Source organism: Podarcis muralis, chromosome 2 (genome assembly GCF_964188315.1).
Source record: "Podarcis muralis chromosome 2, rPodMur119.hap1.1, whole genome shotgun sequence".
Classification (NCBI taxonomy): domain Eukaryota; kingdom Metazoa; phylum Chordata; class Lepidosauria; order Squamata; family Lacertidae; genus Podarcis; species Podarcis muralis.
Genome location: NC_135656.1, coordinates 54,306,910 through 54,595,267, shown reverse-complemented (window position 1 = coordinate 54,595,267; position 288,358 = coordinate 54,306,910). Strand labels below are relative to the sequence as shown.

Genomic DNA, 288,358 nt, shown 5'->3' with positions numbered 1-288,358 from the left:
TAAACAAAAATCCTAACTATAATTGTTCCACTATTATTAACATTGTTAGGTGACTTCCTCGAATCCCCCTGGCTGAGTTTCAATGTATATCATTGTAACAGTTTTCCAAAACTAATTTCTCATAAAATTTACTTAGTCAATTAACATCTTTTTTTCTTTTCATATTACTTTAGACATATTATTCTATAACATCACATATTTAAATCCTCCTAAGCCAATCTGGTATTTGCAAGTATTTCTATTTAAGTTATCTTAGCATATTTAGCTAAATAGTCTTTAAATATCATCCATTCCTCCTGGTACTCCTCCTCCTTCTGGTCGTGGACTCTTCCGGTCAGGTCAGCTAGCTCCCAAAAGTCCATCATCTTCATCTGCCATCCCTCCACTGTTGGCACTTCTTGTGTTTTCCAATTTTTGGCCAACAAAATCCTAGCAGCAGTTGTGGCATACAAAAACAATCTAACAACTTTCTTGGGCAATTCCAAACCTATTATTCCAAGAAGAAAGGCTCTGGTTTCTTAATAAATGTATATTTCAACATTTTTTTCAATTCATTATAAATCATCTCCCAGAAGTCTTTCACCTTGGGGCAGATCCACCACATATGATAAAGGGTACCTTCTTTTTCTTTACATTTCCACAGTCTTTCGACTCTTGCTGCTGTCTCCTTGGCTTGGCAAAAAAGGCTTACCATCAGTATATATCAATGAATATTTCATTCCAAAATGGACTTAGTGATGACTTTGTTTTCACTCAGGCAAGGATGGGGAATTTGTGGCCCTCCAGAGGTTGTTGCACTCCATCAGCCCTAGCCACCATGCCCAAAGATCAGGGATGATGGGTGTTGTAGTCCAACAATATCTGGAGGACTATGGTAAGTCTTAGTTGGCAGGATCAAAGATAAGATGATAGCACATGGCAGGTGTGTGTTTCTTTTCAGGCATCTGTCTCTTTCCTATATAAACATAAGCATGAAAGTTATCCAGCATCTTAATGCACAGTTGTAATATAGACATTTTTGGATGCATTTTGGCCTAATTTGCACATTCTTGCAAGCAATCACCTCTAATACAATGCAATGTTATTTCCACCAATATATTATTTTCTTAATGCACACGTTCCCCTAATATACACATTTTTTGTACACTTTTGTTTTGTTGGAGACTTGCATCATAAAATTCAGAGAAGTGCAAAGTTAAAAGGGATACCTAAGTTTCGGTCTACATGTTGCTTCAGGAAGTGTGAATTAGGGAAGTTCACATCAAAATGCTCACCAAACTGAATTTCTTTGCCTTTCTGGCCCTAGCCCCATAAATATAAATGCTTGCCACATCGAAGCCCTAGATTTTGACCTCTTTTGGTTGTGCAATGCCAGTAAATCCCTGAGGTTCCCACCCTTACTTGATGGGAAGTCTTACGTAATCAAGTGGGGGAAAGCTGCAGCTGTCCCTTTTAAACTTTATCAATTAAATTATATTTATTACATTTTAAATGGGGTGGGTGAGTGGGGGAGAGTGATTTACCTCCTTAAAATTCATTGTGAAACTGTTGCTAAGGTTTTATATAACTTCTGTAGGGACAGTCTGAAGGAAGCCTTCAGAGCTTGTGAACTCTCACAATAAAGCACAGCCTCCCAGCCATATATGGTAGTGGGCTACAGGATCAATACGCTTTCTGTTTTTGCTGCGTGCCGAGAACTGCAAACACAGAGGGGTTGTCAAGCATCTGGCAAGCCATAATACATGGCTGTTAGACTGCATACAGCCTGGCGGGTCACATGTTGCTCAAGTCTGGGGCAGCCAGGCAAGGACATGAAATGACTATTTCTAAAAGGAAGCACTTCAAGGGTTTCTTGCCCCCTTTGGAAGACCCAGTCTTGCTTTGATCATTTTGTATCTCGTCCGCTCTAAAAACTTTGCAAACACATGACCACAACATTCAGTGCACTTTTAGAACACAAGGGTGTTCGTTCTGCCTGCTTCCATCTAAAGAGCTCCTCAAAACAAACCCTCTAACCCCTGCATCGCATTAGCCACAGTACTATGCAGAACAAGAGGCAATGCTCCCTCACACAAATGGAACGAGTTAGCAGAACCACATGCAATCCGTTTTATTGCAGGTGTTTAGGGCCTCTTGCGCAAGGGAGTTGGGTTTTAATGACTGCTTGTAACAGTTTTACAAGTTTTGCTCAGTGTATCTGATGCAAAATATTGACTTCGTGGTCACTTTATTTGTGTGGCTTCTGATTCCAACAAAGTGTCAAGGTCATTCTATGCCAGAAACTTAAAACTATAGCTTTATGCAAACCTTAAAGCCCCACACTTCAAATCGTGAAATACCGTATTTTTCGCCCCATAGGGCGCACCAGCCCATAGGGCGCACCTAGGTTTGGGGGGAGGGAATAAAGAATTTTTTTTTTATTTCCCCCCAGGTGCGGGACTGGGGCGGGGGAAGCCCGAGCTTCCCCCGACCCCAGCCCCCAGAACAGGCTGCTATCCGCAGGGATGCAGGCAGCTCTCCGCAAGCCGTGGGAGCCCAGTGTGAAGTCGCGCCGGGCTCCCACGGCTTGTGCAGAGCTGCGCGAAGCCCGAAGCCTGGGGCGTGCTGAGCTCAGCGCACCCCACGCTTTGGGATTCAGGCAGCTCTCCACAAGCCGTGGGAGCCCGGCGGGAACTCTGGCAGGCTCCCAAGGCTTGCGCAGAGCTTCCTGAAGCCTGGAGAGCGAGAGGGGTCGGTGCGCACCGACCCCTCTCGCTCTCCAGGGTTCAGCGAAAGCCTGCATTCGCCCCATAGGATGCACACACATTTCCTCTTCATTTTTGGAGGGGAAAAAGTGCGTCCTATAGGGCGAAAAATACGGTATGCTGCCATTTGGGGGGTGTCTGTAATATGCAACATGGAAAGGTGAAAAAATGTAGACATATTGATGAGGAACCTCACACCTGAGGTTTGAATAGGGGCCTTTGGGCTTCTTTATCTGGAAGAATTCCCACAAATTCTTCCCAGGTTCTCTCCGACCCCTTCTTGCTTGTCTGGATGGATGATAGAGAGTGGGGTTTGTGTGCGTGTAGAAACTAGCCTCCTGTGCGAAGGTAAAATTTACATTTGTTGCCCAGAAAGAAATGTGGGCCTTGTGTTAAAAATTTACCCCTGCTGAAAATAAACCAGTATTCCAGGAACGTTGTGTCCAAATGAGTTTTACCAAAGATAAAATGCAATCTATTCCCAGGGGACTCCTCCTTAGTGTGAGCCAGGCCTATTAAGCAGGCTTGAAACACAAGAGTGATAGTAAAGTGAGGGAGCTTCTGAATACACGCAGAGTATATTTCCCAAATATCCTATGATTAGGGACAGCCAAGACTTCCAGGCTGAAGGCTATGAATTCTGGTAGGCTCAATGTCTTGTTTTTAGAAATTATGCATAGAAGGTGTATGTGCATTGTTTTCTTGGCAATTGTCTCAACCTCCCTTCATACTTCTTAGCAAAGAAACAGATTATGAGGAGCTGTAAGACTTTCAAATGTAGATTCCTACCATAAATCATGGTTTCACCCAGAGCAGAGGTTCCCGAGTATAACTGCTGCACTGAAACATATCAGGACATTCAGTCATTTTCAGTTTGGAAATAAAAGATTTGTGCATTTCTTTGCTACTGCTACTATTAAATTGGCATAGTAGAGTTAGGTAGGGAGAAACTGTTACTGTGAATGGATTACTCTTAGGGCTCTGCTGGTCCAGGTATGTCAATGAACCCCTTTTTCATCACGCAACTCAAAGGAGGTGGCAAAAAGGTGAGTCTATATTGCCTCCCCATAGTTTGTTCTCTTTCTCTCACTCACAATTACCGGTATATACCCACTGAGCGTGCACACTACACATTGTAGAGAGTCCCTTCTACATCTCTTCATGTATAACCTTTCATGAATCTGACAAAAAGCGGGTTCTAGGAAGATTATGTGTGTGTGTGTGTGTGTGTGTGTGCGCGCGCGCGCGCGCGCAGTATGGAGCCATAAGGTGCTGCAGGATGGCCAATTAATTTTGCTATGTCATAAAAATGTGGTTATTTTCGTGGAATATTGCTTTTTATGTTGGCATTCATCTTTCTCAAAAGACAATGGAGTGCACCTCCAGGGATAAAATTAAACCACTGGAGAATTACAGTGGTTGATGTGGCTGCAAATGCCAGTAACTCATAACTGCTTCCTCCTTCATTGTCTTTGCTGCATTTGTTGTTGTTGTTGTTTAGTCATTTAGTCGTGTCCGACTCTTCGTGGCCCCATGGACCAGAGCACGCCAGGCACTCCTGTCTTCCACTGCCTCCCAGAGTTTTGTCAAATTCATGTTGGTCGCTTCTATAGCACTCTCCAACCATCTCTTCCTCTGTTGTCCCCTTCTCCTTGGGCTCCATTAGCAGCACTGCAGTAACCTCTTTAGGAAACAAGCCAGAGGTCCGAGGCTGCCCAGATGACAAGATGTGGTCCAAAGGAAAGCAGAACAATACAAACTCCATCCAACCATCTTAGGGACTCCAATCCAAATTTGTGTAGGCTTTGTTCTTTAGCCTTTTCTTCTCCTGAAGATATGTGGATATATTAGACACAAACCTAATTGTGTAGGTTGTGTATGTTCCTCTGAAGAGTGCTTGATGAGGGGCAGCCTTGTGCATCTGGCCTCTTGGCAAAGCAGCTGCTGCCACTAACCAGGAGGGAGGCTGGCACTGTCCAAGTTCATTGCTCCCACCAATGCTCTCATAAGGCGCTGACCTCTCTGCTGCCTTGCCCTTCATCTCCCGGTAAGTAGCAGTGGCTGCTTGTAACAGCTTGACAAGTTTTGGGGTTGGGAGCAGGCAAGCGGCAGCTCTCATCCTCATAGACTGCTCCTGGTTACTTTATTCTTCTCTTCTTCCCAACGCTTTAACACTTCCATTTTAGTGTTTGGTCATGCGTATGGTCTTCGGATGCTAAAAACATTAACAATATATCACTCATGTTTAAAAGCATTTCTATATATGAGACCAGATTTTTGAGCTCCATGACTTGCCTAAAAGATATGAAGAAATAAGTGTCTGGAGGTTCCTTAAGGTCAATGTAGGGCTTGACCCCACCTCCCACCCCAAGCGTGGTCTCAGAATGTCTCAAGAAGTACTGAAGCTTTTGAACAATGTAGGAGACACAAAGTAAAACTCACAAGGGGGGTGGGGTGGAAACGCCTAGTATTGTAATCAGAACCATGTTTTGCATTCACACAAAGTCATATTTGGTTTCAATAATGTAGCCTACTGGAAAGGCTGGGGCTCCTTGATGTATGTAAAGTGACATTTCTCTTAAATTCCATTCTCAGGGAAACTCAGTGAGACTCTAATGAAATCCCAAGTCTGGCAAAGAGAAAGTGATATGTCACTGAGAATTAATCAACACAGAGTAAGCATTTTCTGTATTCATCAATAGGCTTTAAAGGAGCTATCATCCGATGAACTCCAGCAATATTTGCCGTATCCACTGCTGAACTCTTTTAATCTCAGCTGCGCAGTTTCTTTCCCTTATAAGGTATCCTTAGGCTTGAGAGAGAAAGAAATAATTTGTAAGTTGAGAATAATTTATAGTGACTCAAATATCTAAACCTAGGATGACTGTACACAACATTGTTCAGAAACAGGCTTTAAATTGCGTCTTATTTTAAAATTATTGACATGCTCCATTTTTGCCTGTGCACTGGCCATGTGTACAAAAGGCAGCCTTCTGTTGGAAGGAGTCCTATACTGGAGAGTTATCCATTCCAAGGCCAGATTAAAGATAAAGAACCACGAGGAGGGAGAATGGGGTCCTTGAAGTCACCTCTCAGAAGTGAGCATCTGCAAAGTCTTCCCCAATCGGGCAAAATATTGTATGTCTATTTAAATTATAGTAGTTATTTCTACAATTGAATTTCTACACATAAAATAGAACGTGCAATTTTTATGCAAATTGACATAAAAAAATTATGTGTTGCATTTCTTATTTTTTGGACCTGTATAAGTGACTACCCTGCCGTGCATACAGGAAGAGCGTGTATATGTCTGGTTTCTACAAGCCCAATGCAAGGTCCATGTGTGGCTAGACTGATCCAGCCACCTTAAAGCATGTATGCAGACTACTTGTGGTCCAAGAATGGGACATGACCTCTGGATGCTACTGTGAGAGGCATGCTCTGATTTTAGGTAAGAACCAGTAAGGGTCAGTGGTGGAGAGGGATTTTAAGGCCTCCAACATGTCCCAGATAGCTGGGGATCTTCCCCATGTGCATAGTGGTGTGTGTGAGTGGAAGAGGATGGCATGCGCCCAATTTTTTTAACAGCTCAATTTCATTTTTTCATTTTTAACAGCTCATTTTAAAGGAAAACTAACAAATGAAAGTTAATAATGGCGAAAGCTGTTCCTCAGACGTGACTGAGCGTATACCCTTTGCATTTATTGCAAGGCAAAGCAAACCTCAGCTGCTTGAAATTGGAATATTGGTAAGACCTCAATCATCTTCTGTGTATACTAAACATATTCCTTAACCTTGGGCAGCTGCAACAATATCCCTGCAGCCGACTCGTTTGTCACACAAGAGTGCCTGCAGTCATCTTCTGCGATTGTCCAAGACACCAGTGAACTGCAATTTCCCCTGCAGAGCACATTTGTATTTGAAAGCAGTTGTTTACTAGAATCATAGTGTTTGTTTTTTTCTGTTACTAACATATATACAAAGAGAGGCCTCTGAGAAATTAAGGTGGTGGGTAGCTGGGATTTCACCAGTACTGGGCTTTGCAGTGAACCTAGCTGTCCCTGAAGGAAAGCTTTTTGCTTTTGTTTTTTTAAAATTGAGAAATGGTGGAAGGGGCAGGAGATAGGAGGCCACCACAAAAGCCTGGGGTTCAGGCCCCCCGAGTCCTTATTTGACAATGCCCCTGATTGATCACACTTTAAAAAAAGTCTGGTATCTATTCCTAACTAAGGCAGATAGCATTGTTTCCCCCCACCCTCTGTTTTCGCAGAGCAGGACTTCACAAAAACCAAAGTAGATAAAGATAAAAACCACATCTGAATCCTCATTGTGACTTTATGGATTATTCTTCTTTCATTACTGGAATGATCAGAGCCAGAGCTCTCATGAATAAAATGTTTTAAAAGGCTGAATGATGAAATGGGGAAAGAAGGGGGGTGGGGTGGAGAAAAGATCTTTGTCCATAATGTTAAACAGTTGGATATGAGTGCAGGAGAATGCAGGCTTTGTTCATTCTGCTGTCAAATTGGCTGTATCTCCCAGTCCTTGAAATTATCTAATTGTGGGATATTTTTAGTTGCATGCCTGGGCTGAAAGATCTTTAAACCCATTTCTCCCAATTCCTTTTAAAATGTGGTCCCTACACCGATAAGGGTAGATAAGAGAAGTTAATACAATCTTAACCCCCATAGTTCGGGAAAGGATGCATTAGAGAAAGCACTCGCAGAGTTAAACTTGAGCAATTTTTTCCCTTTTTTTTGCTGAGGTCGCTAAAAGGATGAAGTCATACTGCACTGCCATTCACATCACGCTACCAGCTATGCACAAGGCATGTATCGGCTCCAGCTAGCTTTCCTTTTCTTAAAAAGAATTCATTGTAGGCTCATGCATTTGCGAGTTTTGCTTTCCCCCGTCTTCCTCCCCTACCCTTTGTCATGCTGTTTCTTGTGCAATCTCCCTGGTTGCCTAGTTCTAGATAGCAATAGGGATTATAAACCTGCATAGAATTACTATGCTCACTGCAACCAGCCAGGGGGTTTAAGAATGTAAGCCTAGCAAACACAATGAGAGTAACAGCAAGGGAGAGTCCTGGCCAGGGGTGGTTTTGCCTCTTTTAAAAGCCATCTGTAGCATCTCCTATTGCTGTTGTGTCTTGTTTTTTTAAAATTGTTGTTGCTGTTGTTGATGCTTGCACTGAGAAATTGCTTTGGGATGTTTTATGAGAAGTGGTTCATAAATGGAGTGAAACAAATAAATAATAAATAAGAAGCAGGAGGAGGGGTCATTAGGTAGTTTGACTACAAGAAGATCAAACCTATCCATTCTGAAGGACATCAGCCATGAGTGCTCCCTGGAAAGACAGATCCTGAAGCTGAGGCTCCAATACTTTGGCCACCTCATGAGAAGAGAAGGCTCCCTGGAAAAGACCCTGATGCTGGGAAAGATTGAGGGCACTAGGAGAAGGGAACGACAGAGGACGAGATGGTTGGACAGTGTTCTCAAAGCTACTAAAATGAGTTTGAACAATCTGTGGGAGGCAGTGGAAGTGTGCTCTGGTCCATGGGGTCACGAAGAGTCAGACACGACTAAATGACTAAACAACAACAATATGGCATAACATAGAGTGGCGTTCTGCAGAATAGGAATGGGGAGAGAAATTCAGTTTGGTCAATATTTTAAAAACAAACCTAACCTAATCTGCACTTCATGAAACAATGTGGGAACCAAAAGGCAGCTGTCCTCTGAACTTTGCGCTTCTCTGAATTTTGTGATGCAAAATTCAGGAAAAAAGCCAGAAAAAAGTGTTCAAAACTGCATATATTAGGAGGGGGAAAATGTACATATCATGCATTAGATTATGGTAAAGGGCTTGCAAAAATGTGTTAATTATGAGAAATGAGCACTAAAAGCTGGTGAATTTTCATTGTCTCACCAATGAGGGGTGGTTTCACATTAGCTCAGATTCTGTCTTCAGAAATGACAAGAAACACCAAGTTACATCATCATATACAATCTGATGGTGCAGCAGTACTGCTAGTACTGGTGAAACTGTGATAGTGGGAACTAAGCAGGAATTGAAGGAAACTTGAGGTACAGATATAAAGTAGTCACCATGGGAATAATCAGTACAGTTCTAAACCACAAGGAAGCTTGCTGGAGCCAGCCATTCACGAGCATATTCAATTATGAGTCTATGAAATAGCCTTTTAAAAAGAGGGGGTGGGGTTCCAGACCAATATATGAATAGCAAAACTAATATGTGAAATCATTAACAGGAAGCATCAACAGTTAGCTGAGTTCCATTTATGTTATCAGGAATGCTTAGCGTATAAATTTTTCATGGTCCTTCTGAATTTCAGCGGTTATCGTTCTCTTCCTCTCCCTCCCTCTTTCACTGTAGTATTGGCACAATTATTTAATCAATATTCTTATTAAAGATTTCATGCTCTTGGTCTCTCTCTCTCTGTGAGTCCATCCACTTTCCATTTGGAAACTTGAGCCATATCAACCTAAGTCCCGGGCGAGTCTAAGTCTGTTCCCTGAAGCACAGTAACTCATCTATCCATCTTTTACAATGTTGCAATGCGATTTCAGTTATGGCCTGCAGCTTCAAGAATTCCCCCATAATAAAAGTGTAATGTATTCTTTGCCTGTTCTTGTAAAACGTGTTGCCTGTGAAGACAGAATAAACGACTCTGGAAAGTGAGGAGACTAGAGGTGGTCTCCTAACAACTCTCAGCACCCTTAACAAACTATGTTTCCTGAAATTCTTTGGGGGAAGCCATGGCTCTTCAAAGTGGTATAATACTGCTTTAAATATATAGTGCAGATGAGGCCTAACTGATGACAATATTTCCATGTAAACTGGCACAATGTGAAGAAACAGGTTGCTGCAGGATTTTTTCAAGTCCTTGTGTGTCTCATATAATAATAGAGAGATTTAAAATAGTGCCATATTGTAACATGCGTATCTATGATTTGTATTTAAAGATTTCTTGGTGGTGAGCATCCACATGTCATGGGACACTAGCCTGAGTGCTCACCCTCACACAATTTCAAACACAAGAGGGGGGAAGGCGGTTCATTCTCACTGGCCCTGCCTTCTCTTTGACATCCATGACTGGTTCTGTTACCCTTCATGTATTGGAGGGGAAAGGTCTGAAGGGGGGGGGGGGGCTGCTCTATGGATGTAGTCTCTCTTTGTGATTTAGAAACCTGGAGTTCTACATTGTGTGGGGAGTCCACGTATGTATGGCAGATTCACCTCTACAAATCTCCTTCCTCCAACACATAGGGGTAATAGAACCAGGTGTGGGGAGGATGTAATGGGGAGGCAGCAAGCACAGTCTCACTCCTTCCCTTATTGAGTGAGTGACCGAATGACCAAATACTGTGTATTCTAATTCTGCCAGTGAGCATGCAAAATTAAAAGCCAAAATAAGTACCCTTAGGAAAATTAGACTATATTCATAAAAGCACTTGAAGATTAGTTAATTAAACTGTGTCGATATAGTATAAGCCAATGGTTACAACTCAAACCGGCAAGTGTAAGAAGCTTGAAAGTACTTTTGTAAATATAGTTCAGATGATTAAATCTCTCTTCACTTTTAATATTTTGTTGGTGTTTACAGAAGGAGGGTTGAATGAGTTGGCATATGACGTGATGATTCCCCTGGGATTCCCCTGGGATATAATATACTCGTCAGATATTGCTGCAGTGGCATGGCAGGTTCCCCCGCATGATTTCATCCCATGGGAGAACATCAGTCACATGGGTTGCTCACTGACTTGTCACCTGGCTTGGAGCTAGAGTGATGAACATGTAGCAAAGAGCAGCATAACTGGTCCTGTCCATGTGGTTCTTTATTATTATTACCGTATTGGCCTGAATATAAGCCTCACTCCCCCCCTCCCAAATTCCAACCATGAAAAGTTCAAGCGTGGCTTAAATTCGTGACCTTACAAAAATTTGCTTTTATGATAGCGCTGCTGAAACAGACATACGGTAAAACAGAATGGGTGTGAGTGCCTGTGGAATTTTAAGGGAGTGGCATATATTCGGGTATTGTCTCTCCCCCCCCCCCAATTTTAAAGGTGCAGCTTATATTCGGGTGCAGCTTATATTCAGGCTGATATGGTATTTATTTGCATGCTGCCCTTCAGCCGTACATTTCAGGACAGTTCCATGACTTCTGCTACTGCAGGGCCATGAGACGAAGCTACAGAAAATTGTATTTCATATCACAGTGCTGAAATGTAAATGTCTTTACTTTTGAATATGCTGTTACTAAAGGGGATGCAATGATTCGTGAGGACACAGCCAGCAGCACAGCATCACTTTCTGATCATCACATAAGAATCACTTCACATCAACAGACTATAATATGCCTCCTATTGAAACTGAGTATTTAGGAGCTCTTTCTTTCTCTCTCTCTCTCCCTCTCCCTCTGTCAATTCATTGTCTCTGTTGCATATTTCAGCAAACGTGGGGGGTTGAAATTCTTTTGTCTAACTGATCTTGATAGGCAAAAGTGGACCAATCATAATAAGAGCTGCTGCAGCCCATGAAATTAGCCTGATTGTCTATGTTTCCAGGGCTTGGGTGTGCAACTTTGTTCCACTACTACTGTATGTGGAGAGCGCTCCAATTTGTCATTAATCATTAATTAAATTTGTTCTGCATTTATGGATCAACAGATCAATGTGGAAAATGATTTATGCATGGCCTTCAGAGTGCCCCATATAAAGCATGACAGTGAAATACTAGTTTAATTTCTTTCAGAGTAGCTAGCAACCACTCATCACGCACAATGCAGGCATATATTTCCAATGCGTATATAGTTTTTGGTTTCTGACAGCACCTTTCTCCACTATGCTGGCAAGCTATTAAATTTTCACTATGCTGCCCATGCGGCTTGATTTCTCCTGGTCCCAATGGCAGCAATGGGGTTTTTTCCTGGTTTTTTCTTTTAATGAATCATTTTGATGGCTCTTTAAAAAAAATGAATGTGGGAGGCATAAAAAAAATCCTTCTGTGCATATAGAAGAAAAATACACAACAGATAACATTTATTTCAAAATATTATCATTGGTGGTTACAATTCTCAATATCAAATATTAATTGGATTCAATAACCAGAAACTTAAATAGACTGCAGCACGGAAGATGAATTAATACTGCAGGAAAAAATGTTGGACAGTTACCCATATCTGAGGCATTTTGGGGGAAAGGGGCATCTGAAAGGTGACAAGAGATTAAATTCCAGGGTATTTAAATAAGTTAAACATGTAAAAAGCACAGGGTCTGGATGGTATATCCTGGGAAAATGGGGAAATTGTTAATATTTAAAAAATATGAGCATTGTTAAATCAGCCACCTTATCGGAAGGCGGCAAAAAATGACTGGCCTATTATCCCTGACTCATAAATTGGTAGAAAGCATAATTAAAACCAGTATTATGGAATGTGTAGAAGAACAAGCATTGTTGAGGCAGAATCAGTATGGCTTCTCCAAAGGGAAATGCTGCTTAATCAACTTGATTGTGTTGAAAGTGGTGGTGCTGGTTTTGCTTAGCAACTAGGTAGGGTGGCATGGTTTTCACGGAGGTAACACGTGTTCTGATTGGCTATGTATAGAATCACAGAATCATAGAATTGTAGAGTTGGAAGGGACCTTGAGGGTCATCTAGTCCGACCCCTGCAATGCAGAAATCTCAACATGCAGTCCCCTATCCAGTTTGAAACCATACCGAACCCTTAGCTTTGCAAATGCACTAGCAGTATTATGGCTGCAACACTAGTTCTGAAGGAGCTTTTCTCTGAATGTTTGGCTGAACCTTTTCCCCCTATGTTCAAGGCTGAGCTAAGAAAGACAAGAACTCTTTGTTCATTTCTCCTAATTTTTGCTCAGTTTTCTCAGTAAAGTGTTATCAAGTGTTTTCTCTTGGGAATCGGTGTTATTTAGGTGACTTTGCTAACACTTTTTTCTCCGCAAGCATGTAGAATGTAGATGCTTGTTTGTTTGTTTGAATGATTTGCCAGATTATCACATGACATGAGCAAATTTGTACCAGAGTGAGTTGTCATTCAGACACTGGTCCCAAGCCAGAGTTTTATATATTCATATTAGCATATTAAATTGCGCTTATAAAGTCATGGGAAGGAGGTGAAGCCTTTTTGAAACAGATCGTGAAGCTGAGGCTCCAGTACTTTGGCCACCTCATGAGAAGAGAAGACTCCCTGGAGAAGACACTGATGCTGGGAAAGATGGAGGGCACAAGGAGAAGGGGGCGACAGAGGACGAGATGGTTGGATAGTGTTTTCGAGGTTACCAGCATGAGTTTGACCAAACTGCGGGAGGTAGTGGAGGACAGAGGTGCCTGGCGTGCTCTGGTCCATGGGGTCACGAAGAGTCGGACACGACTAAACGACTAAACAACAACAACAACAACAACAACAATAATTGCATTTTGACTTGACCCAGCTCAAGTTTCTGGGTGTTCAAGTACAGGCCCAACAAATAACAGAATAGTAGTCAATCCTATGGAAGTATTCCCTTTCTACCTCACCCATGTCCTTTTCTTTGACTTTCTACCCAATATCTTATTTTTAAAATGGCTTCCCATGACTCACTGTGGAAAGGCACATGATACCGCCTTTAAAATGAAACACATTGTGTTGGAAAAGATACCACTTTTGCCATATTCAAAGGATCTGGGTGAAACGGATTATGTTAAACCAGCCTGTGGAAAATTCATTACATCTTTACATGTGACCTTTTGTTCTTAAATCATAATCTGTCACTATGCATTATTAATCCAGGCACACTCCTCTTTAAAAGCTTGGTGCTGCTGGGGTGCTGCTGAACCGAACAGAGTTTATGAGAGAAGATGATGTCTCCGAAGATCTGGGGAGGAAGATAAGGAGACTGACAAAGTGATTAGAATGTTCCACCTTGCATTACCAGAAGTATTATCAAAGCAAGCAAGCCGGGTGTTTCACCTTTTATCTGACTTCTTTCCAACAGACTAATTATAGGCTTTTGCTATTCGATTAAAAAGACAGGTTTAAATACTCTTCTCCCGCACCCCCACCCCCTGCAACAGCTGAAATGAGATATTGATTTCATTTTTAACCTTTCTCTGTCCCTGCTAATTTTCATTTAGGCTTTCATTTTCATTGCACAGCAATATTCAAGACTATTCCATGCAACGCGTTAAAAACAAAACAAAGCAAGCAAGCTGGGAGTATCGAGGCCTCCGCTCAAATTAACCCCCAGTTTTGCACCGATAAATAATGGAGTTCACAGTTTGCTGAGTTTTTATATGTTGAATTACCTCACGCTGCCAATAAATCTCAGAGACATCCATCACAGAGGGCTGGCGAGGCATTTGGAAATAGCTGCAGATTTGAGGAGCATCATTAAGAATGCACTAGAGTCTAAGGGGTGGAAAGTCCAGGCAACGACATTTTTGTAACATTCCCTCGGAACAGGAAAATGGGAAGGGGGTTTTCAACTAGGGAGCAAGATAAGGATATAAATAGATGGTTCAGGTACTTCCAGATGTTAACATTACTGGTACATGGTTAAAATACTCACACATGGAAAACTTGTATGGATGTAAGATACCTTGATTACTTAAAGACTAACTAATTTATTATGGCCACAGATTTTGCGGACTCAAGCCTATAGATAATATATTTACGAAGGTAAGATGGATGCATATTTTTCTACTGTATTTGGCTGCATTTTACTTCTGTAGCATTCTATTGGTGAAGAGAATAGCTGTGGGTGGCCTATTTTAATCCTTGCAATTCTACACTTCTGTTTGTGAGACACCCCCCTTTGCCTCCATCATTTTCAAGGAAAGAATATGGACAGATAGGTAGCTAGGTAGGTAGGTAGCTAGGTAGGTAGGTAGAGTACTTGATATATTTGCCTTCAGTTGCTTTATAACATGAAATGGAAATGCAATTAGCGAGACCAAGAAAGGCAACAGGAGGAAGGTCACTAGTTCACACAAAGGTGACAGCTCAGTACATTATGGAATGCCCTTGATGTACTGAAATTTGCAGTGTAGGTGGTGCTGCCTACCTAGGACTCGTGGGATGGCTTCTCTCCTCCACTCACAAACTCTGCAACCATTATTGCAGCTTTTGCATTTGAATAGTGCCAGCATCCCACACATTCCCATTCATTGGATAATACATGTGGAAAAGAATACCCAGGTGGGCATATGTAGAAGCATGCGGAAAAATCTGGTTAAAAGAAATCCAGTTATAGCACACCTGGAAGGGCCCTAAATTATAGGAAAACCTAACCCTACCAGAAAACACACAGCCATCTCCAACAAAAATAGATTGGTTAGGCATTCACATTTGCAAGAAGAGCATGCCATTGAATATAACAAAGTAATAAAAGTATGTGAGCAATGTTGCACATATAGACTTTTCCTTTCAGGGCTGCTATTTAATTGCTCCCAGGCATTTGCTTACGGAGCGAATGAAAAATCAATAAGTGAATTAATCTTATTGCAAAGTGGCTAAAAAGAATGGAAGTGGCATAGCCCAGCATGTTAATTAAAATGTTGCTATTTTGCATTCCTTTGCTTTCTCAAATACTTTGATCATTGCTAAACAACATAATTAGCTAATTAAGATCAAAGCCAATTATGTCTGAGCCACTGATTGTCTGAAATAAATGTCATTTGCCCAGAAAAAATACTTGAATCTGCAAAATATTGCCTGTCTCCATTATTAACATAGCAACAGAACATCATAATGACAAAAGAGAGACTGATTAAGAAATGGCAAGGTGTTTTGTTTTGGTGCTCTAGTCATAGAACCCTGGGCAGCAGTATTCATATTATCACCTGATGCAGAATTCTGTGCCCTGTGTTAGAACAGAACTGATTGTTGTAATAGAATGCATTGCACCATTATTTTTAAATGACGGCATAATTAACATACTGTATCACCCTTATAATTTTATAACCATAGCAGATCTGCTAATTTGAATTGTGCCCTAGAGGTAACTAGCGATGTTTAAGCAAGATGCTATTTGCGGTGGTTTTCCTGTGCACTCAGCCGCCTAATGGGTGTGGTCTACTTTTAACGCTGGAAAATACTGTCCCTGTATGCTGTAGTTCAGCTGCCTGATCCTGCCCTTAAACAGACACCACAGTCTGTCCTGACTGGAGGACAGGCATTCAGGCCTCAGCAGTCAGGCTGGTGAATGCAGGAGCAAGAACTGAGTCCTCTGCTAGCTCTCAGTCTCCCATCCCTCAAACCCTTAGGCAGACAACAACAGAAGAGATGGAGTGGTGGAAGGGAGTCAAGGCACACTCTAACCAGTGAGGGCTCAGAACCACTCTATAGATCTTTGTTCCATTACTTTCCCTAACATTTTCAAAGCCATCTAAAAGCCACTGTCCATGTTGTGGCAGTGAATTCCATAAGATGCGTGAAGAGGTGCTTTCTTTGGTCTGCTGTCAGTTTAACAGGGTGTCCAAAAATATGAATGAGGAAGGGGAAACTATCTCTCTCCATAACAACCCTAATTTCTCCCCACACAAACATATTAATAAGCTCATGTGGAGCCCTCCAATCTTCAACAAGTTACAAAAAGTGACCTCAAAGTCAAACTTCTAGGAAACGCCTTCAAATAAATTGGCACCACTTTTTATTTTATTATGTTTAAGGTGCTGAATTTATTACATTTGAAAGTATCCTCATAAGAAAAATGGGAAATGGGGTAGGGCCCCTACAATAAAGTCTGCTAATATTAATGAATAAACATTGCCAGAAGATGAATAGAGTCTTTCCAAGTGCTGGCGAGAGTACAACTTATATATCTCCCAGTCATTACAGGCATATGTACTCCATTCATAAATTAAAAGGACATTTTCAAGGTTGGTGGACCTGAAAATTACCTTGCCTTGACAAGGGTGCCTGATTTAGAGAACTTGCTGAACTGAGTCATTAGTTAGGGACCTGTTCACACAACCTCCTCTGGATGCCTGTCCCCTGTCCCTTCTTCCTTCAGCCCAAATGGACTGTTTGGCATTCTCAAGCAGAAAGCAGTCAGGCTTGCATGCGCCTGCAAAGACACTTCCATCCAGTCCTGATGAGCCCTCTGGGTGTGCTTGACTTGAGATCTTTCTCATCCTACATGCAGCAAAAGGGCAAGTACAAGCAGATTGTTCTTTGCTTGGATTGCCCCCAGTAGAATCTTGTTCCTGTAGCATAGTTTGCCGTGGTGACTGCTATCAATGATTTCTGCATTAGCCTCTCTGCCTTTGCTCAAAATCCAATGGGGGAGGGGAGAGGGGCAGGAGTGGCACGCCCAGTGCAGCAGAGCCATAACAATAGCCCTCCGAAGGCAGTGTTGCAGAGGTGGCAGCAGGGTTGTGGCTGCATGGGTAAACCGGGGGGACACTGGATGTGCTGTGCCAGTGTGCTTGCACAGCCCAGACCTCACTGCTGTCCTGTCCTGCTCTTCCCCCTCCCAGGAAGAGACACTGCCAACAAGAGACTGTCATAGTGCCTTTGCCTGGTCAGGCAAGCTATTCCTGAGTTCCAGTGAGTTCCAGCTTGGGGGGGGGGGGAAATGCCCTGGTGCTTAGTATAACTGACAGAGAATCCAGCTGCAAAAGAGACTGCTTCCTGGCCTCCTCCATCAGTCACCAAGCTCAACCAATCTTACAGAGGTGAAGTAAGCTAAGAATTGTTAACCCAGGTCTGCTCCAAGACATTTTGCTGCTTGAGGTGAAGGACAAAATTGTCCCCTGCCCCCATACCCAAATTCCACATACAGAAGCTGACCAGATGAGTACTTGAATTGAAACTGCCTACCTTTGACCTGAGGGGAGCAGGCTAGCTTAGGGGATAAGAGGCAGGTTGTGTGGCAAATACAATTCTGGCATCCAAGTCTTCATTGGCAATTGCTGTCTCCTGTCCACAGCACCCACTGCCTAAGGTGACTACCTCACTCAACACAGTAGTTGTGCCAGCTGTGAATTAACCAATGAGACTAAAACACATTTCAGTCTCCCAGGGTTGAACTACTGACACCACAGGCAACAAGTTGGAGGGTCCACGTTATCTCAGTGCTTGGAGTGGTTCATTTGGCAAACCTAAAAAACAGCTGTGCGCACCCCAGTCTCCAAGCAGCAAAGGACTATGAGAGACTACAGTTCCCATGTAAAATGCCTGACCTCCTAGGTCAAAGGTTAAGATTTTGACCACTTTTCTCCCCCAAGGATCAAGAGATTTCTGATCCTGGTTGAGGGCTGGCAAAAGCCTCACCCCCAAATTGGCAGTGAAGGGAGAGCACGTGGATAAGAGAATTGTAGATCTGGTAAGAAGGTGCCTTTCTGGGTAACAGCTTGAGCATTTTCCCTGTTCCCCACTTTGAGAGCGTTTGGAGCAACTGGAGAGAAAACTGTAACATTTGGCTATCCCCCCCCCCTCTTGCAATTGCTTCTTGCATTGCTTTGCTGTTTTCAGTGAATCTTTAAACATGATGTGATTTCATATTTCCCCCATATACTTTTACATTTATTTATCCCAGACGTAAAAATGAGATAAGAGCTTATGGGCTCGAAAATTACTTAATAGTGCCCTTTAAAGCATTGCTTCCTTTGTAGCTCCTCATCTTGCAAATGCAGAAGAGATTTAAGTATATGCTTATGTTCCCCATTGAAATCAAGATGCTTTGTTTGGGCCAGATTGCATTTTAAATGGCATTTTAAAGCATCCGTACTTGCATGCCTCCCGCAGAACATGTTGGTTCTATATAAAGAAATCGTTCCGAAACCTATCCTCAAGAAAAACGAGGCATCATCACACATTTCGAAATACATACTCTTTTAGGCCACTCTACAATGATTATATTGTTTAGGCTAGATTAGAACCAGACACGTTTTTAAGTAATATTTTTCCATTGTCTCCTCCATGTCTCTAAACGCCTGCAAGTATCCTGAAACCACCCGCTTGTGTTTCTGCCAGTAAGGCCACAAAGGAGAGCTGCATGAGCTCTTCTCATAAGTTATCAGTAACATCCCAGGCCTGGGATCAATGATCAGCCTGATCAGGTACCTGCCAACGTTCAGGGCCTGGCACAGGGCCACCACCAACTGGAGACCCTGGGGCCATCTCCCATTTCGTCCAGCCTGAGGAGAGACGTGCCTGGCAGCAGAGCCTGAGAAAGGTGCACTCTGTTCCCTTCACAAGATGAGAGAGTTGGAGAGGGCCTTGTGGCCCACCTAGTCCAACTCGGATTGGTGCACTAGAACACATACCCTTCAACATTTCCCTGATGAAAATAGGGACGTCCTATTCCATAGTAGTAGCAGTGGTAATAATTTTACTATTTATACCCTGCCCATCTGACTGGCTTTCCCCAGCCACTCTGAGCTGCTTCCAACATATATAAAAACATAATAAAACATTAAACATCAAAAACCCCAAAACCCCTTCCCTATACTGGGCTACCTTTAGATTGCTCGGGGACTGCATAACTCCACATCCTCCAACATTTCTCCGATGTCCTAAGGAAAAGCGGGACATTCCAGGATCAAATTGGAAACTGGGACAGCTTCTGTAAATCTGGGACTGTCTCTGGAAAACAGGGACACCTGGAGGGTCTGAACATCCCTAATAGGCAGGGGTCTAAGGTCTAATCAGTGATAGCCAAACATGGCCCTCCAGCTGTTTTGGGACTACAACTCCCATTATCCCTACCTAACAGGACCAGTGGTCAAGGGTGATGGGAATTGTAGTCCCAAAACAGCTGGAGGGCCAAGTTTGGCCATCACTGGGTGAACACCTCCTTCAGTGACAGAGAGACCACCACCACTCTTCGTAACTGGTGCTGCTGTCAAACTGCTCAGAGTATCAAGGCATTTTGTCTAATGTTTAGAAAATGGGAGATTGTTTCAAGGGCTCTAGCCACCCTGCTTCTTGAGAATGCAGAGCCTTCCCACCAGGCTACATGACACAGTGGTGTTAAGTTCCAGCACCCTGTAGCCAAATCCTGCATTTCAGGCCATCTGCACTGGATTTCCTGATGGTGTAATATGCTATGCCAATTTCCACGGTAGGTTTTATACTGAAGACCCTAACAATGAATAGCATTCTGAAAGAGCTGAAGAAGGAGAAAGAGAAAAACAATGATTTGCCAATATATTGTGGTGGAGGGGAGGAGGAGGAGGGATCAGCAAGCGATAGACTGCTCTCAGTTTGAAAATGAATGGAACTAATGGCAAAGAAAAGGCTCACAAAGTGCCGTCCCCTTTCTCTTAGATCAGTGTTTGCCCAGGCCTCTTGCAAATAACAAAAAAAAAACAGAGTAAGGATTGTGAGGTCTGGCACAGTGCCATTGTGATTTTCTTACATATAGCCTGGCTACAGTTTCCAAAAACTCCTCTGAAGTTTGCCCACGATAGTATGATATATACCTTCTCAAATGAAAGTTTTTGGGGGTTTTTTGCAACTTTTCAATGAGTTGTGGGAGCCTCAGTTGAAACACACATTTAAGCAGTATTTAAAACAAATATGCACTCTTTCATACATGTATCTTATTGAGTTTTGTACCATCTAAATTGTACAATAAAGAATAACAGCAATAACAAAACAAACACAGTTGTCTTGCTATTTGTTCCATTCTTGAATGTATTTTAATGAAGCACTCTCATACCACTGTATAACGAGTAAGTGTGTTTTAATTACTACGAATAGGAACTGCACTAACACTAATGGAGAATCTATTTTAGTTAATTTCACATGCAGGTTTTCATGTTAAAACAATGAAACTGTTACTGTCAGATATTATGTTCTATTGTAATGTCAGTATATGTATAGGTTTGTTTTTAACTTATACAGTTAAGAAATTTGTAGTTACGGTCTTAAAAACTTTAAAAGGCAAAGCAGATGTTATGAGAAATGGGAGCCACTGCGGAAAACAGATGCTATTCACCTTCAACCCTGACACCTGCAACTTCTAGCAAAATTTACATTCCGTCATGGTGTCACTATAGGAAGGATTCACACAAGGAGGTGAAAGGAGGTGTGTGAGTGGAGGGAGTTTGCAGGACCACGTGGGCAGCCCCTGCAGCCCACCACCATGTGCCACTATTATGCTCCATGCATGTCAGAAGGAACTCTATTCATGTACAGACAGATATGTGTGGAGCGCCTTCACATAAGGAGGAACCCTCATTGAACCAGAGTCCCTCCCGGCATGGACAACCCCCCCCCCCCACATTATCAGTGCAGACCCTCCAAGCGTCCCTATTTTCCAGGGATGTCCCGGATTTAGAGAAGCCATCCCAGTTTCTGATTTGACCCCAGAATGTCCCACTTTTCCTTTGGATGTCCTTATTTTTATTGGAGAAATCTTGGAGGGTATGGAGTTATCTGACCCCTGAGCCATCTGAAGGCAATCCTGTATAGAAAAGGTTTTTTAATGTTTCATGTTTTATTATGTTTTTATATATGTTGGAAGCTGCCCAGAGTGGCTGGGGCAACCCAGTTAAGATGTGTGGGGTATAAATAGTAAAATTATCATTATGGAATTGGACATTTCATCAGAGAAATGTTGGAAGGAATATCAGTGCCTATGTGTGGCAGCCACGTGTAGCTGCATGGCAGGCTTGCCCACACATCCCCAAGCCCCTTTCCACATTTCTTTTCAAAATTGGATCGGCTTCTTGTATTACTCCTTCTGGCAATTCCCGCGGCTGAGCTAGTCCTAGCATATTGCTCTGCTTTGCTTTGGACTACACCAGCAAGGCTGAGAGGGGGGTCTTGTCATCTGGGCAGCCAAAGACCTGCATATACCTGAAGGAGCATCTCCACCCACATCGTTCGGCCCAAACACTGAGGTCCAGCGCCGAGGGCCTTCTGGCGGTTCCCTCACTATGAGAAGCGAAGTTACAGGAAACAAAGCAGAGAGCCTTCTCGGTTACCTTTACCAAAGGCCTTCCCAGATAATGAGGTCTGCCGGGCCTGGGGAGGGTTCACTACCATTTTTTTGCATCTTTCTCCTAGAAGAACATTTAATGCCACTGGTTCTTCCAGCTCTGTATCTACATGGGCTAGCAGCACTACAGCACTGAGGCAGGATGTCCTTTCAGTTCTTAACTGGAAATGCTAGCGATTGAATGGCTACCCCTTTGCATGCAGTGCTCTCCCATGGAGGTATGTGAATTAACTTTAGCTGGCAGATCAGACTCATGGTGTAGTCTTATTCTCTCATGCTGGTGTCTTGATTGCGATATTAAACCTGGCTAAGCTAATCTGCCAGCAAAATTTGTTTCATTTAGATACCACTGTAGCACGCCAGTCAGAACTTCAGCTTGTGCCATACTTACATAATCTGGAAAGAATTTAAGCACACCACAATGTTAAAAAGTATTTCAAATTATATTTCATTCCCAACAGCCTTATGAAGGCAGAAATAGCATGGCCCATGCTTTTCTGTGGGGGAAATGGCTGATTTTGTAGCACCCAATTGCAAAGTATTGTCCTTTTAAACTGTAGTCAAGACTGCAGTTTGGTCAACATATCCTTATTTGATCAAAGGTTCCTAAAACAAGTTTGATGAAGTTATTAAATGGAATAAAGTATTAACATCATAAAAAGCAGGAGCAATAAAATGATTTAGCAGGCTCAAGAGGAAATCTGCAAGATTTTTAAATCCTTAAATGAGAAAAAAATAAACCCAAACAAACTCAAGAACAAGCTAAAGAGACCTCACACAAGAATGATTGTGTCAGTGATTTTAGAAATATTGGAAGCCACATGCAGAGTCAATCCAGCTATTCTCATGAGGTCAAATAAGAATTTCCAGTTTCTCAAAAGGTAACATTGGAATGGATGGCAAAAAACTCATCATCATCATCCAAATTCTACAAACAGCAAAGGGCTGTTAGAGGACCACAAGAAACACTACTAACGTCTCCCATCCACACCAGGGCTCTGAAGATTGAAACACAGTATGTTCCCTCCCTTTATAAAGCTAAATGCCTATCTGCATCATGAATGGAACTTCACCATGGTCAGCCAATGGGTTGTCTTCAGCTTAGCACTACAGTGAACATACCACTCATCCAAGGATTTTTCCCTGTGTAATGGAATGTTCTACCCTTCCTCCACCCATGTGCCCCCTAAATCTGTATTGGGGTTTTCCCCAACCCTCCAGACCAGATTTGGTAATGGTATGGGGGGGGGCACATGCCATAGCTGTCAACGTTTCCCTTTTTTAAAGGGAAATTCCCTTATTCAGAATAGGATTCCTCACAAGAAAAGGGAAAAGTTGAAGCCACATGCAGGTGTGTGTGTTGGACTAGTGCTACTACACATAACTGATTTCTGTGAAATGCGAGTATGGTGCAGCCTCCTAGCACATTTCCCCTGATACTGTGGAATGCTCCCATTAGACAGCAACAGCACCAGTGGGTGTGCATGCATGAAGGCGTGTATAAAAGCAATATTGTGTGATATGCCACAAATCATAGCTGTCAACTTTTCCCTTTACTTGTGAGGAATCCTATTCGGAATAAGGGAATTTCCCTTAAAAAAAGGGAAACGTTGACAGCTATGCCACAAATCAGGACAAGCAGCATATGGTTGCCTTCCTGTGGTAAGGATAAGCTTGTCAGGGGTGCCTGTCTCTTTAATTTTGTGTCTTGCCATGCCCCCATGGCAGCCATTTTGTGGTTGAACTCCAGCACTCTCTCAAAATGTAACATGTGCCCATTGATCCAAAGATGTTGGTATCCCCTGTTCCATGCTATTCACAAGTCCTTGCCTCCTTTGCAAAAGAAAGCCTATAATTCATTTTATCTTTGGCATTTGCTTTGCTTCTAAGTCACTCCTGTATTTGCATATCCAATTACATTTCTTTCTGAAATAAGAAATACTGGATGGTGCGCTTTATTTTCCCTCAGCCTTTATGTTAAGAAAACAGTCAGCATTTTTCCTGCTATGTTTTGATGCTAATGATATTTCCTCTCTCATTGCCAAAGTAGCGTTCTTAGCTGCATACCAAAACACAGGCAACAATGGATTCTTCTTTGCTCTGTAGAGCTATTAAACTTGGCAGAGTCAAGACATGCTTTCTTCTTCCCCTTCCCCCACCCCAGCAAACTGGAACATAGTTAATTCCAGCTTCACTTTGTTTCCCTGTTTGTGATTGGAAGTGTGTCCCTTTAGGCTGCAATCCTAAACACTTACCTGGGAGTGTCTGAACCCAATGAACTCCATTGAACCCAATGTTTCTGAGCGGACTTGGACTCTCGGTGCTGAAGCCAACAGAGTTGTGGTTGCATGCACAAAATGACTCCTGCTTGCGCAATGGAGCTTCTCCTCTTCCCCCTTCCCCTGTCATGTTCCCTGTGTCTCTCCAAATCTGCTCAAAGCGGCTGGGGGAACCACGTGTAGTGTGTGTGTGTGTGTGTGGGTGGGTGGGTGGCAGGGGGTGCATGTGGGAAAGAGAAGGAGAGGAAAGTTCATTGCACAAGTGGAAGTTGTTCCACTTAACAGAACTGCTTTGTTGGATACTACCCATAGAGAGTCTGTCAATCTGAACCTCAGGACTGGATTTCCCACTATACTTAGACAGAAAGGGGACACAGGGGAAGAGGTGGGGGAAGGAAATGGGCATGGCCTGTAGGGAAGGATGTAAAAATAAACAATAGTTTTATGCTTCAAATATTGTGCAGCGTGTGTCCCTCCCCCCCCCCCCCGGCCAAAGATCTGCTACAAAAATAACTCAACAAGACATTAACTCTAGTAACCTGCTTCCCTAATACAATTCTGTCCTAATACAATTCTACATTGTCATCTGAAAGTGCTGGCATTTGGTTTTGCACCAGCTGATGAGAGCAAACCCTTTCCTTCATGCTAATTTAATTAAAGGGATGTTTGGAAATTAGCCTGTTAAACACAGGAAACATAGTTTGTGCTCACTTCAAAGAGGGGACAACAATGTGTGCTTTGAATATCAAAGCCACTCCCTAATGTCTGCTTGACTCATCCCAAGACTCAGGGCTATGAAAATACACTTGAGGTTGATGGAGCCTGCTGGAACTGCATGGGCTTTGCAAATGAATTAGATGGTTGAACCAAAGATCAGTGGGGTAACAAAATAAGTTACTATTTCCATTTTTTATGGTGCACAGTGAGATCATGCCCACTTCATGCACACCCGCAACCCAACGTGACTACAGAATACAGTGGTACCTCGGGTTACATACGCTTCAGGTTACAGACTCCGCTAACCCAGAAATAGTACCTCGGGTTAAGATCTTTCGCTTCAGGATGAGAACAGAAATTGCGTGGCGGCAGCAGGAGGCCCCATTAGCTAAAGTGGTACCTCAGGTTAAGAACAGTTTCAGGTTAACAATGGACCTCCAGAACAAATTAAGTTCTTAACCCGAGGTACCACTGTATGTGTGACACATGGTCAGGCCTAATCCAAGTCTGTCCTACCCATTCATCACCCCCCTGCAAAGAACCACACAAAAAGCTACATGTGTGTGTGTGGATCTGGAATGTCATTCTGGCCTCATATCACAACCACCCAGGAAATTGGTCTAGTGATGTGGCACCCACATATCTACAAATGTGTGCAGCACAGTCAACACACTGTGGGGACCACTGATGCACCTTCCTTCCAGATACACACCCACCCACAGCTTTTTGTTTGGGGCAGTTCAACACACTCACATGTTTGAAGCTCTAATTGCTCTGCAGATGTGCAGCTCTTGAGTGCATGGCAAAACCAACCAAGCTAGAAAAAATAAAGGGGGCGAGAAATTCACACATACACAAACACACCATTCCACCCTGACCCATACAAGCACGACTTAGGATGTAGCGGTGATTCCATCACTTTGATCCTTCTGAAGCCCAGTTTAGGATTGCTCTGGCCAGCTGCTATTCTACGGATACCTACCAGGGAGTAAGATCCATTGGACACAATAGGACTTCCAGGTAAACACAAATTGGATTGCAATGTTACTGAAGACAGCGGGCTTATCTAGGAGTATGTGATTAGATGAGCATTTCTATTTCAATAAGTTTTCTCTTCCATTTGGTGGATAGTAAAATGCTCACCTTCTTCAAGGAAACAGAAGAGTTCAGTTTAATCAGAAGCCCCACGCCACTGGCTCAGATATCTGGGCTGTTCAGTTCAGTAAAGGCAGTTTTCATGCATGCAATGGTAAAATGACCAAGCTTAAGACTAAAGAGTACCAGTGTACCGAGGGTTAAAAATGTGCTGTCAAGATGCTGCAGGTAGTCTGCAGCCTAGTTAGATCATCCCCAGTAAAATGCAGATTCTGCATATTTGTCAGGCTACTCCCAATGACATTCAGCCACCAAGTCCTCACCTCACCCTGTGGTTAAGAAACAAGTTTCGTCACCAGCAACATTGCCTTGCTTTAGAAAATCATGAGAAAAATAATTAGCTTGTAAAAATTAAACAAAAACCCTTATGGGATGGCAGGCACCCCAAGTGATTTTAAACTTCCTAGTGAGGTAGCCCTGTTAAACTTTATTGCATTATTTCACACACACTTCAGATGCAGATTAATCAAATATCTCTCCTGGTGAGCTTGTTTTTTTTAATGTTTATGGCATACTTGAAAGATGGAGTCATCATTTTTACGGATGTCGTTCTTTGTTTATCATTTTATCGTGTTTCAGATTTCATGTTTTTGTTCTATTTTAAAATAGTTATTTTATTTTATATTTTATTTGTAGACCACCCAGAGAAACCTTGTTATTAAGCAGTGTATAAATACTGTAAGTAAACAAAGCAATAAAATAAAGTTTGTGGTTTGTCTAGATTCAGCCAGCTTTTAAAGGCCTGCTGAAAACCTTTCTATCCCGCCAAGCAATTAAGAGCACACCCTTCCACAATGGTTAATTAATGTCTGTTTTTAACCTTTTAAAGGTTTTTATTTATGGTTTTATTGCTGTAAACTGCCTTGACAGATTTTTTATGACACAGCGGTATACAGATAGTTTTATAAATAACAATACATATTTCATTTCTGTATGTTATTTCACTCATATGTGCATTTCACCCAAAATGGGGTGTTAGGGGAGGGGTAGAATCTCTGGTGTGAGAGAGATGCACCCAGTGCTTTTCTTCTAGGAAAAAAAGGCACCACTACTGCATACCCCTGAAAAAGCACTGGATGCACCAACAGCAGTGGAGCAAGCTGATCAGGCGCCTGGGGCGGCGCATGCGCCCTGCGCCCAGGGATGGTGCCAGCCGCCTGCGGGGGCGGAGCCAGTTGCCAATGGGGCTGGGTGAGCCGGGGCAGGACACTCTGTGGGGCTTCCAATGAGTCTGGCTGCCTCCTCCCTCTCAGCCGCCCTACAGCTGAGGGGGAGGCGGCGGGTGGACCGTTTGGGGCAGCGTGGAGTCTGCAGGTGCCCAAGCCACTGCGTCACTCCCAGGAGTGATTATGGATTTAACTATGGATTATGGATTTAACTATGGATTTAAACCATAGTTAAGAGCAGTGGTTTTTTTCGGGGGGGGGGGGGGCGCGGCGGATGCAGGGGTACGCCATAGCCCTAAACATTTTGTGAATCTTTAACAGGAGAAGAAACTAAAAAAAATATTTTTTTTCAGTTTCTTCTCTAGCACGGTGAATCGTCAGTTCCGTTGCAACCCCCAATGGTGGCCTCATTTCCTGTCATGATGTTTCCTGAGTCTCAGACGGGCGTTTAATGTGTGAAGCAGTGTGGAATGTGGGTGTTTGGTGTTTTACTGATGATGACGGACACCAACAACAAGCAGAGGAATCGGGAAGATGTTAGTGCACACAACCTCATGCCAATGTGGAAGTTACTATGAGCTGTCAGCTATGTAATACAGTGGTACCTCGTATTACAAATGCCACAGGTAACAAACGCTTCAGGTTACAAACTCCGCTAAACTGGAAGAGTTGCTTCAAGTCGAGAACTTTGCCCCAGGATGAGAACGGAAATGGTGTGCCGGCGGTGCAGTGGCAGCAAGAGGCCCCATTAGCAAAAGCACACCTCAGGTTAAGAACAGTTTCAGGTTAAGAACAGACCTCTGGAACGAATTAAGTTCATAACTAGAGGTACCACTGTATGAGGTAATGCATGTTCTTTGTACTTTTGTCCATTTGCTGTATTTATTTTCCCCGATTTGAACTATAAAAATGGTGATTTTCTTGAGTCAAAATGAGAATACCCCATAACATTTATTTAAAAAAACAAACAAACACTGGTTAAGAGTAATCACAATTTGGGGGTCAGACATAACAATAAACCATGGTAATTTGAAAATGGAAGCCAAAGCCGTCAATCTCTTCCTCATGGCATGCTGGTAGAGAAAGTACCTAAGCCCAAGGCAAATTCAAGTAATGCTAAACCATAGTTCAGCATTATGCCAGGAACAGACCACTAAGATCTAAGCGTGTTTTCTCCAGAACACATGCCACTGGTTAAATGCATCTTACTTTCAAGTAAGGGTGCGCACAAACTGCAGCTTTAGAGTCTGGTGTTTAGCCAATAGTGGGGTGGTATGACCTAAGGAAACACATCCAAGGACCATCTTAAGTATACCAACAGTCAAATACTTTTGTTTGGGCAAAAAACCCGCATCATGGTGAAGAAAAGAGAGATTCGTGGTCTGTCCCTAGCATTGCTGCAGACAGTATCTGATAGTTGTCCATGACATTTGTTCATCTGGATCCCACAAACTATCCAGATTGCAGGGATGTGTTAGCATGATGGGGTGTGTAGGATGCTGTAATCTCTCAGTGACAAGAATAATAATAATCATGATTTGAGTATTGGGAGAACCTGATAACCTCATTAAAAAATTGCTAATATGAGGGAAAACATCTGGCTCCGCAACAATACATGAGTCTTTGATGGTTCTCAGAGATCATAATGGAGCCCAAGGGAGGAAGCAGTCTTAAGTATGTTGGTATAATTAGTGGAATTCCCCCAATTTTGTATGTGTCTTCATGTGGAATTGTTTTCTCTGAAAAGAATCATAATTTTTTATAGACTCTGCAATGGTTGGGGGGAAAACCTACCTATTATTCGCTCCTGTGACATTTATTGTAATAATATTAATCATAACGATCACATTCAGCTTTCATGTTGTGAAAAGGATTTTTATAACAGCATCGCTGCTTTAATCAGATAGGCAATTACTTTTATTTGTCTTTTTCAAAAGTTAACTTAATGTGTTTGAACAGCTCTGAACTGGAAAACTTCAAGTTGCCTACAAAACAAACAGATACCACCTCTATGGAATGTAAAGATGTTTGAAATGTTTGAGAGGCCACTACAATATGAAATATCTAGAGAAACATTATATATATTCTCTCTCTCTCTCTCTCTCTCTCTCTCTCTCTCTCTCTGTGTGTGTGTGTGTGTGTGTGTGTGTAATTTTGAAAAATCCTAATACCAGGAAACAGGGCCAGCCCAAGACATTTTGGCACCTGAGGCAAACCACAAAATGCGACTCCCTGCCAGGGAAGAAGGGATGAATGATGATTTACATCAAAAATAAGGGGGCATTAGGAACAAGTGGGGTGGTGGAATCAAATCAACCTTACCCAACAGTAAAAGTAGGGCTGCCATAGGTCCGGATTTTCCCAGACATTACTGGGGTTTCAAAGGCTGAATTGATGTATGGGGATTTTGGGGGTTTTGTTATGTACTGAAGTTATGTCCTGGGTCAGCAGGGGGATACTGTATTTATTTTTTTTTAAAGTAATTTTTTATTGGATTTTCACACATATATTCCATATTGTAGACATAGAAAGAAAAGAAGAAAGAAAAAACAGGAAAAAGCAAAGATAAACAATAAAAAGTTCAACCTTTCAAATCATTTTGTAGATCCAACTGGACTTCCTCACATCTTCCAAACCCAGCGTTCTTTGCAATAAAAACATCAGCAATTTGTTACCTTATTTCGGCAGGGGGATACTGTAGATAGTTTTCACTCAGGCCCACATATGCAAATAAGGAATTGAAAGTAACGTTCAGTGATTGGATAGTTACAGAAAGTTGTTAGTGGCGTTTGATACCATCGACCATAACATCCTTCTGGACCGTCTAGAGGGGTTGGGAGCTGGGGGCACTGTCATACAGTGGTTCCGCTCCTTTCTCCTGGGCCGTGTTCAGAAAGTGGTGGTGGGGGATGAGTGTTCAGACCCCTGGGCTCTCACTTGTGGGGTGCCTCAGGGTTCTGTCCTCTCCCCCATGCTTTTCAACATATATATGCAGCCACTGGGAGAGATCATCAGGGGGTTTGGGCTGGGTGTTCACCAGTATGCGGATGATACCCAGCTCTACCTCTCTCTCAAATCAGAACCAGTGAAGGTGGTGAAGATCCTATGTGAGTGCCTGGAGGCGGTTGGAGGTTGGATGGCGGCTAACAGATTGAGGTTGAATCCTGACAAGACAGAAGTACTGTTCTTGGGGGACAGGAGGCGGGCAGGTGTGGAGGATTCCCTGGTCCTGAATGGGGTAACTGTGCCCCTGAAGGACCAGGTGCGCAGCCTGGGAGTCATTTTGGACTCGCAGCTGTCCATGGAGGCACAGGTCAAATCTGTGTCCAGGGCAGCTGTTTACCAGCTCCATCTGGTATGCAGGCTGAGACCCTATCTGCCTGCGGACTGCCTTGCCAGAGTGGTGCATGCTCTGGTTATCTCCCGCTTGGACTACTGCAATGCGCTCTACGTGGGGCTACATTTGAAGGTGACCCGGAAACTACAACTAATCCAGAACGCGGCAGCTAGACTGGTGACTGGGAGTGGCCGCCGAGACCACATAACACCGGTCTTAAAAGACCTACATTGGCTCCCAGTACGTTTCCGAGCACAATTCAAAGTATTGGTGCTGACCTTTAAAGCCCTAAACGGCCTCGGCCCAGTATACCTGAAGGAGCGTCTCCACCCCCATCGTTCTGCCCGTACACTGAGGTCTAGCGCCGAGGGCCTTCTGGCAGTTCCCTCATTGTGAGAAGCAAAGCTACAGGGAACCAGGCAGAGGGCCTTCTTGGTAGTGGCGCCCACCCTGTGGAACGCCCTCCCATCAGATGTCAAAGTGATCAACAATTACCTGACATTCAGAAGACATCTTAAGGCAGCCCTGTTCAGGGAAGTTTTTAATGTGTGATTTTAGTGTATTTTTGGTTTCTGTGGAAGCCGCCCAGAGTGGCTCGGGAAACCCAGCCAGATGGGTGGGGTACAAATAATAAATTATTATTATTATTATTATTATTATTATTATTATTAACCCTTCAGCCCAGTTCTGTTCTGGCCTGTGAATAAACAAGAGCCGTTTGAAGAATCGCTGTGTCGTCTGATATGTTCACCCACAACTTAGCAGTTTTCCTTAAAAAAGCAACCCTATTTAAAGTGGGAATCAAATGCCATTGAAGAGGGGAAAGGGCCCCACTCTGAATCACACTGAGCCCAGGAGATCCCAGAGGGCTTAATCCCTGGGGATAAGAGTCGCATGCGCCACCATCTGAGCTACTCTCATTCCTACAGGTTGGGGAAAGCCAGTGTATGGTGTGAAGTTGTCATTACTGAATTATTATTATTATTATTATTACTACTAAAAAGGTCACTAAAAGCAAATAAAATGGCAACGCTATAAGTTTAGTTGTGTGTGTGTGGGGGGGAAAAAATATTTGTGTCGTTACTACCGGTATATAATCAGTAAAATCTATTCCATCTAAGAGGCATCTGTAGAATATACAAAATTATGCTGTTTTTCTAAGGTACAAAGTTTAATCAAACAAAAGGCATCTGTATTCGAAATCTCCATTCAAAACATACAGCCTTCAAGACAAAGATACGCCTCACCCATTTAATAAGGTATTCTTACAGTTTAAACTTACCTTAAGTCGTTAAATTTCCGTGTCCCTGCTGCTGCTTTCAGAGCTCTTACAGATACAGCTTGGCCTTTGAAAAATATAATTAGTTTAAATGGAAGATCCCAGCAGTATCTAATTAATTCCCTTTGAAGAACTAAAGTAAGGGAATTCTACTGTCTCCTTTTGCTCAGTTTCTGGGGACAAGTCTTTTAGCAGCTGGGTAGAGGAACAAAGCCCTTCTCTTTCCAGAATGTAATGTTTACCTTATCAGCTTCTTAAGGCAAGTAAATAACATAGAAGCATGAAGATGCCTTGCATGCAAGCATATGCATGTCTACTCTGAAGTAGGTAAGTGTGTTTGGGGGCTCTAGCCTTAAAGTCAGTGGCGTAGCGTGGTGGGTGCAGGGGGGGCCCGGCCGCACCGAGCGCAACATCTGGGGGCGCGCGCTCGCACTCGCAGCTCTCTGCCCCTACTAAAATCCACGGGTTAGGGGGTGCAAATTACTTGCCTTGCCCCGGGTGCTGACAACCCACGCTACGCCACTGCTTAAAGTTACCTCGACACAAAAGGAGTCAATATTCCAGCATTCTTGTAAGTAACTGATCTCTAATAAAGATGCCGTCCATAATTATATATGCAACACCAGATGTTCCTATGCACCAGTTTGAAGTAACCAGAAAAAAGTTCATTTGAGGATGTACATATTAGAAAATCTGGATACGTTCCCTGTTTGGGGTATATTTTAAGACACAGTTTATCATGCCAGGCAAGAGTTTTAAAAGATAAATAAATCTTGGATTGTCACTAGATTAGGAAAAAAAAATGAAGCTGTAATGTAATCAAAATCAGCACTTGGAATGGAGACAATCACATGGAAAGATAAGGCAGAGAATGGAATTTTCAGTATGAGTCTAATGCTAAATTAGACAACAAAACTTGCAGGAAATGTTTACATGGCTTCTAGAATATGTTTAGAGGACCTTAGCAGCTGCTGTTCTTGGAATCAGCTGTGCACAAACAAAACCTGCTTTGCACATTACCTTATATTCTTCAGTAGTTTCCAGCTCTGGATTTTTTTATTTTTTAAAAATGGAACTTTCCAGTGTGATGTGGTCAATAAAGCCCCCATTTGGTTTTTGTTTTTTTTAAAAAATTGTTTCGAAGGCCAATCTTGAAAGAAGGTCATCTATTCATTTTGTGAACCACAGACCATTTCCTGTCGTCGTTGTCGTCTTCTGGCTGTCAGAAAGAAAATTGCTCAACAATTAATCAGTCATTTTTGTTTGGTTTTGATGCTTTGATACACATTTTGAAAAGGTTTTTTTTGCCCAAAGTTATATGCCTTCATAATGTATGCTGAGGCATGTTTGGGTTCGCTTCACTTCCTCCGATAGAAAGTCAATAAAGCCAGTTTCTCTGGGAGGGTAAACACCAAGAACATTTGCTTTGGGATTCTCCTCCTCTGCCTGCTCCCGTCTGAATTTCAGTAGAGAATAATGTCAAGGAATCAGCAGCAGCAGCAATTGTGCCTGTACTATAGCAATGCAAAAGTTTTTGGGAGAAACCACATCCAGGGAGAGGGGGAATTGGTGACTGGAGCTGACCCCCCCCCCCTGTACAAGGTTTGATAAATTTCCCAATATTTTTTTATTTTATTTACACCAAAATAATATTTATTAGTTACTACAACGATTTACATCGCCCTGTCAAATCCTACCAAAGTTATGGGGCCATTCTGCACTACAGTAGTACAGTTGCTGAGTTTTAAATGAGTTGCCAGATTCCCAAAAAGTGAAAATCTGGACAAAGTTGTTGAGTTTTTTCTTTTTTTCCCTAATCGCCCTACTTGCCGTATGCCTGGGTTTCCCTGGACATTTTGCTGATTCAGCAAAAATCCGCCTGGACTCCATTTTTGCAGGCCGATTCCCAGATGTGTCTGGGAAAATCTGGATGTATGGCAGCCCTGTTTTAAAGAATGTTTTGGCATGACGTCTCACAGCGTCATCGTGATTCAGCTAGCAGTCTGGAATAATGCACTAAAAATGCCCAGCCTTTTATCCTCACTACTAAAAAGCTGCCTTTTGTGAAAGAACCAGAATGGATCTTCAACATGAGTCCTTCTGGATCTCATACCCTCCCAAGTGCCCCAGAAAAAGTGGAGTGGCCATTTTGGGCGTTGCACTCTCTCTTGCCCCATGCTCTTGCCTTGAAAAAGCTCTTTTTCACGAGCATGTTTTGGGGCACTGCACAAGCTCTCTCCCTGAAAAGGCACCTTTTTTGATTGAGAGCATGGACCAAGTCACTTACCAGGAAGTATCTCTCGGAAGATGCATGTCCTGATTTGGGCTCTGGAAAAGTGGGATGGTATGGGATCCAGTGCTGTCACTTGTGGACCGAGTGACTTTGATAGGATGCACTAACGTCCATCAGCTTTGATTGGTTGCCTAGTGTCAGGCTTCGGGGAATCTGCTTCCACCACCACCCTGGTGGCAGTAGATAAGAGATCAAATGAAAGCAACGCCTTACCAGTTAGAATCCTTAATAATCACAGTGAGAGAACAAAGAAGGCCTCTCCTAGAAATGGCGGTGCTCCCAATTAAGGGAAACTCCCTCCTCCTTCCCTATTAATCTACCTCACTCCTACGTCTTGTAATCTGAGTTTGTAGCCTCTGTGCTTTCTGTTCACTTTTGACACTTTCTGAGCTCTCTGTGACTTTGGAGAAGGGTGGGTGGGTGCTATCCAGAGACTGTGAATCTGTTAACCCTCTCTCTTCCAGTGTTTCTTCTCCTAGCTGTTCCCCATCCAGTATTTCCCAGCTTCTGCCTTCTGAACTATGCCCCTCTGCAAACCACTACTCCACATCTATACTGTCCTCCTGGTCCTGGGCAGATTCAGGAGCGGGGGGGAGGGGGAGGGGGTGGTTCCCACCATTCCTCCTCAGTGCAGCTGACCTCAGCATGGTCCCTGACATCTAGCTGCACCCATATCTTGACAGGGACAGCCAAACTTCTGTGCATACGTTCTGGTAGCCTCCAGGCTAGATTACTGCAATTCATTATGTGGGCCTACATTTGAAGATGGTTTTAAACCTGCAGCTGGTACAGTAGGATGATGACATATGAACAGCCTTTTCAGTGGTGGCTCCCCCACTTATGGAATGCTCTCCTCAGAGATGGCTTGGCACCATCACTATCTACTTTAGACACCAGACAAAAACATTTTTCTTTGGCCATTAACTGGAGGGTTTTTGATATTCCATGTCCGATTTCAGTGGGTGGAATGTGTTTAACCTTGATTTTATACATATGGATGTATTTTAGGTTTTAATTCCGTTTTGATTTTTATAGTTTGCAATGTTTTGTAGGTCACTTTGAGTTTTTTTTTAATAAAAAATGCAGCTAATAAGCGCAAATATTAATAATAGTAGTAATACTGTAATATGCTTTTCCACACCTTTGGCACTTTGTAAGCATATATTTGTGTTGTTTGTCTTAGTTATGCTAACAATATAAACAATGCTAATATGCTAAAGACCTTGATATTTATAGCATGCACACATACAATATTAAACCAATTCTCCTCTCATATGGTTTAATATAATAATGCAGATTTTCTTTTGGAAATGTTCTCCCAGATAGAGTCATCACTAAACAACACACCACCCCTGATTAGTCTAATTTTTGTTTGACATTAATTCCTTTAGCTTTTAACACCAATTACATATATCCTTGGTATTTCACTTGGCACTAAACTGACTTTCCTAATTTTCCTTATATTTGTAATCTATCAGCCTTTGCTTAGGATACAGCTGCGCCATGTGTTTCTCTACGCAGTCATCCTCTTGAGAACACATACATGTAACTGGCTACTATGCATGACTGATTATTTTTATTAAAATATATACACATATAATGAGACGTGCAAAGGAAGTGGGGAACGAGGCTTTTTAAATATGCCTGCATCTTTTACAAGCAGCCTTGGGAAATGGGTATTTTCCATTATTTCCCTTAATGGCGATGAAATCATTCAGTAACGTTTCAACTTAATCGAGACAAAAAATGCAGTCTTTTGTCGTCCGGATGAATTGATTCCACCTCTTTCGCCTGCTCCTTTTATTTGACAAACACACCGAGTTCCTAAAGGTAAAGGGAATTAAGTACTGCAATATGGAATAAAGACACCACTCAGGGGATGGAGAATTCGACGCCAGCAAATGTATGGATGAACGATAATTGCAAGCATGTGCATACTAGTTACCAGCAGCTGTATCAATCTTCTTGTGGTCTATAAACTCAGCTCCATGGTTCCTTCAAGCCTAATGTCTCCAGAACTGTTAATAGCATTTCCCCCCCTAAGGCATGGGAAAGGGGTGGGGTGGGGGAGAGCACTTGTGCCTTTCTCACAGTTAGAACTTGTAATGAGAAGCGTGAGGGAAGGGTGGGAGCGCTAGACAATCCTAATTCCTTTCAGAAAGAAACTGTGGGGAGTGACTGAGAATGGAGTCAGGTTTTACTTATGGTGTGAACAATCATCCCATTTCCCGTAAGATGTCCGCTGTGTGGTTTTTGTTTGTTTAGCTGATTTATTATTTTAAGATTTTACTTTTATATCATCTCTGTGTGTATGGCGCTTTACAGAGTACATGATGTCAGGTCCCTGCCCCGAGGAGCTTACAAATTAAAATTCATCACGGGGTAGTAGCAGGGGGTGGAGACCAATGGGAGGGAAATGAAGGCAAGGGTCAGTAGGGACCCAGCAGGCAGTTGCTTCCCTTGCATTCTGCTTAGGCTCAGTTTCACCTAACACAGTTAGCTACTGAGAGCAGGAATTCATTTTTTGAGCCAGGGCCTGGATCCATTTTACTGCTTTTCCACTCCAACAGTGAGTCCTGGAACTAAGGGTGGGGGAGAAACTCTGTTCAGTTTGCTTGAACCCACCTATTTTGCATTTTCCAATATGTGAACTGAAATGCAGGGATCCTTCAGGGTTCGCACTGTTTCTGAATTTTGCAATGTAGCCATGTAAAGTCTGCAAAAAATAAAAATGCATAAACCACTCTGTGATCCTTGGATGAAGGGGGGGGGGGGGTAGTATAGAAATTTAACAAGTAGATAAATAAAATAAAACATGTATAAAAATGCATATATTGGTAGAAACAGTGCACAAAGATGCATTATATTAAGAAAACTCGCTTTGCAAAAATGTGATGTGTATATTGCCTCCTGCCAGTCACTGATGGATTTTCATGACGTCTCTTTTTAAATCATTAAATAAAGAACATTCTGGCAGTAAAAGCTGTTCAACAATGGAACAGACTCCCTCGGATGGTGGTGGACTCTCCTTCATTGCATGTTTTTAAGCAGAGGTTGGATGGACATGTGTCATGGATGATTTAGTTTGAGATTCCTGCATTGCAGAGAATTGGAATGGGTGACTCCCAGTGTCCCTTCCAACTCTACAATTCTTTGGTTCTGTGATGCTCTGTAATCAACTACTGGTGTGGCCCTCTGGGCCTTGCTATCTGGACCTTGGGAGCCTCCCCTAGTCATGCTCATTCCTCAGCCACATCCCTCATAGGCTTTGCTTCACTCCCTGCTTGAGTGTTTTTACCTGGCTGAAATGTGCTCTTGAACTCTGATAATGCCTCTTGTGGCCTGAATGGAGAACAGAGAGGCGTGTGTGTTGAATCTAGCCTACTGTACAAAGCTAATGTTTATATCCACTGCTCTACCCCCCTTTCCTCTGGTCCCACCCATCCCTGGCATGAGACCCCTGGAAAGTTGCCCAGAATAGGATGTGGCCCTTGGGCTAGACAATGTTCTCTGTCCCTGGTATGAAAATACCCCGTATTTAGTCAGATTCTCCTGCCTTTCAATTATGGAAGTTGAATCCTCAAGAAGGTGGTTGTTTGCTAAGAGCCCTCTGATTTAATCATTTATAGGAATTATGAATTAAGGCTGCTGAATAAACATGACTGGCAATTAATAGATTCTTTGTTGAATTCTCATATGAAACCAGATAGTGATGCATGCAAACAGATCATTTATTTCATTTGGAGAATTGAGTGTTGAATGAGAAATTAGATATTTGTAATTAGTTGGTTACCAAATGCTGGAGCGAATGCAGAATTTAACCAAGAGGGTAGGGTTTTTTTTTTTGGCAGATAAGAATTAATGCAAGCATTTATCTAGAATTTGCAGTACATACGAAGGAAAAACATTTTTACACTAATTGCAATGATGATAGATAATAATTATTTGTTTTCTTGTATATTTTAAGACAAAAATAACACATTTGGCAAATATTTATTTATATAGTCATAAAGAAACAAAGCTTAACACAAAATATTGATTGCTTATGAATAGCTTCCAATAATTTATAAATATGCTCCACGGCACAGGACTTCACAAGAGCTATGCTGCAGTTTTACCCAGGTCAATTTAACCAGTTTTAAAATTCCCTATATTTGTAATAAAACGTCTCCTTTTGAAATGAGGACCATTATTTTTCATATTCATGAAGTGCTAGACAATGTTAATTATTTCATTTCACCAAACAACTGAGTGTTCATGCTGGGTAATGTCGAGCCAGTTCACTCATAGTTGTTTTAAATGCACCTTAGTCACTGATAGGTTTTAGAAGAGCTTTTACAACAGCTTTGGGATAGAATATATCTCTGTTTTAAGACAAAGCTGCACTCATTCTCTGCTGTGTCCTTAATCTGCTACTGCTAAAGCTGAAAATAGCAGACCTCTAGCATGTGAAACCAAGTGCCTAGGCCAGGGATGCTCTGAAATGTTTGCACATAATAGCAGCAACTGTTTCCATGATACTGATCCCTGTGGTTTAACTGTTCGATAACACATGCATATGCATCTAAGGCACTGATAAATAAGCCCGCAGATAAAGCCACAATGCCTGCTTAGGTATTTTAAAAAGTCAGACTTGTTATTTTGAGCAGAGTAGCATTCTTAGTCTCACTGTGACAAACCCTACGTAAGGGAGATGCGTGGGGATAGCAACCTAGACAAATACAGAAAGCAGTAGCATCAACTCTTGTATACTGAGAGCCAAATGGATAGTGACATAGCTGGTGTTTCAGAAGTATTTCGGACTCATTTGAGAAGTATTTTGGATTCAGTGGGGAGGGGGGAGTTGATGACAAAGGGACCACCCCTCCCTAGACTCTTGAGGCACTGTAACAGACAAAGAGCACCTTTCTGGGCAAACAGTGTTCTGTTGTTGTTTTTTTTGCAACAAAACCTAGCATGATAAAAGACTAACAAAAAAGTGCATGTGAAAAAGCATTAAGCCATCCCCCCCACCAGATTTTACCTAAACAACATTTAAAATGAATTTTGAAGTTCCACAGTTCTTCCTTTAAAAAAGAAAGAAAGAAAGAAAGTGAAGGAAACCAAGGATTTTAATAAAACTAGCAGAAATGTCAGGTTTTATGCAGCTCTGGACTTAAAATGTGGACTGTCAGAACTATGTAACAAACTGGAGTAGAATGAGATTTGAATTGCTCAGCTGTTCTCATATCAGGGGAGCAGATAAGCACCACCATGTAGTCCCCAGCGTGAAGAAACAGAGGAGAAGTGAGTGTACATTCCCCATGTCATCCATTTGCCGAAATGGAGAGCAGCCTTAATAGATGCGTCGGTTCTTTGCAGCAGAGTTCACCATCTCTGTAATGTGGTTGATGAAATGCACGCCTCTGGGATTTGAAGCTATGTTTTTCAAATCAGATAAATAGATAGGTATTTGTCAGGTCGCCACAGTAACGTAAAAGAAAAAAACCCAGGAAAAACACCAATATTTTCGAAGCGGCCGTCATCAGGAGTGCCTCATGAGGCTGTTTACTCCCAGCTTCTGCCACTAGGCCCAGATTTGTTTATGTTATGTTATGTTTTATGTTGTTATGCTATATTATATCCCACCTTTTCCTTCAAGGAGCTCAATACATGGTAGCGGTCCCAGTTGCAGTGCCACCCTCCCCTGGCAGTGACTAAAGTGGGGTGTGATAAAATAAACTCAAGCAGAAAATGATATGGATTTTTTAAATGGCCACAACTTTATTGATTGCACATGTAGGTGGGTTTTTGGCTCAGGCATTGGGTGTATATCCATTCCAGTTTCTTGCTGGAGGGCTGAAACTGCTTGAAGGTCATGCCAAGGATTATGGCCTCCCCACAATGCTGATCTACTAAGGTAGCCATCCAAAGGCCACCTCTGGAAGCTCTCAAAAGGCCGTAACTGCTGCCCACCTGAGAAAGAGGTGAGTGGTCCATCTCCTCCTCCTCATTTAATCCCCACAACAACGCTGTGAGGTAGGTGAAACTGAGAGGCAGCGATTGGCCCAAGGTCACCCAGCGAGCTTCATGCCTGTGAGGATTTGAACCCTGATTCCCAGGTCCTAGTCGGACATTCTAACCATTACACCACATTGGCTTTCAAGAGCTTTGCAATTCCTGTCAATCAGAGGTGCCTGCAAACTCCCTTTGGCCTAGTTGTATCTTTACCTGCCCCACACCTGATGTTATTATATATGTTGTCAGATGTAGGCCTTGGCCAAAGCAGTCTGGTGGGCCTAATTAGGCAGGAGGTTCTCCACGCCTGCTGTAGGAAGAAGCTGATACCCTTAGTAATGTGAAGGTGCATGGCTATTGAGTGTCCAACGCTAACTGCTGATGTCATTGCATACGCCAGCAGTTCTTTCGACATTCCCAGCCACTCAACAGCTGCATATCAGCACAGTGCTGAGCTAGCAACTCCCATCTTTCCACCATTGTTCCCCGCTTCCAGTAATGTGTCGCACTCCCTTTTCTCATGCAACAGTACACAGGGGCAAAAGGCCTCACAGCGAACCATTGCTGGAAACTGTTGCACTGCAGTGTAATATATAACCACATGAATTGCCAGTGCTGTGACTGGCATAATAATGAGAGCTAGCATTAATACACTGGAAAGGCTTTTCATTTAAAACTGCAATGCAGTGTAACATAACACAGGAGGAAGGAAGCTGATACTACATTTCTAGAAAGTATGCGTTTCTGGAATAGCTGATAAACTTCACCCTGCCAAGGTTTAAGTGCTCCCTCTAATGTTAGCATGAAGGCTCTCTGATGTTTGTTGCTTCTGCCTCATTCATAACCACTGGAGATTGCTCCAGCCCTGGGAGAAAGTGCACAATTCCTTTCTCCTCTGTTGTAATAAACACAGGAGATGATTCATGCTTATCAAATGGGTAAGTTATCTTGTGCGTCACATCGGGAGGTTTATTGCTCCTCTGCTGCAGTCACACATCTTGGGGAGAAGTGAATACGTTCTTTCTTGTGAAAGTGGTGACAATTTTCCTATATGCACAGAAGAAGAGTGATTATTCAGTCTGATGCCTTTAACACCTTGTAGCAGGAGCCATATTTTAGAATTCATGCATGTATTAAGAGCCCACCATTTAATGTTAAACTACAGCGTCTTGTGCAGCGTTTCCAAGTATAGCAGCATATCTCCTCTCTCAGAAGTTCCAGTTAGAAAAATAAGGCCCGGATGTCTCTGGGACTGGCCTAGCATAACACTGCACCAGAATTAAAATCTGTAACCTGACAGCATTAATGGCATCAAATTGGCCATGGGATGATGAGTGGGCATCGGAAAGGAGGAGGATTATCGAGAAAGGAGCTATGTGCTGAATCCTATGATCTAATTGCAAACTGAGGGGATGAATGTTGATTGAAGTTGAGCTAAAATGAGGCACCTAGAAGCAAGAAAGAGAGAACCATGAGGTTTGCAGGTGTACAATTTGTTTTAAAGCAAGAGGACAAAGGAGCACACCTCAAAACAAATCCAAGAGGATTTCACGTGTTCTGTAGCTTCTGAATGCTGAGTGTCAGGTGAGAAAGAGAAACAGGAGGTGGTGGTGGTAGAGGAGAATCTTGCTTGTAGGGAAGAGTGGGCTTAAATGATGAATAGGAACACTTTTGTTCGGAAGGGAAATACACTGCAACATTTTACTGTAGGTTTCACTTGAACCAAAGCTTACTGTAGATTTGAGAAAATGTGCACCTTCCACATGATGTACCCTGGAGTGATGCTAGTCCAGAGCAGACAGAAAGGCCATCTTCCAAGGGGTAAGACATAGCAAGACTTATGAATCTATGATCTTCCTTTGCCATCAGTTACCTGGTGAATGTTCATTGCTAGTTGCTACTTACGTTGAAACTGCAAAAACCTGAAATTAGCTGTCATTGTTCTTTCTCCATGTTCCTTCTTTAATTTCTGGAAGATTGTCAATGCTCATGAGACCAGGTTGCCATCCTATTCCTATATCCACTTGCTGGGTAAAAAGCCCCACTAGGACTGAGTAGACATGTATAGGATTTGACTGGAAGAGTCAGTTTTCTTGGGCTATTTTCACCACAGTTATATGACATGGGTCCAAGATGGATAGACTATTAATAATTTTGCACAACATTAAAGACTAGCATATGCATAGTGAGCATATGTGAGAATCTACAAAATTATGTTTCAATGCTGCAAAGAGCATTTATTTTACTTCCAACGCAGGGCCATCTTAGCCATAGGCGCTAGGGGTGTGGGGCACCTGGGCTCCGGGCTCTCAGGGGCATCAGGCCGAGAGTCCGGGGCCCGAGAGTTAAGTCCAGGGAAGAGTGCGGCCGTTGGTCGGAGTGCTGCGGATGGCTCTTCTGCTGTGGGTAGCTCTGTGCTGCAAGTTTGGGGGCGACCAAGCCAGCGAGACGCTGAGGCGCGCGCCTCCTGCGCTCCTGGGACTGGGCAACCTGGGGGGGGGGTGCTGGGTGGATCTTTGCACCCCGGCACTGCATATGCTTAAGACAGCCCTGTTCCAATGATAGGCAGAAACATGAAAAAACCATAGCACCCTATCAATGAGTATAAGTGTAAGGTTTAAGGAAAACATCCTTTCAATATTATTATTATGTTACAAAAACTGTTCGGCTCAGCCGGTCTCATTTTGTTCCTCTCAGATGTTGACCTAAGTATGGCATCCTAAGGCTGCACTTGGACAATCATATATGAATTTGTGAACAGGGCTGTGCACTCCTCTTTTCCTTTGATTGCGTATCTGTTTCAGCACAAAAATCCCGGCCTGCATTAACTCATACTTCCCTCTTGCATCCAAACAAGGGAAATCCAGTGTTATGATGGTTAACAAAATAGGGCAATGAGCCAGGATATAAGATTCTGCCAGCTTACCCCTTTTTAAAAAAACTGATTCAAGTCGACATCCCCTAGTTTGGGTGTAATGGGAAACTCCTAATACAAATCAGGATCTTAAAGCTGAAGCTGGACCAGAATGGGAAGGGGTGCGTGAGGGGAGACCACACAGTCACTGCACTGGTCCGCAACTTCATAGACAATGATTAATAAATCCACAGATAATCTTCCAAATGTGGCACTAGGTTCCAAGAGAGGACTAACACCGACTGGTTTCCTGTTGAAACCTTGCTCACATAATGGCAATGTGCTAATCAGTTTCCTGCTAAGGCTTTGACAGCAGAAATGACAATGAAGATATTAGCGAATGCTTCCTGTTTTAAAGATCATGGTAGATTTGCTCAAATAACAGAAGAGGTAGCCTTCCAGATGTGTAAGCCTAGACAGCATCTTTATGCAGATGTGAACATGTATCCATGTATACAAATACATATAGGTTCCCTGTGAATATTATATATATTAGCATATAATATATCTATCTATCTATCTATATCTATATCTATATCTATATCTATATCTATATCTATATCTATATCTATATCTATATCTATATCTATATCTATATCTATCTATCTATCTATCATCTATCTATCTATCTATCTAAAATATTATATATATTATATATATTAGCTTAGCAATTCTAACCAAATAAAAATATTTTAAAACCATCCTACTCAAAGTCAGCCTGGTCAGACATTCAACATTCTGAATAACAGTGTTTTTGTTGTTGCTGTTTGTCATTGTTCTCATACTTTCCATATTTACAATATCTGAGTGCATTTTACCTGCTCACCATTATTGTGATTTTAGTTTTTCCTTAGAGAGATGAAATGACCTTGTTCATACCTGAGGTGACACAGCTAACTGCAGGCTTAGCCCAATTGTGAGATACTCCTTTATTGTCTCCCTTGCTTTGTATTAATAAATATCAATTAAAATGGAAAGAACATGGTGAAGCTGCAATTATCATCTGAAAGCTCTGACAGTGGTAGCTGGCTATGCTGAGATTCAACTTGCCCATGGACTGACCAAGTCAGAAGCACAACTCAGAGTGTTGAATGCTAGATGGATCCCCCCTCACCATCACCGCCACATTTGACTCCAGTGCATTCAGGAAGGCTGATCTGTATTTTTTGGATTGGGGGTAGACTGCTGCGTGCAATTAAAGTAATTTGATGTGTATATTAAAGGTAGGGATGGGAGTAGAATATGGTTTAATTTTCCTTTTAAAGAAATCCTACTTCATTTTCACTTTCTGAAACAGTACATGAACCAAAACATACCTTTCTTTTGAAATTTGCACTTCTCCAAATTTTGCAATGCAGCCCTCAGCCACAAAATGTGTATAAAAATGCACACATTAGCAAAAGTAACATAGATAAAATCACTATATTTGGCACAGTTGCATACAAAAAGGTTTATATCATGAGAAATACACACTATGATACTAATGATTTCCCCCCTGAATTTTTCATCAACAGATATGGAAATATAGTAGCCCATCTAGGAGAAGGAAAACTCTGATCCTAAACCTCCACTGCCTTGCAGAACATCTTTGGGAGAAGAAAAGGCTAAGGAGTAAACTCTACACTAATCGAGAGTGGAGTTTGTAAGGTGGTTAGATGGTGCCTTGTACGCCTCCTTCTGGCAACTGGTGCCAAACAAGTTGATCTGATTTCCTTTGGATCACATCAGCAAAGCCAAGTGGGGGGGTGTTGTCATCTGGGCAGCCCAGGACCTTCATACACACTAAGCCCCAGGTTTGAAGAGGCCACTTTGGTGCTGCTAATGCAGCGGTTTGATCTCACCCCCAGAAGCACACTCCATTGTCTCTCGAGACAGACAGATGCCAACAAATCCTTCATTACGTGATTACATATTGCAAATGGCTCTCCTAATGAGTTTTGTGACATGGAAGTACCACTTACGCGACCTTCCTTCTCCAAGCCCTGACCTTGATGTTCAAAATACCCTGTCAGAACACAGACACAGTGACAGCAGCAGCAGAAATAAAGTCCTGAGCATGCTTTGTAAAGGCATTCTCATCATTTTGCAAAGGGTTATGGTCTGAAACTGAGCTCTAAGACTGTTTTTTATGTGCTTTGATTTTGATACATGCTGCTTATGGCATACGTTGATAGGATGCTGGATTCCCCCCTTTAAAATACCCAGTTCTCCGAGCACATAATGACGATGATGATGATGATAGAACACCAGTAATAATTTGGACATGATGGTGCTTTGCATGAGAGAGCCCAAAAGCACTCAGAGATCGCCACCCATTCACATGCACAAAGCCTGTATGCTTCCCCACTATCTCATTTACACTCAATATATGGTAGAACCTCAGCTGGCAACAAGGGATAAGTATTTACTTTACCCCACACAGAATGCTGTTGTTACTGCAAATTACTAAGTGTCTCCTTTTGTTGTCGGTTATACATAGAGAACAGCATGCAGTGTTGTTGCTCCATAAACGGAAGGAGCTTCCATTCATGAAAAGACCCTTTCCAATCACAGAAGCATCCCTTCTGTGAACACAACTCTTGTTCCATGAATGGAGGCTCCCTTCTGTTCACGGGAAACAGCATTGGCTGCCTCCCAGCACTGCCTATATTTTATCTGAAACTACATGATGCAGTTTCCTGGATACCCTTTTGGGAATGATTTAAGATAGCACCGAAGTAAATAACAGCATCTTGCTAGAAAAGTCATGTTGACCATGCAATTAATTTTCTGAAGATTTTCCAGCTAATAACCACATCCTGCTATGACCACTTCCATAAAGGCTACTGGCACCGTTTGGAGTTTTGGAGATCACTGAAAAAGAGACTTAAAAAAAAACAACAGTCAACACTTTGGATTCCAATGTGTCATTTGAGAAATAAATGTGTTAAAGGTAAGGTGTATTTAGTGCTGTTTCTGTTCTTGTTTGACTGGGGCTTAGAGAAACAGGACTTTTTACATTCACAAATCCTATTAGATTGCTCGCCCCTCTTTGATAAGTGTTCAGATTAGAATTTACGCTCTGGGAGTTTGGGCTTTTGTTTTTATTTCAACAGTTGATTTTGGCAAAGGTGATGTCACCTGGTTTGCTTTAACCGAGTTGACAAAAACTAAACAATGTGTCCTGTTTCTGGTGTTATGGTGTCCGTCACACACAGTAAATGGACACAGACAGTTTCACAAATTATATTTGACTGGCAGCAAAACCAAAATTCCAGTGGCAAATATATAAATAAATCAGAATTGTAATCCTGCAAATAGTTACAGAGTCAAATTCTGTTGCTTTTAATAAGACTTAGCAGCCAGATTCTAAGCAATATTAGAAAGAAGAATCACAGAATTGTAGAGCTGGAAGGGAACACTGCAGGAATCTCAACTAAAGAATCCATGACAGATGACCACCCAACCTCTGTTTGAAAACCTCCAAGGAAGGAGAGTCCACTGCCTTCTGAGAAGTCCATGGGACTTCTTTACCATTAGGATTGCAGTCATCATTAGAGACTTTCAGATCCATCTAAATCCTCTCTTGAGGAATGTGTTGTATTGGGTGGAGCCATTTCTTCACTTAGCCCTGTCAGCCTGCCTGTTGAGTGGTGCCAGTGTGACTCCACCGGCATAGAGCTCCTTCTTGACCCGCCAAATGTGTGAACAGGTAGAACTGTCATTGGCAGATTCCTCTCTACTCCTTGCTAGCTTGCCAGTCTGCAAAGGGGATTTCAGGTAAGTTGGGGACCCTTGTCTTATATTTTCGTTACCTATCTTTGCCTTTTGAGCAGCACCAACAACATCAGTGAAATGGATCCATCTTGGGTGCTCACTTTCATCTGAAAGAGTTGCTGGGTCCCTTACTCTTCCAGGATGTTTTACAAATTGGGGAAAGCATTACAAATTACATACAGCAATTATTGTCATCTGCCAAAAATGATGGCAATGGATTATGAATGCGTGCATCACAACACTGATGAAACACTAAAATACCATGAGGTAGGGCACTTCACCAATTGATTCTAAATTCTTTATGAATGATGTATTAATTAAATACTTGCTCAGATCTGACAACTAGGTGTGTGTGTGTGGGTGTGACTGATTACTTTTTCTGTTGTCCAAAGAAACCTAATTTACATAGATAAGGGATCAGTGTAGCAATAAGAAAAGGATTCTTTAATATTTTTGGTATCTTTCCTCATATACCTGATTAATGGCAGATTGCACTCCAGCCATGAGGGGTGTATGAAAAAGTGATCTGCAGTCAGTGAAATTGGCAGTTTTATGGCTACTGAGTTATATTTTCTGTTGAAGCTGATATATTAAGGAGATTGTTGAACTGTAAAAGCACATCCAACTTTCTCAGCTTTTCAGAATGAATGTATGATTTGCAGTTGCAGTTCTTCTGCAGAGCTCAGCAAATAGTTGATGAGAAGAAGGGTCTCCATGCCTACAGACTGGTCTGGCCAAAGGCATTTTGCCACCTGATGCAAAAGACAAAATGGTACCCTGCCTCATCCCACATACAGAGGCTGTCTGGAATGGCAACTAAATATTACTTCAACACTGGCAACAGGACTACGTCCTTCGTTGCACTTTAGAACAACAAGCTAGTTTGGGGGAGTGTTGGACAGACAGACTGCACACCTCTGCCTCCAGCACCTCATTGCTGCCCAACAGCGGCTGCTGCCTGAGGCGGCTGCCACATCCTGCCCCCAATAAACATTTCCTCTGTAATCGTGATTTTGCACTTTTGCCTTTTTGTAATAAATTTCCTTTCAAGATGGAAGGACTGTAATCTTGATGGATTAGTGGAAATTAGCAGAAAGAGAAGGACTTGGTATATTTGCAGGTTAAGAAGGAATAGACTGAAGACTGCAGTCAGTACAGGTGAATGATTAGAGCAGGTGCCATTATCCAACACAATAATGATGATCCCACTCCAGTCTGTTCTGAAAAGCCTCTGCTTTCAGGATTCTAGACAAACAGTTCCAAAGCAAAAAACAAACAAACAAACAAAACAAAACAAAACAGAGTCAGTACTACAGCGAAATCCCTGCATTTGATTTCTAAGAAATGCTATAATCCCGTGTGGTTGGCAGATTTTGAGGCTTTCTAGCTGTCATGGATTGGGGATGAAACAAATTAAGTCATTGTAGTTAAAGCTATGGTTTTCCCAATAGTGATGTATGGAAGTGAGAGCGGGACCATAAAGAAGCCTGATTGCCAAAGAATTGATGCTTTTGAATTATGGTGCTGGAGGAGACTCTTGAGACTCTTGAGAGTCCCATGGACTACAAGAAGATCAAACCAATCCATTCTGAAGGAAATCAGCCCTGAGTGCTCACTGGAAGGACAGATCCTGAAGCTGAGGCTCCAATACTTTGACCACCTCATGAGAAGAGAAGACTCCCTGGAAAAGACCCTGATGTTGGGAAAGATGGAGGCACAAGGAGAAGGGGACGACAGAGGACAAGATGGTTGGACAGTGTGCTTGAAGCTACAATAATGAGTCTGACCAAACTGCGGGAGGCAGTGGAAGACAGGAGTGCCTGGTGTGCTCTGGTCCATGGGGTCACGAAGAGTCAGACACGACTAAATGACTAAACAACAACAATTACATATAATCTATAAGGCTGTCTCTGACGTTTGTTTCAACCAGATACCCAACCTACCCCCCTTTCCAAGGGGCAAATGTGCATGTTGGTACCATTGATTCATCTTTCTTTTTGCTTTATAGTCTAAAGCAAGGATGTTCCAGATTACACATTTATTGAGCATTCATCCTGATCTGCTTGTGCAAAATTTACATGGAGGATATATAATGTCTGCTTTTTACAGAGCATTTGTTCTGGTTTGTTTGCTGGAAGGTTATATAAGAATGAACATTCAGAATGATTTGTATGTGGTGCTTTTTTTCCCCCTTCCAAAAAACGTTTAGGGGTATTCTCATATTGAAATACTGCCCCTCAATGAGGCCAAACTTAGATTCACAAAACATTTAGGGGTAAGTGCTCCCCTGCGTCCCCCCAGAAAAAAGCACTGTTTGTGCGTATGTGAAGGTTAAATATCAAGCAATCATTATCCCACACTTTTTAGTGCATTTCCACACCACTTTCCTAACTGCAAACAGTTTTTTTAAAGAGTGGATTTGTTGTGACAGAGTGGCAGAGTGCTTTACTCCACAAACAAACCTAAATTCTTAGTTCATAGTTTTCAGTATTCCTGCTGCAAAATATGACAGTCTGGAGGAGACTCAGCTGTCAATTTTACAGGTCGTCCTATAACTACAATAGTAAGCTTTTTGTAAATTGTCTTGAGTTTTATTAATAGAATTAATAGAAGCTATGCTCCTTGGGTTCCATACTGCATCTTCCACCAGGAGGGTGGAGACAAGCTTTTGATTTCTGGTTCATCTATTGCCTTCATAGCTTAAGTATATGTTGATGAAGCTCTGCTTTAGCTTCCATGACTTTGGGAGATAAGCAGTGATATTTTTCTAGAAAAAGTGGTGCTGGAACTCACCATGAATGCCTCCTTTGTTCTCTTATTGTGGCAATGGCTCCTACTGAGAGGTGTCAGAACTGAGTTTCACTGAAAATAAGCCCTGGAGATAAGGTTGCCATCTACCATGGCGAGGACCTTTTTGTGGTGACTCTGGAGCTGTGAAATGTACTTCCTCGGCAAGTCTATAGTTATTGTTGTTGTTGTTGTTGTTTAGTTGTTTAGTCATATCCGACTCTTTGTGACCCCATGGACCAGAGCACGCCAGGCACTCCTGTCTTCCACTGCCTCCCGCAGTTTGGTCAAACTCATGCTGGTAGCTTCGAGAACACTATCCAACCATCTCGTCCTCTGTTGTCCCCTTCTCCTTGTGCCCTCCATCTTTCCCAACATCAGGGTCTTTTCCAGGGAGTCTTCTCTTCTCATGTGGTGGCCAAAGTATTGGAGCCTCAGCTTCACAATCTGTCCTTCCTGTGAGCACTCAGGGCTGATTTCCTTAAGACTGGATAGGTTTGATCTTCTTGCAGTCCATGGGACTCTCAAAAGTCTCCTCCAGCACCATAATTCAAAAGCATAAATTCTTCGGCGATCAGCCTTCTTTATGGTCCAGCTCTTACTTCCATACATAGTCTACAGTTAGGATTACTCTATTAGCACTTAAAGTTAATAAAAAATGTAAGTGTCGAGCTAAGTCAAAGTATGGCCAATAAAATATATATGCTTAAGTCAATCATGACTAAGGATGAATTGTCAATTTTGGATTCTACCAGTTTCTTACTTTTATGCACATTTCTGGTACAATCAACACTGGCTATTCCAAACTCCATTCAGGATAAATTTTGCTTACATCAGCCCAGCAAAACCTAGCTGGCAAAAGGTGATGTAAGTAAGTCAAACTCACAGCGCAGTTCAAATTTGATGGATCATGGTATTTTACCCAGCTGTAACTCCCTCACCCCAAAATTGGGTGTGGCTGGGATGTGAAAAGGTAAGGAGAGAGTTCCAGTTATTCCACACCCTTTTCAGTTCTCTCTTCTTGTTCTTTCACATCTGAGCCACACCCTAATTTTTTTTTTTTGGGGGGGGGGATTTATGCCAGCATAAATTCTGCCAGCTTCAGCTCAGCTGGCTGAGACTTCCTGGGGCTCAGCTGGTAAAAGCCCATCATTCATCAAATTCAAACTCTTTCATCTTGGGGAATCTTAGGTTTGGATTGCTCCAAAGTTCATTTGACTTGATTTTATTCTGGTTCATCTTGGGTTATATTTCTTGTTTTGTAAACTGCATTGTGAACACTTTTGTTGAATAGCGGTCTAGCCTAATTATTTATGATTATGATTAAGAATTGGTTGATAGGAGGAAAATAGAAGAATGGTCTCTTTTCCTATACTGCTGTGATTGGATTGACTACAACATCTCATACACAATTAAAAATAATATCTTTGTCCGGTGCCACAAGAAGGTAATCTTATATTCCTTCCAAGGCTATTTGAATGTTCATTTTTAATAACCACCTAACCTTGAGCAGCTGTCCAATGCTTTTTGTTAGCTTAAAAAAAGAATCATAAAGAGCATTGATTTTATTTCTTCTGTCAAAATTTCTCATGCTGAACTAGAATTTAATCTCTGCATTAGCCGATCAAGTTGGCAAGAGGATATTTCTGAGGTATCTGAAAACTTTTAGAAGGATTATCTGAGGTGACATTGAGATGCAACAGCATCTTAGCACCATCTGTTCCCTGCTAAACTCTCCTAGAGGGGGAAAGACATTATCAAGTTATTTATTTCAAACTCAAATGCTTTATTGTTTTTGCAGCTGTAGGACAACACAGGTTATTCATTCTGGTCTCTTTCTAGACTTGATATCAATACATTGGGGCAAACTTTTCTTGGTTACATATGAATGTTCAGTTGATTTGAGTGAATTGTAACCGAAGGCATAATTTATCTCAATATATTTGCCAAAGAGCCATCTTCCCTCTTCTTTTAACACAAGATATCATTCTTTATTTTGCTCCCCACCCACATTATTTGCCTCCCTGACAGAACTGAATTTTTTCCCTTCTCAAATGCCCAAATGCACTTAAGAACCAGTCCAGATCTGAATGGCAGCCTGAAAGTCAACCCTTAACTCTTGAATTTGGGTCCTGCTCCAGAACATGAAATTGCTTTTTAAAAATAATACTGTTATTCTTCTTTGAAATTGGGAGTTGCGTCACTATGTTAATATCTTTGGGCTCATCCCTGAAAGGGAGGGTGAAACGGATTATAGAGATGAGGTGGAGTGGTTGACAGAGTGGTGCAGAGCTAACAACTTGCTCATAAATACAAGGAAGACAAAGGAGCTTGTGGTGGACTTCAGGAGACAGAAGAGCAATGTCCAGCCACTTTTGATTGATGGGGTCTGTGTGGAGAGGGTAACAACGTTCAGATTTTTGGGCATTGAATTACAAGAGGATCTGTCCTGGAGTGTCAACACAAAGGGGCTTGTGAAGAAGGCGCAGCAGAGACTGTACTTTTTGAGAATTCTAAGGAAAAACCATCTTCCGCAGAAACTGCTGCTTGCCTTCTATCACTGTGCCATTGAGAGCGTGCTCACTTATGGCTTATGTGTGTGGTACGGAAGCTATACTACCCAGGACAGGATGGGGTTGTGCAGAGTTGTTAAGGCAGCAGAGAGCATTGTTGGCTGCCCACTCTCCACCTTAGAGCAGATTTATGCCACAATAATAATAATAATAATAAATTTTATTTATATCCCGCCCTCCCCAGCCTTAGCCGGGCTCAGGGCGGCTAACAACAATAAAACAGTACAAAAGTACAGCATAAACAACACTCTAAAATCATTCATTCTAAAATTAATTAATTAATTCAAGGTGCCATAGGAAGGCACTGGACATAGTAAAAGATCCATCGCATCCTGGTCACTGTCTCTTCGAGCTTCTGCCGTCGGGACGGAGATACAGGACGATGAAGACAAGAACGAGCTGTCTTAAGAACAGCTTCTTCTCCAGAGCGATCTCGGCCCTGAATGGGAAGCCTGGACTTTGAAAGTCATCTAATCTTCCTTGCTGTACTATACTGTATTGTTTTAATTAGTGTTTTTATGGAGCAGTCAAGTAATTTCGTTGTCCCCGAGAGGGGGCAATGACAATAAAGATATTATTATTATTATTATTATTATTATTATTATTATTATTATTATTATCTTTCAGTGCAGAAAAAAAGTTAACGCCAGCTGCAAACATTGTTACCTCTACCTCTCTTGCTACAATATGAAGAAGCAGCAACAACAAAGGGCAAGCTTATAGTGGAAGGAACTAAATTAAAATAAAATAAATGTAGAGGTATGCATGGGCCTAGTAGTTAAGGATGGAATAAAATATTATCAGGATGCGACATTTGCGTCAATATGCCCATCACTGAAAAGTTATAGAAAATTAAATTTGTGTAAATAGAGCAAGAGAACATAATTGTTTAAAAATGAGAGTGTAGGTTAATATGGCCTCTAAGAACTTGGATGAAATCATTAACGGATAGATTGCTTAATTCATCAGTTGCAGATTAACAATGCAGATTTGAAATAATCTTATAATCATATTCTCCATTGTAGAAGGATGCTGGTGGGGGTGGTGTAACCTTAAGCAACTTTGATTTACAAGTGGCTTATTTGAAACAGTTCACCCCACCTGGCTTTCTCTTTTTCTTTTTAAACTGCTTCCTAGCCTAATGTAAAATGATGTTGAAGTTTTAATGAGGGCAGAAGTTGGGTTTCAGTAGAAATTATTTGTTGAGCTTGTGGAGTCAGCTTGCATTCTGAATGACTATGAATATTCAGGTGGACGTGTTTTACTGAAAGAGTACTCAAAACAACAGAACCTGCATGGACAAAATGTACTCCTCTCTATTTTTAATTAATGTTGCATTGACACCAAAATTTGTATGTAGAAGAGATTTAATATTTCTCTGCTATGTCATCGTGAAAGAACTCGGTGAGTTCCATTAACTTTTCTTCAAGGGGCATGTAGACATGTTGCAAGTGTTAGAATAGAAATGCTGCGAATGGAGCAACGGTGGATGTACAGTGGTACCTCAGGTTAAGTACTTAATTCGTTCCGGAGCTCCCTACTTAACCTGAAACTGTTCTTAACCTGATGCACAACTTTAGCTAATGGGGCCTCCTGCTGCTGCCGTGCTGCCGGAGCACGATTTCTGTTCTCATCCTGGAGCAAAGATCTTAACCTGAAGCACTATTTCTGCGTTAGTGGAGTCTTTAACCTGAAGCGTATGTAACCTGAAGCGTATGTAACCTGAGGTACCACTGTACACAGTTTTTTGTCTTTGTGGCTTTCACAAGCTTTTCAGCAATGTAGACTATGCTTCTTGTTTTTGCAATGGAGTATCAAATGAATATTGATGCTTAGCCCTTAGACAGTTTATGTGTTCCAAGCAATACAGATAGTTGCAATCCTCATTTGCTAACCTACCAATGGGTGAATTTTATCTAGATGTTTTTATGTGTGCCTACTACATGTTTTCATCCTAGCATAATAGCACAGACCTCTTGATTCCACCCACCACCCGCATTTCCACAAAGAAGGGCTTTTAAAGGGTCTAGCCTTGAGGTGTTAAGAACATTATGTGAAGCTGGACAATAACAGCAATGCACAAAAAAATAAGCTTTAGATCTGATAACATTTGCCTGAAATTATTCATTTCCTAGCAGCAAAGCCACTGGAAATAGGGTGTCTATTATACTGTACCATAAAGACTACAAAACTACTGAGAGTATTTTAGATAGTTCTTTATATCTTTTATCATAAAGTTCATCATGGTTTCGCCTCCTCCGGTAATGAAATTCTTGTCTGTGGTTAATAGGCTTTGATCATAGGCCTTGATCTAAAGTTTCACGGTTTTACTGAGGAATCAGCATTTGAAATGAATATTCTCTTTCTGGCTGAATTTCAACTTTTTTTAAAAAAATATTTAAAAATTCTAGAACAAATGGGGGGGGGCAGGAAACCTTGTATGCTGACTAAACATTTAGCATCAAGAAAACGCTTGGTGTTAGAAATGCCACAATGTGATGACCTACAGAAAGCAAGAAAAATATTTTATTTTCCCACCACCACCACAATGTTGAAAATTACATATTCACAAGTGTGTCACAAATATTGCACAAGATCCCAAACATTAAAGTGGATACATTGGCAGGTGGGGAGAGTGGAGGACCTTTACAAAATGTTTTGCGAATTGAGTGCAATTCTATGCGCACGTATTAGGGAATAACCCCCATTGTCTGCAGTTCTCCAAGTATTAGGATTTCACCATAAGCCAGGCCTGATTCTTTGTGCCTTTAAATGGAAAACAAGGAGCTGTCTAAAAATGCTCACCGGTTGCTCTGAAAACATGAGAATTACTGAAAACTCATGGATATAAATCACTTCTAGTTCTGGCATGGAGCTTTTTTCCTTGAGCCATCTACTATAAAAAACAACAACTACACATGAATCATAGAAGCCAATGGAAACGTATCAAGAAGACACCATTAAAAATAACAGCCTGACAATGACTGAATTACTCAAATGCAATTCCTTCTGAAATTATAGACATGTTGGCCATAGTCCAACACAGTGTTAAGCATAGCCAAGGGGATTTATTTCAATGGGCCAAAGCATGACTAGTTCTGTGGCTAGATTGTGGCAGCTACGTTTATCATATCCATATAGCAATGTTTATTTTTTAAATGGCAGGGGGGAAGGATATTGCACAATGTTGCATCTGTGGCTGTTATATTTATTTATTGCTAGTTCCCTGAATTTTTCTGTTGATCAGTCTTTCCAGATGAGTAGCACTGCTGTGGTCTAGACCAGTAGTCTTCAACCTCTTCTACCTCAGGACCCACCCAAACTTGCATTTGGGGTTCCATTTCTTTATTTCTCTCACCATATATTTGTATGGTGGTTGTGCTGCTGCTATGAACCACTTTTGAACAGGCTGTGATCCATTGCTGAGTGCAGAATACACAAATAAGCATCACCTCCCATTCTTACAATGTAATATTGGCTTCTGGCAGAGCTCAAGGAAATCCAGTGCTATCTATCACTGTGGTGGAATCTACAAACATACACAAAAAGGTTCTGAAAATGCTTTTTTTGGTGTGTGTGTGTGTGTTTTTTAAAAAATACATTGAATTTTCCATAAGGCTCCCCATTGCCAACTAGTGGCACATGGTATATTGCACTTAAAACATTTTATTGGCAACTGTATAGCTGAGTCCTGTGTTTAGATTCCCAGAGCCACCCAATAGACCACTGGACTTACTCCTCCCTGCCTCCGCTACGACAGTTTGTAACTCCATCCTCCTCTCACTGGTCGTCTCCTCACTGTAATGAATTTCCTTAGCATGCTCTTGTAGTCACAAATGATAGCGCGTCAGAGGCTCTCTGCCTTTGCACCACGAACCCCTTCTCTAGTAACTGCTGTGTTGACTAGACTACAGTGGTACCTCAGGTTAAGTACTTAATTCGTTCTGGAGGTCTGTACTTAACCTGAAACTGTTCTTAACCTGAAGCACCACTTTAGCTAATGGGGCCTCCTGCAGCTGCTGTGCTGCCGGAGCCCGATTTCTGTTCTCATCCTGAAGCAAAGTTCTTAACCTGAAGCACTATTTCTGGGTTAGTGGAGTCTTTAGCCTGAAGCGTATGTAACCTGAAGCGTATGTAACCTGAGGTACCACTGTATTGGCAATTTATTCTGATGCACTCTGAATGGCATTGATTTGTCATGTTTCCTTGCTGTGTCCACCAACTTCTTAATGACTCAGTTAAAAAGCGACATAATAATAATTAAGAGCTGTTGCATTACATAACAATAAAGGTAAAGGTACCCCTGCCCGTACGGGCTAGTCTTGCCAGACTCTAGGCTTGTGCGCCCATCTCACTCTATAGGCCGGGGGCCAGCGCTGTCCGCAGACACTTCCGGGTCATGTGGCCAGCGTGACAAGCTGCATCTGGCGAGCCAGCACAGCACACGGAACGCCGTTTACCTTCCCGCTAGTAAGCGGTCCCTATTTATCTACTTGCACCCGGGGGTGCTTTCGAACTGCTAGGTTGGCAGGCGCTGGGACCGAGCAACGGGAGCGCACCCCGCCGCGGGGATTCGAACCGCCGACCTTTCGATCAGCAAGTCCTAGGCACTGAGGCTTTAACCCACAGCGCCACCCACGTCCCCCATAACAATAGGCAGAGCCATTTCCTAGATCTCCAGTTGTTTGCTCTCTTGGAGACTCATTCTTTAACGAAGAAATGTTGTGCCTTGGATCTGCTTGCCTGCAGCACATGTCATTGCTCCTCCAAATGAAGGCAGCATGCAAAGAAACTTACTGCCATGTTGGTGCTCACAATGACCTGGCAAAGGAAATTTAATGGTCCTCCTTCTGACATCCTCGCCATAGTTGCATTGTTTATCCCTAGAAGATGCATAATTTCCAATGTATAATTTTCATTGGCTTTAATTGAGAAATATGCTGAAACTTCCTTCTAGTCTGAGTTAAACATGCAGTTATTACCAACCACATTTTCTGGTTTAGCCATGTGGTGACCAACAGCAAACAAGAAGAGAATCTGGGTCATTTTACTCTAATCTCCTCTGAGTGTATTTGTTTACTTTCAGGCCATTCAGCTTTCTAGGGAACTGCCTCCATAAATGTCTCCCATAGTGAAGATGATAGAGGATATTATTTTATTTTCTAGCATCTATGTCCCACCTTCCTCATCACAGTATTTCTAATATGGGGAAAGTCTAGCGTTCTATGATTGCCAAGAAATTTTATTGATGTATTCAGGGCTACTTCCGCTGTTAGGCTTTAAAAAAAAAAAAGTTTGATGTTTTATTGTGTTTTTAATATCCTTCTACATGTTTGGAATATGGATAGGCTTGCCTGATGTGCTATCTATTGGAGTGGTTGGTGATAATAGATATGGCATTCTCTGTGGTAGCATCCTGCAGATGGAATTCCCTCTATTATTTCCACATAGCAGGAGGCAGTGCTTTTTCGGGGTGGGTGGGTGCAGGGGTACACATACACCTGAACATTTCATGAATCTAACGGGTGAAGAAACTAATAATAATAATAATATTAATTTCTTCTCTAGCACACTGAATCATCAATTCTGTTGAATAGCACAGTGATTGGTCAGATTCGTTGTTACCACCTCCGATGGCAACTTCCTTTCCTTTCCCTGTGTTTCCTGAATCTCAGACGGAAGTGAGCGTTTAATGTGTGAAGCAGTGTGGAATGTGGATGTGTGGTGTTTTACTGATGAAAGTGTGGTCTCATTGAGGGGCAGTATTTTCATACGGGTAATGCATGTTCTTTGCACTTTTGTCCATTTACTGTATTTATTTTCCCCAATTTGAACTATAAAATGGTGATTTTCTTGAGTCAAAATGAGAGTACCCCTAAACATTTCTTTTTAAAGTGTGGGGGGGGGAGCACTGGCAGGAGGCGTTCAGAGCTGCACATGAAAATCCCTGAATTAGAGCTATTATCTACAAGTAAAATTAGAATATTACTTATAGGGCGTGAATGCCACAAATGTCCAGACAGTTCTGGTCTGGTTTCCTGCAGACCGTTGAAGATGCAACAGTCAGCGATACAAGGGTAAAGAAAATGTCCAAACCTGCCATCAGCAGTTGGCCTGCATGCTTTCTTCCTTGCTGCCTTTTCTTTCTTTCTTTCTTTCTTTCTTTCTTTCTTTCTTTCTTTCTTTCTTTCTTTCTTTCTTTCTTCCTTCTCCATGATGCTTACAGCTGGGGAAACGCGGCCTGAAGTTATGGCGTACGCGCAGGAACACAGACGTTTGGAACATGTGGTTTTCATTTTCAGCTCTTGTGGTGTTCTACTGTGTAATCATTTCAAAGACTTTAACAGTCTGGTAGTAGGGTGGATTGAAACTGTTACCAAGGTGCCTTAGGCTTTGGATAATAAAAATAAAAATTAAATGTAATCCTTATGTCAAGACCCAGTATATACAGAACAGCTCTCAGAGGAATTAACTGGAGTGGATAATGGAGGCAAGAGATTAGCTGGAAAGCAAAACACCTGTTATCCAGGCTAAGCAAAGACCTGGTTAAAAAGTGGCAGCTATGAATGGATGTGAGGGCACAAGACTCAAACAGTGAAAGGGAGGGAATCAAAACATTTAATGTTCCAACGTCGTGTTTTAATGTTGTGACCCACCCTAGGACCTTAGGGTGAAGGATGGTTAATACATTAATGATGATGATGATGATGATGATGATAATAATAATAATAATAATAATAATAATAATAATAATAATAATATAATAATAATAATAATAATAATAATAATAATAATAATAATAATAATAGCATATTTGTACTTGCAGTGGTAGCTTATACTCAAACGCCTTGGTTCCCAAACGCTGAAAACCCAGAAGTAAGTGTTCCAGTTTTCGAACGCTTTTCAGAAGTCGAATGTCCGATGTGATTGTTGGCTATTGTTTCTGGGGCACTTGCACCAATCAGAAGCTGCACCTTGGTTTTTGAACATTTCGGAAGTCAAACGGACTTCCAGAACGGATTAAGTTTGGCGCTTTTGTTTTTGCTATTTATTTTATGTTTTTGTTTTTGAGACTTTTTCGGTTAATTTGTTTTTGTGACTGTGTGGAACCCAGTTCAGCTACTGATTGATTGATTGTGTGACTGCGGAAATGGATAAAAGCCCCCCATCTAAACAATGACTATCATCAGTGCAGCTAAGAAAAAAAAAATTCTAATTTTTATCATCTACAATACTGTCTTATTTATTTTATAGCACAGCACATTGATTATTGCTTTCATTTTATGGTTCAATGGTCTCATTAGATAGTAAAATCCATGTTAAATTGCTGTTTTAGGGGTTGTTTTTAAAAGTCTGGAATGGATAAAACCTTTCTGCATTTCTTTTTAAAATATTTTTATTATTTTCCTCCTTGAACAATATTTTCAACAATACAATACCAAAAACTTTCTGCTCTGCTGAGCATGCAGCTTCCCTCCTTCCCTTCAGCAGGTTTTCCACTTTCAAATCCATTCTCGCAATTTCGATCTTTAACCTATTATCCACATTGTAGGATTTATTTCAGTCCTGCTAGTGTCTTCAGATTTTTGCAATTATTATTCAAATATACAATAAATTTACTCCAGTCCCTTTGGCATTTTTGATTGTCCTGATCTCGAATCCTTCAAGTCAGTCTGGCCTGTTCTGCAAAGTCCATAATCTTCACCTTTTTGCATTACTTTCTGTGGGAAAGCACGCCTTGGTTTTGGAACGCTTTGGTTTTGGAACGGACTTCCGAAACGGATGAAGTCTGAGAACCAAGGTACCACTGTGTGAGATAGTTGGAGCATCTTTTGGGGTGGGGACTCAGTAAGCAAGCGGGCACTAAAGATGACATATCCAAATATTCAGATCCATAGGACATAGAAAAGAAGCATACAATGCTCCTAGATTGATTTAAGGAACACAGAAAGCAATGCCTTATGCCTTTTGTCTGTCTAGTCCAGAACGGCAGGACTGGCTGGCGGTGTTTGCCTGGCATCCCGGCTCTGGTGCTGCTGAGTCTTACTGGGAGAGAGAGAGGGGCAAGGCGGCAGCTGTGACCCACCAGATTGACCCACCAGTTCCACCTGCACAGTGCTCAACTTCCCCCACCAGGAGGCCTTGTGTGCGCCATCGCCCAGGCAGACTGCCTCCTCCTGCAATTGTTTCTACTAGAGCTCTCCAAGGTCTGAGGCACAGAGAGTGTCCCCCATCCCCCGACGTCACCTGCTACCTGATCATTTAAATGGAAGATGCCAGGGATTGAAACTGGAGACTTTTTGCATGCAGAAGTGTGCTCTCAACCACAGACCTACAGTGTTCCCCATGAAGAAATCACTGAACTATGGTACCTTTAAGTATAGAGCGGACATTTCAAGAGAATCAAATAGGTGCTACCAGTCGTGACTCATGCTACCAAGCAATTTATCCTTTTACAAAGAACATGATTTCTATGCACAGACTGATAGGTTGAGTAATTTCTTTTCCATGAATCAGGGCTCAGTTGTAGCTGAATTGTTTGGATATGCTTGAGGACATTGAGCTTTCAGAGTAGTGTGCTGTGCTGTCCTTCTCAGGGCACACACATATGTCGCTGTGACCAAGGGATGGCAGAGACAAGGAGTTTTTGTGTGTGTTCTGTTTACGAAGGTCTCAAGCAGGGTCCAGACGCTGTTGCGGCTTCATCAGTCTCTCTGGAAGTAACTAAGACACAGAAGGTCAGGAGAAGCAGGTCAGGACAAGCTCTTCCCAGTGCTTCATTGAAATACAGTACAGCCAGACTTAAGACTGAGAAAGTTGAATGCTTCGCCATATCGAGGCATAATTGTTTTTCATCTCTGGACTGAGATTGTAAAATCTAAACCCATAACTTTAATTCAGGCAGTTTGTTGTTTTGTAAGGTTTGATGGGAGTGGTCTAGTTTGTCCAACTGTATGGATCCTTGAAAAGTCCTTGAAAGGGGATGCGGGTGGCGCTGTGGGTTAAAGCCTCAGTGCCTAGGACTTGCCGATCGTCAGGTCGGCGGTTTGAATCCCCGCGGCGGGGTGCGCTCCCGTTGCTCGGTCCCAGCGCCTGCCAACCTAGCAGTTCGAAAGCACCCCTAAGTGCAAGTAGATAAATAGGGACTGCTTACCAGCGGGAAGGTAAACGGCGTTCCATGTGCTGCGCTGGCTTGCCAGATGCAGCTTCTCACGCTGGCCACGTGACCCGGAAGTGTCTCCGGACAGCGCTGGCCCCCGGCCTATAGAGTGAGATGGGCGCACAACCCTAGAGTCTGGCAAGACTGGCCCGTATGGGCAGGGGTACCTTTACCTTTACCTTTATGGATCCTTGAAACAAAACTTATTTCACCAAGTATTTATGGAGATGAATCGTGGGAGCTTTGCAAATATGAACATTTCACAAATTATCCTTAGAATATTTTTAAGGCGAGTGTTTGCTTTGCAAAAATTAAAGTAACATACCCAAGCACCCTCTGATGTAGTGGTGGATGTGCTTTTCCCGCAGGCCTACTGCAAAACATTTGTGAGAGTTGCTTTTCTTCCTCTCTCATAGTGCTAGAACTTGGAGCCGTCCAATGACGCTGAATGGAATGGCCATTTTTGCATGCAAATTATATATCAGCTAATAAATAATATTAATAAATAACATTGGAAGAGTCAGGTCAGGCAAAAGAAAGTACTTTTTTTGCATAGTATATAGTTAAAAGAGGACATCATTGTGAAAGAGACATGTTAAAAATGAGCAAATGTTGACTAAAGAGCATGAAGCATGGTGCTGTTGTTGTTGTTGTTTTTAAAAACTATTTAAAGATGGAAGTATTAATAAAGCCATCAGGCAAATCAAAACTGAAATATTGCACTGATTATTAATTAATTAATATACTGCTTAATTGCCAAAGTGCCTTCTAAGTGGTTTGCAAGTATCAAATCGATCATCCACATAATTAAAATACATAATAAAACCATCTCATCAAAACATTAAAATAAACACCCACAATTAAAATGTCCTTTAAAAACAAGTCCTTGCAAACATTGAAAGCAGTGTTTTAAATGGGAGATTTAGGTCAGGAGATCAGGGCAATGATTGTCTATGCAGATTTCAATTTTGTCACAGAGGCTGAGAAGTTTTTGATTACTGAAATGTGATCTCCTTCACAACGACTAATCGGTTACTTAGTCATTTTCCGTTTCTCCAGTTGCCCAAATCTCACCATTAACTGAATGTATTTTGGCCATTCATCTCTAATTTAACCATTTTGCCCAATATCTTTGTGGTAATAGTGCCCATGGGGCCTATCCTTTGTCTTCAGCCTTTTTATCCTCTAAAAGCTTTGGAGTCTCTTCAAGAAATTGTCATAATGTCTGAGTTCAGTGCCTAAAAATACTTGGTAATTAGAGTAACTTTCATTATTGGTTTAATCTGAATGGTTCCTTAGCAGTCATTTCCCTTTATGAGGCCTTATATGCCTTGTACTGTGATTAATCTTGACACTTAAGAAAAGTCACAGGCACAACTGTAGGCAGTTTTAAGGTTATATAATCGGGGACTAGGATATAGAAAAGACTTCTTTTTCATGAATGTGGCTACTCACACATTCAAGTCAGGTCAACATCTGAGGCCTGCTCCTCCGAATGTTTACACAGAAATGCCACTGTGTTCAATGGCAATTTACTCCCAGGAAAGTAAACATGGGATTGCAGCCTCAAGGGCTGAGATCCATGCATTTCTGAAGTTGAATGTCCTCAATTTTCAGTATGGAGTTACTTCCTACTGTGTGTGGGTGTGTGCATGCACACACACACACCCACCCACACACACACACACTGGAAATAGCTGCTTTTTCATAGCATGATGCCCCTTCAGAAGTCTAGCTCTCTGCTCCTCTTTGTAGGTGGCTAGATGAAAAACCAGGCAGTGTTTAACAATTGTGTAGAAGAGGAAATTTTAACAAGTTTAACTTGAATTGCACTTCCTCTGAAGTTCCTCTTTTAGACAATTATTAAGCACCTAGGATTCGTACCTGTATTGTCTTCTCCTATACCGAGGTCCCAGGGAGACTGGATTGAAGGTGCCACATCTCAAAGGACAGGGCAAGTCCAGTTCAATACAGATAGGTGCTGCCAGATGAACAGGAGAGGTGGACAGTACCCTGGAGAGCTCCCTGTGGTCCTACACCTCTCAGGGAAAGCTGTTGCTTCAATAACATGCCGAAGCTTTATGGGGCCTTATAATGGCTGAAAAAATACTTTGGCTGATGCAGAGCCAATGAGGACTGCTGTACTGGAAGGGTGTCATATCAGCCAGAGCACTCAAGCAAGGCCATCTCCTAGATGGTTTCAGAGTGGTGGATGATTGCTAACCAGGGGATGCCTACTGTTCTTCCTAGTCTGACTCTGAGCCTGATGGTCTGGCTCATGGCCAGAGAACCTTGCACTGTCCCCTTTTTCACCTAGTCACCTTACTTCACATATTTAACAGAAACAGAAGCTCACTGTCCCTTTCTGCAATGGCCACTGTATTCTTTGCTCAGGATCTACAGAGGACTCTTTCTTTTCCTTTGTCTCAAATTTGTTTCCTTAAATGTCTTGCCTGACTATGCACATCCATCATACATATGTGTACAATGGTGCCTACAGACATGAATTTCTGCCTCTCTCAACAACCACCCACATAGCTCACATGCAGGTAAATGTTCCTTTTTGTTTGGCTGCTAGAGACAACCCCGTGTAGGTAAAAGGTAAAGATAAAGGGCCCCTGGATGGTTAAGTCCAGTCAAAGGTGACTATGGGGTTGCGGCCAAAGCTGTCAATGTTTCCCATTCTTTAAGGGAAATTCCCTTATTCCGAATAGGATTCCTCGCAAGAAAAGGGAAAAGTTGACAGCTATGGTTGTGGCGCTCATCTCGCTTTCAGGTTGAGGGAGCTGGCGTTTGTCCACAGACAGCTTTCCGGGTCATGTGGCCAGCATGATTAAACCACTTCTGGCACAACGGGGCTCCATGACGGAAACCAGAGTGCATGGAAATGTCGTTTATCTTCCCACCGCAGCGGTACCTATTTATCTACTTGCACTTTTATGTGCTTTCGAACTGCGACGTTGGCAGGAGCTGGGACAGAGCAAAGGGAGCTCACCCTGCCGTGGGGATTCAAACCGCCAACCTTCCGATCGGCAAGCCCAAGAGGCTCAGTGGTTTAGACCACAGCACTAAGCTACTAGTATGTTAATAAGACCTCCGTTTATGCCCCCCCTCTTCCCCTCTACCTCTGTTCCTGCAATCATTTCAAGTTTCATTTGATTTGAGCTGAATTACGAGTTGGCTTATCTCAGATGCGATGGAGCTGATGGGCAAGTTTCACAGCTCCTTTTTGAAGTTTCAAAAGCTTGGCTCTTTTGGAATAAGATTGGGTGAGTCTTTTGTTTGTTTGTTTGTTTGTTTTGCAGGCTCTGGCCCATCCACATGCTATGTTGCTTGCTTTTTCACAAGTGCCTTAAGCAACATATTGTCACAAGCAATGCTGTTCTTTTATTCGGGGCATCTCTGCCCAGAATGAATTATGTTTTGGACTTGGTACAGAAGTTCCTTGGTTTGACTGACAAAACTAAAGAAATCAGCAATGCGGGGTGGGAATCCAGAGGGAAAATGCCATTTCAGTGGCAGCACTGTGATAAAAAAGAAGGTCTGAGAAGAGTGACTGCTAATTAAGTGTGCTTGGTGTGAAGTGTGACATTTTTACATTATGTTACAAACCTTTTTTTACAGGGGTTAGACAATATGTCTTTTTTCTCTTCAGAATACTTTGTTTAATTATGTCAGTTCAGAGGCTATTTTGGTTCTCTCAAATAAAAATGTGATCTCTCAGATCAAAATGCTGTGACAAAAAGAAAACAATGATAATATTCTTTGCAATAATGAGCTATATGATTAACTAAATGGCTCACAATGTGAGCTGTTCTCATTGCTTCAGTGAGATTTGCAGGCTTGCTTTGCACTCAGCAGAGTAAGGTCATAACCTGGTCATTTCAATCAGTATGCAGACCAGGGAATAAATTAGATAAAGATGGGCTTCCAAATATCAATGTACAACTGCTAGAGTTAACCAAACTTGCCTTTTATTAAGCTAATCCTAAAGTCAGTCAGAGGGGACGCGGGTGGCGCTGTGGGTAAAAGCCTCAGCGCCTAGGGCTTGCCGATCGAAAGGTCGGCGATTCGAATCCCCGCGGTGGGGTGCGCTCCCGTCTTTTGGTCCCAGCGCCTGCCAACCTAGCAGTTCGAAAGCACCCCCGGGTGCAAGTAGATAAATAGGGACCGCTTACTGGCAGGAAGGTAAACGGCGTTCCGTGTGCTGCGCTGGCTCGCCAGATGCAGCTTTGTCACGCTGGCCACGTGACCCGGAAGTGTCTCCGGACAGCGCTGGCTCCCGGCCTCTAGAGTGAGATGAGCACACAACCCTAGAGTCTGTCAAGACTGGCCTGTACGGGCAGGGGTACCTTTACCTTTACCTTAAAGTCAGTCAATGCAGAAGACTATTCAGATGATTAATCTTTTTTTTACCCTCTGCTTTCTGTTATCAGAATAATGGGAGTGACATCAAAGGCCCACCAGTTCAACCTGCTGCTGATCTGGGAAAATACAGGACTACAGCATCCCTGAGAGGCAGCCATCCAGCCTCTGCTTAAAATCCCTAATGGAGAAAAGCCCACGGTCTTCCAAGGCAACAGTGTTCCATTGCTGAACTGCTTATGCCACTTCCTAATGTTTAGTCTCATTCCTTTCTCTTGGAAGTTTGACTGATGGTTTAAGCCCTACCTTTTGGAGCAACAAGGAAAAAAATTATTTCATCATCTATGTCAGGGCTGGGGCTGATTGTGGCCCTCCAGCCCTCTCTATCTATTGGGACCATCCCCAAGGCTACACCCATCCCCAGACCACATTCCTGCTCTCTGGACCACACTCCTCACCAATTCTGCTCTACACTCTCCTCGACTACTTTTGCCTGACTGAAACATGTCATTGAACTGTGATGCTGCCTTTTACTTGCCTAGCTGGAGGATGGAGAGAGATGTGTGACTATAGAACACTCTATACAGTGGTACCTCGGGTTACAGACACTTCAGGTTACAGACGCTTCAGGTTACAGACTCCGCTAACCCAGAAATAGTACCTCGGGTTAAGAACTTTGCTTCATGATGAGAACAGAAACCGTGATCTGGTGGTGCGGCGGCAGTGGGAGGCCCCATTAGCTAAAGTGGTGCTTCAGGTTAAGAACAGTTTCAGGTTAAAAACGGACCTCCAGAATGAATTAAGTTCTTAACGCGTGGTACCACTGTAGTTAGTACCCCTGGGAAGTTGTTCTCATGGGAATGTGGCCCTAAAACTGAAAAGAAGTGTCACACGCCAGCTCTATGTGATAGTCCTTCAAATATTTGAAGATGACTAGCATACTACCTAATTAGTTATATATGTGTTTATTTAGGTGATTTATAACTTGCTCTCAATTAAAACCAATCACAGAGGGACTATGGCACGAAAACACATAATGCATAATAAAGTAAAGGAATCTGAAAATCAAACCACCACCATTACATTTCAGAAGTACATCAGAGCATTGTGAAAGTGACCAAAAAATCTAGTCTTCTCTTCTCCATTCAGAGGCTAAACATTCGTCACAAAGACTCCAGTTTTTCACACCAGGTTCTGCTTGTGGCAAATTACTTAGATGACTCATCTGCAGTGAGTAGGAGGGAAATGAAAAGAGTGGCTCTCTGTACTGGTCCCAAATTGGCCAAGTTAATAGCTAATAACTTTATTCCATATTTCTTTATGGGTCTCCAGTTGCCTTCATATGGTTGGTACATAAAAGATGATGGGACTGTAGAATGTGGATATCAAATAGTCTTGGTGCTCTCTTAGGAAGCAAGGGTCAGGGAAAATGCATTTAACTCAGTGAGATCAGTCTATCTAGGGACCTGGAGGTTCTTTTTGCCCTTTTCTGTGCAGGCCTGCACAGCTTGGGACTTACCACATTGGACACAATCCACCAGCTATGTATTGTGCCTGAACCCTCCTCAATCAGGCAGCTAAACCAATAAAACCAGGAGGTTTTCCAACCCCTTAGTGCACTGGCTCACAAATCCTCCTCCACCACCGATCACCTGAAAATTGCTGAGAGTCTTGGAGGACCACTTAATGCCTTTCCTGCCTGTTCAGTAGGCATTCATTATTTTTAATTGTATTTTTACAAACACACGGTGGACCACCTGCATGAAGCTTCCCAACCACCAATGGTCTGCGGACCACAGCTTGAGAAACCTATGCGCTAATGGTTCACTGCCACTAATAAGCTGCTGTGCATACAGTCATACCTTGGTTTTCAAACAGCTTATTCTTGAATGTTTTGGCTCCTGAACGCCACAAACCCAAATGTGACTGTTCCAGTTTGCCAACTATTTTTGGAAGTTGAACGTCCAACAGGACTTCTGTGGCTTCCGATTGGCTGCAGGAGCTTCCTGCAGCCTATCAGAAGCCGCGCTTTGGTTTCTGAAAGTTTTGGAAGTTGAACAGACTTCCGTAACGGATTCCATTTGACTTCCAATGTACAATTGTACTCATGGTTTGGTGAATCATGATTAGAATTGTATTCATGCCTGTTCTAGAAGGTGGAGCCTTCCCCACTAGCTGGAGCTATCTGTTTTGTTTTACTAAGTTGTCCTTGAGCTGACAAAACATCCTTTGAATGGAGATCCTCCCCTCAGCTCCTATTCCAGTGGTGCTGTTGCCCATTGGGACTGGTGCAGTGGAAGGCAGGGAGACCAACAGTAGACAGAGCCAGAGCCAGAGACAAGTGCAGCCAACTGATTCTAGTTTTATTCTCATACTTGTCCATGCTAAGTTCTATGAGGACAACACTGAGACTAAGGAGACAGTAGCTGAGAGGCAGTTCCACCCCCTACGTAGGAAGGAAGTCAGATGGTGGCATGCTGAGGGCAGACTAATGCTGATGGGGTAGTGCTGCGTTTTTCCCAATGGGCTTGCATCTTTCTACAGCCACAGATGACTTGAGACAGTTCATAAGAGCAGAGAATGGGATTTGATACATAGACTGTTCATTGCATAAGACACCTAACTGGGGTTGATAATCAATGTTCCCCCAGTTTACTTCTTTGTTAGATTTGTCAGATCAGAGAGCATCACTTTGTGATTACCCCAAAATTTTGTCAAGCACTAAAACTGCCCATTCAGCACAGGAGCTAGGGCATTGGCTCATGAGAGACCTTTAAAAAATAATAATGACAAGACCTTTAAAAAATAATGACAAGACCATTTATTTGCAGTTTCCACTCCAGGTGACCGCATTCAGAACCCTTTTGCTCAGGAAGGAAAACAATTAACCAACTAAGTGATTCCCATGCAGCAATCACTCAAAGAACATCAATCAGGAAGTGTGTGGAAATAGCCAAAGAGTTCAAAAAAGTACAACTCATCAGTCAAAGCAAATATCTTACTGTACCTGAAACATTTCTTGGAAGTGTTTGGACATATTTAGTATGTTTAAGCAAGAGCAGAAACCACCAAATGTGAAGGGAAATCATCTTCCTTTTCTGCTAGGAAAGTTCTGCTTACTTCTCAGATATGACACTGTTCCTTTGAAATGACACCTTTCTATATAAGATCCCCAGAAAGTAATGTAAAAAGATTTAACAATTTCCAAGCCAGTGCTCTGCACAAGTCAGAAGGTACTCACTGATAATATTAATTTGATACCTAGTTTATATCCTGTCTTTAAGAATACCAATACTTTCTAGGTGGCTTACCAAAAACAACAACAACAGTTGAAGTGAAAATACAGCTGTAAAATTCATAAAACCAGATCATTCCAAAAAGGGAAAGGCCTTTATAGAATAAAAACTTTGCCCCACATGCATCAAAGAAAGGGTTTTGCAGAGCTCCCGAGGAAGAGCATTCCTCAGCAATGGAAAGCCTTCTTCCTGGTACCCACTATTCTAAATCTAGTATGCCTCCCTCAATCATCCACTGAGTGAGCAGTTTTTCACTGACCCTCAGAGCCCTGGGCATGTTAACCTGGAAGAGTGGGAAGCCACAACCAGTGGGACTCAGCCCACCTACTCCTTAAAAGGCTTGTTCCATCTCCAGCAGCTCAGGCCATTTCTCCAAGTGGCAGCACACCCAACCCCCCTTAAAGAGGTAGCATGGGAATGGCTAGTCACTGTTTTGATGGGCTAAGTAGGAATTTGAGGAGCACCCTTATAACTGTGCAAGCAGGCAATTAAGAGAAATCATTTCTGTAACAGCCAGTTGATCTGCACTTTTAAAAAATGTGTTTTTTATTGTGTTGTTATGAGTTTGTAGGGGAGGGACATATCCCACCCCCCATAATTTAGTAAATGTAGGAGATTACGAAATGCTTGAAGTCTTCACCCAGGTGAGAGACAGCTTAGCAGTGTAAAACTGCAGGCAGAATCAGTTTCCTGGCCAGGAATCGCCTGGGGAGAAGAACCATCATGGTAGTACACAAAGGAAGATAATGGGTGATTGACACAAACAGTTATCCTGTGGGGGGGGGGACAACAGAGAGTGTGAGCCCCTCCTCCCCTGAGGGGATGGGGAGCAGAAACAAAGGCCTAAGAGGCATTTAAGGGACTGCCTTTATAGGACTGAAGCAGAAAGAGACTTACTTATGATCACTTCTTCTAAGTGTTCACTATGGTTTCTGCCTACTAAAAAGTTGCACTTTCGAGCCAGATATTTGACAAATCTTCCACCTGCCTCATTAAGAGTCGCCTTCACAGAACTATGCTTTCAATCTATGCCCTTGGTGGTCCTAGATGGATGATACAACAAAATACCTTGTGAAGAGAGACTCTGTCTGTGTGGGTAACTATGTGTGGAGAACCTTTGCCATTTCTTACTACATTGGTACCTCGGTTTAAGAACAGCCCTATTTACGAACAATTCAGTTTACAAACTCCGCAAAACCGGAAGTCGTGTCCCTGTTTGAGAACTTTACCTCAGTCTAAGAATGGAAGCCAAGCGGTGGAAAGGCACTGGTGGTGGGAGGCCTCATTAGGGAAAGGGCGCCTCAGTTTGAGAACAGTTTTGGTTTAAGAACGGACTTCCGGAATGGGTTAAGCTCATAAACTGAGGTACCACTGTACAATGCCCACTATATACAGACCTAATAAACCAATTCATAAAACCTCTTTTCACGAAGAAAGCAAATCTAACCAGGGCGGAGAGAGTGAAATGGCTGCTGAGTGGGCCGGTTTAGGGTTTCAGTGTTCAATAATGTAAGCTGGGAGGGGGAGTTCCAGGTGGGCAGTGTGTGGTGACGTAGGCTGAGGGGGGAAAATGTGTCATTTAAAAAAAGAGGTTTGGAAAGGGGGGCATGAGGAGAACTTTGGGCAGGTTGGCAGAGGCAAGCTGGAGGAGAGACACAGAGAGGTCGCTTGGGATGCCTTTGAATCCAATGCTGCGCTCCTGCAGGAAGCAAGCTACTCTTGAAGTGTGAATGCTGGGAACTTCCTCAACAGTAGACTCAGTGTAAATATGTGTGAATAATTCATATTTCATAATGACACAACAGAGACTGAAGGAAACATAAACCCTGCTTAAGTGCCAAGTTGGGATGGCCAGTAACAATATATATTGTCTCACAGTAGTCTGATATTGTTTTTTAATGAATTGTAGTATATACATGTATGAAAAATCAATCATCAATCAATCAATCAATCAATCAATCAATCAATGGTCAGGAGCAATGTGAGTCCAGCAACATCTGGAGGGACACAGGTAATCCATCCCTGGGTTATATAATTACAGTGCAGCATTGACATACAAGTCCTAGTTATAAATCAATAGGAAAGCTTATAGTACCTCCTCAAACTTGGGTTGTGTTACCTCAATGAATCTTAATATTCCTTTACCTTGTCCGTACCTCCCACCTGCAAAACAGGCTGTGGCATTTATTTTTTCTGCTTGAACACATAACTTGATAGATCTGCCTAGTCAGATCTAGCCTAGGCTGCCTTGATCGGATTTCACTTCTTTGTTTTGTCTAATGCTGTCAGGAAGACATACATTTTTAAAAGCTGCTAACAGTTATTGTCAAGCCAGACTTGATATCAGTCAAACCCTTCACCCTAACAAATATGTCCCAGACGAGGAATCAGTTTAACTGGTTATTGAGGCATTATTTTGTATTTCTGTCTTTAAAATCAGTTATGGAGTTTACAAAGTTTTATGTGGTGTTTTCCTCTGGAGATTTTCAAACAGCATCTTCTGCCTAAGGAGCAGAATTTCTAACTCCCTGCGACATGATCACTCTTGCGTCTCCTGTTTGGGTTCTTTCAACTTGGGAGTGACGATTGCTAGTACCATAAAAGATTCAGCTCTTGCTAATATGCATCAGGCCCAGCACCAGCAATCAGTACAGTGAGATCAATGCTGGGTCCCTTACAATTCCTACTATTGCAGCTGATGAAACTCAACTAGGTGGCCGTCATCTAGGTGTACTAACTAGCTTAATTCAAATGGCAACTATGGTTGCATGGGCCAAGACCTCTGTGGGGGCTGTGGTAGATCAGAATTATTTGGCTGTGGTGCTTACAATAGGCAATCTAAAACTACTGATAAATGTATTGTGTGGATGTGACCTTGGTTACAACATCTGCAGCAATGACAACAAAACACTTCTGTGATGATGTGTTATTTTTCCATCTTTCCACATGGAATTTTATATGAGAGCATTCCCACTGCATGAAAATTGCAAAGTACTGTGTGAGACTTTACCTCATTTCAGAACAAATGAGCTGCGCTTCAGCTGCAGTCAAACGAGAAAGTAGTCAAGTAGGATTGGCTTGCTTTTTCTATTGGAAGACATCACTGGAGCCCTGGGTCAGTTACACCAAGTCCTGTCTTTTAGCTGGATCTGATTGACAGGAGATTAGTGAGTTGGCTGCTCCCACATTGGCATGGACTTTGGGTATATAGAACTCCTGAAGTTAGCAGGACCCCAGGAAGGAGAAGATCATGCATCAGACAGAGCCTCTTCTCTTACCTCCTCAGCTCCCTGTCTTCCATTGCAGCCAAAGTATTACTGACAGAAATTTCTGAGCTCAAGCAAAGGAGCTTTGTGGCACATCCTCCTCCTCCAACAGAGACAAGGAAGGAAAGAACATTCAGAGATGAAGTGTACCTGCAGAACTGAGCAACTTGAATATTCCCTTACAGCACAGGACTGCTCCCCATCATCCCACACTGACCTAGGAAGAAGAAAGCTTTGTTTATATTATGATTTTAGCACATGCAGTGACATCCTTGTATCTGTGAAGCCAGCCCAATTCCCTCCACTCCCAATCTTCATACGATGAGCAGGAAGGTCTAGAGGGGGGTTGTCAACACAATTCACCCCACACTTTGGAACTCTGATACCACAGAGTTCTTGAGCATGGGAAAGACTGCATACAAGTTCAGCTAGATACAGATATAATCCCCCTTCAAAAATTCTTACTAAACATTGAAGGTCTGGGTGGTGGAGAGGGCAGGCTCACACAGTAGCATACTCTCTCCATGGATACAGATTCCAAAAACCTGAGGAGAGCTTTGAATGTCACAGGTTCCCACATACATGACAGTGCACAAGGCTACTCTGCACTCTTTCCATAGATGGTTCCCCCCCTTTTTTTTACTGAGTTTGGGCCTCCAGTGCCTGGACTAAATTCAGAACAGTGGCGGGTGGTGTACATAGGGGCTGTAAGGCGAAAGGCAGGCCGGCCTATAGAGCCAGAGCTGAGGGCAGGCACAGACAACCAATTCTAGTTTTGCCCCATCCTCCTTCCCTTTGAGTTTTTTAGGGACCAAGGAGGAGGAAGTAACTGACAGCCAGTGCCACCCCTGGGGCTGTTTGTAAGGAAGAAGGCAGGCAGGTGGAGACTGGCAGGTAGAAGGGAGACAGGTTGGTGTTAGGCAGAGCCCCATTCACCTTAATGAGCCAGCCTCTACTGCTTTAGAAAGGGAGCTCTGTTTACTACAAAATCCTAGCTTGGACGGTTACTGAAAGTGACAAGCTTTTATTTTCTTCCAGAATGACGATTTTCTCGGTCTCTTTCACACCTGTGTGGTGAAAGTCGAAGAACACCATTTCCCCATTAAGTCTTTGTTGTGTTCTATAGCATCAGATGCTTTGGAAATTCACCTGTTTAAATTTAGCCACCCAGCGCCTCTGCTGCTGACATAATTGACTGTTTGGCCTTTTTTACAAGTAGCAAGAATTAGGCTTGTGGTTTTGTATGGAAGCTATATGCTACCAGAAAGGTTAATGTGGGTGCAACTGGTTGAAAGAAATAAAGTCATTTTAGTGTTTTTCCATTGTGTAATGTGTTGGTCTCCTGAAGCTGCCTCAGAGGCAGCATGAACAATGGAGATTTATGCAGCAGCAACAACAGTATTTCCACCTAGTTTATTTTCAAATTTGACATCCATTTTTTTTAAAAAAAACAATATATTGATTTTAAATTTCTCTCCTTTCCCCAATTTCACACTGACTTTTTCTGTTTTAGCTTGTCATCCCTTTCCCCAGTGGGTGGGGGTGGGGGAACCATAATCACAGAAACCGAAATAAATAACAATTGAAAACAATAGAGCACTGAGAAAGCTCTATTTGGAAAAAAACATTTTGGTTAAAATTATCCTGATGGTATATTTCAGTGGAAAAGATTTACATCAAGTTTTGCTGAACTGCTCAGCTTCCCACTCCCACTGGTTGAAAATCAGCAAACGATTTCCTTCCAGTTATCAAAGCCCTTATGAGATGGGATGGGGACTCTTCCCCCCCCCCCCCGTCCCCCATGCAACTAACACCTACACTTTCCTTGTCACTAGGTCTGTACTGATACCTGTGGTAAATTGCTTTGGGGTAATAGAGGGTAACATTCAGCAGGTGGTTTTTTTATTTGTTTTTTAAACAAGTCTGAACAAGTCTTGACAGACATTCTTCCTTGTTCAATTTGGCACTGACAAAAGAATACTACAAAGGAGTTTCAGGAGCTAATTTGGAGAGATGTGCTGAAAAGAAATAAAAATTGCAGTTTTAAGATCTATTTCTTTGACCATTCTCAGCACAAGGTTAATGCACAAAGCAGAACCCTGTCTCATTGCATAAAGGCAGCAATATGCATTTCTTCTGAAATCTGCCTATCTGTAATCCCCACCTGCTGATTCATATGACAAGTAATACTAAACTGGCACACAAGTGGGAGAGAAACTCTTGAAAATTCATTGTACTATCAGTTGACTGTGACCTGACCTTCCGTTTTAACTTGTCATGAGGAAGAGAGTGTTAAGAACAGTTCAACCCCTGAAATTCTAGGATGTACAGAGACCCAATGTGTAATTTTGCTGTGGGAACACCTAATATGACTTGCAGCTCAGCAGGAAAAGAATGGGAAATTCCTAGAATATATTTTGAGATGTCTGTGGGGGGTTTCTGTTCCAGCTAATTGAAAAGAGTAGCCGTTCCCCCACCCAGCTTTCAAATTTCCACAGAACCCTCTCACAAAACCCACTGCATCCTGAAAAGCTCAGCAACGTCAGGGGGAAAGGGGCAAATAATTTTCCTACCAATAACTTATGCCGATCTTGCTCATCATTTGAAGTTGCATCTTGAAACTGAACAATGTTTTCCTAGTCTTTCTCTACATCTCAGGTGGCAGTCTTGAATTACCCCGATTCATCATCATTATTTTTTACAGGGGCAGCTTCCCTTGTGAGAAGAAAGTGTTGGAGATGTATGGTGTTTTATTTATGGTGTTTTATTTATATCTGCTTAGTTACAAAGATGCAGGTTGAGAGCGGGATGTAGACAGACAGTGCTAGTCTGCAAATGAGCACCCACAGTTTTAATCAGCCCTCATCCTTGCAACACTATCAATCAAAGTGATGTAAGTGATGTAGAGTGATGTAAAATGGAGGGTCATTTCTGCATGGGACTACATCTTGCACCCCTTTGTTTTGTGCTCTTTGCAAAGACACACAGGTCTCCACGCAGCGCTGTTTCATCAAGGCTGGTGTTACCCTTGCTGGTGTCCTAATATGGATTGGGCACAACTGCTGCTGCACCAGAACCTATGCGCTATGTAAAGGTAAAGGGACCCCTGGCCATTAGGTCCAGTCGTGACTGACTCTGGGGTTGCGGCGCTCATCTCGCTTTACTGGCCGAGGGAGCCGGCGTACAGCTTCCAGGTCATGTGGCCAGCATGACTAAGCCACTTCTGGTGAACCAGAGCAGCACACGGAAACACCATTTACCTTCCCGCCGGAGCGGTACCTATTTATCTACTTGCGCTTTGACGTGCTTTCGAACTGCTAGGCAGGGACTGAGCTCCGGGAGCTCACTCAGTCGCGGGGATTCGAACCGCCGACCTTCTGATTGGCAAGTCCTAGGCTCTGTGGTTTAACCCACAGCGCCACCCGTGTCCCTTCATGCCCTATGTATTTCATGTAAATTCCAAATAAAAAAATAAGACATCTCATTCTAAAGCTTATAAGCTAAACACATGCAGGAGGCATAAACATGAATGTGTCACCATTCTGGTAACCTTCCAACTCATGAAAGGCAACCTTTACGAAGGCTCCCTGCTTCAAGAGGCTTCCTTCAATGAGTCAGAAGGTGACTGGGATGATGACAGTCAAAACCTTATCATTGGTGCCTTTGAAATTCTGAAGAAAGAGGAAGAATTTACAACATAATAAGTCAGAGTTAACTGTCAAAAGGAAAGGCACCTTTAGCAATTTATTTTGTTTCCTGTTTCAGTAGCACACCAGAATCGAAATAACCTCAAGGCAGCCTTTACTTCTTAGCCCCACAATTAAAACTCACCCTCTTTTAAACTGCCTCCACTTATTCATCAAAACAGAAACCTTGGTTGAACTAGCTACCAATTAAACCAGCCTTATATGTATGCTAACTTGGGATGAAGTGTCATTACATAGGGATTTATTTCAGAGTCAACTTATCTAGAGTTGGACTGCACAGCTTGCATGCTAGAAGCTTGAAATTCACTTTGAGATGATGGCACAACAAGCAACTTTTCTGTCCTTTTTTTTTTTTTTTTGCAGTGCTGAATTGATATTTCCGAACGCCTTTTCCACCATCTTCCCTGGTGAATTACATTAATACAGCTAAAGAGACTCTGTCCTCATCAACTGTTGCATTCATGAACACCACTACTCTCCAGCCATGGGAATTTAATTACAATTTATAAGAGGACTGCAGCTGCAACCCAAATCCTGACACAACAAGGCTGTCCCCCACACCCAGTCCTCTCCACCCACCCCTCCATTTAAATATCCCAGTGATAGTAATTTCCAGCAAACTTTCGTGCAAAAGCAGCCCCTAGTGGTAAGTGAAGCAATTAAATAGCTGTACATGTATTTATTGACAAAACTATGAGGTATTTACTTTCAGTAGGTGTTATGCCATTTTCAAGTTCTCTTTTCCAATATTTTCTTTTGAAATAAAATAAATCCAAATTATTCTAGTTGGGAGAAATATAAAGTTTTCCTCCTTTAAGTGCAAGCCAAACTCTTTGTGTGTGGGCTGTCCCTCTCCCTTGAGTCCTGTTGCTTACAGCTGCCTGAAAGGCAGAAATTCAGTACATGAATTTCCTATCACTGTATCATCTCTACACTGGGAAGAGCTGCACTTGTTGAATTTATCAGCAGCTGTTTAGAAGGACAGGTGCCTGGGTGTGCTGGGGTGGGTGAAGGCCACTCTGTCATTTCTCTACAAACCAACAAACATGTAACTACAGAAAGCAAGCTGAACTGGCCTGCTCAGAATCTGATTCAGACCTATTAAGTATTCCCATACTATAAACCTTAGGGCTTAGGGCTAGGAAGGGTGTTCTTTGTCGTTTATTGCATACCTGATGACAAATATGTAACCTACCAGCTTGCCAACTGTCTTCTGCTGCTTTGCTGCCATTCACTTCCAGTGCATTTTTTTTAGTTCTTGTTCAGAAACTTAACTCCCCACAGTGAAGGATCAGATTCTTTGCAAGCCTGCGCATACCAAGTGTGGAATCCAGTTGGTGTCACTGCATCTTCACTGGATACCTCGGCCCATGAAAGAAGATGGGAGGCAATTTTTTGCTGATTTCCCTCCCCTCCCTGTAGCACTCTCAAAGATTGGCTCCAGAGAGTTGAGGGCCTTCAAACAGGGTGGAGAGTGGCATGTTTAGATTCGGCAGACAGCAGCGGTGGATTTATAAGCATGCAGAGTAAGCATCTAATAAGAGCAGCTGCTAAGGGCCTTCCAAGTCTTTAGTAAATTTTAGAAGATACCTTTGAGGTGTGACTAGAAATAGTGACTGGCCATTGCTGAATTCTAGTATTTTGGTGTGTTATGCCGTTTCATTTCTTCTGTAATCCCTGATTAAAGTTAGCGGAGGCTTGTCCATTTGGGTAACCAGACTTTAGCCCTACCAAGCCAAATATCAAGCAATTATTTTTAAAGTTTCCCTCCAAAATCTCAAACCCACACTCTTTTCACTCCCACACACCTTTCTATAATCCATTTGAATTCAGCTCAGGGGGGCATTTCCGTGAATCCCCTGTTCTCTGGCCAGTAATTTCTCTACATCACTCAGCTATCACTCAGCTAGTGATCTTCATTCATTTCAATTGGTCTACTCTGAGCAGGACTACACTGGATACAGTCCAAAGAGTTTATATTTCAGGTTGCCATTACTGTTGTGGAAAGCTCATATTAAATCCAGAGATTTATTACTGGAGAAGCAGATGCATTCTGCATTTTCATGCCGTTTATTTCAGAGCCTCATAATTCTGTCTCCCCTTTCTCAATCAGATTTCATCACCTTCTATTTGAGATATTATTCAAATATACCATTTCATGCTTGAATTTTCAATTCGTTCATTCACTGAAATAACAGTTCCATGGAATAAAGTGCTATATATCCTCTGTCACCAGCCTTCAGAGATTACTTTCCTAGTTGCATTTTTTATTTATTTTTACAATATACAAGTTCATCTCTGAGATTCCAATACAGATCTTCTCAGAGATAGTAAAGATGTATTAAACTTTAAAGTCAGGGTGGCTAACCTGGAACTGGGCCCCAATATTTCTTCTCTCTGCAAGACCTCACCAATTTTGGCAGCAGTGACAAAAAGAAAAATGAAATTAAAGTAGATGGAGCACTGGGGCACTCTGATGGGGGATGTAAATGTCCCCCTCCCTGGTCATTATATAGCATAGCTCAGTCTGTGTGTGAGAGAGAATCTGAGTGTAAGAGAGGGGGGTGGTCACACCCTCGTGGCCCTTCGGGGGTTGGCCAAGGGTGAATGCAGCCTTGGGGCCAGAAAAGGTCAGCCACTTCTGTATGAAGTGAATTTTAATGATGTGTGGAAGGAACTTGTGGAAGAACTCCAGCATTGTACACGTGCCATGTGCACTGGCAAGGAAACTTGGAATGGCAATGCTTGCAGTCACATAGAATATTTAAGGACTTCTAATTGACATCTTTGAGCAAACTTACTGTAGACTTAAAAGTGTGTGTGGGAAAATATTATACATAGCAGGACTGAAAATCAACTGTTAAGATGCTTTTGCCAGAGCTGTGTGACAGCACAGGACTCAAATGACAACAAGCACGTACGAGGCCAAAAACTGCTAAGTGCTCAAATGTACAAACCGGCCCGTCTGTGTCAAGCCTGTCATTAGCTTGCTAGCATAGTCTGGATGTCGGCTTCAGATACTGGAATCACACTTGCCCAAATGTTTTCTTCACTGCTGTTGTTTTAATCAAAGCTGGGGAGAAAACAGAAAACACGGCCATAGCAACCAAGCTGACACAGTTGCTTGGTATCCAAACACCAAGCCTGTATATATTATAACAGAAAGAGCTATGTGCAGGATTACGCTGTCAGTTTCCATGGAAAATATTCTCGTAAAACCTCCTTCCTGCTGCCTTACTACGTGGAGTAAAAAAAACCTGAAAGCAGTGCTTTGAGATTCAGTAGGGTGATCTTAAGTACAGAAAATGGATAGGCTTTTGCCAGCACTCTGCCACTTCTTGCTATCCGGAAGCCAGCTGTAGCCAGGATTCTCACCCCCCCCCTTCTTCTTGCTGCCCTCTTTTCCCTCAGACAGCAGAAAACAAATTGCTTAAGGGAGAAAACAGAGGAAGAAACGTCAAAGACATGCACCAGAGGGAATGCTTGTCTTATTTAAAACATACATCACATCGGTCAGGTAAAGTACCTCCCAGCATAGCTAACAGAAGTGAAACAAGCAGAACTAAAAACACAAGATATTTTTGGGGTAGGGTGGGGTATTCAACTCAGTTTTACTCAGAGTAGACCCACTGAAATTAATGCACTTGACTAAGTTACAGTATATCCATTAATTTCAGTAGGTCTATTTTTTAATAAAGTTCAGTAGAATATCACCACCTTTTTTTTTAAGGACAGGGTGAAACAGTAGCAGAATGAACCAATGAGTGAGGTTTGAAACAAACAAACAAGCAAGCAAGCAAGCAAGCAAGCAAGCAAGCAAGCAAGCAAGCAAACAAACAAACCCAAACACTATATAAAAAATCAAGCTAAAAGTACTGGACAAATAAAGGCATTTTCACCTGGTGACGGAAACATTTCCCAGCTGCAAAGCTTGACAGTTCTGCAGAACTGATGATTCCCCACGATCCCCAGTTGCAATGTTGAACAGCTCCACCCGGTGACTCCATACAGCCTCTTATGGGAATCAATTATGGCAATTAATTGCTTGCATCTGAGGGGTGTTTTGTCTCTTCATCCCCAACTGTGTGGACTTCTGAAGCAGGCTACGTTAAGTGTTCTGAGGAGAAAACCAGCAATATATGCTTCCTGTATTTGTTCTGAAGCCAGACAGAGTTCTCCCTTTGTGTGCCAAGAGCCCTTTCATGATCGTACCTGCCGTCAAAGTTCCCCAAAGTTTCTACTCAGCAGAAAATGGCAGAATCATAGAATTGTAAAGTTGGAATGGACACTAAGGGTCATCTAATCCAACCCCTTGCAATGCAAGGATCAAATGAGGCGCACATCGGTGACAACCCCATACCAACCACATGGCTTCTTCTGAGCTATAGTTTTCCTGTCAGGTTTTTCTATACTATGCTGAATTTGGCTGGAATGGGAGCAGGTATGTGGGGAAGCTTTCTGGAGCTTCCCATTGAATCACTTCATCTGTGGACAGCTCTTTTGCTGTCATAAAATGTATGCTGGTGGGATGGTGGAACTTAGCTCTGGGGGAAGATAGGAGCCAGAGAAAGTTGGCAACTCCCCCAATTTTCCTCTCCCTTCCCCTGGAAACATCCATTTCCTCCCCCCTTTATGAGGGCTTGTAGTGTCTTCAAATTATCCCATCTGAACCACCCTAGGCTATTGTAACTTGGAATAACTCTAGCCAATTTCTAGGTGTGGTGACATCTAGCAAACTTGAATGCGAACATGAAAACAGTGACATCACCATTAAGACAGTTGTTGAGTATGTATTACTAGACACTCAAAGATGAAACAGTAATCAAACAGTTGAAGATGATGATAATGATTGTGTTGAAATATTACAATGGGAAAGAACCAACACACTATGTCTGCAGATGCAAGTTCTATATGATTAGATTCCTAAATAATTGGCAACACTTTTTAGACAATTAAGCCACTATTTTCAGAGGCTGAATATTGGGGCATTGTACAGTTAATTAAATGTTCATGTTTGCTCTTTGAATCTGAAGCACTCTATTTATTTCCATCCCACAGCTATTTAATATGCAGGAATAAGCCTGTTTGCCTATATGGTTCTGGGACAAAATGTTGCCATGGAAAAAGTGTCTCCAGGGAATTAACTTACTGACATATCCTTGGTTCATTCTATACAGTATATAGTGATTTATCAATGTGTAGGAAAGCCAAGGAAATTTATTCCCTCCTGAAGTGCATTCTCTGACTAAATACTGGAACATCTGATCCAGACAATGCATTGGGAATTGTTTTTTTTCTTTTTTCCCTTTGTCTTTGTTTTTAATTTTTATTAACTAAACGCTATGAAATGCTGTTTACCTCATTATGAAACTTGGAGACCTTTCTGAGGCTCCTTCCCACAAGAAATTCCACAAGAAAATCAATGCAGACATGCAACAGGTTTTTTTTTAAAGCACATCTGCAAACTGTTCTCTTTATCCATATGTTTCCATAAGTTTAGGCAGTTTGCAGTGAAATATGATAGCAGTAAAAAGGGGAAAAGCTGGGTAAAGGGTGAAAGATGTCCTCTGAGTTATGATACAGTCCAATTCATATTTTATTCAGCTGTGTCAGTCGCTACAATGAAATTCTGCACCTCCTGTATGAACATGTCAGATGTTCCCATACCAGAAAGTAATAATGACCACCAAGAACACAGAAAGATTTCCAAGATTAAGATTTTCTCTCTTTTTTTAATGTTCCATATTTTTTTGAATGTATGAACCGGTCCAGCTTAATCAGTTGGAACCACATGTTCATAGCCTCCAACATTTCTCCAATGAAAAAAACAACACACCCTATTCCATGATAATAATAATTTTATTATTTATACCCCATCCATCTGACTGGGTTTCCCTAGCCACTCTGGGCAGCTTCCAACATATATAATAACACAATAAAACATTAAACATTAAAAAAACTTCTCTATTCAGGGCTGCCTTCATATGTCTTCTAAGGTTGTATGGATACTTATCTCCCTGGCTTGGGAGTCACATAACTCCATACTGTCCAACATTTCACTGATGAAAATATGGACGTCCAAAGAAAAACTGGACATTCCAGGATCAAGTTGAAAATAGGGACACTTGGAGGGTCTGCATGTTTTGTACCGTTTATATTAATGTTAACATAAAACCAGGATAAAGATCTACATATATGTATTTCTGACATAAATAAGAAACCACTGCATCAAAATGAAGCCAAAGTTGTAATTGACCAGATCAGACAATGCTTTTCCCTGGTTTGATATCATGCTTATTATGAGGAGCAAGAGTGCACCAGCCCATCTGGTGCATTTGCTTGGTCTCCCATGTTCCTGGACAGCACCACAAGGGTGCAACTTTCAATATATGGCCCATGTGCACCAATCCAGTGTGCATGAGCTTAGATCAGGCAGTCTGTTCCTGGGCTTCATCAGGGATACTGTCAGGCTGAAATGGGCTTCTGCCTGTTAGATTTTAGGCAACCAGGTCCTGTCTGAAGGCTCTGCCAATCAGAATGACTTGTTTTCATACCTTTCTATCCCACCTTTTCCCCACCGTAGAATCTAAGGCAATATACATGGGGTTCCCCGGTCTCCCATCCAGGTACCGACCGAGGCCAAACCTATTTAGCTTCAGAAAGGTAGCTACATCATGGCCTTCAGACTGTGCCCTGTCATTCCCATCAAGAAGCAATGTCATGAAGAAGCAGCTTCAACACAGCACAATGCCATGGCGCCATAATGCATCAAAGGTGGTGGCAGAAAACAACACTGCAGCATTTCTGGTATAATTTTTTTGGGATATTTGCTGGAAGCTATGGACCACACACAGAGTGCTACTTATGCCATGTGACCACCCCAACACTGTTAAGGCCACAAATCATCCTGAATGCACAATAAAAATGACTTCTGGAAGGACTCATAGTCATCTTAGCTGCCTCCCCAAAGGCATGTTAAAAGCATTTCCTAGTACTGGAAGGACAGATCCTGATGCTGAGACTCCAATACTTTGGCCACCTCATGAGAAGAGAAGACTCCCTGGAAAAGACCCTGATGTTGGGAAAGATGGAGGGCACAAGGAGAAGGGGACGACAGAGGACGAGATGGTTGGACAGTGTTCTCGAAGCTACCAGCATGAGTTTGACCAAACTGCGGGAGGCAGTGGAAGACAGGAGTGCCTGGCATGCTCTGGTCCATGGGGTCACAAAGAGTCGGACATGACTAAACGACTAAACAACAACAAATATTAATAACTTTCAAATATTCAAAGCTACGATCCTAAACACACTTGAGAGTATGTCCTATTGAACCCAATGATACTTACATTCTGAGTAAACATGCATAGAGTTATGGATTCTTCTGTGTAAGTTACTGAATGATCTAAGGATATTGCAAGCTCTAATGTATTATTTCTCAGTCAATGTAATGGAATATAAAAGCTGTCCAAGCTGGTTTTAAAAAAAATAGCGTTCTTACCCACTGACACCAAGAAAACCTTCATCTGAGAAGAAGTAGCATCATATTTGAGGAGAAGTGGCATCATTCCATAGCAGAGCTGTGGAACCAGACTGGCATTGCTGCAGTGTACCTGAACATGGGTGGTGTGCAACAAGGAGTTCTGTGCTTAAGAAAATTAATATGGATTGCATATGGACAGCCCTCCAGCTGTTTTGGGACTACAACACCCATCATCCCTAGCTAACAGGACCGGTGGTCAGGGATGATGGGAACTGTAGTCTCAAAACAGCTGGAAGGCCAAGTTTGGGGGATGCCTGTGCTAGGGCTAGCCTGCTGGGTGCAGGTATGAATACCTTAAGGCCTTTAAAAGCTGGTAGCCCTTCCCTTCCCAAACAATACTGTCATAGTCGCAGTTTCCACAACATCTTTCTTTTTATTTTTCACAGTGGATGTGCTGCTGTCAGAGTGAAGCTTTGAAAGCCCTCCTCTCCACCTTTAGTTCCTTGCTTTTGGACCCCACTTGGAGAACTGAGTACCTCAGAGGACTGAAGAGAATGTATACAACTAATTGGAGCTTTGCTCCAGCAGCACTGCACCCGCTGGGAAAAGTTAAAATGACATTGAGTGGACTGCTGTGGCTGCCAGCTGGCTGATAGAGGAAGAGGGGACCAAGCAGATCTCTGACGTCTCTCAGCCCCACTCACCTCACAGAGTGTTTGTTGTGGGGGAGAAAGGGAAAGGAGAATGTTAGCTGCTTTGAGACTCCTTTGGGTAGTGATAAAGCGGGATATCAAATCCAAACTCCTCCTCCTCCTCCTCCTCCTCCTCCTCCTCCTCCTCCTCTTCTTCTTCTTCTTCTTCCTCCTCCTCCTCCTCCTCCCCTCCCCCTTTTAACCTTCCCCTCCCTCTCTTATCCCTGTAATCCTCTAACAAGGTTTGCTCTAGGGAGTTGCTGGGGACCTGCAGAAAGAGATGTGGGGTGTTTCGCAGTGGGAGGAGAGAAAAGGTAAGTTCTGCTGTGTAAGGAGAAGTCCTTGTGAGAACAGGATAACTTTGTTGCATACAATCCAATTTTTTCATCATTCATTTGCTTTGCTATGCTATTTACCCGAATGAGATCCGGGTTTATAGAAGGATCAGGGAAATGGGGTGACTGTACGTGTTGATATCACAGTGCCCTTTGGGGGGAATATATCTGCATTTGGAACCTTCGAGAGCCAGCTTGGGGCTCCTATAAACAGAAACCAAATTAGTTGCTTGCCTAAATGCTGTAAAGTGAATCTGGGAAGAGAGCCACAAGGATGTGAGGGGAGGGAAATCTGACATCTGTCACTGACTGTGGCTAAGTTTGGATCTCTGTAGAGTCTATACGTTGCATCTCCTAACCTTGTCTGAACCAAGAACTTCTAATTAGGACAAATAGCCTCAGAACAAGAAAATTATACTGAATTTAAACATTGCCAGCTGTGATCCAATAAAGATGCCATAGTAGCCACATATCTTTGCCAAGATGCTAGATTAACTTCTCCTGTTGATAATTAACATTTGAAGCAATAACGGAGGGTGAAATCAGCTGATGGCCTCGTTTTAATAAAGCAAAAATTAAGTCATCAAAGCAAAAGGCATTGATTGACTTCATTAAAGTTATCATGGGCCATCCAACAAATGTTTAGTATTTGTCTCCATAAAGGTAAAGGTAAAGGGACCCCTGACCATTAGGTCCAGTCGTGACCGACTCTGGGGTTGCGGCGCTCATCTCACTTTATTGGCCGAGGGAGCCGGTGTACAGTTTCCGGGTCATGTGGCCAGCATGACTAAGCCGCTTCTGGAGAACCAGAGCAGCACACGGAAATGCCGTTTACCTTCCCTCCAAAGCGGTACCTATTTATCTACTTGCACTTTAACGTGCTTTTGAACTGCTAGGTTCCATAGTTTACTGGTAATCCACATTGCAATCTGACTGTGACTGGGCAATATAACCAACCATTAGCATTTCCACTTTTGTGGGCTGCTGTGGAGAGGGGATGGGATGCAGAAGGCCACAGGGCTTTGCATTCGCTGGTCCTTTTCTAACCGCACTTCTCAATGCAGGCTGGGAAACAAATCCTGCTTTCTCAGACCTGAGCAAGATTCAACACAATGTGAAAGGCTGAAAATGGTAGCACTTTCTGAATGGGGCTTTTTCAGTCCTGACCTTGACTTCATTTGTAAAAATGTGTTTGTGAGAATGTACGGTAATTTGCACTGAGTTGTAATGCAACATAGGGGTTGTTTTTGAGTGGTATGGTGGGCAATGCCTGATATTCTGTATCCTGACAATCCAATGTGCAGATATTTACTAAAACCAATGGAACTTTTAACATGTTTGGATCAAATCATATATTGCTACCTTGGAGTGATTAGTACTGATGTGATGCCGTTATGTGATGTTTGACTTACGGCTTTCCTTACCTGTGAAATGAGGAGTGCTATACAGTGGTACCTCTGGTTACGAACGTAATTCATTCCGGAGGACCATTCTTAACCTGAAACCGTTCTTAACCTGAGGTACCACTTTAGCTAATGGGGTCTCCCACTGCCGCCGCGCCACCGGCACACAATTTCTATTCCCATCCTGGGGCAAAGTTCTTAACCCAAGGTACTACTTTTGGGTTAGCAGAGTTTGTAACCCGAAGTGTTTATAACCCCAGGTGTTTGTAAAAGGCGAAAGATTTATACGATCTGAAGAGAAACCAGAGTATGGAATACACAGGATGAAACGGTGAAATCAGCTATGATTAAATGGGCACAAGACATTGGTCATGACATTATGTTTGCTGACTGGGAACAGTTATGGACCACCGGTGTTAAGTTTACGGCATGTAATGCCTTAAGAGAAAACATAATGAAAATGATTTACAGGTGGTACATGACCCCAGTCAAGCTTGCAAAAATTTACCACTTGCCCAATAATAAATGCTGGAAATGCAATGAGACTGAAGGTACCTTTTATCACCTTTGGTGGACCTGCCCGAAGATTAAAGCCTTTTGGGAAATGATCTACAATGAAATTAAGAAGGTCCTTAAATGTACCTTTCATAAGAAACCAGAGGCTTTTCTCCTGGGCATGGTCGGCCAATTGGTGTCAAGGAAGGATAGGACGTTTTTTATGTATGCCACTACAGCAGCAAGAATTCTTCTGGCAAAGTATTGGAAGACACAAGAACTACCCACTCTGGAAGAATGGCAGACGAAGGTGATTGACTATATGGGACTGGCAGAGATGACCGGCAGAATCCGTGACCAGGGGAAAGAGACAGTGGAAGAAGACTGGAAGAAATTTAAAATATATCTTAAAAATTGTTGTAAAATTGAGGAGTGTTAAGATGTTAAGGAACTAAGAAATAGAGAACTGCAGCTGTAATCAATAAGTTAAAGAAAAAAGAATTTAATGAAAGTGAACTCAATAATTAGTTAATTGGAGGAGTTGCTGAAGAAATGTGAAACAAGGATGCAGAAAAGGGGAGGTATGGGGAAGTCCGGGAAGTAAGGTGTATGAAAAAAAGGTTACGAAATTATACATGTTTATATGTTTGTATGTTTGTGTATTGTTTGTGTTTATTTTGTGTTTGGAAAACCAATAAAAATTTATTTTAAAAAAAAAATATAACCCCAGGTGTTTGTAACCCGAGGTACCACTGTATTTGCTTTTAATGACAGCAAATGTATTACTTTCCCTTAAATTAAAAATAAAATAACATTGTCAAGTTTTCCAGTGATAAAAATGACTGTCAAAGTGTGGTGAAAATGTCAAGTTGAAATTGTCTATTGGAAAAATTATTTGGTACAATTTCCCACATGGTATGTATTCCAATGTGTCTGTTCACCTCAGAAGTTCATCTCAGAGATAATCTTTCCCTGCTAATTTGGTAGATTTCCATTGCTAATAATTCTTAAACTTATGTGCAACAATAGCTAAAGAACATCAAGCTCAGTGTTTATCGGACTATGTCCTTGTTTCTACCGAAAAAAACAAAGATTTCTCTTGTTGGAAGTGACGTGAGCAAAGAGGGAGATATGAATGCTGTGACCACAACAGGCGGCTGAAACTGTTTCCGCATTAGCGTGAAAAACAAAAGAATAGATCTGTCTTTTTTGATTACCAATCTTTTTGAATGTCAAGCTTGCAAAAACATAAGTAAGATTTCTGTTCTTCACTTTTGTATAAGTTACTCCTTCTAATTCCTCAGGTGAGAAATTGTTCAGAGCGCACATGATGCACTGAAAATAACACAAGTCACAAATGCTCTTTGGTGCTTGCTAATGGGCTCTATAAAAGAAAGCTACGCTGCAGTGTGTGTGTGTGTGTGTGTGTGTGTGTGTGTGTGTGAGAGAGAGAGAGAGTGTGAGCATATGTGGAGAGGAAGCTTCTTTATTTTTATAGTGTTGGAAAGAGGATTTACTCTAGTTGAGGAGCAGAGACTAGGGTGTGGACTGAAAGGCTGACATAGGCTTAGTGAGAGAATCCTAGCTCTCTGTGCTGCATGAAGGATAGCTTAACACAAATTTATGTAATAACTCTTTGTGTTGGGGTGGGAGCTCAATATAAATAAAATTATTACCCACAAAAAACAAACGCAACCCCTCCATCCCTCTTAATAATACTGTCAAAGGAAAATGAGAATAACTTTGAAATTATGCAGAAAAGAAAACTTTGAACGGAGGAAGGCAAGAGAATTCTTTTTGGAATGGAAAAAAGCTGATTTTACGAGAGAGAGGGAGAGAGGATTGGCTTAAACTGCAGAACTGGAGCGTTAAGCATACCATGAAGTAGCAATGCTTTCTCACCCATCACCAGGGTTACCCAGCTCACTCAGGCTTGCAACAGCATCTGTGCTAATTTGAAAGGCCATGATTAAAACAAATCCCTTGTGTTTTTCAGGAAACAGAGGCCTGAATTGCTAAAGTGGTGAATTTAGCAACTCGCTTGGTGAATTCCTCTGGATAGAATTTAGGATGAAAGAAGAATATAAATCTTTTCTAAGTATCGGCTGTGGCAGCTTTGGATTTAGCTGTGAATGAGTAAATTGTAAAGTAGACTCTGTGAGATATGCTATAGGCCCACCCAGTGGAGAACTAGGACATGACACAAGTAAAAATGTAAACACTGCAAAATGCTTTTTTCCCCATAAACTACTTATTGAGGTTTAAGATTATATCTAACCTTTGCTGACTTTCACTTGTGCACTTTGAAGCATAACATGGAGAAACCATAGGATAAAGCCAGTACTTGGAATGAATTAGTTTGGTTTAAGCAAGTTCACTGAATTAGTTCAAAAAGTTCTTAACTACATCTGAATGCTACTTTGGCCTTTACGCTTAAAGATACTCTCTCTCTCTCTCTCTCTCTCTCTCTGCATTCCACTATGTGTGTGTTTTGATGTTTTCTTAGTCTTCAAAAATATCTTTATATTTCAACATGGAGCCATGCAACATCCTGAATACTAGGAATTTTTTTTGCCAAGGCTCATTTCTAGGGTTGCCACATGTCCTCTTTTTCCAGGACATGTCCTCTATTTCAGGGGTAAAATTTCTGTCTGGGTGGATTTTTTAAATTTGTGAAAATGTCTCTGCCTATACTTTCCAGATGAGACATAGACATAATTGGTGGTTAAAGACTTGCTTTACGCTTCTCTTTTCCTGCCCCCCTCAGCAATATATCACAGCTTCTATAGCCTACATATTAGGGCAGTTCATAAAAAACTTTTTTTTGAAAATGCCTGCTCCAAATGTCTTACCTTACTACACTAGGGATTATATAGCTATATCTGAAATTTCATGCATATCAGTTAATATCTTGACCTTCCTCCATGAAAATAGCTGTTTACTTGGCCATTTTCCTATGTCATGAAGGCTGAAATTTCAATTCAGTGGAGCAGTGTCAAGATATTAACTGATACGCATGAAATTTTAGATATAGCTATATATATATATAATATATATATATATAATATATTATATATATATATATATATATATAATATATATAATATATATAATATAACTTTTTTTATATAATATATATAATCCCTAGTGTAGTAAGATAAGACCTTTGGAGCAGGCATTAAAAAAAAAGGTTTTTATGAACCGCCCTACTACATATAGCAGGGGTATTTAAAATGAGAGTCGTCATGACATCCTCTTTTTTGCTCTTCAAAATATGGCAACCCTAGCTGAACTTAAACTGAACTGCGAAGTGAAGTGAATCAAACCAGATGGTTTTGTAAAGGGTTGAACATGAAATAGAATTCTTTTTAAGCAGATAGATTTGTGCCTTTGGTGTGCATAAAAGGTAAAGGACCCCTGACAGTTAAGTCCAGTTGTGGACGACTCTGGGTTGCGGCACTCGTCTTGCTCTTGGTATGCATAGCTGGTACCTAAGCCCACTTCACTGCTTAAAACAGATGCCATTCAATGATTAGGACTATAGAATTGGGCAGAAAGGTTGGCGCTGTTGAAGAATAGTCCCATGGGATCAAATAAACATGAGGTGGGACAGTGCTCCCTACTGCCAAGTCAAAATATATTCCTCAAAAGGTGAAAAGTTATATTTGTGTCTGAAGATTAGGGTCACATCCACACCATACATTTAAAGCACATCTAGTGCACATTTAAAGCAAATGGTCTTACCCAAAGAATCCTCAGAACTGTTTTCTCTGGCAATATCCTGAAAACGCTGATCAGATGCGCTTTTACTCGCAAGATTGAATGTATTGCCCTCAGCTGCACTTGAGGGACTATTCCAACAGATTCCACATGGAAATTGCTCATGTCCCTGTGGAGATGGCAGTACCGAATCGGTGGTGCATGGCCTTCTGGCTTGCACTCTTTATAAAGACTTGAGGAATGAGATTATTACCCCTCTTTTATTGTCCATTCCCAACCACTGCCACAGTGTCCTTTCTCTTGGCAGATCAAGATGAGCAGGTGACAGCAAAGGTTGCAAGGTTTTTAGCTGGGGCAATCAGAATAAGATCCACTAACAGACTATTGATTCAAAACCCTAAAATGTATTTTATATAATTGACTTTTCATTTCTGTTCTTTGTATATCGTATTGTTGTTTTATTGCTATGGCCGATGGCTGACGCAAATAAAGATTCATTCACTCATTCATTCCTCAGAACTGTGGTTTACCCTTCACAGAGCTACAATTCCTAGCACCCTTAATGAACCATAGCTCCCAGGACTCTTTGAGGGAATCATACACAATGAGATCCCCAGGCTATTTTCATCACCTGGCCTTCATGTAGCAAGCCCACAGGGATGTTTGTTGCTGGATCTGTAATGGAAAGTCTGTTATTAAAATAAACGTGAACTCACTTTGGCATCCCATTTCTCTGTATGGCAGAGGGCAGAACTTGATCAGCCTTATAGAAAGCAGCCCTCTAAACTAGGCACCCCCAACCTGTGGCCCTCCAGCTGTTTTGGGACTACAACTCCCATCATCCCTAGCTAACAGTACAAGTGGTCAGGGATGATGGGAATTGTAGTCCAAAACATCTGGAGGGCCGAAGGTTGGGGATGCCTGCTCTAGACATAACTGTCCTGTTTCCGCGGTTGAACCAGACCCCACAATTCTTGAAGGAATCATGGCCACCCAAAAGTTCTTGCCTCTTGCCTATTTGTGCTCCCTGCTGTTGCAAACATTCGTAAGGGAGCCATGGGCTTTTTTCTAGAAATAATTATTGGAAAGCTGTGAGCTAACCAACCATTGAAAACCTTGAAGTTTTAAGTGTACTTTGACTCTACCTAACTTCTATGGAGAAGAGAGGTGGGGATTCTGAGGGAAGGGATAACAGAGAACTCCATCCTTTGGTATGAGTTCCTTCTAGTGTACTATTGTGTTTTGTGAGATGAGCCTGAAGAGGACAGGGCCTTAATTTTGGGAAGACGACATCGATATTTCTGTAGTTCCTCAATCATAAATTTATCTTTAAAAAAGATCTTCATTGTCTTTTTGGAGTCTGGTTCCTGCTTACAGGAGGTTGATAAACAGTAAATAGGCCTTCCTGGCAAATACAAGGATTAGTGTTCTGATCTTTTCTGCAACCATTAGGGTCAGGGTGCTAGCTGTTCTTTCCAAATCATGTAGAAGAAGATAATGTAGGTGCTTGCACCAGGGTCACAGTTCATTCATAAGGGATGTATTTTATATTAAGTTCATGCCAGCTGTTCTAATGCCATGAGCCGTAGAGATAAACCACATAAAATTCCCGACTAGCACTCATTGTTACATTAGGTTCTCAGAAACATGAAAATCCAAGCCGTGTAAGGAAAAACCAGGCAATTAGCAGTGCTCATCCATTCTTGACTAACACAATATAGTACAGTTCCCTGTTCAGGGCAAAAAGCAGCTTGCTATGTGATTTTTTAATTGTGAAATGGTTTGAGGAAATCACTTTTAAAAATCCTTCCTCATCCCTTGTGCACCAAACTTCTGCAAAACTGCAAAACAAAAAAAGCCAAAGATAGAACCACATGTGAATGATTATCAACACTGGGGTGGATATTTAAGTTGTAATTAGAAAAATCTTAATAATTATTCACAAAGAAAACAGTTTATAAGAAGTAAATAAGGAGGCCAGATACAGGACAAAGGAAGTCTTTTATTTGGCTGTTTGTATTGTTGTATGTTATGCTCATGTTTAATGAGAGTGGATTTGTGTATTGGGGGGTGGGGGGTTGGTGTTATGTTGTAAATAAAATTCCAATAAAAAAAAGGGGGGGGGAAGATTAACACTGGGGCAGCCTTTCAACTATCGGTCATGGTATGAAACTTTTCTGGTTTACAGTGGTACCTCTGGTTATGAACTTAATTCGTTCTGGAGGTCCGTTCTTAACCTGAAACCATTCTTAACCTGAGGTAACACTTTAGCTAATGGGGCCTCCCGCTGCCGTCAGTGCGCGATTTCTGTTCTCATCCTGAGGTAAAGTTCTCAACCCGAGGTACTACTTCCGGGTTAGCAGAGTCTGTAAACTGAAGTGTTTGTAACCTGAGGTGTTTCTAACCCGAGGTACCACTGTACATAGAATCATAGAATCATAGAGTTGGAAGAGACCACAAGGGCCATCGAGTCCAACCCCCTGCCAAGCAGGAAACACCATCAGAGCACTCTGACATATGGTTGTCAAGCCTCTGCTTAAAGACCTCCAAAGACGGAGACTCCACCACACTCCTTGGCAGCAAATTCCACTGTCGAACAGCTCTTACTGTCAGGAAGTTCTTCCTAATGTTTAGGTGGAATCTTCTTTCTTGTAGTTTGGATCCATTGCTCCGTGTCCGCTTCTCTGGACATATTGCAGATTTTTGAAATGCTGGGTCTACTTGAAACCTCCGGGGCGTCTCAGGGTGCACATGGAACTCTTTGCATGTACAGATGTCCCTACTCAGCTGGGACTGCAATCAAGTTGAAAAGACAATATGTACACTAGAGCTATATGTATGCTTCATGGGGTGCCTATACATGGGGAAAGCTCCAAGTTCTTTTCACTGCACAGATTTTGCTTTTAAACCTTTCCTCACAACGGTTTTGTGGTTATTCATATTTTGTTTCTGAATCGCTCAATGGGTACGAGTTTGAGACTCTTAATCTCAGGCTTGTGGGTTCAAGCCCCATGTTGGGCAGAAAAAGATTCCTTGCATTGCGAGGGGTTGGACTAGATGACCCTGGTGGTCCCTTCCAACTCTTGACAATTCATAGAATCCTAAAATTATAGTCACATCGTTCTAGGATCTGAACATGAAAGTGGCTTCTATCTTCATTTTAGGTAGATTTCTCTGTTGCACCCATGCTTGTGTTACATTTTTACTTCCATTGACATTTCTGAGAAGTGATGCATTTGCTCATTTACCGTTGCATTCAAACCCCACCTTTCCTCCAAAGAGCTCAAGGGTAGTGTTCATGCTTCTATCCCTCCCCATTTTATTCTCACAGTAACCATGTGAGATAAGTTAGGCTGAGAGAAGGCACTTGGCCCAAGATCACTCAGTGAGCATCAAGGCAGGATCGGAACCCTGGTCTTTCAAGTCCCAGGCCAGCACTCTAACCACTCCATTATATGCAATGACTCCATTATATGAAATGATTATAATGCACGTGTCAATCTGAATATCTTAATATGACCAAAACGAACCCCCCCCAAAAAAAACCACATTCTACTGTTTCACACCCGTTCCCCGTCCTCCAAATTACAGCTTTGTGTAATGTTGTGCCTGAGAGATTTCTGGGGAAGTCAAAATTATCACATGCTATTTTGCAATTTCGACGCGGGTGGCGATGTGGATAAAAGCCTCAGCGCCTAGGGCTTGCCGATCGAAAGGTCGTCAGTTCGAATCCCCGCGGCGGGGTGCGCTCCTGCTGCTCGGTCCCAGCACCTGCCAACCTAGCAGTTCGAAAGCACAATTAAGTGCAAGTAGATAAATAGGGACCGCTTACTAGCGGGAAGGTAAATGGCGTTTTCGTGTGCGGCTCTGGCTCGCCAGAGCAGCGATGTCACGCTGGCCACGTGACCCGGAAGTGAGTGAGATGAGCGCACAACCCTAGAGTCTGGCAAGACTGGCCCGTACGGGCAGGGGTACCTTTACCTTTACCTATTTTGCAATTTAATTGATCCTCACAACAGTATTCACTAACTGTACCCCACCCCCCCTTTATGGACAAAGCTGCTTTAAAAATAATAATGCTAGTATTGTTTCAGTTGAGGTTTTAAAAATAACCACCCACATTGGTATTCTAAAGATTCAACTTCAGAAAATTCAAATGCCAGTAGTATCCGATTTCTTTTCCAAGCATTAACACGTCTATGTGAAAAGAGAGCTAACACCATTGAAAATTAAGTTCATAACAGCTAGTCCGTCACCATGCAAGCTAGCTGAAAAATTAAGAGCTAATTGCCATAAAAGGTCCAAATTTAAAATAAAATTGAAGTGAGCTATACTAACCTTATACAATATCCTAGTGTTAGAACTTGATGTGCTCAGAGAAGAATTTGATCTTTCATATTTATCAGAACAGTTTGGAATACAATTAGGTCTCATTTGAAAAAGTAATCATTTTAATTTAGTTGCGCAGAAACAGGACACTGTGATCCATGAACAGATAATGTTCCTCATTAAAGCAGAGTAAGAACTTTGTGCACTGGGGCAGATGTACAGTGATAACCAGGATACAATGAAAATATACGATTTCTGGTTAAAAAGTACTCTTTAAAATTATAATCAGGTTTGTCATGATGCATGACTAAGAGATCAAAGGGACATGGGTAAACCTTAATCAGCAAAAGTTGAAATTAACGTTTTTAGAATAGCTTCTTCTGCATTCCATTGCAACACAGGGCTTTTTTTTTTGTTGGCAGAATGCTTTACGTAAGATTTAAAAAGATGGCTATGAGCAGAAATGTCCAAGTGTCATGAATAAAAGAGCCGTATGAAATCCCTTGTGATTAATTTCAAGGAACTAAGTGCTGTATTGTTGCTGCCTATGGACAGGATCCAGAAGACTTCAGGGATCACTTCCAAGCATTTCCATCACCACCAGTCCCAACGCTATCCCCATAATTGTGGTTCAGATGCTTTTTCTTTTTAGATGCTAAATGCATAGATGTGCAAAATGCTGCACTGAAACCTAATGATGACTGTAGCCAACAAAGAGTAACAACTGTGGTGGAAACCATTGGGTTTTCCAAGAGGCGGCTCCTGGACAATACCCTGTTGTTTCCATTTTGGGCCTCTACCTAATCACCTTGGCTCAGAAGTCTCCCATTCTGCCTAGAAATATTAGCAAGTTGGGGAAGAATGCATTTGGAACTCCTGCTGCCGCCCTACATTGAGATCTCTTGGAACTGGCAAAACCTACACTTTCTCCATGTCCTGACTCAATAAGGCACCCTGCGAAGGCATTTGAAAGAACACAAAAGGGTTTAAATGGGAAAGGGTGACAGGGCATGCAAACCCCAGCCCTGATGTCCCCAGGCATGCACTACAGAAACCCAAGCTGTTTTCAATGTGTTCAGCTGAATTTGCTTAAAATGCCTCTTTGTATATTTGGGATGAATATGCAAATATTGGGGGGGGGGGTCATAGAGGAAGGGGCTTGCACGTGTATTTTCCCTCCCCAGTTTAAGCCATTTGCTTGTTTAAATACCAGGCTCTTGTCACTGCTATTGAGAGCCCCCTTCTTTTTGTTAGATAAACATTCATCCTTCTTTTGCTCATTTCAAAATTCTCTTCCATTCTAGCACCAACCCAAGACTGTAACTCATCTTAATACTATGAAACTTGTGAAATTTTAGACTTCACTGGATTACAGAAGCAGTGAGATATCAGAAACAGTCCTTCTTGCAGACACTTTGTCTGTCTGAAACTCCCAGTCCTGTCTTTCCTACACCCCTGAATGGCAACTCCCCTCTGGCTGCGGGCAGGAACTTTTTTTTGGTGTGGACGTGTGTGAAATTTTGATTCAGACACTGAGGGGGCAAAAGGTTAAAGCTCTCCTTTCCCAGATCACGGTCCCTGTCCGGCTTAGACCTATGCCAGCAAATCACACACTAAGCAAGGACAAGCTATGTGACGTATGTCATATTTACTTTGACACTCAGATCATGAGTCCTCACTAGTCAGTGCATGTACCCAAGCCCTGGGCATCCAAATCCTGCCAGGCTATGCTCACACCTCCTCCCTCACTTACCTATGTTGTTACTCCAACAAGAGAGCAGTCCTCATTTCCTTCTTCCTCTCTCTAATGCCTTTGTGTTAGACACAATACATGTTGTGTACTTTCCACCATTTTATACTAGTTTCGCTTGCTGTCATAGCAGCATGCTGGGCATTTTGAAAAGGAAAGTACACACATCTGCATATATCTTGTAGGAGGGGTAGTCAATGTTGTGTTCTCCAGATTTTTTCTGGGCTACAAACGCCATCCTTGACCATGCCTACTGGACATGATGGGAGCTAAAGGTACAGCAGTATATGGGAAGCACATTGGCTACCCACCCCTGACTTAAAAACCCCCACAACAGGTGGGAATGTGTGGCAAACAGATGAAAGGCCTTGAGTCCTTCTTTTGGATAAGAATTAACTCCAAGTTGCAGAAGTACTGTAAGGGTTAGACAGCTTGATTTATACCATCCTAAGTTATGTCTCAGGTTGTGCTCAGGTAATGTTCCAATCCATCATTAGCTGCTTGCCTATTGCAGTTAAAAGTTTTTATAGGTTACCCAAAACGTAATCAGGAACAATTTGGTGACTGAACTCTTCACACAATGCATACTTTCAGAGCTCCCAAGGGCATGCTATACTAATGCCAGGAATACAAGCACACTATAAAAGTGCAGAAGCTCAGATTACTCATAGTAGGCAATCTCCACAATCAATGCCAAAGTATTAATAGCTAGCCTACTTATTGTGCAGATTTCTAGTTGCAGAGCCTTCCTTGGTTAATTTTATCTTCCAATGATTTCTTAAAACATTTTTCAATGTATGCTACATTGGATATCACTCAGTAGAATGGTAGGAAATATTACATGAAAATTAGATATCTTTTAAGTTAGAAAATAGAGAAACACACAGAGAGAAACCATTCACTGCAGACCTGTGCTCAATTCAAGATTGAGGCATTAGAGACTCAATTTTTAAGCTATAAGTGGAAGACGCTGGAAATGTATCTTTACCATGCATCTCATTGAACCTGCTACCCACCGGTAGATTATTTTTCAATGTGGGGAGAATGGGTATGAATCTGGTCAAATTCTGGAAAAAAAATGTCCCATCCATTCTCTGCTAAAATACAACTAATGAAAGATCAATATATATATTTCAGAGGAAAAACTGCCAAAGCACAGAATTTAATTTGCAAATACCCAAGATTTGAATGTGCAAAGTTATCTGAATTTCTTGCACAACATTTATTTAAAGTGTTTAGCCAACAACTCTGGGCTACATGAAAACAGATCACATGGAGAATTGTGCAGAGGCATGGGAAGGAGCAAAACCTAGTGTATGACCAGGTATTTGCTGACAAGGAGGCTGATTTGTTAAGTTACACTGGTTCACCGATATTATCCAATGGGATACTCAAAATCTGTACCACTATGACAAAATTAAGACTTGCGAGATACTGTTAGCTACTTCCATTTCTCAACAAAGGACGACAAAATTATTACTTTCTCAGAGACATGCAAGTTTTTCATGTGAAGTAGGTACTTGTTTGTCATTTTGGATAGGATTCCAACACTTGCTTTACAATTAAGAAGCCTAATTATAAAACGCCATTGGTGCAATCCAACATTTGGCATGAGCAACTTCACCTTCCTCTCCAGCAGCTCCCACAGACCCCAAAATCTGCTCAAGGGTTCCCCAAACCTCTGAAGCAGATTTTGACAGCACACATGTGGGTGCAAGGGGATAGGAGAGGAAGGCGAAGCCCTGTGCTATGCTCCATTCATGCAGGGATGTCTTTGGATAAACCACATTGGATACAAGCACGCCGTGATTGAAATGTAGCATTTGCTCAATAGGAACAAATCCTCCTTTGAATAAATGAGGCTTTTTTTGTTATTCAAGGCTGGACAACATTACTGGGAAGATATATTGTTAAAGGTCAAATTGAAACACTTTCAAAGAGCAATTTGGGGACAATTTAATTGGTGTAGGACAACATTCATCCAAACCGCTTTCTGAAGCAGGTTGTTTTTGGGGAACCATTTGAAAGTCTATTCTTGATTTTTTAGTATGAAAGTGAACATCTCAGATTTATACAATTATGATAGAGCTATTTACAAAATACATACAAATTGAAACATTTATAAATGCGGTAGCTTTGAGCCTGGAAAGCCTTTTGGACCATTTACTGTAAACAAAAACATAATCTAAGTTGGTGCTGTAAACTCTTCAAAAGTTATATGTGGGACTCATTCTGCTTTGCTTCAAGATTAGGTTTTATTGAGATAGTTTTCTAGTTTGCTAAACTGGTAGAAAAAAAGGGAATGTATATCTTTTGTTTAGGATTGTAGTTGCATGCTGCCATGGGAAAGCAACTGTAAAGTTCATGGTTTCATTTCCTCTTATCTATAAAAACTTCTGAACTACAAAAGTTTTCAAAATAATAATATTTTGCCAGAGGCTGTTGGACTGGGAAAGAAATGTTACATTTTAAACAGTATAATCATGAACCTGTATTAAAGGTATAGACATTACAGGACAGTTCAAAACTGTATTCAAGAGTCCTATAAAAAGGAACACAAAAGGCTCGTTTGTTTTTGTTGCTCCAGACGACAATTCAAGCATTAACCTTGCATGATAGTGACTAAGAGCTGGTTTCTGGTCCCAGTTTTAAGTGTCTCAAAAGTGAAGGCTTTTTCAGTTTGGCCCATTTAAGTCCAACAATAAGGATAAGTCAGCTCAAAACACAGAAATGAGGGCAAAGACTCCATATAATAAAGCACAGGGATATGCTACTAAAAGTTGTTGTCCTTCCATTGCCAAGGCTGAAATGAAGATTTTGGAAGCTGAAAAGCTACACCATCCAATAATTCCAGCAGCAAGAATAACTCCCATCATACCCCTGAAAAACAAAATGATTTAAACACAATGTTGGGTAACAGCTTCGCATCACTGTACACACGTCAAAACAGTCCTGTGCATTCTTCAAAGGTATTCCAGTTACTATGGCTTTTAAGCATATTTTGGGGAAGGATAAAAATATGTATCCGGCAGCACTCTCAAGCATGCTACCACCAGTATTTGGGGATTCAAAATATAACTATATCACTCAATTAAGCCCGCCCACTAGTAAAGAAAGAATGGAAGGAAGGAAGAAAGAAAGGAAGTCTTTCTACGTTCCTCCCAAAAGAAAGGCTTGCTGAAGCCCTACAGAGATAACTGTGTATAAAAGAAAGACCAGCTAATACAGGGACAATGGCATTCTCAGTGGTGACCCCACAATTGTGGAATGAAATTCTACAGGACATCAGATAAGCCACAGCCCTTGCAGATTTTAAATGGGCATTAAAGATGTAGATCTTAACTACTGCCTTTGGGAACTAATTTAATCCAAGTTGAAGAACTCCCTGATTTTCCTGTGTTGATCCTCTTGTCTTTTAGTAATATTTTGAAATATTGTTTTCAAATATTAGGGGTGCTTTGTAGTTTTTTTTTTACTATACATTTAATATGTGGCTTATAATTTTTTTTATTGAAAAGCAATATACAAATTTACCCAACAGAGCAATCCAAACTTCCCATCTGCCATTCTGGACAGGTTGTGGATGAGGTGGAGGTGTCCCTCTGCTCAAGCCCTACCAGCCTCAGCTTTTCGGGGAGCTCTGACATCAATGGGGAAGCTCCACCATCAGCAGGGAAGCTTGCTGGTAGCAGCCAGAGGGACCCCCTGAAAGAGGGTGCGACTGGGCCAGCTCAGCGGATCCCGTGCAAATCCTGCCGCGACCATGTGACAGAAACAGCCAAATCCAGGCTTCCTCAACCTCAGCCCTCCAGATGTTTTGAGACTACAATTCCCATCATCCCTGACCACTGGTCCTGCTAGCTAGGGATCATAGGAGTTGTAGTCCAAAAACATCTGGAGGGCTGAGGTTGAGGAAGCCTGGCCTAATCCATGTCTCTTCACTGTGCCAACCTGGGAGCTGATACAGTGAAGGGACATTTCCCCCCCTTCCCTTTCTGTAGGGCACTGTGGGCTGCGGTGCTCTAACAAGTCCCATCACAACATGACATGGGCTAGGATTGCCACCCAAATAAAAGCACTATGACCAGAAAAGAAAGGAACCAAAGTAAACCACTTGATTGGAAAGCAGAGCTGTCAGTCATAGAACTACACCCCTACCTCTTTGCCTGGTGTATTGTATTCACGGAGAGCATCTTTTTCCCCTTTTACAAAAATATAGCAAATGGCAAACAAAATCTTAGAAGCCCCCTCAAAGCTCCAAGGTGAGCTCATGTTGCCTTGAACCTGATCTGATCCTAATATCTACAAGGTGTGGCTCTTTGTGTCCAAGGTGAATGCACAGCCCTAAGTTAATACAAGCTGCTTTTGTAGATTTCCCCACCACTAGAATTTATAGATGTAACATTCAGTATATCAGTGTAACATAATATTTGACGACAATACTTACTGTAGAGAAAATACAATTGCAAAGCTGGAAAGTATGATCATAGGAAGGAGACAGTATCCTAGCACACTGGCAACACAGCCAAACGAAACGCCCGTCATGCTCATTAAATTCAGGAGACAGAACATTCCTAAGCATCCGATTGCACTAATCCCATACACATAGCCAAACTGAATTTTGCCAGCCTAGAAAGGAGAGAATGCAATCAAAAGTTCAAACCACATTGTCTTATTAGGAGTTTTGTATATTAGATCCCCTTACTCTGAGCTATTTGGAGAATGGGAAAAATAGAATAAAATCAAAGAGGAAGAAAAAGAAAATATTACTTTTTATTAACATTGAAAATAAAGGATTACAGGCAGAATCATTTTCTTTACTGTTTTGATATTTTTACTTACTAGGTTTACAATAGTTTTTTTTAACTCTAGGTTGTTTATTTATTTATAAAAAAGATGAATGGGGAAGATGTTGCAAGAAAAAACTGTGTGTGCATGTTTTTTTGGGTGGGGTAGATCCAAGACACCAGATGAGTAACAATGCAAGAGATAAATACTCCCAACAGTGCGTGGACCACAAGCAGCCAGGTCTGTCGTCTACACATCTTTCCAAACCAAAAAGCACCGAGCCATACATCACCAGAGCACTGTAATGGGGCAGGGGAGATATAGTTTCTGTAAATTAATAAAAAGGCTTTTCCAGGTGCAGAAGTTTATATGAGACCCAGCTCATGATGTGTCTCCCCCAGGAGCCAGTCCTTATCTGTAGAAGCCCCACAAACTACTGAATCCTCTTTCTTATCCTTGCTCACTTTCTGAAGGCAGTTGAGAAACTTTTCAGCTGGTCTTTGAGAATTAAATACTTACATGAAATCTTTGATCAAAAGCATAGAAACAATTTAATAAATAAAAGGCCACCCGAATCAGTTTTTCATCTGAAGAACTGTATAACTAGATCTAGCTTCTTTGAAACTTGTCAATCAAAGTCCTAACAAAATATTTCACATTCATGCATATTCACCACATTGCCTCTGTAAACCTATTATATTTTGAAAGTATGCACACACAAAATTACTCTTGTATTTTTCTTCTGCATTTCAAACAGCCTGTATTTATACATTTTAAGAAACCACACCTACTAGAAATGCCTTAACTTGCAACTTTTGTTTTTGCCCAACAAATTTTAGATTGATGCCCCCCACCCCCATATGCGTACCACTGACATCTTACCAGCAATAATGTGGCACCAAAGGCTAGGCAGAAGACCATGGGCCCTGCCATATCAGTTTCATTCATTATGCTGCCATCTGCTGCTTTTAACGGGTGCAATACTGTAAGAGTTTTCTGCCAGATGTGGTCAAAATTGATTCCTAGTTCTGCATTATCAAACAAAGAACAGTATTTTAACATTTGTCATCAGTGCAAACATGTTGTTTTAAGCAGTCAGGGATTGCTGTATAAACTTGCAAGGCGTGAAGTGACCCAAAAGAAAACAAACAAACTCTTAGATATGGTTGCAGCTGCAAAATTCTGCTATGCAAAACACTGGGGAAAAGTTTGAAAGTACCTGCTGTGAGAGAATGGAAATAAAAAATCGTATCTGAATGTGCAGAAATTGGAAAGCTTACAAGTTACGTAAGGGTGAAAGAAGGGAGGCAAAAAAATCAACAGATTTGTAATATGTTTGTGGACTGGCACAATGAGTCACAAGCATCACTAGATAGGAGCTATTAGACATGCTGTAACAAGAAATATTAATTGTGGAAAAATATTCGCAAGGTATGAATGTGTTATAAAAGATAGCATAGCACAACTATGAAATATATTTAAAATAAAATAAAAACCCAGAAGTTTTTTGGGGGGGATGGGGTAGGGCCATAGTCAACTTTATCTCAGCCCTGTAATTAATTTCCACTTGAAACACACAAGAAGAAGAGTTTGGATTTGATATCCCGCCTTTCACTCCCTTTAAGGAGTCTCAAAGCGGCTAACATTCTCCTTTCCCTTCCTCCCCCACAACAAACACTCTGTGAGGTGAGTGGGGCTGAGAGACGTCAAAGAAGTGTGACTGGCCCAAGGTCACCCAGCAGCTGCATGTGGAGGAGCGGAGACGCGAACCCGGTTCCCCAGATTATGAGACTACCGCTCTTAACCACTACACTACACTGGCTCTCTAGTTTGTAAGAGCAGTTTGTAAGAGGCAAGTTAATGGAATAAAACCAGAGACCAGAGAAACTGCTAACAAAACTCAATAGCAGTTGTCTTACTATGTAAAGATAAATTAAAAAAATATATGCATGTATTCTTTTGGAAATCAGCTGTCAGTGCTCCTTTATAGCATCCCTCAAATATATTAGCAGATAAATAGATCTGCAATAAATAAAAACCATACCTTCTAGTAAGGGTGGCTCATCTTCAAAATTGCTTCCATAGAAGGACTGTGGGGAGGATGGAGTGTATGTTTGCGTTGGCTGAAAAATCTGGCCAGTGTAAGGCTGTTGTGGCTGCATCATCTCTGGAGGGACGTATCCGCCTTGCTGAGAATAGTCGTAGCCAGCATACTGTCTGCAGAAAGCAATTTTTAAAAATAGTATTAGATGAATGCTTACAACACAGGAATTTTAGAAACTCTTTCAAAGCCCTTATATACCTACTCCACAAGAGACACTTCCTAATAAATATTCCCTATACAATATCAAGGATATGGGTGGTGCTGTAGTCTAAACCACTGACCCTAGGGATTGCCGATCAGAAGGTCGGCAGTTCGAATCCCCGCAATGGGGTGAGCTCCCATTGCTCGGTCCCTGCTCCTGCCCACCTAGCAGTTCAAAACCATGTCAAAGTGCAAGTAGATAAATAGGTACTGCTCTGGCGGGAAGGTAAACGGCATTTCCGTGCACTGCTCTGGTTCACCAGAAGCAGTTTAGTCATGCTCGCCACATGACCCGGAAGCTGTTCGCGGACAAAAACCGGCACCCTCGGCCTATAGAGCAAGATGAGCGTGCAACCCCTAATGGTCAGGGGTACCTTTACCTTTATACAATATCAATGAATACAACACTGCAGACATGAATTCTTGGAACGCAATTTCTAGAAGATGGCTGTATGAATATATTCCGACAACATGTCAAGGAGAAGCAGAAAGAACTCTACCACTGTTTATCTGGAATTCAATGGTTTGGAATGCCTCACAACTATCAGTCCTATTAAAACCTTGTTTCCTTTTTTTAAGCCATCATTTGTACAGTGCTTGCCTCCTGTCAAATGTTCCTGACAATTTCTCTCCTCGCCCCCATCCCCTTCAATGATCACTTCCAGACAAATCCAACTGCATACTCAGATTATATTACTAAGATTGTTGTCAAGGCTTGGTTACAAGTTCCTTAATGTAGTCCAACATATTTCCGGACCTTAAATGAGGACCTAATCTAAGTCACCTTACTCTCCTATTCTAAAGAGTTGAATGAATCAAGTGGATAGTTGCATTTGTTTTAACACCTGTGACATGCACAATGACCTGGTACCCATTATGACACAAACCACCACAACTGGCCTTCTGGGTTGTTTGTATTTGTACTTTCCCCTAATTTCTAAGCAAGCTTCTTCACAGACAAGAATGCAGAACCTATCCAGAATTGGGTTCTAAGAACACATTCTAAGTGATGCATTGTATTTATTCATTTTAAGGCTCACTGCTCTTTAAACCTTGTAAGACAGGCTTGCATTGAATAAAATGACTGGCTGCCAGGCTGCCACAGGCAACAAGAAATTCCATGCAGGTGAGTGTAGGTTGGTGGAAGAGGGCAAGATTGCCAAGTCCCCTTTTCCCTTCGTTTCTGTGCTAGCCACAATAAAAAAAAAGTCTCTTCCCCTGCTTGGCTGTAGACTCCCCCCCCCCCCCCAATTTCCTTTTTTAAAACCAATCCACTAAAAAATGAATGGCTTATGTAGTAGCTTGCATTTCAATGATAGCTGAAAATAAGACTTCTTGTCCATGGCAGCCAGCTAGAAAATGTAAGCAGAATAATCTGCAGGCTGGTAACACTAATGGGCTTATTTACAAAGTTAGGTTTTGGTAAGTAAAGTACAAGACCTGCTATTAATGAACTGCTGATACATAAACAGGGCTCTCTATATATGAGCTACTTATAGCAGTATAAAATGTATTGGACTAAATGTGAATTTTTATGAACTGGAGCGAAGTGTAATTAAAGAGCATTGTAGTTTTATTAGTAACAGTGAATGTTTACAAGCACCCAACTTTTAAAAACTCTACTTGCATATAAAAACTGGCCTGTTTATGGCACCAATGTCCTATGTTTATCTTAAGGAATTAAATAATTTCTACATTTTTCATTTTCATTTTCTATTATGATTACTATAAGAATAAAAGAAACTCAAGTTACTTGTTGTATGTTCCTCCTGCATAGTCTCCTCCATAGGACTGTGCTTGATCATCAATGCTGTAACTTGTTTGATAGAAATCTGTATTGAAGTTGTCGAACCCAGACATTGCAATCTGTCTGCAAAATAAATTACATTTCAATGTATTCAAAAGTTAACACAATTCAACTAATTATATCTTCACTCCTAAGATGCAGACCCCTTCAAGCAGAATACAAAGCCCTACCACTACAAAAGCACATGTTCTCAGTGTTCGAAACCCCCATTGTTCTAGGTGCATTTTGCGACAGAGAATTTCATTAGCGCAAACAGTTTCTGAGTTCTGGGCCTAAGATTTCAGATTAAAACTGCAGAGTGGAAGGAAAGGGGGACCTTTTTCTGTCTCCCCACTTCTAGCTACTCTCTGAAGACTGGAGAAGGCATCCTCTTAAGAATATTAGGAGGGTGGGCATAGGAAGGACTAGACCATGTGAAAAATGAACATAATATTTTAGCTGCAGTTCATTCATTTTTAGCTTTGTATTCTTGTTATAAAATAGCATGCCTAGACATTCCGTTGTTGCACCCATAATTAAACCTAAGTTTAATGTGTCATTTAGCTCCTAGCTTTCATATCTCCGTTTCTAGCACTGCTTGTTCTTATAATCAATCACAGATATAAAAAGGCTCTTAGAAAAGAAATCAATTAAGTGCAAAAAGATACTACTGTATTGCCAAATCAAATAGTAAGTGGCAAATACAGGACCTCTTGAAAAATGGTATGCTTGTAACTTCAAGTGAAATACTAGAAGTATGTTAACTTAGTATAGGCAGTGTCTCAGGTTCTGTATCCAAGTAGGACTACTGACACATCTGGCTTTGCACTGTCAAGTCCAGCCATTCTCAATGTGGTGCTCTCCTCCAGCTGTTTCACAATGCCCATTAGCCATGCTGGACACCAGGCTGGGGAAGGCTAGTTTAGCCCTGCTAGTCAAGGACCTTTAAACTAGATCTGAATATGGAATCATGTACATGCAGTGCATATGCTCTACCACTCAGCTACCGCTCTTCTCTAAAACAAAACCTCTTTAAACCAGTTTGTTGTTAATTATACCCCAGAGCATTTGTAGCACTCTAGATCCCGCCCCCTGGCAGGTTCTACACTGCCATCACTGCACTGAGAAATATGCCAGGGCATATGTAGCCATCACCCACCATGTTTTATCCATAATAAATTATTTCAATTTATCCAAGAAAGACAACCGGAGGGGAAAACCCTCACCACCATCACCACTACACACAAAGCTGCATGACATTACTGCAAAAAAGGACGTTCTGAGCGAGGCTATCTGCCTCCGCTAAAACCCGTTTTAAACGGGATCATTTTAGCATTTCTTCCGACCTCTGGCATCAATGAAATTGGGATGCGGGTGCTTGGAAGCCACTAGCCTTTAGGAACAGACCCGGTGGTGGTGGTGGTGGTGGGGAGATCAGCACTGCAGACCTTCGTGCTACACAACAGAGAACGGGGGAGGCGATGAGGGCCGCTTGTGGGTCCCCTCTCTCGGCCAACTGCCTGCTGGAGGTGTATTTAAAGCTGAGTGGAGCTCAGGATCCCTGCCCCCCCCCCGCCTCTTCCCTCCCTTTCCCACGGCGCCTGTGGTTGCCAAGAGAGGGCGGGCGGCGGGTGTGACGAGCCCCCTGAGCTCACCTTCAGGCCCGGGCACCAGACCCCCTTCGCTACGCGCACGTCCGGCGGCCGCAACCCCGCGAAGACCCCTCACCCCTCCGCTCGCTCAGACGCTACGTGTCAGCCGCCCAAGGAGAAGCACTTCCGGATCGACAGGGGCATGCGTAGTGCAGAGCCGACGTCTTCACTCCCAACCTCCTCCAGCGGAAGCCGGTCTTCCCCCGCGTCTCTATGACGAGGCGAGGACGGCCGAACGTACGCCAGCGCGCGCCGCAACCCGAACGGCGTGAACGTGTGCGTCTCGCCGGGAGCTGCCTGCCTTCTGGCGCCCCGTGAGCATGCGCAGAGCGGAATGAGCCTGCGGGTGTCGCGGGCTGGACGGTTAATACACAAACACAAACACATATGTTAATAAAGGGAAACCACCCCCTCTTGTTGTTGTGCCTCTTCGAAAATAGAGGGCTTTGCCTTAAAAATGCTTCTCAAGATGATCCTTTCTAGTTTTTGAGCTTTGAAGATAACGTCCATTCTGAGGGGAGGCTAATGTGCATTGTGCTCCTAAGCGCTGCTGGCTCAGGTGCTGACCTGCGATAAGGCGCCCATTGCTCGTTTCCGCGCTGGCCCGCTTTCCCTCTTCAGTGCATGAGGCATTTCCGATAAGGAGGATTTATTGAGGAAACCCCTCGTGCGGCTGGGATGCTGGCTTAGTTCTCTGGCGTCACATGGCCTTATAAAACTCGGAACAGACCGCGCTGATCTGCTTTGCCAGCAGTCTTTGGACGCCGTGTGTAACACGTAGAGCTCTCTGTGTGTGTCTCTTTTGTCTACCGAATGCACTTCGTCTCATTTTACTGGGAAAAATATGGGGATGGGATTAGAGAGACGTTTGAAGCCTCAAAGGCCATTTTAGCCCAACCTCTTGCCGAGGTGGGGAATCCACATTCCAAGCCACGGTATTTCCCTGCTGTGCTACACTTGCCACTTCTCTTCCAAGTTGAGGAGGACTCCACCAACCAGCCAGAAATCCACCCAACTGCAGAAAGGCTTGCTGCAATAAAGATATGCTGTATCCACAGCATTCTCTTGATCTATTGAGCTCCTGTCACGCTCTTACTCAGATTAGTCTGTCTTGTTTTAAAGGAAAACCAAGCTGGCTCTTTGTAATAGCATTATCTTCTAAATTGCTCACAAACTGAAAGTTATTGACCTGCTCTAGAGCTTTCTAGGTATCAAGATGACCAGTCAGTAAGTTGCATGGATCCTTTACCTCGCTGACCCTAATTCTTTCTGAAGATGGAGACGACATTTGCCCACCGCCAGTCTCCCAGTACTTCACCTGTTCTCCACTTTCCCCTTGTGGATTCATCACTTCGGATACGTATTTAGTAAAACTGCTTAACCCATTGAACATGAATGCCAAGTAAGACACTGAGAATAGGTAGAGGCCTGAAGAAGAAGAAGAAGCAGAAGAAGAAGCAGAAGAAGAAGAAGAAGAAGTATTTACAGGAACATCTTCCTGGTTCAAAGCAGTGGATTTCCTGCAAGAAAAATGGTTGGGTGTAAGAGGGCTTCCTTCAGTATTGACGGGGTAGATGCTGATGGTGTGATGTGATGTGGCATGAGCTGCCTCAGCTTCTGCTCTTCCTCTCTGCTCTCCTTCATTTCTGTCTTCTTCAAACTCAGATTCTACTGCTGGAGAAGGGGTCTGCCTTGCCACTGCCTCAGAGTTGCTGCTGAGGACCTGCAATGAGAAGGTGGCTCTTGCCTGATGCAGTGGTGGTAAGCTGCTCAGCTGCAGATGTAATGGCCGCTGTGGGGTGAGAAGGGCTGTTGGCAAGTGATTAGCCTTGGCACAGTTGTGCAGCCAACCCATGCCAAGCTTCCGTGATCCCTGGCCCACACCTCCTGTGAACCACCACCAGTCACAGAGCACTGGCCTCCATACCTGCTCCCATAGCTGAAGTATCAACTCATGGGAGGTAGGTGGAACATCACTGAGGGCACCATGATGCTCCTGGTCCTTGTGCTCCAGGTGGAAGGACAATTTCTCAGTCTTCTGCTGGCAGTGGAGGATTTTGTTGAGTGCATGGGCTTTGGAGATACCACAAGGCTCCTAGTGCTGGTCTTCTTGTCTCCTATAATCTATTGAAGCTTCATGCTATACATGTGGCCTTTAAGAATTTATCTGCTACAGAGATATATTTAGTAATTTAGAAATGTAATTCTGTAGGTGGCTTGAGACATATAGATCAATGAACTGCTTGTCAGTTCCTAAGAAGAATTTCATATTAAAGTTAATAGAGAATTTTTTTTTCTTAAAGCCTGCTGGATTTAAATGCCTTTCTACATTTTTCTACCTTAAAAACCCCTCAAAGAATTAATTTAACTACAACGAGAACCCTGGAGCAAAATTAATTTTATGTTACTTTGACTGAAGGAAATGAAGCCAACAAATTGGTTGCACCTACATATATATATATATTCATAATTGAATACAAAAAGCTTTTCTTTACAGTGGAAGCATTGTTAGAGAACTGTCATTTTATAATGATTCCTTTTTGTGTGTGGAATTAATTTTCAGAATTGCATTATTGTTGGATTGTTATTCTGTTAGCGTTGAAATCAAAGATGAAAATACTGTTCAACTGACTACAAATCAGAATACCTGTGGGTGGGGAGGGTGAGGGGACCAAAGGAAGGAAGGAGACTGTTCGGTAGAATATAAAGATTTCATACATTAAAAAAAAAAATGATACAAAATGAAACAGACCAAAATCAACCACAGAAATAGCATCAGACATCAATAATTGTGTTATAGGATTAGGAACATTGGCTGTTGCCTTCTGCTAAGTCTAGACCACTGGTATTCAGCTGGTGAGTTAGGACCCATTAGTGGGTCACAGCCTGATCTAAGGAGGGTCACAACAGGAGCACTAACACCACACAAATATATGGTAAAGGTTTAAGAAATGGGTCCCCAAATGAGTTAAAAGTGGGTGCTGGGTCTGAAAAAGTTGAAGATACCTGGCCAAGACTATTGATTGTCAATACTGACTGGGATTGGTTCTCCAAGGTTTAAGGCAGGACATGGGGCCCTTCCATACCTTCCCTTAAAGTGGATCAGAAATTTCTTGTCCCACCCTTAAAATGTCCTGTCTGTTTGGCATACCCCAGGAATCATTGCTATCACATTTTCCTTTCCCTTAATCCATATTTTCTTCACTTGACAATAATCTGGAAAGGAGGGGGAAATTCAGAGCAAACTGCAACTAAGAACAAGTGGGGGGTTTGCATCTCCTGTGTGGCGTGGTTCAACTCCACCTACTTCCACTTTCTTCCTCGCTTCCATTTCTGTTTCTGCCTAAGCCCTGATTATTTCAGGATGTTGGCTCCATTTTTTATGTTTACTGGCATACATACATACATACATACATACATATACATATATACATACCCACACACTGTATATATATTGCAAGCAATCCAAACACACACACACACACACACACACACACACACACACACACACACACACGTGTTTGGAGGTAGAGTAAGTAGCACATGCTCAATTTGTTGTAGAGAAGAGGAGCGTGTACAGAGGAGATGAAAAAGCAGCGTTAAGGTCCTTCATGTTTTCCTCCTCACATCAACACAGAGATAAAAAACAGCAGTTGCCAACCTTTATGGGCCAGTGGGGACAATATTTGGAATCCTGAGAAAGTGTTGAGGGTGCCAATCACAAAATGGTTGCCATGAAAGATTGACAGAATACAAAATGGGTTTTACATCTAAAAGAGCAGGGGGGAAATGCAAGCATGGCTCCCATCATTTCCCTTAAACGGAAAGAAAGCATTCACACCAGTGATCATCACCCTTATAGAGAGAAGCTATTTCCACATCTCTCCTGTTTTGAACAGAAGAGTGGGTGTGTCCAATGCTGGCATCCAATGAAATGTCCCTTGGTATGGTCTAAGTGGGACTTTTACAGAAGTCAGAGTCCCTTGCACTGCTTCTCCCTTCTGCAAAGCCTGGCTGAAGGAAACAGCCCCTTTCCACTGCCACCACCACTGCCATTTGTGGAGAACTTAGGAGAGCCATGCTATTGGTATTTGAGAAGCCCTCTGTCCTTGTCTGATATTTAATCATACTTTGATATAAGGGGTTTGTTAGAATTTGAGCTTGTACAACTTTCTAGGGTTATGAAAACATTTGTGGCCATCACTTCTTTCCTTTTCCCCCTGTATGAAGGATGTTTCTGGGCATCCTTTGATCAGTATGTCTCGCTTGGTTTTACCACATGCTTAAATCTTCCTTTGTGTGTCAGAAGGATGAGTTCTAGATTCAGGGTTGCCATGATTTATACACCAGAGCAACTTCAGCTTTTTTACACTTCAGTCTATGAGAACTGTATCAAAGCACTTTATCTTGATCCACATAATTTGTCTACAGACAAAATACTGCTTTTGAATATACCATATTTATTTTAAAACACTGTTATTTTATTGTGAGTTGCAGTACTATAGTTTGACACACTCTGTATCTGAGAACATTTATGAAAATAACATTTGCAAAGATTTGAGGGAAATTCAATTTCAAGAAATAGATATCTTATTTTTTTTAAGTCAGCTTCTTAACATTCTGCATGCTCTAAAAGCAGTCTAGAGACAGATTTGTATGACCACAAAGTGACCCCCCCCACTCTCTTGTAAGGGACACCACCCATATGGTTGCTATGTGTTAAACTGAGTGGTTTAAAAAGCAATCTCTCTCTCCAGGGAACTCTGGGAATTGTAACTTTGTAAAGGGAAAAGGGATCTCACAATGCTCAGCTCCCTTAACAAGCTATTCTTCGGGGGAGGCCATGAATGTTCAGAGTGGTATGATGATGTTTTAAATGCAAAGTACAGATGTGCTCCTCCAAGGTTTGAAACATATTAAGAAGTAATAAAGCTTTGCTGTTGATATTTTTAGACCATTTTTCTTTTAAAAAAAACTTTCTAAAATGAAAAGCATATTAAAAGGGGGCAAAAATATCTAAAAAGGTAAAGGACCCCTGGCAGTTAAGTCCAGTTGCAAACGACTCTGGGGTTGTAGCGCTCATCTCACTTTACTGGCTGAGGGAGCCAACATTTGTCCGCAGACAGTTTTTCTGGGTCATGTGGCCAGCATGACTAAGCTGCTTCTGGTAAAACCAGAGCAGCGCACGGAAACGGCGTTTACCTTCCCGCCAGAGCAGTACCTATTTATCTACTTGCATTTTGATGTGCTTTCGAACTGCTAGGTTGGCAGGAGCTGGGACTGAGCAACGTGAGCTCACCCTGTTGCTGGGATTTGAACCACCAACCTTCTGACTGGCAAGCCCTAGGCTCAGTGGTTTAGACCACAGCGCGACCCACGTCCCATATAGTATCTACCCAGGGTTTAAAAGATGTGACCCTCCAAGCTGAATAAGCTCTATCAGCTTTTGGCCTGTGAGGTGCTTATGAACCCACTGAAACTGAGAGGAAAACCAACAGCTTTATTTATCTCCTGGCCAATAGTCCAAAAACTGTGCAGGTATGATCTGCTGGATACTTAGACTCATCATTTCTGAGTATGCCTTGTGAACATAACCACTGAAGTCTATCAAGTGCCATTTTATTTTGTGGTTCATCATCAAAGAAAGTCATTGTATATCAACCGTTTAAGCTTACCAGTTTCTTCCAATGAATCTGTTTTGTCAAATCATTGTTAGAGCTCTATCAAGTAATGACTTGAATATGTGATTCTCTTTTGCATGTGGCTTCCTGCAATCTCGCTCTAAGTCTTTGAATTCTTAGATTCCCTTGTCTGTTGGTATTGAACCCCTAGGTGCAGTTACAACACAAAGATGTGACCCAAACAGATCTCTGGATTTATGTAAGCTACAAAGGACTGTGAGTCGTTTGGTGCTTGGAGTCATCTATGGATAAGCATCTTTCTCAAACTGAAAGTGATCGTGCAAAGAAAAAGCATTGCACTGCTCCTAACATGGAAACATATATATCTTTTTCCTGCTTATGCGTTCCCATGTGTTGGAAAAGATTATTACTTTCATCTATTCAAGCTTCAACATATGATTAGGAATGGTACATGAGAACACATTCAGATGTGCCCCCAAGGAAAAAAAGGCTATGTTTCATGTTTCTCCTACTGAATTTTTTAGGAAGAGACGACATGAAATATTGAAGAAAGTATAGCTGCCTTATACATTGGCAATGGATCAAAAGTTGGTTTTACCTTACCAGCTCCTTTCTTTCTCATTTTCATTTCTACAAAGTCAGTTTACCCCAGCCCTGTTCAGGTGATGCAAATTTCACCCTTAGTGAGCATATTATTCATTATTATTATGGCTTGCAAAGCTCAAGCTCATCTGTGTTTCTGCCTTGCTTATAGAGCATGCCAGATCCACTATGTTTATTTATACTGAACTCTGTAACTCTTTTTCATTGGGATACACACTTTTATTTCACCCAGTGTTGTACAAGTACAAGTAAGAAAGTCTTCAGTTTAAGCTTTTATGTCAAAAATATCAAAGGTCATTGTATGGATTTACAATGAGATGTCTTTCTGCTTCCATAGCTGTTCTCAGCTTGTCTGGGGTGTTTTGTTGTATTATTTATTAATTACAGGTGACTATGGAAGCAAATTTATTGTTGGACAGGTGTGTGTATGTTATAAATCAGATTCTTTCTCTCACAAGCTTTCTCCAGAACAGTCTTGTTGGCTTCGGTGAGATCACACCAGATTGTGGTTTAAATCCTTCTTATATATTGCTAAAATGACACAAAATTCTGAAAGTAACAAGAGCAGGACTCATTCCCAAAGTGTAGATAAAACAGGCATGTGACACACTTGAGACCAATTGGAGGCCAATTAACATGACCACTCTTGCCTGATTTTCAGGCAGCAAATTACACAGCCTTCAAGAGAAGAAGAAGAAGAGTTTGGATTTGATATCCCGCTTTATCACTACCTGAAGGAGTCTCAAAGCGGCTAACATTCTCCTTTCCCTTCCTGCCGCACAACAAACACTCTGTGAGGTAAGTGGGGCTGAGAGACTTCAAAGAAGTGTGACTGACCCAAGGTCACCCAGCAGCTGCATGTGGAGGAGCGGAGACGCGAACCTGGTTCACCAGATTACGAGTCTATCACTCTTAACCACTACACCACACTGGCTCTCTCAGGCCAGCCTTCTCTTGTTCAGCTCCACCTCACAGCTCCATGCAGCTTGGGGATGCTTTTACCAAAGTATTTTTTTACAAAATAAAACAACCAAAGAATCTAAAACTGGAAGATCAAAATCCATATCATAAAACAACACCAACCTAAATACCATCCAAATTAAAGGCCAGCTGGAACAAGTGAGTTTTTAAAGCTCTTGAAGGCCATTAATGGTTTTGCCCGGCACTCTGGGATGTTGCAAGGTAAATTGAAATAATAACTTTAAAATGACTTTTTGCTCTGGTGAGATTTAATATTTATGGGAGTGTCCATACTTCCGTCAGCCATTATTTTAAAGGAGGAGACATAAGCTTCTGTTGTTGATGTTCAATTAACTTTCTTAACATTATTATCAGTTTTCAGAATAATTCATAGTTTTCTTGTCTTCTTGAACCATCCACAAAGCAAGTAAAGTAAAGGCTAGTAACATTAAAAGAAGGTTGGAATCTATTGGGTAGCCAAGAATAAGGCTTATTTTATTTTATCCCTACTCCAAGCTTGAGAGTTCGGTATTCCCATCACGGATGGGAAAAAACCAAACTGCTTTGATTTTGAGCATATCCAGCAATTCTAATTGCCATCTGTATATATTTTATTCAGATACTGTGAGGCCCTTGTGCTTTTTCAGTGTATTAAAATGTTTGGAATTGAGGCAAGATGCTGTCTTAAACATAGATGATAGAAGATCCTTTGTGCACTGGATGAGTGAATCTATTAATCTTTGTTTCAGTTTCTCATTTTCCAATCTTGATTTAACTGGAATTCTTTTTTTATGTATGGACAAAAAATCTTAAGACATTTCCATATTCAATTTTGCCTAAAGTACACATTTCCTCAAGTAATTTCCCCTTAAAAGTACATTCTTGTATACTTTTTTCACTAACATACATTTCTTTGCACATTTTTCTCTAAGAGATGTTTTGTATGCATTTTTGTTGTTGTTGGAGAGGTGTGTTCCAAAATTGGGGGCTGTGGAATGCCCTCCCATCAGATGTCAAAGAAATAAACAACTACCTGACGTTTAGAAGACATCTGAAGGCAGCCCTGTTTAAGGAAGTTTTTAATTACAGATGTTTTAATGTATTTTTAATCTCTTGTTGGAATCCACCCTGAGTGGCTGGGGAAACCCAGCCACATGGGCGGGGTATAAATAATAAATTCTCCTCCTCCTCCTCCTCCTCCTCCTCCTCCTCCTCCTCCTCCTCCTCCTCCTTCTTCTTCTTCTTCTTGCTGGACTGCCCAATTTGAATTTTACTCTGGCTTTACTGTGCTGAAAATGCCATGCATGTTTACAGATAGAATCCACAGGAAGCTGTGTAATACTCAATCAGATCATTGATTCATTTAGCTCAGTATTGTCTACACTGACTGGCAGTGTTTCTCCAGGATTTCAGAGAACTGTCTCTCCCAGCCCTATTTGGAAAAGCTGGTGATTGAACCTAGACCTTCAGCATGCAAAACAACAATGACAGGTGGCCCTTCCTCTTTAACTACTTCAAACTTGTCCACGGGTTTGTCTGCACATGATGGATTTCTTGACAACTTTTCTACGAACATCTGAACCTCATTTCGTAACAAGCTGCTTTTAAACTCAGCTTCAAATGCAATTTTCTATGAGGCATTTGCAACTTACCACACAGGGCTCTTGATCTTTGGTGAACTGTCATGCCTCTCCAGTTTCCTCCATCTTGTATTACTAACAGCATTTTCAATGTGGAGGAGCAGGAAAGTATTAGTACTTCAGAGTTTCAATATGGTTAAGTCAATGTGAAAGGCTTTTCTCTTTGATGAGGGTACAGGGTTCTTGGCCAAAACACCTGGACACTGGTGGTGCTGTGGGTTAAACCACAGAGCCTAGGACTTGCCAATCAGAAGGTCAGTGGTTTGAATCCCTGCAACGGGATGAGCTCCCGTTGTTTGGTCCCTGCTCCTGCCAACCTAGCAGTTTGAAAGCACATCAAAGTGCAAGTAGATAAATAGGTACCGTTCCGGCGGGAAGGTAAACGGCATTTCCGTGCGCTGCTCTGGTTCGCCATGCTAGCCACATGACCCAGAAGCTGTACGCTGGCTCCCTCGGCCAATAAAGCGAGATGAGCGCCGCAACCCCAGAGTCATCCTCGACTGGACCTAATGGTCAGGGGTCCCTTTACCTGGAAGGCACCAGGTCGAGTAAGACTGCCTCATAGTGTTTTGTTGCAGATTGTGCACTGTTTTGGATGTCCCTTCTGGCAAAGAATTATTTTACAAGTATTTGGATAAACAAATGAAGGCTGCAGCTTTCTGAAAAAGTACCCTCACCTAATCTCATCACCAGTAGTCAGCCCCCAGTGCTCATCTGTGGGATTGTGCCATGTTGTTAAGCCACACACCCGAGTCATTTGATAACAAAAGTGTGCTAGAATTTTAACTGCCCAAAATTGGAAATCAACCAATATCCCAACAGTAAGAGGTTGGCAAAGTAAATTATTTGAATATTCAGAATTGGCAAAATTAACACAAAAAATTAGAGACCAGAAAGAAACAAAGTTTATTAAAGAATTGAATAAATTCATAACCTATATTGAAGAAGATTAAAAAAATCCAAAAGATCACAGTAGGCTTAATATAACCCTTCGACATACAAAAGTTTTAAAGAAAAAATGCGGGGGAAAATGTATTACATAACCCAAAACTGAGGTGGAGGGAAGTCAATAACTTACATGTTTGTTTGTTTGTTTGTTTGTTTTTGTTTTCTTATAATTAAGTTATGTTGTTCTTATTATTGTTTTTTTTCCGTGAAGAATTTATTTTCTGTACATATGTGTGTATATGTGTGTATGAAAATTAATAAAGAGAAATTAAAAAAAAAGTGTGGTAATTGATCTGACCTGAGTTGTAAGACTGCTAGTATCCCACCTTTGCATGACCAGGTGGCGTCCCCAGCCCCCAGGGACCAACAGAAAGGAATAATGACTCTGATGTGTTATGGAATTAAAATTTGGCCACAACTTTATTAAACTCTCAAATGTAGGAAGACCTTGGCTTAGGCATTGGGCGTGTATCCCTCACAGCCCCCCAGCCCGGGGAACTGGGACTCCTCGGGGTAAATGGAATATGGGGGTGCCCTGCAAGACATGTGTACGCAGGCAGCCTACCCCATATCCCTGCACGCAGGGTAGTTCACTGACAACCTTTCAGTGTATGGCCAGTGACACCCATATTACAACCCTTTTAAGAGGGGACCCTGGAATCACCGCCGCGGGGGGGGGGGGGTGTGAGCCACCACTTCAGCCCCCCCCCCCCATTTTAGGGAAGAAAAGACTAAAGGATTCCGCCCAAGGCCTTAAACCGCCAAAGTTGTGACGAATTGCTATGGGGAAGACAAAACCTGCCAATGCAGGAAATTTCCCCCCCTGTTCTTTAACAGCAACAGCAACCAGTCAAAAGACCGTAGCAGCACCCGCTAAACAGGAAGAAAAAAGGTTAACCTGCAAACAAGAAACATTAAACAAAGGGAGGGATGGGTCGGTGAAGCTCCTGAGCCGACTGCTTGGCTGCTGCCGGCTCTCTCCCTATTTGTGTGACCCACCTCCCAGCAGTGTAAATTGACTAACTGAGGCTAGGCATGAACCTCCAAAGAATAACACTGAGAGGTAGGCGTGTTGGCGGCGGCTCTATGAATGAAAGGCCGCATCGGAGTTTACCTCAGCGCTGTGCAGGGACTGACAAATCAGTCCCTGCGCTGCTGAAAAGCCGCATTGGAGATGCTTGCCGCCCCGCCCCGTGTTGAGGTAAATGCTGACGCGGCCTTTCAGCCTCAGACACTTGGCGGGTGTTTTCAAATGGCAGTGCGGGCCGGATTCATGACCCTTTGGGGCCACATCTGGCCCCCGGACCATAGTTTGCTGACCCCTTGTCTAGGCTTCTTCTTCTTTTGCCAACAAAAGATTCATCCATCCGAAACCGGCGTATCATCTTGACCTACAATACAGGCTATGTCTTCCCTTTTTGGAAAGTCTGGGTCCTAAGAATGGCAGTTGATGTGAAAGAAATGAAATGTGCAATTTTCTGTGGAAAACCACATATACACACTTTCATTTACATTGTGGCTGAGTACAAACTATCCATTTAAAACACCTCGCCCCTGAAAGAATTCTGGATGCTGTAGTTTGTTAGCTGTTGCCGGCAATTGTAACTCTGTGTAGGGTAAACTCCAGAGCCCAGAATTCTTGGATGGAAATGATATGCTTCAGATGTGCTTCAAAGGTATGTGAAGAAGCTTTATCTTCTTTCTTTTCCCTGTGTTGCAATTGCTTGCGTGCTCTTGCTCTCTTGCTCTCTCGCTCCCCCCCCCCACTGAACAGCTGGGGAAGACATTCTTTTCTTTGGCATCTGGGGCAAAGTTGTATAATATCACACTATAAATTGCTGGAATGTATTATATTTTATGGCACTCAAGCTTCTTACATTGATGACTGCCAGGTTTGGGATAAAGCCTACCATTAAGTGGTGAAAGGTTTTTATTAGGATTTCAGCTGCATTTAAGTAGACTTTTACCACTTGTAAGTCTTACCACTATGTCAATAGATAACCTCTTATTTCAGTGGATAATTTTCACTTCATTTTGTCACACTCCCTTAACAGTTTGTCTGTCAGATCTTGGGAACATATAGCATTAAAGGCAGTGGGATGGGGGGGGAGCACCCTGTACTATGAAGCAGCTTGCATCTTATGGCCTAGTTCAAATATGTTGAATAACCATGGATTTCTGATATGTGAATGAGCAGCAGTGACTCTGTGAAATCAGAAACTTTTGCTTCCAGGTTTTTAACAAACCACAGTTCCCTATGATGTCTAAACTTGGAGTACTGTGGTTTGCTTAAACTCCAATTAGTGAGAACAAACCAGGATCAAATTGGGTTATTAGCTTTAGATTTGTTCAATAATTAGAACTACAACAAGCCACAATTCCTTGAGTTTGGACATCACAGGGAATTGTGATTTCTTAAACAAAGATACTTCCTGTCTGCACCTCTGGCATGTAAAAGAGGAGGAAAGGAAAAGAGGCATGCACAAACCCAATACTTGTTGTAGCAGGAAACCATAGTTTCCACCATTTTATATCTGAATCAGGCCTATATGAGCCATGGTAGCATAACACATTTAGAGCAGATGCCTGGCTAGATTTTCAAGAGTTTCCTGGTGAACATCCTTAATTGAAATTTGGCTTATTCAACTTTTACTTGGAAAGCAATGTGAATGTAAAATGGGCACTAATCAACTGCGCTAAAATCAAAGTAATGCATTCACCTCCCTGATTGAAAGTATTACTTGTAGACTCTGAGTATCCATTAAATTCCTTGATTCACTGGTTTCCTAGATTTCATGTTCAAATAGAAATGACTATCGAGTATGCTTTCCTGTTGTGAAAGCTAACCTCTTCAGTGAGACAGCAAGGCTCTGCTGTTGCTTCAGCACCAGTCAGCCTTAGGCTGAGCTCTATCTAAGAGCAGCAGATCTGTCACGGCTGCAAGAAGAAGAAGAAGAGTTTGGGTTTGATATCCCGCCTTTCACTCCCTTTAAGGAGTCTCAAAGCGGCTAACATTCTCCTTTCCCTTCCTCCCCCACAACAAACACTCTGTGAGGTGAGTGGGGCTGAGAGACATCAGAGAAGTGTGACTGGCCCAAGGTCACCCAGCAGCTGCATGTGGAGGAGCGGAGACGCAAACCCAGTTCCCCAGATTAGGAGTCTATCGCTCTTAACCACTACACCACACTGGCTCTACCTTCATGGAAAGATGCTTCTTCAGCTAAAAGGGCCTAGCAGTCTTTTACTCCACTGGGGTAGCAGGGAGACTCTGGTTTCACTAGGCTTTCTGCAATGGGGTTCTCTGATTCAGAGAACAGCAATGCAGCATCCTTGGGCAAGAGGGGCCACTGGCACCAGGGAAGTGTTTTTGGGGCTGGGGCTGCTCCCTCTAACTCCTAGTACTCATCCTTGTCCCAAACCTCAGGGTCATGATGCATGTTCTGAGAACATTTCCCCAGAGTAATCTTTTCGTTTCTTTGTTTCTCTGCCTTACTTGCAATTAATTATTGTCAGAAGTGAGCTGGGGTTTTGTTTTAAAATGATTTTATTGAACTTTATGAAATATGACATCCAATAATAAGTTACACTATAAAAAACAAATATTATTTGACAAAATGCATCAATATTAGTTGAGCTAAAAAGAACAAATCCAGTCTGCCAATTTATAATATTAACTGGGGGGGGGGGGGGAGAGAAAGGAGGGAGAAGCAGAAGGGAAACTGAAAAGGGGTAGAGACCCACTCCTCAATAAATTTAAATAGGCCTTGAACTAGTTTTCTCTGTGGCCTTTGGAGATAAGCTATGGCCTGTAGAAATGGTACCAACTAGCGTAAGTTTGGGTTGTGTTGGCTTTCAATATTTTGGAAAGGAAATCAATGTTTCAAATGTTCAAATCATTTAATTGGCACCCTAAGCCAGTGTTGGCCAAATTTGGGTCACCAGCTGTTTTGGGACTACAATTCCCATCATCCCTGACCACTGTCCTGTTAGCTAGGGATGATGGGAGTTGTAGTCCAAAAACAGCTGGAGACCTAAGTTTGGCCATCACTGCCTTAAGCAGTGGAGAACACCGACTTGTGGTCCCACAAATGAGACAAGCCCACCTGCCATTGGGCCTTCTCAACGGTGGCACCTCAGCTCCAGAACTCCCTTCCCCTGAGATACGACTGACACCATCCTTCATCTTCGGGCGCCAGTTAAAAAAAATTCCATTCCCTTAGACTTTTTGTGGGGAACAGATATGAGTTGTAGATTGGCTTCTGCTATTGTTCTTTTGGTTTGAACTTAATTGTTTACCCTTTAAATTGTTTTTAATTTGTTGTTATTCTTAATGGACATTATTCCTCTCTTGTAACCGCTGGGATTAAGAAATGATGATGGGCTAGATAGAAAGGCCTGTCTGTTTATCTAACGTGTTTTCTTCGTTATGGGTTATATTCTCTGTTCGCTAGTGCAAAGGCGAGTTTTAATGATATGCAACAGAGAAATCCAACATTAATCCAATCTGATTTTTACCATCCCCTCCTTGTGCTGCTGTTGCTCCAAGTGGGCCAGATATTAGCTGGTAAAATGGTATGATACAGGGAAGGATTAACCCCCTCTGACTCAGTGCCACAGGTCACACCGCAATCTCCTTCCATCCTAGCAGCTGCTTTGGTCTTTTAAAAAGCCTGTTAAAGTTAATAAGGAACGCACCCCTGCTTCCTCCCCCTAAAAATACAATGCTATACTACTTGTGATGTTTCATTTAAATTTAATAAAGGGGCTAGCCTCTGTAAACTGCAAGCACAACTCTGCATAAATAATTTCAAGTAATCATGCCTTTGCATAAATTATGTTTCAGTCTTATGAACACACACTACATTCAAATGTCTAGCGCTGATAGTTACGTAGCCAAACTATGCAAAAAAGCTGAGCCATTCTTATGCATGCAAACACCATGCATATAAACTCTCTAGCCACTTTTTTTGGGGAGGACACTGTTGTTCTGCGTCACTTACTGGACATTTTAAAAGACCAGAAAAGGTAAAGGTAAAGGACGCCTGACAGTTAAGTCCAGTTGCAAACGACTCTGCAGTTGCAGCACTCATCTCACTTTACTGGCTGAGGGAGCCGACATTTGTCCACAGACAGTTTTTCCGGGTCATGTGGCCAGCACGACTAAGCCGCTTCTGGCGAAACCGTTTACCTTCCCACTGGAGTGGTACCTATTTATCTACTTGCACTTTGACGTGCTTTCCAACTGCTAGGTTGGCAGGAGCAGGGACCGAGCAACGGAAGCTCACCCCATCCTGGGGATTCGAACCGCCGACCTTCCGATCAGCAAGCCCAAGGCTCAGTGGTTTAGACCACTGCGCCACCCACATCCCTAATCACGTGTAAAAGATTAGATTGATTTTGTACAGCCCTGTGCATGAATACTTTGAAGTAAGTCCAGTTGGTCTCAATTGGGCTTCTCAGAAGTAGGTTATTGTTAGAACTGTAGCACAGGTTACAATGGGTGGTATCCAACAAATGCATCTTGTCAGTGGAAAGGTTCCCTCCACACATGCCCTCCAAATCTAGGGTTTCCCCCAACCCTCTGGAGCCTGTCCTGTTGGAACACCCTCCCATCAGATGTCAGTGTTGAACAATTAAGGCAGCCCTGCTTCGAGAAGCTTTTAATGTTTGATGTTTTGTACCTTTATATTTTGGCTGAGCAGATCGGTGGGGTATAATAAAATTACTACTACTACTACTACTACTACTACTACTACTACTGCTACTACTATTGGTACTGTAACTACTATTTTTTTTTTATAAGACCCTGTATGTAAGTGGCCTCCCTAACCCTTTCCACTGGCTCATATAAGACCAGCACAAACAGTTGGGCCTGGTGAGCACTCAGTGCTCCCAACCCCTATAGTTATAATCCGTGGGTTGCCATCTGATTTTATTCTGCTGCAAATTTGATTTTAAGCTGTATTTTAATCGATTGTTTGATTTATGTTTTTAATGTATCCTATACTTAGATGTGAGCTGCCCTGATTCTGGCTGGGGAGGGTGGGGTATAAATATTATTATTATTATTATTATTATTATTATTATTATTATTATTATTAGACTTGGAGTCATTTTTCTCTCACACAGCACTCTTACTTTAGATCAGAATCAGCCTTTCCACAAGCTAAAGAGGCTTTCTGACAGCAGAAGCACAGCTCTGGATACAAGCCAAGGTGTAATGACTTATGAACTGGGATGGATTTAACCTGGAGTTTCTAGGGAATCAGATTTAGGTCAAAGTGAAGCAAGCTCAGTCATGGTAAGCTTTCTCAATCTATGTCGCTGATATTTTCTTTTGCACAGGACTGTTATCTGTGGCTCGTGCTCTTTTTTTTGGCTTGAGCCCAACACATCCTAGATGACCACAGAAGACAGCGGTTGCTTCTAGACTGCTGCTATTTTTTGGTGGGATTGAATCACAGACCAGCAAATTTAGGTTACATATTAGAAGGTATGTTCTTAAAAAGTCTGCCATCATCTCATTTGGCCATGAGGTGGTGCTGTAAACATGCAAAATAAAACCAGCAGAAGGTTTTATTTTATTTTGTTGTGGCAAAATTATTACAGAGGCAGCAGCAAATAAATATGTTATGGCCAAAGCAAGACTGAAGTTAAATGCAACTAAAAGTGTGTGTGTGTGTGTGTGTGTGTGTGTGTACGTGCACATGTGTGTTGAATTTCCAGAATTTGCTGATTGTTCTTAGCCATATGGTTATCAGTTTTGCTAGGATAGAGATCTATGCTTTTGAAGTCCCTGGTCAAGATTGAAAAGGTTTGAAATCTCAGCCCTATAAACCAGGCTGAAGCACCCAAATATATTGTAGCAGAACACCCAGTGAATGCTACCTGGTTGGCACTGACCCATCACAGGGCCTTTTGGGTGGTGCTTTCCTCTTTCTGGAATAACCTCCCTAGGAAGGTGTGTCTGTCTTGCTCATTATGAGCTTCAGGAGAACTTAAAAACATTCCTGTTTACCTGAGTGTTTGATAGGTGAAAGAAACTGTTCCTGGCAGCCTTGAAACTATTGTCCGTGAGAGCATGTGACTTTTGTACATGTTTTTAGATGTTTGAAATTGTTTTAACATGTTTTAAATGTGTCTCATCTTATTTATAAATGCATTGTTTTACCACTTTGGTGTTGTTTACCACCCTGGTTTCCTTTGGGCAAAATGGTGGGATAGAAAATTAATGAATTATCGTCATCAATAATGTTTGTTGCTGTGTTTTCTGGAGCCCATACAAACACTTTGAGCCAGTGTGTGATTTGAATGATTCCCCCCCCCCCTTTTACAACAAATGTTTAGTTAACACATGTCAAATACACACTGTGTAATAAAGTTTTTGGAAGCTGCTTATAGACCTTGTTCAGAAAATGCCAAAGCCTTTAAGCAAATTACCTGGCAGCTTAATCCAATCCTTGTAACATCATCAGCAGTAACAAAATTAGCAACGACTTCGTCCTTGAAAAGTGCAGAATATAAAATCCTGAGTATCTGTGTTGAATTGCTGGATTCTCTGCACTTAAGTTGGTGCAGGCGCTCCTGTTTTTAAAAGTACATTTTAGGACCCTACGGACTTCACAATGAAACTTGGTTACGGTGCTTTCTCATTTGACTCTTTCCCTAACTTTCCGAGACCATTATTACTACTGCACGATGCCTCTTTCTGTTTGCTTTCCATTCCACCCCCTGATTTTTGTTGCTCTGCTTGACAGATCCTGATGAGTTAATTTGTTGCAGAACGGGCGACATTTCCCTGTGTATGTGTGTGGGGAAATCAAAGCTTCGATTTGCATATTTGTGTCATTTAATTTGTACTGTGTGTCTTCGGGGGAGCAGAATTCAAACCATAAGGTTTCATTTTGCATCGCACCACAGAGCGACACAAGTTTATCAAGGCAGAAAAATGTGCAACAGGAACGTGTGTGTGTGTGTGTGTGTGTGTGTGTGTGTGAGAGAGAGAGAGAGAGAGAGAGAGAGAGAGAGAGCTGCGTTTAGTACGAGAGAGAACTTAAATACTCTCAAATACAGAGCTCTGCAAGGGACAAAATGTGGAACTGGTCCTTTTCACTCAGTGGATGAAGCAGCATAAGCTTTCCTGGAGCTTCTCTGCTGCTTCAGGGGAGCTGCTTGTGGCAGCGTCACGTTGTGCTTCTCCTCCTGCAACTCGTTAAAAAATGAAGAAGAGGGGAAACGAACTAGCGCGCGAGTCCCACCCCCTCCAGGTTGCTCGGCTTTCTCAAAGCCATATTCCTTTAAGATGATGTAATAGTCATTTCCCTGGATGGTTTCTTCCCTGCACTGCTGAAACAACAGCATCCGAACTGCACTGGGAACTGTGGAACCACCCAGCCCAGCAACCAGAGGCAGCAGCTTGGGTAGTGAAAGCAGAGAGCAAGCAGCTTCCCTGGGCATCCTTTCCCTCTCACCCACCCCCGCTCCACTCCACTTCAAACTGCTGCAGGCTTGTGCTCTCTCAACCTGGCTGGGAACATGGGAGGATCTCTGCCCTTCCTGATGGAGAGGGTACCACTGTGGGATGCCACTGAAACTGCCTTTCACTGCTCTTCACATTACCTGGGCTTTCTGCAAGTCATCTGAAGCAAGGTCCTCCTCCTGAAATTCTCTCCTGTCCTAAAGAGTCCTGACCTGGGATTTATGCTGCTTTTGCCTCTCTCTCTCTTGGTCTCAGCTATTGTTGCACAGCTTCGTTTCTCTCCGATGCCCAGCCTGGTTAACTTTCCTGTGCAAGGGTTTTTTAACAGTTAAGTTCTCCCTGGATATTGCCAACTGAGCTGCTCTCTTCCCCGCAAACCCCAGTCCCTTCCCTGCTTTTGGATTTGCTTCTATACCAGATTCAACCCTCAGTGCTGATTTTTTTTTTTTGGGGGGGGGTTGCTTAGGAAATGTTGCTTCCCTTCGCAGGAACTGTGCATTTGTGTAACCAAGGTAAGGCTCAATGCTTCTATCCCCTCATTTGCATAATCTAAATGAGATGCTTGTGCAAACCTGGAATGTGTTTTTTAAACCTCCTTCAACCTCTCTTTAACCTAAACAAAAATGATAGAGCAAGGTAAATATTCCCTTAAATAGGTTGTATGCTGAGCGTTCAAAACTCAACTGCTTTTTGCTCTTTTAAAATAGTGTGGGTTCCCCCCCCATGCATAGAGGAATAATTCTTTCTCATTTTCTTTTTATTCAACAGGCTTGTGAATGATAAGGAAACGTGGCTTGATCCTACTGTTTGGGGCTTTGATGGAAGATCTGGTTATGTGATTGTCTTGTGTGAAGGGAGCCCTCTTCAATTCTCGTATTTCTTTGCTTTTGTAAGGTTCAAGTCACCTTGCCAGTTTTTGTGATCACCCATTTCTGGACAATTGGGAAATAAATCCTGTAACCTCATTTCTGTTTCCTGTTCCCCACCCACCCACCCACCCATCCCAGTCTCCTTAAATGCTAGGAGACCCCACTGGGGGAGTGGGTATAAGGAGCCTTCTTGAAACCTTGGATGTGAGTGCGAGTTCCCCCACAGCTTGTGGTTGGCTTGTTTAACAATATCATGGCCTTGAGTGGAAACTGCAGGACTTACCTCCCTCCCAGAGAGCAAGCAACAGCTGCACAATCCTACCCAGAGGTGATAGAGCTGAATGTGGGCGGCCAGGTTTATTTCACTCGCCTCTCAACTTTAACAGGCATTCCCCACACCCTGCTTTGGAAAATGTTCACCTCCAAGAGAGAGTCGGCCAACGATCTTGCAAAAGATTCCAAGGGAAGGATATTCATCGACAGAGATGGCTTCCTGTTCCGCTACATTTTGGACTATCTCAGGGACAAGCAAGTGGTCCTGCCTGACCATTTTCCAGAAAGAGGGAGGCTCAAAAGGGAAGCCGAGTACTTTCAGCTGCCAGACTTGGTCAAAATTCTGAGTCCGGACGAGATCAAGCAGAGTCCCGACGATTATTGCCATAGTGATTACGAGGAGGTTTCCCAAAGCAGTGACACGAGAATATGTGCCCCGTCGTCACTCATGACCTCGGATCGAAAGTGGGGCTTCATTACCATTGGCTACCGGGGGTCGTGCACCATGGGTCGGGAGACTCAAGTAGATGCCAAGTTCAGGAGGGTCCCGCGGATTTTGGTTTGCGGCAGGATTGCTCTAGTCAAAGAAGTTTTTGGAGAAAGTTTGAATGAGAGCAGGGACCCAGACCGGGCTCCCGACAGATACACCTCCAGGTTCTACCTGAAGTTCAGGCACCTGGAAAGGGCTTTTGATATGTTGTCAGAATGTGGATTCCACATGGTGGCCTGCAATTCTTCAGTCACGGCTTCTTTTGTCAATCAATACACTGATGACAAAGTTTGGTCCAGCTACACGGAATACGTCTTTTATCGTAAGTACTTCTGCTGTGGCGACTGTTTGGGTTTGATGCATGCTGGGAGTCTGTTTCCTTTGGTAGCTGGGTTGTTATCCTGACTTGATCAAGCCTCTGTGTCCTTTCTGCTAACTGAAATTTCATTCTGAATCGGGATGCAAAGGGGGTATTTAGTGCAAGTCTTTTGAGCACACACTGGTGGTGAATTCAGTGGTATGGTCTTGGCTAGGGGGCAGCACAGACTGCTGATATTTCCTTCCTCCCTTGCTCCTATGACAGACATTCACACACGCACACAAACATGCAGAGATGCATCTATCCCGCCATAGTTAACCAGCAGTTTAACTATCTTGTGTGCATTTTGAGTGCTCATTCAATATAGGTGGAAAGGCGCTGCTGTTTAATGATAGAAACTGTACAATAGTAATAGGTGTTTGGTAATAATCGCACACCGCCAGCCAAGCCATCTAGGAATAAAGCTGATATGCTTATATGCAGAGAAGGAAAAGTGAAATCTACTCATCCTAGCTCTTTTTCAACAGGAGTCTTTTTCATAGATAAGGTCTATGTATTGAAATAAACAGTAGATGCCTAAGAATGAGTATACTGCATCTTGCTATGGTAACTCTGATTTAAATGTTCCTCCTAACTGGATAATTTTACTCTGCTGCCTGGAATCTCATCAGAGGACTGGACTCAGATCTGAAGCTTTGGCATTGTATAGGGAACACTTTTGTCTGGTCACACCAGGCTAGTTTTGCTTCCATAAATTCTTATATAAAAGGCCTTGCCTGATCTTCAGTGTGCGTGGCTGCAGTATTTTATTGTGATTTTACTTCAAAAAGGAGAAGGATCAATTGGTTCATTATCACAACCAGGTTTTTCCTGTCCCCTTCAAATGTATTTTGTGAAGAAAAATGTGAAGTAGAGGTGTCTTATCCAACTGACTTGCTGCACTCTGCATAACTAGGTAGGGACAAGGATTATGAGGGCTGATGTTGAAAAGTAGTGCAGAAAATTGAGAGAAGGCTTAGTAATAGGTGCAAATACTCAAATTTAAGGCATTATGTGAGCATCCAGTCTGAGCCTGTATCTTGTGTTTATGATATAAATGAAATCGTTAATATACCCAGGTATTAATTAATTTCAAAACAATTCTTCCTGAAATAAAACACTGACTTATTGAAAATAATAATGGGAGAAATAAGGAATTGGTACGATTGTTATTATTGACAGTTGCTTTGCTTTGCTTTGGCAAAATAAAGATCCAGAAAGTTGCTGGAGTTTTTAGTTGCTTATTTGCCCAAAGTTTAGGATTGAAGTTAGAGTCTGATTAAAATTACATCAGAGATTACTAGTATTTCATAGTTGATGTAATTCATACCCGCGGGGTGCATTAGTTCCTAACTTTTCTTTTGGCCTGTATGTTTGTTGTCATGAAGAAATAACTTTTTGAAAGCAGACACAAACTATTAAGGCTTGACCTTAAATCCCTACTCTTTTTTTTTTTAACTTTTGTTAATTCCCCCACCCCCACCCAGCACACTCCCAAGTTACAATCAATGGTCATATGACAGATATAAAAGAAAAGAGAAACAGAAAGAAAATAAAATACAGCAAAGGAGGTTCCCCCTGAAGATATATGAGGAAATGACATGTAAAACTGCTCTTGAGACTATGTAATTTAATTATTTAATGCATTTTATACTGCTTATCAGGCAGAGCTCATAAAGAAATTTCCCTCTACTCTCTCTTGAGAAATGCAGCACATTTCCAATTAGGACATGATCCACTGATGAGTTTTTCTACCTTCCCTTCTCACTTGCTCAGTGCAAGCAGCTGAGCAAACCTCTGGCACAGCCATCCTTGGATCTGAGAGCTGGCCCAACCACTGAACATGCTAAAACAAAGCAAAACACCCAGACACCCTGATGGTGTTTCTGTAATTGATGGGAACAGTTGCAACAGTTCCTAGCCCATGAACAGGTTCCATTTGCTTATGGTGTCTTTTTGATCCGAGAAGAGGCAGTTGGGGCTCAAATTGTTGCATAAATGTTGGGTAGTGTAGACTTAGAAATCCAAGGAGGCTTGGGGTTTGCCAGAGCTAAGGCATCTTGAACCATCACTGTGTCTCATGGTGAAGTGTAACACAGCTAAGATATGGACGATGCCTTTATGATTTCATAGAATCATAGAATGATAGAGTTGGAATAGACCACAAGGGCCATCGAGTCCAACCCCCTGCCAAGCAGGAAACACCATCAGAGCACTCCTGACATATGGTTGTCAAGCCTCTGCTTAAAGACCTCCAAAGAAGGAGACTCCACCACACTCCTTGGCAGCAAATTCCACTGTCGAACAGCTCTTACTGTCAGGAAGTTCTTCCTAATGTTTAGGTGGAATCTTCTTTCTTGTAGTTTGGATCCATTGCTCCGTGTCCACTTCTCTGGAGCAGCAGAAAACAACCTTTCTCCCTCCTCTATATGACATCCTTTTATATATTTGAACATGGCTATCATATCACCCCTTAACCTCCTCTTCTCCAGGCTAAACATGCCCAGCTCCCTTAGCCGTTCCTTTGTCTGCTATAATACTGCTGATGGTGCTATTCTGATTCTTTCTGGTTAGAACCAAGTGAAAAACCAAGGGTGGTGCCCAACAAACTGGTTCAATTACTGGAAGAACTTTGGACGGTGCAATGGAACTTCTCCCTGTGTGCCTTCTGCAACCTTCTTGAAAATTTATCCAAAGGATTGGGAGAACCCCCACAAAGATTTGGGAGGCATGTGGGGAGAGGAGAAGCAGGGGGACTTCTATTGCATAGTCATAAGCCCTTGTGTTAATGGACCTCCCTTATTGGCTGACTCCCCAAAGGTCTCTCTCATTCAATATATATTTTAACCCCATTCCATATTCATAAGCCAAAGTTTGTCTCATTTGCCAGCCTGTATGCCTTGATTGAGCCTTCAGCGCAGCCTATTTACTAGATCTTCTGCATAGATTCCCCAATATGTGTAACATTCTTGATGAACATATTTTGTACTGGATATCTTCAAACTATGGCCCGCCAACTTTCTTTATTTGTTAGCAGGTGGGACTACTTTGTTAGCTTTTATCAGCTGTTGGAATTCTAGATTTGTATCCACAATTTATTAGATGAGGTCCGTCTGTCTTAAGTGAATTGAAAAACTACATTTGTATGATGCTCTGAAGAAAGTTTTGGCACTATCTAAAGGTGCAGTTATGGCTCACCCAAGTGGCAAGGAAATGCACAATTTGACAGGCAGGCTTTAAAAATGTTTTGATGTGATATACAAGCTACCAGATTCCATGCAGATGGCTTGTAACTCCACCACTCATTCTTTATGGTGCATGAAAGACTATTAAAGGTAAAGGTAAAGGACCCCTGACAGTTAAGTCCAGTCTCTTATGACTCTGGGGTTGCAGTGCTCATCTCGCTTTATGGGCCGAGGGAGCTGACGTTTGTCTGCAGACAGTTTTTCTGGGTCATATGGCCAGCATGACTAAGCCCCTGCTGGCGAAGCCAGAGCAGCACACAGAAATGCCGTTTACCTTCCTGCTGGGGCGGTGCCTATTTATTTACTTGCATTTTGATGTGTTTTCGAACAGCTAGATTGGCAGGAGCTGGGGCAGAGCAACAGGAGCTCACTCCACCTTGGGGATTCGAACCGCCAACCTTCCGATCGGCAAGCCCAAGGTTCAGTGGTTTACACCACAGCACCACTCGTATCCCTTGAGAGACTATTACCTTTGCTTAAATTAGATGTACCTCAGCTGACAAATCTTGTACACGCATGAACACAGCCCCCCCACCTCATCTACATTCAGGGATTCCCTTTCTTTCTGACCCATGTCTGAAATCTTATGTTCATTTGCCTCTTTACAATATTGGTAAAATCAGATAGGACATTTCTTCAATAAATCAACAGCAAAGCTGTTCAGCTCCTTATATTCAGCATGCTGGGGACAGTTGTGTCCACTCCATTCAGGGGATCCAAGCTGGTGGTCTGCTCTTACCTCAGTAGCTGTTAACTAATAGATCTGGCTCCTTACAAGTCAGATCCTGGCTCCAAGAAGCAACCATGAGGAGGAAGACCACTGGTGCAAGCCACAGAGTTGCTGAACCCAGCCTCAAAGCTCCCCAACTGGGAGATAGCACCCCTTGTGCCATATCATCATCATGAGCTGGTCTCCTTGCTTCACATCTCCTGGCACTTTTTCACCAGCGTATACAGCAAGCAAGATGGGAGCTGACTGAGATGTGACCAAATGCAAGGCTCTGAGGCAGAGACCAAACTAACAGGCTTGAAATGATTTTTTTTTTTTAATATAAAGATCAGGGAACTGAGACATTACCTCGCCTGATCCCATCACTGCTCAAGAATTTTCTTGAAGGTTTGAGGTGTAACTGGGCACCCTGTAGTTCAAAGATGGGGAAGCTTTGGCTCTCCAGATGTTGTTGAGCTCCAGCTCCCAGCAGCCCTATGGCCAATGATAAGGGATGGTGGGAGTTGTAGTCTAGCAACATCTTAAAGGCTGCAGGTCCCCATCCCTGCAGTGCAGTAGTTCCTTCCTCTGATCAGTTCTCAGTGGTGGTTGATATGCTGAATCCACACCTAACACCTCTCCCAGTTCAGGACCCTTTCTGTGGATTCACTTAGATTGCTTCTCCCAGGGTAAAGCTGGCAAAATACTTGTGGGAGTCATTATAATGACTGTTTGTGGTATTCAGTGGCTATTGCGTAGTGATACCTTGCTCTTAATTCTTGTAATTCACTCTACGCGGGGCTGCCCTTGAAGCTGTCCCAGAAACTTCAGCGGGTACAGAATGCTGCAACGAGGCTCCTCACGGGGTCTCTGCCATGGGAGCATATTCACCCAGTGCTTTTCAAGCTGCACTGGCTCCCGGTGGAGCACAGGGTCAGATTTAAGGTGCTGCTTTTGACCTTTAAAGCCCTTCACGGCCTAGGACCTTCGTACCTACGGGACCGCCTCTCCTGGTATGCCCCACGGAGAGCCTCAAGGTCCATAAATAGCAATACCTTAGTGGTCCCGGGCCCTAAGGAAGTTAGATTGGCTTCAACCAGAGCCAGGGCCTTTTCAACTCTGGCTCCGGCCTGGTGGAACGCTCTGCCTCATGAGACCAGGGCCCTGCAGGATCTGATTTCTTTCCGCAGGGCCTGTAAGACAGAGTTGTTCCGCCTGGCCTTTGGCTTGGAGCCAATTTGATTCCCTCCCTCCCGCCCTCTCTTTCTTTTTTCTTTTCCTTCTCCTGCGATGAGGCTACTTTTTAATATTTTAATGTTTCAATATTTTAATGTTGTATTTTAATTTTGTTTTTAAGTTGTAATCATTCAACTTGTTTTTATTATTGCTTGTAAGCCGCTCTGAGCCCGGCCTTGGCTGGGGAGGGCGGGGTATAAATAAAAATTATTATTATTATTATTATTATTATTATTATTATTATTATTAAAAAAGGAAGCCCTTGTCTTAAGAATGTTGATCATGTTGATCACTCCTTCATTGCATTTACCAGTTTGAAACAGCTAGCCAAAATCCGAAATGCAAATTTGCCTTATGCAACAGCAGGTGATTTCAGCAGTTGCTGTAGTGATGACAATAATTTATATCATACGTGCTATGTAACAATGTATGACTCTGATGGGAGACAGCAATTATATAGATGCATGCACACACTCTTTTCTTGGATGTTTTAATATGAGAATGTTGGCAATCCACACCAAGAGTCTAGAGTGGTCAGAGATCCTTCACATCAAATTCCTAAAATTCTCTTTTTCAAAAACTCTCAGGACCAATAAAACTTGACAGCTGGTTTTCCGATGGGACATTCCAGCTTCTTTGCAGCTGTATAACCATAATTATTTAATTAGAAGCTGCCAACTGTGCCTATATAAGCATTAATTCATCAAGCTGTTGTGCTGGGGTTAATGGGCCGAAACAGTGGGAGGTATTCTGAAGCAACTAGTTAGCTACATGCAAAGATGTTCTGTGCTGATCAGCTTAAGTACCTCCTGGGCACACACACACACACACACACACAGAGAGAGAGAGAGAGAGAGAGAGAGAGAGAGAGAGCGCAACACAGGGAGCTTGGAAAGCCGATGGAAAGATTTCATAGTTGCAAAAGGCGGTGAGACAAGCTGCTGTAATTCTTATATTTCAGATCCTTTGCTGATTATGCCATTGGTGATGTTATTATTTTTTAAGCCAACAATGTTGCACACTTCTATCAACCTATTTCAAAGTATCCAGTTGGATTAAAGGAAAATACAATGGAAAGGTGGATTAATTCAGTTTTAATAGTGCCAGAGTATTTAACAACATCTCAGATGAGTGACATAGATAGATTGATACTGGCTTAAAAAAAAATGGCTGATAGATGTAGGCGTCCAAAATTCTAGTGGGAGATTCATTTTTCACTTTGCACTTTCAGGAGCCAATGAAGGCAGCCAGCACAGCAAAACTGTTTCTGCTTTGCTGGGTGAGTAGGGATAGTGGAGCTGAAGAGCAAAAGACTAGGATGACAATGCAACGTGTGTGTTCAGCACAGCTGGGCTGTGCTCCAACTTTAAACTAGGCCAGCACAAGAGGGAATTTGGAAGCAAGCTGTGTGCCTTGGTGTATGCTGGGTCCATTATTTAACAGATCCAGGGATTACAGGCTCTTTGTGTGGTGTCTGTTGGAATAAAAGCCTGCTCAGAGGACGAGTTGCCAGTCAAAATGGAACACAGGCTCCAGCATTCTGTTGGTGTGGCGAATTCCCAAAGTGCCCCTCCCCTGTCACCTGTGGTTAATCTGAATGTGTGGATGGGTGAACCTTCCTCTTTCCTCTGTTAGTTGTCCTGTCCCTTTCCGACCCATTCCCTGTCAACTGTTACATTGCTCCACGGTCAGTCCTCAGCTGGTCCGTCCTGTGTGAAGGAAAGACAAAGTAGGCTTTACCAGATACTAGGCAGCTCCCAACTATTTTCCTCAGTGGCCAGTCCTTAGTCAGTCCTTGGGGGCTTGATGATGGCTGTGCAGGTATGAGGAGGCCCTGCTCAAAGTGTCCCCTGGTGTGGCCTTTGTTCCATCAATGGATTTACATGGCTCTGGAAACAGTGTCCATAGCAATGCTCTGAAGAGCACTGGACAGCTGGGTCCAGTTACAATCTTAATTTCCCACAATGCAGTGACATTATATTGGGAGAACTGGGGGAAATTACAGTGCTAATGAGAGAAGCTGTCTGGTGCTTCTCAGATGCAGCCGTGGGGTGGGGAATTAAAAGTGGGCAGGCTGAGAACAGTGGTGGGCCCCATTGGGGTAAGGGGAACTGGCAGCTGTTCAAGGATGGCAAGTGCTGATGCTGACCCTGGGTATGGAAGATAATTATGGGCTGTATCCAAATAAGGTCTACTCGGGGTAGACTCATTGGGTAGGATTCAAATAATGATTACCATCTGTGGAAGCACTGCTTGTGCAATGGGGCTTCCTCTCTCTCCTCCCCCTGCACCTCTCCATTGACTGGGGGTGGGATGGGAGAACTCCTGGAACAGTGCATGGGGGAAGGAGAGGGTTGATCGTTCTGCCTGGCAAGCCAAAGTACTTGCCCTGATGGATTGATCCCCTTGGCACAGTGTTGAGTTCTTCCCTCTGAAATTAGTGGGCCTAAGTTAGTCGAATCCATTAATTTCAATGGGTCTGCTTTGAGTGGGACTAACTTTGGATAAAACCCTATAGCATTTGTGTGACCCACACTAAAAGGTAAAGGTAAAGGTACCCCTGCCCGTATGGGCCAGTCTTGACAGACTCTAGGGTTGTGCGCCCATCTCACTCAAGAGGCCGGGGGCCAGCGCTGTCCGGAGACACTTCCGGGTCACGTGGCCAGCGTGACATTGCTGCTCTGGTGAGCCAGAGCTGCACATGGAAACACCGTTTACCTTCCCGCTAGTAAGCGGTACCTAGTAATCTACTTGCACCCGGGGGTGCTTTCGAACTGCTAGGTTGGCAGGCGCTGGGACCGAGCAACGGGAGCGCACCCCGCCACGGGGATTCGAACCACCAACCTTTCGATCGGCAAGCCCTAGGCGCTGAGGCTTTTACCCACAGCGCACACTATGCATCTGCAAATGTTATACAAATGGTGTGAGGCTCTGGCAACATATGGATCAGCCCTCAGACTTCACAGCTGCTTCTTTGACTTTTTCTGTAAATGTGGCAAATATACTGCCATGACATCCATGCTTAGAAAGAACACATTTTTGTATTGTTTCAACATTGGACCCTTTTAAAATGGAATGAAACAGGCTCTCCATCTTTCATCTCTCTGTCTGCCTTTTTCAGCTCCACCCAATTGTTTTATTTCGCTCAAACACAGCAGTATACTATGGAGAACATTAAAGATGTTTTCCTTTGTATTACGTAGCATACATATGTACTTATTGAAAATGCTGTGTTTTCCCTTGGGGAATGTGGCAATGCTATATAAAGATGTAGCAACGCTGCAATTTTAAAGCAATGCTGCCTTCTATAAAGCAGACCATTGGGCTTTGGGTGGCAAATAAAGAAATCAATAAATGCCCATAGCTGATTCAACAGTGGCTTATCTTTCATGCCCCCATTTTACACCACCACCCTAACCATGTCAGCCTTACTGAATTCAATGGAGCCTACTCCCTGGTAAGTGGGGTTGGATTGGCAGCCTTAGTTATCCATTGCCTTTCATGCTTTTTGAATGTTGTGATGCACATCTTTGCTCAAAAAAGAGGTTGCTTTAGGCTACTCTGCATTTCGCAGCACTTGGGAAAGTGGAAATGAAACTATGCAAACAGATATAAATGATAGATGTTGGGAAATGGCTGGGAAAAAGACTGGGTAGAGGTATTAACCCTCCAGGTTAAGGTAATGACAGCTGGGAGGTACTGAGCTAGATCCAATATTACCCATTTACATAATCAGTTCAGATATACCTCCAAATGAATGTGCCCGTTATTCTTAGAGATATTTTTCCAAAGTCTGAACAAGTATGAAAGTTTCCTCCTTCTTTTTTAATTTGAGAGTATTATGCAAATTTCCTTAAGGCTTGCCTTGCCTTCATAACCACACATATAAAGCATCTTGGGTAACTGTAATGTTCAAAGGAAACTTTGAGACATCCATAACAAAATGACTGTAGGCTGAAAATTAATTGACAGGCTTTGTGAGCCTTCGAGTCATTGGCTGCTTTCATTCATTATGCTTTCCCTGTGGGTTGTGGCCTGATTTTTCACCTTACCATTTTGACAAAGCACTGTTTGGTTTATTCATTCTGCTGTTAAAGTCTGTTATGAATATTAAGAGATAGTTATGGGGTACTCATCAAATTATACGTGTTTAAATGAACGTATGCTATTTGATAGGGGCTGGTATTTGAGAAAATGTGTGCAATAATTGGTGCCTACTTAGAATTCAGATTTATGACCTTTCAACAACAGATGCGAAGGAAATCCCAAGGGTATATCCGGATGGCATACTTTACCTAAGATTAATTTAACCAACGAAAACATGTCACCATTTCTATTTGAACAAAGCCTGAGACAGCATTTAATTAGTAAGTGCATTTTAAATTCATATACATATAGTGTGACTAGAATGGTAAGATGTGGCACCTCCATCACAAAATGCTTGCTGAGGTGGAGTTTGTTTGTAACAGTAACAGCACCGCTGCGTTGTCAGCATAATGTCATGATCTCTGAGAGAAATGACAAAAGAGTCTCATGGCACCTTAAATTGATTGTGGCATGGGCTTCTAGGGTCAAGATGGGTTCATCACACACGTGCCTAGAAAACTGGTAGGAAAAAATAAGCATGGATATTGTGTAGGATGGGGAACCTCCAGCTCAAGGGTCAAATCAGGCCTGTCAAGCAGACCAGTTTGACCCCCATGACCATTTTCTGCCATTGTCACTCACCTGACATCACGTATTATAGTGGAATTAAAGATGGGTTTGAAGGTGGTATTTCTGACTGGACTGTACAACTGTATCAATACCATTTACTTTTTTTGTAAAAGATGCAGACTGGAGTGTTTTAATTTATTGTTTATTGTTGTGTGTTATACTTCAATACTATCTGTCTGTCTATCTGTAATTGCCCAGTAAAGTTAAAAGGCAAGGAAAATATAAGAGAGAGAATACAGGCCTGAGTCAATTAGGTATGTCTCATTCCCAGTGATATATTAAAGCCAGGGTGCACAACTCAAACAGCTCTGAGGGCAACTTTCATTTACTCAAGAAGGATACATCAATACATTAACTGCAGAAGAGCATTATCTCACATATTTACCCAAAGTAAATATGTAGTCCAGCTAGAACAAGGCCAGTGTATGGCTGACACAAATCTTCCCCGTGAAATTAGGCTTCAGGAGAAGCGCACACACAAAAATCCCTCCTTCATCCTCTCATATATTTTTTGGACTTTGCCTGTGGTTGTTCACAGCCACAACAATCCATTTTGCTTGCAGAGTGGGGATGCTTGCCTTGGCTCCAGCACTGTGCTGTGAAACAGCAATATAGCATGGAATGACAGGGAACGCGGCTTGGGCTGGCCTGACTATTAGGCACAGTGAAGCAACTGCCTCAGGCAGAAAATGCTGGAAGGGGGCAGCATTCCCCTCTCCTGGAGTACAGAGGTATGTGTGGTGCTTGGTTTGTCTGAAATACCCTAAACTGGAGTGCTGGCCTCAGGGCCCCTGAAAGACTTCCTGTTGTCATTGATGAAGTAATAGTCAGCTGCTGCTCTAGTTGTCTTATATGTGGAATGGGGGAAGTGCCATCTTGCTTCAGGCAACAAGATGTCATGAGCTGAGCCATATATGACTGGCTTCTATTGACATCAATGGGACTCAGTGCTCACTGGCCAATATCTGCGCACTGGTCAGTTTCAGTTTCTCTCAGTTCCCCCCCTTTTACAGTCTTAAGTTCGCTTCTCCACATTTCAACATCAGTTTTTGAATTTTGTTTAAGTCCCCCTGAAAATGTATTCACATTTTAGTGTGAATATTTCCTCATATACACATCTTTGTATGCAAATTTGCATGATACACACATTTCCACAGAGCAATTTCCCCTAATCTAATAATTGTTTGTATGTTATTTTCATGAATTTTTATGTGCCTTTTTAAATGTATCCTGGCATGTGCAATTTTGTAGACATCACATGGCTGGAGAACCGCACTGCAAAAATCAGAGAAGTGTGAATTCTGAAGGATGGTTGTGTTCCTGTTTGCCTGTTGTTTTGGAAAGTTCAGATTCAGTAGGCTCATCTTTAAATGCAAACTGGGTTTATCTAATTTCTCCCCCATCCCTAGTTCATTCTGCACACAGTGAAATCTTGAAAAATACCATTCATATTCATTATTGTTTCTGATGTGGAGTGTTCTCGTGGGGAGGTCACTACTGCATTGTTCAGCACCCAGATAGAAGCATCTTAAGATCTGCCCCTTCCTTAATAGCGCCACAGTATTATTTAATGGCAAAGCACATTTTAAAAAGTTCCAGCACTGCACAATGAAATATACAAAATGAACTGCTGATTGTTCCAAAATTTAATGATCTCTCATGAGAGCTGGAGTTCTGAAGTACGCAGAGTGGGTAGGAGGAAGAGTGGGAGGGAGGAAGTTCAAATGCTGTTGGATTTATGCAGTTCTCGAGTGCAAGACAGACTGTGAACAGGATGGGGATGGATAGAACCGAAACACTGTCCTTATAGAGGGCAGATGTTCCCTTAAGCAGAGAGGAAATCTTCATTTCCCATGTTCTTACATCCATATTAAGTGCTAGATGGAAGGGAATGTTCACTAAGATCAGACTGGCTGGTCTGGGTATTTTGCCTTCTCAGTGATTTGTGTTGTTTGTGCCATTTGGAGCTTTGAGCTGGCCATTTTCTCCAGTGGAGTTGCTTTTTGCTTCTGGGACACAGGCACACTTCACACAGTCTCTGGAATGGGTCCTCCATATATGTGTGGCAGGGCAGGAATGCTCCTGTGTCCCTACCATGTGTACAACATTGCCTCTGCTTTGGGCTGTAAAGAAGGGGGGGGGAGAAAAACCCCCCACAAAAATGCAGCGCCAAGGGGGGGTGGGTGCTGCAGGGCACCGCAGCTATGATGTAAATCATGAGCAGAGTGGAAGGCAAGAGGTGGGGGTGCCAAATTTTGGCCTTGCACAGGGCGCTGTTGAAATTTGAAAGACCCAAGTCCACCCCTGCTATGATTCTAAGCTGAAAGCCAGTGTGATATAGTGGACAGAGTGTTGCATTTTGACGACGGAGACCTGGCTTCAAATCCCTCATCAACCATAGGGCTTTCTAAGTAGTCATTGTCTCTCAGGTAACCTATCTCACGAGGCTTGGGTGACATTAAAACTGGATAAAATATTAATAATCCTTATTTCTTTGGGGCAATGGCAGAATGTAAATAGGATAATAGGCACACTCTCTTTCTGTAGCAGCTCTTCCAAACATTGCTTTCTCCCAAGGATGGGGAACCTGCCTCTCCCCAGATGTTGTTGGACTCAAGCTCCCATGAGCCCCAGCCAGCATGGCCAATGGTCAGGTGTGGTGGGAGTTGTGGTTCAACAACATCTGGAGGGCCAAAAGATCCCCATCACTGGGGGATCATATGCATTCCACGAAGAAGATTCCTTCTTGACTGGCAGCTAAAAAGAAAAACAATCTCTCCTCTAACTGTTAATTGGATAAGGCTTGATGTTAGCAGGGATTTACCAGGATGCAATGACGATGAGGACTCTGTGGGTGCCATGGAATCAAATTTAAAAATTCATGCAAATTACAAATAACCGACTGTGGCATAGTATAACAGCCTGTCTTATACTGAACAAAACCACGGGTCCATTTAGCTCAGTATTGTCTACACTGATTGGCAGAGTGTCTCTCAGGCCTACCTGGAGACGGTGGGAACCGATCCAGTGACCTTCTGCATGGAAAGGAGATGTTCTATCAGTGAGCTACAACTTGAGTAACTATAGAGCTCCTTTATGCAAACTTGTGTTAAGTGGGGCTTAACACTGGGCATTCTGAGTAGATCTTGCTGAGGGAAATTAGAGATGCAGGTGAATGGCTGACTGATTGACTTGTCATTTTGCATGTTCTCCTCAGGCTGAACAACCATCTGTTCTTTGGTGCTCTTTCTAGTCTAATAAGTTTAGGGTTTTTTTAAAATAAAAGGGTAGTTTGTTTAGTGCAGTTCTGCTTAAAAGAATTAAAATGGGGGAGGAATTGAGGGGGACAACAGAGGAGGAGAACATGCGTGTTCTTATTCTGAACTTGCTGCTGCCACAAAAGTAGCACCAGCGACATATTCCTTTACTTGTTCTAGTTATATAACACACACCACAAACACACACATGGACTTGAAGAGTGCAAAAATGCTCTTGCAGACTGAGAGTGCAGAAATGTTCTAACATGCTTACACTAGCAGAATTGATTATTTTGGGATTTTGTCTTAGGCTCTTCTTAAAAACAGCCAAGCCATTCACATTCTTGCCTTTGCTAAAGGCAATATGGTATTTGGGCTGGGCTCTTTTTGGCCCAGGCAGCCAACTTCACGTGACTTAATTGATGGATCATATTGTAGGAGGTGATGAGGAACGGTTCGAAGAATGCCAACAGACCCTTAAATGTGTCTTCCTTCACAAGCTTTTTGTCATTTGCATCCCTTCTACTGTCTCCATTCTGCCCCCTAAGCCATTATGTTCACCACCCAAAGAAGCAGATTCAAAGACTCTAGCCTGCTCACAGGCCTGTCTATCAGGTATCGAACAAGATGAGGATGGTGTTACCTAGCAATAACTTTTCTTGTGTCTTCTCACTCCTCCTAAATTGGTTATGAACAGGAATAGAGAGAGCTGTTGCCAGTCAATTTTTCCACCCTCCGTGTTTTCAGTTTTCCTGATTCCTAGAATGAGTCCTGGAATTAGAAGGGAGCAGGAAAAGGGAGGCGAGTGTGGCACAAAGATGGGATTTGCTTTTGAAGTCAAAATAAATGGATCATTCTGTAAAAAGCAAAACAGTCCCATTTCTTTCAAAAGAGAGCAATCCAGAGCAGGCTGGGCAGCATGCAGCCCATATTAAAGTCCCTGAACAGGGTCAGGGATGGTGTGTTCCGGACTACTGGTGTTCAAAAGGGTGCTTGCAGGCCTTGCAAGCTCTCCCTTTGGCCATGGTGACATGCAGAACAAATCTCTACCAGGGTCTAGATCTGCTGTAAGCTCATCTCCAGCAATGTGCTGTAGCAGGTGCTAAATGTTGTTGCCTTTACAGTTCCAAATGCCTGGCTGGCATCAACAGCCGGCACACTCAGGCAACTGCCAAGGACTGCACCGCTTGGCATGGGCTACTGGTGCTGATGCCTACCCTAACTGGGCTGTCCCCCAATGTGGATACTGCTGTGCAGGTTTTCCTTAATGCTGCTGATCTATAGCAGCAGCAGCAGCAGCAGCAGCAGCACTACTCATTGCTTGTGGGGCGAGTGGGTGTGGACGCCAGCAATTCCACCACAGAGAATCATCAGAGGCACTGATGCCAAGGGCCCACTCAGTCCTGGCCCCAAACCCGGGTAGTCATAAAGGTAACAGTCACATTAGTGTTCTAATGGTAAACTATTTTAAAAACTTAAACACATCTTCTCATGACATGCTAACAAGTTTAAGTTCTCAGCCGCTGGTTATAGCTAACGGCTGAGGTACCTCTGAACACAAACCATCCTTTTAGAGTGCTTTTCCTAGCCTGTTTGCAATTTACCACGGAGGGTTAGTCATATAAAGTGGCTTTTCATGTGTAAACTTTAAACCTGACGTGGAGGTGAAAACTGCACAGCAATAGCTGACAAACAGCCTGAGGGAGGGTGGTTCATATGCTACTAATGCTGGATCTCCCCCCCCCCCCAAGACTTCGACTGAATCTGCCATCATACAAAATGATCGGCAAGTTTTAGATACTTACTGATTAGCTGTGGGGGATATATATAGTATATATTACGATGACTTTCTGAGTGCACTTTGATAACCCCTTAGCATGGTTGGTGGGGGTGACAAGGCTGGAGTAGTTGACTGAGTAGCCAAGCTGATGATGTGAATGTTGAACTTAGCTCTTTCCCAGCACTTGAGAGACCCTTTCTGTGGCAGACTGAAGCCACGAACTCATACAGTGCTTTCTTCAGGGCAGTGGAGTGTATGGATGTCTCTTTGCCACTTCAGAGTTCCTGAGGAGAAAGCACTTAGCACTACAAGGTACATCTTGGCTTTTAAAGCAGAGAGGTGCACAGAAGCCATGACAAATGGCATTGGGATGGAATCCAGCAGGCAGAAATGGTGTACAATCACTTCACAAGCACCATTTCAGCTTTCATTTAAAGGGGACGTTTTCGTTTAGAATTAGCCACTATCGGTGCATTGTTGCGAGATACCACTGAATCACTAGCATTTATAAGCGGTGTACAGTACGTGAAAATAAAGCATACAGGGAATAAAACAATTAAAAAGTAATCATAAACAGCAATTTACCATCTTCCACTCCAGTTCTTTAAAAAGTTGTTTGTAAGCTTATATCATAAATGCAGATACAATGGTATCTTGGTTCTCAAACTTAATCCGTTCCGGAAGTCCGTTCCAAAACCAAAGCATTCCAAAACCAAGGTGTGCTTTCCCATAGAAAGTAATGCAAAATGGATTAATCCGTTCCAGACTTTTAAAAAGAACCCCTAAAACAGCAATTTAACATGAATTTTACTATCTAATGAAACCATTGATCCATAAAATGAAATCAATAAGCAACGTATTGCAGCCACACAATCAATCAATCAGTAGCTGAAATGGGTTCCACACAGTCACAAAAACAAAACAAAAAAGCCACAGAAACAAAAACACAAAATAAATAGCAAAAACAGACAGACCTTAGCGTAACACTCAAAATGGAAGTGTGGCACTCAAATTGGAATCGTAACACTCAAAACAGACCACGTTTGGCTTCCAAAAAATGTTCGCAAACTTCTGGGTTTGCAGTGTTTGGGTTCCAAGTTGTTTGAGTACCAAGATGTTTGAGAACATAGCAATCTTCATCTTGATTTCACAACTCTATGACATTATTCCGCTATACAAGTTTAGTTTCTTGTGTCAGAGATTCTCAGCAAATAAGAATTGCATTTTTGGGATTTATATGCTAGATATTCTCTTCTCTAAAGCTCTCGGTTTTAAGAGCATGTTGCATTTATTTTACGTAACATATTTTAATACTGCCTTCCTAAAGCAGTGTACTAAAGGCACAGAGAAACCTAAGCCCACAAAATGGATGAGACAGCAGAGCGGAAATGGTTTTAGTAACTCAACTTTGGAAAGTACAGCTGAAAAGATCTGTCTTTCAGAGGGAGAGAGCATTCCAGGGTTCCCGAACTATTTATTTGTTATTTTGTTTATTTCATTGATTTATATATCATTTAATCACACACTACTCTAAGCTGTGTACAGGGAGCTCAATACAATGAAACTAAATATGAATTAAAACAATATAATCAGAAAGCCTGCTGGAAGGGGGGGGGAAGTATTCACTAAGCACTAAAAGTTCAACACAGAAGTGCTCTGCATGACCTCAACTGGGAGGGAGTTTCATAAAATTGGCTCCATGTTATTAAATGCATGGCTGCTGGTGTATATGAGATGTGCACCAGATGAGAAAGCAACAGGATTTTGGTGTGAGGTTTTGAGTTTTTTTCTCAGCTCTAAATGTGTGATGTCCATGTGAACCTTGATGGAAACTGAATGAAAGCAGTTTCTAAAGAATCATTGCAAAATGAACAGATCCATTTTCACACAAATCTGGAGGGGACGGCTTGGGCTGCGGTTATGAAAGGCCACTGCAAGATCAAGCTGAGCATCTGAGACCATGGGTGGCTTTTTCAGATTGCCCTCATTGTACAATCTTTTCAAAAGCGACTCATTGTAAACCAGTGTCATCTTTAGGAGAAAATGCTCACATCTGGAATTCATTACAGACTATATCCCTCATCAAACTGGACAGCTTTTTGTCTTGCTGTGTGAACTTCTCAGGACTAGCTTTAGAAAGGATGCTTGGATTGGGGGTGGAAAAAAGAGGCATGATTTTTGCGATGTTTTCAAATGACGAAGAAATTGCTTTTGTTACAAATGGCATACAAAGCTCTACTTTATCCCACTTTGATTGGGATTGATTTTTGTGCCTTGAACCCTTTGAATCTGAAGATAGCATGATTGTCTCAAGATGTTTTGGCTCCTATCAGCATTGGCCATGCTGAGTGGCATCATTGGGAGTTGTAGTAAAAAAAATTAATCTGGAGGGAAGTCTGCTATAATGTATTAAAAATTGCATTTCTGTGTCTGTATACACATGTGGTGAAAACTTGGTTCCAGCCATGGCTTCCTAATAAATGCACACTACAAAATAGGCATGTTGAACTTCCTGGTGATTTGATGGTGTGCACATTGGAAATGATCATGCATATGGTAACACTGATTGTTTTCTTGTTCATTTGCTCCTTCCTTTTGCAAGTGACTGTCAGTTCATGGGAGGACCAATTTTCATCAAGTTTAGCAACATGATTTATGAAGCTGCAGAACTTCATAAACTGAAATGGACTCTAGTCCACAAAAGCTTATACCACACAAAATGCCTTAGTATTTAATGCAGGGGTCAGCAAACTTTTTCAGCAGGGGGCCGGTCCACTGTCCCTCAGACCTTGTGGGGGGCTGGACTATATTTTGAAAAAATATATATGACTGAATTCCTATGCCCCATAAATAACCCAGAGATGCATTTTAAATAAAAGGACACATTCTACTCATGTAAAAACATGCTGATTCCCAGACTGTCCACAGGATTTAGAAGGTGATTGGGCCAGATCCAGCCCCCAGCCCTTGTTTGCCTACTCATGCTTTAATGTGCACAAGGCTGTTGCTGTTTTGCTGCAAATTGCTTGGAAATACTTAGCAACAGTGGCATGTGTATCAGGATCCAAATCCCTATATAGTTCCCACCTCCCCACCCTGCCATTTGTTGCTTTTAACAGAACAAAGTTTCAAAGCCAAGAAGTATTTGTGAAAAAACATCCATTATCTGCACTCTGTTAGATGTGTTGTTATGTTACGCTTGGAACACCTTGATACTTTTGTGTCATGCTACTCTCACATTTTGCCTGAGCTTCAGTAGATCTATAGCAGCATGTTGCTCTTATAGCAGTCATTTCCCAAACTTCAGGCAGCTTGCCTTCTGAGGAATCCAGAGTACTGGGCACTGTAAGGCTGCAATCTTATAAACACAGCGGGACTTCTGAGTAGACATGCTCCTGTGCATGCTTACTTGAGAGTCGTTCACAGTGAATTCACTGGAACTTTATTTCTGAGTAAACATGCTTAGGATGGTGCTGTTAATGCTAGTTTATACAAGTAGCGGAATCAAATGGTCAAGCTTTTCCTGAACTGAGCCAGTTCAGGCTGCAGATTGTGTGTGCACAGAATGCAGCGGGTTTGGAGGTGTCGTTCCCACATCCCACAGCCCAAACCAATTGCCACCTCTTGCTGCATGTACAAAAAGGGTAGTAGTTGCCTGAGCAGGACAACTGCTCACTCAACAGAACTTCCTTGCCCTCTTCTCCCTCTCTCACATGCTCCTGCACCTCCAGATCTGCTCCTCCAACCCACCAGAGCAGATTGGGGGAAGTATGGAAGTAGTGAAGGTGGGGAGAGAAGGAAGAGAGGTTCTGTTTCATCAGCAAAAGTAATTCCATTTGCACACTGACTTACTTGGATTGCACTCAAAATACCAGGGAGGTAATAAAAAAAAAAAAAATGGGGTGTTTTGATTTTCTTGTAGTTTTAATGCATTGCAAGTTTTCCTAATGAAGGTGGAGATTGAATATCAAACAAGTAAGCTTTTCAGTTCTTTGTAAACAAAAGCAAAATGAACAGGTGCAGAATTGTGCTGACTGGTTTGATTGGCTTGTAATAAATCCTTGCACAATGGAAACCAATGGAAACCAGCCAATCCAACTGAGAAAAACTGGTCATCTTTTAATCTCTGAAATGTCATGCCTAGAAAATAGTGCTAACTGATCTCCTGGATTTTTTAAAAAAATGACTTCCCCCAGACTATGTATATGATGATTCATTATAATGACTCTAAAGCTCCAATAATTGTGATGTTTCTTCTTTTCCATTGCCATCTCTTGCATTTTTATTCATGTTAATTTCAAGCAGGTGGTGAATTAACAACCATGCAATGTAAGTGCTTTAGGGAAAAAAAGATTGATTCCTTCTTTTTTCCCTTCATAATTATGGACCTATCTACACTGCAGTTTAGTATGACTTCCTTCCTCCAAAATACTTGGATTTGTAGTTAAGTGCTGGTGTTGACCATCTTCTTAAGTAGATTTCCCTATCCCCTTTGCAGAATAACAGTTTTCAGGACCTCTTCAGAAGACAGGATATCAAACCAATTTATCTGCCCTGTGGTTTGCCCCATGCATTTTATAGGATTGATTTGTAGGTACAAGATCAATAGCTGATCTTTCCTACTTCTGAGTAAGCTACCCTATCCATCAGACACTTGTTGATCATCCAGAAGTTGTAACCTATTCTAAAGTGGACATTCTAAAGTCAGCTGTATTGCAACAAGCATTGAGATTGCAATGAATTGATAAAAAGTTCATAGTTAGAACTTAAAATTCTGCATAAATGCAGGAATCAGCTTGAAAAAACCCTCACATATTGTTGTTGTTGTTGTTTAGTCGTTTAGTCGTGTCCGACTCTTCATGACCCCATGGACCAGAGCACGCCAGGCACTTCTGTCTTCCACTGCCTCCCACAGTTTGGTCAAACTCATGCTGGTAGCTTCGAGAACACTGTCCAGCCATCTCATCCTCTGTCGTCCCCTTCTCCTTGTGCCCTCCATCTTTCCCAACATCAGGGTCTTTTCCAGGGAGTCTTCTCTTCTCATGAGGTGGCCTCAGCTTCACGTATTGGAGCTCCAAGTATTGGAGCCTCAGCTTCACGATCTTTCCTTCCTGTGAGCACTCAGGGCTGATTTCCTTAAGAATGGATAGGTTTGATCTTCTTGCAGTCCATGGGACTCTCAAGAGTCTCCTCCAGCACCATAATTCAAAAGCATCAATTCTTCGGTGATCAGCCTTCTTTATGGTCCAGCTTTCACTTCCATACATCACTACTGGGAAAACCATAGCTTTTACTATATGGACCTTTGTTGGCAAGGTGATGTCTCTACTTTTTAAGATGCTGTCTAGGTTTGTCATTGTTTTTCTCCCAAGAACCTCACATATTACCATATATTATTTTGGGAACTTTACTTTTTTTCTTTTAATGAAAGCCTGGAGTCTAAAGCACCTACCCAGGAGCACCTCTGGAAGCCTTCAAAGGCTAGATTGGTGACCCCTTGCATATTGTGACCTAGTTCGCACATCCTGGAAAGCTCCTGGACAGGAGTTTGCAGTTACCTTGCTCCTCTTCAGTCTTTTTCACTGGGATAGTGATATGTTAGGCATCTATAGGTGTTGAGCATCTTTCTGTTGCTGGAGGAAGTTTCTAACCCAAGGTCTCAGTGTAGCCCACATTTCAGAATGAATGGTACTACTGCCATGGGCAATGTTAGAATTTTGCTCAATTAGTTGATCATATTTGTATTATTTGTAGCTGATGGTCAAAACAATGTAACTCACAAAACAAGCAGGACAATCTAGGAGGAAGTTTAACATATACATTTTTTTTGAAATACAAGTTCCGAAAACTTAAAATTGCGAAGTTCTCCAAATAAATTAAAAAAGGAAAACCCTTGGCACCCAAAGTGTTTTGGGTTAAAAAAAAAAAGTAGCAACCAACTTTTCTCATTGTTACTGAGATTTTTTTTTGTTATTGGTCTAAAGGCAGCATGAACATATTAAAATTGTTCAATCTGTTATCTTTCTCAAAATATGGATTTTAACAGAGAGGGAGGGGGAATTGAGTAATGAGGGAGCTCAACCTCTGAAAGTGATTTGTTTTCTTAATGTTGTCTGCACTAATGGATTTGAAAATTTAGCAATAGCTCATCAGACCACAAGATAAAATACTGGCTGATGTAGAGTAAATAAATAATTACAGAAAAACATATACATCAGTTTCCTTGAGGCAGTGAATTTAAATTAGAGATTGTTTATACTCATCCAATAATCTGAATAAATGTACTTGCAGGGATGTTTTAGGGGTTTCTGCACCTAACGATCTAAGCTCGTCACATGGGATGGCTGTTATGTGTACTTTCCGGTGACCTGCCTGTGAGCTCATGCAGATATGGATGAGTATGCATGATCTTGTTGACCTCGTGCTTTGCCTCTGGGGTTCCAGAAACATTGTGGTATGAAAAAGCATAGAGTAGTTGATTGGAACCTTGACCTTTTCACACATCAGGAAATATGGTTGCTTGTGTGTATGAGGCGGAAGAATTGTTACAGAAGTAGGATAACTAAACTAAAACTTCATACCTTGCTGTATTAAAACTCCACAGGACTTGGGGTTGCTTCCAATGAAACCATTGCACTTAAGGCATGACTTTTGCAAGCACCACTGAACTTTCACTCCCCCTCCTCTTGCTGTACCCCCCCAAATCTACTGTGGAGTCCCCCCCCCAACACTCTGGAGCAGATTTGGGGGCAGTGTGGGAGGTGCACAAGAGAGGAAAGGAAGGGCAAGTTCTGTTGTACTTGTGGCAACTTGTTCCACATGCACAATGATTTCGTGGGATACAACCCCTGCTACCTGTGGCCTTGCCACTGAGATTTTAGCTCACTTCCAACTTGTGTTTTTCCAAGTTTGGTTGCAATGTGGACAAAACATACCGCCTTAGGCCCATTCAGTTGTTTTGTGGAACACATATAAGGGCTTCAACTGGAAGGTGACTATGTAGACATGACTGTCTCTGAGTGTCTCCATGTGTGATGGATCTACTTCTGACCAAGATCTAAAGTAGGTTTCTGTGCATGTTCAGCTGATCATCCTTTAAATCTTGTCCATGATTGGGAATCCTGATAAGGAAGGGTTGGTGATTGTGGGGAGGCTTCCTAGCTTGTTCAACTGAATACTCATAGATTCTCTCTTCTGGTCTGAAGCGTCTTCCCATGGTGACAGGAGCACTGGGAGCACAGCTGACATGCAGGGCCCCATTTCCCCCTACATTCTGAATTTGTCTGGCAGCATTTTGCCATACCAGATTTAACCCCGTCCTTGTAGAGCAGAGGAAGCCACCTTAGTGGTCTCTAGATGAAGTTGGCTTGGAACTCACCTGGTCATTGTCCATGGCTGGCTGAGATAATGGGAGTTATGGAGTAAAACAACACCTGGAGGGCACTGTGTTGGCTACTCCATTCTGGATTGCATCATCTTTAGAGACTGGCACAAATCATATTTCTTTTGCAACATGATGTATGAACTAGCACATCAGATCCAGTGTCCTTTAGTAACATAGGAAGGTGCCTTCTGAATCAGACCACTGGTTGTCGTAGCTCAGCATTGACAACACTGCCTGGCAGCTCCCCAGAATTTCGGGTCCCACCTGGAGATTATGGGGATTGGACTTGGGGCCATGTGCCTCTAAAGCTGCTGCTCTATCACTGAGCTATGGATGTTTCCTTGCTCCTGAAAATTTGATCAAGCCATTCTAACTGTACCACCACCCCAGTTGGTAAAATGGTACTTCTTACACCTGTGCCTACGATGGTGGAGCATCTCTCTTTGCTGCTGAAAATATTGATCTGGCATTCAACTGCTTGCTCCTTCCATTTTATGAGGAAACTTGCAGTTTGTGATCTGACTGGGATGCCAAATGGGTAGAGCCATCTAATCAGTGACCACACTGGAGGTTCCTGGTATGGTTTCCTCTGGTTTGTGTCTACCATCATGTCTAAAGAAGCCATGCAGCACCTTGGCATGAAAACAGTACTGATGCATGGGAACCAGATGGGAGCCTGATCTCAGAGGCTGTGCTTTATCTCTGAGGGCAGGATTAGGGAAGACGCAGGAAGTTGCCTTCTGCTAAGATGAACCACTAGTTCATCTAGTTTGGTACAGCCTACAGAGAAACAGAGGATGCTGCCTTATACTGTGTCAGACCATTGGTCTACTTGGTTCAATGTTGTCTACATTGACTAGCAGTGGCTCTTTGGGGTTTCAGGCAGGACTCCCTCCCAGCCCTCTCTGGATGGCTTGAACCTGGTACTTTCTGCATGCAAAGCAGATGCTCTACCACTGAGTTATAGCCCTTCTACAGTGGCTTTTCTGGGTTTCCAAGCCCTGCCCAGGACCCTCTGCATGCAAAGCATGGGCTCTAGCACTACTTTAGTTCAGAAAGCAGCCCTTTCTCTTGCTTCTTACTGCAGTGATGAATCCTCAGTGGGTGAGTGGCATGGCAAGTGAGCATGGAAGAGAAAAACTTGGCACCAGCAGGCAGTCTGTCTGGGAGGGAGCATTTCCTTCCCACTCTGCTCTGATGGAGGGGAGAAGTTCCCTACACCCTCCCACCAGTGTTATGCCCATGTACGGTGTGCGTAATGAGCTGCACTTTCAACCGCCGAGCCCCCTGTTTTGCTCAGTCTTTAGGGCTTGCAATGCCAGTTGACAATTTTTCACGCTTTCTGCAAGGATGCCAGTTTCTTCGGCTCCATCGACAGCATGTGTGCCCTGTTTATTCCACCTCAGTCCTAGCAGCAAGCTTGCCGAGTTCTGGTGCTCCAAGTTGGCCACCCTTTGGTTCCTCGTTTCATTCAAACAGGGTTGCAAGTTATTTTGTAAGCGAGGAGGCTTCTGTCCTTACTGACATAATTGTGATTTGGCATATTGAGTACAGTGGGGAAATTTTTAGCTGAGCAGATGGTGTCAGGATTTAAACTAAACACTTCTGAGATGCAGCTAGCCCAACTGCTGAACTTGTGTACTTGTTATTTTTATTTCAAGCAGGTTGGACATAAATTACGATTACTGTTTTTGCCATTGTTCTTGCCAATCTGCGGCAGGCAGTCAATTCTCATAATCCCCCTTTCCCTGTAATGTGTTCAAATGACCAACTCCCCTACACATGAACCTGAACTTGACCCTCCTCACCCACCCTGTGTTTCTTTCGCAATATCTACACACACACACCAGGGAAAAACAACAACCCCTTTTTCAGTTTCATAGCTTTCTTGTTCTGGACTTCTCCTTGAAACCCTTGCAGTGATAACTACGGAGGAGCACCTGCCTGATACAATTATGGATGCTTTGTTCCCCAGAGGTGTCAACAACTTGTGCTTAGACTCACATGCCCTTGGGAAAAACTGCCCAAAGAGAACAAATCTCCTGCCAGGCATTTTGAAATATTTTCTGGATACAATAGCCCAAAGCAAATGCTGAAAGACAGAGAAGTTTTTATAAATAAGGGCTCCCTCCTCCATGCTACTTTTATAGCATTGATGTAATCATGCAAATCCAGCCAAACCCTGGAGATAAGGGCAAACATAAGATGCATGGTGCAAATTTCTCTCAAAGAAAACTGGGGCGGGGGTGGGGGCAGCTCTAACGTTCACAAGCCTTTCTCTCCAATTTTATTCCTTTATTTGAAGTGTATAACAAGAATCTTTAAAGATCAAAAACACCAAACACTCAGATGCCTACGGAAGAGATTCTGCACATCATGCAGCTCTCACATTGTTTTCCACTTCTTATGCTGTTACCCAAGAGCACCCTTCCACAGAGGTCCATGTGTTGAGGGAGATTGGCAATTACATTCTCCATAACTTCCTCACATATAAAATGGAACAGATCCATGTGTCCCAAAAGCTGTGCTTTGACTTGTTGTTTCTTCATGCTCTAAACTGCTTGGTAGGTTCAAGTCTTTCCTTAGGAATTCAGATCTGATAGTGATCTCCAGTCTGTAGACAATACTGAGGTAGATGGACCAGTGGTCTGATTCAGTACAAGGTGGCCTCCCATGTTCCTGATACTTATGAAATTAAGCACATATGTATATGTATTTAGAGGTTTAAAGACTCTCGCAAGGCAAATCTAAAAATAAAATAAAAATGTAGTATAAACACCGACAGTTGAGAAACACTGGCCTGCAAGAACTCCAGTTGGAGAATAGCCTTTACCAAAGGTGTCATGGAGTTTGAAGACGCTTGAACGAAAGGGAGAAACATGCTAAGAGGAAGGCACACTTGGCAAACCCTCACCTTGATCAACTCCCACCCGGAAACTTATGTTCCCACTGTGAAAGGACATGTAGATCCAGAATTGGCCTCCACAGTCACTTACGGTCTCACTGTTAAGACTATGTTCATGGAATACAATCTTACTCAGCTATGTGTGATTGCCAAAGAAGAAGAAGAAGAAGAAGAAGAAGAAGAAGAAGAAGAAGAAGAAGAAGTAGTAGTATTCTTTCATTGGAGAGAGGAAGCAAAGAGAAGGGTGGAGCCTCATCTTGGATTTTGAGCACATCAGACTTGTATGAACTTTTGCCTTTCCCATTCAGTCATGTCCAACTTCTGACTCACATGATATAACTTTATGAACTTGCGTGGGATCAACAGTGTTTGTCTGGTTAAAGACCAAACTTCTTAAGATATGGATTTGTTCTGCTAATGGGCTGTTAAGGCCATTTGAGTAAATAATCAGCATCCTTTTTTTAAAAAAAAGCCCCACAGTAGCTATTTAAATGGTAATGTAGGCTTTTTACTCAGATTTTTAAAAATGAGAATCATTGGCCTTTTTATTCATCTGACACAATAGGCAATTAGGTAAACACTGTACTTCCAACTGTTTGGGCCATTGTGAATTCAGCCATAGCTACAGAATGCTTATCCAGAGAGCAGCGGTGGTCAGAGAGTGATCATTACAGAACATTGTGACTTTAAGAGAGGTGTGCTTAGTTGAAGATGATGACAACCTGGAAGCCATTTGTAGAGAAACCTCAGGGAATATATACTTTATTTCAGGAAGGGTCACTCATAAGCCCCAATCAGTTATTCTCTTTGGGTGGTCAGAGAACAATGTGAGAGATGTAAGTGCAAAGGGAGCACAGGGGACAAACATTTCAGGATTCTAACCAGTCATTATCCAAATACTTGCTCTTCAACTGTTTAACTGGGTGACATATTCAATCAATCTGGAATAACTAGCACATTCCATCTTGGCTTAGCACCAGCAACTTGCTGGTTGAATGCAAGTTTCAGGGGGGTCTCCAAGGTTTGTGATGAATCTCTTGAGATCCAGGGTTGTGTGTGTGTTTTGAGACCGCTTGCCAGTCATGAAAATACTGCACTGAATTGCAATAAGACAAATCCTTGTACAGTGGTACACCAGGTTACATACGCTTCAGGTTACAGACTCCGCTAACCCAGAAATAGTGCTTCATGTTAAGAACTTTGCTTCAGGATGAGAACAGAAATCGGGCTCCGGTGGCGTGGTAGCAGCGGGAGGCCCCATTAGCTAAAGTGGTGCTTCAGGTTAAGAACAGCTTCAGGTTAACGGACCTCCGGAACAAATTAAGTACTTAACCTGAGGTACCACTGTACTTCTCCTACCCATAAACTTCTTCCTTGTTGATTTTTAGCAGTTCTAAATGTATGTCATAAGTAAGAGTTGCTCAGAGCTCTTCTTTGCCGCACGATGACTGTAATTGTGTAAAGTTTTAGAAATGGCTGTGAGTCCGACAGCGGGACTAATCAATTTTGTACAAGGGATGCTCTTTTCTCTCAGTAACTGGGTTGTATCTAATGTTAGTCACACCCAGAGTCAGCCCACTGAAATTAATGGACATGGTTAACTTAAATCTACTAATTTCATTGGTCAACTCTGTGGAAAAGTTAGCTTTGTATACTTGTATTCAAGGTAGCCATATTATTTAATGTCACAGATAGATTGCATTAGGAAATTGAGTTGACTTTTCTCAATTTAAATGAATGAACAGATCAACTGTGATTCTGCTCCTAAATTATTCTGCTGTGGCTTTTTAGAGCTGTTTTAAGCTGCTGCTTCTTCTCCTACTCCTCCTCTTCCTCCTAACTGCTAGCATATATCCACTTACCAGGGAGCAAGGTCCATTAAATTCAGTGGGACTTACTGAGTAAATATGTAGAGGATTGCAACTGTTTACATATATTTTATATGTGAAAGTTAAAGAATGAGGATATGATGAGAGACTTCTTGCTGGAAAAAATGCAGCATACAAAGCAATATAAATCCCATTCTTACTGTCATTTCCTTTTAGAACACCTTTTTAAAAAAGTTACATGATCAGGAATGAATCACAAGTCAGTGGCAGAGGAGAAAGCACAATGCACTAATTCAATGTGCCATGTTTTGCCTCTGAAGCATAAATATTTGAAAGTCTGCATTTCTGTTTCTGAATGAGTGGATTAAGTAGCTATGAAATATTAATTCCTATGCTTTATCCTAGGATAGGGGTATCTACTGAAACCAAACACATTGCTCTGTGAAACAGGAAAATATATTTTGAAAGAGATTTGATTTAACACTTGATAGCATTTTTTAATACTAGAAGACTATTATGTAGCTGCTTTTAAGCCACATAAGCTGCAAAAATTCATATAAGAATCATCTACACAATCAAGCTAAATTAATTTGACGTGGTTTAAAGTTGCCAAGAGCTCTGGATGCCTGCAATTTATGGGTTTTTATGCCTGTGTGAAGAGGGTGTGGCAGATATATTTGATTAATATTATACATGTGCCCTTAGTTTTCATTTCTTGGGGCATACAAAACTTGGTGGCTGCTCAACTCTAGGAACTCCTGAACAAGGCGGTGCACCTAGACCAGAGATATTATTATTAATCAATTTTGGGGGGCTAGTTCTCAGAAGAAATTCTTTGGTTGCCGTTGTTAATGACTTGTGCCAGGAGATGGGTAGAGGGAATATGACCCTACTGATTTTCCTGAGCCAAGGAGCACAGTATTCTTCTTGTCGAAATGTGTTGGGCATTAGAGGCAGTGTATTGAGGTAGATGCACTCCTAGCTCACTGCACTTAGTGTTAGAATATTAAATGAATCCTTCAAGAGTGAAACCTGCTACTTAAAAATAATATAGCCATTTTTACCAAAGAAAGACAGGTGTGTATTTGCTGCAAAGTATTATACAGTGAAAGGAGTGAGAGTTATTTTCATCCAGATAAATGGAAACTCACTCCATGACTTTGGCACAACCAGAGTTCTTATTTTATAGAAGGGTGGCTGCTTATTACATGATATTACATGGGACCAAGGAGGTTGTGTCTCCTTGCCCTGTGTGACCCTAAAGTCTGCTCCAGAGGGTCCTTCAATTCTCAGCAGATTTTGAAGGTGTGCGGGGTATGTGTGTGTGTGTGGAAAGAAAAGGAGAATGAACCTTTGTGCAATTGGAAGTTTATTGTGTGAGCAGAATGCAAACACTGGATGCAACCCACAGGTAATCTCCTTTGCTTTCTTCTGTAAGAAGAAAGCAAAGTGTATTATCTGTTGGATTCTAAGATGAACTCAGCTTCCCTTTGTGACAATTTCTCCCTTTCTGTTTGTATGTGTGTTTAATGTTAGCTGTGTATTATTGGCTATACCTTGCTCCTTTTTCAAAAACAACCACATTGGTGTCAATAAGACTGGACAGGAACAAGTGCTTTAAGAACTTTGACCCGTAGCTGCAGAATTTGTGTTTCATGTGACTACCTGCCCCCATAGTATCTGGCCACAAGGAATGAAGGAAGAGTATAAATAAACATTTGCTCTTCATTTTAATTTGCATGTAGCTTGTCTGGGAAACATCTAAAAATCCTATAGGGGTGCTGGGTGTGACCACAGAAGGCTGTCAGTATTAAAGCCCACAGATTCTTCACTGTTTCTGCTGGACAATGCTGTGGCTAAAACAGGCCCTGAAGCAATCAATTTGCTGTCTTTAGGAGAGTGAATCTATTGACCCATCATATTGGTAAAGAACTCCTCAATACTTGCTCATTTTTTTTTTTTTTATTTTGCACGGCTCCTTCTATCATTTCCATCAGGCTGCAATAGCAACTGAAGGGTTCATTTATCTCTTCCTTCTATTTGATACCATCAACACTTCTAGCTAATGGGATACGAGGAAGAAGGGGAGCATGAAGTGGAAATGAAGCTACACTTTACAATGAAAGATAGTGCACAACAAAGCAGGAGAGTCCCTAGGGAACAGGTGAGCAAAGAAGAAGCAACATGAGGCAGCTGTGACATGAAAGCAGGAGAGAGAGGGAGCAGGAGCAAGTGCAGCAATATCCATGGGGAGGTGGGGAGACAGGCTTAGGAAGCAGATGCCCCTAGGGCAGTTTTCGTTTTAAGCATCCACTTCAATGTGACCAGGCGGTACATTCATCGTACACTTTTCCTCTGTCCTAGTTAACACAACACTGTTTACAAGGCAGATGTTCTCAGAACACAGCACCTACCTACTTAAAACAGTCCTGTGCTATGTAGGTAGCTCTGCTTTGAATGTGGTAGCTCTGCTTTGAACAATAAGCAATGTACAGCCAAGTGCTCTCTCTCGTTGGAAGTAAATGCCACTTTCAACAGGTCTTCATTCCTAAGTATGCTGAGAGTGTGTGTGTGTGTGTGTGTGTGTGTGTGTGTGTGTGTGTGATTCCACCTTGCTCTTCTGTAAGGCTCCCAGAAGATCATTAAGAACAGATCCTGACCACAGGCTTTCAGTATAAAGCATGGGTAGGCAAACTAAGGCCCGGGGGCCGGATCCGGCTCAATCTCCTTCTAAATCCAGCCCACAGATGGTCAGCGTGTTTTTACATGAGTAGAATGTGTCCTTTTATTTAAAATGCATCTCTCTGTTATTTGTGGGGCCTGCCTGGTGTTTTTACATGAGTAGAATGTGTCCTTTTATTTAAAATGCATCTCTGTGTTATTTGTGGGGCATAGGAATTCATTCATTATTTTTCTTCAAAATATAGTCTGGCCACCCACAAGGTCTGAGGGACAGTGGACCGGCTCCCTGCTGAAAACATTTTCTGACCCCTGATATAATGGCATGAAACACATACACACACAAAAGGAAAAGAGGGGTGAGGATGGGAAAGAAAAACAAGCCAGCTCAGGCATCAGTTCTTAAGGTTGCAATAAGGACCAGCTAGAACAGAAACATTTCAAGGAGAGGAGAAGCCCAGTGGGGCTGGTCTCTCAGCAGAGCGGATGGAGTGAGGCTACTTTCATTCTCTCTGTTGCTCTATTTGCTGCAGCCTGATTAAATGGAAGTTGGGTTTTGTTTATGTGGGGGTCCCCCCCCATCTCATTAATTCTAGAGCTTCAATTAATATGCCAGAACTGACACATTCAAGTCTAAAATTCCAAGGACTATGTTGATTTCTCCTCTCCACCGCCCCCACCCTCAGTCAACAACAGTCTGTTTTCTCAAATAACTGCACCTGGGTTTATTTTGTTAGACATTCCATGACTAGCATAAGATTGTGAAAGCCCCTTTAAATTGAGAAGAGAGCTAATTGCAGTCTGCTCCACATACTGTGCTATCTCCGCAGGTTAATTGCTCCGTTAGTCGCTACATTTGAAGCTGCCATGCTCTCTGCTTTTCCTTCTCCACAGGTTACATGATAAGTTGCTTTAAGGTACTGCATGCCTCTGGAAAAAAAAATCATGGTAACCAGCTTGTTAGCTTGTCAAACTTGTCAAAAAGCATGTTACTTTCATTCCAATATAATAATAATTTTCACCCCCTGGGTCAATTTCACTGCAGCTTCTTCTCTTAGCAGTGTGATGGTGACACTACTTCTGAAGTAAGGCAGCAAAAAACAACAACCCTGGAATATTTTATGAGCAACTGTAGCGTGTATTGAGGGGAGTCTAATAAGTGTAAGGGAGAAATTTGATCCAAGTAACTGGAGGACCACTTTATGATGATTAATGGTAGCTGTTCCTGTATACTGACTTCTTAATCCTTATTCTTGTGAATGTTCCAGAAAATGGATATGCTTCACTACCTGTTGCATTTTCAGGGGTCCCAGTCCCCTCAGAGCAGGAATCAAGAGATTCTGACTCCTAAGGAGACTGTCACTAGGCAGTTACTTTCAGACGGAAGTAGCTGGACCCATGGGGTGGGGTGGGAAGAAAAGAGGGAATCCATCTTCTCTCTCAAATCCAGCTGGGGGAAGTTGGCAGGCAACAGCTGTCTGACCTCTTACTGAAGTGCCCTTGTATTATGGAAGAGTGGGCAAGCAAAGGCCAGTGTTGTTTGTAAACTTTATCCTTGATATAGGTATGAGTATTTGTGTGTGTTTTTAATGGTGTTACCACTATTAAGACCATTGCTTTACTATATTGGGCAAAAAGACAGAGTCTCATTTTTTCAATGTGAAATTCTGATTATTATGATATTATTGGACCACTAAAGACTAGTTTATGGTTGAAATACATGTTTGTTTTAGCAATGCATCAATCTGGTTTGGGTGCCCCCCCCCCTTTTGTGGCTATTAATTGTGTTACATAAACATGAAAGGTCAAAGTTACACGCTTTGGGTTGTATCCAATATTAATCATACTCAGGGTAAACTCATTGGAATTCATAAACATGACTAACTGATGTCTATTTATTTCATTGGGTTTGGTTCAACTGAGTTGTTGCACTAGCAGAAACCAACACACAAAGTCCTGCTGGCACAATGGGACTTCTTCCCCACCATGTGTCCCTGCCACCCCAAATTGGCTGTGGGAGGGTCAGGAGAACCTTCAGAATAGGTAGGATGAGGAGGAGATAGGAGATTGTTCCACCTGGCAAGCAAACACGTTTGCACTGATGGAGAAAGCATGTTAGCGCAACACTGAATCTTTCCCACTGGCTTGTATCCCATGTGAGTCATATTAAGAGTAGACCCACTGAAATTAACAGACATAGGTAGCTTAGGGCCATTAATTCCAGTGGGTCTACTTGGGGAAAACGTAATTGTATACAACCAATATATATATATATATATGCAGGTTTTGGTGTCCTCGGGTATCTTCCCGTGTAAAAGTTGGGGTGTCTAGGCGACGTTTCGACGAGGTCTCACTCGTCATCTTCAGGCTGGTGCTTTCGGCTTCTTGTTACTGGAACAGAGCTCTGTTCCAGTAACAAGAAGCCGAAAGCACCAGCCTGAAGATGACGAGTGAGACCTCGTCGAAACGTCGCCTAGACACCCCAACTTTTACACGGGAAGATACCCGAGGACACCAAAACCTGCATTCCTGTACCCGTGAAAATCTACGAAAGCATATATATATATATATATATATATATATATATATATATATATCACTCACTGAACTTGGTGGTGGTTCTCTTGCATTTGTTGTTGTTGGATTAGATTGATTTTCTTTTGGGTTTTTCCCCTCCTGCACTTTGGAGTAGATTCTATCTTCTCCCTGTTCAGGATTACAATTGCTTCCACTCCATTCCCCTCCCTTCCCCTCCCCTCCCCCCTTTTTGTACTTTTTGTAAAACCTGGGATCCACCCACAAGTCTGCTGATACCTGTGTATGTGTGTGGTGCTAAGTGCATATATAAGGGCACTCACACCCTGACCATTGGAAATAGAGGTAATAATGTCTTGTGGCAGACTATTAGTTCAGAACACATTATTGTGCTCATACAAACTGTGAGACTAATTGAGGTAAAAACTTACTTGCATAGTAAGAACAGTAGGAAGCTGTTGAGCCGGAGAAGCATCCATCCAGCTACTGGTAGATATCATATTACCTCTCAGTTCAAATTACTATTATATTCTTCAGTTATGATTCCCATAATTTGGGAAGTAACATTGTCTCACTAAATCATAATACACTGTTAAGCTACTACCCTAATTCAAATGTTCTATCAGTGGTGTGGCTGCCATTGAATATTGCTCCCATATGACTGAGGCTCAACCCATGGCTGCAAGTAAAATCTGACCTCACTGCAATGCATAGGAAGGATGTGTGCTACCACTGCTGACTCCTGCAGACCCTCCAAGTGTCCTGATTTCCCAGGGACATTCCTAGAGTTACAGAAGCCATCCCGGTTTCTGATTTGATCCCATACCGTTCTGCTTTCCCTTTGGGTGTCCCTCTTTTGCTCTGAGAAATGTTGGAGGGGGTGGAATAGGATGTCCCTCTATTCATTGGAGAAATGTTGGAGGGATGTTCCCATGGAGGTGTAGTTCTGGTCTGGCAGATGCATGTGAGATGCATGTCATGTGTAACATCACCTTATGGGTGACTGTCCCCAAAATAGTCATGGGAGTAAACTTTGGCAAGCCTTCTTACTTTGTTCACTCATTTGAAGGAGATGATTCTCCTTTAGACATCTCTCCCCCATCAAGCGCCACCACTTGATAAACTAGTTTTTACACTTCGTGGAGTTTTCCCTTGTTTTCCCCTTTAAGCTTGAAAACTTCTGTTGAAATATTGAATCCCCTCTATTTGTGGGAAAGCTTGTATTATCATTGCTTGCTCCTTTGGCAGGCATTGAATCAATAGGCAGTGATGAAAAACCTCCCGAAAGTACTAAACTGAAGTATGTCCAGTAGCAATCCAACAGTAAAACGTTAACATAAAGGGCTTCTGGCACAAGAGTGATTTATTTCCCAGATATACAGGAGATGCAATCATTGGCAATCTACACTTGGAAGCAATGGCTGCAGCTTCATTTATGCATTGGTTTGAAAATTCCCTACCATTCAAACTTTAATATTTCATGTATTGATTTGATTTTCATTTTTAACCTGTCTTAATCCTAAGGCTCGAGGGATGTCTTGCAGCAGTTTTAAAAACATATAAAACATGCCCAAAGTAGATTGAAATGGATTATAGATCCTGCTAAAATAACTGCATCTTTTCTCGGCTAAGAAATAACCTGCTTAAATAAAAGTGGTTTACCTTGCTCCCCGTCCTTCAGCAGTGTCAGAGGTGCTGTACTGGCATGATGAATGTCCCTCCCTGAGCTTGTTCTACACCAGTGGTCTTCAGCTGGAAGGTTGGTACCTGTAAGTGGCTTGAGCAACAATCTAAGGTGGATCGCAGCCATGACATCACCACTGCAATCTCTGCTGGTCTGTTTAAGGCAGCAGCTTCCAAATGTTTCCTTCATGGACTATGTGAAAATAGTTGGGGGGCTCAGTAGCCAACTAATAAGCTTCTTCTTTCCACTGTCAAAACCAGTGCCATATTATGAAAGTCAGGAGCCTATGACAGGCTGCTGAGGAGGACCTCTTTGAATGGTAAATGCTTAGGGAAGAAATAGTAGACTACATCAGTGACATATTTTGAAAACCACAGGCCATAAGCTAGGGCCTAGTTCACTTTGATAAAATCTAGCCATGGGCAAAACACTGTTGGTGTCAACTATCAGGGGAAGAAAAACCTCAAGTGCAAGTCCAAGTACCAATATTCTTGATTGTTTCACAACTTTTCTATGGACAGATGAATGGATTTTGCGGTGAGGGAGCCAGCGTGGTTAAGAGCGGTGGACTCATAATCTGGTGAACCAGGATTGCTTCCCTGCTCCTCCACATGCAGCTGCTGGGTGACCTTGGGCTAGTCATACTTCTCCGAAGTCTCTCAGCCTCGCTTACCTCACAAAGTGTTTGTTGTGGGGGAGGAAGGGAAAGGAGATTGTTAGCTGCTTTGAGACTCCTTAAGGGGAGTGAAAGGCGGGATATCAAGTCCAAACTCCTCCCCCCCTCCTCCTCTTCTTCTTCAACTTCTGGTTTAGGTTTTTTGTTTTTTAAAAAAGATGGGGTGATGAGATGCAAAAGATGACTGTTCTTCTCCTCCTCTAGCAGTACAAGCCCATACAAGTCTATTTGGAAGTAGGTTACACTGAGTTGAACAGGCTTTACTCTCACATAAATGGGAGAGGGGCTTTCCTTATCTCTGCATGACAAACAGCATCAACCAAAATCCCCTCTTCTATGCAACTGTTATTGCAGGGAAGTGGAGGAATTTTTTTAAAGTACAAGGACAACCTTCATTCATGGGTTACTTTCCAGGAATCAAATACCAATGGTGTGTGTGGCAAAACTATGTGTGGCCAAGACACGCATGACTTTCCATCTTTCTTCCAGGCAAGTCAGAGGTATTATCACAGTCCAAAGACACATTCAAGGCTGGTAGGGGAGAAGGATGGAGGAGGATGGAGAGCAGAGCCAATGACGGATGTGGGCTGGGCAGAGTCTCCAGAGAGGTGCCAAGGGCATTTGCACCCATCCTGGGCCTCAGGTTTCCCATCCATGTATTAAAAGTCTTAAACTATTGTTCCCCTGTGGGCAAGCTGTGATGTGCCAGATGTTGCTGAACTACAGCTTCCATAATTCCTGACCATGCTGGCTGGGTCTGGTGGGAATTGGCATTCATCTCTTGCTTTAGCAAAGGCTGTTGAATCTGCCCATGAGCATTGATATCAGGCAAAGAATACCTTTTGCTACTTATTTCTCTCATGCAAAGGCACTTGACCTTTTAAATGCCATTAATAAACATTTCTGAACTCAATACATTTCAATCTATCCTTGCTGTTTTTCTCCTGGGGTTGTTTATGCACTGTGCTCCAAGTGTCAGACTGAATAATATTAGAGGTCAAAAGTCAACCCTATGGAAGTCCACAGCAACAGTGGCTTCTCTGAACAGCTGGCAGGTTTGAAAACCATGAGGAGGAGAAAGGGTTGTGCTCTTCCCTAGACCTGTGTCTCCAGCTTGCCTTGCACAGCTGTTGTACCTCTGGGCAGCTCCACGTTCAAACATCTCAATGTGACTTTTACATTTGCTTATTACCCAATTGTGAAATAGCAGGGCATAAGTGGTGCTGACTTGAGGCATTTGCCTCACCTAGCTTCTATCATTACCCACAGGCACCCCCCCCCCTCAGCACATGGTCTATGAAAATGTTAAGCAATAAAAAAAGAATAGTAGCAACAGGAAGGCCTTAATTAGCCATCTGTGAATTTCCCTTGGCTAAAAGTGCAGCTACAGTAAACTTTATAAAAGGCCTACAGAATGAGAGATTAGCAAAATTGGAAGTGATTCTGACTGCCACTGATTATAACATAAACCACTATTTTGATAATGAGAACTTGCTAACTCTCCCTGCTTGGATTTGCTCAACCCACTCAAGTGACTTATCTGGAGCTTTGGGTCCTTCCACTTTTGAGCGTGGTTCTTCATAGTTAAGAAATGTTCATTTTTTATCAACATCTATGCAATGTTTAATCCCTATTTAGCCAATAGCCAAAACATCCTTCCATTTAGGAATGCTGGAATAAAGTTGGCCAGGCCAGACATCAGCACCTAGCATTCATGGACAGCTCCCAGGGCCTCAGCACAGGACCAGCTGCTGGTCAATGTTTTATACTGACTAGAATGGTATGGGGAGACAGGAGTGCCTGGCGTGCTCTGGTCCATGGGGTCACGAAGAGTCGGACACGACTAAACGACTAAACAACAACAGAATGGTATGGAGGAAGTTCTGAGTTTGGTTGGTAAGTGGAGGTTGGGGTTAGCCTATACCTCTCAAGGTATAGGCTACAACCTCTGCCATAACAAAATCCAATGGCCCTAATCCAAAGGAAGTAAGCCAAACTTAAGACAAAATTGAAACAATATTGGATTTCAATGGAGCTTGCTAGTTTAAAGAACTTTCTTACACCATAGTAACAATTTTAATTCACTTTAAAAAACTGAGACTGATTGGAGTTAAATGCATCTGTGGCCTTATTACTTACCCCATCCTACCTGAGAGTCAGCACTCCAGAAGCTGGCCTTCTGAGTCATAGCTGCTTTTATTAAAGTGGTCATGTGTAATTGTTACGTGCAATTGTTATGTAATTGTTATTTTTGCAGCCTCCCTTATTTTGGATAGACTTTTAAGTATTTGAAAGCTACCTACCTGCTTCCTTCTTTTCCCTTGACTACATAAACAAATTGCCTTCAGGCTTTCCTTACAGAATTGGCCTTATAGACCCTCTCTCATCCTCATCAATCTACTCCGAATCCTTGGTTAACATTGTTCTTGACCTGTGATGCCAGTGCTCCAGATCAGATTTTAGAAATGCTGTTTCTTCCTAAGCCTTTCAGTGCTTCATTTAATGCAACCTAAAATTGAATTAAGTCATTTGAGGGGACACAGAGAACCCACACACCCATTCCCATTGAACCTGGGTTTATACCTGCTTATTTTTCTGAAACAAGCAAACAAAATGAGGTGAATTTTATTTAGTGGGTTCCCAGATTGTTAAGGATAATAACATGCCCATCCTATGGTTAAAAGAGATTTAAATTTTTTTATTTATAAGCGATACTTGAAATAAGGAATGTGTAGATAAGAGAATAACTTTGGATGATTCTCAGGGGAGTTGTGGGAAGTTCAACAAAATAGAATATGTGATGTGTAAAATGAAATGACTAGAGATTTTATGGAAAAATTCAATAAAAATTTAAAGACAAAAAATAAATAAAAGAGATTTAGTGAACTCAGAAGATCAACTTTGTTACATCAAATGTGATCTTAAAGATTAAGTCTGCAATTATACTGTAACTTTTGCCTCGCTACTAGAAGAATTTTAAAACTTGCTTGCAATGGGATTATAGGGCATTTTCTTCTTTAGAGAGATTCTGATTGTTTGAATATGCTTCTTCCCAAGAGATGAAATGGCTGAAAAGTGCATATTAAGGGTAGAGTTAATAAACTGCAAAGCTTCTTTTCCGCTACAGTTCTTCATGACAATAATACTTGTATAAAAGTCTCTGATTTACTTTCCAAAAAAGATTATCTAGGTGTTTGATTGGTATTCTAATTCTTAATACTGTTGCCTGGGTGGTGAAGAGCCAGGACTGCACACCAAGAGGCAGCACACTGCTGAGGGTAGTGCAAATCATCTCTCAGTCAGCATTTGAGTACAAACCACTTTTAAATTAACCCCTAGGATTGGTGCTGGAAGCCACTGTGCAGATTTTTTAAATCCATTTGTCATTTATATCTCAGCCTTGGAGCTCAAAGAGATTTGCATGGGATTATTTAATTTTATCAAGCTGATGAGGTCAGATAGGCTAAATGATAGGAATTTACTAAAAGCTATCCAGTGGAGTTAGTTCCTTAGTTAGAGTGATATATTCAATCTTTAGTCTGTCATGGAACCCAAGGCAGTGTTTAAGTGGTTACCCATCCAGGCACTGACCAGATCCAGACCTTCTTCCCTGCAGCAAGCTGGTAGGCCTTCAGAGACCATACCCTGTGAGTTCATAGCAAAAACAGTATGTTTAACCTAAGCTCCACACCATGCTTTGAATTACATTTAGAGCATGTGGTTTCCCCCAAAGAAAACAAACTGAGGACCACAGAAGAGCAAAATTCCATTGGTCAGCTTCATTACTAGGTAGAAATAATTATTTGGGATTAAAAGCAATGTGAGCATTTACTGTTATACCTTCATACCAGCTGCACTTAGCTCTATGTTTCATTTAATGATTTAGCTAATGCATTTGAAGGGTTGAAGGAAATCCCAACCTGTGTTCCTTTTTCTGCTTTAAAGGACAAATAAGCAGCAGCCTAAGCAACATTTGAGATAATCCTCTGTATGTTGGCCTGTCATAATGGACTCCATAATTTACTGTTTTATCTTTAACCTCTAGTGACACAACATCATCTCAAAGATGCATCAAGCTCGAGCAATTCAAAAGGACATGGTTTGCCAAAAGCTGTTCGAGTGTTTGCTATCTGAGTTTTCACTAAGCTGCTCAGTACATGTCCATCTGAGTGCAAACTGTGTCTAATACAGCTGCCTGAAAACCTTAACCTCATCATATACACCATGATGATTCCTGGATAAGAAAATGTTCTGCGCTCCTTCTCCCAAAGGACACTTGAACCTGGTTGACCTCCTCTTGATAGAGAATGTTCACAGGTGCTTTCAAATGTCATGCTTTGAGTGTGACCAGAATGCTTTATTCCCCCATGGTCCCAATAACTAAAGTGTTGGTCTTTTGGCCTATCACTTTTGCTTCAGATAGATCAGTAGGATCAAGATACCTACATTTGTATCCAAACTCCAACAGCAGAGACAGTTATGGATAGGGGAGAGATTCAGTTTGGCTCACATTATTGCTAACCTACCTGCCACATACTTCCCGAAACAATATGCAAACTGAAACTCAGTTATCCTGACTTCTCCAAAATGTTCACAAATTCTGCAGTGTGGTTCTCATTGCAACACCCCACCTCCCCCCAAAAAAATGTGTACAAAGATGTGCATATTAGGGGAAAGTGTGCATGGGCATTCATATATCAGTGAAAAATAACATGTAAACTTTGCTTGCAAAATTGCTCATTGAAATGCTGGTGAATTTTTCAAATTGCAAATGGATGAAGAAGTATGGTGAACTGGAAACTGGAAACTGAAAAACAGAGAAGCAGAAATTGACAAACTTGTCCACCCTTAGCAATAGTAGCCAGGGTCTGCTTGCCCTGCTTGCCCATGAGATAGGCTGAGGCAGCTGCCTCAAGTGGCAGAATTCCAAGAGGTGGTACCCTCGTGGGTGCCCCACCTAGCTGCTGCTGATTTCTGGTGAGATCCTATAAGATCTTGGGCACTATGTGAAATCTTGCTAGAATCTGCCACCATCATTGCCACTTCACAGGTGCCACCACAGAACCCAGGTAAAGGAGGCTGTGGGGATGTGGGGGAGAAGGCTGCTGCAAGGCTGCTACAGGGTGGTAACTTCCCATTTTGCCTCAGGCAATGAAATGGAAAGAGCCATCCCTGACACTAGCTCCTTTTTATCTAGCGGAAATAACCATTTTGTTGTTGTAGTTTAGTCGTTTAGTCGTGTCCGACTCTTTGTGACCCCATGGACCAGAGCATGCCAGGCACTTCTGTCTTCCACTGCCTCCCGCAGTTTGGTCAGACTCATGCTGGTTGCTTTGAAGACATTATCCAACCATCTCGTCCTCTGTCGCCCCCTTCTCCTTGTGCCCTCCATCTTCCCAGCATCAGTGTCTTCTCCAGGGAGTCTTCTCTTCTCATGAGGTGGTCAAAGTACTGGAGCCTCAGCTTCACGATCTGTCCTTCTAGTGAGCACTCAGGGCTGATTTCCTTAAGAATGGATAGGTTTGATCTTCTTGCAGTCCATGGGACTCTCAAGAGTCTCCTCCAGCACCATAATTCAAAACCATCAATTATTCGGCGATCAGCCTTCTTTATGGTCCAGCTCTCACTTCCATACCATTTTACTGAAGCTTAAAAAAAAAATGTTTCCCAGATTATGTGAAATGCTAGAAGCAATGTCTGGAAGTACCATTAAAGCTGGATGGCAGCATATTGCCCCAATCTGGGAGCAGACTGCAATGTCTTTCTCTAATATGTTTGTTGTGCAAGTAAGTGTGAAAAATGCTGTCCCCTATCTGCATGGCTTGGTATCTTCTGCTACCTCAGATGCCAGGAGTCAGATATCCTGTGCAGCTGGCATTCAGCATTTGATTTTTTTAAAAAATGGCATTGATTGGCATGGTTTTAGAAGGTGATGTTGGAGGACAAGGCAGTCTCCATGTCCAAAACATGCTGCATCAGGCCAAAGACGCATCTAGCCCAGTATCCTCTTCTCATAGGGATCAACCAGATGCCTATGGGAAGCCTGCAAGCTGAATCTGGTTGTAGCAGCATTTCCCCCACTTCTGATCCCCAGCAACTGATATTCAGAGGCATAATATTTCTGAGACTGGAGGGGGGATGTAGCCATCCTGGCCAGTAACTACTGATAGCCTGTATTCTCCATGTATGTGTCTAACCCTCTTTGAAAGTCATTCAGGTTGGTAGTCTTCATTACCTCTTGTGGGAAGAAATTCTACTGTGTAACTACCTATATACTGTATATACCTTTTGTCTGTTTCGAGCATTCAGCATCTTTGAATGGTCCTAGGTTCCAGTATTATGAGGGAGGGATAAAAACTCTCTATCCACATTCGCCACATTACACATAATCTATCACGCCTCTTTAATGTACCCCTTCTTCTCCTTTTTTCTAAACTAATTTGCATTTTTGCCAAGCTCACTTCCAAAAAAAGAGAAACAATGTAGATCACAGATAACTTTTTGCCTTCCTCTCCTGCAAGAGAATAAGTATGTAATCCAGTATCAAAGGCAGCTTCCTGTGTCTTTTTATTTTGCAGCTTTCAAGACAGAGACAGTAACAATAGCTTGGAAATGTTTAACTAGAAAAATAGGATTAATCAGAGTTTATATATTATGCAACTGCTCTGCTAGCTTGTTTGTATCATGGCGCAGCTAGCAGGAAACACAGTTTCTTCCCTAGTAAAAAAAAATGATGAGGAAAAGTACTGTGCCAGAGGACAGGCACAGTTGACACAGAATTTAGGATTAATTATCACATTATGTACTTCCCAGAAAGCATATTTTGCAAAATTCTGTGTCTATGAAGGAGGATTCAAGCATTTGCAAGAGCTGGATGTGTACCGTTAAATGGAAACTAGTTTCTGACATTCCGTTTTTGGTCTTGTGGATTGTTCTTCAAGGCCAAATTTGGATGTGCTAGGAGAGTTTCACTTGCTGATATTGGGTGGAATTGCAATTTCCCAAGCACATAAAAGGCAAAATCATTTTCATTGCATCCCCCCCCCCCCCATATCTTGGCATGATATATGCTACCAACAGCGTGTAGCAAGACAACTAAGTTGATACAGAGCTAAAAGATACCCTGGAAATAACAGTTGACACATAAGAGGTATTTTTTTCTTTCTCTTTGGTACTGGTATTTCTGGTGAACGGTGAAAACTAACAGTTTATTTTAGTAATTTTACATTTTCAGTGAAGTTTGAAAACAGTTTGAGTTTATTATCACAGGGTTATTTTTTGCATACGTATCACAAGTTTAGCTTATGAGTTTTTGTCCATCTCCAAATATATATCCAGCAGACATTATCAAATCAGAATGCAGCAGGCGAATGATCACTGATGCAGCTAGTAGCCATCCTTCTACAGTTACAACATCAGGTAGTGGAGGGTTGCTTAAAAGCTCAGTGCATGAATCAGCTGGTTTAAATGATGCAATGTGGAAGGAAAGGAACATTGTCAGGGAGGGACTAGTTTTCTAAAAATAATCACCTTGGCTTCCTCTCATCATTTATTTTTGATAAATGCTTCAGCTTTGTCTCACATTTGTCTAGCACCAAGAGACATTCATCCTCTGCCCTGTATCCCACCGGCATTGTCTTTCACGTAACTTCTTGAAGTCTGCAGGAATTGATCTCGAGCCGATGACAATGCCGCCTACTTTGTAGAACTCTGTTTATATCTCTCTCTCTATCTCTCTCTCTGTCTTTTGCAATCAGCGCAACGTGCACTTTGGGCTTTTCATTTTGAGGTTAAAACAAAAAAGTGCTGCTGAGTAGGAATAATAAGAGAATCTTGTAATGCTAGTTTTGTAAGTGTCACTGCTTTGGAATTGGGAATCGCCAGCACCTTTAAACTGGTCCTAAAATAATTAGGGCCCCATCCTCCATTCTTCTTACAGTCCTAAAAGAAAGGGAGAACGCCTTTCCTAGAGCCCCGTGCCAGAGTTTTGAAAGCAAAATTAGAATATGTTCGAAATTCTGAAAGATGAAGTTAAAAGCCCTGAAAAGGTTGCCAAATTCCAAATGCATGTAAACCAAGGAATGGGGGACGATTTTCAACCCAAAGACCACGTTCCCTTCCGTAGGCCGCATGACAGGGAAGGTGGATTCAGAGGTGAAAGTGGGCGGAGTGACAAATGTGAACTTCACCTTTCTACAGACACGCTAGTTTCTTCACACAGACCTTGCTAGCCTCTGCCCAGGAAAGGAGGAAATGCCGTCAGGGTTCAAGGGCATATTCCAGCCAAGCAAGGAAGATGCAAAGCAGGCCCAGTGAGGGGTGTGGTCTGGGGCCAGACAGAAAGGCTGCATTTGGTCCCTGGGCCTGAACTTCCCCATTGCTGATGTAAACATTCATTTCAGCTTTACTTGTTAGTCAAATTTGGCAGGGGGAGGGGAGATTGGTGGTGCTTTGCATTAGGTGGAGCTGCAGCCAGCCAAACCTAATACACATTTCTGGCTTAATTCCAAGTGGTTCTCAAGGGCAAGCTCAGTGTAAACAAACAGATTGATTCTATGGGTGCTGCTTGCTTCTGGAGAAAATAATCTGGACAAGAAACATTGATATGAGGGCAGGGAGATGGCTATCTTTTCCTCTCCAGGCTTTTGTTAGTCACCATTCATTAGTTGAGTACTTGTCACAGAGTTTCTAATTGTATCTCTTTCAGATCCATCCTTTAGCCTATTTGCTGAGGTAACATCAGGATTCAGCAGCATGACATGTTAAATACCTTTCCACTGGCAAGTCTCCCTCGCCTTGAAATAAAAAGGGATTATTGCCTGTGGAGGGAGAGGGGAATGTTGACAAAATCTGTTTGGTTTGTTTTTTGTCCAGCAGAACTTGATATTATGTAGAGTGAAATAGCATAACGGGGGGACATTAAGAGGATAATCATTATGCACATATGATGTATCAAATGATGATGGATGTAACAGGTGCAGAGGGCTGCTTTCCATGTGGCACATTTTCACAGCAACTCCCCACACACCGGAGGCTTAAAGAACCTAAATAGCCCCCAGAATTACTATTTCATGTTGCCCTTTCCCCCCAGTTGTGCCTGCATTGAACTAAATTCCAAATGTGATGCCAAAGCCATCTCCCTTCCACCAGCCCTGGCAGCTGGGGCATTAAACTGCAGCTTTCACAATGGGTTTCCTCACAAAGCCCACTGCATGCAGGCCCTGATAGTGAAGTCAAGCTGATAATCAGAGGAACAGATTATTGTTTTTCTTTATTTAAAGACAGAGTATGTGCTTGCGATTAGCATAATAATAGCAGAACACAGGAGCATTGTGCTGCTTTGAAAGGGAAGGAATGTAAACAGGGAATTTCAGACATCTGCAGGGTGGCTACAAACCCATTTACATCTGCTGGCCAGCTGCATGAATCTAGTAGAACAGCTGAAGTCTGACTGAGTTTCTTACTGCAGCAACATGCCCTTTAATGCATTGACTAAATGACACATTATGCAGAAAACGTTTTATCAGATCTCCTAACATTTTTACTTTTAAAGCAGCCACATTTTTTTTTAAAAGCCAGCCATAGCAGCTTTGAAATTTGATTGAGGCAAGCAGTGCATGCACTTTCTCCACTTTAAATCCCTCCTTGCTGCTATTAGCCTTGCTGGTTTTCTTTTGTGGGAGGAGGTAAAGGGAAATACTGGTTAGCAGGACTAAAGGGAAGTTTTTAATATGTAACGCTGTACTGTTTTTAACACTGATTGGGAGCCGCCCAGAGTGGCTGGGGAAACTCAGCCAGATGGGCGGGGTATAAATAATAAATTATTATTATTATTATTATTATTAAAGGCAGCTACCAGTGTGTGAGAGAGTGTGAGATAGTTTAAAACAAGGAAAACAATGTGGGGAGAAGACTTAGGCTGTGTACAAATTACCATTCACTTTGGCTCCAGTGCCCTCCCACTGCTGGTGTTTGAAGCCAAGGACACATGACCTTAGACACGATCAGTATGTATCCTGTAGGTGTGTGTGTTGTCTTTGTCCATGGAGTTTTCTTGGCAGGGATACTGGAGTGGCTTGCCGGTTCCTGCTCCAGGTGGATCACGTTTGGTCAAAACTCTCCGCTATGACCTGTTCATCTTGGGTGCCCTGCTCGGCATAGTTCATAGCTTCTCTGAGTTATTCAAGCCCCTTTCATTCTTAAGGAAATCAGCCCGGAGTGCTCGCTGGAAGGACAGATCCTGAAGCTGAGACTCCAATACTTTGGCCACCTCATGAGAAGAGAAGACTCCCTGGAAAAGACCCTGATGTTGGGAAAGATGGAGGGCACAAGGAGAAGGGGATGACAGAGGATGAGATGGTTGGACAGTGTTCTCGAATCTACCAGCATGAGTTTGACCAAACTGCAGGAGGCAGTGGAAGACAGGAGTGCCTGGCGTGCTCTGGTCCATGGGGTCATGAAGAGTCGGACATGACTAAACAACTAAACAACAACAAAGGTGAAAAATATTGAAAAATAAAAAGTACAAGTGTACCTACCTCCACGTGAGGATGCTTGCAGAGGCAGGCTGAACTGAGCAACATATCACTTACTGGAACACCTAGAGAAGTTTGGTTGGCTCTCCTTTTCTTTTCAGTTTCACTTAGAAGTTGGCAAAAACTTCTTTATTTCTTTGTTATTTTAATTTGTTTTGTGTATTTAATTTCCTCCTGTGCCATTTTGCGTGTGCGCACACATGCATGCACCCACCCACCTATAAGATCCATGCTTATATGCTCTTCTCAGGATGCTGTCTTAGTGACTTCTTGCATTTTTTTTCATTCTCTAATATTTCCCACTGTATTTTTTTGTCAGAAATTGTGGGAGCAAATGTTAGGGTAGAATTTTTCTTAAATCAATAAATAAGCATGTGATAAAGCCGTTTTAGTAATGCTGAACATATCAGAAGATAGCGTTAATATCTCCCCAGGGTGCTTCTGAAGGTCATCTCTTCAGTCAAGATCAAAAGATGGTGATGGGATGTTCGTCTTAAGTTTTCCATGTTACCGTTCAAAGCGTAATTGAAAGTAGGGCACAAAGGAAGAACTCTGTGGGCCCAAGAGAGGATGTTTCCACCAGCTGCACATGGGCCAGGCTCAATTTGTGAATGCAGCATAGTTACTCCCAATACACTGCTTTGCTGTTCTCAATCTCCTCATCACATAGTCCCTTATTTTATATCATTTTGTTGAATTATCAGATTGTGTGATTGTTTTCCATGCCACGCATCAGGGCTTTGGGGTTTAATTGAGGAACCCCACATGCAGAGAAGCAGGTTCTGTCTGGCAGCCACAATGTGTCGTTGTGGTGAACACCAGCCCTTAAAACAGAGAATCACAGTCGGAGGCTTTCTACAGGGTAATAATGGAAAAGGAAATACACCATAACACAAAAAAGATCACTGAAGCTGTGCAGGATGTCAGGCTGCTATATAGCAATAATAACTCCCCCCCCCCCCCTAAATAAGACCTCTGGATATGATCATTCAAAGAATTAGAATGCTTCCAGCTCTGACTCTTCTTGCCATCTGCCTGTGGTCAGGGGTTGCATAAAAGCAAGCTTATTGCAGCCATATCTGGATGGGACTGAAATAACAATGGTTGTGACCCCCTGTCATTGAGGGTTGTTGTTGTTTTTTTGCCTTTTTTGTTGTTGTTCTGCACCCTCTTCTAACAGAGGCTAGTAGCCCTGTGCTGTGGCTAGTCTCTGTCTGAACTCTGAATTTGCAGCACTCCATGCTATGGTTCAGGTAGGTAGCCGTGTTGGTCTGATGCAGTCGAAATATATTAAAAAAAAAAAAGTCCAGTGGCACCTTAGAGACCAACTAAGTTTGTTCTTGGTATAAGCTTTCGTGTGCATGCACACTTCTTCAGATATGCTTATCTGGTTATTCAGATTGTGACAGGGCTTTCTAATCTTCACACTTGACAGAGCAGTGAAGTGGCAACTTGTGAAGTTCCTGTTTACTCTTTGAACACGTTAGCTTGATTGTTAGCTTGATTGATGTTAGCTTGATTGATGTTTCAGCCACCAGAAAACACATTGTGCAACTAGTCCAGAGTGTTCATCTAGATGGCATGTGAGCAGACAATGTTTGGTATAATCTGTTTACACAAAGGTGGATTTCATTCATTGTTCTTCAACTAGAGCATGCTAAATAGCTTTGGCTAATCATACCTCAGATATTTCCTCCTTTTTCATACACATCTGCAGACTTTGAGGTGGAATAGGTACTCTTTCAGGACATAACTTGTATAAAAAGAAAAGGGTTCTTGACTACTGTTCCTCAGTTATGAAACTTGTGTTCCCTCAGACCCAACTAAAGCCACTTCTGGAAGTGTTAACAATTTGTCTTCTGGGGCTGAAGTAAAGCCAATTTTGAAGAGGAAAGTATTAGCTTAATGTTTTGTATTTTAGTAAGCTTTTCAGAAAGATATTGTTATCTACTCTGAATCCTTCGGGTGAGTGGCCTAAAAACCTTAATAAATTTGTGGTGTGTTTCCTTCTCTCTCAAGATTTGCAGCTTCAGTACAATACTTGGGTTTCTGAACTCAATACAATAATGTGGAGATATCTGTGAAAGCTAATTTTGTTTGAATTGTTCTCCTCTGTAGATCGACAGTTCTCATTTTCCCTCAAAATGTGAACATTGTACTGATAATACTGTATTCCCATTAAAAGAGTTCTTGACGATTTTTTAAAGTGTGCATCAAAATGCAAATCAGTAGTTTTATTAAAGATTTCTGTAAGTTCTCTGACAAGGCATTTAAATGCAAATCACTGAAATATAGACTCAATATTAAAAACCAAGCAGTTATTTGATCCACATGCTGAAGAATAAAATGGGAACACATTATGTGTTTCAGTAAAAACCAGTGCACAATTTTTCAAGTGCATGGGAAGAGGGTTGGCATGTGTCATATTTGGCCCTTCTTGACACTGATGTGTAAGCTGAATGGGAGGTGAGCTGTTAATGGAAGTATACTCTTGTATGGTACAAGGTCAGGGTCTACTGAAACTGGTGCTGGCAGGTGATTTGTTTTATGAAGAACTTGAGATGCTGTAGAAGTGGCCATTTCCTTATGTGACTTTCTGTCTGCACCCATAATATATCACAGGCAGATATTATCCACCTCACAGTTTCCAAGTGTGAGAATGGATGTTTCACATCTCACGGGCATCACATAGTAAGACAGAAAACAACCTTCCTTCATACCACATGAAATTGTATCTCAAGACCACAGCAAATGTACATAAAATACACATCTCTTTTTACAATTTACAGTTGAATATATCTAAGAGCACTCATTGAATCATTGAACTGTAGAGTTGGAAGGGACCCTGGGGGTCATCTAGTCCAACCCCCTACAATGCAGGAATCTCAGCTAAAGCATCCATGACAGATGAACATCCAACCTCTGATTAAAAACTTCTACAGCCTCCCAAGGAAGCCCGCTCACTGTCAAAAAGCTGTCATTGTCAAAAAAGATTCCTGATGTTTAGTCGGAATCTCCTTTCTTGCAGCTTGAAGCCATTGGTTCAAGTCCTACCCTCCAGAGCAGGAGAAAACAAGCTTGCTCCACCTTCCATGTGACAGCCCTCTAGCTATTTGCAGATAGTTATCATATCTTCTCTCAGTTTCCTCTTCTCCAGGCTAAACATACCCAACTCCTTCAACTGTTCCTCATAAGGCTTCACTCCCAGACCCTTGATCATCTTGGTTGCCCTCCTCTGCACACGTTCCAGCTTGTCAACATCCTTATTCAATTAGGGCGCCCAGAACTGGACACAGTATTCCAGGTGTGATCTGACCAAGACAGAATAGAGCGGTACTATTACTTCCCTTGATTAGGACACTATACTTCTGTTGATGCAGCCTAGAATAGCATTAGCTTTTTTTTGCTTCAGCATCACATTGTTGACTCATGTTAAGCTTGTGGTCTGCTAAGACCAACAGACCCTTTTCACATGTATTACTAGTAAGCCAGGTGTCCCCCATCCTATATTTGTGGAGCTGGCTATTTCTGCCTAAATGTAGAACCTTACATTTGTCCCTATTGAAATTCATTCTATTAGTTTGAGCTCAGTCCTTTGGTCCTTAGTATAAATCTTGCCCCTGCTGGAAATATTTTTAGCATGCCCACTGAAAGTAGAAACTGCTGGGTTTGAATAAATGTGGCTTTTGAATTTCAGAAGTTTTGTCTTTTTTTGTTTTGTTTTAAGTTAGTATTTCCATTATGATATCTATTTTGAGGTGTCAGCTCAAAGATGAGTGGAATTCTTGTTAGGGTCAGTTTGCTCAGCCACTTTGAAAACAACAGACAGTGCTGAATGTATCTGAATCCAGAGACTCATCAGTCAGGTACACTAAATTACTAGGAGAAGCTAACATAAATAACTTAAATGGTGTTCTTTAATTGGTGAGTTTCAAAAAAAGAACAACAGCCACTTCAAATGGAAAGGAATGGCAAGTTTTGAAAACACACACACACACACACATTTAAATAAAATAAAATAAAATAATTGCTTGCACTCTGAAGAAAAGCACATTATGAATTGTTGCTGCTTGATGCTTTGCTGACTCTTCATGCAATGCATACCTGATATACTGCTGTCTAATCTATATTCTGGTAACACAAATACCCAGAACAAACTCAATGTTTTGGGAGTTTTTAAAAAGACAAAACAAGGTCACAAATTGGTTGCTGCAGAGAAGTCATAGTCATGTTTGTCACTGAAAGGATTAGCAACAGTTATGGCTTTAATGCCTGCAAAGTGAATGTCAGAACTTATAAAGAAGAAAACCAAGTGTAGAGTATTAAACTTCACAGCAAAGAATTTGGAAGGCCAATTTGAGCATGCCTCTCACTCTCCTCTGACACTTTTTTGATTTAAGCTCCTGCCCAAGGCCATTGCCATTGTATTTCTGAGCTGGAACGCATCTAGACTCAAGCCTACATATCCTTCAATTAGAAAAGAAGACCGCTCTTCCGAGTACAAGTTGATGACATGTCCCCTCAAACATCACTGCCTCTCAGCAATGCAGCTTTCCTCTAAACGATTTTAGCCCAACACTGGGATTTTTAGCCCAGTGCAAAGAAAGAAGACTGGGATGGCAGAAGGACAAATATACTACTCACATTAGGAATAGTTAGTAACATTTGACAGACCCCCCCAAAATATGATGAATGTAGTCATTTGCAGGCTATTCCTGGTTTCTGTGATTTCAGTCATAATTCAAAGTCACTGGTTGTACAGACTGAATAAACTGAGATCACAGGCTCATTTTTCAGGACCCTGCCCCCCCCTCCTGAAACCTTGACATTTGTAAAAATATAGCTTTGATTTCAATGCTTGTTTTGGCTTGTTCACACAGGAACCTGTGAACCAGCACCACCTTCCCTCCATATGTATGGAAGACCTTAACCGTGGCATGCATAAGCTCTGACAATTGCTATGAATGATAAAATAAACCCTCTTCTAGCACTCCCAACAATCCCCCCATTACAGTTGCCGCTACTGCCTACGCACCTCCTTGGTATGGCCTTTCTTTTCTAAGTGACCAAGAAAAGGAGCTGGGATTTTATTGTTTGTATTGTTGTACATGACCATGTTATAGTGTATGAATTGGCAGTATATAAAAATTGCCCCCAGCCTATTCCACACTGAATGAAGTGGGGTTCCTCCTTCATGGCAGGTTGTTGCTTAAATACGTGCTTTGAGGGTCAGTAGAGCAGGAGACTCTTAATCTCAGGGCCATGGAGTTGAGCCCCACATTGGATGAAAGATTCCTGCATTGCGGAGGTTTGGACTAGACAATCCTTATGGCCTCTTTCAACTCTATGGTTCGTGGTTCAAGGTTCAGTTCCATAAGGGAACAGGTGAGGAAAAGTTTGACAATTGCCCTGAGGTACTGAGAAGTTGAGGGGGAGATCCTGCCTGACGGAAGGGGAAGAGAAATGAAATTCGCTTGAGGCTTGTTTGACTCAGCCACACACCTAAAGGTAATAGGCCTAGAGGATGGTGTCATAGACAAATCTTATTCTTCTCTTGCATCAGATGAACTATGGGTGCTAGAGACTGTAAATGGCTTGAAATTCCGTGCTGGGGTTTTCATAGGGGGAGACTGACTGTACGACACACACCGGGGATGGGAGATAATTAAATATTTTATTCTTATTGCTTATTTTTGTTCATTATATTCAGTACAAAAGTTGTCCACTGTATTACTTAAAATGATGGTATTTCTTCTTGGGGTTTGGGCTCTGTCTGTTGTTTCTGCTCCCTGGGTGACAAATGATAACTGGCACACAGCAAATGAGGAAAATCAGGTTTTTAGTATGCAGTCTGTGGTAAAAGTTAGCAAAAAACGTGTCTTATCCATCAAAGGCTGGCTACAATAGTCACAAATAATGACTGGCATAATCCCAGGAATAGCTCCAAATCAATTTTGAATCATTTTCTGCAACATATATCTGTAAATCCAGATTTTCATTATCTAGCTTGTTTTTTACATGGATAAAACAACCTATTGTTATGCTCCATTCCTCTGTCATTTGCTGATTCACTTTTTATTAATGGCTGATGCAGCTTAAACATTTCAAATTCTATCCCCTCAAGAAAAACAAAATGTACTAATCAGCACACCAAGCAGTTGCTTCAGTGGACATACTTGACTATTCCTTAATGCTTCAATTCTAAATTGAGGGCTCTAGACCATCTGAAAATCCCATTCTGACAAATTTATTCCACATAATTCCAGTGCTCCCATCTAGGGGAAAAATGCACTTAGGTACCTGAAATCTGTGGGACAAAGCAGTAGCAACAAGTTTAAACCCAATTCATTTCACTTTCTTTTTTCTTTTATTTTGAATGATGCATAGACTGCTCACATTGTACAATGTCTGAGTGTTGTACAAAAATGAAAAATAACACATGAGGGGGGCTTGTAATCATGGTTGTTATATGGAGTGGTATTCAACTAAGCTTTACTCAGAGTAGACCCAGTGAAATTAATAGACCTAACTAAGTCATGGCCATTCATTTCAATGGGTCTAAACATTGGTTGAGAACCAACTGTTGTGTTCTATTTTATAATGCTGATGGTTTTATTGTGAAATGTTTTTGTTTGAGCCACTCTGGGATATGTTATTTGCAGTGTTGGGTAAGACATTTATTAAAATAATAATGCAGTATTTATATTATGGACTGAAGTACACAACCACATCCTGTCCATCTCATTAGGCTATGGAACGGATGGTAATTAAGCCTTGCTGATTTTATTCCTATACCACAAGCAAGACAGAATTGTGATTGCTGATTACACAGGATAATGCTTGATAAAATTGCTTTAATATACTTTTAAAAAAAGATAACGCTCATATGAACTGTCAAAATATTCCTGATTATTTCAAAATATTAATTATTAATAATAATTGTTAATAAAGGAAATATTTTAAAATTAAGACTTATAATTAAAATGCACAGGAGAGTTGTTCAAATAATCACAAACTCTGGTGTGATGTGAATTGTGATAGGTATTCTGTTTGGAATTCTGTATTTGCAAGTAAAATTTCGTATTTGCTCTTCCTGCTCCTTTGTCAGTATATGGAGGGTAGCGTCGTCATCTCAGGACTCTGAGTCCTGGGAAGGAAGAAATGTCCTCTCAGTTGCCCTTGATTTATCACTCTTAATATAGGAAGTGTAACTTAAAGAGCTAAAAGCTTGGAAATTCAAAACGAGCACCGGCCCTCCATTGCCTCCTACCACCATGCCCAAATGTGCATGAGATGCTGTATTACAAAAAACACACACCACTTTATTCTTCTGATACAACCAGTATTACTAGTGTCAGCAAAAACCAGAGATATTTATGGTAAGATCCCCCCATCTGCAAGATCCTGTTTAGAACACAAAGGGATCTGCATATCTCTTTCAGGTACATAAAGTGTTCTGCTTATTTTTAGTTACATTTCAAAATGCTTTTTAAACATATTCCTGCCCAACAGCAGTTTATCTTCTTTATTTCTCATTAGCAGGCAGTGGAAATAAACTATGACAGTCTTCAGATTTCATAATTAGCAGGTCATAATAATCCTCCAGGTCTATGATCTTACAGTTACACGGTAGTAAGGCTGATTGAACTCAGTGGAACACCAAGGCCACCTGAACAGAGTCTTTCCCTATTATAATGAGATATATTAGCAATTGTTTCAAAATTTGCATCACTGTATATAAATTAGCATATGCAAATTTCATGCAGATCTGTATCCTTTTCTGTCCTCTTTTTTGGGGGAAATCTATAGGTGGCTCAAGGTGGCCTACAACATATTAAAAAATACATAACTACAAACATAACAAAAAGCCATAAACATTAAACAAAAAACACACAACCAAATTGAACAATTTCCACATAAATCATAAGATACAAAATAAAGATACAAAAATTTAACATCAGCAACGGCAACAAATAATACCCCAGCCCAAGATTCTGTTCAGTAGCCTCAGCTTTTGTAGCATGCGTCAGTCAGGGGACTGTCCTCCCAGGAAAAGATTGAAAAGGCCTGCAAGGCAGGGAGCAGGTCTTCCAAGTCTCACAGCCAAGATGGTCACATTATTACACATGCATACAGATACCAACCAGCAAAACAATCTCCTTATAGATGGCTTGTTGAAAGAGGAAAGTCTTCAACAAGTGGATGAAAGACAAGACATGGCGCTCATCTGATATATAATGGGAGGGAGTGCCAAAGGATAGGCTTGATTCCAACATTGTGCAGAGCAGACCTTCTGATAAGATGGTATCTGCAGGATGCCGTCTCCTGCAGAATGCAGTGATCAAATGGGTATAGATATGGGATGAGATGATCTTTTCTGTATCCTGGTCCCAAGCTACATAGGGCTTTGCACATCAGTACCAGCTCTTTTAAATTAGTCCATTAGCTAATTGGCAGCCAGTGCAATTCCTTCAGCAATAGCATAAAAGTTCTGCCCTAGTGAGCAGTCTAGCCACTGAATTTTGCAACCCCACACTAAAATAATCCAATCTAGAGGCTGCCAGCCCATGGACAGCAGCGGTCAAGCTGTACAGTCTAGAAATGGCCATAGCTATCTTACCATTTGAAGCCAGTAAAGGTTCCAGCCAGTGAGGTCGCCAGAGGTCCATACTATGAGCCTGCTCCTTCAGACATGGGAACTGCTCATGTGCAGGGCCTTTATCTTGATAGGGTTCAGAATGAGTTTATTATCTCTCATCCATCTTGCCACTGAGTCCAGACACAGGTCCAGGGCTTGTGTGGCCTCTCCCGATTCAGATAAGATGGAGAAATAGAGCTGGGTATCATGAGCATACCATAAAGCTGGACCATAAAGGAGCATACCATAAAGCTGGACCATAAAGAAGGCTGATCACCAAAGAATTGATGCTTTTGAATTATTGTGCTGGAGGAGACTCTTGAGAGTCCCATGGACAGCAAGAAGATCAAACCTCTCCATTTTGAAGGAAATCAGCCCTGAGTGCTCGCTGGAAGGACAGATTGTGAAGCTGAGGCTCCAATACTTTGGCCACCTCATGAGAAGAGAAGACTCCCTGGAAAAGACCCTGATGTTGGGAAAGATGGAGGGCACAAGGAGAAGGGGACGACAAAAGGACAAGATGGTTGGATAGTGTTCTCGAAGCTACCAGCATGAGTTTGACCAAACTGCGGGAGGCAGTGGAAGACAGAAGTGCCTGGTGTGCTCTGGTCCATGGGGTCACGAAGAGTCAGACACGACTAAACGACTAAACAACAACAAATAATGAGCATACTGGTGGCACCTGGCTCCAAATCTCCTAAAGAATGCTCCCGATGACTTCATGTAGATGTTAAATATCATTGGGGACAGGGTGGTACTCTGTAGCATCCCACAGCAGAACCACCAGGGGGCTTAGAAATAATTATCCAGGGCTGTTCTCTGTAACCAATCCTGGAGGTAGGGCCAGAGCCACAAAAAAAAAAACAGTACCCCAAAGCCCATTTCATAAAGCCAGTTCCAGAGGATACCATATTTAATAGTATCAAAACATAAGAATATACGAAAAGGTTGCTGGATCAGGCCAATGGCACCCTGTTCTCATAGTGGCCAACCAGATGTCTATGGGAAACCAGCACAAAAATAATTGTTCTTGTATTGAAGAATGCTCTAAACCAGCCGGCAATGGGAGGCTTCCAGATAAGATCCTATTTTGAAAATCTTCCTCTAATGATAACACCTCAAAATCAATTCAAGGCCCTGATTGCAGTTTTCACAGCTGGGAGGACTTCAGGAATGTCTGTCTCTCCAAAGATGTTTCTTGATTCCAAGAGGGTGATATCACTGCAAGGCTCCCAAATTAATCATTCTTTCTGGCAAGCAGAAATGCTTATATCACAATCAAATTAGTGTGAGGTTGAAATCTCCCCAACTGAGCTAAAATAACATATTCAAGATCCAACTCTTTAGCACTGTAGTAAAGGGTGTTTTTTTTTAAAAAAAAGAAAAACTGGACATCAAGGCTCACAGGTCCCTCAAACTTTCCGGAGTGCTGATTCCCAAGTATGCACTTTAATCTCAAGGCTGTTTATTATCTGCCTCTTGCCACTCTTTCTTCCTTTGAGTGGTAATCACCTGCCTGCTGAAAATGCACGTCTTTCAGGTCCCAAAGTGACAATTGCAAATAGTTCATGCTCTCTGGGCTTCCTCTACTTTCCCTTTCCCTTAGAGCATATTGAAAGCAGACAACATCCATTTTCCATCCTCTTGGCTTGTTAATGCAGAAGAAGAAGGGCGGCGGGGGGTGGGGTGGGGGGAGAGAGAGGAAGCATTGACAAACTAGGATTTATTGGATGTTTCTTGTAAAAATAAAGTCCTGGATATTTTCCCCTTCTCTAAGCATATCCATATTAATGCATTGAAGGCACTTGTAACAAAAGCCATTCTGCCCACTCATCGTGACCTAGATAATAATGGACAAATGCATTTTGTAACATGCTCCAAGAACACTATTCAGTGCTTAGCAACATTCTCTAATTCCACTTTCTGTGCTCTGGGGGGTGGGCGGTGGGGCAGAGGGAGAAAGGATGATAAAGATGCAGGTTTGGGAAAATGTGCTTGAAACTTCTAGTGATGAAACTTGGATGAGCACGGAAAGAGCACCAGGCTCAGGGGCAAGCTGGAAAGGAAGTAAAAAAATAAGCCTCAAAGTTTCTGTTAATATATTTACAGTTATTAAATCAATGTTAATGTTTAATTTCCAGCTTAGAACAACTGGATCCATTTTTGAGGTAGTCAATGAAAAAAAGCCAGACATCTGTTGGCTGGGAGGCCAAAGACCTGAACAGGGAATAGCAACAGGGAGTAGCCATGCATACTAGCCTTAATCACACTGTCCTTGCACATGGCAGCCTTGCCCACTCCCCCTCTGACTTTTGTTTATGGTTTTGGACAGTCTGGAGGAGGATGGAAGGAGGGGAGGAAACCTGAAAGTTCTTCCTGACCTGTGCTAACAGAGGTGGTGTGTATGCTGAAGCAGGTGGCTGGATGGAGAGGGAAAAATGGGGTGGGGGGAGGACCGTGAGAGAGCTACGCAGTGCTGCAAACTAACCACCTTGGCTCTGACCCCATCCACCACCAGCATACACCGCCTAAGAGATCATCACCAAGGAAATTGGTGATAATCTGGTGGTGGTTCAGCCCCTGACAACAACAACAACAACAACAACAACAACAACAACAACAACAACAACAACAACAACAACAACGGCATGCTAGGTATACATAGAATAAGCCTCCTGGGCTGGGCATGACATGATATGGTCATTATGTTAAGGGCAGCTTAAAGCAGTGGTGTCCAAACTTTTTTCAAAGAGGGCCAGATTTGATGACGTGAAGGGTTGTGTTGTTGACCTTTTTGGATTGAAGTTGAAGTTGCTGAACTTTTTTTTAGCATTTTACCCCAGGTTTTTTTAGCATTTCACCCCAGGAAATGCCATGGGGCTGGGGGCCGGATTAAACTGACCGGCAAGGTGGATTAGGCCCCCAGAGTGGACTTTGGACATGCCTGGCTTAAAGAGTCAGATGACACTCTTCCAGGGTCGCAAATTGTTGACCCCTAATTTAGGTCATTCATCTGTCTGTCTGTCTCTCTGTCTCGCTAATATCATGATTCGCATCAAAACAACAGCTTCCCCATTATCCACCGGACCCAATCATTTCTAGGGGGCTATTTCAGTTCACATCGCTTGTGAACTGCAGTCTCATTTGGCAAAATTAGATCTGGAAGAATAAACTACTCCATCTTTCAGCTCATTAAATGCAAGGGCAACTTCAGTTAGATGTACATTTTAATGAAGCAAAAGAGAAAATTCCATATGACTGGAAAATCTTATATGCTTAATTATGATATGAACTTTAATTTAGCCATACTTCTCAGTAACTGTATTTGCTTCACTATTTGAGGATTATTTTGTTAATCTAAAATGGCAATAATAAATAATATGCAGTCATTTGAATTTGATAGTCCCTTTTCTCATCGTCTGTGAATGTGAGTAAGCTACATTTTGTTTGGCTTGCTCTGACATTAAAGTGAGGGCAGTAACTAAGTAACCAACAGTATTAATGAGAGTTTTTTTGTTTTTTTAAAGCATCTATTTTCTTTCTCTTCTGATTCTTGTACATATGCCTGGGCCAGTAGCTTCCACCATGGAAAAGCAGAGTAGCAGACCTGTCGCCACAACACCATCAGCAATACAGCTTACTTGGCAAAGTTCAGGTCATATGGGTATACCGGCTGCTAATGCTCTGCCATTGTGCCTGCCATTCAAATAAGCTGTAGCAATGCCAGTACAGTCATACCTTGGGTTACAGACGCTTCAGGTTGCGCACTTTCGGGTTGCACGCTGCGCCAAACCCGGAAGTACCAGAATGGGTTACTTCTGGGTTTTGGTGCTTGCGCATGTGCAGAAGCGCTAAATCATGCTTTGCACATGTGCAGAAGCACCGAATCGCGACCCGCGCATGCACAGATGTGGCGCTGCAGGTTGCGAACACTGTGGGTTGCAAACGTGTCTCCCGCATGGATCACATTCGGAACCTGAGCATCCACTGTATCAGGTGTCTGGCTTAAGGACTGCATCCCACTACAGGGCTGCATGGGGGAGAAGAGGAAGGAAAAGCACCATTGCACAAGTGGATGAGCATAATTCCCCCCCTTCAAGGTCTTAAAATATATTCCCACTGAATAACAGCAAAATATAAATCCATTCTGCACATCAGTGCTCAGGGAAGGCTTTCTTGCAAAGGAAAGTCTTCAGCAGCAGCTGAGAACTTATCAGAGAGAATAGCAGGAGCTGGAGGGTCCTCCTTAGGAGATAATTCGGTAATATGGCTGCCACAACAGAGTAGGCCATATTCGTCCCTCTCATGTTCCTCACTTTTTTTTTTGCAGGTGAAAGGATGGCACAGTTAGTATTCAAATATTCATTTTTCTCCTCACCCAACATTCTAAGCTTCTCATTTGGAAACTGTTTTGGAATGTCATGTACAGAATTATGTATCGCTTTATTGTCAGGAAATTTCTAACACGCACCAAAATGCATACTTGCCTAACCTGCAACGCCCTTTTGTTTTTCCTGATTTAAAGCTCACTTTCACGCAAGACACTCGGGCTGATATCCATTCTTGAAGTAATAGGTAGAAATCCCTAAGAACCTCTGATGTGAAGGGTAAAACACAAATTTAATTAATATTAATAAGAAGAATATGGTGATATTTGCAGCATGTTTCCCTTAAGTAGGATCTGTCAGCACCATGGAATTATTATGTAGTTCATTGATTTGGCATCTTCCCATTTTGAATCTGTAGAACCTCTTCAGAGGGACAGATTGTACCAGAAGGGACTTGGTAATTTAGACAGAACCATTACAGCTGACATTTCTGCACCTAGCCACTGTGTTCTGATATATGAAACGGTAATCCTCCCCAGGTATAAGGCCTTGTATGTAAAATAAGAGCTGACAGGAGCCATACCACCATATGCTCCTGAAATGCATGATGCAGAACTACCTTAGAATATTAAACAAGGAGAAACATCCTCTCTCACCATTTACTTTTTTCAATTAAGAGTTTCCTTTTCTTGCTCAAGATTTGCCTGTGCTGCTAATTATCCCTGGACTTGATTTGTTTTTACGGATCGTCCCAGTTTCCTAACTGAGCATTGACAGTTTCAGAAATCTTAATGGATGGTACATGTCATTGCAGAGCGAAATCCTGCTGAGAGCTACTGTGAAAAGCACCCATCGCACTGAAACCTGCAGCTTTAGGGTTTTAATTTAAAACCTTCCCGAGGGTTTAGAAACCCTCTCCAGATTGATAGCTGGTAATCTGTATTCTTATGGTAGTAATATTCTTGCACTAATGGCATGTATTATTGTAGTTTATTATACTCCTTTTGTGCTACATTGAAATGTGACAGTAGCATTGCTCTTCTTACAGTTTCTCATGATAGTTTGCTTCCTGCACTTTCCAAACAAGATGCTGTTCAAATTATAATTTGCCCTGAACCACTGCTGTAGTCCAAATGATAACTTATCATGAGAATAGGCAGCATGCCTGTCAATATAAAAATGCAAGGTGCTTATGCACTTATAATATGAGAGAATCCTGTCCCTGCTTGCCTGGGAGTAAGTCTCGTTGGCCTCTATGATCCAGTTGCCCACAATTTGGAGCAGCTAGCACATGGGGCTCTTTGCCATAATGTTTTTTGAAAGCAGCATACCAAGTCCCCAAAGGAATGATGGGACGATGGTGTTTCATAACTCTCAAGAGGAAATGCAGAGGGAGGGGAACCATGGTTGAGTTCCCAGTTTTTGGTTCCAGCTGTTGTTGGACTACAATTCCCATCATGCCCAAGAAGCATGGTGCAGTGTTCAGGGGTGATAAGGAGCTGTGGTCTAGCAACAGCTGTGCCACAGGTTCCCCACTCTTGCATTAAACATGTCTAGAGACCAAGTGAGGCTTGTGATAGGTGGTAAAACGTGTATGTGAGAAGTAGTCTAGTAAAAAATACCAGGTCTAAACGCAGAAGCCATAGTAACTGTATACATGCAGTAATGAGAAACCTCCATCATTGTGTTGTTGTTGTTTAGTCGTGTCTGACTCTTCCCATGGACCAGAGCACGTCAGGCACTCCTGTCTTCCACTGCCTCCCGCAGTTTGGTCATGCTGGTAGCTTCGAGAACACTGTCCAACCATCTCGTCATCTGCCGTCCCCTTCTCTTTGTGCCCTCCATCCTTCCCAACCTCAGGGTCTTTTCTAGGGAGTCTTCTCTTCTCATGAGGTGGCCAAAGTATTGGAGTCTCAGCTTCAGGATCTGTCCTTCCAGTGAGCACTCAGGGCTGATTTCCTTAAGAATGGAGAGGTTTGATCTTCTTGCAGTCCATGGGACTCTCAAGAGTCTCCTCCAGCACCATAATTCAAAAGCATCAATTCTTCGGCAATCAGCCTTCTTTATGGTCCAGCTCTCACTTCCATACATCACTACTGGGAAAACCATAGCTTTTACTATACGGACCTTTGTTGGCAAGGTGATGTCTCTGCTTTTTAAGATGCTGTCTAGGTTTGTCATTGTGTTGGTAATGCTTTAAAAGCATGGAAGTTACTTTTGCTTCTGGAGTCTTTTGCTTCTGGAAGATACTACACATTTTTAGTATAGGCTTGGGATGTGCATTTGAGAACTAGAAGATGCTAAAAAGGTGAAAGATACATGCGCTTCCTGTAAAAGTTTCATTTATTCTATGAAGATGTAAATGTGTACACGGGATATAATGGGATTCTTGGGAGGCTACAGTCAACCTCCTTTGTTACAGAATGGTAATCACCTTATTTTCCTTCTATTCCCAGACTCATTAAGTCTGTTCTTTCTGTTGTCTCTGCTTGCCTAACCTCCATTAAAGTTATTCCCGCAAGGTCGTATTTCATCCAGATGAGTTATCAAAGCCTTGCATAGTTAGAGCTCTGCACTTTTGCTTCTGAATATATTTCGGTTGTTCCTTCACTTGACTGTCTCCTGTTAATGTCCACCCACAATTCAGTATTTTGAAAAATAACGACAAATTTAATCCTCCAGTAATCAGAGTAAAAATATAACAGCTTGTCCCAGAATGAATGTTATTGTTATTTAAACATTCTAGTTCCTGAAGGGCAATGTATGGTTCAAACAGCTTTACTTAGATTCCTGAGAATACCAGGTTTGGATGAATATAGTCCTCACACTTATGGGGGAAATAAACATAGCTTCATAAATCAATCATTTCATAAGCCATTTCAATTCATTAATCAAACCTCATAATTAACTTTAGTGTTTAAAATGCTTGCTAGACAGGGCAAAATATTTTGAGGTTTTTTTTTCATATTTTAAGAATGTAAAGGCCATTCTCATGACATATTTCTGAGAGGACTCTCTAGGTTCAAAAGGTTGCCTACACAGATTTGATTATTATAGAGTCATATAGAATTTAGGGCCAGAGTTCTCACAGCAGTTTACATCAGGGTGAGAGTTCTGCAGATCAGTTTTATAGGTGGAATTGCTGAGACGATCAAAGGGAATAGAATTGTCAACAATCTCCAAGCAAGTCAAGTGAATGAACAGGAATTAACAGAGGTTGTTGATGCCAGATGTAGATGCTTGTGGACCTCTGGGATGAGATCAATGGACTCCCTCAACCAGTAAGAAAAAGGGCACCCTAGCTCCCTTTGTGGTGGCATCACGTTTCCCAGGAACCAACTTCCTGGTAAATTTCCATCCCTTCTATTTCTCCTAAGTCTCGGGGAATGTGAACTCTCAGATCAAGTAGGTAACCAGAAAGTCGCAGCAGCATTACAACATGGTTCCATAAAAAGCAAATCTAGAGCGAGAGACTAGGGTGATGTCTGCTGATTCCAGGAACTTTTCTCATTGTGAGATTTTTGTGGGTGAGCTGAGAGTTCGGTTGAACCCTTGGTGCATAGCTGTCAACTTTCAGATTTGAAAATAAGGGATCAGCAGCCTCACCTGTCCCGGGGACAGTCTACGGGATATCTAACAATCCGGGATAGCAGCGGGAAGTGGCGCTGGAATAAGGGAATTTCCCACAAAAAAAGGGAAGGTTGACAGCTATGCCTTGGTGAGAACCTGGCAGTTGAGAGGGTATGTGTATGAACAGGAAAATGAATTGATGTTGATTTTTCTATATTAGCAACTTTGTGTTAATGTAACATTTTAATATGTGACCATGTATTTTTTTTTATATAATATTTAGGTTTTTTGCTTCAGTTTTTTGTGCACCACTTAGAGATATTTTAAATATATTAAGCGGTATAGAAATTAAATAATCAATAATCAACCAATGTTAAAATATGCATCCTAGGATCTAAGCTTAAAGCATAATTTCCTTTTAGTAAAAATCAGCCTTGTAGCATGATCTTGAATACATTGATTTTAAAATGTCACAGTGACTTCAGTTCACACTCAGCTTTCATTTCACCACACACAGAGTACGATGGCAAAATTGCAGTGTTGCACCCGAAACAACACCAGATTCCTTCATGGTTCTGGGTTTCAAAGGGTTTTAGATACTGGAAGTAGAAGATGAATATTTAGCTGGACATTTGAATGAAAATTCAGGCCTAACAAACTTTCAGACTGGGATCATGTGCAAATTTAAATCAAATCCAGCACCAGCAATTACTCAAGTTTTGGAATGTTTGATGCTTTACAGTATTGCAGGATAAGTAGCAGGAGACTACCTAGCGAGGTGGTTGGACCCTTGGATGATGAGGGAAACAAAGGTGTGCTAAAGGAGGATAAGGAGAATGTGGAGAAGCTGGATGAATTATTTGCACCTGTCTTTACAACAGAAAATATAGGGCAGATCTCAGTGCCAGAACTAACTTTTGCTGGAAGGGAGTGGGGGGGGGGGGGGTGGTGAGTGACAAAGTTCTAGGCCTAATACAAGATAAAAAATGTTGAATCACCGAGTCTGGATGGCATCCACCTGAGTTCTTAAACATGGAAATGCTGATCTTCTAACAAAAGTATGTAACTTTCCCCTCAGATCAGCCTCCATACTGGAGGACTGGAAACTATCCATTAAAAAAGAAAAGAATCCCAGGGGATCCTTGGTGTAACGTATTGTTAGAGATAAAATAACCAAGCATGTAGAGGAAGTTTGGGATGCAATTACTGCTTAAAAATAAAATAAAGGTAATGCACCAGCGTCTGCTTTCAAAATGTTGCTTATTTAGAAATACCAACACAACACTAAAAAAAAAAAGTTGGAATAAAACAGCTGCCTGCAGGAACTGTAACTCAAAAACCATTTGTTCTGCAACCTCTGAGCGAGGATTTTAGAAAGACAGTTTAATAATTGTTTGAGTAGGAGTTAATTAACAGCATGAATTTGGTTTAAAAGGCATTCAGCATTTTACCTAGAGTATATGCATTGTCTTTGCATTTCATTTATATGCAAAATTGTTCCTTGTTGAGTTTACATGCACTCGCCCTGGATTTTTATTAACTCGAAATGGTTTCATTAGCCAATTGTAATTAAATCTTTATGCAATATTGTGTATATGATGCTTCTATAAAATATGAGAAATGGAAATTATTAAAGTTTTTATGACACCAAGAAGTGGGTTAATGTGTCATCTGGTGTTCGTCATGTTGTGATGTATGCTGCCGTTTTTGCTTATGGGGGGGGGGGAACCTGGCTGCTTTTAGTCCTTGGCTGCACAGCAGAAATACAGCCTTTTTATCCATACAGTAGCTCATATTTTGCCTTTGCTAACAGTTATGGGGCTTTCCTCAAACGAATGCTTGCTCTCAAGCAAGGTGTTCCTTCTTGTCCTGTTTTTTTACCGCCTCATAGTTTGGATATTTGGGATGCGGGTGGTGCTGTGAGTTAAACCACAGAGCCTAGGGCTTGCCGATCAGAAGGTCGGCTGTTTGAATCCCCGTGACAGGGTGAGCTCCTGTTGCTCGGTCCCTGCTCCTGCCAACCTAGCAGTTCGAAAGCACGTCAAAGTGCAAGTAGATAAATAGGTACCGCTCCGGCGGGAAGGTAAACAGTGTTTCCATGAGCTGCTCTGGATTGCCAGAAGCGGCTTAGTGATGCTGGCCACATGACCCAGAAGCTGAACGCCGGCTCTGCAACCCCAGAGTCGGCCATGACTGGACCTAATGGTCAGGGGTCCCTTTACCTTTACCTTTAGTTTATATTTTCAGTACTCTAGCGTGTTCATATTGGGGTGGGACAACAAAAAAAGGGGGGAGGCAGGAGGCAAGCATGTTTTCTAAAGAGAGGCCTGGGATACAAAGTGACCTGCCTGTGTATGCATATATCCATTGAAGAAGACTTAACTGTATAAAGTTAGACCTATACATGGGACCTTCTAGAAGCAGGTGCTTTCCTTCACAATATTTTTGGAGAAGGATGGTAGTGCAGTGGTTGAGCATGTACTTTGGATGCACGAAGTCCCAGGTTCCACCCCTGGTGTTCCAACGAAAGGCTGGGGGCAGCGGAGGAGCAAGCTGTTTGGGTAGTAGGGGTGGCACGTGTGCCCTGCACCCAGAGGCAGGGCCAGTCACCCACGGGGGTGGAGCCAGCTGCCCACAGGGCGGTGTGAGCTGGGGCAGGATGCTCCGTGTGGCCTCCGAGGAGTACGTGCCTCCTCCCACTCAGCCGCCCTACAGCTGAGGCGGAGGTGACGGGCAGACCTTTTGGGGCAGAGCGGAGCCTGCGGGTGCCCAAGCCACAGCACCACTCCCAGGAGAGAGAGTGACTCGGGTGCACTGCAGGCCCCGTGGTGAGTGCCGCCTGGCATTTTGTCACCCCCCTCAGTGGTGACACCTGGGGCAGCCCGCCCCTACCGCACCCCCTTCCATTGCCCCTGGCTGGGGAGAGCTTCTGTCTGAAACCCTGGAGAACTGCCACCAGTTCTAGATGGGGCGCGCGGGTGGTGCTGTGGGTTAAACCACAGAGCCTAGGGCTTGCTGATCAGGTCAGCGGTTCGAATCCCCGCCATGGGGTGAGCTCCTGTTGCTCGGTCCCTGCTCCTGCCAACCTAGCAGTTCGAAATGCAAGTAGATAAATAGGTACCACTCCGGCGGGAAGGTAAACGGCGTTTCCGTGTGCTGCTCTGATTTGCCAGCAGTGGTTTAGTCATGCTGGCCACATGACCCGGAAGCTGGCTCCCTCGGCCAGTAAAGCGAGATGAGCGCCGCAGCCCCAGAGTCGTCCACGACTGGACCTTAAGCTAGATGGACCAACGGTATGAGCTTCCTAAGAAGAGCTACCATCCAGTTTTCACGCTATGGTGAATATGCTACTCTCTCTGGATTAGCAGTGACTGATACTGTGGCCATGTGAAACACAAAGTGACCGATCTTCTGATTTAGAACCTTGAACATCCACCAAGCAGAATGTGAAGGAGAAATGTACATGTCAGGAGGTTTCCACATCTGAAGGGGATATCATATGCACGCTTAAGCAGGCTTCCATGTGGATATCACTTGTTGAATTAGGGGAGGGGCCATAAACCTGATATCCATATCCAAATGTGCAACTGAATGTGAATGCTGCCTGTCTGCACTGCATACATATTGAATGTACATTCAGATATTCATGCCTAAGAAGTTGTGAATAAATAAATAAATACCTTTTGCAATATGACTACAGTTAAATCAGGTGTATTTTCAGAAGCACCTGTAGGCACATTAAGGAAGGTGAAATTACATGCTACTCATCTAATTGATATTTTCACAAGATCTTGGCACTGTTAGGAAGAAGGAAACAAAATGCACCTACTTGTTGATTCTTGAATACCATACTGTGATAATCAGGGGAGGCAGAGTTCTTATACAATGCAGATTTTGATTTGTGTCTCTTTTCCTCTATATATACTGCCAGTTTGTTATGAAGCATTTTGTATGTGCCCTATTCAGTGCGACTGTCACTGTTTGTAATTCAGGCTAGTAAAATGTTATGGAAATAATACATTGTAGACAGCATCCAGAAATAAAACAGGGCCATGTTATAAATTTTGAAAAGCAGCACAAAATGGTCTATACCTATTTCCTAGAAGTTTAGGTGTCAATATTCATTTCCACTTGTCTCATAAGACAGCATTGTCCTTGGTGAGGCAATTTTCATTGTCACAAGTCTCTCATCAGTGTATGAATAATTCACAGTATGAGTGTGTGCGCGCGTGTGTGTGTGCGCGCGCGCATTGATGCGGACTGAAGGTGAGAATCCAGGACACATACAGAGTGTGAAAACTAAAGCCTATGTGTTGAAAAAGGCACCTCGGAGCATGGGTTGCAACCCCACAAAACTCTGAACACATGCAGCTGAGAACCCTGAAGACAGGCAGCCTCTCTTTGAAGTTTTCAGTTTTTAGTTTAAAATCAAGTAGCTAGTTCATCTGTGTCAGCTGCTGTGGTAGAAACTTCAAAGATACATCTTGCTGTGAATATAACCACCCCCTGCCCGCCACACACATGGATCTGAACTGTTGAGACAGACTTTTCCTTTATATGCAAAGCCAAGCTATCTTCCCTGGCCCTGGATTCAGAAGCACCCCATGAAACCAGGTTTTGCTATAAAATATTTCCCAGCACTTGTCCCTGACTGCATTCAGCTTCTGTGAGTTGCAGGGCATATGAACTATGAAGTTGTGATGTTTTTGTTTATTTAAGGCTGTTTTGTAACCGCTATAACCTTCTTCTTGAGATAAAGCAATGTTATGGTCACTGCTGGGAGTGAGGGAGAACAGCTGAGAATCACTGGTGAACTGTATGCAGTAGGGATAGAGAACCTTTCTTCAGCCTGAGGGCCACCTTGCCTCCTGAGCAATCTATAGGGGGACCATATGCTGGTGATGAGGAGGAATGGAGGAGGAATTCAATTCAGTTCACATTTAAAGGCAAATGTATCAAATCTTCACTTTCTGAAACAATAGGAAAACCAAAACACAACCGCCCTTTGAAATTCAGACAATCTGAATTTTGCAGTGCAGTTCTCCAATTGAACAATGTTTACAAAAAGGCATATATTATGAAAAGTATGCATAAGAATGAATACATTAGAACACAAGAACAAAGTAGACCAGTGTTTCCCAACCTTTTTTGGGCAAAGGCACACTTGTTTCATGAAAAAAAAATCGAGGCACACCACAGCCCCGTGACGTCAGCGCGCAGCGTCACGCCGGGAGGGACGCACGAAAGTGTAAGTTTCAATTCCCCCCCTTGCCTTCCTTCTGTGCCAGCCGCCAAAAAGCCAAGAATCGCGGGACCGCTGGCGGAGGGGGGGAGGGCGAGCGGAGGCAGCGGCGAGCCCCGTTCCTCCCCATCCGCCCCATTCCGTGCAAGGAGCGCGAACAGGTGTGAGAAGGGGGTCAAACCTGCGGGCCGGCGCCGGGGAACCTCCAAGCTTTGGGGGTGGGGGGGGAGGAGGCAGCAAAGTGAGGCAGGAAGGAGAGCGCGGCTTGGCTGGGTGAGCTTTGGCAGGGGCAGGGAATGAGAGCCGCGAGGCGGGCGCTGCGGACGGAGGCGCTGCCCGCCGAGCTCGCAGGCAGCCAGACAGGCAGACGGCGAGAGCCCCGCACTGGGCGGCCTCTCCTGGGAAGTTTCAAAGCTGTAGTTAACTTTTTTAGATTATTATAAAAAAAATTGAATGCTGGAGCACGATTTCTGTTCTCATCCTGAAGCAAAGTTCTTAACCCAAGGTAATATTTCTGGGTTAGGGGAGTCTGTAACCTGAAGCCTCAGTTACCCGAGGTACCACTGTCTCATGTAATGTAGTTTTGTGTTTTTGTGTTGTGAGCCTTGGATGTTAAACAGCCACCACCACCGCAGGCCCTTAAAAACAAGGTACTTTCATATTCATCTTTACTTGGAGGCAAGCCTCCCTCTTCCCAAGGGGGCCACTTCCCAATTCAGAGTGCTTGGCATCCTAAGGAGGGGAGCAGCGCTGGATTTGGGATGCTGCTGGCGGCAGAGGGGCGCAAATAACAACACTGAACAGATCCGTTGGAAAAAGCAGCTGTACCAAAATGAATTATTGCGAAAATGAGGGATATTTGAGGGAGGGGCCGTCAAATGTTGTCCTCGCCCAGGACGCCACTTGAAGGAAGCAGCGGGGGTGGACGCGGGTTGGAATCCTCTCAGCCCGGCCTCCCTCACAGGGTTGTTGTGGGGGGTAAATGGCGGGGAGCCCCGCCCGCCCCCCCCACCGGAGCTCCTGGGAGGGAGAAAAAGGAATGCGAAAGCGCTAATAATAAAAGCCAATTTATATATGTGGAGAGAGGGAGGGAACCCTGAGGCCGCGTCAGGCCCACAAAGGCGGGAAGGGGCCCTTCAGCCGCACAGGAGGCGCCTGTCCTGCAAGAGGCCGGCAAAGGTCACCTCTGACGCCCTTGCGCCTCCCTCCCTCCCTCCATTGCGCGCGCAGCGGGGGGGCGTCGCTCACCATCCTCCGTGGCTGCGTGTGGCGGCTGCAGGTCGGCGAGCCCCTCTGGCGCGCGTGGACGGCGGCGCCCCTGGCGCAACTCAGGCGCTGGAGGGAGCGGAGCGAGCGGTACATGGCGGAGGCTGAGGAGCGAGGCGCCGCGGGCGGGCGAGGGGGAGGAGGACGGAGTGGGCGGAGTCGCAGCCAATGGGGTGGAAGAAACCCACGTTTCCTTTTTGAAAGAGAAACTTTTAAACGAGCGCGTGGTTGAAGAAGGCGCTTGCCCAGCTCCCCTCTGCGCCTCGGAGGGCGGGTTTGAGCACGCGCAATGCGCCGCCCTCCCGCCCTGCGCCGCCGCCGTTTCGCGCTCCTCCCTTTTGTGCGCGCTGCCCCGCCGCCGCCCCATTGGCCGGGTCCTGTCAGCTGATCCTGTGTTATTTCCTGTGTGTGTGTGTGTGTGAGGGGAGAATGGAGAGAGAAACCTCGGCACCATCACCGCAGAGCCGCCCCCGGCTCGACGCGGATCCTCGCCGCCGCCGCCCCGCCTCTCGCCGCCCGACTCGCCCGCCTCCCTCCCATGGCACACCAGGCAACGTCTCGCGGCACACTAGTGTGCTGCGGAACACCGGTTGGGAAACACTGAAGTAGACGCTGCTGGATCAGACCAAAGGCCCATCTGGTCAGCATCCTGTTTTCACAGTGACCAACTAGACACCTATAGGAATCTGGCATCACCCTTTTTTTGTTTCTTGTTACATAAATCCCAGCATCATTGCAGCCTTTCTCAGCCTTGGGTCACCATATGTTTTTGGACTACAACTCCCATTATGCCTGAACACTGTTCCTGTCATCTTATGAGCATACATTTAAAGCGCATTCAGCACATATCCAAAGCATATTAGGGAAAATACCACACAAAAATGCATTACATTAAGAGAAATTGTCCTCAAAGCTATATACAGAAATGTGCTTACTAGGAAAAATTTGCATTAAAATGCTGTGAGGATTTTTTAAAAATAGAAATTGCTGTACAAATGTGGAGAACTGAATTTCAGATTGGGGGAGGATAGAAACTTAAGAGAACTGACATTGACAGAGCCTTCTTTCCCTAGCGATGAATGGGGCAAAAGTAGAAAGTGCAAAGGATGCACCTTTCACCTTTCTTCAGGAGGTTACATTCCAGCCTTCCAAACACCACCCCTCTCCATACTTTAGCCAGATAAGCAGGAGGCATTATGACAGTCCAAGATCATATCTGAGTGATGGGAAATAACAGGGCACAGAGCAGAGCTTGTGAAGGGTTTGGCCCACAGCTTCCTACCCTTGGTATACAGTCTCCTGTGGGGCCTGATATCCCACAAAGAGTTAAAAGTTGTTTGCTCATAACCACACATTAAACTTAGCAGCCAAGTTGGAAATTAGACTCTAGGAGCAGCTGGCTAACATCAGTCCACATTTCCCCCTCATCTCTTGACTTGGAAGGGATTCAGGTTGTGTTGACGCTGATAAATGAAATGGAAAAATGAACTTGGAATCTCTGAAAAGTTCATCTCAGTTTGCTGAAGTTTATCCCAAGTTTGGAGGTCAGTTTTTGCATGATCTTATCTCGGTAACTGGAGTGAAACATGCCAGATCAGTCATTCAGATTGAGGGGTGCCTCCTGCACCCCCATGCTCACATCCAAGTTTGAAAGAAAAGGCATCTTGACTCCCCCAGTCAACAATGTTTGGATGTAGCTTCCAGTTTAAAGAATCTAACATGACCTGACCTTGTCCAGATAGCCATTCAAAGCTTGTTGAACACTAAACTCATGTTTATTAGAGCCCAATGGATGCTCTAGAAAATTGTGCTAGAGATGAATCTGACACTTTCCTGCCAATAAGATACAGTTGGTGCTTTGTGCTTTGTTGCTGTTGTTCTATTGTGATTGGGTGGCAAATCATAGAGTTCTTTTATGTTTCTCTTTGGTGAGAATCTCAGCAGTGTCAATAAAATGCTGGATTGATTTAAACATTGCTGTCCTAGTATGCGGCTTGCAAAGCTTACAAAAGTACTAAACATTCTGTACTTTGCCATTGATTTACTTATTTTTATTCCTTAGGTACAGTGTGCAAATAAGGCTGGCACATAAATGTTAATCCACAGAGGTGAAACCCTGGAAGGACTATTTTTATTTATTTATGCCTCTTTTTTCCTCCGTGATAATAAATTCTGGATGACTGCACAATAGACACAGGCACTGAATTGCTACAGAATGTTAAAATATAAAATAAAATAAAATGTCAGTGGAAAAACCCTGTGTGGTCTCTTATAACTACCTGGGTTCTGCTGGATCAAAGAGGCTTAGTTGGTGAGATGAGAAAGAGCAGGAGTAGACACGAGTTCAATTTCCTCCTCAAATCAGGCTTTATGGAGGCAGTTTTCATAGAATTCCTGGATGATGGATACAAGGCTGCTATCTATCAAATGGTATATAAATTTTATTGAATAAATCCTGAACTGATAAGGTCAACCTATGTCTGACCAAAAATATTCGCATTTATAACCAACCATCAGATGGCACGTGATTCCATCTTCCTGTCATTTCCTTAACTATTAATTTTTGTGTTTTACATCATCTTTCCCACCACATAAAAGTCACTTCTGGAAATCTAGTGGTAGTTTAGCACATTTCCATGTTAATTGTTTCCAGAAGAAAAGCTAACTGCTACTGTGGATACCCAGAATATCATTGTAGGTTTTCCACAGTATTTGTGGTTGTGGCATGGCAACACCACAAATGGGAATGAAATTTATCACAACATGGTGGTACATTGATCAAAAAGTCACAGCACCATAGTGCAGCATGTACTGCAGTGTAACAGGAATGCTAGCAATTGGGACAGAAGTGCTGCATCGTAACCAGGAAAATTAATGCAATGAACCCTCAGTGCAGCCTTAGTCAACTCCCTATGTAACTGAGAAATTGAAACTGTTCCCTTCGGCAAGATGAATGTCTGTGTAGCACAGACCCTTTATAAGTTATATACTTCTTTGGGATGAATATTGGAGGAACTTAACCTTAACCTTCGTAAAACTAAGTTGCATATGCTACATTTCCTGCAACCTGCCCCCAGTACATTGATCTCTGAGTAGTTCTCTTAGCACTCTTTTGATAGGATTTAATTTACATGCAGTGGAAGCAAAGCAATAGTCCCTACTGTTTCATATTGTTTTTCAAAGGAAGTTCAGTCGGAGAGGGAAGTACAGTAAACTCATGGGGGTGGAACAGACGATAGAGAGATAGATAGATAGATGATAGATTGTGTTTGTGTGTGTGTGTGTGTGTGTGTGTGTGTGTATGGGAAATCCTCCATTGAGGCTTAATTAAGGACATGGCAATACTTATGCTAAAACTTGATACTGTTGCAATATTTTAAAAATGTTGTCAATCAGGGAGGGGATTTTATAATTGCTTCAGATAAGAATGGCTTAACCTCTGCCCCCACCATGTTACTATTGTATTTTAATACTTTGTTTAATATTTTGTTGGAAGCCGCCTAGAGTGGCTAGGGAAACCCAGACAGATGGGCGGGGTATAAATAATAATATATATTGTTGTTGTTGTTGTTGTTGTTGTTGTTGTTGTTGTACTGAGCCTTTTTTTTGGTATGAGTTGAGAATAGAAAAATATCAGCTTTGTGGTGTACCAAAATATCAAAACTGACAAGGAGAGGCAGAGCAGAGTGGTGGATCCATAGCGCTGCCATCTTGGGGTGTCCAGAGACTTTCTAGTGATGATAGCCACTTGAAGAATTCTATGGCCAAATGAGCAATGTTGGTGTCTTGCTGTGGTGGAGCCCTTCCCCAAGGGGAAGGGCTCCTCTCTGCTGACAGAAGCTGGCAGACAGGTTTTAAAGGAAAGCTGGGAGGGAACCCCACCCCTGACCACACAGCAGCCAGCAAGCCAAACATGTAGCTGAAGACCCTTAGATAGAATTCAATGCAGGCTCAGCTGAGGGAGTGAAGGTTCTTCCTTCAAACTTTCTGCTCCATGCACAAGAGTCTCAGATTGCAACCAGCAGGGGTGGAATGCTGGAAACTGAGCTAGCACATGGGTATTCAAACTAAGGTCTGCAGGCCGTATCTGGCCCAATTGCCTTCTAAATCCAGCCCAGGGACGGTTCGGGAATCTGTGTGTTTTTACATGAGTAGAATGTGTGCTTTTATTTAAAATGCATCTCTGGGTCATTTGTGGGTCATAGAAACTCGTTCATTTCCGCCCTCAAAATATAGTCCAGCCCCCGACAAGGTCTGAAGGTCAGTGGACCAGTCCCCTGTTGAAAAAGTTTGCTGATCCCTGAGCTAGCATATGTAACTCTGGCCCTCCCTCCATCAACAGGGGCTCTAATAGGGCTAATTAAAATAGTGCTTGTAATTAATAAGTACAGTGGTACCTCAGGTTAAGTACTTAATTCGTTCCGGAGGTCTGTTCTTAACCTGAAACTGTTCTTAACCTGAAGCACCACTTTAGCTAATGGGGCCTCCTGCTGCCGCGCGCCACCGGAGCACGATTTCTGTTCTCATCTTGAAGGAAAGTTCTTAACCTGAAGCACTATTTCTGGGTTAGTGGAGTCTGTAACCTGAAGCGAATGTAACCTGAAGCATATGTAACCCGAGGTACCACTGTACTGCATAATATGGATGTATGCTACATTTTATTGTTTTTAAGGTATAAAATATCTCTGTGGCTGATCGTTTAGGGTTTTTTTTAAAAAAGCAATGCTAAACACATTTACCAGTAGTTTTTAGCATTGCTATATGATACTGTGAGCAGTTGGGCGATGTGCACATTCTTTGTTTTGGGACCTATACATTACCATAAAGAACGAGAACAATTTTTGGAAAATAAAGACGGAACAGAAGACTTGGAACACGGTATTTCTTTTGACAGCGATTGTGTTCAGTCTTGGTCCTTTTCAACAGAACATGGAGTACAAGACTTTGGTGGGAAGCCAAGGGTAGCATCTGTACTTGCATTCTGTGAATTAGCAAACAATCTGTTGCTAAATGAAATGGATGCGTTTTCCCCAGCACGCTTCCCAAACACCCCTGCTTACAAAATCAGTGTTGCACAAAGAGATTACTGTAGCAAACTACGTTATATATAATGATACTTTTTGTCCATCTGATTTAGTGACAGGGAACCTCAGCTCTGAAGGTCAAATATGGCCCTCCAGGTTGCTCTGTCTGACCCCTGGGGTTCTCCCTAGGCCATTCCCCCTTTCTGACATGCTTTGGATCCTCCTTGATTTTCTTAGCTGGAAAAAGAGGAATATAAGAGGAGCCCACTGGAGCAGGCCAATGGGCCATCTAGGCCAACATGTGGCTCCCAGAAGGTTGCCCAGAAGGGAATATGCACTTGGTCTGAAAGCTTTCTCACCCCTGTTCTAGCCCAAGATTGTGAACTCTGGCTGGCAAAACGTCTCTGCTTTATCTGGACTCTCTGGTAGAGGTCTTTACCTCTGTCTGTTTTGTGACACTCTTAACCAGAGGAGCCAACGACTCAATCCAAACAGAAAGACTTTGTCTACCACTAAACTATGGATCATCCTCAATGTGGTCTTTTGCCCTTGACAATTCATTTCCGTGGTGGCAAATTTAGACAGTCTTTGGTCTATGTTCACACCTTCTGTTCCATGAGTTTACAATCTGTGTACACATGTCCAATGAGTTCCTGTCTGTTTATGCAAATAGTTGAGCTGTAACTTGTGCAGTTACTCACATGTAAGGTTCAACAAATGTGCAGTCTGTGTACCTGTCTACACAATAGCTGAACTGTAGAAATCAACAAATGCTCACTCATTCACACAAACATTTGTACATGTGTAGAGGCAGTTTGTAACCTGTGTTTGGTGCAACATGTGAATAAGGGCAAACTGTTAAGCTGCACACATGCAAAGTTTTTCTCTGGTACTATCAGCAAATGCCCTTAGCAGACAGTTGAGGGTATTCTTTACTCCTCCCTCTGCTACTGGCAACTGGTGTTTTATTTGCCTGAAACAGCAATGGCAAATGGGTTGTTCTTGGTCTCAGCCCACTGTGGGGATAGCCAATGTTCCCTGAGTAAGCATTGAGCAGTAGAATTCATATAGAAATGGTATATCTTTGACAAGACTTGTTTTCCTTAAAGCAAAGGGAAGGAAAACATGTGCCCCTCCACATGTTGCTGGACTCCCATCAGCCCAACCAGCACAGCCAATGGTCAGGGATGATGTTGTAGTCCAACATCTAGATGGCCACAGGTTATCACCCCTGGTCTGAGGCCTACCCAAGGTTTAAAGCATTAACTGATTGAGTTGCCCATGTTAACAAGCAATTCAACAATAGCAAGGGAACAAGAACATATTGTAGATGAAACTTAACCCCCCCCCCAAAAAAAAATATCTGTGCCTTTGAGTATATTCATGTAAAGTGGGTAAGAGTCTGGCGGTTCATGTATGCCAGTGCTGGAGGATATCAGCCAGCTGCCTTGGACTAGTCAAACCAAACTTCACATTACATTATCATGCAACGTGCGTTTCTCCCCACTTTCCCAAATAAAATAAGTGACCCATTAGAAATGACCCAGTTCACTCAACCAAAATGGAGCTGCATCACATGCAGAACTAGGGCAGGTGGGTGGGGGTGGGGAACTACAGAACACTTTTTATAAGCATTTCATTCTCACGCCATATCTAGTTTGCTAAATCAGTAGTTGGGGGTGGGAATCTGTTTCAATTCCATCCATTTCAATTTTGCATTCTTCATGGCATATAATATCCATTTCTGTGTGTGTCAGGAGATTTACCATTTATTTAGTTCCTGATACTGATGAAATAATCAGATATTTACTCTTGGATATTTGTTCCTTTTCTGTTTGCAGTTCATTGCTGAAAGCTGCAGATGGATCATTTCATTGGATGATTCTCCTCCCTCCCAATGTTGTTAAAGTTCAATTAGTTTGAATGTTTAACTCAATGAACCAATTGTGTGTGAACCTGGGCATTTTGGAACAGTTGAATAAATAGTAAACAAATTGAACTTCAGCTATAACTTCATTATCAGTTGTACTAATCAAATGAAATACTGCTCTAATAAACATAGGCTATAACAATCACATTTAAAATTTGTTAGTAGGAACAAACCTTTAAATAGTATATCCTAGATAGCAAGAATCTTTTTAGCCTTCACACACACACACACACACACACACACACACACACACACACACACACAGAGGCTGTAATTCTAATAACGGTTCAATTTTTAAAAAGTGAAGTCTCCACCCCCCTTTTCTTTTTAAAAACTTTTTAAAAATCAGCCCTTAATTATTATTATTTTTAAAAGAAAAGTAAAAGTAAAAGGAAGAACTTTATATAAAAATAACATCAGCAAGTGTACCAGTCTCAATTAGATAGCCACCACCCCCAACTTCCTGCAACTCAGTTAAAGCCCCATAGAAGATGTCACCAGGCAACTCTGCCCATGAGGTATTTTCAGATAAGAAAATGTGGGCAGCCAGGGAGGCTACAAAATGGAGAAATGCTTTGTGGAAATGATAAAAGGCATGCTACTCTCAGCCACACCCAGGGACAGTCAGAGGGGACTCCAGGAGGGCCACTGAGCCCGAAGTCTCAGGTTGAAATGGGTCCTCAGATTTAGTACATTTGGTAACTTTTGCAACTTGTTTCTATGCAGATTGGACCAAATTGTGACACACTCTCAGCTGGCGATGTAGTATCCACATGTGCAATTTTTCACTTGATACTTCAGTCAAGGAGTAACTATTGTGCTGTTATGAACAGTCCTTAGTCTTACAAACCTACAATCCTGGTAACAGATCGTATAATGGCATTGGTCTTTTTATGCTCAACCATCACTTTTATGTAACCTTTCTCATCCACTAGAAGCCTTTATTCTTTTAAAGATGAGCTGCATCTTGCATATAACTGCGATGCGTTGGCTCTTCTGTTCTGTGCAAAGCCGTTTACATTTGTCTTGGGTGAGTTTTATTTTGCTACCGTCAGCCCAGTCTCCAATTTCAGATTTTGATTGTATCATCTCTGAATTTAATACTTTTTATTCTCCAGTCATCAAAATCCATGGTCAAAATAATAATCCATTTCATACAAGCACTGCCATTATGAAATGATGCTGAATGCCTCTTTACAATTTGAAGTTGACCCCTACCTTATTTTCTTTTGAATCAGCTTTTAGCCATTTTCTTGCTTTTGTTTTGTACTAAGGGCTTTTAGAACTGATTTGCTAGCTAGCATTTGGATGGAGAATAATAAATGGACTGGAGTTGTTTCTGGGTCGTTTCTCTGCTTCTTTACAGTTCCTTATTTTAAGTCTTCCTGGGTGTCCAATCAATTGTTCGCACATTATACTGAATGCAGGTACAAACTGTCTCTACACATGTACAAGTGTTTGTGTGGAAGAGTGTAAACTTGTTGATTTGTACAGATACAGGTACAAAGACTGTACATTTGTTGAGCGCCACGTATGAATAATATTCAAGTAAACAGCTCAACTATCTGTGTGCACAGGAAGACATGGGGAAAAGGGTTGAGTTCCCGCCAGCAGGCTGTTTAAATAGAGCACGCCACGCCCCCTGGCTGGCCAGATTGGTCAGCCTAGGGTGTGATGCGGAGGGGACCCCCTATGACGCGGGGGCTAGCCACACTCCTGCACATGGGGTGGGCTCGTGTTCAGCCTGCAACTCCATTTCCCCGGGGAAGGGAAATGGCTTTGTGAAAACAGCTGCCAAGCCTGAAACTTGCAATTTGAAAAGGCTTAATAAAGATGTAACAAAATATCATATTGTGTATGCAACAAAGTGCTCACCATCTGGTTTTTAGACTGCATTGTCATGTACAATAGGGACATTCACATGTTACATTCATTGAGTGTTTTCTGGTTCAACGGTATTCCGTTAAAGGAATCCAGGGGGCATGGCCCCATCTGAAGCCCAGCTGAAGGGGCCTGGTAGGATTTCCCCCCCACTTGGCAAATTGGCACCAGTCATTTGGTTTTTTGCCTACCTTGTAGCAAATCATTACAACTTTGTAAGGTTAGGTGGTTAGGCATTGGAGTATTTGGTTAGAGGGGAGGGGAGGTAGTGGCCATCACCTACCCCTCCTATTTCAAGGGTATTCTGTTAAAGGAATCCAGAGGGCATGGCCCCGTCTGAAACCCAGGCAAGATCTAGGGCCATTGCACGATCCCTATCGGTGACCCTGGGGGAGTTCCTAGTTGATGTGCATCAACAGGGCTCCCCTACTGGTGGTTAACCCTTCTGAGACTTCCTGCAGGCAGGCAGCAGTCAGATATAGTCGGTTCGGTTCCAATACCTAAGCCAATGCCACTCACATTCTGTAACCAATAAAGTTGTGATTTTTTTTAGCTCATTAACCTAAAATACTGGTGTCAAGTGTCTTTATTCCAACAAAGGGGGAGGGTTCGGGGCCTTGCCACACAAGCAATGGTTAACACTGTCTGCTTAAAGACTAGTCAACCCATGAGTGGACTTTGTCCCCATCTCCGGTGCTGAATCTATAAATACTTGCTACTGTGCAGAACTCTGGCAATTCTGCAATAAAGAAGAACACGAGCATTAGGATTTTGAGCTGAGTCCAATATGCCCCAGTGTGCTTTGTCTGAGACTGTCATTGTGAGATTGACACCGGTACCGAAGAGCAGAGCTTGTTCTCAACAGGTTTTCCCCTCCCCTCAAGCCTCTCTGGGGTTTTAGATGTACTTCAACTGTTTTCTTAGCCAATTATGGTGATTCCACCCCCTACCCCCAAAAAACGTTGCCATGCTGTCTGAGCACAAATTGAGATGCAAATGTACTGCAACAGTTCTGTGCACGCACACACACACTCGCACACTCACATACACATACACATATTTAAATGACAGGGAATGTGGGAAGGGTATATTAATGTAGTTCGCTTTAAGCACATATTGCCAAGAAGCAAGCACAACATCAAAATAAAGCCCTTTCCTTCCTGCTTCAGTTTAAAGCGAGATCAAAGAGGCTGAGTAATTGCTCTTGGCACTTTGACTGTGGGTTTTGAGTGGCTCTGTTCTCTTGGTGGCATATAGTATTTATAGTGATATCATTGTGAAATAGATGTCATCTCTCCTCCTACTCTCTGGAAGTCTTCTGAGTGAATCTCGCTTGCTGGCAATACACCAGGAATTGTAGGATGTCACCGTCGCATGTAACGCTGAAGAACAAAAGCAGATTTGTCCCCTGGGCTCCTCGAGGGAGGAACGGCTTCAAGGTTTCTTCCCCTTCCCTATGTATTTCAGTGTTCCATTTTCAACAGTGCTTTTCTTCTAGAAAAAAAGGTGCCAGTACTCACCATGTTGTCACAGTGAGTCCCACACTTTTAACCAGCATTTTTCTTCTAGAAAAAAGGTGCCGGTACTGCATACCCTGGAGTAAAAAAGGTAAAGGGACCCCTGACCATTAGGTCCAGTTGCGGACGACTCTGGGGTTGCGGCACTCATCTCGCTTTACTGGCCGAGGGAGCCGGTGTACAGCTTCTGGGTCATGTGGCCAGCATGACTAAGCCGCTTCTGGCGAACCAGAGCAGCACATGGAAACGCTGGTTAACTTCCCACCGGAGCGGTACCTATTTATCTACTTGCACTTTTTGGCGTGCTTTCGAACTGCTTGGTTGGCAGGAGCAGGGACCGAGCAATGGAGCTCACCCCGTCGTGGGGATTCGAACTGCCGACCTTCTGTTTGGCAAGCCCTAGGCTCTGTGGTTTAACCCACAGTGCCACCCACGTCCCTAGAGTACCCCCAGAAAAAAAGCATTGGTTTGTAAAATGATTATAAATGGCAAGAGCTCTGTTTTCATTGTAATGTAATCAACAGCCCTGTAGGAGTTATGGGAAGGACCATAGCTTAGTGGAGGAGTATCTGCTTTGCATACCAAAGGCCCCAGGTTAAATCCTGGCATCTCTAGGCAGGACTGGGAAGGACCCCATCCAAAACCCTGGAGAACTGTTGCTACTCGTTGTACACAATACTTAACATATGACTCAATGGCATGACTCAGCATTGCAGCACCTCCTACATTCTTACTGAAATATGGTTATGGAATGCAAGGGTTTTCTCAGTTTTCTTGACAGCTTTGATCATTCCAGTGATGTCTTGGCCATTATCCTGTACCTCATCACCTATTGACATTTTGATGGCTACATCTGGTAAATGAATGGTTCTCTGTGCCTAATATCCATTCATGGCCGTAATTTGGTATACTAATTTTATAGAGCAAAGACACTGAGAATACTGGAGATGGAATAATAGGGAAATCTGACTGTGTGCAAGACTTGAATGAAAACCGCTGTTCCTGGTTTTAATGAAATGGAGGTGAGGGGAAAGATACCGTGCAAAGCAATTTTATCTTAACAAATTTAGAGCATGCATTTTCTCCCTGGTCAATCAGAAGTTCTTTGACAGGATCTGAAAACTGATGCACTGCCTTGCTAAGGTTCAAAGTGGACATTTAACAGCCTCCCTCTCCTTCAGGGAATACCAGTTTAATACCACACACACACACACAACCCCAGGGAAAGCATGTAATCTCCAAAGAGGGTAGTCTGATTTTCTCCCTTTTTCTTCTCCAAGTCTTAAGCAACTATTATGACATTTATTAATATGTAATTCCATTTTCAGGGCATATTTATGCTTGGGTGATTACATAATTGGGGTAACAGCAGCTCTATAATTTATTGCACGTTGGAACAGTTTGGAGTGCTCACAAAACCATGCCCTGCAATTAGATAGTGATTGGCACACTGTGAGTAAAAAGTATGAACCAATAAAACAAACAGCAACAAGAAATCACTTTATAATTATTTGGAAAAAGGAGCTCACTCAGCAAAAGCAAGTAGATACCAGCAAATGAATCTTTAGTCCACTAGCTAAGATCATTAATAATACTCCTGAATCCACCTACTCTTTCAGGTCTAGGGAACTTTGTTGTTGTTGTTGTTGTTGTTGTTGTTGTTGTTGTTGTTGTTGTTGTTGTTTTTCTATACCACCCTTCATATGATCACAGGATGGTTTACAATATAGAAAACACAAAAAATGCACGTCATAGTAACAAACAAAAACAATAACCCACCCCTCCACACACATAGAGTTTAAAAGGCCATATATTGATTAATTATTAGCCAAAGGCTTGGGAGAAGAGGAATGTTTTTGCCTGGCACCTGAAAATATGTAATTTGTACTGGTGATCACTAATGCCAATGCATATATCACTGATACCAATATCTGCTTTGTGTTCTAAAAGGGAAGCTGATGACCATGGGGTAGCCAGTGCAAAGGTCAGCATGGCTCTTCCACTTTTAATAGTTGTTTAGAAGAAACATTTTACCTGCTGACATTCCTTCTTCTACACTATATTAAAGGTGCAGTAGCCCTGGCCACCTTAACTGTGCAACTTACTGTATTTTACTGTATTTTTCTGTGTATTGGACGAGGTTTTTTGACACAAAAATCATGTCAGAAAACTGGGGTTGTTCAATACACAGATACTGTAGTGTCTCCTCTCAGTCTCCTCTTTCCTTGGCTAAACATACCCAGCTCCTTCAACCATTCCTCATAAGGCTTAGTTTCCAGGCCCTCAATCATCTTGGTTGCCCTCCTCTTTGATTATGGGAATATACAGGACAATTTACATTATGTCCTGGTATCATCATGTGGCATGGTTCCCCACTCCAACTCTGCACCATTGACTGGAGGATCTGGATAAACACAGGGCATAATTCAGTATGGCACCATGACAAATACTCCCCAAACATTGCTATGGGGGTTCTTCCAACCTCCCCTTAGCCAATTTTGGGAGGGTCATGAGGGAGGGAGAGGGAGAAAAACCCCATTTCAGAATTGGAGGCCCATGCTCTGACTGTGCTCATCAGGTGAACCCCCCCAGCCCGGGTGGAATTCAGTGTAGCACTAAGAGATGATTCAGTCACCACAAACATTTCTGCACACATGCCCCACACAGCACCCCACTGTTCTCTGTGTTCTCTTGACTTCCTAGAAGTCTTGGGTTTGCAATTTTGGGAGAGGGGAGACTGCGGTACTGAGGAGGTAGCAGGCTGGCGAGCCCCTCTAGATTTAGAGGCCCAAGTTGCCCTGCCCTCTCATTAAGTCTTGGGTTTGCAATTTTGGGAGAGGGGAGACTGTGGCACTGGGGAGAGAGGAGACTGGCGAGGCCCCCTGGATTTGGAGGCCCTAGGCTTCAGCCTATACAGTGGTACCTCAGGTTACATATGCTTCAGGTTACATACTCTTCAGGTTACAGACTCCACTAACCCAGAAATAGGATCTCGGGTTAAGAACTTTGCTTCAGGATGAGAACAGAAATCGTGCTCCGGCGGCGTGGCAGCAGCAGGAGGCCCCATTAGCTAAAGTGATGCTTCAGATTAAGAACAGTTTCAGGTTAAGAACGGACCTCCAGAACAAATTAAATTCTTAACTCGAGGTACCACTGTACATAAATACGGCACTGATGCTCACACTATGTGCAGCCAAAGGGAAAAGTTGTACAGGATTAAGAGTTTGTTCTGAGTGCAGGCAGGGTTGATTTATCTCATGGGACTGTTCTCTTTTGCACACACAGCACTCAACAGCAAGCATTTAGTGGTGATATAAAATATTCTCGATATATGCATGCAAAGGGATTCCTTCTGGGACGATTGCCCAAATGGTGATCTATTGCATTACCATAATCAGAGAACAACACTGTTTGCTGTTTCAATAACTTCCAGTGTCAAATATTTTACTGTTAATATGAACACATGGGGCTTGCTTTAATTCTGTTTAGAGCTTCAGTGTTAAATTATATTTTCATCAGATGCATGATAAATTACTTAATGGATTTTCCCAAATGTTTTAAAACTCAGTTTCTATTTTTCTTAAAAATGTCAGTTTCATAGGCTTAATGGAAATGATGGAAGGTAGCTGAGGGAGCATTCCCAGCCTGCTAGAAAATGTAAAGTCATTTCTTTGCGTTATTTGCAGAAACCAATTTGCATTGAGTTGCATCTGCTCTGCTGAATGCCTATGTGAGCCTTCTTGGTAGAAAGAAAAAGTTAGATAGGAGGTACAAAGGAAGCTTCTCAAACCATTAATCATTTCCAGCTTCTCGTGAATAGAATCAGATCAAACAAAGCAGCTTGAACCTTACACTAAGAAACAGGTGGCAAAAGATTCCATATTTCTATATTTTTTATGTATGTTACCCAAAATTGGGGAAAGCGCAAGTAGCAAGTCATGGATAATGAATAGGTTGTACAAGATGTATAAGAACACATTCTAGATGACGACATTGTTTGTTTAAAGTGTGCTTTCTTTGGGTTATGTGGGGACTGCCTGGGATACCAGTGCTGATAGGATATCAACTATTTTTAAACTAACAGCTGGAGAAAAAAACAATCAGTTCTTCTCCACTGTCAATCCAGCTTTGTATTAACCTTCTGTTGTTAATTTGTGCAGAAATTTACACCTGTGACCATTCAACAAATGGTGTGTCTTCGTGACAAGTGTGTGATTAATTATGATAATATAATGCTTGCAATTTTTTGTTTCATAGGACAGGGATAAATCATGCCTGCACATCATTCATCAAAGTTGTGAATGGGCAATGATGATGATGATACTATAACAATAACAACAACAACAGTGTATTCAAAAGTTGAATAAACAGAGCAATGTGATAAATGGTCCTTGTCAGAGATATTATTTGCTTTCAGGCCTTCATTAATAGAAGAGCTGAGGATATTTGGTGATGCAAAGCATGCACATTGCAGACATGTGAAGTGCCATTTGGTGTTGCTGTCATCAAGTGAACATGCATATGTGGAAGGGCCCAGGAGATTTGGGAAAAGGTCAGGTTGCATGCACTAAAGGATCTTCAGTGACCCATGGAGCCCAATTATATAATCTATTGATACCTGCACTCACTCTGCACTCACTACAGTTATAGACTACAGGTTGGAAGGGACCCTAAGGGTCATCTGATCCAACCCACCTGAAATGCAGGAATCACAGCTAAAGAATCTCTGACAGGTGGCCATCTAACCTGTGTTTAAAAACCTCCAACGAAGGAGTGTCCATCACCTCCCAAGTCAGTCTATTCCACTGTCAATGACCTCTTGCCGCCAGAAAAATCTTCCTAATGTTTAAGAAGATTACTGGTAAGCCTCTCTCACACACAAACTTTTACCTTATGTCCAAGGTATGCCAAGATTTAGAGCAGCCTTTATTAATCTGGTGCCATCCAGATATTTTGGATCACAAGTCCCTTCAGCCCCATCCAGCATTGCTCTGTATCCCCAGGTTATGGGAGACTGCTGTGAAGTCAGCCTTCACGTTGTGCATTAAATAAGAACGAAGGAGGTCCCAGTTTCAGTCCTCAGCATCTTCAGGTACGGTTGGGAATGTCTCCCACCTGAAACCCTGCAAAGCCACTGTGAGTAAGTGTAGACAGTGTTGCGCTACATAGATCAATAGCCTGACTTGGCACAAGGTAATTTTCTATGTTCTAAATGCAGTGTTGTGAAAATTCTTCGATTTCATCCTCAGCTCTATTATACATTTCTAGGTCAGAAATCAGAACGTCATGGGTTAAGCAGTCTTTGCATGATGTGGTTGGAAACCAACATTACAAAAAATTGTCTAGTGCCATAAATAACACACTTTATGTGTGCGTCCTTGGTCCCTGAATGGCATGTTCATCTTTCTTTGTGACTGATTTAGGAAGAAAATGTAGACTTCAGAATGAGGTCAGACAGGCAAAAATTCTGCTTGGTTTTGAGAAATTGTAAACTGTGGCACTTATCAGTTGCTTTTCAGAAACTACCTAACAATTTGAATTTAACTGGAATGTAGTGTTCCTCCCTCCGCCCCCAGACAATCTTTTCTGAGGTTTCATCTCCACTAGAAACTTGTTCAAGCTGGATTGTCGTGGCTTCTGCCATAGGAAACCTGGAAACTGGAGATTTCGGAAGTAACTGATTGTGCTTGTTCCAGCATCATTACAAACTGCAGCTTCCCTTTGGCCCTTAGCATAAGTCACAGCAACTACACCAGTTTTAAATTGTAGTGATCAAATGCCTTTAATTGCATGCTGTTTCCCCCAATCATACATAGTGAAGCAGGGGAAGACAAAGAGTTGAGTTCAGTGCGATTTTATTTAGAAGTAAGTCCCACTCAATTCAATGCGGCTAACTGTCAGATGAGAGGGTATAGAATTGCATCCTAAATTAGCTGAACTTTGGTCCCCTTGAAATCAATGGGAAAAGTTCAATCACACTTTAATTTAAATCCCATTGATGAGAAGTACTTGCAACTATCTTGCTCTAGATCAAACCCTAAATCTTTTCCATGCAACTTCATTACTGGAAACCTCTGTGTTTTTTTTAGAGAGAGAGAAACTAAAAAACAAAACAAAACAAAACAACTACAACAGCTTTAACTGCAAAGCATGTACCTTTTCTAGCTTTCTGTAAATAGATCTCTCCCTTCCTTTTCTCTTTGCATTTTATTAGAAATTTTGCAATAAACAGTGACTAGAGGCACAACATGAAGACTTCCTTCTCCCCGCCACCCCCACCTTCCAATGCACGGTAACTCAAGTGAGATAGTAACAAGCAGAAACTGTTCTTTTTGCTTGGATAAAGGCAACGAGATGGACCCTGTTGTTGTAAATTATTCATGTAGGGGGCTAATGCATCAAACCTTTACAGGGCTGTGCAGAAATAGTACTCGGCTATTTTGTATGCTTGACTGCAATATAGACAAATGATTGCTTTGTCTTAGGCAGCACTGGATAATGTACTGGTCATCAGCTAACACTTATCATAGCAGAAATGCAAGCATCCATGAAATGAAATTTCACTCCATTAATTAAATATTTTGTATGAAGAGATTTATCTCCTACGCAAGGCTACTATGTTTTCTTCCAGAAGTGCGAGGAGCTGACATGAAGCATTACTCCTTTGATGATACATGTATTATCTAACTAGACCAATGTACGCAATTTGACCTTCCTGTTGATATATGCACAGAATTAGGAGCCTCTTTATAATCTTCATCAAATGGAGATAATTATTCAGGGCTTGCATCTAGGGTGGGCATCCAGTTGGGGCACCTGCAGGCCTTTCTGCCCTTTGCTCTTTCCCTTTCCTTGCTTGCTGTTGCTGCCTGGTCACTCCCCAGCTCCGAGTGAGTAACCTTTGGAAAGGGCTGTAGTTCAGTGGCAGACCCTTGGCATCTCCAGGTAGGGCTGGGGAAAGATTTATACCTGAAACCTTGAAGACTTGCTGTTGGCCAGTGTAGACAATGCTGAGCTTGATGGACCAATGGTTTAACTCAGTTTAAGGCAGCTTTAAGGTCCGTATAGTTAAAGCCATGGTTTCCCTGGTAGTGATGTATGGAAGTGAGAGCTGGACCATAAAGAAGGCTGATTGCCGAAGAATTGATGCTTTTGAATTATGGTGCTGGAGGAGACTCTTGAGAGTCCCATGGACTGCAAGAAGATCAAACCTATCCATTCTGAAGGAAATCAGCCCTGAGTGCTCACTGGAAGGACAGATCCTGAAGCTGAGGCTCCAATACTTTGGCCACCTCATGAGAAGAGAAGACTCCCTGGAAAACACCCTCGTGTTGGGAAAGATGGAGGGCACAAGGAGAAGGGGACGACAGAGGACGAGATGGTTGGATAGTGTTCTAAAAGCTACTAGCATGAGTTTGACCGAACTGCGGGAGGCAGTGGAAGACAGGAGTGCCTGGCATGCTCTGGTCCATGGGGTCATGAAGAGTCGGACACGACTAAACGACTAAACAACAACAAGGCAGCTTTATGTGTTCCTCCTTCCCACGGAAGAAGGGACCAAAGATGAACCAATCATTCCTGCTCCTGGCATTCACACAAGAACACAACTATCTGTAGTGATGGAGCCAGGCATACACACCAAGGGTTCCACATGACCCAGAATCTAAATCACACATGGCCCTAAATTAAGTGGAAGTCTTCACACGTATAGTCATGTGAGGAAACACTCTGGCTACAGATACAGTAATTGTGCTGTTCTTGCCAAGGCAAGCAGTGGGAGTCTCAGTGCCTGAATAGGGTTTGTGTTTCACATTCTATAGTTCTAATTCCAGCTGCAATGCCTAACACACTTACCTGGGGATAAGACCACGAGGCTTAGGCTGTGTACACACACCTGTTTACTCTGCATCCAGTGTGCTCCCATTGCTGGTTTGGGAGCTGATGTATACACACAGTTAGCCACAATCCATATCTATCCTGTATCTATTCTATTGTTTCTTGGGGAATATGGACTTCTGATGTGCTTCCCCCCTGAACCAGCTTTGTTCCAAATTGTCGAAAACAGCAACCTAGCTGCATTTTGATCTAGAAATGTGTGCAGAGTTTTCATTCTAAGTGAAGACGCATTAGTCTGCACTGTCAGACGTAGTTGGCAGATGGATAGACAGGACATTTGAGGGAGGCATTCCCCCCTCCCCCACCACTCCTTCCCTGATGCTGCCTATACACAGCTGTCATTCAGCTCTGACATCCAACACTCTATGAATCAAGTTAAATATAGGACAAAAAGACAAGAAAGAAAAATAACAATAACTATGTGATTGTTCATTAAGGTTTTTTTCATTTAGTCTTGTTCTTCGGGGGGGGGGGGGGAATCATACCCCACACAATTTTGAAATGGAAAAAAAATGCTGTTAATAGAGATCAGTATTATCTACATCTATCTACCTCTAATCTATATGTAAAGTTTCAAAATGTTTAATGTTGTTGATATATTTGATCCCCTGAGCTCCTTAAGAAGGAAGGGTGGGATATAAATTTAGTAAATAAATATATTATATCTATCTATCAAGAGTAAAACAAAACATCAAGTACAAATTGGTGCAGACAATTCCATCAAGGGTTCAAAATTACTAGAAGGTAATCTAGAAGTCAGTGCCAGAAAGATAAAAAATGTAGGTGTTGGGAGAATCTTCCATAACTGAAGTGCCACCAACATCGAGGCCTCTTCTCTCGCTGCCACCCATCTCCTCACAGATGTCCTCCTCTTCTAGATCTGTTTGATAAGAAATGCACTCAGTTCTGCTGAATACTGTTAAAACATCCAAGTTGCTCCTGTGAAAAGCCCACATTAACTCATGCTATACTGCAGTCCTCAGCCCATTTGGGAAATCACAGCCCCAAATTACTCATTTGTTCTTTTTGATGATCAACCAGAAGAAAAACATGAGGTACTTGAAAGGCAGGATTTGCTCTGCTTAATCTCACATTTACACAATACCTCTATTCTCAGTCCCTGTCTATGCTACAAACAAATTGGCTTTACAGCACTTTAAAGTCACGGCTGCTGTACATGAAACCTGATCATTATACGTTCATTGAGGGACTGACAATTCAATTGTCAGATTGCTACTTCTGAATTCAGTTTCATAAAACTGTAGACGTGCACTCATCCAATTCACCATCAAACAGGATCTGTCCTTTGATTTTAATCCTGCTTCGGCTACTGACTAATTTTCTTCAGAATGTGACTTTGGCTAAGTTCCTCCATCAATTTTAAAAAATGAGAATAATGCAGTTTCACTTGGGTGTTGTTAGAATCCATTAGTTTCTCTGTCCACAGAAGTGCTTTGAACATGAAAATAGTCTTACATTCAGAGCTGCAATTGACCTTCATCCATCTCATCCAAGGGTATTTGCTTTTGTGCTGTTTTGAAATATTACTTGGATCCGTGTACAAATGGCCACAGATTAATTTGAAATCCCATCCTGTGCTTGCCTGCAATTTCCCACTAGAGCTTGTGACAGCTGTTATGCTCTTAATGACAGCCAGTCATTATTTCCTCCAGGAATATTGGCTGTGATCACATTTTCCCAGAGTAATGCCATCGTTGTGACATTGTGTTATCACATGATAATAGCCTGTTTAACTGTTGTCACCTATGAAGTTAACATTGCAGAAGACTCCCTGTGATTAGAGGGATCACCTTGGGATGCTGCGGGGAATTAATTTAAAACCGAAGTCAGTGGTGGGTTGCAATATAGGTATTTTCATTAATTCATCATTATTATTTTTACTCATAACCATATATATAGCCATGGTTGGGATTCAGAGTGTTCCTTCTGTGAACCTCCAACCCTGCTTGTTTCTGTTTGTTTGTTTTCCCATCCAGGTGAACAAATGAACTGCAGTAGAGATGAAAAGCAGCAGCAGCAGCAGCTGAGAAAATAATAAGAGCTCTGCTGGATCAGCCATTAGGCCCATCTAGTCTAACACTCTGTTCCCACAGTGGCCATCCAAAAGCCTACAGGGAGCTCAAAATAAAAGGAGCTGAAGGCAAAACCCCTCCCCACCACCTGAAATTCTCAGGGACTGGTATTCAAAGGCATACTGTCTCCTGTGATGGAGGTCATAAATGCTTATCACCACTACTAGTCGCTGATAGTCTTATGAACTTGTCTAAGCCCCTTTGTAAAGCTGCTGAAGTTGATGATAGCTATCTATCGCTACATCTTGCGGTAGCAATGTCCATAGTCAAGTGCTGGACTGTGTGAAGAAGCATTTTATTTTTATCTGTCCTGAATCTTTCAACATGGGTGTCCCTGATTTCTAGTATCATGTGAGAGGCACAAAAACTTATACCCATTTTCTCCATAGCTTAAACGAATTCATGCGTCTCTATCAAATCCCTCGTTTCCTGGTCCCCCTCCCACTAAACCCCAAATCCCAAAATGTTGTAACCATTCCTTGTAGGGAAATTGCTCCAACCACTTGATGATTTTAATTGCACAGTTTTTCAAATGTGGTCACACCATAGATTCATATAATTGGCCGTTTTATTTTCAATTTCTTTCCTGATGACCACTAACAAGAAATGTGCCCTTTTCACTGCTGCTGCACAAAACTTTTCATCAAGCTATCCACTACTATGCCAAGATCTCTTTACTAGTCAGTCATAATCAGATTGGACCCTGATCTGTGAAGTTAGAATGCCTTTTGATTTAATGAGCACCACTTTACACTTGCTTGCACCGAACTGCGTTTGCCATTTTACTGTCTATTCACACACTTGAGAGAGACTCTTTTGCAGGTCTGAGTAGTCCCCTTTTGTCACCCTGAACAATTCGGTGCATTTGAAAACTTGACTACATCACTGCTTGTCTCTAACTTCAGGTCATTTATGAACAAAAAGCATCAGTCCCAATACAGATATCTGGGTGATCCCACTTGTTATATTACTCCACTGAGATAACTGTCAATGTATTCTTATTCTCTGCTTCCTCATCTTTAACTAGTTACTGATCCACAAGGGTACCTATGACTGCTAAGCTTACTCAGGAGTCTTTGGTGAGGGATTTTATTAAAAAAATTAGAAAGTCCACGTATCCACATAGTTATTGCTACTTTCAAAGAACACTGAAAGGTTAATTAAGTAGGACATATTCTTGCAGAAGCCAGACTGTTCCTCCTTCAACAAGACCCCTTCTGCTATATGCTTGGTCATTACTCTTATTAATGCTTTCCATCATTCATTTTCCCACAATAAACTAGCCAGCTTTCTGAGAACAACCACCACCTCCTTCTTCTTCTTCTTCTTCTTCTTCTTCTTCTTCTTCTTCTTCTTCTTCTTCTTCTTCTTCTTCTTTTCATGCCCCACCCTTCTGACTGGGTTGCCCCAGCCACTCAGGATGGCTTGGCAGTCGCAGTTCCATTCCTTTTTACACAGTAGTTGGTGGATAAATCTGCTTTTCTGGCAGAGAAGTAAAGGGAGGGAGGAAAAGAAATCCTGCCCTAGGTGGCAACACACATGCCAATGGAGGGAAGTGGGGTGGCAGGTGGTAGTGAATGCTATTACAGGTGGGTCCTCCTGAGGCCTTGAACAGATGGTATCAATTCCTGACTTAACCTTGATGTTTTTTGGAACTTTGACTCCCATTCACACAATATACTTTGATCAATGCAAATATGCATTTCATTGAGAAGCTTCTCATGAAAATGGCCTTATGCAACGTCACCATTTGATGTCTAAACGAGTTCTTAATTATTAGCAATTCAATTCAGCTATATTGGTATGGTATGATTGTGTAGTGTTAACTGAAAGTCATGTCTAAACAAGTTCCAATTCCCAAGGACATTCTCTTTGGAAACAAGTCCCACTGAAATTGGGACTTAACTGTACGAGTACAGTTTTAATAAAACATTTAGCAGAATTTGTTTTAAGTCAGAAATGTAGGATTCTTCACCTGTTGTTTTCAAGCTACATCAAACCTTTCCACATCTCTCTCTCTGTGCACCCATTCATTGGAATATGAATCCCATTTAATACTATGCTTTAAAATGAACTGGATGCTGGGGAAATGTTGTTATATGTAGAATGTCTGTCTCAGACTTCTGTGGTGAAGATAGCTCCGCGTCTTGGCAAATAGGGTATTCCCTTGTTTCGTAATGCCTAGCAACATAACAAACCACAATCTCTGGGGGTGGGGGTAAGAGTCATCTGAGGACTCTCTTAATTGGTAGGGTAGAAATGTACAAAATTGCTTGCTATGGCTGTGTCTCTCTCTCCGCCCCTTGAGAACTGATTTGCTTTACTTCCTCCTCTTGAATGATCACATTCCATTCATTCACCCATTGAATATTTCTGTTTTCTTACCCCATATCGTATTTACTTACTGTGAATTAAACGCACTTTGGAACACATTGTCCAGCTCCACTTATTTGGGGGAAATGGACAGAGAAAGGAGAAAGTCTAGATTTCCTATATTTTCTTGTGCTACTAAACTGTATCATGTGCTAATAAGTATGTGTTTTGTGCTAAATTACTTCGTTTCTATGGCTAATTTGAAGACAAAAAGGGCCCAGAGGCTCTAAAGGAAAAAAATTGAGACATTCTCAAGTAATTAGAATGATTACAACAGTTGAAAAACTTGTCTTACTAAAATTGCATTTATTTTCTCAGGAGATTCCCCCCCCCCCTCCCGTGCATGGCTTTATAATATGGATGTTTTCCAGTCAATGGAGAATGGAAATATTTCATTGTAGAGCTGTATGAACTACATTCAAGGGATGTTTAAAATCCCATTATCATAACAAGCTCTAGGCTGATTTCAGACATCTTCTAGTTCCAGCTGACTTTTCTGCCTCCTTTTGTTGAGACTTAGAACTCTGTTAAATTGCCTAGAAGTTTTGGAATAGTGAGATTTAATGAAGGTGTTGGATATAACACAGAGCTGAATTTATGCAGTGGCTCCTGAAGTTGAATTACAGCATCTATCCTGAAATCCGGAAAACACATGTGGCCAAATGGAAGGCATTTGTGTGTATGTGCTAGTATCTGGAAAAGGCTGATAAATATTCTGTCCAGTCAGTTATTTAGTACTTATGCATAGTATAAATATACTAGCAATATATTTTGTATTAATGGAGCAGAGAATTATATTGAATAGCTTTCGATGAAATTTTCTATGTCCCTTTTCATCTTTCTCATATTGTAACATATTTAGAGGGGATTTTGTATTATATATAGTCAGTGCTTTTTTCTTGGGAGGTGCAGGGGTACACATACCCCTAAACATTTTGTGAATCTAAGTTTGGCCTCATTGAGGGGCAGTATTTCAATATGAGTAGGAAAATGAGAGTACCCCTAAACATTTTTTTAGAAAAAAGCACTGTTATATAGTTATTAATATTTTTAATGCAATACAGTTGTGTATATCTATATCTACCTATCTCCCACTGCATGTTTGTGTGTATGTATGTATATGCACTCAAGTGGAAATGTTCGATCTGGTGGACGTTATGTTTTTATGGTTGTGCTTGAAGTGGGGGAAAACATCCTGGTATATAAACAAACATGCATAGAAATGTATCCCAATCCTATCCATTTGTTTGCATTCTCCCATTCACCTTCTCTTCCTGGAGCTTTTGTGTATTCTGGCAGGCGCAAAAATGCTTTCATAAGAGGGAAAATAATTTTTAGTGAAGCCATGAAAGTTCAGAAATAATGGGTTTGAAATATGATTTCCCAAGCTGCCCTGATGTATCCCAGGGAGAACCTCCTGGCCCTAACATTCTCACTGTTCTTGGAATGCAAAATGAGACTGTTATGAATTTATGTGCTCTTTTAGTGCCTCTGTAGCCTGCATTTATTAGGCAGGATAATCAAAGTCACTAGCAACTGTTGGTGCATGCTTGGAAGTTGAGTTCTTTAACCCCTTATGCTCAAAGAAAATCTCCTTGCTTCCACAAATTGATTAGATCGTTTCAAAAGGGGAATTGTGATTTCCTGAGCAACCAGCTGGTCCAGGAGTTTCCATGTAAGAGAAAGTCTACATCCCAAGGGCAGGGAGTGTGCAAAAAAATGACCTTTAAAGTAATACACAAGCCTTGTTAAAACAACAACAGTGGCAATAACATTATTCCTTATTGGGATATCGACAGAGCCTGCAGAGGACTGGACGTTAATGTCACACAGCTCCTGCCACCTGTTTAAAAAGCCAGCACTGCTGCCACTGCCTTCCCTTACCCACAATTCCCAAGGATTCTTAGCAGAAGTAGTGGAGCATCTTAAGTCCCATGGCTGCACCTGATTGGCTTGTCTGAAGTCCCGCAGAGCTGTTGCTGGCCACTGAGTGTAGAAAATACTGAGCCACATGGACCAGTGGTCTGACTCCTGTGTTCCTTGTGAGAATGACGATACATCACTGAAAGGAAGTGCACATGCACAAACATTATGACCCTAATTCGAACTCTCAATACAATTTCCACATTGAGCCACGGGCAGTTCATCCATCACTACTTGCTTTCTGTGTGATTTGTGAAACATTGTTCTTGTTGTTAGCTGCGACCAGAGGTTCCCTAGGTGTTATTCAGAAATCCTTTGTGGAGATTAGTTAAACTCATTTCTGTAATATTGTGCATTATATTGTAAACCACCCTGTGATGCTCAGATGAGTGATGGTATAGAAATTTAATAAATAATAACTAAAAAGAATAATATTCTAGTGGTGGTGATCAAGAAAATTTTCACTTATGCCCACCTTTTATGGCCAGATAGAGGAGTTGGCTGATGCAGGTTGATGTGGCTCTTTTTTGTGGATTTACTTCTGAGTAAACATGCAGAAGATTGCACTGTATATGTGATACCAGCGGCACTAACAAATGGTCTGTCAAGCTTTTTTTTCTTCTTTTTTTTGCTGTCCTGTTCCATCTTTTCAACTGTAGACTATGACATTTGTGATTTATGCTTTCTGTCTCCTACATAGCTCAGGCTAGATTCATATGCCCACAACCCCTCCATCACAAAGAGATCTTTGCAGTCACCTCTTGCTGAGATTCACAGGGAGAGAATGCTTTTGAGTGAGTAGCACTATATACTTTGGGTTCCAACACCACCATATACTGTATGTGAAAACGTTTAGAAATCTGGCTTTCCAGGTATGTGGTATTTGGGGGACAATATAAAATACATGGGATGGTTTCAGAAGTGGATTTCAGTAAGAGGGGATATGAAAGAATCCATGAATGAACAGAATTCTGAGTAGATGTCACAAAAACTGAGTTAAGTCATCCAATTTCTCTTAAGCGGGGTGGATTTCATGATAGTAGATGTCTCATATACATATATGTATATGTGTATGTATATTTATATCTATATACACACACATTTATATACCGTATTTTTCGCCCTATAGGACACACTTTTTCCCCTCCAAAAATGAAGGGGAAATCTGTGTGCATCCTATGGGGCAAATGCAAGCTTTCGCTGAAGCTTGGAGAGCGAGCAGGGTCGGTGCGCACCGACCCCGCTCGCTCTCCAGGCTTCAGGAAGCTATCAGCAAGCCTGGGGAGCCCTCGGGAATTCCCGCAGGGCTCCCTAGGCTGCGGATAGCAGCCTGCTGCCCGGAGCGCGGGGCGCGCTGAAGCAGAGCGCCCCACGCTTCGGGCAGATATCTGCAGCCTAGGGAGCCCTGCGGGAGTCCCCGCAGGGCTCCCTAGGCTGCAGATAGCTTCCTGAAGCCTGGAGAGCGAGAGGGGTCGGTGCGCACCAACCCCTCTCGCTCTCCAAGCTTCAGCGAAAGTCCCCACAGGGCTCTCTAGGCTGCGGATAGCAGCCTGCTGCCCGGAGCGTGGGGCGTGCTGAAGCCGCGGCTGGGGGGGATAATTTTTTTCCTTTATTCCCCCCCCCAAAAAAAAACTAGGTGCGTCCTATAGGGCGAAAAATACGGTATACATACACCTATATATGGTAAATTTTCAATTTTACAATTTAATAATCATTTAGCAAATAATACAGCAAACAGAAAAAGAGCAATAGAAAATAATTACACGCACACACATAATAAAATAAATGCATTTTCTCAATTATTATATATTGCGTTACTCTTGTTTTATCATAGCATAACTTGCCAGGTTTTTCTTAGTCATTCCATTATAGTTAGAGGTTATTTGTGCTTCCATTTGGGGGCAATACAGAATTTAGTGGTTGTCTGTGTGTAAGACCTCATCATGAAGAATAATACAGTAGATGTCTTACAGATTTAGTGCATGGATCTGTGTACAATCTCAATCCTTATAAAATATAATATATAAAACATAATAAAATAACCAGAAGTTATAGTTATCAGCCTCTGATCAGCTTTGCTGGTTCTGAAATAATGGGAAGTATCAAAGCTCATGCACCCTTGAAAGAGTTGCAGACAGTGACATCACTTGTTCCTTTCATCAACGTACTTGTTCATTTGTTAGGGAGTTACCAACAGCGCAATCCAATCAGGAGAGAGGTTTTCTGTGCAGCTTGCTTGTTGCTTGAATGGGACTATCAAAAGACAGGAGTGAAATACATGCTGGCATTTCCACTCATCTGCTATTCAGATGATGGTGGTAGCATCACACCTGTGCAGCAAAAATAGATAGAGGGAGACATGTGATTAATGAGAAACTTGCTATGCATTTTCAGATAGTAGCACTGGATTAAAATATTTCCCACTCTAACGCCATAACAGAAATGCAAGCACTGACTGGGCAAAATGTTAATGCCAACACATATTTCTCAAGCAGCTTTTGTGAAAATAGTATTTCCCAAAGGAATCTGACTGAATTTTCTGGTCACTTTGCTTATTTTTTTAAAATACACATTGTTGGCACATTAACAATGTGTATTTTTTAAAAAAATATTTATTCATTTGAAAACTAAAGTTGAGTGCTAAATTTGTAAAAGTAAACAAAACTTATTTATCATCATCATCATTCGGCCAAAGAAAGCTCAAAAATTTTCACTTTTTGAAATACGGCAACCCTATCTGTCTCCAACACGGGTTCTATCTTCAATGCAGGTGGCGCTGTGGTTTAAACCACAAAGCCTAGGGCTTGCTGATCAGAAGGTCGGCAGTTCAAGTCCCCGCGATGGGGTGAGCTCCCGCTGCTCAGTGCCTGCTCCTGCCAACATAGCAGTTCGAAAGCCCGTCAAAGTGCAAGTAGATAAATAGGTACCGCTCCGTCGGGAAGGTAAATGGCGTTTCCGTGCGCTGCTCTGGTTCACCAGAAGCGGCTTAGTCATGCTGGCCACACAACCCGGAAGCAGTACACTGACTTCCTCGGCAAGTAAAGTGAGATTAGTGCCGCAACCCCAGAGTCGTCTCCGACTGGACCTAACGGTCAGGGGTCCCTTTATTTTTATCTTCAACAAACCCAATTGAATATCTGATTTAGAAGCCGACACATTTTGTCAAACCAGTTTGATGCAGGGAAGAAGGGATGGATTGGTGAGCACTGGTGTCACCTAGTGGTCCAAGAGCCAAAGTTACTTTCAAAGCAATCTTCAGAATATGCCAGGGAGAAGCAATGGTGAGTGACTGGGCAGAGGAGCAGAGGGGAAAGGTTGAAATGACACAGTGCAGACATTTGCATGTTTCTTGTAAACTACTTAGGGGGTTTGCTATAATTAAGCCATTCTGGATCTGGATTTATTCTCCCTCCCCATCCAGGATGAAATTCACAAACAACCCACAGATTTGGGTAATCTGTGCCTCTTTCTGCTACACTGTAAAGCAATTGCCTGAAGATGTTTGTGTTCCCTATACCTTCTGGTCTTAAGACAAGATGCTGTTTGTCCCTAGTCATGTAATGGACTCTTCCCATGAGTCAGATAATAGATTTAAGTGTGTAGTGTATATAAAGGGGTGTTAACAAATGTAACCATAAACCAACAGAACTAAGATCTACAGGAGACCATACACCCTGTGCCATTTCAGTACGTGAAACTAGCTTGAATAATTCCTGTTCTGCTGACCTGATTAGTATCTTGAAAGAACATTTGTGCCCCATCAATCTGGTGAAAGACAACCATAATCTGTATGCCACTCTGACCTTTTGGGTATCTTTGTAATTGGACTAGATGGCTGTTTCCTTTCTCCTGCAGTTATCTTGGAAGAGAAAATTAAAATGACCAGACAGTCATAGTGTAGACTGATGAAAAGGTCACGGTTATGAGGCGTTTGACTTTTCCTATCTGATGGTTCACACATTTATCTTGTCACACGATCATGTCCATTCTTAGGCTGAGCCACTCTCAAAACATGGCCTGCCTCTGGAAACGTGCAATGTATCCTTTCTCTGAAACCCATAAATGAGTGCACCGTCCTGTTCCGAGGACCTTATAATGTACATTTCAGGATTCAGTTGACATTACATAAAGGTGAGACTACAACTTTCAGTTTAGTTTGGTTTGGTTTGTTCCAGTAGAGCAGGAGTATCCAATATACTGCCATCCAGGTGTTGTTGGGCTACAGCTCTCGCCAGACCCACCCAGTGTGGACAGTGGTCAGGGATGATGTAAATTCTAATCTAACAACATCTGGAAGGCACTATGCATTTGACCTGCCTATAGAGGATAAGGATATCAGTTATGGTTATGGGAAAATCCAGCTAGCCATGTACTGGAATTATAGCAGTGATACTGCCTGATTTACCAAATCTGGAGAATGCCTTAGAAATAGATATGATTGAGCACTAGAAAAAGACCACCTTTTATATCAACCTGTACATGTTTAGACTCACAATATGGGCATAATAATCTATGACTATGTTTGGTCTCTTAGAATCAAAGAATTGGAAGGGACCACAAGGGTCATCTATTCCAACCTTCTGCAATGCAGGAATCTTTCAGTCAACGTGGGGCTCCAACCCATTACCCTGAGTCTCATGCTCTACTGACTAAGCCTTACCTATATACAGTAGATCAGCCGTAATACAACACTGTGTGCCGTTCATTAGTCGACCACTGAGAAATACTGTCTGGGGAGTTGAAACACATTTGGTCTTTCTTCAGCATTCATTTTATTGTGGTTTATCACATTAGCTTGATGTTAAGGTATCATTCTATACTGTTGAGTTTATAATCACTGTAGTTTATAAATTTCATTTGTATGTTTTATGTAAGTTCATACTTTTTTTGTAAGATTATAGGTGAATTGTATTTTTATACATTCTTTAAATGGTTAAGTGCAATTTATAGATGACATTCATGGTCCTATATAATTTGTAGCCATTTCCATTTATGGTGGGGAGAGTGCTATAGGTATGGAAGAGTTAACTGTGATCTGCATTTTATTGGAAAATGCAACATTTCATTTCATATTAATATTCTGCATCATCTGTGCCAATTTGCAACAGCTTGCTTCTCATCCTCACATTTGTTTAAAGCTCCATAACAGACTGATTCATTTTATGCTGTTTTTTTTAAACTTAGAGGAACATGACTTTGCACGTGGTTGCAAAACCAGATAAACCTCCCCCTGGAGACAGTGACTGGCAGCTGCCCCATTGTGCAGATGTGAAACAAGGAAAGCTAATTTTCTAATCTGACTTTCTACTTTCTGTTACTATCTGTCATATCACAGTGCCACTCATTAAAGCCATCTTCTTGCCAGATGGAAGTCTCCCTACTTACAGGATGTCTGTTTTCTGCCACTCATGGATCATGACAATGTCAGGCAATATGTTACTATATTTCCTCCTCCATCCTCTCAATGGTGATTGAATCTGCCATCTCCTTTGATGTTCTCTAAAGAGAATGTTGCTGAAGGGGAGGCATTTCACTCACTATTCTAAGGGTATGTTGTTTATAATCCTGCTTGAGATGGGTCGCAGGTGGCAATGAGTCATTTTGGAACCATGGCTGATCTCTCCAAACCAGACAAGAAACCCTAATGACCCGTGAGAACAATATAAGACCTCCAAGTGTTAGTATGTCAGCTGCTGGAATAAGTAGATCATTTGCTTGACTTGAGTGACAATTACTGCTACAACTGGAAGACAAGCACAGAAGCAATTCTGTTTCTCCGCTATGTTCTTGCTGCCAAGATTTGGTGGCAAAAGTGAGTCTCACTGGAGGACTTCCTGCTCTAGCACGAGGTCCCAAAACTGTTAAAGAACAATTGCTATTCAGGAAAGTTCATAGCTTAGTAGTAGAACATCTGTTATGCTTGTAGATGGAACCACCCCTATCTGAAACCTCTACAAAAATGGCTCAGAGCTGTCCTTTTAAAAAGCATTTTGCTGTTTAATCATATGAGTAAGCTGTGCATTTTTATTATCAATCATGCATGTTGGAAGATTCAGGACAGACAAAAGAAAGCATTTCGTCACACAACGCATAGTTAAGCTATGGGATTTGGTCCCACAGGATGTTATGATGGTCACTAACTTGGATGGCTTTAAAAGTGGATTAGACAAATTCATGGCAGAAAAGGCTATCCACTGCTTCTAGCCATGACGACTGTGGCCTACCTCTATGGTCAAAAGCAGTGTGCCTCTGGATGCCAGTTGCTGGGAATTGCAAATGGGGAGAATGGTGTTATGCTTGCAAACTTCCCATCTAGGCATTTGGTTGGCCATGGTGGGAACAGGAGGCTTGTCTGGATGGGCCTTTGGCCTGACCCAGCAGGGCTCATATTTATTATATTATATTATTATATTATTATATTATATTATATTATATTATATTATATTATATTATATTATATTATATTATAATTTGATAAAATAATCATAATATAAGTCTAGTTCCAAACTGCTAAAGAAGGATCATCATGACAGTACTGAACTAGATGGATCAGTGGTTTGAATTTGTATAAGACAGCTTCCTATATTGCTATATTCCCATGAATCATTAATTCTCTCTTGTGTTGCATTAAATATCTTATTGGGAGCTCTATTAACAACAGACTGACCACTGTTGGAAACTAGATATTTGACTAGGTGGATCCTTTGTCTGACCCAAGAAGGCTTTTTCATATATTTCATAGGTTTGTCTACACTTCTGCTTGTTCCATGCCTAGAAAACACAGGCCCGAGTGGTTTCCCCCTTGCCCCATTCGTTTCCCAAGGAAAACCTGCTCTTTAGTACCAAACTGGAGCAAACGTCAATCTGGAGAAAACCAGAATTGACATTTGCTCTGATTTAGTGCTAAAGAGCAGTTTCCCCTGGGGGGAAACAGCAGGAGAAGAAGAGGTGTAGATAAGCCCTATGTTCTTAACTCTGGAGATAAATATGCTGTTTTACTTTTTAAAATTTATAGCTTTTGCCAAAACCCCAGGTGGTAGTTGTGCTTTGGAGATTTATTGATGCATTAGTGCAAAGTTGTATTATCTGATTGTTCTAACAGGCTAATTTAGCTTTGTAACATTGCCAATAATGTTATAGGAGGGCAGCTTTGCAGGGTACATCTTCATGAGAATTTAATGAGCAGAAGAATTTCCATTTCCACTTATCCTGTCCATTCACCAGCATAAAATTATCATTTACTATGCAGATGCAAACATTTCCCAACTCAGTGGTTCTCACCCTTCATTGGTGGACACAGAACTCTTGAAGAGAGACAAAATTCCTGGAAGTGATAAGACGCCAAGGCAAATAAAGCCTTCTTCCCAGCAGCAATCAAGAACATAGATTATGAACATGGCTGTGGTGTAATATATTATTGGTTCTTCTGGGATTTAGGCCGGAAGGAGAGCTGGAGTTCAATACAGGAGGGTTTTCTCCTAAACGAAAGGCCTTTCAGAGTTTACTTCAGCATGACTGCTGGTCTTTCTTCCATATAACAGTGACTAGGAGAGAATCACAACTGGTCCACATTGGATTTGTAAGGTGACTTCTCTTCCATGTTCATTTTCATACTGCTGTTTTTTCCCCTGTGTTTCATTTTAGGATGAGTAAGAGAGATCCTTTTCTATTCCTCTTCTACCACTCTTTGTTGGATTAGTAATCCAAACCACATGTCCTTGCGCCCAATAGTGTAGAAGCCAATCTGTGCAACCGTTCATTGGTGCTTTGGAGGATCATGTGCCTACTTTACACAGCACAGTCCTCTAGTTGAAGGACAGTCCTCTACTCCACCTTTCCTCAAACTCATGCCCTCCAGATGCTTTGATCTACAACTCCCATCACCCCCGACCCTTCACCATGCTGGCTGGGAATGATGGGAGCTGTTGTTCAGCAACACCTGGAGGGCAAAAGGTTTCCCACACCTGGGCTGCACCCCTAAAATGCACCGTGACACCATAACCATAACACCCTGAAGTCACAAAAGATACAAGCATGGTGGAGCATTTCCCCCAAACTAGCAGGTATTAGTTAATGCCTTCCCTTTGATACACCATTGCAGGACATATCACAACACATTTTTTTTAAAAAAATTCAATGCCCATGGGATGAGCTGGTGTAAAAGTTATTTGCTAACATTAGATGCTGTTTCTGGCTATCATATTTGCAGTGTGGGTGTATCACTAGTAGTCTAAAATCCATTGACGTCATGGGTGCGTTTCTTGAGGTAATTAGCATATCTAGGTCATGATAAGGTAAAGAATGCCTGTATAATTCATGTCAGCAGAATTGCCTCTGCATGACTTTCCTGCTAGCTGTTTTACATATTTCATGTTGTGCGAAAGCATCTTCCCTACTGCTTGTATATGAGTGTTTAGTTTTGTAACAAATAACATTTGCTCCCACAAAATGAGCACACAAAGGGGTCCTGGTTCCACTAGACCCTTTCTTATCTTCTGGACACAGTGACCCGTCTGCTCAATTGGATGTCTGCGAGGGAGATAAGTCTCAGATTGCTTGGCTACAATCTGAGTATGAGGCAGAAATAGAAGTATCCAACGCTACCAAGTGTTGGTGTGTTCCACTTCAAATTAACAATGTGCTTTGTGAGAGAACATTGGAATGACACATAAAAAAACCTCTCTGCTTTGTCTGATGGGGAAATGAAGAGAGGGTTTTCCTCGTATTTTTCTTGAGGAATTCTCTTCTGTAACAAGGTCACTGGAATATATCTTCAGTAGCTTCTCTCCTTTTTAATGTAATAAAGTGGTTGCTTTGACAGAATGGCTGGGGAAATTGCCTGGTCAGTATATCACATAATTGCTATTTCCTGAAGTATTCTTTCACCATCACCTGGCTTAAATAAAGAATGTTTTCCGAACTACATAAGGCCATATGTTCAAAGCACTACTATACCACATTAACAGCTGTGGTTTCCCCAAAAAAGAATCCTGGGAACTGTAGTTTGCTAAGTGTGCTGAAAGCTGTTAGGAAACCCCTATTCTCCTCACAGAGTTACACTTCCCAGAGTTCCCTGGGGAAAGGGATTGATGGTTAGAACATTCTGAGAATTCTTTGGGGGAAGCTATGACTGTGTAAATGGTATAATAGTGCTATAAATGTAAGGACTGGATGTGGCCTAAATTTATCCTCTGCTGTAAAAATAAAAGCTGATAAGCCATAGAATTTGTTTTCGAAATTCAATATGAGAGAGGGGAAATCTCCTGGTGATGGACATTCATTTACTTGAATCCTGTTTCTTCACTGCCATACTGAAGTAGATGAACATTCTCCTTATATGACATCTATAAATTTTTTAGGCTCTCAGAAATCAAGGTTGGGATACTGAGTTTGCTCCCAACGGTAGAGGTGTCCACTGAGTGGCATTCTGCTGATGTGATGCTTCCACCAGTGGAACGGGGAAGACAATTTCTACCATTTCTCCCTTCCAACTTCAGCCCTTTGTGCCTCCCAAAATTTGCTCAGTTGTGGGGAGCATCATGAGATGGAGGGAGGAAGATGCAGGGGGATGGGGCACTAGAAAAAAAAAATCCCTCCTGCCCCTTCCACCAGTGGGATCTTCCTCTGGATTATGGTTGCGTGCAGAGGGTCTTGGGTTCATTTCCCTTCCCAAAGTAGGGCTTGGGAAAGTCTCTACCCTGAAATTCCAGAAAGCAGCTGCCAGTCAGTGTAGACAATCCTGAGCTAGATGGTCTGGCTCAGAATAATGCCGCTTCCTATGTTCCAATAAATAGGGGGGGGGGGAACCTTTTCCATTCATGAAAGCCTCATTACACTCCAAGCCAAAGAGGCTACTAAAAGAAAATGTACACTTTACATTTCTAGAAAACAAGGAATCCTGGTATGCCCTTTTGATTCAGCACCACTCCAGGCAAAAAAAAATATTTGTAACGTGTAAGCCGCCTGAGAAAATAGCCTTATACTTGTTTTAATTCAAATGGTTTTACTGAGGTCTCCTTGCCTTAAGGTTCTGTTTCCCACCTGTTTACCGGGGGGGGGGGGGGGAGCATACCAAAAATGACCTGAAGAAGTTGAGACATTACTCTTAAAAGTATGTGTTTATTTATTCATTTTTTTAAAAAACACATGTCAGAGAGCTATTTGTATAATGTGACATACAATGTTATATGCTCAAAGCGTCTCATACAATGAACGGCAGTCGGTGGAAAATAAAAAGCACTCTGAGCAATTTCAACTACTTCAGCCTGAGAGCGGTTGGCAACCAAACCTTAAGAATAATTAGGAAACACAGAAGAAATGCGGCCATAGTGTGGCATGGCAGGTAAGAGACTGTTATATGAATGAGGGACTCTAATCTGTTCAGCTCTCACCAACCGCATCAACTCACTAGGTGACCTTCGGCAAACCGAATAATAATACTGACTTCTCTTACAGTAATCCTTTGAATACAATAAGGGGCTATGTAAATGCTAAGTACTGCTGTTATTTTACATAAACAAGAAAATCACTTAAATGCTTGGATGAGTGCAAATTTTTTGGCTGAAAAGTGGTCTACACATTCACTAAATAAATACAATGAAATGTTGCCGTTTACAACAAGAGAGCCCCAAGGCTGCAAAACTCTTTTGCACCACTGGGGCACGGGTACGGAGAAATGCTGGATTATCAAATAGACAGAGTAGAGACCAGCCTATGGGCCCCAGAGCTTTTACAGGCCCCGCAAGAATGGATCAAAAAGATATTGATTTGATATTGAAAGAAAATTTACAAAAACGTATTAGAGATCATTTGTGAGCCCCCTACCCAGGTTTTCAACTGCCTAGGGTTTAATCTGGCACTGTTGGGGGGAGGGACACCTGCCAGATTCTGTCAATGAAGTGTCACCCAGCAACTGCAGAATTTCCTGCTCCACCTACCGAATGTGTGCATGGGCAAAAGTGCTGGTGGCAGCATCTTCACCAGTAGCAACCCACAGAAAGCTCTCCCTCCTCTCCAAATGGCATGTTCTGAGGGCAGGGAGGGGCTGAGTCCACCAGGATCCATCAGTTAGTCAGAAGGTAGCCATGGCTCAAGGGCCATAGCTCAGCATCAGGGGCCCTGGTTTGCATGTAAAAAATTGCTAGTGTTTAATACCTGGCTTCTCCAGCTGGGGCTGGGAAAAACTTCCAGGAAATCTGTTGGCTGTCAGCAGAGGCAGTACTGAGGTAGAGAGACTATAGGTCTGACTTCCTGTGTCATTCCAAAGCTATGCAATTGTGTTTCCTTGCAGGAATAATTTTATCAAATGTAGCAATAAGCTTAGGTAGAAATAAGGGAGAAAATCATAAGCTGGTAAGAACAGCCTTCTGTCAGCATTCATCTCAAAAGCTGTAGGCACTGTGCTATTTATGGAAAATGGAGCTCTGTATCCCTTATTATTTATTATTTATATACTGCCTAAAATATACCCAGCACTTTGTATTTGTTCATTCAGTCACAGAACATTTTTCTTTTGTTTCATTAGTGTTTTCTTCAGAGTAAAGTCTTCTCTTTTCTTCATTTTCTTTTCCCATCCACCCACTGTTGCTTTGTAATTTTTATTCTGCCTTTGCTCAGATTGCTAGTTTTTTAAAGGCATGTTCAGTTTCTTAAAGGCATGAACAGGGAAATGGTGAATCTTTAGGTGGGTGTGGGTGTGCAGGGGTGTGCACACAAACCTCACTCCCAACATCCCTGTACCGTCACCTCACACACTCAGTCCCCAACCTCTCCTGTGTGGACTGGAGGCCTGCAAGGAGATGTTGCAGGCATCCTTAGTGTGACTGGGAATCCTGATCACGCATGGTGTTCTACATGCGTTCGAGCTCAACACAGAAAGATTGGGGGCTAAGAACATGAAGCAGAGTGCATGGAGCTGTTGCAGGCACCCACGCCTTCCACCCATGGATATCCCTTCAGGCAAAACCAAATTAGGAGGAAGCAGGCCTCTCAAGCACAACTGCCCTTTATTACTGCAACACAAAACTCAAAAATGAAACTGCACCTCAGAGCTCCACAGTACAGTGGTACCTCGAGTTACAAACGCCTCAGGTTACCAATGATTCAGGTTACAAACTCCGCTAACCTGGAAGTGTTGCCTCAAGTTGAGAACTTTGCCCCAGGATAAGAACGGAAATCATGTGCCGGTGGCGCAGCGGCAGCAAGAGGCCCCATTAACGAAAGCACACCTTAGGTTAAGAACAGTTTCAGGTTAAGAACAGATCTCTGAAACAAATTAAGTTCGTAACTAGAGGTACCACTGTATGCAAACATCAGGAGCTCAACGGGTCCAAAAAGTGTTACATAGAACTCACCACCCTCTGGTATACATAGCACAAACTAGATGTGATGCTGATTATGTGAATGCAATTAGCATACATGCTATGTAAGTTGTAGACCTGTGCACTGGATTTGGCCCAGTGCTGAGCCACATTAGGCTTATTTGGAGGGACTTGGGTGTTGGTTGGGTTGGGTTCAGACAGCCATGGATCACCACAGGTTGGATTGGATGGTCCAGAGCAGTCTACGACTGCCAGGGGCTGGAGAATCAAGCAGGAAAGAGAAGCAGGCAGGGTGAGGAAATCCCATGAAAAAGCTAACGCCCATACCTTCCAACATTCCTCAGTTGAAATAGAGACATTTCTCATTCTCCCACAACTGACCCTCCTCACGCCTCCTGCATCATGTCCCCACCCAGTGCAGAACATTTCCTTTTTAATTTTTTTTTTAATTTTTATTAGTTTCAAATTCATTATGCAACACCAAACATTAAATCAACAAAAAAGACAAACAAAACACAAGAAAACAACAAAAAAGAAGAAAAACATTACATAACATAAAACACCAACAAGTTAAACTTACAATAACTAAATAACTAAATCACACAACAATAATTTCCTATTTATCCACAAGTAAGAGAAGATGAAACCAGTTTTGTGTAAATGCTGAAGTTGTGTGGGCTGAATATAGCTGCAATCCTATGCCCGCTAGGACCAAACTATTTATTTATTGAAGAGTTTTATATATTGCCCTTTGACAGTAGGCCCCAGAGTGGTTTGCAGTAATAAAATATAAAACAATACAGTACAATGCAATGAAAACAAATATAATAAAAATAATTTCATAACTCCAGCACACAAAAAGAAAAGGGCAGCATTAAATTATTCACCAATTCTATAAAAATCCAGCTTTAAAAAAATCTTCCCAGGAAGCAACTCTGTGTCATATCATGCAGTCCTTTCCTGGGAAATTGTACAGAGGAAAATATGGCTGCCTCGATGTACTTCGAGGTGACATTCATTGTATAAATGCAGTTAACGCATGTGGAATTGTTGTTGTTGTTATTAATACTTCACCCAAAGCCAAAAGAAGCTGATCAGCAGTTTACAAAGTATAAAAACCTGATACATTAAAATATAAACATCCATGATTAAAATACACAGTGTAACAATCTCATTAAAACAATACAGGAATTAAAATGGCAGAATCAGGTCAAAAGACTGCTAATACACATGGGTCCTCTCGTATTTCAACAGAGAGTGCATTCCATAGCACTGGTGCTACCAATGAAAAAACCTGCCTGCACACTACTACAATCCTATAGCAATCATGCTGAGACTAGGCTAACTGGGTTTCACTTGTTATTCAAAAGGCAGCTACAGGACTATGGGATGAGGCATAAGAAAGGTCATGCTCGGTCCTCCCCCCTTAGATGTCCAGAATCTTCAGAGCCCCAAGGTATCTCTTACCCGTTGACCACTTGGTGAGCCATTCACTCTTTGTGTCTGCAGCTCATGTCACCAACAGATCATGCCCTTTTTGCTGTAAAGCATAGTCCCTTTCACCACACCTTTTAATTCTCCCTCCTCTTGCTTCACCAGTAGGGAATTAACAGCCCCAGATTGTCTCCTGTCTCCCTGCTTGCTCCTTGCCCTTTCCTGGCCAGTGTGGTGTAGTGGTTAAGAGCGGTAGTCTCGTAACCTGGGGAACCGGGTTCGCATCTCCGCTCCTCCACATGCAGCTGCTGGGTGACCTTGGGCCAGTCACACTTCTCTGAAGTCTCTCAGCCCCACTCACCACTCACAGAGTGTTTGTTGTGGGGGAGGACAGGAAAGGAGAATGTTAGCCGCTTTGAGACTCCTGAAGGGGAGTGAAAGGCGGGATATCAAATCCAAACTCTTCTTGTTCTTCTTCTTCCTCCTCTGAGGTAAAGCTTCCCTTCTTTGCTCCATCCCCTTTTCCTCTCTCCTTCCTCATTTCTGCCACTTGCTTCCCCACTCACCCACCATCCTGTCTCTTCCTTTCCTCTCAGTCTCCCACTCAGCTCATTCTGGACCTCCTTGAGATGCACACATCCACCACTTGACCTCTTGCCTTGTGTGTGTCAGGGCTTCTTCTGCCTCGTTCCACACTCCAATTTCCAACCCTTCTGGTGCAACTTTTTGGCTATACCATGGGAGAAACAGAAGGGAACAGGGTGGGCTGTGTTGACACCTCCCAACAGGAAGTTTAACTCTCTCTGCCACAATCCTAACCCAAAATAGCTCTCAAAAGCTGCTGTTTGGGTTTCAAAGAAAACCTCTATTGGCAACAATGGGAAATTTCACATGGAACTGGGCTCTTTGTTGTGCCTTCAAGCATTTGATTACCCTGTCATATTTCTTCCCATAGGCTCTCTGTAGGGCATTCTCGTGCATAGAACATCTTAGTGTTTTTGGGTTTCTCTAGAGTCTAGATGGTATTGAATTGAAATACATGGAGCACAAAACTAGGCTCCAGGTACACCACAGGCAAGATGGCAAGATGACCAACTTCATGGTGGGTGCTTAAAAGATGTTGTATGCAGGCTCAAATACTTTTAGGGACCTATAAAGAAAGCCTGGTGATTTTTTTTAAAAAAGAGAATTGCTGGTTGGGGGAGAGCATAAGCTTGGTTCTGTTCTATTAAAAAGGAATAAGGCTCTGCTGAAAAGAGCATGAGTTATTTATTATTACATATTGTCAGCAAGAAATACCACAAAGGATTATGTGCAGACCTGAATGGCAAGTATACGGTGACAAACAAGGCTAGCTATGCAGCAGAGTAAATTACATTTCTGAGGCTATGATAACTCCTGATAACTACAGAAATAATTCATGTCACTTACTCAAGGATACATCAAAGAGATGTTTAAACATGATAGATCAGCAAGGAAATAAACAATGGTCCCTCTATGGTTAATACAGACATCTTCAGTTGTTGTTGTTATTATTAAGGATACTAATACTTAACATTTTATATAATGCATTTCAGCATTATCTCAATGGTGAGGGTGAGGGTAGCTGGTGTTGTGATGCCTGCACTGCAGATTGGAGTCAGAGAGAGTATCCAACTATGTAATATTCAGAGTAGACCCATCTAAATTAATGAACATTAGTAATGACTATCAAGTCATTTCATTTCAATGTGCCTACTCTTATACATTCTGTGAGAGTTTCCACTGAAAAACATGCACATGCAATTGCAGATTCTGGATTCGGGTCACTTGATAATTTGGTTTATTTGAACCTTGCAGTGATACAGCTGTGACACATACCCTATATAGCTACATGCTTTGATTCTAAACCATCAAGAAACAGAAAACCACTATGTGTGAGAAAGCATCATTTCCCACACCCCAGTTGTCCTTTCAATGGCTCTTAAGTGAGCCACTATTACTTGGTTTGTATCCAGCTTGAGCCAAATTCAAAGAGAATTATGGGCCAGCCTCTACTGTTTCCAAATGCTATTGGACTACAGCTCTAGTAATTCTGACCATTGTGTCATGAGACAAAGGTTCTTGAGAGCAGAAGAAGTAAGGCAAGTCCTACAAGGCCTACACAATCATTCAAGCCTAAGCCTGCTAACTTCTAACTGTTAACAGCAAACTGCTGAATCATTGTGGCTCATCTACAGGATGACTCATTCTCTCTATAAATTGGTGTCCTGTTTGCAGGCAGGCCCAGTGTAGTGTCTGTGCTTTTGCGTATTGAGGACCCCCAAGACACCCCTGAATAAAAACAGGTTCACACATCAATTTTGTTTTGGTTTTTGGCATAATTTTGGCCACAACTTTATTGAATTACAGTGAGTGGTTGCTTTGGCATTGGTTAGCGACTATCTGTTCCCATTTGGAGGTAGGAACAGAACTGACAACCACACCCGTGCGGAAGTCAGTAAGGGTAAGCAATTTTGGGGAGAGAAAAAGCTGAGTGACAGGCTCATACCTCTCCCCAAATGCTCCCCGGGGCTCTTGCATGGCCCTAGCCCTTTGTCAGAGATACGGACAAAAGCATGGTGAGCCCCTGGATTCCTTTAACGGAATACCCTTGCAGCAGCATCATTGAAGGGGAAGGCACAGCCAACCTCATCCCCTCCACCAACCAAAAAATTAACCAGTGCCTAACTGCAACTTACTAGTTGTGACGATTTGCTACGCAGTAGGCAAAACCCAAATGGCCCCAGCCAATCAGCCAAATGGTAAAATTCCTACCAGGCCCCTCCTCACAAAAGCAAACAACCCCATGACAGGCATAGCAAGGTCAGTGTAAACAAACCCTAAATAAAGGGAGGGAGGGTGGGTAATCCGATGTGCGCGGCGAAAAGAAGAAGCTCAACGCTGCAAACAGGGACCTATATAGCACCCCCAACAATCAAATAAAATTGCAACAATCAATTTCCCCCAGCAACATTGGAGGTGCCCAATCAAATCTGTGGCCATCCAAACTAATCCGCCCAGCAACAGGGAATGTCATGGTTGCTCCCACCGCAACACATGCTCTCCATGAAGGAGAACCCGCTTTGTAACATGTTGCAATGTAAAGCTAAGGCAAACAGGATGGCGTCAGGACTCTAGTTAATCAGTAACTAAGACTATGCCTCTGTGAAGAGTCAGATAGCTGCTATGAGCACTCTGTGTATGCTCTTTAACTATGCTGTTTCTGAACAAGTTTATTTTCTTCAGTAAAGTTTCACTGTGTTTATAAAGAAGACTCTGCATTGATTACACATTGCTCATGCTGGTTGGGGCTAATGAGAGCTGGAATTCAACTACAGCTGAAAGTTGTATCACAAGTTCCTCATCCCTGATGTAGTAGTGAGTACTTGATGGATGCAAAAGCTTTAAACCAGGTATAGAATAACCTGTGGCTGTCAAGTTAAGGTTCTCTCTATCCCCAGTGCACACACCCATGTTGTCAGCATGAGGTAGCAGCTACATGGGTTTTACAGTTACGTAGGTTTGCACTGGCTATCTCTGGTTTATACAAAGTTAGGGAAATGTCTGACATTACTGCTTCCTCCACAAAACATTTATGAACCTTTCTCCATCATTTTTAACATGACGTTTTGCCGCTACCTGATCTGTTGTATTTGGGGATTCTCTACCGAAACCGTGGAACTGTCCAGGTGTACGAGTTATGGTTCATCTCATTTAATAGCAACAGCATACATCACCACACTGTTGATAATCAAGGACGCACCTGTCTCCTATGGTGCTGCCAAGATCAGCTATGCCTCCTCTAGCAGCAGAAGGGTATCTCCTGCAAAGGGAGCTGGCTGGCTGAGACTGAAGAAGGCTACAGCTCAGTAGCCTGACCGCATCACTTAGCAAACATGGGTTTTATTAAAAGTTGTTTGTAATAGCTTTGCATTTAATGTGCTACACTTCACACAAAACTTCAAGTCTGCCTTATATTCCCTCCACCCCACCCTCAAGATTTGTAGGTTTGTAGCAAGTGATCCCAACACACCTATTCCAATATAGCCCTTAGCTATGAATTAAAAATGAATAAGGAGGACACACTGGAAAGTTATAGGGAATAACCTTTCTTGTTTGTACTTCTTAGAGACTGACATTTGAAAGTTTTGCAAGTTCAGTAAAAAGTTCATTGGCCTAACTACACTATGTTAGCATTAAGCATGGTTTGACACATGGAATTTCTATTGGTAATTACAGTGCTGGGAGTTTTTTGTTTTGAGGGTGTGAAAGTGGCAGGAGAGAATAAAGTTTAATCTCCTTACTCTACACTCTGCAGTGTAGTTGAAAATAGGACCTCACTATGTACGCTGTGGGTTAAACCACAGAGCCTAGGGCTTGTTGATCAGAAGGTTGGCGGTTCGATTCCCCCAACAGGGTGAGCTCCCGTTGCTCGGTCCCAGCTCCTGCCAACCTAGCAGTTCGAAAGCACGTCAAAGTGCAAGTAAATACCGCTCCGGCGGGAAGGTAAATGGCATTTCCATGCACTGCTCTGGTTCGCCAGAAGCAGCTTAGTCATGCTGGCCACATGACCCAGAAGCTGTACGCCGGCTCCCTCGGCCAATAAAGTGAGATGAGCGCCGCAACCCCAGAGTCGGTCATGACTGGACCTAACGGTCAGGAGTCCCTTTACCTTTATGTCTAGGATGAAAGAAATAGGGGGGGGGGGATCAATATAGTTGTTGTAATCAATATAGTTAATATAAATGTAGTTAAACCCTTAAGAAACTAAAAAAAAGTTTCAGTAGAATGGTCAAGGTACCTAGCCATATGCAGTGGATCAGAAGCAGGGCATGTTACATCTCAATCTTATTTTTTTCCTATTTTGCACAATTTATTTTGAAACTGATTGTCATGTCTGTGGACAAAATGTGTTCACAAAGTGGGCTGAAGGGGCTCAGTAGGCAGGGAGCAGGGCATCTTCACCTGAGCTCTCTTCTGGCTTTGATGATTCCTCCATATATGCACAGTTTCAAGACTATCTGCACAGTCCTAGGTTACAGAGATAAACACATACCCCCACCAAGCCGCCCGGTTGGGTGCTCAACCGGAGGGCGTGGCGCGCCAGCCATGTGAATGGGGCAGTGGGTAGAAGGCTCCTCCGTGATGCGGAAGGAGGAGAGGCCTTAAAGAGATAAACACTTGCTCTAAAGAAACAAAAGTAGTGATTTTCAAGATGCTATATTCCTCACCCAGAATACCTATAGCCTTAGCTATAACCCCTTTCCAATCTGCAGCAGTGATGGGTGGAACTGCAGACATGAATTACAAGATATCAGAACCAGGTTATGGGATTAGATGTGTAAACTAATTATGAAATAAATATGCATAATCTAACTGCACATAACAAGCAATTTTGATGTGGAGGGCTAAATGGGAATATACTGTATATTCTGAGACATCTTCCAGAGGCTGTGGATTGTGCAATGTAAGGAAAGCCCTCCCCACCCTCCTGTTACCTAAAATATATCATCAGAAGAAATCAGTGGTATCAGAAGAAATATATGATACTGTAATGGGAAAATCAGCTTAATTTAATAATGCTGAAAGTGGGTGGGGTGGGGTGGCGAGAGCTCAGCTAACTAAAAGGAAGGGCTGGGGGGTGAGGAACATTGTGTGCCTTTTGCCTGAACTAATCAAGGCAGGGTGAGTGCTCCTTTAATGAAAAGAAAGAAAAAAGATGGTGATACTGGAGTGTTAATCAGGGACAATCAATGACAAAAAAAGGAGAAGATGGAGCCAGCACCAACTCCAGACAGCCTTATGAGTGACAGACTTCATTAAAATGAGATGGTGCCAGCCAACTCTAAGAGAATCAGTGTGTCAAATGGCCAGGAAGAAGAAGAAAGATTTAAGAATGGGAGTTGAAAGATGAAATGTGGAATATCTGGAGTAGGGTGGGAGAAAGAAAGAAACTGATTTTTATCACAGGGCAAAATCATGCAAAAAAAAAAAGTGCAAGAGAATTGGAACTTCTACATTAGAGGATCCTAAAAAAATATGAGTGAGTGGGAGGAATAACTGATAGCAGATGTGGATAGTTAGATAAAGGAAGGAGGGTGAAAATGTAAGAGTAAATTGGATAGGATAGGAATGGAATCAGAATAAAATTGGTTCTAGAATCCAAGCATAGGAGCCAACTCCTAGGGGGCAAGGTCTCTATGCCTCTCCCCCAAATAAAGTATTTGAAGGGGCCCTTGATGAGCATTGCCATTCAAATCTTGTGTGTGTGCTGTGTCTTGCATAGGGAAAACTAAAGGAGTGTGCATGGATGGGAGAAATGCAAATATTCGTATATATTTCAGGGATAGAAATGGTTTGTATTTGGTTACAGGATTAAAAGATTATGCATGGGATTTAAAACCATGTGTCAACAAGACCTAAGACTACACTGAGTACCAGAATGTACTCTATTTTAAATCTATGTCAAATTGCAAAAAAAACCACACCAACAACCAACAATAACCACAAGCAAATAAAAGAGCAGTTATTTATCATCAAAACCAATATCATTTAAAAAATAATAATTACAAATATCCAGTTAAAGGTTGAGGCTGGTGCATTAGTGCAAATGGGGCACTGTCCCACAAACCTTCTAAGTACTCATAAATTTTAACGGTTTCAGAATGCACATATGTTCACTCACTTTTCCTTACACATGGTGCTGAATACTTTACCGCATTGACATAATGCTTTAAGTTTTTAAGAAATATGATTTCCTACACTTCAACCTGTCCCAGTAGTGTTCTCCATGTTTCTTTCCCTCCCACATCCATAGAAGACCAAAGGTTCAGATGCCAGATAAGGTCCCACGTTATTGGTGGAGACAGATGGGAACAGAGAGTGGTACTTGAATTCCATTCTACAAACAACCCCTGGATGATCAGTGGCGTCAGAGGTGACTGACCAAACATCTGTTGGGCGCATACTGGTGAGGTTCCAACCTGTCATGGATCACTGCAAGTGAAGATCCTGGATGTTACAAGGGAAACTAAGATAAATTCCCTGAATGCACACACTTGAAAATGCCAAGAAATATAGCTGGCTTTTTCTGCCTTGTGAAAAGCCACGCCTGAAGGTTGGAAGCCCCTTCCAAATGGACTTAACTTGAACCTCAGACCTTTTGCATGCAAAGCTGGTTCTTTTTCGTACTTCTCCATTTTGTAGTGGACATGTTCTCACCTATAGAGCGTCAAACATGCCCAGGTGACCAACTCCTAGGGAGTCCCCCCCCCAAGTATTTTTGAGGGGGTCGAACCACCTCAGTATTCAGGAGGCACTCTGCTACACCCTCTGGCTCCTCGCAGCATCATGCACGTGCTGTCATAATGTAGTGCGGCATTGTGCATGGGCCCACTCAACCCTCTTAAGAAGATGACACCTCTGACTATTCCAAAGATAACGATGATCATTTCCTAATGGAGTTTTGGGATCCTTCCACCTATTGGGCCCCAATCATTGTTGTAATGGTTGCAAGTGGACCACACCAGAAGGCAGGCAAAATGATGCTTTAGGTTCTGTGATCAACACATGACGTACCATGCCTTTTGTGACATGCTGAACATGTGTGAGGGGGAACAAGGTAGGAATGGCAAGAGAACAGTAGTTTCTCAAGATGCTAAGCAGATTATTTGCAGGAGGTTTCACACAAGCAGGAACATGCAGCGTTGAGCTGATAGCTGTGGCAAAAAAGAAAGGACGGGGGGGGGGGGGGAGCCTTTCTCCTTTAGAAAAAGTCCTCATTCAGATATCTTTGTCATCTGTGAACATGGCCCAGCTGAAACAAATAGTAATATTGCCAGGCCATCTCTTAGTCTTGTTTGTCTTCCAGATTTTTATTCAAGATCCTAGTAGTAAAAAGCACATAAATCTACCCTATCCCCATTTACTGCCTTAGCCGATACTACAGCCAATTACTTCCCTGGCATTTGTCATGGTTCCTGTACGATACCTTAATAATTTTACTTAGACAGGGGCATTTTCTGCTGATAAATCTAGCTATATTATCAAGTCAGAGTGTATTTATTAAAACACCAATTAGATCTTGCTCCCTCATCAATCACAAGCTGTTTAATTCATGTGCGAATGCAAAAGGCTGTTTGAAGCATTGTGCATGCATGAATGAGTGATCTAAATCAAATTGTCACTTTACCGGCATTACCTTACCCCCAGACCTAGAGGCAATCAATTTTTTATTTACTGTATGAATAATGTCCTGTATTTGTTAAGCTTCCTATATTTCAACTCCCAAGTTTGAAAGAAGGTGGCTTACTTTGCGGAGTTGAAAATAAAGTTGAATATGGCAGGGATAAGGCAAAAAGATAAAAGTTGTGAACATATTTCCCCTGTGCACTCCCAAAGGTAATGATATGGTTAGGTACATGGCCCAGATGCAGGTACATAAAAAGAAAAAGAACATGGATGCAAAATTACAATGGCAGTTAAGACAGTGAACAGAAAAAACAATGATAGTGAAGTAACACTTTATAAATCCATATAAGAGGATTGATGTCTATATATGTACATATACAGAATTAATTTCCCCATTGGATATTTCAGCAATATGGAGGCTACATATGATGTATGTATGTATGTATGTATGTATGTATGTATGTATTACCTTCCCAACACCTTAAGACCACAGGGCATGTTACAATTAAAACACGTGTTAACAACACTCCAAAACAACTTACAATAATATAAATAACATAGTAAAAGTTAGCCTGGGTGTAATTGTATTTCATGTTCAATGTAAATTTTTATGGATTTTTATGTGCTTGTATCCTGGTCCTGACCACAACACATAACCATGTCATAATCTTTCTAGGAAGGAAAAAGGACTTTGTGAGCGTGCAAATTTTACTGTTTAATTCTGTCTGTTTTATGCATCAATCTGCATTAAAAAAAACCCACATACACACAATGCATATAAATACTATTCTCTCAAAATATACATATCTTACATATTTCTAAATGCATTTTCCCCACAGAATGTGCATTTTGAAATGTATTGATTTTTTTTTTGAGCCATGAACTGCACTGGACTATTTAGGAAATGCAAAACCAAAGCTAAGCCTTCAATCCTAACACCATTTACCTGAGAGTAAATTCCCATTAAATTCAATAGGATTTTTCTTCTGAGTTGACATGGTTAGGATTGCTGTAAATTCTGGTGTGCACTTTAGTCCACCTCATTCAGACACTCTTTAACGTGTTTATATTTAGAATATCATATGCAATGCTGCTTGCTCCACCTCTTCAAAAAAGGATGTGATAGCTGACAGAAAGATAAAAAAGGGTAGCTAAAATGGCCCAGAGGTATCATTTTTCTTATAAAGACAGCTGGCAAATACATAAAGAGGATAAGATATATAGTGCAGACAAAAATATAAAACAGAAAAGTGAGATAATGAACGCAAAGAAAATGAGTAGGGAGAGAGAGAAAGGGGCAAAAAAGTATTCAGTATACAGCTGAAGGGGTTGTATCCAATGTTAGTACTACTCAGAGTAAACCCACTGAAATTAATAAACTTGAGTTAGTTATATCCATTAACTTCAATGGGCCTACATTGAGTAAGACTAGCCTTGGACGCAATCCCAGGACCATCCACTCCCATTGAAAGGCAGCACACACTGTGTAATCCGTCAGAAAATTATGTATTTATTTAAAAGGTTTTATAAATGCCTTAGTATTTTGAAGATCTCTAAGCAGTGTACAGTTTTGTTAAAGGAAACCTTGCAACTTAACCAGTATAGTTCTGTTCCTTTTTTGAATATTGTGGATCACAAAGCCACAGATGAAGTCAATACCAAACGTTTTCCCACTGAGGAATACACTCAGATCTTGGGATTACTTATTCAGTTACATGTTTCCCTATTTGTAGCAACAGATCTGCTACTTACTACCTTGCAACCTTAAAAAGTAAACACACACACACACACACACACACACACACACACACACACACGATATAATTGAATAAAATAAAAATATCAACCTTTTATGTCAGTTAACAGAACAGTTTGGGGATCAGCTTATCTGCCCAGAAGCTGTGCAGCAGTCTTTCTGCATTACCAGGTGTTCTGCACCAGCTGTGGGCTGCTATAGGGAAAAGGCCCTCACCTTACCTGACCTCTGAAAACCAAATAAATACTCTTGTCTCATCCTGTTCCAATAATTTCTTGTGGTACAGGAGTTTCGGTGTGCTAATGTATCCCTCTTGCTCTCAATTGCTTCTATAAATATGCATGCTTTTGTTCTCACTGGTTCTACGTGAAATGAGTAGGGAGCCCTTGTTCATGTAGGAGCTGCTTGTATATCCCAGATGTGCTTCCAGATTCTAGCACAGTAGTATGGCCCTTAAGGTAAAAGGTAAAGGACCCCTGGACGGTTAAGTCCAGTCAAAGGCGACTATGGGGTGCGGAGCTCATTTTGCTTTCGGGCTGAGGGAGGCGGCGTTTGTCCACTGACAGCTTTCCAGGTCATGTGGCCAGCATGACTAAACCGCTTCTGGTGCAATGGAACACCGTGACACAAACCAGAGCGCATGGAAACATCGTTTACCTTCCCACCACAGTGGTACCTATTTATCTACTTGCACTGGCGGGCTTTTGAACTGCTAGGTAGGCAGGAGCTGGGACAGAGCAACAGGAGCTCACCCCATTGTGTAGATTCGAACAACCCTTAAGACCCATAGGGGCTATATGTCAGCAGAGATAGGGAACTAGAGGCTCTCCAGAAATGGTTGGACTCTAACTCCCATCGGTTCCCCCAATCAGCATGGCCAATAACTAGGGTTGTGCAGTAGCAATAATATTCTCCCTCCCTGAACTATGGTATGAATTAATAGATTCATAGGTGGCATTTTGTCTGTTGGTGATATTCAGTTCAAATCTTTGCTTTGGATTTTACAGAATGGTCATGGATGCTTTCCTTTAAGCTTTTGCTTCAGTTATATATGTATGCTCAAACACTTTCCATATCTGTACCTTCACCTCTTTTGCTAAATACTTTACATGTAATAAATATGCAAGAGTGTCATCACACTACAGTTCTCCTGGCTACAGACAGGTGGCAGCACTGCAAACAACGATGTGATGAGAGGTAGTTGGTGGTTGGCCCAGGAAACCTGTGGAGAGACAGACAGAACCAGCTGCAGCAGCCCTCCAGCTCCACTGGCCCTTTGCCTGTAAGCCCTGGGGCTCAAAATCCAGAGCCCAGGCTGGCCAACACCACTACTGGGGATCTGCTGCTTTTACCATCACTGTGGCCAATTAGAAGTACAGCAAGGCAGCCAGAGGTGCTGCTGTCCAGCTTCATAATCCGAGTAATTGCTGTAGTAGAAGATCCAGTAGAGGAAACCCAGGCCTGCCAGATGCCACTTCTGGCTTCATTCCTGCGCTTCTTCTCCTGCTGGGCCAATCTTCACCCTGCTTGGCTGCAGTGGAAAGGTGAAGGTCTTAGGAGGCCATCTTTCTCAATGAGATTCATTCCATAGAAACAGTTTCCACTGAACACTTTCCATTTTCATGCTTGCAAGTTTTTCACAGAATCCATACTAGGTCATCAGCAACAAATCAGCAGCTCATATTTTCCTTCCATTTAAACCAGATTTAGACATCTGCGGGGGTGGGGTGGGGTCAGGATCTGGTTAATTTAGTTTGCTTTTGCCAGCTACCACTTTGTGATTTCCGAATGACTTGTTTGCGATATTGAGCTTGCATCTGGAAGCGCCCATTTTCTTTTCACATTTTAAACCTGTTACACCTTATATATTACTTTTATATGGTTGGAAGCCAGCCTGGTAGGTTTCTGCCATAAAAAGGCACCTTATAAATACAGTGGTACCTCGGGTTACAGACGTTTCAGGTTACAGACTCCGCTAACCCAGAAATAGTACCTCGGGTTAAGAACTTTGCTTCAGGATGAGAACAGAAATTGCGCAGCGGCAGCGGGAGGCCCCATTAGCTAAAGTGGTACCTCAGGTTAAGAACAGTTTCAGATTAAGAACGGACCTCTGGAATGACTTAAGTTCTAAACCCGAGGTACAACTGTAGTAGTTGCAGTTTATCTTGAAACTACTGCAAAGGCTACATTTCAAGTAAATGCAAAGTTTCTGTCCAAATAAGCCTTCAACATGGCCTTATTGACTGATCTTTTAAGTGTGGAGGAATTCATATGGGAGATGGAGCTCACTGAGATACTCCAGGGCCAGACAATTTAGGCCTTTATAGGTCAAGAACATAACCTTGAATTAGGTCCAGAAATATTCTGGTAGCTTATGGAGCTATTGTAGGACAGATGTAATAAGCATGCATTGGCTTCAGACCCTTCAAGTGTCCCTATTTTCCAGGAACGTTCCTGATTTAGAGAAAGTGTCCTGGTTTCTGATTTGATCCCAGAATGTCCTGCTTTTCCTTAAGACACCCCTATTTTCATTGGAGAAATGTTGGAGGCTATGGAGTTATCAGACCCATGAGCTGTCTGAAGGCAATACTGTATAGGGAAGTTTTGTTTTTTTAATGCTTTGTTATTTTTTTATATAGGTTGGAAGCTGTCCAGAGTGGCTGGAGAAACCCAGTAAGATGTGTGGGGTATAAATAGTAAAATTATCATTGTGGAATAGGACGTCCCTATTGTCATCAGAGAAATGTTGGAGGTTATGTGGCCATCAGAAGATAGTCAGCATCATTTTGAACTAAATGAAGTTTCCACAAAGTGTTCAAGGGCAGCCCCATGTAGAGGGCATTGCAATAGTCTACCCTGGAAGGCACAAAGTCGTGAATTGATAGTATAGAAAGTTAAACTGCAACCAGGTATAGTTTATTATCTTGCAGCTTTTTCTTTAAAAAAGGAAATGTTTCTAATGCATATCTTGTAACTTAAATTATTTTCTGAACCAACAAGGTTTTAGTTTAATGCACACCTATTTCTTATACATGTGTGCAAGTGGTTGTCTTGGTGTGAGTGGTGCAACAGAGGGAATAAGAGAAATAATGTGCTGTGAATATTTTATTTATGTGGACAGAGATTTAATGCTTCATAAATATTTATAAGATTCTTAATACTTATGGAAATGTGATACGGTGTATACAGGAATGATGGCAATGAAATAAGTGCTTCAAAAATGCAAAAGAATTGGGCCAATAGCTTTGAAATAGCAACAGCTATGATGTTGTGGTTAAATGAGTAAACTCTTCGTTTTATTGATGAAGGACTGCAAGTTTGTAGACACCCAGTTTCATAATCTAACTTCTTCCTTCAGCAAGAAATTGTCATGCATGTTACTCTCATTCAAGCTACTTTCATGCCGTCTAAAAATGCCGCTCCCTTAATAAGCAGAGATGCCCTAGTTAGAAATAGTATCTTTAGATGGAAACAGATTTTCAGCCCCAGGAATGAATAACCTATGGCTTTTCAGATGTCATTGGGCTCCAGATCCCATCAGCCTGAGCCAGCATGGGCAATGGGCAATGGGCCAGGGATCATAGGAATTGTAGTCCAACAGCATATAGAGAGCACCAGGTTCCCTGTCCCAGCTCTATCCCAATCTACCCTACTGAGGCCACTTTCACATCATACCTTTAGAACACTTTAAACAGTCCTGGCTCCCCTCAAAGAATTCTGGAAGATGTAGTTTGTTAAGGGTGTTGAGTTAGAAGGTTGGAATACTATGGTAACTTGGTTTATGAACAGCTTAGTTTATGAACAACTTGGATTAAGAACACGGCAAACCCGGAAGCAGGTTTTTTGGCTTGTGAATGTTGCCTTGGAATAAGAACATGCTTCACTTCCTGGTGAGTGTGTCCCTGCTGCTATGGGAAAGCACATCTTGGTTTAAGAACGCTTTGGTATAAGAACGGACTTCTGGAACAGATTAAGTTCGTAAACCAAGGTACCACTGTAAAGTAAAGGTAAAGGGACCCCTGACCATTAGGTCCAGTCGTGACCGACTCTGGGGTTGCGGCGCTCATCTCGCTTTATTGGCTGAGGGAGCCGGCATACAGCTTCCGGGTCATGTGGCCAGCATGACTAAGCCACTTCTGGCGAACCAGAGCAGCGCACAGAAATGCCGTTTACCTTCCTGCTGGAGCGGTACCTATTTATCTGCTTGAACTTGATGTGCTTTTGAACTGCTAGGTTGGCAGGAGCAAGGACCGAGCAACAGGAGCTAACCCCGTCGTGGGGATTCGAACCACCGACCTTCTGATCAGCAAGTCCTAGGCTTTGGGGTTTAACCCACAGTGCCATTGTACAGTACTTCTATTCCCTGCCAGTGCTATAATTCTGATCATTATCAATCCCTCTTCACAGGGAATTGTAGCTCTGGGAGGGGAATAGGGATCATCAGATAACTCTCACACTCTTAACAAAAAACAGAACCCATAATTATTTGGGGGAAGCCATAACTGTTTAAAGTGGTATCACAGTGCTTTAAAGGTATGATGTGAGAGTACGGGGGGAGTCTCCACATCTCCACATCTAATGAAGCACCTGTTCCATTGTAATGAACCTTTATGAATGCCGACACTCTGCCCCATATTGGTTTTGAATTATGGAGAGCTTCTGAGCCGACGCACTCTGACAAAACACACAGAAGTAAGGCAGAGAGAGAGTACATCTTCCATGTCAGATATACTACTGCTGCATTCGACTCCATGCATTTCAAAACATAGTATGAGTTGTGACATCACATTGAGAAAGATTCCGTGAGTTATAGCAGAACTGGCCTTGAGGAAAATTAAAAAATGATGTTCCCTCTCCCCACTATAGACCGAAACTCATATTTTGAATGGCACACAGAGATTGGGTGCAAGAAAATAGAATGTGCTGCCCCCAGCGACTTCATGGTAATGCTAAACCTGAATTACATTAGCCCTGGAAATCACAGAGAATGTGTGTATGTCTTTATGCTTTGGTAGCTAACATCATCAATGGACAACACTAAGCTCTGCTAAACTGTGAAATTGTTTTCTGTGTTCTAGCACAGTGACAGTTAATTGCTTTCTGCAATGAAACAACTATCTCCAATCAGGCCCTGTGCTCAGTGAGATCATTCACCTGTGGCAATTAGTTTTATTCTTAAAATTCTACAATACAATAAAACAGAAGCAGCAAATTGACCATGCAGGAATTTGTTTATTCCATTTTTTGTCTCAGAAGGTGGCTTTTAGAATATAAAGTTTATTCCCTTCATCATCATATTATTCATAGACTCTATAGCACAAATTCATTTCTAATGTCCCAACACCCGGTTGTTTCGGAAGAAAGGCTTAATGTAATACCTTATGCAAACCATTTATGTCTGTGTGGTAGTGAAGAGTTAGACACTGCACTACACATGTTGGTATTATGTATTTTTTATATAGTGATGAAAGAACCAGACTAACTTGTCCCTTAATTACGTTATTCCCATGAAGGTTGGAATATACTGGTCACACATACACAGATCAATTACAAGGGGTGCATGCTAGGCTTTTGGAATTGGCAAAAATTTGCAAATAACTTCTGCAGAATTCTTAAGGGGTACCAATTCTTTACATTTGGTCCTAAAATGGTAAAGGTAAAGGACCCCTGACAGTTAAGTCCAGTCGCGAATGACTCTGGGGTTGCGGCGCTCATCTCGATTTACTGGCTGAGGGAGCCAACGTTTGTCTGCAGACAGTTTTTCTAGGTCATGTGGCCAGCATGACTAAGTCACTTCTGGCAAAACCAGAGCAGCACACAGAAATGCTGTTTACTTTCCCACCGGAACGGTACCTTTTTATCTACATGCACTTTGACGTGCTTTCGAACTGCTAGGTTGGTAGGAGCTAGGACCAAGCAACAGGAGCTTACCCCGTTGCGGGGATTCGAACCGCGACCTTCCAATCGGCAAGCCCAAGGCTCAGTTGTTTACACCACAGCGCCGCCCGTGTCCCACATTTGGTCCTACTCTTGTGTAAATTTTAATAGCAAAGAATGGGGGGGGGCGGTTCTTGGGCATTTATTTATTTATGAGAATTTACAACCTGTACTTCGTCAAAACAATCCCAGAGTGGGATCCTTTGTAAGTGGACTGCCCAGCTCCACAGCCACTTCAATCAAACTTCTGCATCAACAATGTTTTATGGGGCAGGACCACCCAAATCTGTGAGAGGGGAGTGTGTCACACATGGTAAGGAATTCTATAGTTGTTTTTGGAATCCCAAAGTCTGTGGACTATTAATCACTTGAACATAACATACAGCAGATACATTTTGGCTTTAAAGGATATGGAAATTCATTGATCATGGAAGTAAACAATTTAAGCAAATTACATTCATCTGCTTGTTGGCACCTACTTGCTTGAGTACTACTTGTGCCATCATGAACTGCAAATGAAAACATGTAAAGGAAGAATATCTCAAAAATTTGTTTTTCACTAATTTCTGCAGAACCAAGTCTGTGCCCTTTGAGCAGAAATGACATAGCAAATAATGGGATAGTGAAAGCATCTAAATTCCTCCTGAAAAAATACTAGATTGCGTTTGGCATCAGTACAGTTCAAGGCAAAATTCACATGGATGAAAAGAGTGAAAATAAGCACTCTTTCTTCCGTGCATAACAAAAAAGTCAAGAAATGACACTACATCCATGTATAGCACAATCATTCCTTTGAGGAGTCCTTTGCACCTGGTCCTCCAGCACACTCTATTTTAATCTGCGCATTTGCAGCTCAGCGATTTTGTTCTGCTTCTGCACTCTAAAGCGTTAGCTGCAGCTCAGCAATCAAGTGCACGCTAATTGATCATGCGAACAATCCCCCAGAGCCTGGCTGAATTCTGGAGCCTCTTTGCGGAGTTTGCACAAGAGAAAAAGGTTCCCAATTTTCAAGAGACATCCTGTTTCGGCATCTTTTGGAGCAGCCTTTCTCAATTTGCCCTTCAGGTGTTTTGGGCTACAATTCCCATCAGCCCCAGCTGAGGCAGCAAAGCAGGCATCAAGCGTTTGAGAGTTTTGCATGGGGGGGGGGGGTTAGCCAGAGCGAAAGAGAGCTTTGTGATCCCCACATCCTTGCCACAGTGGAAAGAACCGCAGCCACAGCTCAGTGATGGGACACATGCAGAAGGCCCCAGATGCAGTCCTAGCTTCTCCAGTTAAAAGGCAAAAGGAGAATTGACAAAAGTTGTCTCCCCCTTTTCACCAGTGGGATCCTCTACTCTGTCAAAAGCATTATCTTTGCTCGTGGAACGCTACAGTTGGGCACAAGCAATAATATCTGACTAACTTCTAAACATGTGAGTATTTCAAGCAGCACAAGGGACAAACGAAAATAACCGGGAAGAATGCCAAAAACAAGAGACAAAGTGCACATATATGCATGTGCCAAGGCAAAAACCCACAAACCAAACCTGTTCCAATATTTTTCCCATGTGATAATTTTGCAGTTTACAGAATGAAAGAGGACTCAGAAGAGATGCAGGAATGTAAAGGAGAACCTTTAGTTTTCCTGATACTAATTACTACTCCCCTGCTTTTAAAGTGGGAGGTAAAACTGAAATCTTTCCCCCCCTGGAAAAGAAAAATTCCAAAATCATAAGAATGCAGGAAGCCCACCATCTCTGTATTTTGGCAGCAGCTCTCCAGGGTTCCTGGCAGGGGGGCATTGCCAGCCCTATCTGGGGATGCTGTTGATCAAACCTAGGACATTCTGCATGTCCTTGAGCTGGTCTTTCCACACTACCAAAATGCACTGGGTGTGCGGCAGGGCAAACCAGCTCTCCTCCGTTATTCCTTCCTTTCTTGAGTAATAAGACGGCAGATTGCACCCCTGAGTGTGATCTTCCTACCCATTCAAATGGTTATTGTTGTGAGCGCTGGGTGTTCCCTCTGAGGCTCTGCTCACATGATTAAAATCACAGACAGCAAACCTACACACGCAGCCACAGACCTTTTAATTAAATGGTGAAGAAAATGTTTTAACTTAGCTTCCGGATTTCTATTTCTCATGTGGTGACATATTAAAAACATAGCCAGGAAGAAAAGGTTGTTGAGGGAGGTGAATGTGAGCGGAGGGAGGGGCCCATTGCCAGCAAATGCCCTGGCAGAGAATGTTCTGTTCACAAACCTCGGTTTGTCTGAAACCATCTCCAGTCATTTTGTGTGGCAATGTGGACTCCCTCCAGTGGGCAATCAAACCCCTGATTGCCACTGCAGTTCTGTTGATTAAAAGCTTGCTCTTGTCCAGTAGGGGGGGGGAGACATTATTGTCCTGGAAGCTGTTATATTGGGGGGCCTTTAGTACTTTGGCATTAGAAACACATTATTCAGATTGATTTCCTGGTGACGAGCTGTAGAAAGGAAGATACTTGCCCTCTTCTTTCTCTCCCTGAACGTTTCTCACTTCTTTTGCATCCCAGGTGAATCACATCTCTGGGTGATATATAACTGCCTTGTCAAATGCAGATAGAAAGAGAGCTGCTGGACTCTCTACATGATAGATATGTCTGCTCTAAGAGTATTGGGACCGAAAGCTCTATGGCAAAAGTTTTCCCCCTCTTCTCACACTCTGTGTTTGACTGAAGAGAATGGAGGGAGATGGTCTGAATCAACACTGCAGGGAGTTTAAAGGGTGAAGCGTTTGATTGTTCCACAGATTATTTACTCTTGGAAGAGCAAGGGAATGCTCAGAAATTAGAACAGTAAATTTAAAATCTTCTAAGCCTTGCTGCATTAGCAGTATTGTGAGAAAATCTGTCACTCACTCAGAGAATATATCAGAGCCCATGGCGGCACACACATCAGCACCATTTAAAGCAACAATACTGTTTTCATCAAATGAAAACAAACAAACAAACAAAAAAGGATTAAAAAATATTTGATCCTTATGGAGGCCATTGCTGTAAAACTATAATTGTCCTCAGTGTTTCCTTAATGAGTTCTCTCAGGTCTCATAATTTTCATCTTATACAAAATGGGGGTCTTTAGAGTTTTGGTTCTTTCAGTTCATTATTTTGCTTTAAATAGGGAGATAAAATGTTTTCTAATCTCTAATGGGAGAGACTTTAACTTCAATATGAGTTGCATTAGCTGAACAAAGTATTTGGTTTATTTAAACTTACATGGAATTTGCTCATTGTTGCTGGGTTGGGGTGCAGGACGCAGGGGAAGGGGCCTGTTCAAGAAGGCATCTTCCATAGCTTCCACAGGTCAAACCCAGAGGTGTATTGATGGTGCCTGTTGCCACAGGAAGAAGAGATTTGCCACCCCTATTTTAGGAATAAATTCTGTGTAAGTTTGTTGAATGAAACACTCACTTGGTCTGTAACCCTAAGATAAAAATAAATTTGCTTTTCAAAAAGTCTGCTGATATATACAACTGGAACCTTTACAACTGGAACCTCTACATTCAGATGGGAAGCACCCTTGTCAGACAAGTATTTTCTCTGGCAGTTTCAGTTTCAAAAATGGAGTAGAGGAGAACAATGTACAGAGTATTGCAATTCTGGGAATGAGTATTGCACTTCTGGGAATGCAGCATAATGCAAATAGACTTGGCATTTACAGACCATGGCAAGAGAAATAAAATGCACAAAGCCAGGCAGGTAGCCTCCACCCCATGCTGCAATTGAAGCAATTCTGATATTTGATAGCTTTTTGATAAAGGGAGGGGGGGGGGAGACCCTTCTGCACATCAGCAGTTTTGCTGCTCCACAGCACCACAGTAAGAATGGCAGAGAGGGGAACTGCAGCCCAAAGGTATCAGGTGACCAAGAGAGCTAATGGGGCTCTGTCGGCCTTTCGGAGGAACTGTCCTAGGTTTGCCTCTTTAATCTGAGCAATTTGTTCTCTAGAGGAGCCACATAGATGCCTCTGCTGTGCTTGCGTGCTGAAATCTAGTCATCCTTTTTAAAAACCAAGTCAATGGCCTAAAGGGCCCTTGGATTCACAGTGACAACTTTTGGACTTCACCTGTGCCTGCTCTGAAGCATGCTGTTTGCTTCTAACCCCACTGGGCCCCCGACAGTAAGCGAGAAAAAATTCTAGCTCACTCTAAATGGCATCAGCAAATGATAGTACCACTTAGTTACTGAACCACAGAATGATCTTAGTTTTCTAGCAGAAGGGAGTTCATTTGAGGACATTTCCATTTCCCTCTTTCATGAAGCACCTTTTCACGCTTCACTATGAAGCTCTAGACCAGTGTACCAATTATTAAATGCAAAAAGCAGCACTGAAGGGGAAAGGGAGATATAACGTGGCACAAAAGTCTTTCCTTCCTTTCTTAATCAACATCTCTTAATGGAGGAGGGGACTATAAGGACTTGAAGATGTTGCTGGACTACAACTCCCTTGGCCATTATCCTTGGCCATTGGGCATGTTGACTTGGGCTGAGAGGAGTTGGGAGTTGAAAGGTATTTGGAGGACCACAGGTCCCTCACCATTGAGATATGGTCATGTTGGGACTAACATGATTTCAACTTTAAAATGTTCATAGCATGACAGGGGAAAACCCAGAAACATTTCAGAGACTGCTGAAATAGCATGGGATAAGACACAAATCCAAACAGTCTGCTTTGATAGAACTGCAGCTTCTTGCCACATTTTAGCTGTTAGATCTCCCAGATTGTTTTGTTTTTCTTGTTAAACTTTCCACATTGAAATATGAAACAGGAATGGTTTGTTTTGGTCAGCACAATTCTGAGCTGAGGTGCTCTGTATTCCGAGCCTGATAAATACCCTGAAGATGGGTGAGATGCAGGAGCAATGCTAAAGTAATTAATCTGGTTGAGCAAATAGCTGGTTGAGATTATTTGGGGTGCTGGTAGTATTTTGCTGTCTCTGTTCTACAGCAAGAGAGACATGACCTACATTCCAAGGCCCACATGCCTGCAGTCAATGTGCCACCGCATGCCACTGTGGCAACCCACACTCTTTCACACACACCCAGGACACACAATCCATGAACATTAACTGAGGAGGGAATTATTGCCTCTCTTGACTGATCAGTCTGGTGACCATTGAGGGTGCAATTTCCATTCACATCAGAGTGCTTAACTCAGTGGAGTGTTGTGCCTACTTGCTGTCATCACTGCCAAAATCTGTGGGGCCTTGTAGGGTAAGAGAGCCTCATCCTGTCCTGAGGTTGTGAGTTAGTTAGTTAGTTAGTTAGTTAGTTAGTTAGTTAGTTCTTCCGGATAGAAAAAAGTATAATGGCAAAGCACTTATATTTTTACTGAAGCCACAATAAGAATAACGGGTAGTAGTGGGTAGATAATAATTAATGGGGAAAGGACCCGTGTTGATTTGCTCCCTCTTGCTAACCTATCATCTCTATTGATGGGCCTAGTCCATAGATGACACAGAAAGTGTTTAATATAAGTAAAGAAGAAAGACTATGCAGTTCTGATATCTATATTCCTGCCTATAAGAACCCCTCTGCATCTCACCTGTGGGGCCCCTGTACACTATGTGAATGTATGAGAGTGGACCTTCTCTGCTGTTGCTTCCCCTGGCTGTAGAAGGTCCTCTTCTCAGAAACCCAGTTGATGCCATCATTGGTATAATTCTGGTCCCAAGCTAAGACCTGGCATTGATGATGTTGCATGGTAGGTTGATCTTGAGATGCTTTGGGAATTCGATTGTAACAAATACAACTCTGTGCTTCCCAGATTTTGATGTGGTTCTCCCCCCAAAATATATCACAACACATTTTAAAATGTGTATTTTGAGAGAAAATGCATTTTAAATCCATATTTATATTCATGTATTTTCAAACACACATTTAGATATTGATTTTTTAAAAATAAATAAATCACAGATTAATTCAGAAGGAGAATGAAATATACTTCTGAATAAGCCCATGTAAAAGTGCTAAGTACCAGGTGCAGGCTGATTCATCCATCTTTAGACTGATCCTGTGACAAGTCCGCTCACCTCTCTTGGTGTGGTGGCGCTGCTGGATGGAAGAGGCTACACTGGAGCCCCGATGGTGGTATTCAAACGGCAATGGCCTTCCTGATAGGCGGAGAGGGCATATCCCCAGCCCTCGCCTATCAGGAGCTGGATCTTAGCCTGCACCCTGCATTGGCGAGTGGGGATGCAGGCTGGGATGTGGGCTGTGCCAGGGGGCGGAGCCAATGGAGCTGATGGTGGGCCCCCTGCCCAAATAAGTTTTCCTAGCAAATAACTTGTTCCACTTTTCTAATAGGGATTAACATTTTCTAACCCTTAACTGAACCTGCAGGCTTATTCACACACAACTCTGTTAAAGTAATCTTCTGGCTCTTCCATTGCTTCACTTTCTGATTCCCCCACAACCCCAATCAACAAATTGTTAGTGATGCTACTGAAGGCTGATAATATCTGAGTTGCAAAAAGAAATTATCCAGCTCACCGTATGCAAATGTGATCTTCCTTGCCCCCTGAAAATGGTCTACTGCTTACTATTTAAATTGAGATCATGATGAGCTTATGGGCCCATTCTGTGCCTGCAGACTCTGCATTCCTCCAGCTCGGTGCTCCAAGGAGGCAGCTGTTGTGCTGGAAGCCAGTTGATGCATTTCGCTGCTGAAATTGACTTGAACTTTTAAAAATGTATATGTAATTTACAGAACAATACTGTGGCTTCTCATGTATGCCCCAAGGGCAGGGCATGCATCATGTAAATGTGACCTTTATCGGCCAGTGTTCAGCGTACTCATTATCCCCATTATCACCAGCATATGCTCAACATATGCAGCTACCTGTGCTTTCTGCAGAGACTGATTGAGAACGTGTAATTTTTAAAATGTTGCACCATGTGCAATATGGGGGGCACTGAGAAGATAAATTTCTGATCTCAGCCTTTTAACTAACGTGCCCCACTTCCACAATTACTGTCCAACTGGCAACCTTCATTGTTTTGCTTCCATTTGGGAAGGGGGACTTGGGTGTAAATATAGCAGATGGGGCTTTGCAAGGCACCTTTTATCGTGTTTAATATTCTGTTGGGAGCTGCCCAGAGTGGCTGGGGAAACCCAGCCAGATGAGCAGGGTATAAATAAATAAATAAATTATTATTATTATTATTATTATTATTATTATTATTATTATTATTATTCCCAAGCTGAGATAGGTCTTCATTGTTAGGTTGCATATCGAATTGATGTTATGTTCCCCCTACCAGCAAATCCTCAAACTTGTAGCTCAGTTTAAACCTATTTACACCCCCTGCCTTCCTTCGGTGGTAGAGGTAATGTTAAATCTTGGCTTCTCTTTGAGTATCATCAGATTTCCTTGTCACGCGGGTCTGAGAATCATCTACTGTATTGCAATCTTCAGTGGATACAGACATAAAACAATGTCATGGCATATTCTTCTACCTTACTTATGGCACGTAAACTTGAAAGAGAACACCGCGTGGGATTTTGGGAACAACCCCCCCCCCCCATAAATTTGTTCTGACACTGAAAAGTCTTTCTTTACGTCTCACTTGTTACCAAACATGCAATGTCTGATTCTGATCCTAAAGGAACCAGTTTAAATCTAGTACGAACCAATGTTGGTACCTTATACTTCTGCTTATGATTAGAATTAGACTCTCAAGCTAGCACAAAGAATATCAGAATGGCCTTACAATGAAACCAGAATTTCAAAACACTTCACAAACACTTTTTCTCAATAGAAATGTGCTAAATTGCTAGGGTCTTGCATTTAGTCATTTTCCCTCTGTGCTTCACTGGGTGAATTCATTTAACTGGTGAATGCATTTTTGACTGATAAATGTATAGGTTGGGTTTTAAGAACGTTGGCTGCTTAAATTTGCCCTGGAAGCACTGCGTTTGAAACAGCGGGAGCGTCATTCTCTTCCAAAGGAGGTGTGAAAAGCCACTTTGCCAAGTACGTGTCTGAATATACCATTGATTCAACTAGACGTAATAATACTAATTTGCGCTCCGGCACCCTCTTTTCCACTCCAGGACCTTAACACATTATGCAGTGGTAAAATTCCATCTCAAAAGCCCAGCTTGGTATGCAATGTTTTAAAGTAGATCTTTGCACGAGGAAAATGAGGGAGCGAGAGAAATAATAACATTGCTTCATAGTGACCCCAAAATTGGTAGGCGTACTGCTCACCTGAAAAGTCACTTATGTGAGCAATGAGGAGGGAACTCATGCAATCCTGTAGATTAGTTCTGTATATCAGAATTTTTGGTTTCAAAAATATACAAAGCATGTCATAATTAGTCTAATGGATTGCCTTCTCTGATTAATTTTAGCAATTATTATTGATTGCAGTATTTCTGCGGATTCCCCCCCCCCCCATATTTGTACTGCTGTTTCACACCTCAAAGTCTTTTGAGATGAATGGATACTGCCAATTCAAAGTGTGTGTGATAACAGTTAAATTTGTGGTCCGAGATGTGTCTGGTCCTGGATGAGAGCTTCTTAACCTCACCCTCATGGGAATGGATGGTTCCATTCATCCCTATGGGAGTGGGGGAAAGATATGGGGGCAAACTCAGAGGATGGAGCTGAAAGCTAACCCCTCAACCCAGCGGGTTATTCATGGATATGGGTTGGTGGCTTTCTGCCCCCTGTCTTCCAAGAAGAGACATCCTGGCTGGTCAAAACTGCACCCTTCAGACAACAGATTGAACATTGAGCACACACACAGACATGCACACTGGGGAGTTTCGATGGTCAATATGGCTGCTCAAATGGGCCCTATTCTTTTTGGGGTCAAGTAGCCAACTGCTTGGCCATCTCTAATTATATAGACATGTTTTCTGAGCTACTTTAACAACAGGGAAGGGCAGAGCATGTGTTGCATGATCTGCTTTGTTCCCAGATTTAATCCCTGGCATCTCTGGGTAAGGCTTTTAGAGAGTCCTGTCTGAAACCCTGGAAAGCTGCTGCCAATCAGCATAGACTATACTGAGCTGGGTAGACCAATAGCCTGATTTAGTATAAGCTGCTTCTTTCCCTGTCTAAAGCTGCGAGCATCGGATAGTAAGAGGAGCAATTTCAGAGAGATTCCGAGAACTCAGGAAAAAAATAGGGCGGGCAGGGGCATGTGGAATACTGCCACAGTCCAGGCCCAGAAGTGGAAGGTTGTTAAGATGCTGCATTTTGATTAAAATGAGAAAGTGTGTGTGTGTGTGTGTGTGCGCGCGCACACACACACACACACACACACACATAGAGAAAAGTCAGTAATTAACCGAACTGCATATTTATCATAGTCTGTCATTGTGTACAAACAATATAATGAATCCTGATTGTAGAATTACACTCCAGACACCTAGGAAACAGAATCAATCTAGCAAGACCCAGCAGCTGCTCAGGAACAGACGGCCCAACTAACCTGATTAAGTAGTGTTCTCAAATACAGTTGTGAGATTGGTGTTGTCAAACATCATGGCAGCATGAAGCAAGTTAAGCCAAAGCACAATCCAAATTGCTTAATGGAAGGGAAGTGCCAAAGAATGCTCACTGGCTTCTACGTGCAATTGGCAGGGCTTCTTCAAAAAGTCTAAGGGAAACTTGTTCATGGCCTCGTGATAAATTCCAAATGGCAGGGATGTTATTAATAGTGAGATTTCCTTGACTAAATGGATGATTACCAACATTGTCTCCTCTTCACTTCCATCAGAGCCCTTCCAGAGAGTTAGGGAACAATAGGCTGCTTCAGAAATAAGCTTAAGTGGAAAAGAAGAGGAAATAATTTCCATGTAAATAGAATTGCAGGGGTGTAGGTCTTATTGCAAAGTAGAAACTCGTGGACATGATCTCATATTCACATTATTGCAAATATATTAGTGAAGGGTGTTACACCTGTAAGTACTTCTCTTTGATGATTTGGGTTATCAGTATTGCAAAAGTTCCTTTTTACATTTCATGAGAGAAAAACCCCTCATATCTATGAGAAAGTCCTTTAAATGTTTGTGAGGAGGAATCAAGTGCCAAGATAACAGTATGGAAGTATTTTATGGGATTTGTGATGTATTTAACTACCATTTGAAATGTTGGCAATGGTGCATAACAATTAATTTGATATTGCTTAATTCATTTTGCCTTTCCCTCTTCCTTGAAGTTTCTATAATCCAAGGGCCTTGTTAGCCAGATTGGTTCTCTTATAAAGATGATGCCATGGGGCTTTAGCATAAGCTAAGAGAGGGAGTGTTTGGAAATATTGCTGACTTAGAACTCAGGTCACTTAGAAGCCGGGGCCCAAAATTATCATACCATTAATATTGGGGGGGGGGGGCGGGGGCAGAGGAAAAATATTAGGACAAAATCTGAAGGTAAAGTCGTACTCATCTTATAACAGTAAGTGTGGTATTTTGGAGAATGCATAACAGACTTTCAGAGCTTTACTAAACCTTTCAAAATTATATGTAAATCCAGAGACTTTTCTTTGTTCTTTGTTGTTGGTATAGAAAAATTGAGAATGATCAATATGCACCAAAACACATTATCCACATTGCTTTATTTCTCATTAGAAAACTCAAATTTCCTGATCCAGCAATCTGTCTTGCCTATGGGAGTTCTCCAGCCTGGAACAGTTTTCTGCTTAATTGCAATGATGGGAACTGATCCATGCACACATTCCTTCCCAAAGGGGCAATGTTAGTGGTGTTCAGTTGAACCCAGAAGCCATGCTCTGAATAACAATATAGAATAACTCTGTCTTATTAAAAGTTAATGGCCCGTGCCTGTCCCAACCACCCCTAGAAGACACAAGTGTGTGAAGACACACACTGACTTAGTCAAAGTCCAGTAGTTTGTGCATTTGAAGCATCAAAGAGGCATCAGTCCCAGCACTATATTCCCATTAGCAGAATCCTGTAGCAGATCATGTATCATCTTGGTCTCCTCAGCCTTTCGAAAAGAGTTTCCTCACATTTGTCAACCCTGCTTCTAGAAGGGGGCACAGGGAGCATGGGAATGAAGAAAGGAGGGGCCAATAAGAAAGAAGACCTGGTAAACCCTACTTCCTGTCCATCAATGCTGGAACAGGAAGCAGAGCTTTGGAATTCAGAAATTAACAGAACTGCATATTTATCATAGTCTGTCATTGTGTACAAACAATATAGGGTGCTGTGTTCAGAGCTTAAGAGGGCTCTTATACCCTCAAGAGTTGCCGAGGGGACATTCTCCCTCATACAATTTACCCTATCAGCACAGCATTATGATGGGAAAATCCAAACCTGATAAAATTCTCACTGTTGCACGTTTAATTCAGGTACAGAAACCTTAAAGGAGACAGTGAAGTCCATGAGGTAGAATTTCAGAAATGTGTTGGATCTAAACGGCCAAATCGACCAAATCCTACACAGCAGGATCTGAGAAAGTAACATGGCACAAAGCAGTTTAATCCTAACTTCCGTAGCCACCCTGCTTTAGGTAATCCTTGTAATATGAGAAATAGAAACTGGACAATCTCACAAAATTAGTGTGGGGAAAACCTGTGCCTAACACATAAGAAAAACAACACTCATTAGTTTTGACAGATTTGAATGGCTTTTCCTCATACTACATTCCTCAGGACATAGCTATCGAGCTGCCACGACTGCTAATATCCATCCACACAAGACTTCATTATATGTTTCCTGCTGCTGCACATTTTAATTAGCAGTATACTTTTCCTTACCTGCATTAGCAGAGTTTCTCAACCCTAATAATATATGAAAAATGGTAGCTGATGGATATAAAAATGGATATAAATCTTTATGCTTTAAAGTCTAAATGAATTCCTAAACCTGTGGTGGGAATCCTTTTTCTGCCAAGGGCAGTTGGATGCCACATGTTGATGGAGGGCAGAGCTAGTGCCAAAACTGGGTGGAATTTGCAGGGCTGCAGGATCTCTTTCTGCCACCTAAATTATTTCATGCACAGAAAAGGAAGTGATTCTCAGAGGAGTGGTCGAGAGAGCATAAGAGGACTGGCCAGGGAGGGGAAGCTTATGCAGCCTCCAAGCCATATGTTCCCCATCTTGACCCCTAAACCATGAACATTCTTTGCAAAATGCCCCCATTGTGGGAGAAGTCATGTAAGAGCTCTCCCTTTGATTCCTTCCATATAGCCAAGGAATGTTGACGGTAGTTAGAGAGATGAACCCAGGCTTTTCCTCCAATGTGGCATGGTTATTCTTGTGCCATGGCATTATTTGGAAAGTTCTAGCAGTCATCAATCATCTGCCATATATTCAGCAGCTACCTTCTGTTTAGACCTTTAAACACCTGCTGAAAACCTTTCTATTCCACCAGGTCCATGCAGGCAAATAAAAATACAACTTTCTACAATAGCTAATTGATGTCTGATTTCAATATGTTTTTTATTGTGTGGTTTTCTGTACTGTTATAAGCCTCTCTGATATTTTTCTATGAAATAGCAGTATATAAATGAATGAATGAATGAATATATAAATATTGTCCTAATAAAAGATTGTCCTGCTCAGTTTTAGCCAGCTTTAAAAAGAAAAGAAAAACAAAACTATAATCAAATAGCGGTAGATCAATAACAGCTTTCCAGAGTATGTCCAGAAATGTGAGAGCTGTGAGATCAGTGAGGAACTTTTCTGTGGTGGTTCCACATATATGGAATGTTTCTTTTCATGAGAGCATGATTAGCTAATGCAATAAAACTCAGCATTTAAACAACACCAGGTAGGATGAAAGAAAACAAAGAACAGAGATTGAATGAAATTTAAGAGCTACAGCTTGATTTAGAAGTCATAGAATCATAGAATCATAGAATCATAGAGTTGGAAGAGACCACAAGGGCCATCGAGTCCAACCCCCTGCCAAGCAGGAAACACCATCAGAGCACTCCTGACATATGGTTGTCAAGCCTCTGCTTAAAGACCTCCAAAGAAGGAGACTCCACCACACTCCTTGACAGCAAATTCCACTGTCGAACAGCTCTTACTGTCAGGAAGTTCTTCCTAATGTTTAGGTGGAATCTTCTTTCTTGTAGTTTGGATCCATTGCTCCGTGTCCGCTTCTCTGGGGCAGCAGAAAACAACCTTTCTCCCTCCTCTATGCGACATCCTTTTATATATTTGAACATGGCTATCATATCACCCCTTAACCTCCTCTTCTCCAGGCTAAACATGCCCAGCTCCCTTAGCCGTTCCTCATAAGGCATCATTTCCAGGCCTTTGACCATTTTGGTTGCCCTCCTCTGGACACGTTCCAGTTTGTCAGTGTCCTTCTTGAACTGTGGTGCCCAGAACTGGACACAGTACTCCAGGTGAGGTCTGACCAGAGCAGAATACAGTGGCACTATTACTTCCCTTGATCTAGATGCTATACTCCTATTGATGAGGCCCAGAATTGCATTGGCTTTTTTAGCTGCCGCGTCACACTGTTGGCTCATGTCAAGTTTGTGGTCAACCAAGACTCCTAGATCCTTTTCACATGTACTGCTCTCAAGCCAGGTGTCACCCATCTTGTATTTGTGCCTCTCATTTTTTTTGCCGAAGTGCAATACTTTACATTTCTCCCTGTTAAAATTCATCTTGTTTGTTTTGGCCCAGTTCTCTAATCTGTCAAGGTCGTTTTGAAGTGTGATCCTGTCCTCTGGGGTGTTAGCCACCCCTCCCAGTTTGGTGTCATCTGCAAATTTGATCAGGATGCCCTTGAGTCCATCATCCAAGTCGTTGATAAAGATGTTGAATAAGACCGGGCCCAAGACAGAACCCTGTGGCACCCCACTAGTCACTCTTCTCCAGGATGAAGAGGAACCATTGATGAGCACCCTTTGGGTTCGGTCAGTCAGCCAGTTACAAATCCACTGAGTGGTAGCATAGTCAAGACCGCATTTTACCAGCTTCTTTACAAGAATATCATGGGGCACCTTGTCAAATGCCTTGCTGAAATCAAGGTAGACTACATCCACTGCGTTCCCTTCATCTACCAGGCTTGTAATTCTGTCAAAAAACGAGATCAGGTTAGTCTGACATGACTTATTTTTCAGAAATCCATGCTGACTATTGGTGATCACAGCATTCCTTTCTAGGTGCTCACAGACTGTTTGCTTAATGATCTGCTCCAGAATCTTCCCTGGTATTGATGTCAGACTGACTGGGCGGTAATTATTTGGGTCCTCTCTTTTCCCCTTTTTGAAAATAGGGACAACATTTGCCCTCCTCCAGTCTGCCGGGACTTCGCCTGTTCTCCAGGAATTCTCAAAGATGACTGCCAGTGGTTCTGAAATCACATCTGCCAGTTCTTTTAATACTCTTGGATGCAGTTCATCTGGCCCTGGAGACTTGAATACATCTAGACTAGCCAAGTATTCTTGTACTATCTCCTTAGTTATTCTGGGCTGTGTTTCCTCTGCTGAATCATTTGCTCCAAATTCTTCAGGTCGGGCATTGTTTTCTTTATCGGAGAAGACTGAGGCAAAGAAGGCATTGAGGAGTTCAGCCCTTTCTGTGTCCCCTGTTTGCATTTCACCATCTTCTCCTCTGAGTGACCCCACGGTTTCTTTGTTTTTCCTTTTGCTACGAACATACCCATAAAAGCCTTTTTTGTTGCTTTTAACCTCTCTAGCAAGCCTGAGTTCATTTTGTGCTTTAGCTTTTCTGACTTTGTGTCTACACGTGCTGGCTATTTGTTTGAATTCCTCTTTGGTGGTTTCCCCCCTTTTCCATTTTTTGTACACATCCTTTTTTAATCTTAACTCAGTTAAAAGTTCTTTAGATAGCCACCCTGGCTTCTTTAGGCACCTTCCATGTTTCCGTCTCATTGGTATTGCCTGAAGTTGTGCTTTTACTATCTCCCTCTTAACAAACTCCCAGCCATCTTGAACTCCCTTTCCTTTTAGTATTACTGTCCATGGGATCTCACCCAGCACTTCCCTAAGCTTTATGAAGTCGGCTTTCTTAAAGTCGAGAAATTGAGTCCTAGTATGCTTGGCTGCTCCTTTCCGCTGTATAGTAAACTTCAGAAGAGCATGATCACTCACGCCTAATGATCCTTCCACTTCTACCCCACTAACCAGGTCATCAACATTGGTTAGGACCAGATCTAAAATGGCTGTTCCTCTTGTTGCTTCTCCCACTTTCTGGACAATGAAGTTGTCTGCAAGGGCAGTGAGGAATCTGTTTGACCTTATGCTCTTGGCTGAGTTTGACATCCAACAAATATCCGGGTAATTGAAGTCCCCCATTACTACTATCTCCCTTCCTTTTGCATGCTTGGCCATCTGTTCCAGGAAGGCATCATCTATGTCCTCCGTTTGGCTTGGGGATCTATAGTAAACTCCCACAATGAGGTCACTGTTATTCTTCTCTCCCTTAATTTGACCCAAATGCTCTCACTTTGGCTTTGAGGTTCTAAATCTTGGATCTCTTCACAGGTATACACATCCCTGACATATAACGCCACTCCTCCTCCTTTCTTGTCTGGTCTGTTTCTTTGAAATAGATTGTATCCCTCCATTATTACATTCCAATCGTGGGATTTATCCCACCAGGTTTCAGTGATTCCTATTATGTCATATTTAGTTTGCTGTACCAGGAGCTCAAGCTCATCTTGTTTATTTCCCATGCTTTGCGCATTAGTGTACAGACATTGAAGTCCATTAATCATTCCCCCGTGTCTCTTATTTAAGGATTTTCTCCTCCCACCACTAGGTCTGCATGCTCTTTGCTCCATTCGGTCTATGACATTTGGATGATCATCTTCATCAATTGATAGACTCCTACCTTCAGGAGCACTGTCTCCCTCCCCCACATTAGTCAGTTTAAAGCCCTCCTGATGAGGTTTCTGAGATTTTTTGCAAAAACATTCCTCCCAACCGTTGTGAGGTGCAGCCCATCGCTTGGGAAAATAAAAAGGTCTGGTTCCAAGGAGAGATTAATGTACTTCTCTAGGGAGAGGATTCCGTAACTGAGGTGCCACTACTGAGGATACCCTTTCATTCATTGCCATTGAATGGGTTGTATCTTGTTCACACAATGAAACTCCTCCCAAGTGCACAATGCATGCACTTTCCAAATCTGTTCTGGAGTGGTTGGGTTCCCCACCTTTCTTTGGTGATCACTCATAGCCGAGTATGATTGTCTTCCATGAACACGGTCTTAACAGTGAGTCCCTAAGTGACTGTGGAGGCTAATTCTGGATCGACATGTCCTTCCACAATGGGGATATAGGTTTCTGGACAGGAGTTGATCACAGTGAGGGTTTGCCAAACGTGCCTTCCTCTTAGCACGTTTCTCCCTTTTGTCCTGCGTTCCATTGTCTTCAAAGTCCAATACGCCTTCGGTAAAGGCTGTTCTCCAATTGGAGCGCTTGCAGGCCAGTGTTTCCCAGTTGTTGGTGTTTATACCACATTTTTTAAGATTTGTCTTGAGAGAGTCTTTAAATCTCTTTTGTTGACCACCAGCATTACACTTTCCATTTTTAAGTTCGGAATAGAGTAGTTGCTTTGGAAGAAAATCATCAGGCATCCGCACAAGATGACCAGTCCAATGAAGTTGATGTTGAAGAATCATTGCTTCAACACTGGTGATCTTTGCTTCTTCAAGTACACTGGCATTAGTTTGCCTGTCTTCCCAAGTGATGTGTAAAAATTTTCAGAGACACCATTAATGGAATCTTTCAAGGAGATGGAGATGGTGTTTATAAGTGTTTCACGAGCATACAGTGAGGTTGGTAGTACAATAGCTTTGTAAACAAGCATTTTGGTTTCCCTGAGAATGTCCCGGTCCTTGAACACTCTGCACTTCAATTGGGAGAAAGCTGCACTTGCAGTGCTCAGACGATGCTGGATTTTGGCATCAATGTTGTTCCTTGTGGAAAGATAACTGCCCAGGTAGGAGAAATGATCAACACTTTCCAACGTTACACCATTGAGTTGGATTTGTAGTGCTGCAGAGGGGTGATTTTCTGTGAAGATAGTTAGGATGGTTTGGAGCTCATCCTCTGAGTGTGCACACACTACATTGTCATCAGCATAATGAAGCTCTATGATGGAAGGCATGGGAACTTTAATTTGAGCCTACTCAAATTAAATAGCTTTCCATCTGTTCAATATATTATTTCTACCCCAGTGGGGAGTTTCCCTTCAACAAAGTGTAGGATCATGGCAATGAAAATAATAAATAGAGTTGGGGCGATAACACAACCCTGTTTAACACCTGATGGATGGTTCGCTTTGAGAGCCATTGTTATCTGCGATTGTTGCTGTCATATTATCATGGAGGAGCCAAAGGATGTTCACAAATTTATCTGGACAGCCAATTTTAGAAGGACAGTCCACAGGGCATTACGATTTACAGTGTCGAAGGCCCTAGTCAGATCAATAAACACGATATACAGGGGTTGGTTTTGCTCTCTGCGTTTTTCTTGAAGCTGTCAAGCAGTGAAAATCATGTCCACTGTCCACCTGGAAGGTTTAAAACCATTTTGGGATTCAGGAAGGGTAGCCTGTTAGGAGATGGTTTGCTAAGATCCTTGCAATAATTTTGCAGGCCACAGCTAATATGGAGATGCCTTGATAGTTTCCGCAATTCACTCAATCTCCTTTTTTAAAAAGGTTGATAATTTTGGCATCTCTAAAGTCTGCTGGGATCTCCTCTCCCAGATTTTTTTGATGAACATGTGAAATTGTTGTGTAAGTTCAATTCCACCCACTTTGAAGACTTTGTCAGGTATCCCATCAGGTCCGCTGGCTTTGTTGTTTTTCATTTGGTTAATAGCTGTACTCTCCCAGATTTGGGGATACTACAAGCTCGTCTCTAATTTGTTTTTGCAGAATTTGTGAGAGGACCTCAGCAGCTACAGGGGAGTTGTGGTTAAGGAAATGCTGGTAATGTTCTTTCCAGTGCAGTGCAATAGCTTCTTTATCTTTTAGAAGTGTCATCTGTTGAGCGTAGGTGGCATATGCCATGATTTATTGGCCCATATACAGTGGAACCTCTACTTACGATCATAATCCTTTCTGGAGGCCCGTCTGCTGGGCGAAACCGGACACTAGTAGAGGCGCCATTGTGCATGTGCGCATTCGGTGGCAGTGTGCTTCTACGCATGTGTAGACGGCAGCAGCCGCTTGTGCTCATGCACAGATGACAGAAGCCGCTTCCGCGCATGCGCAAATTGCGGCAAACCCGGTGTTTACTTCCAGGTTTGCCGCAGTCGCAACTTGGAACGTCCGCGAGAAGAGGAGGATGTAAGTCGAGGTTCCACTGTATTGTCTTTGTGGCTTTAAAGAAACTCTGTGCATCATGATATCAGCTAAGTGCTGGGTCTCTTGAGCTTCTTTTATCTATTTAGTTCTCTGGTTCATTTTTTGAACTTCAGCCTTAGTGTTGGCTCAGTTCTTTTCACAATGCATAATCACAATGCATGCACTTCCCAAATCTGTTCTGGGGTGGGTTCCCCAACCCTCCAGAGCACATTAGTAGGGGGAGAGGAAAGAGAAATTCCATTGTGTAAGGCCTTGCACCTACAGGATGACTTCATTGGTTCAACTCAATGTACCTGCTCAAAAAATTCAGTTTGATTCTATCAACCCATAGAACCAAGGAAGATATTTTGCTCTCTGAGGCAAAATTATACCCCACCCTTCTATGCACTTATGCTGACTAGATTAGCAGCTGAATCTTGCATCAGCAGGACAGAACAGAATCCCCATTCTCTGCCTGAGGGCAGCAGGAGAGTTTCGTGGACGTAGGGCAAGCCACAAGGCACGTGCAACTCCAGCACCCTACCCTCTCTTCCTGTTGTCTCTTGCCTTATTCTGCCTAAAGATGGGGTTGACCCTGAGAAGTGCTACCCACCTCAGTTCACCATGGCCATATGAAATTGGAATCACAAAATGTGTCCAAGCAGATGCCCGGATACTGGAAAGGAAATGATGACTTGCTTGCAGACACGATCATTATTGTTTTCTTTGACTCAAGCAGTATTGAACCTTCTTCTTTTTCTTCTTTTTTACTTCGGTTCGTTGCAATGGCCAATATCAGGATGAAGGCACTGGGATTTAGGGACTGAAGTGAGAAACTTTCTGGGAGTAGATAAGGACGCTGATATTGGGAAGTGTGTAAGCACAGGAACAGTATGTGGGTATGAAGCCATTTCCTGTGATTTTTGGTTTAGACTCTGATTCTGCACACATCACTTACTTGGCCTACATAGGCACTGAAGTGTGCAGCTCCCTCATTAAATTATTTATGGATTTTGAAAGTTTCATGCATTTACAAACACATGAAGTGAAAAAGCACCCCCACACAAAAAACCACCCCCACAATTCTTCATCAGGTTGGGTTGTTTGCCTTGCACTTAAAGGGTTTTAGCCATCCAACAGAGAGAACTATAACCATGTGACTATTTGTGACCAATCTTACAATGGCTAGTAAGAAGAACTAAATGTAAACATGGCATAATAACATTTGATGTCAGGTTTATCCCCATCAAATGGGCGATCTAATGGCATAAAGGAAGTAAATTGTTATGGGATGTGCTAGAGTTGTGAGTGCATAGGCTTTAAATTCAGTCAAATGTATTAAACTGAGGGGGGGAATTATTTATCTCGATTATGCAGACTGAAGAACTGAATCGTGAAAATAGGCATACTCAAGGCTACAAAATAGTTTTACAGCTTATGCAACTATGCTTTGTGTGGCATTCCCTTCCCTTAGAATGGTTTGTGCTTTAACAGAATAAATAAAGTCAGTCAATCAGTCAGTCAATCTGTTGATACCGTCAACAGATCTCACCATAACACCAGCAATGGCGGATTTCCTCTGATCGGGAGGAATCCGCTTCGTGGAAATCAGGGTCTGGACCACCACGGCGAGGCGGAGACCCACTAAAAACCACAGGCAGGAGAAGCCTGTGGATGTGGGATTTGGCTGGCACCTTTTGCACCTCCCCTACTCGCGGGAAAACCCGGTTTCGGGGATCCGGAGCGACGTGGGGTGAGTGGTGCGGTGCTTTGAATCGACTGCTCTTTTCACGGAGTGAAGCCGCATTGCTGTTGCCAGAGAGCGCTGACTTTTTCCTGTGGACAATTGGACTTTAAACAAGTACCCGTGAGTAGAACGGAAAATTGGATTATTAAACTTCGTAATTTGGCACCAAAGCGGGAAGGTCTAAACAGGAAGTCCGCCTTCTGCTTTTGTAAATAGTTTGAAGCAAAGACATCGCAAGCTAAAGTCTGAAAAGTTTTTTGCAAAGGACTAAATTTCTATCAGCTAAAATCACTAAACCCCCCTTGGAAGCAGGAGAAGAGGGGGGAAATCTTAGATTGTTCAAGCCTGCAGGAGAGAGAGTAAAGAAAGATATATTTCTACCGTCTTGAACCTGGGAACGGGCTGTCAAGAAGACAGATGTTTTGGGAAAGTTCGTTGACAGTGAATAAAACGTATGTTGACAGATAGTTAAAAAAGAGAAACATAATGATTCCAATGTTTCCTTTTGCACTTAAAAGAAACAAAATATTTGAAAAACAAAAGTAATTTTGTTGCCGGATCTGCTTTCAAAAGGACGGATACAAATAGAAATTGTTTCCTCTAGAGGGAGCTTTTGAAACTGCTGTTGGAGTGGACCTGGGGAACTCGCCAGCTGTAGAGATTAAAGATTGTGAGAACTAGACATTGACCTTGGACAAGAATGTGGGCAGAGGAAGCCTTAGTCTCTGCTTTTTGCAGGACAAGTGCCTTGTTGGAGCAGCTTCATAAGAAGATGGATTTGATGACTATTGCAACTGAAAATTTTGGACAAACATTGAATACCTATATAGAAACCTCTCAGGAACCGACCCAGGAATCTGCTTTGATAAGGCAAGCTGCGGAGAAGATAAAGGAGGAGGTCGTTGTTGAACCTCAAGTAATGCAAGCGGAGAGAGCCGCGGCCTTGCAGGAACATAAGCTGTTGTTTCTGATGTCTGAATCTGGAGTGGGCCAGATTTGGAGAGATGGAGTCCCGTTTGGACTGGAGATGGGAAGTTGGATAGATTCCCCTATGCAGGGATGTTCTGACTTGGGACTTGGTTCTGGGCCAGGGGGAGACTGGAGTTGTGGGGACCTTTAACTTTGGAGGGACATTGAAGCATGCCTTGAAATATCTTTTAAATTTTAGTGCTGACCATGGAGAATGGGCCGACCTGTCGAGAAGGGATAAAGACATTGTTAGGTTGGAATCCCCCCGAGATCTACTCCTCTGTGGCAAAGGAAGGAAATTAAGAACAAGATCAGCAAAAGACAAAGTAAAGGGCAGGTATAAACATGAAGAAGATCTGCAGAAGGGACATGGAAAAGAGCTAAGAGCCTCGGACAGAAGATCACCAGGTTGATGGACTAGATGGAATTGATAGAAAGGACTGACAGAACCCGAGACCAGGAAGATGAGATGGTGGATGAAGATTGGAAGAAAGTTTAAAAACTCATTTAGAGAAATAATGTAAAATTAATGACTGTTAGAAAAATGTTGGAATGAAACTATTTGGCTTTAGTAGAAATGCTATAAGGAGTTATGTACAAATAAGTTTTAAGTCTTAGGGCTTTCCATGGTAAGAAAAAGTTAAAATAAATTAAGACAATTAAATGACAGAATATGGTGAAAGATGGAAAGGATTTGCTGAGATAATTAATAATTAGAATACAAAAAAGGAAGGTGTGAGGAGGTCGATGAAACAAGTTAATGAAAGATAAAGATATGGGAATATTGGATTTGTTTTTAATTCTTCTTTTTTTGCTTTTGTTTTTGGTTTTGATGTATTGTGTGTTTTGTATTTTTTTAAAAAAAATTGTTGACTTGTATTGTTTAATTTCTTTTTTCTCTCTCTTCTTTTTCTGTTTTTCTGTAAATTTTAAATTCTTAATAAATATCATTTAAAAAAAAACAGATCTCACCATAAAACTTGTCCATCAGTTAATATATGCATCATAATTACATATTTTCTTATGTAAGTGCTTTTGTATAAACAATAATCAACCATTTTATCCTGAAATGTTTGGCTTCAGTTCAGAAAAAATGCATAGGGTTGCCATATTTTGGAGAGCAAAAAAGAGGACACATTTGCTGACTTCTACTTTTAACTATAGATTGCTATGACGACTCTACCCATGAAAAAGAGGACATGCTATGGAAAAAGAGGACATATGGCAACCCTGGCTTGAGGACCATTTGGGAAAAAGTGGTTTACATCAGATCTATTTGTTAAAACATGTAGGATACCATCTTTGTGTCTGTTGATCCAAATATATGGCTCTGTCCAAATGTTTATGGTAGATTTCTGGTGCTTCAAGGCAAAATACATATGCAAATATGAATAGTGTTTCACTTGATGGTTTCTAAGGATCTCTTAGGAATTATTGTTATGAGCATAGGTGGCTGTGATCCAAAGGAGTGTTGCACATGTTGCTACAATGATGAAGGAAACCATGATGTGAACTTGTGTAGAGTCTCCTGCCATATAGCCCACAATGGGCTCGCCCCATTTCTGTGCATGCTTCTGGATTAGATTTCTGGATTAGAGACACTATTGTGTTTATAAAGTCACTGTGTATTATCTTAAGGAACAATCCACTTGCAGAAGAGCAGGAACATCAAGGGACTAGAATTTTCCTTCTGTTCTGGCCCAGTGCTGCAAGGCCAGTTTATACATTCAGCAGAATCACGTGGTAAAGATTTTACTGGACTATAGCATTTCATACTAAAAGTGGGAGGATGGCATGTTTGAAAGCTTCTCCTATGGGTTGGGTAGCGAGTGGGACCTATCCGTAGAAAACCAGTATATTGTGGAAACTACTTCAGCCTAGCTCTCACACTGAGAAGTTATTACTTCTACTACAAAATGTGGAATGTTTCTGATGTGGTGAAGCTTTCAGTCATGCAACACTTCATATATGTTCCAAAATGGCGTAGTCCAATGAAACTTTAACCATTGATTCTCCTGAATATATATACTGGTCTGAAAAGAAACTGGGTGAGCTTATTCTGTGGAATTCTATAGCGTTGCATTCTTAGCTGGAAAACAGATGGATTAGCAGTGAACCTCGGAAAGTTCATTCATGCCTGCTTTGTTTTTGATGTGGCACTGTTGTCTGAGAGAAAAACAAGAGAAGATTTATATCTGTTCTATATCTGACAAAAGCCCAAAGACATCCATCTCTATCTGTTATTCTCCTGCTGAATTACCTTCTTTTTTTAGCCAGTTGAAAGTTGGCAGTTAAATTTTGGAATAAATCATCCTATGATTTCTGAATATTGTTCTAACTCTGCTCTGTTTTCTGCAATGAAACAATAGGTCACTCCAGTGGGGGGAAATTACCGTTGAGTTAAAATGTCAGCTACAAACTAAAGACTTGTGAATCGATAAGGCTCATAGATGTATTTTTCAAAAGTTCATATGATCTGTTTTTAACTAAGCCTCTGTGTGCAATGCCTTTTACAGAGATGGGAGATTTATTTTTATTTTTTTTAAAAAAAGATTCAATTTAGCTATTATTGACTTTTTTCCCCAAGCTAGACACAGAAGGACTCTCAAAGCAGGTCTATAAATTAAATTAGCCACACAGTACACAGGCTGTGGGGCTCCTTCGCCATGAACAGAGAAGAGCAAGTAGGAAGTGAGGAGAGAAGCTGTTTTCCGCTGCTTTTGTAAATCACGGGCATTTTGTTAACAGGTGTTGCAGACATAGAAAGATGGGAATGAAGGCAGTGGGAGGATATTTTATATATATATATATATATATATATATATATATATATATATGCAGTGCACATATTTCAAAAATGCATGAGCACTCTAGGAGCTCACAAAGTCATGTTTCGCTCCACTGCAGTTGCCTTTTCATGAGGGGGGGGAAAGGATCAGCCGCTTGATTTGTATTTAACTATGTACCTAACAGCTGTAGATAGGCTGTGCAATGAAGTCTTGAGAGAGGAAAAATGCCCTGGATATTTTGAAGGATTTCTTCAGACTGGCACAAGAAGGAGGTTTTTGTTCCTAAGGAAGCAAGGCTTTGCATCTAACTGTTTTAAATTGTCTAAATGAGATGAAACACCTTCAGTTCAAACTATCTTCACACCTTCTTTCTACGTACAATGCATGGATGGAGACGGGAGGAGTGGGATTACACTGCTGCACCCAAAGCCATCACACATAGACCCCAAAGGTCTGAAAAAGGATGCTTAACTGTGTGTAAACATATGAGGTACTTATACATGTGCACAAGTCAAACACCCCTTTCCAGACTTCACAAAGGACAGAGGGTGGGAACAGGAGGGTGCATATTATTGAGGACAGGACTAGTGGTGCAGTTCATCACCCCTCTTGTCTTCCCCTGTCCATGTAAATATTCTATATATGGAGAAGATGAAGATCAAAGACAGCAGTAGCCTGTGTGGTGCCTTTCAACTCGCATGTGCCCCAGTTGTTGGACTCCAACTCCCATCTGCCCAGCCAGCATGGCCAATGGAGAGGAGTGATTTAAGTTGTAGTCCAACGACATCTGCAGGCCACCACATTAGTGACCTGTGATCTAGGGGCTTAAGTGGTTTGCTAAAAATAAGTTAAAATGCACAAATATGCACAGAAACCCTTAGAAAAAGGCGTAACAGTCTTAAGTCAAGAGGCCAACAACTCTTATCTATACAAATGTTTCAGAGCATTAGCACCCATTGGCAATGAAAAGCTTCTGTTCAGAGAGAAAGGGAAATTTCAATTTTCTTCACTAAGGCTTGTCCAAATTGCCATTCTTGGTGCCAGCATGGTTCTCTCCAGAACACCTGTTCCAAATAGTCTTTGTCAGTTTGTGATTTTCAGATGACACAAGAAGCATACGCCAAGCATAAGTCCTCCTGATGCCACTAGGCAGTCCTACAATGAAGTACAAATCCCCATTGCCACTGCAGCTCAGAAAACACACCTCTCACTTAGCAGCTGAATGAGATAGAATCATAGAATCATAGAGTTGGAAGAGACCACAAGGGCCATCGAGTCCAACCCCCTGCCAAGCAGGAATGCTTTGAAATCAGAGCTGGACACCCAAAAAATAATACAAGGGATTCTTGTTTGATTATCTGTTGATCATTACTGTATATCCCCTTGGAGATGGTTATGATTTTAAATGATAACTTGCTCACCTGGGATGGGATGGTCTGCAGTTTTATATGAATAATTCTCACTGAAATTAGTGGGACTTGCCTCTGAGTAGAGATTCATAGGATTGGGCTATTACTTACTTTAGAAAATAACAGTGAAGGTCTGTCATTATGGGTGGTGTCTCTGTGTTGCTTATTAAGTCTCTGATATCATGTATGGGGCCCCTTGATACAAGGGATGACAGTCAGGTTCTGCCCTTACTGCACTCCATAAATATAGAAGAAAGGAAAAAGATGTCCCAGAGAATGGGGAAGTGGGTAAACCTATTTCCTGCTCCTAATGGCTAAAGCCTGTTTCTGTTTGCATAACCCACTCTGAATTCTGTTTATTTTAATCACACAAGAGTGTGGCAGAAGTTTAGAAACTGGCTTTACTTTTCAATACAGAAAGGCAAAAGAGGCACCCCGTCCCCTCATTTGCATCTCTGGAAACTGTGCCCCAGTTTCTCTTGCAGATGATGTGTCTCTGTTAAGAAGCTGCTACTCAGCAAACTAAATTATATTTGGCTTGATTTGAATGACGGTTATGGTCCCCACAGGTTGGGAGTGATGATTATGTTCTCTCCAAAGACAGATGACATTTTAAATCCATCATTAGCTCAGTATTTCATTCAGAAGGCAAATGATTTTTTTCCTTTTCTTTTTTCTTTAAAAAAATCTGTTCTAGATTTTTCTTCTAGCCATAGATTATTACTTTGGGCACATCTTCAACTAAGCATTTTTAAATGACAAATCAAGAAACCAATTAAGACATATTTAGTCTTCGGTGCTGCACCCACTTACGCACACTTAAATCCTATTGATTGCAGTAGAACCTAAATGCATGTAACTGGTCAGGGGATTTCAGTCATAAACATTGGTGTGCGTTGTGTGTGTGTTTAATGCTAGAGGCTTTCCAGCTGGCTGATTACAAACCTCAAAGACGAGTAATTTTTCTTCCCAGAAGAGCCTCAGTTCTCATTTGTGTGCTCCATTTATCCTGCCAATATATTCACTATGTGGCGATGACATATACCGGTAATCCTTTTTTTTAAAAGCATATGAATGAAAGCTGCATTGTATGTCTCTCTGAATCTTGGCAGGTCTACAGCAGCATATCCTTACCACGTTCTCTGTTTCTATTTCCAGGAGAGCCTTCAAGATGGTCTTCATCACACTGTGACTGCTGCTGTAAAAATGGCAAAGGCGACAAAGAAGGAGAAAGTGGAACCTCCTGCAATGAACTCTCCACCTCAAGCTGCGACAGCCAGTCAGAAGCCAGCTCCCCTCAAGAGACTGTCATCTGTGGCCCGGTCACCCGCCAGTCCAATATACAGACTCTGGATAGGCCAGTCAAGAAAGGCCCGGTGCAGCTACTTCAGCAGTCCGAAATCCGGAGGAAAAGCGACCTGCTCCGAACTCTAACTTCCGGCTCTAGGGAATCCAACTCTAGTAAAAAAAAATCGGCGAAAGAAAAGCTCTCGATTGAGGAAGAGTTAGAAAAATGCATCCAGGATTTCCTCAAGATCAAAATCCCAGACAGGTTTCCAGAAAGGAAGCACCCTTGGCAATCTGAACTGTTACGAAAGTATCGTCTATAGGAGCGGGGTTAGGGCAAGGAAAATCACCTTATTGCCATTTACAGAATGAGATCCTACATGATAAAAGAAACAAAATAATAATGGTAATAATTTGTTAGATCACACACACAAAAACGACGATGACCCACAATCCATCACTATAGTACAGCCTAATTTGCCTATTTCACCAAAGCATTCCTAATTACACTATAACAATATCCTCCCTGTGATAGGAGGATTAACAAGGCATTCATCATGTGTTAACCTCCTGACATATGCCATATGCTTGCAGTGCCACACGCACAGCTAAGGAAACATGTGCAGTATGGTTGTGGGTTGGCACCACCAACGACGAAAATTCTCATATGGTCGGGCAGAGTTTTATGGTGGGCGGTGATTTTCTAAGCTGCATGCCTTCTTGAGTTCACCTTTAATGTCATTTATTTGGAGAGAGAAGCTGGGTCAGGCAGATGTCAATGGTCTTGAAAGGAAGACCGGTTTACACCAGGAGAGAGTGTATATATGTCTGTGTGCCACATAAAAGCTTTCTTCGTTTCCTCCTTTTAGCTGTGTGTTACTCTCAAAAAGGAACTACTAGAGGTAACTGTATGACCTATGTCCTCTTCCCCACCCCTGTAGAATTATGTACAGAATAAGTATTTGCCCCCTTCTTTTCTTGGAGAGGAGGGTCAACTCTTGATATCAGCGGTAGATCTGAATTTGCTCTCTTTGCACACCATGAATGTTTATGAGCCACAGACTGCACTCAGCTTAGCAGGAACATCTGACAAGCCAATGGCTGCAATCCAGTAGGGAGATACGTGTGGGGTCCAAGTGGTTGTGGGCTGTCACACTTCAGATTTTGCTCAGTTTCTCTTTCAGCAATTTTCATCCCAATCCCTTAAACTTGGAGTGTTTAAAAAGTAGCCCCCTGGATTCAGGAGGGAGAGCTGCTGGAATTAAAACTGATAGAACTCTAGTGTGCATGGAGAAATGGCAGACATCTGCATTGTGAATTGTAAGTCCTGCCAATGTTTTTTTGTTTTTTTTTACTGGCCCTGCCTTCCAAAGAGACTTTATGTGCATGCAGAAATCAAGCAGGAAATCCTTTCCCATCATGTTATCTCCACGCCAGAGAATATTTCTCTCTCCTTTTTTTTTTTTTACATACCAGTGATGGCACAGGGGCAGTAAAATAAGTAACCAAATGGCAACACTAATTGTACCTAGTTGTTGGCAGGGGCGTAGCGTGGGTTGTCAGTACCCGGGGCAAGGCAAGTAATTTGCGCCCCCTAACCCATGGATTTGCGCCCCCTAACCCGTGGATTTGTGCCCCCTAACCCTAACCCCCAGATGTTGTGCCCGGTGCGGCCGGCCCCCCCTGCACCCCCCACGCTATGCCACTGGTTGTTGGACTCTTTCTGCAGTCTTCATTTCTTAACTTGAGGAATTGGCAAGTGGCGGGGGTAGGGAGAGAGATTAGGTTCAGTTCTAGTTGTGCACAAAATGGTCTTTTGACCATCTTGATACCATTTTCCTGGCATCTCTGTTAATATGTTAGGCGATTTTGTCCACCACTCTGCTCTTTCGTCCTTTCTCATGCTATAGAGCTCTCATCCCACCCCACAACAACGAATGTGTTTAGGAGATTAAGGATGAAAAGGAAAGGAACCAGTTGAAAGAGGAGATGCTGGTGATTATTCCTCTTCTGGAGGAAGAATACGGGCAGGTCAAGCCGCTGAGTTGTTGATTTATGTGGGCTTGCCAAGCACTGCTGCCAAGAATGTATTTGGCCCAAATAAATGGGGGAGAGCAGGCTCCCATCCCCTTTTGACACAGATGCAATTAGAAGAAATTATAGGCCTAACAAGATGCATTTTGCACTCCGGTTTGCAGGAAATGGATTGTTCAAGTGACAGGCAACATTCCGCTTCTAGCTGCATGCATTTGAAAATGAAATTAAAAATTGAAAAGTATCCAAATGCACTCAGCTAATGGGGATTCATGGGGGGGGGGAGCAAGGGCCTTCTCAGAACACAAGAAATTCCCTTTGAGGGGAAGAGCTTCACTTACTTATGAGCATCTTTTTTACCTATAGCATTAGACCGAAAGGGAGGCAGGGTCTAAAGAAGCTTGTGTGGGAATGTGTGAAGAAAAAAGTGAGAAGTGCAGACACAAAGCACTTGAGATACAATAGAAACTTACCTCCTTTAAGCAGCAGGCCAGCCCTTCAGACAAACCCTCTTTGTCTATTTTGTAGAAACAGGTTTATTCCAATTATGAGCACCCTTATATAAAAGCAGGTTCTGCTGTAATAAACAGGACTTAACCTCCCAGTATAGATGATGGTGATGATTGATGAGCTCAAGATAGCATGGTTCTTTCCCCTACATCCTATTTATTATCAACCACCCCATGAGGTAGATGAGGCTGCAAGTTAGCCAAGTGAGCTTCAGGCTGAGTGGAGATATGAACCTGACTCTTTCAGCCGAACACTCCGGAGCAGCACATGTCGTGAGGTTCCTGCTTACCTGGATGGGGATAAATGGACTGGCAGGAAGGTCCCCTATGGGAGCAGCAGACGGCAGTCCTGCTTGTGCACCTGTGCACCTCCCTGCAGTGCTGCCCAACCCTAGACCCATCCAATTAAGCAGGAGTGCAACAACCACTGTTGGGATGGTGCAACTTCCATGATTATTGCCACATCTTAGTTGTGAGCTCTCAGGGTGCTGAGGAGTCAGAGGAAACATTCTGAAGCACAAGAAGGGAAATATTAGGAAGTTCAGTATGAAATGGTGCTGAAAGCATGTACCCTACCAGTACTTTCTGGAAGTAAGAACTGTTTGACTTCCTTGGGAACTGGGGGACTCTCCTTCATTATAAGTGTTTAAGCAGAGGTTGGATGGCCATCTGTAATAATAATAATAATAATAATAATAATAATAATAATAATAATAATAATAATATATTTATACCCCGCCCATCTGGCTGGGCCTCCCCAGCCACTCTGGACGGCTTCCATCAAAAAATTAAAATACAGTAATGCATCAAACATTAAAAGCTTCCCTAAACAGGGCTTCCTTCAGATGTCTTCTAAAAGTCTGGTAGTTGTTGTTTTCTTTGACACCTGGTGGGAGGGTGTTCCACAGGGCAGGTGCCACTACTGAGAAGGCTCTCTGCCTGGTTCCCTGTAACTTGGCTTCTCGCAGTGAGGGAACCGCCAGAAGGCCCTCGGTGCTGGACCTCAGTGTCCGGGTAGAACGATGGGGGTGGAGACGCTCCTTTAAATATACTGGGCCAAGGCCATTTAGGGCTTTAAAGGTCAGCACCAAGACTTTGAATTGTGCTTGGAAACGTACTGGGAGCCAATGCAGGTCTTTCAAGACTGGTGTTATGTGGTCTTGGCGGCCGCTGCCAGTCACCAGTCTAGCTGCCGCATTCTGGATTAGTTGTAGTTTCCGGGCCACCTTCAAAGGATGCTTTAGCTGAGATTCCTGGATTGCAGGGGGCTGGACTAGATGACTCCTGGGGTCCCTCTTCCAACTCTACAATTCTATGATTTTATGATACTAAAGGCTTTTAAAAACTTTGACCAGGACTGAATTCTATGGCTTTCAAAAGCACTGGTGGGAACCAATAAGCATCAGTCATTAGGAATGAGAGAAATCCACTCTGTAGCTTCTCAGGAGCACTTTCATCTCCATCTACTTTTTGGGCTTTCAGGGTGAGCCCTGGCACTGAAAATATTGACCAGGGCTGAGCCCTGCCACAAATCAAACCAGTCTCTTTCTCGCTGTGATTGAGTTGAGGTAGTATGTGTAGTAATTGAGTTGATGTTTAGCATTAGTGACATTTTTAGCAGCCTGTTAAAGAAACCATTCGCACCACAGAACCTGGATTTACATTGATTTAGTTAATTGGAGGTTAATTAGAGTAAACTGACTTAAATCCAAGCACTGTGGAGTAACTTTTTTCTTCTTACAGCAGATCAGCTTGGAAAGCCTGAGTTTTTGCACAGGGTCTCTCAGCAGCACCTCCCAGCCCAGACAAATGTGCTGCGTGGCATGATGGGTATAGTGCCAGCTTAGACTGAAGAGTGTTTGCTTTCAGCAGATCTGAAGCCTAGTCTCCTGGTTTTATGGCTGCCATTTTCTCTCACAATTTTGCAACTAAATTATTTATGGGGAGAGGTAGTCGCAAATAAATCTGCAGAGATCATTAGCCAGGCCTAAATTTGCTTTTCAAGGAAGTCTTAACAGCTCTTATTGAGTACGGGTGTAGTGCAGGGATGAAGGAATCTGTCAGCTTTGGTTCTCCATCTCCCCAGTCCTAAGTTCAATTCTCTACATTTCCACATCAGTTTGTTCTTTTTAAAAAAAAAAAAAAAAAAAAAAAAACCCTCATGAAAATCTGCCCGCATTTTAATGGAAAATTTCCCTAATATACACATTTTTTTTGCATGTGGTTTCATCTAATTTAATGCATTTCCCCATGTCATTTTCACTAATACACATCAGCAGAAACAACTGCTGCTTACTGGAAGTGAGAGTGGCAAAGTCAGCACTGTGCAAACACGTCGGAGGAGCCAGTTTCTGTACTTTGTGTATTTTTATTCAGATGCAAAATGGATTTTGGTGCTGAGAAATAGGGAGAGAATAGAACGAGGAAGCCACCTGGAGCCCTTGTTAGCAGAGTCGGTGTCATGAGCTGTCATGGTAGGGAATCTGCAGGGGTCCCTCTGATGAGAGCCCCCTGGACCTGCTAGATGAAGTGAGAGAGAGCTTCCCCAGCCACTCTGGGTGGCTTCCAACAAAATATTAAAATACAGTAATGAATCAAACATTAAAAGCTTCCCTAAAGTCCCAGGAACAAACCAAGAGCAACTCCAGTCTCAAACTGAGATTTGATGTCTACGTATATGAATGTATTTCTTATTCACCTTTATTTGAGCTTGAAAGATTATTAAGGCAGTTTCTCCCGCCAATTAATCATGGTTGCCAGGACATGGAGTCAAAGTAGCAAACAGCATCATCTTAATAAACTATGCTCAAGCCCACAGTGGTGGGAGTGAATAGGAATAAGCTCCCACACCTTTCCTGATCAACTTCTTCCATGATTTCATTGACCACTTAAGTCAGGGGTGGGGAATTTGCAGACTTGGGGATCCATGTGGCCTTCAGCCTATTTTTTTTTACAGGAATTGAGAGGGGGCAGGGGAAAAGGAGTTTGGCTGAAAGAGAGAATAGGGTAAAGGGGGAACTCCCACTTTTGGCTCAGACCCCATCTACTTTTGCTTCTGGTGCCACCAGTCACTGGCATGTGGCTAAGAGGAGCCAGTGGCCCATCTAGTCCAGGATCTTGTTCTCTCACAGTGGCCAACCAGATGTCTGTGGGAAGCCTGCAAGCTGGACATGAGCGCAGGAGGACTCTGCCCACCTGTGATTCCCAGCAACTGGTATTCACAGCCATACTGCCTCTGACAGGAGAGGTAGAACATAGGCATCCTGGCTAGTAGCCATTGAGAGCCACTAGCGCCTGAGGTAATGTAGCCCTCAACAGAAAAAAAGGTTCTCCATTCCTGACTTGGTTATTCCACTTTGACCCTTTCCCAGGTATAGAAATGTAATTAATGATAATAATAATAATTCACCTTTTGATTTATAATATACTTTTCAGAAAACTGATTCCCCTCCCAACTGAACTTGTCCATAGACATATACAGTCCATAGGTATTTTCCCTCTTGCCTTCTGGTTCTTTTTTGCATTTATATTTCTTCTGTCTTTCCTGGATACTTCCTCCGGAGTCTAAGCTGGCTCCAGAAAAAAAAGCTATCTAAGTTAGTCTGGGGGTTCTGCTATGTCTCCATGAACAGAAGCATGAAAACATATCAGAAAGGCACAGAATCTGAAACAGGTTTTGGGTTTTCTTTTGTCTTGTCCCGCCCCCCCCCCATCAAGACTTGTGAAACAGATTCTTTGCCCAGCCAGGTCTGCAGAACAGTAGAAAACAAGAAATTAGTCTTTTCCATTATTATTATTATTATAGGCTCTCGATAAGAATCAGTCATTCCCCAGGATCATCATGTGCTCACAGTTCTTCTCACTGCAAATCACAAAGAAGACAGCCTAGCATTAATTCATCTTAATAGCAAATTATAGAGAAAAATGAATGTGGGGTTCATTCGCCCGATAGCACTTCAGCAGGGATTTATCTTGCAGTTTACATGCTGGATTGTCAATGAGGCACAGGCTGAAACTCAGCATGGCTGACACTCTGCAGTCTCAAATGCAGTCAGCTCCCGCCCCCCTCTATATATAAGTTTATTGGATATTGTAGCACAAACCCTTTGGCCAGCAAGGAAGAAGGAGTAGAGTGCGTAGAATATTTTCTTTTCCTCTGAGGTTGAATAGAACTGGGTTTCATTTTACACAAGCTGGTTCAGTGATTAATATCTGCAGGGAGGGGGGAAATCAGACCATACAAAATGTGCCAGAATAGATACGATTTATGTGGCCTTTCCCCCCAGTTTTAGATGAAATAGTTGTTGTTCTTTTCCAGTGCCTGCCCCAAGAGTCTTAAAATTTAATGTACAATATCCAATGTGTGTATGCATATATATCTAGCAGTAGCAAACCTATATGCATGCAGCCCCCATTACAGATGTACACATAGAGCTCTTCAGTGGACAGAATAGAAGAAAGTGAATGCAATATTCACTTTTTTTTTTTAAAAAAAGGTAAATGATTGCAGGCAAAAGAGCTCTGTATGGGCAGCGGAACTCTGGCACCTGTAAGAAATTCAAATTCTTTATATGAATTGTAATATGGACATGACAAACTCACAGTCTCACTACGAGTTTTAAAGTGTTTATAAAACCTGTGATAAAACACTGAGAATGAAAGGCTTCTTTGAAAAGAAATTGCAGAGGGGGTGGGCAGGAGGATTAAGTTTACTTAACTGGGATAATAGCCTAAAGCTTTAATAACTACCTTGGTCCCTGAGGATGCTGTGGCAGGGCATGATTTCTAACCTCTGCCAGATGAGAAGAGTCAGGACATCATCCAGCTAATTGTATCGGCTGTTTCTTTAATTATTATTATTGTTTATATTATCAAAAAGAGTCTCAGTTAAATTCTGGATGAAACTTATTCACTTCATAAAAACCAAGGATGGTATTTCCAAACCCCTAGTGGTGCATTGGCACTAATGTACCCTTAAACACTCTGGAGAGGAGGAAAGATGCTCAGTGCTACTATTACCTACAATAGTGGTGTCTTCAGAAGTTTTGCTATTCTTCGCTTAGGAATAAAGAAACACAGGGAGGTATTCAGTGATGTTTCCTCTGCTGATGGAAGGCATTCATTCACAGCACAAGGAGAAAGGCATTTTTTGGATATTCCTTCTCCTCCCTTCAGCCCCCATCACTATATGCTCAGATATATTGTGTGGTTGCAGATAGTGATGAGGAGATATGCAGTTTGTTTCACATGTTAATGGGAACCTACCTAATTCACACTTTCCAAAACAATACACAAATTGAAATGCAGCTATTGTTTGAAGGAAGCACTTCTCCAAATTTTGTGATCCAGTTTTCCAGCTGGGAAATGTGTACAAAAACTCACATATTAGAGAAAGGGTGTGCAAGATGCACATGTTAGTGAACACAACATCCAAAAATGTGATGTATTGGGGGAAATTGCTTGTAATGTGTGTGTGTGTGTGTGTGTGTGTGTGTGTGTTAGACAAAAAGGCTTGAAAAAATGTTTCTATCAGCAGAAATATGCACTAAAATTTCTGACAAATGCTTGTGAGGATTGTTTTAAAACAAACAAATAAATCACAGACTGATGCAGAAATGTGGTGAACTGATGTTGAGACTGGAAGAATTAGAAACTGAGAGAAACTGTTATCGGCAAATTTGTCCATCTCCCGTTGTAGGGGGCTGCGGGGAGGTGGATTGCTAAAAAAACCCTTTCCTTCTCCATTCTACTCAGGGATGCCTTCTGTCAGTTACAAGAACACAACTGGATGCCAGCCTTAGGTAATGTTGCACTCCTGCAGCTTGCACTGATCTTCAAACGCTTTGTGAGAAGTAGGAAATAGCAACATTTGTCTCTTATATTGTACGTTCCAGTCTGAAAGATAGAAAATGTTCAAATATAGCCAATATCTCATGATCAACAAGAAGGCAGGTCACCCAGGTGGTAATATCACTAAAATACAAAGGAGACGTAGAAAAAGCATGACTAAAAACATGTTGTGGTAATTATGATTGTGATTAGAAATGCTTATCTGCATTTGAGATGGTTACTTTAAATCATTCTTCTCAATTTCCCAAGGATTCTACCATAGGTAGTTGCACACCCAACAAATTTCTAATACTTTAGGTCGCAGAACCAACATCAGCCATGCACAGGTCCCCTCAGGTCCCTCAATTCCATGGTTTGTATAGTAGATGTGCTAATTTATACCTCATCACATTCATTTTATGAAAAGTTCACATATATAACAGGGAATAGCAATTCTAGTTTGAGTATTCCTGGTTGAGCTGTAATACAAAGCCAAGGATTGTGGTTTGATCCTGATTGTCACCAGGGCAGAGTGAATTTATGCATTCAGTGATTTATGCATTCACAGTAAACCATTAATCATGGCTTACATTGATGTGCAAATGCAGTCAATGACTTTGGTCTCAGAAATAAGGAAGCTGCCTTATATTCAGTCCGATCCTTGGTCCATGTAGTTCAGTACTGTTGACACTGACTGGCAGGGGACACTTCCAGTCAAATCTAGAGATGCCAGGAATTGAAACTGAGACCTTCTGCATGCAAAACAGATGCTCTACCATTTAACTTCAGCCCAGATCTGATGCTACTCTGGCATTTTTTATTAGAACTGAAAGAGGGAAGATTCAGAAAATGCAGCAGCTTCATATTAAGAGGCTTGCTCTCATAGCATACTATTTGGTTACTGTGTGTGACAGTAATAGGACTCTCTAGTTCATTTGAAGATGGTTGCGCATGTCAGCTAGCTCTCAAAAACCTTTTTAAAAAACCTTTTGCGTTCCACCTATCTCCACAGCAGGTATATCCAGCCTGTCCTCACTGTACTGGGTGTTAAACTGCTGCTAAGAATTTTTTTAGAACCTAAACACAGAGGAAGCGGGAATGTTCTCCACTGATTGCAACAAAGTGCAGAACTCCAGACCCTTCAAGTGTCCATATTTTGTAGGGACAGTTCCAGATTTACAGAAGCCGTTCCAATTTCTGGAATGTCCCACTTTTCCTTAGGACATTCCTATTTTCATCAGAGAAATGTTGGAGGGTATGGTAGGATGTCCCTATTTTAATCGTAGAAATGTTGAAAGGGTATGGAGTTATGCAGCCCTGGAGCCAAGGAGATAAGTAACCATACAGCCTTTAGAAGACATCTGAAAGCAGCCCTATATAGGAAAGTTTTTTTAAAATGTCAGATGGGCAGGGTATAAATAAAATAATAACAACATCATCATCATTATCATTATCATCATCATCATCATTACGCCACGAAACAGATCCACAAGACATATGCCAGTCCAAGGCATAGGCTCAGCATCTTACAAAATATGGAATAGGACATCCCTATTTTCACTGGATAAATGTTGGAAGGTATGGACCTCTGACTTAAAAGTCTTGAATGCTGGGATATTCAGATCCTGCTTCACGGTTCTTGTAGGCAAAGGACTGAGATAACTTTAAAAATGAGCCTGTGCTTGCTGAAGCAATGTGAAGCCGCCAATTCAGACAGTAAATTAAAGACATGTAGCCATTAGCATTCTTCCAACAATTTGATGCCATTTTAAGTTTTCACCAACAAGAATGCTAGTCAAACCCATTAAAACTGAGTTGACCTAATGCATTTAAGTTACTTCCCTGACATATTAACTTTTTCTTCTCAAATAAGCATCCAAACTCTTGTTAGGACAGTGGACCAGGATAGCATCTTGGCAAAACAAAAGTGCAAGAGATATTTAGAAGAGTCTTCACTTTTTTCCAGTAAATGACAGAAAACTTTAAATGTATGTTGCAAATGTACTGCTCACTTTATCAATTCATAAGTGAACAGGTGTCATCCTTTTGATATGGCTACTTGTAATCTTTACCTTGAGTTTTATTTTTTGAGTATTTTATTATTGCGTATTATTATTTTATTATTGGGGAGCAAATGCCAATTTCTTTAGATCACTGATGACTATACAAAAAAGTAGCACAAGTACACCCTGGAAGCAATGCTAAACTGTCATCACACTGCGCTCATGAACATCATGGTGTACACACAATCATTTTGACCTAAGGGAACCATTCAATTTGAAATTTCCTGTTGACGTAAGATGATACAACTCTGACAAGGATACAGAAAACCAGTGCCACATTTCACTTAGATGTAGGATTCTTTTCAGGGTCCTGGGATAGCCTTAAGAAAAATAACATGAATCACTTTGAAAGTTGTTTTTTTAACCCCCCCCCCACACATAGGAGTCAACTCCTAGAGGCTGAGGGGTCATTGCCCCCCAATAAAATATTTGAGGGGCCTGGGAGGCCCCAGAGTTGACGGACATAGCCATTCCCATGGTGTGTACGCACTGTGTCATGTGATCAATCATGCGGGGCGGGGCTTACCTGCCTGCCCCCCAAATATTTTATTCAAGTTGGCACCCCTGCCCCTAATTGATTTAGGAGAAAACACTACTGGGCTGAGCTAAGGAGAACCTGAAAGTTTTTAAAAACTTAAATGGATAAAAACTCTGGTGAGAGCCAGTGTGGCATAGTGGTTAAGAGCAGTGGACTCGTAATCTGGTGAACCGGGTTTGCTTCCCCGCTCCTCCACATGCAGCTGCTGGATGACCTTGGGCCAGTCACACTTCTTTGAAGTCTCTCAGCCCCACTCACCTCACAGAGTGTTTGTTGTGGGGGAGGAAGGGAAAGGAGAATGTTAGCCGCTTTGAGACTCCTGAAAGGGAGTGAAAGGCGGGATATCAAGTCCAAACTCCTCCTCCTTCTCCTCCTCTTCTTCTTCTTCGTGTATGTATTTGCCACGATGCTTCTAGGGACTATCCTCAGGCAGGAGCAGGCTTTGGCTTTGGATTCCTAACTGGGTGGAGAATGGCCTGTTGATATCATAAAGATGTATGCACACCTAACCCCAGCCCCATCCAACAGCCAAACCCACCAGGGCCTGGATCCAGTCCTGCTTATATCCCCTGCCCTGCTCAAACAGCACATCAGCTTCTATCCCAGTTCTGTGCCATGCAGCTGTGGCTCTGCAGCTGGGCTGGTGATTTGTGTCCACTGAACATACTGTACATGCAGTTTACCACAAGCCCCACTCGCTCTACACCCACTCTTGTTGAATCAGAGCCATTATCTGAAAGTGCAATATTTTCCTCTTGATTCCGATGCTTTACAGAACATTTAATTTTAATGTTCCTGTGGAAATAGGATAAATCAGGATGTTCCTATGGAAGTGGGAAAATTCTGGTTATAGTTACAATTTTATTCCTTTTCTCAGTGGTGTACGTGATAGTTTCCCATGCTAAGAAACATAAAAACAGAAAAGATGCTCTGGGCAATGATGGCCAGAGTAAAGATGAACATCTTTTTCAAAACCCTTTTCTCTTTTTTTTTTTTACTTACCTAATTTTCCACTTTCCTCAACTGTGCACATGCACCTGGAGGAAAATGTCATAATGTTTATTTGTTGAGTTGCTACTGAATGCCACCTAAGATGAAATTGCATGGTAAATTTAGCACTTCCTGCATATCTGAGGAAAGCCAAAAGTAGCTGTTGTTTTTATTTGAGAAGGAAAAAATGCAAAAAATAAATAAATGTATATTTTACCAAAGCGAAAAAGAGAGACATATAAGCAAACAGTTTTGAATGAACTAGAAGATCTAGTGGAGTTTGTCAGAGGGATTCCACATATTCCCATCTGGAATCCACAAAAAACATTTATGTCATAACTACATAAAGCTTCACTGGCTAAAATCTGTACGATTATTTTTTGAGTTTCATGATTAGCACTGGGCTATTGATTTACAAATTTCTTATGTACACACAAGGTTCTTTGTATACCATAGAAGACAAACATGATAGATGCGTTGTTTATAGTTCCAGCTCTGTGAACACTAAAAATTACCAGGATAAAGCTATGAAATACACTTAAAATAAATTAAGTTTCTGATAATGAACATCTGGCAATGAACATCTCCCAATCTCTTATATAGGCGTCAAAGTCAGGTCATTGAGATGAGTTCAGA

The 288,358-nt window shown here is 42.2% G+C and overlaps 2 protein-coding genes across 2 annotated transcripts; one reads left to right on the top strand and one right to left on the bottom strand.

Moving 5' to 3' along the window:
- Positions 1-97,154: 97,154 nt before the first annotated feature.
- On the bottom strand, positions 97,155-106,667 carry YIPF5 (Yip1 domain family member 5). Its single transcript, XM_028717922.2, has 6 exons — positions 106,511-106,667; positions 104,823-104,939; positions 102,809-102,981; positions 101,647-101,792; positions 100,424-100,605; positions 97,155-98,856 (listed from the first exon to the last, which is right to left on the bottom strand). The coding sequence occupies exons 2-6, from the start codon at positions 104,927-104,929 to the stop codon at positions 98,694-98,696; spliced, it is 771 nt and encodes a 256-aa protein (XP_028573755.1). The 5' UTR covers positions 104,930-104,939; positions 106,511-106,667; the 3' UTR covers positions 97,155-98,693.
- Positions 106,668-124,275: 17,608 nt separating this feature from the next.
- Positions 124,276-280,440, top strand: KCTD16 (potassium channel tetramerization domain containing 16). The gene is made up of 3 exons (XM_028717921.2): positions 124,276-125,291; positions 125,548-126,733; positions 275,631-280,440. The coding sequence occupies exons 2-3, from the start codon at positions 125,902-125,904 to the stop codon at positions 276,080-276,082; spliced, it is 1,284 nt and encodes a 427-aa protein (XP_028573754.2). The 5' UTR covers positions 124,276-125,291; positions 125,548-125,901; the 3' UTR covers positions 276,083-280,440.
- Positions 280,441-288,358: the final 7,918 nt, after the last annotated feature.

What these genes read in the sequence shown, in the direction of transcription:
- KCTD16 (XM_028717921.2), top strand. Translation starts at nt 125,902, where the DNA reads ATGGCCTTGAGTGGAAACTGCAGGACTTACCTCCCTCCCAGAGAGCAA. An exon ending in CACGGAATACGTCTTTTATC is followed by an intron (nt 126,734 to 275,630) that starts GTAAGTACTTCT and finishes TTCTATTTCCAG; the next exon opens with GAGAGCCTTCAAGATGGTCT.
- YIPF5 (XM_028717922.2), bottom strand. Translation starts at nt 104,929, where the DNA reads ATGTCTGGGTTCGACAACTTCAATACAGATTTCTATCAAACAAGTTAC. An exon ending in GCAGGAGGAACATACAACAA is followed by an intron (nt 102,982 to 104,822) that starts GTAACTTGAGTT and finishes TGCTTTCTGCAG; the next exon opens with ACAGTATGCTGGCTACGACT. An exon ending in TGAGCCACCCTTACTAGAAG is followed by an intron (nt 101,793 to 102,808) that starts GTATGGTTTTTA and finishes TTGATAATGCAG; the next exon opens with AACTAGGAATCAATTTTGAC.